Raw genomic sequence first — 288,358 nt, 5'->3', positions numbered from 1 at the left:
ATAGTCCAAGTCCATTTGTACTGTCATTATTGTTTTACACGTTTATCTCTTCAGGATTACACCACACTCATCTTTCTGTCCTTAGCAATTGACTCACACATACATAATGGATGCTCAATAAATATTTTGAACAAATGAATTAGTAATTTAATGAAAAAAATCAATCCAAATAGCTGGAACATATTTAATGCTTTTTATCAGGGTCCTAATTAGATTGGGCTCTGGTGGTCTAATTAACCACAGAAATATTCTCTTCACAGGGTTTCTTTCATCACAAAAGGTTCTAGACCTGACAGTCCAAGTTTGATGATCAGTAAATCTTAGAGGATTAACAAAGATGGTGTATAGGATATTCGTCTTCACAAAAAACATGAAAGGCAGTTGAAACTTTCCGGGTCACTCATATTTCTACCTTCTCCTGTAGTTCATTTCGATGTCATTAAATATTTACTTTGAATTCTCCCTCCTCTAGCAACCACCCCATCTTTCTGCACTTCTTTCCAGCAAAACTCCTCCATGCAATGATGAATTCTTGCCATCCTTACCAGTCCCCCACAAAGCTAGGCCCAATAGGATGCTCTCAGTCCTCATCTCGATAGACCTGATGGCAGTATGTGGCATATTTTGTGACTTTCTTCTCTTTGAAATACTCTTTACTCAGCCACTTCTCTGTCTTCTTGGCTGGCTCCTCTTTATCTCCTTAGTGTCCAAACACAGATATACCCACAGTCCAGTCCTTGAACCTCTTACCCTCCCAATCAGTCTCTGCTTTAAAAATCTCAACCAGCGTCATAGCTTTAAATACCAACTACACAAGTAAGGCTCCCAAATTTATATCTCCAATCCAAAACGAGTCATCAAATTTAGAGTCATAAATGCCATATATAGATAACATTTTCACTCACATGGCTAATAGGCATCTCTAACCCAACATGTCCAAACTGAAATTTATATTCTTTCTGCCTCCTTTAATAGCAACTCTTTCCAATTTTATGGTTACTGAGACCAAATTCCTTGGAATCACCCCTGCCTTCTATCTTCCCCTCATATCCCATAACCACTCTATCTGCAAATTGTCCCTGAATCTACCTTTAGAATGCATCCAGAATCTGACCTCTGCTCACTACCTCCACCCTGTCCAATAACCATCACTACTTGCATGGATTGTCACAAAATTCTCCTAACTAGTCTTTCAGCTTCTATCTTTGCTTCCTCTACCACCTAATCTCAACACACTAACAGAGAGATCCTGCAGGCTAGATGACTTGACTCCTCTGCTCAAACCCTCCAATGGCCCCCATCTCATCAGAATTAAAGTTGACATTTTTATAACAGCTCATAAGGCCCTGCAGGATCTTATTCCCTGCCACCTCACCATCTCTCTAGCCTCATCTCCTACCATTACCTCCTTGTTCACCTAGCTCCAACCTGATTGACTTCCTGGTTCTTTCTGAAACACACCAGAGCCTAGAACGAAATTTGCCACAGGGTAGATATTTGATAACTATTTGTGGAAGGCGGGAAGGAAGGGAGGGAGAGAGAAAGGAAGGAAAGGAGGATTTAGAAAATGGTTCAAACACAGCATTCAAAAGCAAAGTGGCTGTTTTTAAAATAATATGTTCTGCTGTTTTAACAGGCGATAGAAATGCTCTTTAGAATATGTCTCAGCAGAATTTGTATTTTCATTCTGGCTTTAAGACTAAATTGTAGGTTTGGAACCATCCTTACCATTCAGTGTTTTCAGAAAGTTCTCTAAGTGTCAATGGGAAAATGGAATGGACACATTATAGATCCTCAGAATGATTTCAGAAACAATCAAAGCATTTTATACAAAAAGAAAAAATTATTCTGGAGGATTATATAGAGGAGCACATGGCTTTATTTCATGGACAAATAAAAATGCAATGCTGAAGAAATTGATGTTATGCCAGAAAAAAAGTATACAACTTAAGGGGAAAAAGGCACATGGAGAAAACAAAAGTGACCAGCTTATATCAGATAAAAAAATTCAGAATAAGTGTCTATAAGCTTGTAATAGACACAGTTGTAAAACAGTTCAGAGATCGATTTTAAAGCATTTTCATTGTGCTGCAGAAAACACATTATCTGGATCCGTGAAAACTCACTTACTAAAATTTTAATATCCTTGATATTGGTTTAAGAAAAAGCATCATGACTTCAAAGCCCACAAACTGTGGACATAAAGTAAATTTTAGATCTGAACCATGAGCTGAGAGATTCTTCAAAGATCCAGGACAGAGTGAACAGATCTCTACCGAGAGAGAGAGAGAAGCAAAAGGCTGATATCACGGCTCATGGGACAAAATTAAAAGTGACTGTTCAGTATTTGATGTAATTGCTGAGGGTGCCACCTGATATGACAAAACATTGCCGTGGATCCCTTTTTCTCTCTGTCTACTCCACCTAAGTGATTTTTTTTTTTAGATAACTAAAACTTACATGATTAAGTGTCAGCCTTTTGTTTAAATATGCCTAAAGTGTATTACCTCTTTGCCTACATTCTTGAGCAGAGTTCATGGGACATAATTTAACTTACTTCTGACAGCTCAGCTCCTGCTAGGGAGAAAGTGTGATGTAGCAATAAGGAACTGGACTTTTTTTCAGCTTGACTAAGGTATAATTGACCAAATTAGAAGATATTCAACGTGTACACCATGGTGATATCATATACACATACATTGTGAAAGAGCTCCACCATCTAGTTAATTAACACATACATCCCCCAGCATACATCTTTTGTGTGTGTGAGAACATTTATGTCCTCCACTCTCAGCAAATTTTAATTATGTAATACAACTCATGTATAATAAAATAACATAATACATACTGTAATAACATATAATGTAAGGCATATAAATAATGTTATCAACTATTGTCACTATGTTTTACATTAGACCCTGAGACCTTATTTATTTATAGCTGAAAGTTTCACCCTTTTACCAAACTCTCCCTATATCCCCTACTCGCAGCCTCTGAAAACCACTTCTTTCCTACTTTGTTTCTGTAAGTTTGACTTTTTTTTTTTTTTAAGATTTCACATATAAGTGATTCCATGCAGTATTCATCTTCGTCTGGCCTATTTCATTTAGCATAATGTCCTCAAGGGACATCCATGTTGTCTCACACGGCAAGATTTCCTTTATTATGGCTAAGTAAATTCCAGTGTGTGTGTGTGTGTGTGTGTGTGTGTGTGTGTCTTATCTATTCATCCACTGATGGACACTTAAGTTGTTTCCATGTCTTGGCTATTGTGAATAAGGCTGCCAGGAACATGGGGGCACACATATCTCTTTGAGATCCTGTTTTCATTTCTTACGGGCATATACTCAGAAGTGGGATTGCTGGATCATATGATAGTTCAATTTTTAATTTTTCGAGGAATCTCCATACTGTTTTCCATAGTGCAACACAAATTCGCATTCTCACCAATATTGCACAAGGGTTCTCCTTTCTCCACATCCTTGCCAACATTTGTTCTCTCTTATCTTTTTGATAACAGCCATGCTAACAGGTATGAAGCGAGATCTCATTGTGATTTTAATTTGCATTTCCCTGATGATTGGTGATAGTGAACACCTTTTAACTTACCCATTGGCCATTTGCATGCCTTCTTTGAAGAAGTGTTTATTCAGTTCCTCTGCCCATTTTTAATTAGATTGTTGGGGGTGTGGGGAGATTGCTGCCGAGGTGTATGAGTTCTTTAGATATTGTGGATATTAACCACTTATCAGATACATGACTTGTAAATACTCTCACCCATTCAATATGTTGCCTTTCATTGTGTTGATGACTTCCTCTACTGTGTGGAAGCTTTTTACTCTGATGCAGAGCCACTTGTTTATTTTTGCTCTTGTCACCTTTGCTTTTGGTGTCAAGTTCAAAAACTGATTACCAAGACTGATGTCAAGGAGCCTATCGTTTATGTTTGCTTCTAAGAGTCTTAAGGATTCAGGTCTTATGTTCAAGTCTTTCATCCATTTTGACTTGATTTTCTAAGATAGTGGTCTAGTTTCATTTTTTTGCATGTGACTGTCCCATTTTCCCAGCACCATTTACTGAAAAGACTGTCATTTCCATATTGTATATTATGGGCTCCTTTGCTGTAAATTAATTGATCACAGAACAATATCCATTAATGATAAAAATTCTCAACAAACTGGATATAGAGGGAACATACCTCAATATCATAAAGGCCATCTATGACAAGCCCACAGCTAATATCATACAAGATGGCCCTTTAAAATTAGGAAGAAGGGGCACCTGGGTGGCTCAGTTAAGTGTCCCACTCTTGATTTTGGCTCAGGTAATGATCTCAGAGTCATGGGATTGAGCCCTGCGTTGGACTCCATGCTCAGCACAGAGCCTGCTTGAGATTCTCTCTTTCCCTCTCCCTCTGCCCCTCCCCCCAAATAAATAAAAGCTTTAAAAATAAAGAAAGAAAATAAAATTAGGAAGAAGACAAGGAAACCTACTCTCTTTTATTCTTCATAGTACTGGAAGTCCTACCCAGAGCAATTAAACAAGAAAAAGAAATAAAAGACATCCAAATCCAAAAGGAAGAAATAAATCTGTCTCTATTTGCAGATGATATGATATTCTATAGAGAAAACCCTAAAGACTCGACTAAAGAATTGTTGGAACTAATAAAGAAACTACAGCAAAGTTGCTGATGCAAAATTAATATATGAAACTTGGTTATGTTTCCATACCACTTAGATACTGATACATTTTCACTAACCCTACTCCCACCTGGTCTCAACTTCCTCCTCTTTCTGGATTGTCTGCCACTGAGGTCTCAGCATGCTCTACAGCCAAAACTATCATTTCAGTTTGCTAAGGGCTGAATGTTTGTGTCTCTCCCCCCAAATTTTTATGCTGCCTCCCCAGTGTGATGGTATTTGAAGACGGAGCCCTCATAAATGAGACTGGTGCCCGTAAGAACAGACACGAGACAGATCATCTCTCTTCACCATGTGAGGACACAGGAAGAAGATGACTGTGTACAAACCAAGAAGAGTGTTCTCACAAGGCACCAAATCTGTCAGCACCTTGATCTTGGACTTCCTGATCCCCAGTACTATGAAAAATAAATTTTGGTTGTTTAAGCCACCCAGTCTCTGGTATTCTGTTATAGCAGCCCAAACAGACTAAGATACAGTTGTAACAGTTCTCACGGAGCTTTGTTAGAAGTTCTCTGACTCTTCCTTCCTTGGAGCATCTCCCTCCAATGAGCTCCCTCCTTGCCTACCGGCAACCTCAAGCAGTTGCCAACATCTGAAAGGATCCAACAGGGCAAGCTAATAAGTGGCTGGCCTGAGATCCAAATTTTGGGTAGTCTGACTCAAAATCTGTTTCAACTGGGCCAAGACTTACCCCCCATACTGCTCTCCAAAAATCCCCAAGAGACCAAGATGTGCTTACAGAGAACATTCCAGGCCATGGGAATGTATTCCTAATGGAAACAGGTAGAAATGGCCTAGGAGTTAGAGGGCAGATGAGGGAATTTGCTTAGAGAGAACTGGAAATTAAAGAAGCAAGAGAAAGAAGAATGAACTAAGCAAGATGGCTTCAGCAAAAGAGGTGGCAGTGATCAAAACAGGGAGAAAAAAAGAAAAAAACAGAGAGAGAGCGCCACAGCCCCAAATCTATAAACGCTCACTTGGAGAAAATGCTCAGGTGCCTTAGGCCACATTCTTTAAATAAGTCTCATATTGTCCATGATAAGATCAGCCACAGCTGTCTTTTTTTAACTGAGATGTAATCGACATAGAACACTAGATTAGTTTCACAACTCCTTAAGCAATGTGAAATGGAGCACACTATTAATCCCTTTGGTCCTCGAGGGTGGTGACCAGACCCTCCAGATATATTAGTTCATTTATCCCGGTGTGTCTGGGCAGTGCAAATATTATCATGATGTAAAAGAGACTGGGAAGCCCGGGTCCAGTGCTTCCCATCCCTTGTCATTCTCTTCTGAATTTCTACAATCTGAACCCTGCAACTGGCAAGAAAGCCTAACTTGAAGCATCAAGAACTGAGAAAATATACATGAAATAGAGTGGCTCAAGTAGTTGCCAATATATGAAAGGATCCAATGGGGCAGCAAGTAACAAAAGGAATGCTTCCACTAAAAATAATGCTGATGGTTATTATAGCAGGTTCCTGAGGATTGGCTGACTCACAGGACACCCAGCCAGAGAAATAGCAAACAGGGTCCCTCAGAGGGAGTGAGGAAGGGCTCATCTTTGATGCTTATGATTCTGTGTCCAAAGTAGCAAGATACATTCCAGATCCCACCAGAAAGGGAAACCAGAGTTGTTGAGACATTTTCTACCCAGGTCTGGATGAGCTCAGAAATTGGATGGGACTGATGAGGGGAGAGGGGGTTACCAACTCAATCTAGCAGACTCTCGGAAAGGCACAGGTGAACATAACACTTTTCTCCATGGCCTAGCATCTTGAAAACTGCAGTCCTGCTGAAAGAAGGTGATGTCCCTCTTGGAAAGGGCACAATTAGTACAGTTCATGCAGACAGGAGACCACGCCCCTTCTCACACCAGTGGAGTTGACATTTCTCCGCTCAACAGAGAAGAGAACAGGAGCCTAGCATTTACGGCTCTCTTCCACAAAACTTACTGTATAGGCCCCTTCGAGACTAGAACTGTCTGTCATTGCAGGCATCCCCCCCTTTCCCCATTATAAAGCTTTCCACCGCCTCTAATTTACCTGAATCCATCTTGGCCCCCCGTGCATATCATGGAGCCACAAATAAGGGTTGTGTACCACCTTTTAGCTTCTGTGACTAATTCTACTTTTGCAATTCTGCAAGCTCATCCATGCAGCCTTTTGCAGGAAACTGCAACTCATTCGGGCCTCGTTACTGGGAAACATAAAACCAGGGAGATGTGTTGGCAAGCCTTGCTGGATTTCTGGCTCCATGAGAAACCACTCATTCCCACGGTGCTAATGCACCATCCCAGGTGCCAACCACACTACCTCTCTGGAGCCCACAGATATGTCTGGGGGGAGTGGGGAGTGGCCAAAACCGAGGCAGCATTTTGCAGCCCAGTGCTTATTTAGCCCATTCTAAGTTACTGTCTGCCTGCAGTTCCCTCCTATTCCTGGTCTCGGCGTATTTTTAAAAAAGAGCCTCTCGTCCTCTGTCCTCCCATTCTTACCAGTGGCTGAGAATGTTGCCTCTAAGACTTTTTCCCCACCCCTGCTTTGACCAAATAATGCACCCTCCCAACATCCTCCCTTGGCGTTCAATATCATATCAAATTCAAATAAATCACAGTTGACTTTAAAACCCTCCAGAAATTCATCTCTGCCTACATCAACTCCCACACTCTTCAGTTGCTCTTGTCACATAAACCACCTCACGGCCTCTTCCCCTACCGCTTGTGATTCTTTACCTTCCCTCCTTGCTCCCACCCCCACCCAAACCAGCCCCCCACCGCCAACTAGCAAATTACTCCTTTTAGAGGAAGCAGAAAAGGTTGCGTAAGGTACCCCGGTTCACATTCTTACCCTGCTAATTCCTCACTACGTGACCTGAAACAACAGTCCTAGCAATGAGGACAACAACAAGCATTTATCAGACACTTTAAAAAAAATTTTTTTTTTTAAGATCTCATTTACTTATTTATTTGACAGAGAGAGACACAGCGAGAGAGGGAACACAAGCAGGGGGAGTGGCAGAGGGAGAAGCAGGCTTCCCGTGGAGCAGGGAGCCCGATGCGGGGCTCGATCCCAGGACCCCGGGATCATGACCAGAGCCAAAGGCAGACGCTTAACGACTGAGCCACCCAGGTGCCCCCAGACACTTGTAGGTGTTAACACATTTGATCCTCACAACAACCCTCTGAGACAAGGACCAACATGATCCCCATTTTAAGGATGCAGAAAAATCACCCAGTTTTGCTAAGCACACATTTTTCTCATTTAAAAATTACAAACAATTATGGGAAAAAAAAGTTGTGAAATGCACCACATACAATTTATGTCAATTTCCTTCCTTCCTCCACCAGTCGCCCAACCCATCATATTCACTATTTCCCACAGTTTCTGTCTGTCTCAGAAATCTTCACTGAGCCGAACAAAAGAAAGAATAGAACTCTCCTCCAGCAATTAAATATTGTCCCTTCGTGCTCTCCTTCACAATGCATCAGAGCCAAACACCAGGAAGCAGAGGTTATATGTGCTGTGCCCCAGAAACATAATGACCTTCAGCTCAGCACCCTGCTCCCTGATCCTGGGTTGGAAACAGAAACAGAACTTCACCTGTCAGAGGGCTGGGCCACTGCCTCCTAAATGAGAATGGAGGCATTTTCTTTCTGCAGGCACCCTCAGGAGAGAAAACCTCTTTCCCACCTGTTTACTGAAATTCCTTCACCAGGGGACAGAGCATTTCATTCCACGAAGCCAGTCTTAAAATGCAAATATCACTACATGAGCTAATACTTTGATGTGACTCCAAGTTACTGGTTTCATATCTTTTCTTGCCAACAGGAGTTGGCAGAGATGATGAGAATACCAGAAAGGGAAAGAGTACAGTTAACGAAGGCAGAGAGACAATCGTGTCCACTCAGCTATTTGGCCCAGAATAACACCTCTCCTCACGGTGCCCAGGATATAAAAAGGCTACAGTAATAATCAAGCTGAAAGATACCAGCTTCCGTGTGACTTCTGAGCAAAGATTGATGAACTATGATTACAAGCTACCCATAGACCAACCTAGAGGACTTACCTTAGTTTGCAAGGTGATCCACCTTTGCTTCTCCTTTATACTTCGATGTTATTTGATAATTCATGAGCGTATATACACAGTCCTCTACAGTCATTGAAATTACCAATATTTCACATATTTTAAGGGAGGGCTGGAATTTACCTTCCCTAAATAATGGCACTTAATTGTAAGGATTATTGTTTTCCATTCCAGTAAAAGACACAGAGGAAGCATTTCCTAGATCTATAATCATGTTCCTGAAATAAAATAAGGAGCAAGAATAGTGTTGTAGTCTACAGCCTCTACTATGTTCCCAGTGATCCTCATCTTCTGGTTTTAATGTCCTTATACAATCCCCTCCCCTTAAGGGTGAGTTGAGATTATTGACATGCTTCTAATTAATAGAAGGTGGCACGAGCAATGGGATGTCTCTTACAAGATCAGATTATAGAAAGACTGTAGCTGCTGTCCTCGGTGTTCGTTTCCTTTCACTCTCTCACTCATTGCAAGGAATCCAGCAGCTGTGTTTTCAGTTGTTCCATGAAGTCCATAAAGCAAAGAATTGAGAAGGGAGGCTTCTAATCAACAGGCTGCAAGGAACTAAATCCTTCCAACAACCACATGAGTGAGCATGGATGTGAGCCCTCCCCTTACTGAACCTTCAGTAAGACTGTGGCTCCAGCAAACAGTGTGATGCCAACCACGCAACCTTGAACTAGAGACACGCAGATAAGCCACGCCCAGATTCCTGCCCCACAGTCATCGAGAAATAATGTTTGTATTTTAAGCCACTAACCTGTGGGGTGATTTGTTACCCAGGAATACACAACCAAAGCAAGTGTGTTTTGAACTTCTTTTCTTGGAAAGCCCCAAAGGATTTCACTGTAACTTTCAGGATCATAAAAAATAATTAAATTTTATTTTAACATCTTACTTAATTTTTAATGAGATTCCAAGCATCCAACAAGCTCTAGCTTCCTTTTACCCTGTTACTTCTTCTAATGCTAAAATAAACACAAGCATTAGAACATTCTGGTTTTTTATAACTCAGAAACTTCAGAGTTTTTTAAATTAATGTTAGATTTTAAGGATTACATGACAAAGCAGATTTTAAAATATCTGTTCAACGATATATCTCTCTGGTAGGCATTCATGAGATTTCTTTGAGAATTATAGCATTTTTGAACATTTAGATACAGATATCATCTAGACCTGTGGAAATTTAAGCAAACTGAGTTCAGAGGGGTAGAGACCCCCTTGTGGTCATAGAATTAGTGCATGGCGGAGCTTAAACGCAAACCCCTATTTTCTGACTCCAGATCATTGCTCTTTCCATCTCACTACTTTGAAAAACCAAGAAAATGTGGCCAGCTGTAATAATCTTGTCCATTTTGCCCAAATAAAAATGGAACACCATCAGAGAAAAATTGCAATGCCCTAGAGCAACACAGCAGCCCCCAGTTCATTGTCCTCAATTTCAACCTGAAGTCCGCATCCTCACAGCAAATAGTTAATTGATTGACCAGCTTATAAACACCCCTGATTTCACAAGTAGATTTCGTGGGGCAAGAGCTCTCCTTGGGGTTAACTTGCTCCTCACATAGGTTAATTTAAATAGCAGTGAAATTTAGCTTGAAAGGGTAATTACAATATCTCACCTCCTTTTATCTCAGGTTATGTAAATGAGACTTTAATCTTCTCACAGTTCATATTATATTAATACAAGGAATAAAAAGATCTTGATATATTATGTGCTGCCAATCATTTTGGAAGAATATGCTCACACAGTCACAGTGGGTACAAATTGGGCTAATTCCCACAATGATGAGCTACACATATTATCAACAAGTAAACAGATGGACTTCTAGCTTGGAAAAGTTCTCACTTGAGCAGCATAAGCTGTCATTTTTATCAGATTGCAAAGTTTGGGGGCTTTTTTTTTGACATTTCTCCAATTTTAAGAGTATTTACTGGATAACTAGGGAGAGCTCTGAAGAAGCCAATTCCATTTCTGCCCCCTCTTAGCCTACAATTTATGCATCCTGCGGAGGATGAGGACAGTTCAAACCCTAAGTGACAGGCCCTGGACTGTAGCCTTACCCTCTTCTTGGCACCACAGCCCTTGTGGGAACTTGTCGTTCATAGTCTTGAATAGTGAAATATGATGGTTAGAGAAATGCAGCATCGTCGAGTTTAATAAATATCAGGAGGAAGCTGGCAGATAAGTTTTAACCCCAGGGCATTTTAAAAAATCAAAATACTGTTCTCAATCCACACAGTGTTAACACAACACCATACATTTAAACTGGAATTTAGAAAGAAAGAATAACTAAGGTTTTTCTATTATACCTCAAGGCAAAGCTCAAGGTCTAATTCCTCCAGGAAGCCTTCCACGATTATCCCAACTCTCAAAAATTTGTCCTTCAAGTGTGTGACTACAGGACATTACTTGTTTCAGGGAAAGGCATTATATGACAGTGGCTAAAGATGTAAGTTCTGTGAATAGATGGGTTAACTTCAAATTCTGGTATCACTACTCACTTAGCTATGGGGCTTGGAGCAAACAACGTAGCCTTCATAATCTCAAAATGGGGATAGTATCTGCCTCATAGATTGTTTAAGGTAATTCCGTAGAGATCTTGGAACTGCATGGGGCACTCTATAAACATTAGCTTTTGAGTGATGACTGTGTGCCAAACAGGAATATCTACTTATCATGTCTCCAAATTTCTCTTGTCTCGTCATAATCCTCTCAGGTATGATTACCCCCATTTTGTAAATGGGAAATTAAGACTCAGAAAGGTTAAGTAGTCAGCTCCCCCCCCACACACAGGTAGCAAGTTGTAGAAATAGAATCTGAATCTTGACATTCTGGGTCCAAAGCCCACCTTACAAAAAAATAATCACAGCTCTTATACTTCTAGGAAGTACTATCTTCAGTCTTCAATAACTTAGTAAACCTGAATACATACATATCTATCTCCCTTGATGCATTGTTAAGTTACCCTGGGGCAAGAATTGTTTCTTATTCTTCTTGGGATTCCCAATGCCTAGCATAACACTTAACCCGTAATAGATGCTCATTACATTTTCTTGAAATAAAATGAGTTGGGAAAGTTGCAGCTTCCCTATAGGAAATATAACCCTTCATTAAGGAAAAAATTCTACTGAAAAAGAAAGGCCACAGATTTCCTTGAGCAAAGAAAATTGTTGAAAGATGAACAGACATATTTGTGGACCCTGAGCTGTCAAAATCAAAATGGGACTGAGATTCTGCCAGAGGCATCTCTCCTCAAGCCCATCAATCAGTATATACACATATTGATTATCTTCTGGATGCTAAAATAACCTCATGATATCAGTAGTTTCCAAACAGCCAAGGTCAAGCTTATTTCTGACATTCCCAAGGAACTTTACAGGTGACTCTCTAACCCTAAAGGATGCTGAAAAATTCTCTATTTCAAGTTATCCATAAAAGTTTATAATTCCATAACAAGCTGTCTGTCACACATAAGTCCCCTCAGAGAAGGAAGTTGCACTTTTTCGGTCCTACTGAGAAAGAGCAGTTTGTGGATATTGCTTCTCTCTGGACAGTTAAATGTCAGAAATGGAGTTAACTCTGAAAGTGTGAGGTAATGAGAAGTTTATTTTGTCTTATTTTTCTGTGTTGGTTAAAATGAATTCTTAAAGTTCTAAAAATACGGACAAGAAAAAAAATGTGAAAAGAGTAAAGAATCAGTGATTAGAGATGATTTGATTTCCATATGCAAAAGAATTAAGTTGAACCCCTACCTCACACCATATACAAAAATTAATTCAAAATGGATCAGTGACCTAAATATAATATAGAAGCTAAAACTGTAAAACTCCTAGAGGACAACACAGGGGTAAATCTGCATGACCTTAGATTTGACAATGGATCCTTAAATATAAAATCAGAAGTAAGAGCAACAAAAGATAAAGAAGATAAGTTGGAGTTTACAAAAATAAAAAAAAAAATCTCTGTATCAAAGGACATTATTAAGAAAGTGGGAAAAAAATACAGAATGGGAGAAAGTATTTGCAAATCATATATCTCATTAAAGGTTTAAATCCAAAACATATAAAGAATCTTACAACTCAACAACAACAAAAAACAAAACCCTTTTAAAAATGGGCAAAATACTTGAATAGACTTTTTTTTCAAAGAAGACACACAAATAGCCAATAAGCACATGAGAAGATGCTCAGCACCATTAATCACCTGGGAAATGCAAATCAAAACTATGAGATATCACCTCAAACCTACTAGGATGGCCATAATCACAATAATAGAAAAAGTGCTGGTGAGGATACGTGGAAATCAGAATCCTCATACATTGCTGGTGGAAACTGATGTGGAAACCGTTTGGTGCTTCCTCAAGATGCAAAATGTAGAATCATCACATGATCCAGCAATTCCTCTCCTAGTTATATACCCAAAAGAACTGAAAACCGATACTCAAACATAGTTGTGTGTCAATGTTCACAGCAGCATTATTCACAATAGCCAAAAGGTAGAAACAATCCAAGAGTCCATCACAAGATGAATAGATAAATAAAATGTGCTATATACATACAATAGAATATAATTCAGCTGTAAAAATAAATGAAGTTCCAATACTTTATACAATATGGATGAACCTTGAAAACATTATGCCAATAAGTCAGACACAGAAGGACCAATATTGCATGAATCTACTTAGATGAAATATCTAGAGTAGGCAAATTCATTGAGATAGAAAGTAGATTAGAGGTTACCAGGGACAGGGGGAGGGGGAAACTTGGAGATATTTATTATTTAGTGGTTGTCGGGGCGGGGGGGAGAGATGAACAAGTTTTAGAAATGGTAGGGATGGCTGCACACCATTGTGAATATAATTGATGTCACTGAATGGTGTGCTTAAAAACGGATACAGTGGTAAACGTTATATTTTACCACACTAAAAAAAAAGATTTTAAGAAAAAAACTCAATGAGTTTTGCCCTCCCCAACTCAGACAGCTCTTGAATCAACTTGCTCTAACCAATGGAAGCACATCATCATGGTGATGGGTATGTTGTGGGACCCCAACAAATCCTTGTGGTCTTATAGGGTCTTATAGGCAACTCCTTCATCACCCACTTTCTGCCCACCTTACATAGAACACAACAGCATGACACTCGGCAGAAATTATTCCCCTTTTGTAATTTTTTTCCATGAAAGAAGGGCATACAATTTAGTTCCAGTTCTACCATCTCATGAAAGAACAAATACCAAGTTACCATGAGTACAGTCTCAGTTCATTCAAGAGCCTAGAGGATAAAAGAAACACAAGAAATTCACTCTAAAAGAGGTTTGTAGTGAAAATGGTTTACACAGCTCTAGGGGATAAAAACTTTTCCTTCTTCCCCTTCTAGTTCTTTGGCTGGTCTAATAAGTAAAGGGACATAAGAGAGATTAACAGGAGAAAAACAAATTGAATTTTGTACATACAAGAGCTCAAAAACATATGACACTCCAAAGAAGTGACCAAAGCACACAGTTTTTATGCGTCTTAGGTAACAAAACAATAAATTTGTGAAGAATTGACAAGACAAAGAAGTTGGGGCTTGAGGTAGCAAATTAATGAAGAAGTAAGAGGGTTCGTTTCTACAGCCTGCTCAGCCCTGAATTCCCTATCTCTTGTGATAAGGTTGCATTCTCCCCTCCAGGTGCAGGGGAGACAGAGAGGGTCAGATTGTCTCTCTTGCACCAGCTGTTTCTTAAGTAACTTCGATTCAAAATAATCAATATGCCAAAGTGGTGCATTTTGGGGGATCCCCTGATCCCCATCACAGCAAAATGTTATTTTTCTCTTGGGGATCAGTCTGTTGTCTTTCTTTAAATATCTTACATAAACTTTCTCCAAACAATAAAGTAGCAACTGTAATAACAGCATATATTTAGACTCTTTTAAAAGTCTTCTCAAAACTACAAAACATTGACTTACCTAGAAAAAGATAATGAGAGATTAAAAATGGCCTAGTGGGGCTCCTGGGTGGCTCAGTCGGTTAAGTGTCTGCCTTCATCTCAGGTCATGATCCCAGGCTCCTGAGATGGAGTCCACATCGGGCTCCCTGCTCAGTGGGGAGCCTGCTTCTCCCTCTCCCTCTGCCTCTTCCCCAACTTGGTGCGCTCACTTGCTCTCTCCCTCCCCCTCTCTCTCTCAAATAAACAAATAAAATCTTTAAAAAAAATAAAATAAAGTAAAATAAAATGGCTTAGAAATCCATGATGAGACTTTGAAGCCCAACATTTTCCCTAATGCATCCACGTGACAGTGAGCTGGAAATGGCTATAAAGTAAACCCCTGAAAATAACAAAGCCATGCATAGATGTTGGTGAGCATTTCTCAGAACATGGTGAAGGAGGAGATAACTTTGATCCTGGTGCCCCTGATTGTATAAAGCAGCACCTCATTGAGGAAAACACTGAATTAGTAAGACTTACTTCTGACAAGTGTACTTTACACACAGATCTCAAAATCTACACTTTAAAACAAGAAAGAAGGCTTCAAACAAGAGGCAAGTCAAACTGATATTTATGTTTGTACTTTTTATAAAAGAGCATTTTGAGAATCTTCTCAACCTCTCTTTTCATTTACCCTTGACCATGATATTCAAGCCTCTCATGAGAGAGAATCTCTAAGTGTTCCCAACACCACCATTACCCACCACACCAAGGAATTCAGAAGCCCTTCAATGATAAGCGTGTTGTGAGGCCCATTTTTGGAGAGGAACCATTTCTTGACAAAATTTGTTTATTCAACAAATAATTGTTGAACTGTCATAGCTGAGGCAGTTGGAAGAAGAGGTGTCTTTTTGTTGGTATCTACATCTTTCCCCATCCTTTCTGTATGCACTGTCCCCTCTCTTCAGACCCTCCATGTCCACCCCTCACCTCAGTATGACCACTTATTCTCTCCTCCCTCAAAACCTGATTTCCCAAAAAAGCTCTAGCATCCAGTCATTCTTTATCTCTAGTGCCTAGAGCAGGGTATGGCTCACAGTTATAAAGTTTATAATCTATTTAGTCAAATAGAATGATCAACACATATTTTCTGATGAACAAATATATGAATAAAGTTTCCTATGTCTATTGGAATAAACAAATAAACTTTATCTGCTCACAAAATAACTAGGAAGTAGAAGTCTTTTCTCATTAGTCAAGTGCCATACATTGGATGGAAGGAGACTGGGAAAGATAGGAAAATCTAGAGCCAAACAAAATTATGTTTCTTGCATCAGTTTTTAGTTTTGTGTGATTTGTTTTGCTTTGCTTTGGCCATTTTAAATTTTGACTACTAAAAAAAATAGAAGCTATGCATTGGAAGAGGAACTTACTAAATAACATAGTGCCTGTGATAGGTGGTAACATCAGTGTTGGAGGAGGTCATCAAGAGTACGTGACCACTGGTTGCCCCGTGAGCTGGACCTGGGCAACTGGAGGCTCCTCACCCTTCCCCTGTCCTTGGAATGTATGTGCTGCCCGCCATTCTCACAATGGGAGCCATTTTCAAACACCCAGCCTTGAGAGAGCAATGTGTTGTTGAGACTGTCTGGACGGTCTATGTGACAACCCCATTAAGGCTTCCAGATAAACTTTTAAGATTCCGGCAGACCAGTGTGGAGATCTACTGGTCTTGTGGCCGCCCACCACAGGCCTTGTATGTAAGTTCCCTCATTTATTAAGCCTGCCATCTGCCAACCTGGAGTGATCTATTTCTCTCTTTGTCTCTCCTTGCCCTCCCTGTTCAGGGGCCAGTTTGCAAACCAACAATCATACACTCGCTGGACAGGGAAGAATCCAACATAGATTTTGTCCTTGCCTTCGAAAGTAATATTTAAAGAGAGGAGAGGAGCTTATGCTAGTTACTTTATAAACTCAGTCCTAAAGCCGGGGATCAAATAGATTATAATTTTTAACCCTTACTCTCATTGAAGTATTTTATGTTTGTGATAAAGTTAATTAATTTATAAGCCTCTTTCTGAATAAAAAGTATAATCTCATAAAAATGATATACTCTTTTTTGTTTCTGCAGTCCTCACCAGGAAGAAGTAAGTTCAAGCCAGACTGACGCCTGCCAATCACAGGGGAGCTGCTCCCTAAATGCAGCCAAAATTGTTTATAGAGATATTGTCCTGAAATTCCAGAACCTTTTTAGTACTCAGTGTTTCAGAGAACAGAAGTCAATGACGTATTGTAATCAATGTGTATGATGAAAGGTTCATGTGCTTTGGAGTCAGACAGACATACTTTTGATTTTTAGTTTTCTTTCTAAGCATAAGAAGGAATATGTCCCTAGGCAAGTTATTTAACCTGCACAAGCCTTACTGTCCTCATCTATTCAAAAGCTCGCATGAGGAGATAAGAGTTAAGCATGTGGCACAGAGTAAACACTCAATAGATGTCAGCTCCTAGGAAAAGGATGGTGGAGATGGAAGGCAGGGGAGGTGGGGGAAGTCCAGAAATTCATATGTCTGCCATAACAGCTGGTAGCCTGCAATATAATAGGGAGTAACGAGGGAAGACAAGAGAAGTATGTGATTTTGAGGACCTATCATGTCCCCGGCATCCCCCCAGATTCAGTTGACACATGACCTCATAGCGGCCATGAAAAATAGCTATATCATCTCCATTTCGAAGATGAGAGGATGAGGCCCATGGAAGTATTAGGAAATTTACCAGAAGTCACTTACTTAAGAAGGGGAAGAGTTGGAATTCGAACACCTGGGTTTTGTGGCTTCAAAGTTCAAGGTCATTTTAGTATCATAGACCAGTTTATAAGACTAGCTGATCTTTTAACATAGCCCCAAATATAATCATTATAGTGAACCACTCAGCTGGGTGGTTCACAGGCAAAAAAGATTGAAGTACTATAAATTCCATATAATAGCCAATCAATCACAGTAGCATTAGGTAGCCATAGTATCAACATCTTAAATGTTGTTCTCATATATTTAAGCTTCACCTCAGCATTATCCAGCAGCAGGAAATCATTCCCTCATGATAACATTCAACAACATTGATGTTATCAGTTACCTGGCAACATTCAATTAGTGAAAGGCTAGGTTCTTCTATTAAAAACACTCCAGGAAGGATTTCTAGAGCTCCAGAAACTGACCACAAACCTAAGTGGCTTTTAGAAATAGAAGACTTGTGTTGAACCATGTGGCACTTTGAGCTTTCAAAATGCCAATCCCTTTGTATTTCTATCTTTTTCCTTTCAAGAGGAAGATGTTGATCATACCACTGTTCATGTCCTGCCATGTTGATCACTTGGATAGGTTCACATGGAAGGACGTGAGGCACACGGGTTCTCCATGGCATGATCTCCATGGCATGATTCGGTGTTGCTCACAAGAGCATGATATATTGGACAATTGTAAACGAAATTAAATCACACCAAGTGAAAATACAGGCATAGCAGGAAAATAAGACCAGGAAGAAAAATTAAATGAAGTCATAAAAGTGATAAAATCTTAGAGGAAATAAAGCCCAACCAAAAGTAGAGCTGTGAGCTTCTAATAGCCAATGCCTTTTTCAGCTAAATTGTGATTATAATATCCATATTTTCTTTGAGAAAAGAAAAAAATATATAGATATATATCCTTAGAAGAAACAAAGTTTTTTCTGGAGCTTTAGTCTATATCAGGGCTCTCCAATAGAAATATGAGGTGAGGTACATATGAAATTTCAAATTTTCTAATAACCACACTTTAAAATGTAAAAAAAGGGGGGGCATTAATTAATTTTTTAAAAGATTTTGTTTATTTATTTAGGAGAGAGAGAAAAAGAGAGAACGAACAGGTGGAGGGGCAGAGGCAGAAGGAGAGACTATCAAGCAGACTCTGCCCTGCGTGCAGAGCTGATGCGGGGCTCTATCCCTCAACCCTGAGATCAAGACCTGAGCTGAAATTAAGAGTTGGATGTTTAACCAACTGAGCCACCCAGATGAAAAGTGGCATTAATTTTAGTAACATTTCATTTAACCCAATATATCCAAAGTATTATCATTTCAACACATAACCAATACAAAAATAGTAATGAGATTCTTTTTACATAGTAAATCTTTAAAATATAATGTGTATTTTACACTCACAGCACATCTAAATAAAGGCACTAAATTTTCATTAGAAGTACTTGATCTATATTTGGATTGCATAAAATGTGCAATAGAAAAAGTAGATTTACATACCCACATTGTTTCAATATACTTAAGTTTTCCAAAAGTTTTTGCTGAATATTCATTCTTCCCAAGGTCACACAGCTAGAATTCTTAAATTTAAATTAATTAAAAATTAAATAAATCTATTTCCTCATTGCACTAGCCATATTTCAAGGGCTCAGTGGCCATATAGTACAGGGTCTAAATAAAAGATCTTGCCTAGGTCGTCATACAGATGATACTGAGTAATATAGAATATGATATTTTCAGTAATACCCCTACAAAACTTGATTTCTTCAGGACATTCTTCACTGTAAGCTAAGGGCACAATGCCAAAGTCTAACTCAGTGTTCAGCGAAAAGTCAAGGCTAAGATGTCGATTCACCCTGCTCTCGATGATTTGGAACAAAAGGACCCCTCTACCCTCTATCTATATTAGCTCCCTTGACTGAGTTTTAGATTCACAGACAAAAGAAGATAATATTCATAGTCAAGAACCTAAAGTTCAAATAACATTTTTGTTTTGTTTATCTTGTTTGTTTGTTTGTTTGAACATGTTTGTTCAAATAACATTCTTGATTAAGAGTAATCCATATATTTTGAAAGTCTTGTAGAAAATTGATAAGTACATCTAAGAACTAGGTCTCTGGGGAAAAAAAACAAAATATACAAAATTCTCATTAGAATTAAAAAGATTACTTTTTAAAAACCCATGAATCAAATAGAAATCATACATAATTCTAATACTATTTAAATACTGTTTAAACAGAAAACAAAAGAATATAAAGAAAGCATCCTAATTTATTTTTATCAAGCCACCATAATCTTTACATCAAAGCCTAAAAGATATTTCAAAGCTAAAATATAATATGAATTAAATTTAATTGAAAATGCCAAATGTCATTCATGATAGGTACAGAGAGATTCACCAATGACATTTGAAAATCCTTTGCAATATTTTACTTTTCTGAATTCTCTGATCTAATCCAGTTATGGAAATAGATGAGCTCAAGCATATTTGAGTTGGTCAAGGGTTAGGTGATGGAGAAATGATCAAACTATAAGCATAATGGTAAGCAAAAAAAAGAAAGAAAGAAATGGAGGGCGTCATCAGAATTCCTAAAGTGGAAATGTAAGAAAATTTCCCCATTTTTCCCACTAGCTAGAAATTAAAAAATGCCAGTTCTGTCTACAAATCAGTTTTGTTGAGGAATTTTCAATTTAAATTGACATATCCATCTCTTGAGAAGAATCCCGTCAGGAAGGGTTCTCCAGTTCCACATGGACTCATTTGGATCTCCTCCTCCGGCAGCCAGAAATTATTATCTACACCATGGGGAGCACAGAATAAATAAAGGGTAAATGATTATCAAAATGTGACCAACATCTGAGCAAACAGCATGCACCTTGGCAGGAGGGATATCAGCATTAAGGCAAATCACATCCAACTGTGGAAATAAACTTGTCAGATGCCGGCTGTTGCTTCATCCCAGCTACAGACCTCCTCTGGGGTGGCTGGATCCTGAGAATGATTCCAAAGTGCTTCACCTGAACCGACCTCCCATGGCCTCCCGCGGCTGCCTTCAGCTCCCGTCATTCACGTCCATGGCCATACGTGTCTCAGACCACAGCTTTTGAACTTGCAAGTCCTCATTGGAGAGAACTGGACATAAGGAAATGACATTATAAGTGTAATTTAAGTGTAAGTTCTCAAGAAGAAAGAAACTTTGATCTGTCTCCACAGTGAGGCAGGGGGAGAGATAGTTTGGGCAGACAACATGAAAAGCAATGAGATCTCTCTCAAGGGGATTTAGTGGGGCAGGCTTACTGTGTGCCAAGCTCTGCCCGAAGAGCGTGAATTATACTGTGGAATCCGTTCGACGGACCTGTGGGGTAGGTTCTATGATGATCTCCACTTTTCAAATAAAGAAACTAAGGTACAGAGAAAGTAAGTAACTTTCCCAAGGCCACACAGCTAGGATGGGGGGAGGGGAGGGGAGATGTTAACCCCAGGTGGTGACACTAGAAACTTCTTTCTAACAGCAATGCTATAGTGCCACCCAATGGGCCTGCTGGGGAAATGCCAATGAAATGCCAGTCAAATAAGAAATTTCCTCAAAATTGAAACCTCGGGAATGGAAGACCACACCAAAAGGACAGACCCGAGGTAGGGACTCCATTGAAACATACAAATAGTGAACAAGTGCCTGGATTACAGATGCCCAAGAGGAAGTACACCTTGGACATCATAAAAGAAATAATATATTCAACAAAAAGAAAATCAAAAATGATCCCAACCTAATGTTTTTTCATCATCTCTTTAAGCAGTATCTTTGAGGAAATAATGGCTCTACAGCAACAACAAAAAAATCCATTTAAAATGTTACCTTTTCCTTTATTTTCATTTTTTGTTTCTGTTCAATTCAAATGAAATTCAAGTTATAACTCTCTTAAAATAGCACCAATAGTTGTTTCCTGTTATTATAGAAGAATATGTGGCATGATGTTTCCTAATATGAATGGTGTTTATTTCTGGATGAGAATATTTGGGAAGTTTTTCTTACTATTATTACTATTGCTATTGTTAGTATTTCATTCATTCCATCATCTTATTATATTTATGGAGCACCTATAACATGGCAAGAATTGTTTCTGGCTCCAGCGATAGAGCAGTGAGCGAGGAAAATCCTGGTCCTTCTGCTTTAGAGGGGAGACAGACGATAAACAAATGAGCACAGATGACTATGCCTGGTGTTGAAGACTGAGAAGGGCTAGAGTGAAGACAGGTGGAGCTATTTTTACTGGGGAGATGAAGGAAATCCCCAAGGTGGTAACATTTAAATCAAGAACCTGAAAGAAGTGTGAGAGGGAGCCATGCAAAGACCTGAAGAAAAGGTTCAATGTAGCAAGAAAAGCGGATACAAATGTCCTGAGGCAGGAAGGATATTAACAAGGTAATAAAGGATGCCAGGAAATTCTAGTACTGAAGCTTTCAAACTTGAACCAATTACTTTTACTAAACCAGATGTCATGCTTAATTGCATGCTATTGGTAAAGTCCAAGTTTGATCTAGCTTGTATTCATTTTCGTTTTTCCACGGCGGCCCCCACTTTCCCCATGCTCACATAGCAACCTCTTTACGCTCGAATCCAAGTTCTTATCCCCGTGGAGTGTTGAAATGAGCAGATAACCTATCTGGGTCTTTTCCCAGAGCAATAATCACCCAAGTGGAGTTGTTAAATGCTTAACTAAACTAATGGCAGCGTTGAAACTTTTATTGACATGAAACCCTTTCAAAGCTATCTGACAACCTGGCTAAAAGCATATATACTGTGAGAATCTCCTCCATTAATGAGGCAATTAATCATGAGAATTATCCAACTGCACTGGGAACCAAGTGAGCTGCTCTGAAGACGGAGCTCTGGGCCTTTCCCCAAATCCCCAGTCCAGAGAGGCAGCTGAGGAAGCCTGGTGTGATTGACAACTCTGTTTATCGATTTTGGATTTTGAGAGTAACTCCCAGGGGGCTGGTATCCGTGAGTCAGAGGCACAATTTGATGAGGCAGATGGGACCCTGAGGGAAAACTTCACAAGGCGGAGCAGCCAAGTGCCCCTTCCTGACCCTCTCAGCCACGATAAGAGATGGTCTGGTTCTCATTTTTACAGGGATTCATTCCCACCAGGCTGCATTTGCAGAAGATGACAGCCCCGAAGAGTCTTGCTCTTTGGGAAAAAGAAAAAATAATAATAAGCTTCTTAAGTACAAACTTTCAAACTGCCACCAACTGGCATGGGCTCCAGGGAAGAAGGTAGGAGCAAAACACCTGGTGGCCAGGCTCACCCTACAGCCACCGTTTGGATTGTGTCGTTAGGTATTAAAGCGTGCGTGTGTGTGTGCGCGTGCCTGTGTGCGCATGCGCCATCTGCACGCGCTCCTCTTCTGCTTGAGAACAGATTCTAGAGCAGCGCTTCTAGGGATGTATTTTTGTCAGGAAGGTCCCTCATCCCGCACCCCACATCACCTGCCATCAGAGGCAGATGGTGGGATGATGCTAAGCAAATGAAACAGCAGTTTGTCCCTGTCTCCTAGACAAACATTCCTCAGACACACTCAGGTGGAGGAGCGCCTGAGAGTCATCAGGGTTTGGCCACATGCACAAAATAATGATGTTTAATCCCGTCTTACAAGATAGGAAATGCTTTCTCTGGCAGGAATCATGACTGCATGATATGTATGCAGTGTAAAATCACAACCAGAAACACACCGGCCCCTGGAATAAAATATGAACTGTTGATCTAAGAGGGCTGCTTGCTTCTGGGAAATTTTTGCATCAATGCGCTCTAGACACAGTATTTGTATCATGAGTTCATTTCCTTTCTCATCTTTTCACATTGTCTGCATTTAAGCATTAGCAGATGCCAAAGTTTTAATGAAAACTTACTAGAAGACAATTTTCAGTTGTAAACATTCCAATCAAATTGCTAACTGTGTTGTTTCTGCAAATTAGAAAAAGTCCCCGTTCACTGTTTTATTCTAGAAGGAAAACAGCTTTGTCCAGTGTGGTCAGAGGGACCATGGCGTGAGCTTCATGCCACCACTCTTGATGCTGCCACAGACTTTCCTTCTCTGGCTGCCACCTACTCCTCCCTGCTCCCATCCAGCCCACTGTCTCTCCTGACAAACTCCAAAAGGAGTAGAGGAAGTCATGAGAATGCAGGAAGATTGCAGGTTGCCCACCAAATCCATTCTTTCAACCTCCTGGACTGGATTGGATTGGAATGGAATGGACGCACAAGGCTATAGCTAGACTACATTCTTAGGCTCATTTTGTACCTGTTGACCTGGGTTGTAGGATGTAACATGTGCTTTCTCCATATGCCCTCATCCCTTCCTGATGGCTGGAACCCGAATGAGGCATCGATCCAGCTTCAACTGTGAAAACAATGGCAGCACCCTAGGGGGTGGCAAACCAGTAAGTTGGCAAATAGTTACCCTGCCGGCCTGGACTGTTCACATCAAGACTACTTCATAAGAAAAATAAACTGCTTTGTTCCTTAGGTCATTGTTTTATCAGGTGTCTGTTGCAGCCAGTTGGTCTTACCCTATCTGAGATAGGAATTAATCACAAAACATATATCGTGAATACAGAGGAAATGCAACCATTAATTGCTACATGGTTCTTAGTTCCTTATTGAGCACTTTTCCTGGTTTGCTAACCTCTCCTTTCACCTATTTAAATTCTCCTCCTACCAGGTTTATCTCAGATGCCCACCTCCTCCAGGATAGGAGCCAGCCATGCTGGTAATCTGTCCCACAGTAGCTCACGATTATGTCACTTCGATACCTCGTGCAGAGCCTGGCCCATTGAGGGTACCCATGTGGTTCACTCTCTGTCAATTGTTTAACATCTTCCAACACAACAGATCAAGTTCTTCTTGTGAACTTAAATACGACTTTGAGGACTCTGACTTGGGTAAGCCCTTGGATGGTGTACCAGTTAACCAAGATGAAGAGCAAAACAACCACGGAGAGAAAAATGAAGGTGAGTCACCTACACGGTCTTCCAAGAAACTAGCCAGTTCTGGGAGAGAAACTGAAAGATATTCTAATAAGAAAAATCCATAAGAAAAATATCTAAAACAGCCATCAAAAATAACTACTAGGACTGATTGGGTCAGAGAGCCAGAACTAGAAGAAAAAGAGAGAACGGGAGGGAAAGAGAAAGGGAGACAGAGAGAGAGAGACCACCAACTCCATTACTCTTAATGTAATAATGCAATTTACAATTAATTCTGAACAAAAAAACATTTAATTCCAATACCACCACTCTCTACAGGCCTGAGACCCTCAGCCGATCATCTTTACCACTTTGTATCTTTATATTTTTATCTGAAAAATGGGAATAACAATAAAATATACCCAGAGAGGGTTATGAGAGATAACATAGCCATGGTAACTAAATAGGGTAATACACATGAAAGTCACAGGTAGAAAAGAAAGCACCATATGTGCGAGTTATTATGCCTTACACTGCATTCAGAGCAAGTAGGAATATGGGTAGTAGCTCTGGAGACAGGCAGGTGGGGGCTGGGAAATGAGATAAAATTAAGTTTAGAATGTTCAACAGGAGAGGGTGAGGTGCTGAAATAGGAACTTAGAAAAATAAAACAGTAGCAAAAGCAGACATTTTATCAAGCATACCCCTTACTTCCTTTGTCGGAGCCCACTACTCTCCTCCCAGCTCTGCAACCCCCTACACACACAACTCTGTCTCACTAGGACCCGCACTCCGATGAGGCTTCCACGAGGAGTGGCAGTCAGGCTGACAAGCTGCACGCTTCAAACAGAAGCTGAATAGGATGGTGCATGAAATCATACAGCTTAGCAGATGCTACAGCATCAAGAATAAACTTTCATAAATACTGTATGAATCTGCTTATACAAGGTCTCCAAAATAAACTCAGAGAAGCAAAGAAAACAGTAGTGGGTTGTCAGGGGCTGAAGGTGGGGAATATGGTGAGTTGTTCAACGGACCTAAAGTCTGAGTTATGCTAGAGGAGTAAGTTCTAGAGATCTGCAATAGAGTGCCTGTGGTTAGCACTATGGTATTGTGCACTACAAAATTTAAGGAAGTAGATTTCATGTTAAATAGTCTTACCACCAAAAATAAGAGGACTCAAGGGGGAAAAAAGTACACAAGGAAACATTGGTAGGTGTTGGATTTGGCTATTAACCTAGTTGCCAGTGGGTGTTTGCATATGTCCAAACTCATCAAATTGTACACATTAAATATGCACGGTTCTTTGTGTATCAATTACACCTCAATAAAGCTGTTTTAAAAAAAGAGTAAGTTGTCATGAATTTAAAATGTTTTTTCTTAATGATGCCCTAGCCTACATACCAGATCCAGCTATTGTTAGGTTTCAGACTCAATGGTCTAGTTGTTCATGCAGTTTCTAAATACTCATTAAAGCACAAATTGTATCAGATACTGTCCTCAACATTAATATAGTTTAGTAGGGTTTTTTAATTCACAAAAAATAGAAGGTTTAGCTCTACCTTCGGGTAAGGAAGTCATTAATCGGGGAAAGACAAAGCAGACTCAAGTCTATCCTATTTGAAAAACCTTTAGACAATTATATTCCAATAACTCCCTAATCATTCAACAAATATATGTCGAACATATATTTTCCAAAGCACAGTGCTGAGCATTATAGGTAAGACAAAAGATAAGGAATCTTACTTTTGAATGTCTTCTATGTGGCTGATAGTTTAAATGAACTCATGAAATGTGTACACAAACTTTACACAGTAGGTATGATTATCATACAAAGTATGATACAAAGATACAAAGATGAGGAAAGCGAGTGCACAATCAGAGCTGATAAGAAGACAGAGGCTCAAATGATGCTAAAGTTTGGCTCCCGGCACCATACAGAACCTACCCTTTCCAGATTTGTAAGGAGAACCACAGTCCAAGATATCAAGATAGATACAAGTTATAGAAACCCAAATGTTGGAAAATGACTCCAAACAAGACTTTTAGAGACGCTTTTAGGAAGATCTTTATCTGTCTTAAGGGATGGATAGAAATAAAAGATAAAAAGAGAAAGAAAGGAGCAGGAAATGTTTATTGGAAAAAAATTATAAATAAGATTTAAAATGCAGTAAAAGTGTCATTTCTTGGAAGTGGGAAATAGCCCTGTTTAGCTATAGCATTACTTGAAGTAGGATTTTAACAGAAGTTAGAAAAACAGTCAGGAATAGATTACAGATAACTTAAATGTCAGACAATGGAACTTGCAACTTACCTCCTGAGTTAGGGTCACTCAAAAACTTTAATAGGATTTACAAGTTCCTAAATCCATAGGAGTCAGGGCATCATTAATTTTATCAATAATCATGATTCTTTACTAAATAAAGAAATTCAAATGTGAATCCAGTACATATTTATTTTCTTTTGTTAATAATCTCTCATAATGCCTGTGTCCCATGACATCATTTTAGTGGAATTAAAGTCCAGCAGTAGTCCAGCAGTAGAATATTATAAAGTGATGTTTACCTTTGGTTGCAACCTGATCACACAGAATGGAAGGTTGTCAGGTATATAGTAATCAAAGGGACATGTGGTTAGACTGAATTGGCCTGAATTTGTTCCAGGGTGAAAGTCACTTAGGTAAAATTTATTTGCTAAAATCTCAATGGGCTACACCCGAAATTTAGGCTAGCCAGAGCTCCCATATTAGAATTCTTGTTTACAAGTAACGGAAACCTGGTTCAATCCCTCTTCCCTTACCCAAAATGAATGAATGAATGAATGAATGAATGGTTTTTTAAAGATTTTATTTATTTATTTGAGAGAGAGAAAGAGCAGGGAGAAGCAGAGGGAAAGGGACAAGCAGACTCCATGCTGAGTGCAGAGCCCAACACAGGGCTCAATCCCATGACCCTGAGATCATGACCTGAGCCGAAACCAAGAGTCCAACGCTTAACCAACCGAGCCATTCAGGAGACGCTGAATGAATGTTTTTAAGAAATTTACGGACTCCCATAATTGGGGAATTTCAAGATGAGCTGAACTTTAAGGTGACAGCATATCTAGGGCCTTAAATAACATGATCAAGACTCTTATCTATTCTACTCTCATATCTATTTTCCTCTGCTTTGGTTTTATTCACCAGCTGCTTCTCACCATATTGTAACTGAACAGTGTTCATCAGCAGATCCAAGTTTGTACTCTACCAATTTTGCAACTCCAGAAGAAAGAAAGATGATCTCCCCAAATATTTCCAACACAAATATGGGGCTGATTGGGGCCCATGCCTAGCGACACGTGTCCATCTATGAGTCATTCATTCCAACTCTGATTGCCTGTGCCCTCAAGAAAGCTGCTTATATCAGAAGAGTTAACACTGCAGAACAGAAAGAAACAACAGGTGCTCATGCATTATATTTGCCCAGGTTTTTCCCTCCTGCCACACACTCACGAAGTGCCTAGGTTTTACCAAAAACAAAAACAAACAAACAAAAAGAATAATGTTATGTGCTGAATTGTGTCCCCCACCCACACACAATTCCTATGTGGAAGCCCTAACCCCTAGGACCTCAGAATGTGACTGTATTTGCAGATAAGTCCTTCAAAGAGGTGATTAAGTTAAAATGGGACGATTAGGGTGGGCCCTAATCTAATTTCACCGGTATTTTTTTTTAAGATTTATTTTTTTTTAAAGATTTTATTTATTTATTTGAGAGAGAGAGAATGAGAGATATAGAGCACGAGAGGGAAGAGGGTCAGAGGGAGAAGCAGACTCCCTGCTGAGCAGGGAGCCCGATGTGGGACTCGATCCCGGGACTCCAGGATCATGACCTGAGCCGAAGGCAGTCGCTTAACCGACTGAGCCACCCAGGCGCCCAAGATTTATTTATTTTTTATTTGAGAGAAAGAGTGCACGAGTGTGGGGCGAGGGTGGGGGGGATTGGCTAGGGAGGGGCAGAGGGAGGGAGAGGGGAAGCCGACTCCCCACTGAGCAGGGAGCCTGACACTGGCTAGATTTCAGGATCCTGAGACCTTGACCTGAGCCAAAACCAAGAGATGGACTTTAACTAACTGCTGCCCGTGACTGGTATCCTTAAAAAAAAAAAGAAAACAAAAGGCACACAGAGAGGTACCATAGATGGGCACACACAGAGGAAAAACCATGTGAGGACATGGTGAGAATGGGGCCATCTATAAGCCAAGGAGAGAGGCTTCAGGAGACACCAAACCTGCTGACACTTTGATCTTGAACTTTCAGCCTCCAGAACTGTGAGAAAATAAATTTCTTTTGTTTAAACCACCCAGCCTCCGGTATCTTGCCGTTGGCCTGCTATAGACTGAATGTTCATGTCATCCCCAAATTCCTCTGTTAAATCTTACCCCCCTTCCACGTGTGACAGCATGAGAAAGTGGGGCAGGTGGGGGGATGATTCAGGCCCGAGGACAGAGCCCTCATGAATGGGATTGGTGTCCTTACAAAAGCAACCCCTGAGTGCTCCTTCAGTCCTTCCCCCTGGTGAGCACATAGCAAGAAGGCAGCTATCTATGGGCCAGGAAAAGGGTTCTTACCAGACACCACATCTGCCAACTTCCCAGTCATGGACTTCCCAGGCTCCAGAACTGTAAGAAATAAATGTCTGCTGTTTATAAGCCACGCAGTCTGTAGTATTTTGTTATAGCAACCCGAAGGGACTAAGACACAGCCCTAACAATCTAATACAAATAAAATCCTGGGAAGCTGTGGTAGATTGAATAACACCACAAGTTATTTGCACTTTCCCTTGTAAAAGCAGGAGTCTTGCACCCCCCACCTTGAATCTGACTGGCCTTGGGACTTGTTCGATCCCACAAAACGTGGCAGGAATGATGGACAAGAGCTCTGGCCTCCAGGGGGCTTGCAGCTTCTGTCCCTGGAACCCATTCATCACGTGAAGAAACCAAACAAGCCTCCTTCATGATGGGAGGCCCTGTGGGGAGAGAAGGCCTGTGCAGAGGGACCAAGCATCCCAGCTCTTCCCCACAAACCATCGGAGGCCAGACTGGTGAAGGAAATGAGGCCATTCTGGACCAACCAGCCCCCAAGGGACCCATCAACTGAGTTTAGTCACATCCAGTGAAATCAGAGGAAGAACCACCTAGTGAACCCCAAATTCATGAATGGCTTACTGTAAGCCACTAAGTTTGGGGGTGACTTGCTATTTAACAATAGACAGCTGAAACAGAAATAATGCAAAGAGACCCAGAGAGTTTTGTTCAAAATGTTCATTTGTTTGTTTATGTGGTCTATATAAAAGCATGTTACAACCAAAAGAGACTATTAAATCTTGCAAAACTTTTTTATGTAGGTAAACAAAATCACCTATTTTATTAAACATTGTGTTTTGAACAAAATATTTTAATGTATGATTGACATATATGAATGTGATTTTATGGTTTACAATAACAGCAGTTTTCAGATGTTTCATGGTGCAAAGAATAAGTCCCTTATTCCTTCAAATGTCTCTTTCATGTTGCGCTGACTGGCAAATTGATGTATCGTTGCAAACTAGAAATGTTCCTAGCATCATTAGCATTCATCTCCAGTCTGTAGGTACTCCTATTCAGTTTTTCTTCAACCATCTTTACTTAATTCTTTATTTAAAAATATGGGGCGCCTGGGTGGCTCAGTTGTTAAGCGTCTGCCTTCAGCTCAAGTCATGATCCCAGGGTCCTGGGATCGAGCCCCGCATCAGGCTCCCTGATCCGCGGGAAGCCTGCTTCTCCCTCTCCCACTCCCCCTGCTTGTGTTCCCTCTCTCGCTGTGTCTCTCTCTGTCAAATAAATAAATAAAATCTTTAAAATATATATATATATGTATATCAATGAGCAAAACACACAGCAGTAGAGTTAACAATAAAGTCACAAACCACCAGTATTTCCACAGTGTATCATATATTTACTTGAATACAGACCATTTTATTTTTATTTATTTATTTTTAAGATTTTACTTTTTATTTGAGAGAGAGAGTGAGGAGAGAGAGAGAGAGAGCACAAGCTGGGAGAGAAGCAGACTCCTTACTGAGCAGGAAGTCCAACACGAGGTTCCATCCCAGGACCCCAGAAAACGACCTGAGCTGAAGGCAGGCACTTAACCAACTGAGCCACCCAGGAGCCCCAGACCATCAATTTAAACTTTTATTTATTTAGTTAGTTTTTTATTTGCAGAAATTTTATTAACGTGTTGCTAAAGAGCATTCCTCTGAGCACCATATGCAAAATGGAGCCCTGAATAATGCCACATAATAATTAATAGCACAGCTATTCATGCTACATCAGTCATGGCCATGTACACTGGCAGGACACAGAAAACCTGCTGGTTGTGAACTGTCCTCTGTCCTCTCCGCTGCCCCATCTCATTATTCCTGATTCCAGGAGGATGTCAGAATACAAGTGAGAGTGATACTGTTGTAAAAGAAAATTGTGACTATCTTTTAATACATTTGAATTCTGAAATTAATAAAAATTCCAAACGCCTATTCTTTGACTCTTATTAGGGAAAAATTGTGCACAACATATACAGTCATAGTGTGTCATAGGGGAGATTGAAACTGCTGCTCTAGATCATCCAGGATCTGAATAGATGGGAAGGATCAAAGGGTTTCGAGCAAAGTAGTCATTGTGATGTGCTGAGAAGGCCAATCTAAATGCAAAGTTAAGAATGTATTAGAATCATTATGTGGACACAAAGAAATTAACTGGTTAGGATCTGATTACAATGGCCCAGTCAGGAATACACAGTAACTAGTATCTAAAGATGGCGCCCAATGGACCTTACCTCCCGGTATTCATGCCCTGTATAGTCCCCTCCCCTTTAATCTGAACTGGCCCGTTCCTCACTCATAAGCACTAGATTGTGGCAGAAGTGAGTTCTAAGGCTAGGTCAGAAGAAACCTTGCATCTTCTAGATTGGTCTGTTGGAACATTCATCTAGGGGAAAGTCAACCACCATGTAAGAAGTCCTGACTATCTGGAGACCACCCTGACATGAGAAAGCCCTTTGAAAAGCAGACAGAGAGGCCATATGAAAAGAGATGTTCAGCCACCTCCAGTCCTTCTGGCCACTGTAACCAAGACATGTGAATGAAGAAGTCATCTTGGACATCTCACCCCGATGACTCTGTAAATAACTGCAGTTCCCACTGACATCTGGCTGTAAACCTTAACAGAGATCCCAATCAAGAACTGCCCACCTGAGGGGCGCCTGGGTGGCTCAGTCCGTTAAGCATCTGCCTTCGGCTCAGGTCATGATCCCAGGACCCTGGGATCGAGCCCCGCATTGGGCTCCCTGCTCAGTGGGGAAACTTCTTCTCCCTTTCCCTCTGCCACTGACTCTATTTGTGCTCTCTAGCTCTCTCTGTGTCAAATAAATAAAACCTTAAAAAAAAAAAAACAACGAACTGCCCAACTAAGCCCAGTCAGCCCACAAAAAAAACAATGGCAATAATTACTTTCTATTTCAGGGCACCTGGGTGCTTGGTCAGTTAACTTCCGACTCTTGATTTTGGCTCAGGTCATGATCTTGTGAGATCAATTCCCACGTTGGGCTCCACGCTCAGCAGGGATTCTGCTTGAGATTCTCTCTCTCCCTCTCCCACTGCCCCTCCCCCACTCTGAAATAAATAAATCTTTAAAAATAACAATAATAAATTGCTATTTCAGGTAAGTAAGTTTTATGGTAGTTTCTGATATATCTGTAGATAGACAAAATGATCCATAGGAAATATTATTACCTGCTAATTGTTCCAAATCATGTCTGTTTCCTTCTATAATAATATTAAATAAAAAAATGTGGTATAGTTGTTTGCTAGGGCTTATATCACAAAATATCACTCACTGGAGGGCTTACACAACAGAAGTCTGTTCTCTCACAGTTCTGGAGTCTAGAAGTCCAAGACCATGGTATCAGAAGGTTTGGTTTCCTCTGAGGCCTCTGTCCTTGGCTGGCAGATGGCCCCTTCTTGCTGTGTCCTCACGTGGCATCCCTGCTATCTCTTTCTCTTCGTATAAGGACATCAGTCACATTGGATTAGGCCCACCCTAATGACCTCATTTTAACCTAACCACCTATTTAAAAGCCCTATCTCCAAAAACCGTCAAATTCAGAGGTGCTGGGGGTTAGGACTGCAACATATGAATTTGGGGGGACCCCAATTCAGTTCACAACACCGAGAGATCAGAACAATGTTGCCACAAGCTTGTTTATAAAGTGAAATAGTATCTGCCATCCATAAATGAACACAGACTTAACAAATGACTGAACAGGGAAGGGCCACGGGGACGTATCTGAATTCGAAGGGGATTTACACGGATGACTCAGGGTTATATATGCTTAGTAAAATTCCCATATCCCTCTGTAACTCCATGTCCACATCCATCTATCCTAGAGGTATACTTGCTGTTTCTCACCACTATTACTTTAATGCTTAAACAGAGAAGAGATTGAATGGCCATTATAACCCTGGTTGCCTATTCGGTGCATGGTCTCATTGGCACTATGAGCCTTATAAAGCAAGTAGAAAACTTGCTTTTCTTGCTCCTGTGGTGCTCAGAGTCCAGTAAGAGCTTGGAGAGTCACAGATGACTTCAGTACAGGTAACTGGAGTAACAAACACACAAAAAACACTCTGGAAATCAGAGGAAAGGTCAAGAGCGAGCTCTCACATACTGGGTGTGTGCATGCGCACACACACACACACACACACACACACACACACACACACACACACACCCCACTCCATCTGGGATATCTCCATGGCTCTCGGGATAATATTTGAGACACCACTACAAGTCAGCCGAATTATATGATTCTGTTGCCAGGATCAGTATTGATTTACTTCCTGCCCTAAAAGAAGCTCTATAGCCTCCCAGGGACATAATCCCCCATTTTCACTGAAGGAAAGGCCCTTCTTGACAAAGGCATGGGGAGAGTCTATTAGCTTGCTGTCAAAAGCCAGGGCTTCAGACCAAGCACAGACAGCTTAGTTTTCAGGCTTTAGTTCTCAACTAATGAGTCTGCGGCCTCAACCTCAGGCTTAAGTTCTTCACCCCTGGTTTAACTTGACCCAGATGGCTGAGCCCTCCTTGGGTGCTCTAAGATGAAAGGCAGTTCAGGTTCTTCGAGGCTTAGTTAAAGCTAACTTCTGTGAGGTTCTGTGTTGCTCTCCTACTGAGTCAGCAAAATTTCAGCTTCTATTATATATCCCTTTTCTTGTTCCAGAAGGAAAGTCTACTGTGGATCAATAGGTATACCCAATCTTGAATATTATCTATTACAAAAGTCCAAACTCTTTACTCACTGTCCTCTCACATCACTGACCTCACACCTAAATTTGAGTCCTTTCCACACTCTGCTTTTGATTGAGGCTGTTTGGGAATTGCCTGCCTCTTCCACTAGACTCTCATTCCTGTAAGGGTTGATGGAGGCTCTTGAAATTCAGGTAGGGAGGTCAGGGGGTGATCATCTGATTGGAAAGAGAGGCTGGGGACTAACCTTGCAGTTCCATCTGTGTAGCAAGCACACTGGTCCTACTTGGGTTTTGTGTTTATTTGGAGTTGCTTGAAGCTGCTTGCACTGCAAGCCCCCAGTTTTTACTTCTACCCCATGATGGTTAATTTTATACGTCAACCTGGCTGGCCACAGATTGCCCATAGAACACATTTCCGGGTGTGTCTGTGAGGGTATTTCTGGATCAGTTAGCATTGGAAGTGGTGGACTTAGTAAAGTCAATTGCCCTCCCCAAGGTGGGTGGGCATCATCCAATCCAGTGAGGGCCTGAACAGAACAAACAGTGGGAGAAGGAAGAATTCACCCCTTTTCGCTTCCTGCCTGCTTGCTTGAGCTGGACGTCCTATCTCATCTTCTCAGACCCCAGCACTAGGATTTAAACCATTGGTGCCCCTACTACTCAGGTCTTCAGACTCAGGCTGAATTATACCACAAGATTTCCTGGTCTCCAGCTTGCAGGTAACAAAGCATGGGATGTCTTGGCTTCCATAATCGTAAACCAATTCCTCAAAATAAATCTCCTTTCAGGTAAGTAGGTACATAGATAGATATTTAGACAGATGATTGATAGATAGAAAGATGGGCAGATAGGCAGATAGATGATAAATAGACAGATATCCTACCAGTTCTGTTTCTCTGGAGAACCCTGACTAATGCATACTCTATGTTTACTTTTTGGGTAGCTTTGAGAGGGGTGGAAATTAGGGGGCCAATAAAGCCTCCCTCCCAAAGTCACCCTTGGAGCTGTTGAGGTCTAGAAGTCTTGTTCCTAGTCATCTGACAGAAAGCCACCTGAGATGAATGGGTAATACAGAGAAGGGCACAGCCAAGCAAAGCTTGCCAAGGCTCAGGCCCGCACCACTGGGCCTAGTGCAGGTTCAGTTCATACCTTCACACTAGAGCAGTGCCCAAGACAACCATGTGCAAGCCTACAGAAATATTAAAAAATAAAATCAGCCTAGTACTAACAGTAGTTCCGCTGCTCCCCAGCCAACACACTGTGGGTCACCTTTAGGCAAGCACTGTAAAAATTAACTGAGAGATGTCAGCACTACCAAGTAGAGATCAGACATTAGAGTGAGTTTAAGTTCCTAGACTCCTGAGCACCAAGCTCTCTGCATAGGCATCTTGCCCATTAGCCTGCTGGTGTCTTGATCCAATACCCTTGAGGTCTCTAAGTAGCAGCTTTACAAGGGTAATTGAAAGGGTATTACTGGCTGTCTATTTATCATCTCTTGATCACCTAACACCATGGTACCTATTAGGATGAGCTAGTAGACTCCGTGCTAAAGGTTGCCTCAGCTGGAAGCTTTTCAGCTGCTTATCCAACAGGAGACAAACAAAGCAAGATTCCCCTCAAATCCTCTCATTTTGGCCCAATCTTATGTGCTAATTAATCATGATTACTCCATACAGTAAGCATATTTGAGGAGATTAATCTGCACTAGCCTCGGGTAGTGTCCTAATTAACAATATGCTGATGCAGTGTTCTCCTTGTAAGTGTAAATACAGTACTGTGCCACTTGCAAGACAATATGACTATTTATTAGGCACTCGTGCTAGTGGATGCTATGCTGATCTATTAAAATTTTCTGTCCTTCGACCTTTCTGCCTCACTGTCTTGGCTGGATAGTCAAATACCAGCAGAATATGTGGCTCAGCTTCTTAGGATATCTTAAGCCCCACCCACCCAAAAAAAGAGAGAGTATGGCCAAGAAAATATAATAGAATTAGGAAAACTTAAAGATCAATTATTCACTTTCCACCAGGCCTTAAGAACAGAAACACCATCCAGAATTGAGCTAGATGTGATACACAATACAGATAATGCATTTCCTTGTCTGTTTGCATGCTCGTTAACAGAAATAAAATAGAGCCATCTGTAAAAATGGATGACCACCCACCTGTGTCCACCTACACTGCATGTGGCCTTGGGCTTCCTTTAGCAAACTCCCTACTCCCAGTCCTCTCCCCACATTTTACTTTCTATCCACTCCAGCAGTTTCAAATTTGAGCTAGGACTACAACATTATAGAGAAAGAGGAAAATCAGAGAGGGTAGAATGTCAATGATATCTTTTTACAAACCTATCTCAGGTTCAATTTTCCCATAGCTTCTGACCCTAATTCCATGAAAGAAAGGGATTCTTTGCAAGGTTTAAACTGAAATGAGGGAAAAGGGTTACTAGTGAGTGATTTATGATTATTACTTGTCAGTAGAGGCCAGAAAGCTGATAATGGAAGGAAGCATCTTCCTACTGATTCCTCCAAAGCAAATGGGCAGAACGGATGTGCAAAAAAAAGATACATATTGGTCCTGAGAAGTCCACATCTGTGGAAAGGAAGAGAAGGCAACAGTAGTAGGCAGAGGGAAAAGTAGGCTTATGATAAAGTCTCAACCAAAGTCTCAGATGACTCCACAGGGAGCTCTGGAGCTGAGATGGTCCTTCAGGCTAACAACTAGAGGAGGAGAAAAATATATTATTGCATTTTTATATTAAGACATTCTTAATATATGTGTGTACATGTTGTTTCAGAGCAAGTTCCCAGGAAAGCAAACTGAGACGGAGATTAGTGTGGAGAAAGTTTATTGGAGAGTGCTCTCAGGAACAACATTGAAGAAAGGGAAGGGAAGGAAGCATTGTTCTCTAGGCCAATATTACAGATTCATTCATGGAAAGAATATTCACTGAAAGCCTACCATGTGCCAGGCACCAGCCATCGATGATACAACAGTGACCAAAGTCTCCTGAGTCCCTGCCCACATGGAGCTTTTCCTTCTACTAAGGAAGAAAGACAACCAAAAAACACAGAAACATGACACAAGGTCAGGGACTTTGTAAGTGTTAGTAAGAAAATAAAGAAAAAGAGAAACTAAGAAAATCTAATGCAAGACTAGGGAATAGAGTGGTACAGACAATGATTTTAGATACAGTGATGAGGAAAGGCCACTCTGACAAGATTATAATTGGGCAAAGACTTGAAGGAAGTAAGAAAGTGAGCCATGCAACCATCTGGATAAAGAACATTCTAGGGACAACATGCAAAATATGCTCAACAAACACATCATTATTTTTAACAACTCACTGAAGTTCAATTATATGGGTGTCCCATAATTCATTCATCTACTCTAACTGATGAGCATCCAGGATGCTTCCATGTTTTTCCATTGCAGAAATGTTGCAATAAACATCTTTGTACACAAATCCTCAATCACTGTTTACTTTTATTTCTGAGGGATGAATTACCAAGAGATTTTGGGAGATCTCTGGGCCAAAGGTATGCTCATTTTTTTATCAAATACTTTTCAATAATATATAGCAATTCATTATCCCACCAGCAATATAGTTAAGGTCCCATTTCCCCCACATCCTCACCAGCAGTTGGCAACTATTTTTCTTTTGAGAGAGAGAGAGGGGGGAGAGGAGCAGAGGAAGAGGGAGAGAATCTTAAGCAGGCTCCACACCCAGCACAGAGTCCAAAGCAGGGCTCAATCTCACGACCCTAAGATCATGACCTGAGGGGAAATCAAGAGTCAGACTCTTAACCAACTGAGCCACCCAGGTGCCCCAGCAGTTGGCAACTTTTTAAACTTTTGCCAATCTGCTGCCCAATATGGCTATCTCATCCCTTTTATTTGTATGTCCATGATTACCAAAGAATCTGGGCAGCTTTTCATGTTTACTGTCTACATATGACATTTTTCTGAGTTACCAATTCATGCTTTTTATCTAGTTTTCAGTTGAGTTGCATGTTGTTTCCTTGATTTGAGAGAGCTTTTTGTAGATTAGGGATATTAACCCTTGCCATTCATATGTGTTGTGAATATTCTCTCCTTGTCTATTGCTTGATTTGTAAATTCTGCTTATGATACATTTTTTCTATACAAAAGTTTGTAGCTTTAAGTGATCAAATCTATCAATCTGTCTTTTAGGGACTCTAATGAGATGAAATTTAGTAGGGATAAATGTAAATATTGTCATCCCTTATCAAACTCAGAAATGAAGTTCAGAAACTCGTCCTTGTCAGAGATTTTGAGGTTGAGAATTTAAGATAATATAAAAAATAGAATTTGAGGACCTGACATCAGAATTGAACGTATGAAAGCCTTTTAAAATATATTTTGTGTTCATGAAAATACAAGAATAAAGACATTAATAAAGACTAATATGAGATCATTATCTCATATTAGTAATAATGGATACTAAAATCTTCATTTCCACTCAACTTTCTCGCTTGAAACTTTTGAGAGTTTCTTAAAACTGTAAAGAAGTGCTTGTAAATTCCATTTATTTTTCCTTTGCCTGGTTCTCCATTCAAATGATCAATGCCTTCCTGACTACATGACTCGGAAGATGCTTCCTACTCCGTCCCCAGATCACATGCCTGTCAAATCCTCTCACATCTAGGCTCTCAACCCCTCAACTACTGCTCACAGATGTCACCTGAATATCCTTCTGTTTACTGTGCTTCATCTTCCTTTGTCTTCCCCAAAGATTCATTGCAAAAACTTCTATCCTTCCTCTGCCATCTGCTTCCTATTTCTAACTCCCAATTTCCTCTCTTTCTAATTATCCCTGGCAAAAGTGACTCACAACCCACGCGATTCTGTTTTTCTGAAACCGAAATTCCAGTGGTTACCAAACAGGTGTATAGAAGTAAATTTCGCTCCATTTTAATGTATTTTGAAGTTGGAGAAAGATCATCACACTTGGCATTAGTTCAACAAAATCACAGGCACTAAAGTAGAAGACAAGAATCTGCTTTAATAAATGTTCACATAAGAAGTATCTAGGGGCATTAGTTTTACACAAGTTCAGCATGCGCTAACAAAACTATAATAATAACAGAAATGGGAAAATTAATACACACCAATAGAAATATACATCCAGACTAGAAGAAGGATTCGGTCCTCACAGTGGCAATGGATGGGGAGGGGGATTATCTTTACCAGTCGACATCTATCTAAATCAAGCCTCATCCACTAGAGTAGCATCATCATGATGGGCTTAGACCAAACTTATTTTCCACTCTGGGTCAGGACCAGCATCCCCTGGAGTGCATGATCACGGAGGGGAGCAGATACCTGAAAAATTGAAGTCCTGTTCTAAAATATCTGGAGGAATATTTGTTTCTCATTCTTCATGTTTCCTTTCATGTTGTAGGAGGAATATTTGTTTCTCATTCTTCATGTTTCCTTTCATGTTGTAGGGAGTTACATTAGTGTATGTTAGTTTTATTAGGGGGGTCCCCACTCCAAATTTATTTAAGACAGGTTGATGGGAAGGGGAATGAATGGGATGATGTATCTGACTGGTAAGTTTGGGAAGAGAAAATGGCCAGCATATCCCAAGAGCCCTTCCCCTAACCCTAGCCTGTGATGAGATAGGCATGCAATCTCCTCACCATCCTACTCATACCCAACAGGGGAAGCACCTCCTGCTGAAAAGCGCAATTTTTCTGGGAGGAGAAGGGGAAAAGGACATTCAGTTCAGGGGAGAGTTAACTCCTTGTGCCTGAGCCAGGAACACAGGGTATTAGACAAGGTATAAAATCTGGGGCAACTCAGTCTCTGTGGATTTCTTGAAGCTCCCATTGTACACGGGTGCCCAGTTTGGGACCTCGAATGTGTGAGGACATTCTTGATCTTGTTGGTTCCTAACTGTTTATTTTTATCCATACAACTCTTTTTTTTACAAATGTGCAGTAAGCTTTAACTGCCGAGGCCAGGCCAAGAGGTATTAAGTAAGCATCCTGGCAGCACAGATCATAAGCAGCTCCTTCCACAAAGCAGGATCTACATGTAAGGTCTAAGGCAAAGGCCTCTGGGTGTCATCAAAGGACTGGGATCTAAGGGCCTCAGTCAAAGCAGAAGCCATAGAGCCCCAGCCAGGAAAGGGGCCTTACCCAGCACAGGCCACAATGGGGTTTAGCAAAAGAGTACCCCACCCTGCTTTCAGCAAATGCCTATAACTTCACCAGGCATAGAGACTGCCTTAGGATGCAGGTCACTTGTGCTTGACTTGAACCTTACCTCAGTTTTCCTAAGCAGGCATTATCTCAAGTCAGTTTCCCTAGAAGAAAAGCCTTAACACAAGGATTCATGTGCAAGCAATTTATTAAGAAAGCTCTTGCAGTAGAAACTAATAAAGGATCAGAGGAAGGAAGAAGCCAAGCAAGGGTGCAATTTCGGGTCAAGTCACAGCCTCAATCTGAATCCTCAGGACTGTTCTGGAGGGTAAATTATAGCACAGCATTTATCCTACCCTAAGACAAGAATGCTGGGCAATCACACTCCCAACACAAGTATGGAAGTTAGCGCTCTAACAGTCCTGTAGGGATTCAATGTGCCTTACTGAGCACTTGGTTCTGTATAAGATTAAAACTCTGCTCCATCCAGGCATTGAAAGCTCCTCTAGGCAAAACCAAGAAGAAAAAGAAGTTGGCAAGATGGATTTTGGACTTGACGCAAACATACTAACTGGGTCTCCATAGCCATCTGGTAATCTTGACAATGGAAGCCGCACACTAAGGATGAATTAAAGCAGAAAGAGAGAAAAGGTCTTGGTCCCTGGAAACTTCATGAAGCTTCTCTACCTGGTATAGACTCCCTAACTTTGGATTTTATTGTACAGGGAAAACTAACCACAATCTGTTTAAGCCCCTGCAGTTCCCTGCTCTCTGTTCCTAGCAATGAAACAAAATTCCTATCTAATACAATTTTTTAGTTTAAGGAATTGTTTTAAAAGATTTATTTATTTATTTGAGAGAGAGAAAGTGAGGAGGGGTGGAGAGAGAGAGGGAGAGAAGCAGACTCCCTGCTGAGTACAGAGCCAGACTCCATCCACCTACCCTGAGATCATGACCTGAACCGAAATCAAGAGTCAGAAGCTTAGCCAACTAAGACACTGCCCCAGCGCTTTTTTTTTTTAAGATTTATTTAACTTTAAGGAATTTTTAAATCCAAACTTATAAAAACATTAGAGATCAGTTTTGTTTTACATTTTGTTTTAGTTTTTCAGAGGCTCAGAGATTGTTACATTTTTAATTCCAAAATTATGTTCAACATGTTACATATATATTAATTATTTCATTCACACATTTATTCATTCATTCCTTCAGCAAATATTTATTAGCCCCTGCAGCCTGCCAAGTACTATGCTAGGCTCTGGAGATGTTACACAAACAAGACAGTGTCCCTTTCTCTAAAAAGGGCAGATTTAGTGGGAGAGGCAAAGCAGGGAGACAGATAATACAGTACAAAGTGTCAAACACTATGGTAAGTATCTGAACAAAGGGGCTGTGGTATCCCAGAGGAGATGAGTTATTTCTCTGGTAGCCGGAGGGAAATGTGCAAATAGCAGCATCCTCAGCAAAGAGCCACAAAGGAAAAGACTATGCCTGCCCTCACTCCACTCTGAGAGGCCCCCAAGTCATCAGCTGGGTGCTGCAGCTGCCCCTTCTGTTAGAAAAGGAACTCAAGGAGCAATCACATCTGTATGCACAAAGAACGAATAAACTGAAGGCTGGAGGTGGGAATGCGATGTGACAAAACCACCGGCCACACGCATAATCCTTTCTCTTAGCCTCAGCTTCAAGCCCATGCAGGAACCGCAGACAAAAGTTGTCCTTGAGAAAACTCTGCGGGCTCCTTTCTCTTTGTCTTGTTTTACTTCATAGTTGTGGTTTGGTCTTTCTACTTTTTTTCCCATGAAGATGCCCTTGTGAAATTTACCCCCCAAAATTTCATCTTACCTTCCAGTCACATTGTTTTCAAACCCACAGTGAATTTGCATCTAAATTGCAGTACAGTTATGCCCTAAGATGAAGGTTTTTTTCTGAATCATTGAGAGTTATTCTCTTGGCAAGTTTTCTCTTGAATTTCTTTGTTATAAGAACACATTATGGATGGTGAAGCCTGAGGAAAAGACTTATCCAGGACAGAAAGAAGGGGAAAAGAGGAAATGAGCCAGGCTGGCTTTCTAATCAGATATTCTTCCCAAGTGGGTCCACTCACCCACCAATAGGTGGAAGATGGGCTGGTGGGAGTGTTGGTTGTGGATCACACCATTCTTTCTACTAATTACTATTTGGATCATTACCCTCAAGGAGTGACTACACACAGAGCTCAAGCAGCCCTTCACTCAAAGTTTTCAAAATAAAATCATAGTTCTCAGGATAGAGAGGCACGGCAGTGAAAATCTAAATTTATGTCTTTTACATGATTAAAAAGACAAAGAACATTAAGGTCTTGAACCTGTTTTTCAAAATGTCCCCCACCTGGTCATTCACTACACCAGCTGAGGGTGACTCCTCCATAACCTCAAATTTCCTTTTCCTTCACTCTAATTCCTCCACCCTTTTAACTCCCCCTCCTATTGAAATCTCCTGCCTTCATCCATATGGGGTTGATGTGAGCCAAATCAAATGGAACAGTAGCAAGAAGTGGATGTAAACAATAGAGAGAATTCAGCAGAAACATCAAATGGGAGTAAGAGGTGAGTAGGGAAAAAAAGGGAAGCTTTCCGAGACAGTGTTGGGACATTAGGAGACAAACTGGATCTCTCACCATATAGGCTATTGGGATTCCAACTAATTTAACTTAATGATAAAGGGCTGTGTAAACCCAGCAGGCTGGGGAGCCAAGAAATACCAAGGCAATTCACCTTAGCGATACTTACACACAAAACTCATTGAAAAGACTACTGCCTCTGACTAGAGTGTAGAAAGTTGCAAGAGTGTATCATGTCCACACTAAACAATAAAAACAAGCAAGATAAGCTACATACAAATTCATAGTTTAAAGAGAAAGGTAAGAGCTGAGGATGCAGAGAAACCTAAATGAACTAAATTCTAGAAAGTGGAAAACCCTTCTTCAGAGAAAAGACACCGCCATTGCCTTCATCCCTAGTGGAGCAATGAGAGAGGGGAATTGGCAATAGATGGAGATAAGGAGAAACCAGATGCACTTTCCACAAACTCTGTCATGGTCATACATGAGCCAGCATTATGGATTGAAATCCTGAGGGGCCCCAGTAAGGAATGAGTCTAACCCACTTGCCAAAACTTCCTCAAGGGCCTTCTCTGAGTACATGGAGATAGCACACCAAAGTCACAGAGCAGAGCAGGAGATGTAAGAGAAATCCCTTGAAGCTACAGTGAACCTTCAGGGAATACGAGGAAAGCTGCGGGCAGGGTTCTAGGACTTCACCAAGTACACTGAAGCTGCCTAATAAGGACTGAGAGACAGGGGGGCAGGGTAGAGAGAGATTTTTCTGGATGCATAAAGCCAGAGGACAGGCCTAGAAAGCAAAGAGAACTCCCCGGTGGCCTAAAAGGTTAGCAACCAAGTTGTAAAGAAGGGAGAACTTTCCCACAGTTCAGACGCTGGTGGCTAAGCTGTAAAGTATTTAAAAATTCCCACATTTCTGGTGCTAAGATTCCAAACCCTGCTGAAGGGAAAGTTCTGATCCCAAATGCCAACATCTGAAACCAGAGTGGACAGGATCTAACTAAAACTACAACAAGGTCCAGACCCAGCTCAACTACAAATTAGGTTGACTTAGCCTCATACCCTATCAACCTGAAAGAAAGCAGGGTGATCCTTCTTCTGGAGACAAATAGTTTACTTTGGTATCTAATAGTCTTTTATACACAATGATAAGCACATAATCAAAAATTGCAAGATCCATGATGATGTAAGAAAATATGATCCATATTCAACAGAATGGTTTTCAATATAGCCACAGATGGCTTATAGGTCAGACTTAATGAAAAGGATGTCTAAATAACTATAATAAATATTTTAAAGGAACCAGTAAAAAAGATTTTAAAATATATGAATGGATGGGGAAGTCAGCAGATAAATTGAGGTTATTTTCAAAAAAAAGGAAAATACTAGAAATTAAAATACGATGCAAACTATGCACAACAGAAAAATAATAAACTTGAAATATTTCAATAGAAATTATTCAAATTGAAATAGAGAAAAAAAATTAAAAGTGAAAGAGAGCACCCAAGATCTGTGAGACAATATCAAATGGTCTAATATCTAGTTATTGAAGCCCAGAATGTAAGAAGAAAGAGAGTGGAAAGACCGGAGCAGAAGAAATCTTTTAAAATATAGAGACTATGAATTTTCCAAAAATGATGAAAGATATATGAAGATCCATCAGATCTACACTAAAGAAATACTAAAAGAAGTTCTTCGATCTGGTAGGAAAAGATACCAGTTGCAAGCCTAGATCTGAGGGGAAGAATGAAGAACATCAGAAAGGAGAAATATGGGGATAAATATGAAATACTCTGTATGTGTGTACTTAAATTTATTTTTTACAACTATTGATTGTGTAAGTCAAAATTAATAACTTCGTTTTGTGGGATTTTTTTAACATGTAGAAATAAAATATATGATTCAAGATTACAAAGACTGAGGAAATAAAAGCAAAAAAGAACTATTGGGACTTCATCAAGATAAAAAAGTTTCTGCACAGCAAAGGAAACAATCAACAAAACTAAAAGGCAATTTTCAGAATGAGAGAAGATATCTGCAAATGACATATCTGATAAAGGGCTATCCAAAATCTATAAAGAACTTATCAAACTCAACACCCCAAAAACAAAAAATCTGGTTAAGAAATGGGCAGAAGATATGAACAGACATTTTTCCAAAGAAGATATAAAAATGACTAACAGACACATGAAAAGATCACTCATCATCAGGAAAATATAAATCAAAACTACAATGAGATATCACCTCACACCTATCAGAATGGCTAAAATTAAGAACACAGGAAACAACAAATGTTGGTGAGGATGCGGAGAATAAGGAATAAGGAATACTTTTGCACTGTTGGTGGGAATGCAAACTGGGGCAGCCACTCTGGAAAACAGTATGGAGGTTCCTCAAAAATTTAAAAATAGAACGACCCTACAATCCAGCAATTGCACTATTAGTTATTTATCCAAAGGATACAAAAATACTGATTCATGGGAATACCCGCACCCCAATGTTTATAGCAGCATTATCGACAGTAGCCAAATTATGGGAAGAGCTCAAATGTCCATCAACTGATGAATGGATAAAGAAGAGGTGGTATACCATCATATAGAGAGAGAGAGAATATTACTCAGCCATAAAAAAGAATGAAATCTTGCCATTTGCTACGATGCAGATGGAGCTAGAGGGGATTTTGCTAAGCGAAATAAGACAGAGAAAGATAAATGCCATATAATTTCACCTACATGTGGAATTTAAGGAACAAAACAGATGAACATAAGGGTGAAAAAAGAGAGGCAAATCATAAAATAGATTAACTATAGAGAACAAACTGAGGGTTGCTGGAGGGGAGGTGGACAGGGGGATGGGTTTAACAGGTAATGAGTATTAAGGAAGGCACTTGTGATGGGCACTGGTGTTATATGTAAGTGATGAATCTCTAAATTCTACTCCTGAGACTAATATTACACTATATATTAACTAATTGAAATTTAAATAAAAATTTGGAACAAAAATAAAATTAAATTAAATTAAAATGAATTAAAATTAACACCCAAATCTTAGAGATTTTACAAAGGAGGTGTTCAATTTTCAGTTTTGTGAAATCCAAAATGGTGTTCCTAATGATGAGGAACTCTCCTGCAAGTGACAATGCAGGGACCCATCTCTGTCAAGCCAGGAAGAAGAAAGAACCTCAAGTATCACACATGGGAGGTCTCTAATGGGCAGATCTGAACCTGGTTTATATCAGTGCTTCCAAACGAAACATGCACCAGAGTGACCTAGAGAGCAAGCAAACAGATATCTGGGCTCCACCACCAGAAATCCTGATTCAGTAATTCTGTAGTGCAGCTCAAGAATCAACATTTTGAAACCAGCTCCCAGATGATGCTGACCCTTGTGGTCCATGGACCACACACTAAGTAGCACTGGTATGTATCATCCTGCTGACATTTTATCAGCTAGAACTCAGTAATGTGGCTACACTTAACCTGAAAGAGTCTGGTGAAAATGGGCTAAACATATGCTAAGAAAGAAAAAGAAATGGGTATGGGTTTGATGAACAGCTGGACATTCTCTTCCATATGCTTTTTTTTTTTTAATTACTAACTTATCCAGACAACCAAAGAACCAGGCAATCAAAAGAGAGAGATTTATAAGTTGAAATTATAAATGTTTCTCCTAGTCCATCCTCTACGCTGGATAGGATACCTCGCTTAAGGAATCACATTCAATTAAGTTAATATAATGGCTATATTTTTAAAAAAATCTGTCACTATATCCTAACAAATTGAGGCTAAGAATGAGAAAGGAAAATAAAAGGCCATCACACACGTAGTATTACCCAAGGAGACCACATTTGTGTACCAAGATCTAGGCAAACCTGCTCTTGCAAATGGAAATGCTAATGGGTCCTTAACTCTTGATAAAATATTAGCAGTGCTGTAAATACACTCACTCAACTCCAGGAGACCATGCTTAATGGATAGAACTCCCTGACCTTTAAGATTTTACTCATATTTTTCAAGATGCCCCTGAGAGTCCTCACTCGGTTTCCATTTAGCCATTGGTCATTGGCTAACAATGCTCTGTGATATAAGTAATTGCTTGTAAGAGTCATTGCCCTCCAGGGTTTCTTTCTTCCATAGAAAGATCGTGTCTCCAGGATTGGAGGGACTTAGAGAGGTCGTTTAGTCTCTTCTGGCCTTCGGGTCAAAATGCACTTAAAAGCTGTCCCAAAGAAATAAAAATCTGAGCTTTACTTGGTAACTTTTCAATTTTCATCTACCGTCTCTCATAAGAAATTATGCTTTCGTTTAACCTAAGTATGTGCTCTTGCTGGTAATTCACTTTCCTCTCATTTGTCCTCAGGGAAATAGGAGATATTTGGCCACCAGTATCCTACATTCAAGAGCCTTTGGAAAATGTAGAGACCTGATGCATAAATTAACTTTATTGAGTAGCACATATATTACTGACCCTCTACTTAGCACTGGGAGTGGACAAGTGGGAGTACATGCTGGAAAGTAGAAGATTATTTGTTGATAATAACAAAGTATACCAATGTTGTCAAACAATATTTCTTGATACTCCACAGTTCCTCTTCAACAATGAATCTCTGATAGTATAGACATGATTTCTTCTACTGGAAATCAACACAATTATACCATCATGATTTGGAGAGACCTTCTCACAGCTAGCTGTGACCTGGCTGTGATTGGCTTGACTCAGCAAGAAGGCATTCATCCCCAGCGTCTCCCAGGCCGATGCCTTTTACGACAATTCAGGGAGCACCCTCTTGGGTCATGAACTGAGCTAAGTGCTATAGCAGACAAAAATAAGGGCAAGATTTGGTTTCTGTCTTCTGGAAATGAAAAGAGAAATAGTCTATTTCAGGAATGGTAATTACATTTCCCCTGCGCGTCAAATCTTATTGATCGATGGTGGCTGCGCTGAGTGCTATGTTGAGAATTATAAAGCTTGATCTAAGGTTGGTGAGAAAGTGCCAGGACTAATTAGCAATGTCTGCCAGGATGGAATAGGGGGGGTGGCAGCGTGTTTTCCAGGTATTTTCTTTGCTCGTGTATTATTTTAGACTAGAACTCTACCCAGATAGGAGACGACTGTTCTTCCTGCTTAATGCTTCCCATTGTCAAAGTTCTCTTTAGGTCCTGCAGACAAAGATAAGGTCTCAGGAGCAGACCACTGAGGCCCCAGGCACTTGGTTGGTTAGCCCTTATGTTTCTCTTATCACCTCCAGGAAGGAGACAAGCATTTCTCTTACTTTTCTTTCTTCTCCCAAAAAGAACACTTGAACCGCACAGAGTCTGATCTTCCCCCATATATATTTGGTGTGATAATGTCTGAAATCAAAGGCAGGTACAAGGAGAAATTGCACAAACAAACATGCTCAATTTCCAAGATGGGTTGTTTGTTTGTTTGTTTTCATTTTTCCTTCACCTTTTCTCACTTTGACTTTACCTCCACAAAAGAGGCATCGTGACTCTGCCTTAAAATTGTGACCTGACAATGAACAAACACATCACCCTGAGACAACCTGACATTTTCATAAAAAGCTTTAAAATCTAAGAGGGAAAAAAATAATTACAGAAATACAAATGGTATAAAAATCGTTGGGTTTCCAAAACATAGGTTTGTGATCCTAAGCATACCGGTAAATCACAACTATGAAAAAAGAGCTTCAAAATCCCTCACTCTCAATTAAAAGGCCCCCAATCCTGTGTGGGCTACCGAAACCAACAGGGACCTTTGCTGGCTCCTTTCTCGTCTCTCAGAGAGTGACCCTCAGGTGACTTCTGTCTCCCTGACCCCTGGGATCTAATCTAAGGAAAAACTCCAACACTCTTTTCCCACTTCCCCCCCCCACCTAAGATCCTCCTCCTCAATTTCAGTCTCAGTCCCACACCTGTTCCCAAAAAATATCCGAGGCGGCAGTAACTGCATTCACTGAGATCTAATGAAGGATATTGCTCAGTTTTCAGGGCATTCTGTAAAGATTTTGTTGAGTCATCCCTATCTCCCCACCCACACACGAAGGAATTGTCTTATAAAAGTCCACCCACTCGAGTTTTAATATACTCTACCGCCTCACCACAGCTTGGCGAGTGGGGCTTTAGTCCTGATTAGAGTCTGGTCCAGGCTCAGTGGGCAAGAGTACAAAGCTCAGTTAGCAATGTCTGCCATTAGTGTGGGAAGTTCATCAACATTAGCCACAGACATAGGTAGCAACCCAACTTTAACTGTATAATAACCATAACACCAATCCCGAGTGAGCAATCAAGAAAGGGTCCTTTTTCCTGGTTGGCTGAGCCAAGAAGCATTGCCATCTGAATGAGAAAGCAGCCATAGCAACCAGAGAGAAGGATAATACTAGGTTTCTAGAGTGATGATCAATCCACATTTCTAATTAGTTCAGGCCTTTCCACCACTCCTATTCTACCTGCAGCCAAAGCCAAAAAGAGACCCTCTTTAAGAAAACTCATATTTGTTTACGTGATGCTTATATTTGTCTTCTGCTGCAGGGATATCTTGGAAATGCTGTGGTGACAGGCTTACTTTAACATAATCAGGCCATAAATGCTGATACCAGGCAACTTCCTCAGCCATCAAGCCCTCCAGCTTCTGAATAAAATTCAGTAAGGTAATTGGAATGCAAAACCAACGGAACCCACCACAAATTAATCTTTTCCTGAATGCAAAAGGTATGTGTCCCAAGACCCGAACTGATCACAATTTTGTTGTTTTAAAAAAAAGGTGGGGTACCTGGGTGGCTCAGCCAGTTAAGCGTCTGCTTTCAGCTCAGGTCATGATCCCAGGGTCCTGGGATTGAGCCGCGCATTGGGCTCCCTGCTCAGTGGGGAGCCTGCTTCTCCCTCTCCCTCTGCCTGCCACTCTGCCTACTTATGCTCTCTCTCTCTCTCTCCTCTGTCAAATAAATAAAATCTTTCAAAATAAACAAATAAATAAATAATTTTTAAAAGGCACATGATTTCACTCTACCAACAAATATCCACAATTTTAAATACAAACATTCTCACAATGACTGTAAAATAAAAGCCAAGGATCCGACAACCACTGTAGGCTCCTGCTCCTGACTTTGACCTAGTATGAAGTAGGAGTAAACAGTTGTCTTGGTGTATTTTTATACAAGAAGAAACCATATCAACAAGACTGTAAGAAAGAAGGGGGGAAATTAGCAGCAGAGAAAAGAAGGCAAAAAGTTATCATAGATTTTGTTAAACCTCTCAGGTAGCTATCACACCAGGGAATATGAAAAATATGAAGAAAGAAAGGACATATTCTCCAGTACTTCTACTTAGGTTAATACCTTATGATTCTTCTAAGAATCACAAGATTTTCAGTATGTGGGAAAAAAAAACAACAACAACAACAACATTCTCTCTAAATCTGTGTGGTAGAAGAAATCTATGTGTGAACTGGGGACAAAGTGATGGGGAAGCAGCTTCAGAGTTGAGGAAGTTTGCCTCACTATTGAGGGAAATTTTTGATATTATTAGTACTTGGGGTTCCGGTAAGACACCATTAAAGAATATTGACCTAAGGAAAAGCAGATTGGAATTGTGACTTTAAGACCAATGTAAAGGGATCAGAGAAGAGTTAAGCAAAGTCAGCTTAAGGAGATAGAATAACTCATGCAACTAACTCCCTTAATTCAAATTCTATGTTGAACAAGCAAACTTTGACTGTGATTTTATTTCCCATGTGGTCTGTAGGGGGTTGAATTGTGTCCCCCAAGAAGATATGTCCAAATCCTAACACCCAGTACCTGTGAATGCGACCTTTTTGGAAATAAGGTCTTTGCAGATATAATTAAATTAAGGATCTCAAGAGGAGAGCATCCCGGATTTAGGGTGGGCCCTAAATCCAATGAATAGTGTCATTGGATTTAAGTAGGAGGGAGAGAGAAGTTTGAGACACTGAGACACAGAAAAGGCCATATGGATGTGGGGCCAGAGCTTGGAGTTATGCTGCCATGAACCAAGGAATGCCAGCAGTCACCAGGCACTGGAAGAGACAAGGCAGGATCTCCTCTAGAGCCTTCAAAGGGAATGTGATCCCACCAACACTTTGATTTTGGACTTTGGACCTCCAGAATTAGGAGAGAAGAAATTTCTGTTGTTCTAAGTGATTGATTTTGTTGTAGCAGCCCTAGGAAATAAATACATAGTTTACTTTAAGGAAAAGAATGCAGTGACCTAAGGATTTAAATATCTAGCCCTGAAGCTGTTACACTTACCCCTGTACATTTTTAAATTATCATTCTATTTCTATATAGCAATGTCATTCACTTGGGGAATCAGTCAGGATATTAGGTTATCCTGCAGTGATAATCCCCAAATCTGTTTTAGCATGCTACAAACCCATCAAGGGTTGATAGGGGATAGTGCGCTACATCGTCACCCAAGGACTGAAAATCCGCCATGCTGCAGCTGTACCATGCAGAACACAGGCCTTCTGAGTAGCATCAGCCAGAGTACGTAGAAATTTCATACCAATTCCTCTATGGCTTAGCCTAGAAGAGAACAATACTTCTGTTCAGAACCTACCAACAAACACTAGTCACATGGCTTTGCCTTACTGAAAAGGCAATGGCAAATGTCTGAGAATAAACAAAATGTTCTCTGAACGTTACTTTTACTGCCACACTTTGTTAATGTGAATCCACATGGGTAGAAAAGACTCTTAGTAGACTCAAAAAGAGAAATTACTGAGTTTCTGAGATTGAAGATTAGCCCTTAAACTTTGGCAAACTTCCCTTGTGCTTCTTATAAGTATACCAGGTGGCTTTCTCTGGGCCACATATCATGCTACTATTTCAGTACTACGTGCAAAGAAAATATTTTTAAATTATTTTTTGCTTCTACAGCACAAAAATACTGAAGAAGCTCCCCAAGATCCATCCCACATCTAGCATTCAATTCCAGACATTCTAGAGTTTCTGGTACCAGGGTGTATGTGTGCCAGCCAGCCCATCTCCCCTCCTGCTAGGTACTATAAAATTCTGATTCCCCAGGATTCTCGAGAAAAAAGGTATCCCAGGACACTGAAATTCTTGTCAATTGCAGGACCAAGGCCAAGAAAATTTTTATGCCAAACCTTCACTACAAATTCTTCCTGAGATATCCATAGACCATTGTGACTTGCTAAAAGGAGTCAAACATGAAAGAATCTTTAATAGTCTGAGTCCTGTAGCACCCGAGGGTCATCACTCTTAACAAGACACTACTCAGAGGAGGATTCTTCCACCCAAAGCAAGAGGGAAAAATTTCACCCTGAGGGGCTCAAACGGTGGAAGTCCTCCAGATCTGTTCTCTCCTTCAGAAATCATTTGGAGTCATGCCTATCCTATTTCATCCAGGTCTCAGGAGCCTGAATCCAATCCAAATTTACTTCCCACCATTTTCAAACAACAACAACAAAATCTGGATCCCGGTAATTACCACTGAGTATGATTTAGGGGAAAAAAAGTAAACACTCTTCAAATTGCGATCTGCTGGGATTTCCAGCTGAGGTAAATAAGCTTTGCAAACAAACGTTTGCAGAAAATTCTTCCTGTGCTGGTAAAAACAGTTTTTAAATTGATGCAGGTGGTCCTGGTGAGACTCCAGTACCGCATTCGGGTATTCCCTTAAGGGCATGCTCCTTCTCGCTGGTTAACTGTTATTTTTGTTACAAATTAATAGGTGTGGTTAACCTGGAGCTGGGATTTAACCATTGGGGACTTGGAACCTGAGAGGCTGGTGCACAAAGGAAGGAAGCTAGGTCTCTCCCAGAAGGCACTGTCAGCTCCTTGTAATGATGCCTTAAGGTCAGAAATAAGTGTCTTACCTTGCAAGGGAATTGGCCTGAAGGAAGAGCAAAGGGGAGCTAATTTAACTTACAGCAAACGATCCAAGTGGTGGAACAATTAGAAGAAATGTCGTAAAAAAAAAAAAAAAGAAGAAGAAATGTCGTGTCCTGTCACCAGCCTTGCACTGTGCCATTACCCATCGAAAGCAGGGAGTCTAGAGACCTCTACCTACCATCCTCATTCAAAAGCATTATTGGACACCAGCACGATGGAGGTCTCAAATACTGTTGCACAGAGCAGAGGAAACCAGACGCTGCCCCCCAAAAGACTAGCCGGACAGGTGACACTGACCTAGATAGATTAAAGAGAAACATGAGTACTGTGTGTATCAGTGGGTAACTTTCTGAGGGTAAATTTAGACTTGAAAACAAGGCTGTGGATATTAAGGTTTCTGAAGAGTCCTGCATTATCCTTCATTCTTAGTCTATATTGACTTAGTGGAAGTAAATGTGTTCCTTTGTCTTCTCTGCAGATTCTGATGAGGGCTTGGTAAAGCTAAATGACAGTCCCAACTGAAATGATTCAGATTCAACTATCAAATGATCACCAACTATCTATTTTGGTAGACTTCTCAGCATTCTTCACTCTTACATAAAAACAACAGCCCAATTTTATTCGGTGGAATACTCCTTCCTTCATTCTCACTTTGATGATGTTTAGATTATATTAACCCCAACTTGGCCGGGCTAATGAGGACATTACATCCTTCAGCCACCATGAAAAAACAACAACAACAAAGACTTTTGCTGAGAACACAGAAAAAAGAAAGAAGAGAAGATATGATGCTCTTCTCTTCTTGTTGAAGAAAAAAATATAAGATTTCATAGAAGTAATGTTACTCTTCTAGTCGGAGCCAGATGGCCACCAAGAGGGAGAGGTGTGAGCTAACAACCACGGAAAGTAGAACTGAAGGATGAAGGATTACTAGGACCTGACAATCATTTGGGACATCATTTGAACCCGATTCCTGCCATGCCTGAAAGCGGCAACCCCTAAATGTTTCAGTTGCTTAAGTCAATACATTCCATTTTTTTGTGGTTATTGTTTAAACATGTTTGGCTGGGTGTTATTGTTACTCTACACTGCATAATCAGACTTACACATTTATGTTTCTAACACTGTGAAAGTAACTTTAAAATACAAAACATATAGGCTAGTCCCATAAGAAATTTACATGCTAGATAAAATAGCACATGTGATGGTACCCAGGAGTAAACACTCATTGTTATGAATTAAACAATCTTCCACTCTGATTAGTTTTCATGAAAATTAGGAAAATACAGACTGACAAGTTAGTATAGTTCTATGAGGAAAGAAACTGGGGTTACTCAAGGTCCCATCTTTAATTCTGGCTACTAAGTACAAAAAGGAACCATTCCAATGATGATTTGAGAATCTTATTAGAGCAGATTTAGAGACCTTGAAACCTCTATCCACTGCCATCATTTCTTGCTTTCTTGTTCATAGTGCATGGAGCTTTAGATTCTGTATTCTAAACTCTTCAGGGTAATGACCTGACACTAGAAATCTCAGTCACAAAAAGCACAAAGGATGTCTGAGAGGCTATATAAATTATACACAGCAGCAGTGATGAGAGGAAAGGAGTCACAAAGAAATTGTGCTCCTCGGAGTTTTATGAACATAATATTTCAAATTAAAGCTAGAAAATCTTTGAAACAAATCGTGCTACCTAAGAGTGGAAAAACTGGGGAGTTAAGTTTTGTGTTTCTAATGTGTTACGATTAATCTAGAGATGGAAATAGAAATTTTATGTCTGGATCACTCTGCCTCAGTGGAATAATGCCTTGTACTTATTTTTGTAAACTATATAGAAATGAATCTTCACATTAAAAGCTCAAATTTTTTTCATGGAGTCATTTCTCCTATGTTTTATGTATTTAGAAAATTGGCATCTTAACTAATAGGAAAAAACTATACAACATTTTAAAAAGTAATCAAAGTTTTGATGTTGTATTTCAGAAAAAAATATAAGATTACATTGAAGTAATGTTACTCTTCAAATTTCGACAGGCAGGAAATGGGTCAAGCAAAAATAGAAGATCATAAGAGATATTTATAAAAGGTAATTAAGTAAATGCAAGGTACAGAAATAAATTAATTGACTTTACCATCCCTGTAAAGCTTTCTCCATTTTCTTCCTCTACTTTCACCTCAAAAAAGAGATTTAAAGGACCCATAATACAGATATTCATAGGGCAGTTACATGTGCACAGTAAAATATCCAGGTTGCCACATAAGTACCTTTTGTGGCATTTAAGGAAGCAAGAAGAAAAAAAGACTTTTTTTTTGAAGATTTTATTTATTTATTTAACAGAGACATAGCAAGAGAGGGAACACAAGCAGGGGGAGTGGGAGAGGGAGAAGCAGGCTCCCCGCTGAGCAGGGAGCCTGATGCGGGGCTGGGTCCTAGGACCCTGGGATCCTGACCTGAGGCAAAGGCAGACGCTTAATGATTGACCCACCCAGGTGCCCCAAGACTTTTTTTTTAAATAACAACTTTATTGAGATATAATTCACATGTGAATAAAATTCCCTTGTAAAGTCTGTAACTCAATGGTTTATAGTGTGTTCACAAACTACTGAAACTGCCTCAAGAAAATCTACAAGGAGACTAGTAATTTGTCTAATTCATTTGGTTTAGCTAATTTGCTGGCATGCAATTGTTCATGGTAGTCCCTGATAACCTTTCTTTAAATTTCTCTAAGTCAGTAATGCTGTCCTTTCTTTTGCTCCTGATTTTAATGAAGTCTTAATTTTAGTAAAGCTTCTCTGCCTTTACTAGGTCAGCTTAGCTTATGTCGACTTGCTTGATCTTTTCAAAGAACAAATTTTTTTGTTTCATAAATATATTTTCTATTGTTCTTATTTTCTTTATTCATTTAGTATTGCCCTAATCCTTATTATTTCTTTCCTTCTGTTTGCTTTGGATTTGGTTTGCTCTTCTTCTTGTAGTTTCTTAAGGTAGAAGTTTGGGATATTGATTTAAGATCTTTCACCATTTTTAATATAGATGGTTAAAGCTATAAAGTTCCTTCTAAACACGGATTTAGCTGCACTCCTAAGTTTGCCTGTGTTTTAATTCTCCTTCATATCAAAATATTTTCTGATTTCCCTTGTGATTTCTTCTTTGGCCCATTGGTTACTTAGGACTGTGGTCTAATTTCCACATATTTATAAATCTCCCAAATTTCCTTCTGTTATGGATTTCTAATTCCATTCCATTGTGGTCAGGGAACACATTTTATATGATTTCAATTATTTTAAATTTATTGAGGGGCTCCTGGAGGGCTCAATTGGTTAAGTGCCTACCTTCAACTCAGGTCATGACCCCGGGGTCCTGGGATCGAGCCTGGTGTTGGGCTCCCTGCTCAGCAGGGAGTCTGTTTCTCCCTCTCTCTCTGCCCCTCCCCCTGCTCATGCTTTCTCTCTCTCTGTCTCTCTCTCTCTTTCAAATAAATAAGTAAATCTTAAAAAAAATATTAAGCTTGTTTTGTGGCCAAACACATAGTCTATTCTGGAGACCATTCCAAGTACATTTGAAATGAATGTGTATTCTTTTTTTTTTTTTAAGATTTTTTTTTATTTATTTATTCATGAGAGACAGAGAGAGAGAGAGGCAGAGGGAGAAGCAGGCTCCCAAGGAGCAGGGAGCCCGATGCGGGACTCGATCCCAGGACCCCAGGATCACGACCTGAGCCGAAGGCAGACGCTTAGCCATCTGAGCCACCCAGGCGCCCGAAATGAATGTGTATTCTGCTATTGCTGATTGCAGTATTTTATAAATGTCTGTTAAGTCTGGTTGGTTTATAGTGTTTCTCAAGTCTTCTATTTCCTTGTTGATCTTAGATCAGGTTGTTCTATCCATTATTGAAAGTGGTTTATTAATGGGTGCCTGGGTGGCTCAATCAGTTAAGCGTCTGCCTTCGGCTCAGGTCATGATCTCAGAGTCCTGGGATGGAGCCCCACATCAGGCTCCCTGCTCAGTGGGGAGTCTTCTTCTCCCTCCACCCCTCCCCCTGCTCGTGCTCTCTCTCTCTAAAATAAATAAATAAAATCTTTAAAAAAAAAAAGAAAGAAGGTTATTAAATCCTCCATCTATTGTTGTTATTGTCAATTTCTCTTTTTAATTCTGTCAGTGTTTGCTTCATGTATTTTGGGGCTTTGTTTTCAGGTAAATATGTTTATAATTTTTATGTTTTCCTGATGAATTTACCCTTCTATCATTATAAAATGTCCTTCTTGGTCTCTAGTAAACATTTTTGTCTTAAAGTCTATTTTGTCTGATAATATAGCTACTCTAGCTCTCTTTTAAGTACTGTGTGATTATATAAATTTTCCATCCTTTTACTTTCAACCTATTTGTGTCTTTGAACCTAAAGTATGTCTCTTGTAAATACCATATACTTGAATCACAGTTTTTCTTTTTCTTTCTGCAAATATCTGTCTTTTAATTGGAAAGTTTAATCCATTTACACTTAATATAATTATTGATAAGGTAGAATTTATGTCTGCCACTTTGCTGGGGTCTTCTTCTGTATATCTTATGTCTTTTCTGTCCACTATTGCCATTTTTTTGTTAAATAGAATTTTCTTGTTTACTATTTTAATTCACTTATTTTACTATATGTTGTGAGTTATTTTCTTAATAGTTGCTTTGATTACAATTAACATCTTACTTGAACCAATCTAGTTGCATTAATACCAATTTCAATAGTATATGAAAACTTGGCTCCAATATAGTTCCACTCCCTCTGCTCTCCCTTATTGTCACACAAATTATACCTTTGTATATTATAAGCTAGCCAACACAGTTTTATTTTTTTAATTTTTATTGTTATGTTAATCACCATACATTACATCATTAGTTTTTGATGTAGTGTTCCATGATTCATTGTTTGTGCATAACACCCAGTGCTCCATGCAGAACATGCCTTCTTTAATACCCATCACCAGGCTAACCCATCCCCCCTCCCCCCTCCCCTCCAGAACAGTCCATCGTCTCTCATGGTTCGTCTCCCCCTCCGATTTCCCCCCCTTCATTCTTCCCCTCTGCTATCTTCTTCTTTTTTTTTTTACAGTTTTATAATTATTTTTTATGCAGCTGTCTTTTAAAGCAGATAGAAGAAAATAGTTACAAACAAAAATACATTTTAACTGTCTTTTATATTTACCCAAATAGTTACCTTTACTGATTCTGTTTGTATTTCTTCATGTGGATTCAAGTTAATGTATAATATCCTTTCATTTCACCTCAACAAACTTCCTTTACTATTTCTTGCAGAGGAGAGTAGGTCTACTGGTGATGAACTCCCTCAGTTTTTCCTTTTCTTTCAAAGTCTTAATATCACTTTCATATGTGAAAGATAGTTATGCTGGATATAGAATTCTTAGTTGACAAGTTTTTTTCTTTCAGTGTTTCAAATATTACATCCCATCTGACCTCTCTAGTGAAAATTCTGTTAAAGTTATTGGGGACACTTTGTACATGATGAGTCATTTTTCTCTTGATGCTTTCAAGATCCTTTGTCTTTGTCTTTCAACAACTTGACTATCATATGTTCAGTGTGGATCTCTTTTAGTTTATCTTCTTGAAATTCATTGAACTTCTTAGATGTGCAGATTAATGTTTTTTGTCAAATTTGGGAAGATTGAACCATTATTTATTCAAATGCCCCTTCTCTTTCTCCTCTTCTTCTAACACCCCCCTTACATATGTGTTGATACCCTTGATGATGTCCCACAGTCTCTGAGATTGTGCTCATTTTTCTTTTTTCTTATTGTTTTTCAGACTGAAAAATCTCAACTTACTTGTTTTCCAACTTTACTCATTCTTTCTTCATCCAGTCCAAATATAGCCCCTCTAATAAATTTTTTGTTCAGTTATTCTATTTCCCAACTCCAGAATTTCTATTTAGCTCCTTTTTATCATTTTTATCACTTTATCAATATTCTCAATATTTAGTGCAATTTCATTCTCATACTTTCTTTTAGTTCTTTAGATAAGAGTTCCTTCAGTGCCTTGAACAAATGTATAATGGCTGATTTAAAGTCTTTCTAATAAGTTGAACACCAGGTGACAGTTTCTATTTAGTGCTTATTTTCTGTGTATGGGCCATACTTTCCTCTTTCTTTGTTTGTCTCATAACTTTTTATTGAAAATTGGAAATTTTAAGTAATATAATGTCACAACTCTAGTAATCAGATTCCCCTCTCCGGGGTTTGTTGTTGCTGCTGCTATTTCTGCTGTTGGTTTAGTGACTTTCTGGGACTAAATCTGTAAAGTCTGTATTCTTTCTCCTATGCAGTCACTGATGTCTCTGCTTAGTTGCTTAGTGGTCAGCTACTTATTGAACAGTGATTTCCTTAACTTCTTCAAACTAATGAGTCCCCCAGTCTTTGCCGAGCCTTCTGTGAACAGACACATAGTCAATGGTTGGTCCTGAAGGCAGTTTACAATTCTGCCTCAACCTTCATATTTTGCTTGTACAGAGTCTCAAGTTCAGCCATAAAGGAAATCAGTTTAGAGTTTCCTCAGGTCTTATCCTTAGCATGCCTTCTAGATTCTCAGGAATATTTCAGAGCTTTCCAAAGTCCCCTGTGGACATTTTATTTCCAAGTTTTTAAGTTTTGTGGTCAGCCTCCTGTCAGCCCCAACTGGTAACATCACTTTAGACAGCTGTGATATTAAACAATTGTTAGTGATTGTTTTCAACAAATGCTTTGGCAGGTAGGGCTGTTTGCAGAGTGAATTCTGAGTTAAGACAAGTGATACTCTTAGAATGGAGCTTTTCAGCAAGCAACCAGATAGGTCAAATTCTGACAACGAGGCTTTTGGGGAACTCTAATTCCATTCTGTCTCATCTAGTGGCTGCTAAACTGCTGGTTTTTGTAGCTATCATAGTTACAAGACTATTTGTTTTCAAAGTTATCACAAAGATGAGGAAAGGGTATAGAATTGAGGTAAGTTAAAACACCACAAGACTCACTGCTTTTACAAAGACTCAGTTGTTTTTCTTGAACAAACATGCCTTAAATTGTTGCAAGCCCTTAGTTAATTTCCAGAGTTCTGAAAAAGTTGATTTTTAAAATATTCCAGTGTTCTCATTGTGTTTATGAGCAGATTTTCAGAGGCTCTTACTCTGCCATTGTCAAAATTAGACCTAGTAGACCCTTATTATTGGCAAGCTTCTTTGAAGTTGAAAATCAAACTGTAGAAATACATAACATATAATTGAATTGAAAAATAATAGAAAATCATATAATATAACAAAATATAATAGAAAGAAATAGTATATGATTGCCATTATTTCCTTACTTTAATATTTCTAATTTTTTTTATCTCTACTGATGGACCAAATATTTAGGTAGTGCCTGATATCACATTCCACAGATTACGGACTAAAATTTTCATGATTTTCAAATATGACCAGATATGATTCTATCAATCAGTAAGAGAGATTTTATTACAATAGCATCATAAAAAGAAAATTTCAATGGTTTAACCTTAATATTTTGTATCTCACACTACATATCCAATAAGTGGGGGGAGTTGGGTGTAGGAAATCTCTGGCCATCACCCAGAGATTCACACTGATAGAAGCTTTATTTCTGACAGGTGATCTCATGATCAACACCACATGGGAACGTAAATCTTCCATTGGCCCTTGAAACTTCTAGCCATTAGCAATATCACTTCTCAGATTTCATTGGCTAAAACAGGTTAGGTATCCATGCCTAACTCTAAAGGAACTAGAATGGTATAATCTTACCACATAAGAGAAAGGAGAGAAGAGGTAAAATATTTGTGAACAGCTAGAATGTCTACTGCAATGGGTCTTATCATTTTATTCTTTATCCTTATCATTCTTAATTTACAAGGACTATTGAGAGCTAAATACGTATGTCAGTTTTCAGAAGGCTGCCTAGCAAGTAAATACAGAAAAAACTATGAAATGTATTAAATTCTCGTCATCATTCAATTTATTTCCCTAAAGAAATTCTAATAAAATGAACTCCAGAGGGAGAATTCTGGGTTCCTTTGCTGGAGCTGACAATAATGATAACTCTGGGGATATTGTGGCCCACAATATCATTTGGTATAAAGGGTTAAGAGGCAGAGATTCAGTGCCATTCATTCACTCCTTTCTCAACATTTCCTTCCCCACTCCTACTTCACTGAAATTCTTGTCTCAGGCTCTACTTTGGGAGCTTCTAAACTAATAGTTCAGGAGTGGGGCCTGGATATCTGCATTTTAACAAGCTTCCCTGTCATTTGGACAGAAGTGTTTCATGGATTACCCCTAGAACCAGACTGTGTCAGGGATCCTAAGTTCGATCCTTGAAACCAGTTAGAACAACCTGTAGAACAACCTGTAGATTACCCCATATTGTTTCTTCTGCAGCATAAGCATTTTGCTGAGTTGGAATTTAATGTAACACCCTTGACCATTACAAGTGAAACAGCTACTTAAAACTACTTCTAAATTCATCATACAACTCCTATCATCCATATAAATTCTATCCCAAGATATTTTTTTCTCTAAGAATTTTATGCCAAGAAAAAATAAGTCCCCTCTACGGAGCCAGAGTGCTTCTCTGTGATAACAGGAGGTACACATTTGCTCTTTTCCCTTTTTGCTCTGGTAATCAGGAAGCTCTAAGACAAGCCAGATGCTCAGTCACTATAATTATTGAGCCCACATTCATATCTTATTTCCTTACTATCCTTTCCATGCTCTTACATTTCAGTTCTACCTGTAGTTCCCTTTTGAAAGAGTCCAGGGAAAGCAAATAAAGCAAAGATTAGAGTGTGAACAAGGAATAATAATCTTCGACGAAGCAGGGAAAATATATGCAATGGAAAAAAGACAGTCTCTTCAATTAACGGCACTGGGAAAATTGAAAGCTATATACAGAAGAATGAAACTCAGCCATTCTCTAACACCATACACAAAGATAAACTCAAAATGGATGAAAGACCTCAATGTGAAACAGGAATCCATCAAAATCCTAGAGGAGAACATACGCAGTAACCTCTTTGACCTCGGCCACAGCAACATCTTTCAAGATACAACTCCAAAGGCTAGTGAAACAAAAGCAAAAATGAACTTTTGGGACTTCATCAAGATAAAAAGCTTCTGCACAGCAAAGGAAACACTCAACAAAACAAAGAGGCAACCCACAGAATGGGAAAAGATATTTGCAAATGACACTACAGATAAAGGGTTGGTATCCAAGATCTATAAAGAACTTCTCAAACTCAACACCCAAAAAACAAATAATCCAGCCAAAAAATGGGCAGGAGACATGAACAGACACTTCTCCAAAGAAGACATACAAACGGCTAAGAGACACATGAAAAAGCGTTCATCATTAACCATCAGGGAAATTCAAACCAAAACCACAATTGAGATACCACCTTACACCAGTTAGAATGGCAAAAATTGACAAGGCAAGAAACAACAAATGTTTCTTGGAGAGGTTGTGGAGAAAGGGGAACCCTCTTACACCGTTGGTGGGAATGCAAGTTGGTATAGCCGCTTTGGAAAACAATGTGGAGGTGCCTCAAAAAATTAAAAATAGAACTACCCTATGACCCAGCAATTGCACTCCTGGGTATTTACCCCAAAGACACAGATGTAGTGAAAAGAAGGGCCATATGCACCCCAATGTTCATAGCAGCAATGTCCACAATAACCAAACTGTGGAAAGAGCCGAGATGCCCTTCAACAGATGAATGGATAAAGAAGATGTGGTCCATATATACAATGGAATATTACTCAGCCATCAGAAAGGATGAATACCCAACTTTTACATCAACATGGATAGGACTGGAGGAGATTATGCTAAGTGAAAGAAGTCAAGCAGAGAAAGTCAATTATCATATGGTTTCACTTATTTGTGGAACATAAGGAATAGCCTGGAGGACATTAGGAGAAGGAAGGGAAAAATGAAGAGGGGGAATCAGAAGGAGAGACGAACCATGAGAGACGATGGACTCTGAGAAACAAACTGAGGGTTTTAGAGGGGAGGGGGGTGGGGGGATGGGTTAGCCCGGTGATGGGTATGGAGCACTGGGTGTTGTACGAAAACAATGAATATGGATCACTGCATCGAAAACTGGTGATGTATTGTATGGTGACTAATATAACATAATAAAATAAAATTTAAAAAATTTTATTCTACAAATTCAAAAAAAAAAAAAAAAAGGAATAATAAAATCTCCAAGGTTACCAAAGCACCAAGCCAAACAGCTTCTCCTCCTCTGCATTTTCTATAATGGGACTTTCCCCAAGGGAATCTAAATGGAGAATTTCATTGGCAAAAGAAACCTGAGTGAAGGATTCTTAGTAAAAATGACTAATGGCATTAGAATATGGAATGCACTTGACCCTAAGTCAGTCACCCAATGACATTCATTTGGCCTCTAAATCTGAATATACCCTTTGCTAAAAAATGCATTCAGAGGAAGAAAAAGACTGACTCCCTCAATAGGATCCCCAAAGGGAAGTTTTACCATTGCTATAGAGTTATTGGTTGGGAAAGAAAGTTACCATGCACATTTCCTCTGGGGAAAATGTACATTTCTTCTTATTGAGAAAGCAAGAGTTCTATTTTCATTTCATTTCATCTCAGACAACTGCAGTTTTACATACTGAGTCAGACTCTCTGAGCCCAAATTCCTGCCAACCCCATGGGGGCTTAGAAGAAACCCTTGAACTAGTCTGTATAAGAGGACATGCTCAGTGGTACCCAGAAAGTGATAACTTCTCTTTGCAAAGTGAGATAAATACACAGGAAATAATACTCAAATAGAGACAGAGAATGCAAAACACATAAGCATTTTTTCCATCCATTGTCTCGACAAGTTCAGTACATCATAGGCATTCTACATTTGTTTGACAAAATAGCTTATTTATTTAATTTTTTAAAATGACATCCTTGTGAGATAGGTAGGAGGGAAAATTATTTTTATTTCACAGGTAGGAAGAAAAGAGCACACAGAGATTGTCTCTTCTTTGAGGTCATGCATTGCAAATGACTTATGTTCTATTACCCCCCCTTCCCCTAGCACCCTGCACCTTCTCCTGTGCTTATACCCTAGTTAACACCGTCACCAGCCACACCACCCCTCTGGTTAACATTCTCTGAGTCAAACACAACCTCTCCTGCTCTTTCCCTTCCTATAGGAGTTGTCACCAATCACTACTGGGTTTGCCCCAGAATCTGGCTCCTCACCACCATGACCTTCTTGTCTGACTGGGATCCCTCCTTGTCTCTGACCAGGACACTCAGCCAGTCAGCTGGTCACCAATCCATCATATTTTGAGCACTGGATTGTGCCAGATTCTGAGCTAAAGGACTAAGCAGTTGAGTTATAAGAAGGAGAGGAGCAGTCCCTGCCCCTAAGGAACTTATAGTCTCAAGGGGAAGACAGAGAGAAAAACTACAGTGCGTGGAAGTGTCCCAGCAGAGATGAGAAGAGGGTGCCATGAGTGCACAGAGTTCAAGAGTTTTTAAGTTCACTGCTTGAAAAATATTTGAACATCGAAGAAACTGTGTTCCAGGCATTGGGCTAAGTGCTGGAGATCAGCTATGTTCAAGACCAGTAAACTTATATTCTACCCACGAAGCTCATACATTCATGGAGGAGACAGACAAAAGAATTGTATTGATGATGGAGGATGAGATAGATGATAGGTAGGTAGATAGATGAATAGATGGATGGATGATATAGATAGATAGATAGATAGATAGATAGATAGATAGATAGATAGATAGATAGTCAAGTATATTAATAGCTCTAAGGAGAAAGGAAGCAGGGAGAGAGATGAGCTGATCTCCAGCACCTAGCACCTCGCACCTAAGGCAGGTCCTAGCGTCAAGGGTGATCAGGGAAAGCCTCTCCAGGGAGATGCCACTGGAGCCAAGATCTGGAAGTGAGGGAACATGCCAGACAAATACATGGGTGACAGCTTCTAGGCAGAGTGAACAGTAAGTGCACAAACCTTGCAATGAAACGTGCATTTCCCTCCAACCAGGAGCCGGGGCCAGTTTCAGGAAGACAAAGCACGAGCTGACTGGAAGAATGAATGAGTTACGAGATAGAAACAGAGAAGGAGAGCATCCTAGCCAGGGCAGATGGAGGCCAAGAATGAAGCCAGGAAAAAGGAGTGTTTCATTCTAGGCGCTCCTGGAAGTTAGAAATAACCTAGCCACCAAGCAATTTGGGATCTGTGCCACCAGCTTCCCACCCCGTGAACACTCCAAGTTGTTTGCCTCGTCTTTGCTGTATTTGAACTGTCTTTCAATACAGGCATTTCACCCAGGGAAATTTGTGATCAGCTGTGCCTATAAAAACTGGCTCAGCCAGGCACCACGGTTAAGGCTTTGGCTCATTTCCACATGCTGGCCTGGCCTGAGGGTGCTGTTGTGAAGTGACAGGGACCAGGGGTTGGGGAGAAGGACCTCAGACCCAGCCCACAGGTCCCTAGGGAGCTGCCCTGCAAGTCCTCAGCTATGCCCCACTCTCCTTTCCGACCATCAGCCCAGGGTAAGGGGTTGGGCTTGGCTTTGCTTCACTGACTTCTTTGCAAGAATGAGCACAGCCTCAGTTTCTCCATCTGTAATACAAGGACCAGTAGTTTGTGCCCTCCTCCAGCTTTTCAGAGCCCTAGGAGGTTAATTAAATGTAGCCTAGAGAGCCTGGAGAATTCCATGCAGATACAAGAGTAAGCCTTCAGCAGTAGGTGGAGGGCTGGTTTTCATTCCTACACCAGCGCTCTTTATTTTTTGCTACAGAAGCAATTCTGTCTCACCAGAATTCACAACTGGAAGAAAAACATCATTCCCAATTTTACTTCCGTATAATCCAGAAACCTATGGCCCATAGATCTATTACAAAAGAAGCCAGAAGGGGCCGGGTAAAGTGTCACCAGGCAGAAGGAGTCCAGCATGGGGGCAGTGATACCAAGACAGCAGGAAAAGAAAGAAATGATTCGGCCAGGCTGCCAGGGGAGAAGGGAAAGAAAGTGGGGCAGGCACACAGCCGAGGCCACCGCCCCTCCCTCCGCCCCCATTCCGAGGAACAGGAGGCCTCGAGAAGACACCCATAAAATCACAAGCAGCTTATCACATTAGCTCTTAAACCAACCACTTCTACCCTGTGACTCCCTTCAATCTACAGAGCCACCCACTGTCCGTGTTGCTAAGAACTTGGGTGTCCTCCTTGATCCTCCTCCAGGGTCCAAAAGGCCCTCAGAGGTGGAAGCATGAGCAAGAGCAGTGAAGACTGCCAGTCAGGCCAAAACAACATTCCAGACCCTGGGTGTTGACCCAGAGGCAAAGTGGCCCACGGGTGGGAAAGGGAAGGTTTCCCGGCAGTGCATGTGAGTGAGCAGGAGCCACGCAAAAATATCGATCCCGAGTCAGCTGGCCTGCGCTGAGGCCTGAGTCTGCATCTCTGACCACTCAGAGGATGCCAAGTCCACTGCGCACATAAGGAGGTGGGACCCAAGGTTAGGAAGTGGGAACTGGTAGCTACTGAAAGGTGCATTTGTGTGTGCGTGTGCATGTGCATGTGCGTGTGCGTGTGTGTGTGTGTGGTGTGCACATGTGTGCTCATACTTTTCCCTCAGTAGGGATCAGTTTGTGATTCAGTAGGAATCAGACAAGTGAGAAATAGAAAGCGCTCGTCTTAGGAGACACGTTAACGGTGGGCAGGTTGCCTAGGCTGAAATTCAAGAAATTGCTGAGGACAAGAGAGTCCTCTGGTGCCCTTAGGAGCCTTGCCACCCACTGTCACTGCAACAGGAGACTGAGGACAAGCACCCTGTTCACAGCCTCGGTGTGGGGGGTCGCAGTCCACAGACTGACTCCAGTCACTGCCCGCTTGTCCCTGGGCGAGGCCACTGTAACCAGGACTGACTGCTCCAACCAAGCAAGGTCCTAGAGTTCTTGAACTTGACGCAGAAAAGTAAAATAGACCCCGGGAAGGTCGATGCTTTTCTGCAGTAGCAAGCGGGTGTCTGGGCCATTTTATTTAAATAGAAAAAGAGATTTGACCTCTGTCTGAATTCTAAACAAAGAAACCAGACAGATTGCTTACCTTTATGATCAGTGAAAACCAGAAAGCTATTTTCATTTGAAAGAAGGTGAAAGTGCAGAAAGGGCCTGGCTTTCTGAAAATTGTTCCAGAGTAAGTACAAAACCAAGCCTCTCCAAAATGTAACCTGTGCCCACGGCTCCAATACTCAAAGTCACAAGAATGTTTCTGTGATTTGTTCTTAAATGTGGACAGGAAAAAAAATGAATAAGAGAAAGGTAATGGATCTCTAGGAAATATGAAAGCTGGAGTGGGTTTGGCACCTGCTCTTTTCCACCTGTCTGGGACTGAAGAAAACACCTGGTCTGTTCCATCAGCCTTCCTGACCGTGTAAGCAGCACCGAGATGGCATCTGAATAAACAGAGCTCGAGGGACATTTTTTCCAAGGGCTGCTGGCGGTAGATGGAACAGATAAAAGAGGAAAGAGCCCAAAGTGGGGATGTCTTGCGGTTCAGAATCAAACTTGAGTGCCCTGTGAAGCCTGTATTTTCTTTCCCAAGAGTTTCCTTTTTCTGCATGTCTCAAACTCTGGTGCCCTCACAGGTTTAGGATGGGAAGCATAAATCTGGGTGTGCTCCAGGAAGGGGCCCACGGCTGCCAGGAAGTCAGGCCCAAGTCAGGCCAGGAGGCGCACCTGCTTTGTCCCTCTGTCTCTGTCCACTGTGCCGAGGACTTGGATCTGGGGTTCCAGAAGGCTCGGCTGGTTTCTTGAGAGGCATGTGTAAGACAGTCTTCACAAGCAAAAGAAATGCCCTTTAAGTCCTACCTCTTACTACTGCATAAATCCACCTGCTGTCCTGTCCCTTGAGAACTCATGTGGACCTGAGCACGTTGGTCTCTGTTAAGGAGGGAAAAACTAAACTTTGGGACAATCTAGAGAAGGGAAGATTGTGTTGTGGGAATGCTGGAGGGTTTCAAAGCAATTTATCACAAAGTGAAACTAGATGTGTTCAAATATTATTTCTTACCAAGTTTGTATTGCGAGCACAGAACTCTCATGAATCAAGGGGAGGTGAAGGAACAGGGAACTTGCAAAGTTTTAAGTCCACTTGCTCTAGAGTTGCCTTCACGGAGCATCCATAGACTCGCTGGTTGCTGCTTGGGGCTCTGAGGTCCCAACTGCAGTTCCTGTTAAATGCACTTTTGGTCGAGTACATGCTGAAGACACCGGAGGAGGGACAGAGGGGCTCTCCAGCTGATTGAGGTTGACGGATGAGAACCAAAGATCCATTTTCAGATTTCCAAAGCATGTAGAAAGGTGTTTTATCTTCAGCTCCTGTGAAAAGTCAGGAATTCACCTGAAAAATGTGCCCAAGATGCAAGGTAGAAAGAAAAAGTTAAAAGTGAAGAAGTGAGGAGAACCTGGGTGGCTCAGTCAGTTAAGCGTCTGCCTTTGGCTCAGGTCATGATCCCAGGGGCCTGGGATCGAGCCCCGCTTCGGGCTCCCCGCTCAGCGGGAAGCCTGCTTCTCCCTCTGCTGCTCCCCCGGCTTGTGCTCAATCTCTTTCTCTCTCTCTGTCAAATAAATAAATAAAATCTTTTAAAAAAAAAGTGAACAAGTGATAGATGAAACTAGAAAGGATAACAGAGAGAAGGGCACAGGGAACAAGGCGAGATCAGAAAGTTCCACGAGCTGAGGAGGCCAGCCTGAAGGTACTGAGCCCAAGTATCCGGAGGAAGCTGTCTGGGGAAGGCCCAGGCCCGGAGCCTCGCCCAAGGCACATGCCATCTCTCCAAATTCCTTTGGGGGAGGCCCATAGGGGGACTGTGGTTGTGGCATGCTGGCCTATAGCGCAAAGAGAACCAGATCGGGGATTTGAGACCCAGGCCAGCATGTTGCCTAGGTGATGGTGACAGTTCTCACACAGTATTCGTTCTCAAAATACTGTATGTCTGCTCTGTGCTGAACCCTGGGAGGGACGCTAAGGTGCAGGTTAGGAACAAGGTAGCCCCAGACCTCACATTAGCACAGTGATTTAAAAGATAGTTTTTAAATACACACATGCAACTGTGGAGAGAGTCAGAAATGGGAGGGATCACTTGAAGAAAATGCTTATCACAGGGACCTGACAGGACCTGGGGTTTAAGGAGAACCTCCCTGAGGAAATAAAATAAAAACGAGGAGGGAGGAGGAGAAGCTTTTAGCCTGAATTAACTCATTTCATCCTTACAAGTCGACAAAAGCATATACTGTTCTTTTTTTTTTTTTTTAAGATTTGATTTATTTATCTTAGAGAGAGAGCATGCATTCATGAGCAGGGGGAGGGGCAGAGGAAGAGGGAGAGGGAGAATCGCAAGCTGACTCCCTGCTGAGCGAGGAGCCCGACTCAGGGCTCAACCCCACGACCCTGAGCTCATGACCTGAGCCAAAACCAAGAGGCAGATGCTTAACTGACTGAGCCCCCCAGGTGCCCCCAAACATATACCGTTCTTATCCCCATTTGATAGATAGGAACACTGAGGCACAGACATGTCAGGGAGCTTGCCCAGGTCACCCTCCTTGGGTCTAGTCACCTGCACTGTCTTTAAAAGATTTCAATTTACTTAAAAAAATAAAAATTAAAAAAAACATGATGCAGAAGACAAAAGCAAATGCCACATTGAGTATTTATTCTCCCCAAACTGCCATCATTCTGTACAAGAGACAGGCAGCAGTCACAGGAAGGCTGCTCTGGAAGTTGTGGGGCTGGGGTTGGAGGCGCCCCTCTGCCCTGCTGTCTCGGCTGACAGGTGCATCGACTCTGGGGTCAGCCTGTGCCTCTGCTTCATGATCTGTAAAATGGGGGTAAGAATACACCTACATCACAGAGCAGTCGTGAGGATTAAGTGACTTACAATATGTGAAACGCGTGGGACAACGTCTGGGACTACATTTAGAGCTATCTAACAGCCCGGAAATTTGCCCGACAGACGTGGCCTGTTAGAATTCAGTATCTCTAAATGTTTCTGTGAGCAAAAATCCAAAGTGAAGGACAAGAGCCCTCAGGGAAGAGTGTAGGCAAAGCAGAAACCCTAGAACTGACGGGAAACAGGGCAGCGTCTAACTCTGCCTTTCCCTTCCCGCCTTCTTTTGTTCTGTGCCAGCCCAGAGAAATGTGAGGTGTACAACTGGGGTGAACAGGAAGTCCAAGATTCTTTTTTTTTTTTTTTTTAAGATTTCTTTATTTTAGTGAGAGAGAGAGAACACGAGCAGGAGGGACAGAGAGAGAGTCTCAAGCAGACACTCCACTGAGCACAGAGCCCGGCATGGGGTTTGATCTCATGACCCTGAGATCATGAGCTGAGCTGAAACCAAGAGTCTGATACTTAACTGACTGAGCCACCCGGGCGCTCCAGGAAGTCTAGGGTTCTTAGGCCACAGGGACACCACCACATTTTACCTCATCCTTCAATCACCAAGATCAGGTAGAGGCAGAATCGATCAGGAGTTAGGGACATGCACTTCAGAATCAGATGTGAGCTTAAACCCCAGTATTACTACCAACCCACTGTATGACTTTTTTTTTTTAAGATTTTATTTATTTATTTGAGAGAGAGAGAATGAGAGACAGAGAGCACAAGAGGGAAGAGGGTCAGAGGGAGAAGCAGACTCCCCGCCGAGCAGGGAGCCCGATGTGGGACTTGATCCTGGGACTCCAGGATCATGACCTGAGCCGAAGGCAGTCACTTAACCAACTGACCCACCCAGGCGCCCCCACTGTATGACTTTTAAGCAACCTTCTTAACCTCTCTCTGTCTCCATCTTAACATCTGTCAATGGACAACAATAATAATACCCACCTGTTAGAGTTAATGTAAGGAACAGATAAGTCAGAATATGTTTAAAACAGGGTCTGGTATATAGTAAGTGTTCAATGTTACTATTATTACCTCATTAAGGTGTTATGATGTTTACATGAGAAAATGCATTCAGTGTCGTGCCTTATGGACACAGCCAATGCTCAGTAAGTAACAGCTGTTACAATGTCCTTCCCTCCCACCACCTTGCAAGGTGGCTGGAGAACACTGGGGAATCTGAGGCTGTTCTCCGGAAGCCTTGCATCCTAACCTGAGGAGAGCACTGTTAGCAAGACAGACTGGAGAACAGTCCATGGAGGAGGCAGAATACTATGCATTCATCGAGTTATTCGACAAAGATTCATCCGACAGCTGCTGCAGTGCAGGATAGTGAGCATTTAACAAGCTAGAGAGCACCTCGTAAGCAGCTGTTGCCCAAGAACCCAGCCAAACGTCCCTGCCACCCCTGCTCTGGGGTTTCTGCAGAATCCCGGGACATCCCCCCATCTAGCCACTAAAGGGGTTTCGTCTGGCAGAGCCGGGGTCTCCAGGCTCAGGACCCACTCCAGGGCTCCCATTCTGAGGGACTGGTACGTTTTGCCCTGGCGGTTGTCAATGTTTGGAAAACACAGCTATGTGCTCCCTCCACAATCTAGTGAAGAAGGTAAGAGTTAACAGTCAGTCACCAAATGTGACAAGAGCCGACATAATGGTACTCAGAGAAATGAGGTGCACAGGGCCAACTCTGCCTCGTGGATGGGACGTCAAAACCGGCTTTACCAAAAAGGTGATGGCTGAGACCAGGCATGACAGGGACCAGCAGAGAAACAGCATCCCAGGCAGTGGGGACATCAGCAGGAAGGCGCATCCTCCAAGCAAAAGCAAGATCACAGGGCATTTGCTAGAGTTCTGGGCAAGGAGGCTGGAAAAGTGGGCAGAGGCTAAGTAGGGGCTAAGTGTTGGCTGGCCTGGGAGGCAGTGAGGTCTCATGGAGAGATGCAAAACTGGGAGCGCCGTTCGGTAAAATCCCCCTGGGAGCAGAGAGGGACATGGACCAGAGGGCACAAGGATGGAAGCAGGGAAGCTGGTGCACGATGAGACATGACAAGGCTCCCAAGCTAAGTAGGCACAGAGGAGATGAGGGCCAAGGGAGGCATTACAGAAGAGGTAGAGATGGTGCATGGGGCAACTAAATAGCTGAAGATAAACGAGGTGGGACAGTCAGGTTTCTACGCGATCACACGGTGGACGGGATGTCCCTCCCTAAGCCAGGGCAGCCAGACCGAAAGGATGACAGCCAGTGACATACACAGAGGGGGCAAGAGATTATGCAGCCACACAACCCTCGTGGGATGTCAGCCAGAGGGATTTTCTTATAAATGAAAAAGTTGACATCATTCTCCTCTTACAATCCTACAGCGGCCCCTATCCCCCTCCAAAAATGATTTAAGCCCCGGATTCCCTTACCCACAAACGAGCGCCGTACCTCTCGGACCTCAGCCCTACCCCAGCACACTGATCTGAACCACACTGCCTTCGTTCTTGCCTTTAACCAGACCCAACTCGTTCATGCTCCCAGACACTGCCCTCACCACAGAATGTACACTTTTCTTTTTTTTTAAGATTTTATTTATTTATTTGAGAGAGAGAGAGCACAAGCGAGAGGGCACAAGTAGGGGAAGCAGCAGAGGGAGAGGGAGAAGCAGGTAACTTGCTGAACAGGGAGCCCGATGTGGGGCTCGATCCCGGGACCCTGAGATCATGACCTGAGACGAAGGCAGCTGCTTAACCAACTGAGCCACCCAGGTGCCCCTAATGTGCACTTTTCACTGTTTGTGTTGTCATCCAGGGCTGCTCTGACCTGTCATCTTCCCAGAAACACTTTTCCCCACCAGACCACGCAGTCTGATGTTGCCTGCCCACCTGCACCCACCCAGCTCCATTCTGCTTTATTCCTTTCTTCCCTTTTTTTTTAATCGTGTGAGATGATCTCAGGTATGTACCCTTGACTTGTCTTTTTTTAGTATCTCCCATGGGCATGTAAACACTTTAAGGATAGAGGCATAGGGTGTGCCATTCACCCCTGTATTCCTAATGCCCAAGGCAGCACTGGCTTATAAAAAATAGTCAGCAAACACCTCTGAATGAATGAAGGGGCCAGCCTGGGTCCTCTGCCTATCCATGGAGTTTGGTTTTAATTTTGAAGATATATTTATTTATTTGGGGGGGTGGGAAGAAGGAGAAGGAGAGAGAATCTCAAGCAGACTCCCCTCTGAGTGCAGATCCCAACGTGGGGCTTGATCTCATGACCCTGAGATCATGACCTAAGCTGGAATCAAGAGTTGGATGCTTAACTGACTGAGCCACCCAGGTGCCCCTGGTTTTAATTTTGGAGGGATACTGAGGGAGAACAGGATATAGTGTATATGGGTTAAGATGACAGGAGACAGCGCACTCTATGGGACAACTGAAGAGAGTTTTATCAATAAAAGGGCTGTTTACAAAGATGGGTCCAGTGATGGGGACATTGCAGTCACAGTGCCCCCAGGCCAAGAACAGCCAGAATCTGCTACTTCCCCAGGCACAAAGAGCATAAGGGGAAACAGTTACCAGAACCTCCGAGGCAGCTGAGAGCCTGGAGCTTTAGTGAGGAATGAATCCAACCTGCAGGAACCTGGGAGGGAGGGACCCCAAGGAATAACCTCACTCTCCTAGCTCTGCTCTCCTCTCCGTGCCTTTTTCTGGATGATTCTAACCAGCATCTATAGGGAAGGGAGTCCAGATGTTGAGGGTCCTGCAGCTCAGCCTCCCAGGCAGAGAGAGTGGCAGAGGGTGAAGCTCCCCCGTGCCTGGTTTCATCCCCACCATTAAAACAGCAGAGAAGGAGTGATTTACTTTGGAGTGATTTACCAAAGTGACACTTGGCAAACAAAAGCAACCTATTTCCACTGTAAATACAGACTGACACAAAAGAGAGTCTCGTTTCCTATAACCTCCCTCTGGCCCCCTTGGAGTCTTGCTTTCTCTTTCTTCTGGATGCCCCCACCCCATCTTCTTGCTGCCCTGACTTGTCAGACATGGGAAACAGCGTGGTGGCTACAATCTGTAGGATCATCCTTCACATGTCAGTACTGCCTCGGGTTATGGTGCAGAATAAACTGGAGGCATAAAAAGACCGGTATTCTGAAATTCTCACTGAGCTCAAAAGCAGCAGGAAACGGTAGAACAAGAGATTTGAATTTCATGCCCTCCATCACGTGGGCTGCAAGTTTTGAAAATGAAGAATTCCTAAAATGCTGACCTTGGAAATAACAGGACTCAAGCTCAGAATCTTCTGAAGGATTTGGGCTGCTCTGTGTTTTCCCCAAAGATCTGGGTGTCTGTTTTTTTTTTTTTTTTTCAGCACAGTTAAAGCCTGCAGACGTGTGGGTGCGCCTATTCCAAAGATTCGTTAAAGTTTTTCGCGTATTTGTTTCTTGGGCATCTAATTCAGTGCTTTGCCTCAGGCTTCATATCACAAATGCAATCCAGTATTAGCTGACAAAATCTTTACATGTAGCCAGTGTTTAAAGTATTCTTTCCAAGGTGATAGAATTTGGGGGGAGAAAATTTCACATTCAACCTTCCTCTCATCGAAGGAGGCTAATGTCCTGCTAGAATGGACATCCTCTAGGATGTGCTGAGGAAGGGCTGATGCATGAAAATCTTCCTGCTTCCAGGTCCCACGCTCCTGCGGGTGGCAGCACCAAGCAAGCGTGGCCCCCAAAGTTCCAAGCACCCAGAGGTGGTCGCTTGCTGCTGGCTCTCACCATCATCCATGAAGACATTTCCCGGATGGGAGAGCTCCTCCCCCCATTACAGGACTTCTGTTTTCTGCAATTTGCATCATTAAAATCAAAGATCAAGGCTGGGTTCTAGGAGGGGGTTTGCAGCTCCGCTTCCGTGCCTCTGAGAAACTAAGCAGCAGCACCTTCTAATCTGGTTTCCTTTTTGCCGAGTCACCCTCAGCCTTCAGGAATAGCACTGGACATAGACGGCCAGAGAGCTGTCTGCAAGACAGCCACGTGCTGGGGTCGGTGATAGCGCTGTCCGGGCTACCTGCAGACAGGCAAGAAGCAAAGATGAAGAGAAAGAAGGGAGATGGGGAAGGCAAGGGCGGAGAAGAGAGACGGGAATAAAATGAGGCTTTAAATGATTGGTCCATGGTCACTCAAAAGCCAAAGAGTAAGCCAAAGAGACAGGACTTAGGTTCAAAGCTGGTTTTATTTGGCTGCAAGTCCAAATTCTTTCTTTTACAGTAGGGCTTGGAGAAGTGTCACAGGTAGCTCCCAGCAACAGAAGAGCATTCTTGTAGGGACAGTTGCCAGTTGATCTGTTTAAGCTATATTGATTTTCCCCAAAGCATTTTTAATAGCCCTTAGTGTGTGCCAGAAAATGAGCCAGGTGTTTGGGATCTAAGAATAAACAAGACATATTTCTCACTCTTGAGGAGCCTTCAGTCTAGTAGGGGGATAAATGTGCAAACAAATAACTATACCAAAAAAAAATGTAACAAGAGTGAGAACATAAACAAGTATAAGGTCAAAAACAGGGGAGTAACAATTAACCTAGAGAATCTGGCAAAGACACATAAATATGGGGATACTTGATCTGGGTTTTGAGGGATGATCAGGAATTCATAAAGCAGACAATGGCAAGAAAAGGTATTACAGGCAAAGAAATTGTTTTTCCAAAAGACAAATATGCATAGACATGATGAGGTGGCAGATTTGGCTCAATAAAAGCATAAATGGCCCCAAAATAAAACACTGCCCCGAAAGCAAGGATTTCTTCACTGCTAGAAAGGTCTGAGCAGAGGGCCGATAATCCTGCATTGACAAGAGAACAGTCATGGTGAGTTCTGGCTATACTCATTGGAGGTCCCTAAGGAGTTCCTGACTCAAGCTCGGCTCACATTGGAGTTGGAGTGTGGAGCAGTGTGGAGAGCAGGGCCTTGGAATCAGACAGACAGGGGCTGGAACGCTGGTTCTTCCTTAACTGTAAGGTATTGTTTCATTTCTTAAATTCTACATATGAGTGAAATCATACGGTATTTATCTTTGACTGACTTATTTCACTTAGCATCATACCCTCTAGTTCCATCCATGTCATTGCAAATGGCAAATTTCATTCTTTTTGATGGCTGAGTAGTATTCCATGTGTATATATACCAGCTCTTGTTTACCCATTCATCTGTCCCAGGACATCTGGGCTCTTTCCATATTTTGGCTGTTGTTGATGTTGCTATAAACATCAGGGGGCATGTAACCTTTTGAATCAGTATTTTTGTATCCTTTGGATAGATACCTAGTAGTGCAATTGCTGGGTCATAGGGTAGCTCTATTTTTAACTTTTTGAGGAACCTCCATACAGTTTTCCAGAGTGGACACCAGTTTGCATTCCCACCAGCAGTGGGGGAGGGTTCTCCTCTCTCTGCATCCTCGCCACCACCTGTTGTTTCTTGAGTTGTTAGTTTTAGCCACTCTGACCGTTGTGAGGTAGTACCTCATTGTGGTTTTTGATTTGTATTTCCCAGATGCTGAGGGCTGTTGAGAATTTTTTCATGTGTCTTTTGGCCATCTGTTATGTCTTCTTTGGAGAAATGTCTGTTCATGTCTTCTGCCTGTTTCTTGACTGAACTTCTTGCTTTTTGGGTGTTGAGTTTGTTAAGTTCTTTATAGATTATTTCATTAATGTATTATGTATCTTGATCCCTGAGCTTTTGAGCACCTCCTTAAATTTGGCACCCAAGGCAAATGCCTCGTTCCTGTCATCCTATCCGCTCCCCACACTCCTCCCTGTGGGCTGAGCACCCACTTCAACAGCCCCTGCGGGCTCCAACCTTTATTTTAAGGTCTTCCTTTCTAGGACCCCCTCGCCTCAGCAGAAGGCCCATGAGACCCCCATGGCCAAACCAACCAGCTCCTGGATTGGTCATACATGCTTTTCTCAGTCTGTCTTCTTTCTTTTTCTTTTTGCCTGCCCTATTATGAATTTTATAAAATAAAAGAATTTCTTTAAAAAACCTTTAGAATTGGACGGCTGAGAGCTCTCCACAAGAAAATCAGCCTGAATTGTGTCATTACCCTGAGGAACCAGAGGAGTGAATTAAAGTGAATACATAGAATTCACATCACCTCCAAATGAGTAGTCTTAATGCAATTTTTGCCAAGAGCCTGTGCTCAAAGGGCCTGTTTTCCAGGTATAAAGTGCTGCAGCCTTCCACGAAGCAATGGTCACGCATGTTTTGCAAAGTGTGGAAGCCTTAATCAGCCTCAGTGTTAGCAACTTTCTTAAGTCCTCGCCCTGCTGACTTTTCTCCTTTGGCAGCAGACTTAAACGATGCTGTTAAGTAATTCAGCTTGAAGAACTCTTAGGGAGATCAATTGTACTAATGCACACACACCAGAATAGAGGCTGGACTACTATAGAGACAGGAATTTCTCTCTCTGTCTCTATTTTCTTTTTTTTTTTTAAGATTTTATTTATTTATCTGTCAGAGAGAGAGCACAAGCAGGGGGAGCGGCAGGCAGAGGGAGAAGCAGGCTCTCCACTGAGCAGGGAGCCCGATGCAGGGCTCGATCCCAGGACCCTGGGATCATGACCTGAGCCAAAGGCAGATGCTCAACTGACTGAGCCACCCAGGAGTCCCTTTAAAAAAAAAAAAAAAGTTAGAGAACAAGAACGGGAATTACCAGTCCGGTTGGAGCCTTGGCCTAGGTATGGCTTCCCTATGGATTAACATTTCCTGACTAGGCACTTTGCAGAAAGGTTACAACTATTTATGTTATGTGCAAGCCATGCAGAGCAATTGGAACTGCTATGCAGCTTAACCCAGGATATTTGTTAGGATTTCAATGCAGACATCAGAGTCCTTGAATCTGATGACAGTTGTCACTCAGAATCAGCAGCAAGGACCTAGACTTTGCATTTTGCATATATATATATATATATATATATAGAGAGAGAGAGAGAGAGAGACACCTGCACATATATTCTTTCATGTTATTTCTTACTGTAAAATCAAGTATTCTTGACTCCTCTACCGATTAACCCTTCTGTTATAAATCTTTATATTCCCAATGTAAACAGTTACATGGTGAAGTCCGTAACTTAGCAACTATCTAACAAGATGGAGATCTAGTTCAAAGACAAACCTTGGTCATATGTAAAGACTTATTCAAAACATGCAGTTAATAGGAGTCAGGAATCAACAGACGGCAAACTATATAGGAACAAAGAAAGCATTTTTAAAAGTTAGGGGGCTAGGACATCCTAGAAACTGGCCAGGGAATGCCTTTGGATAAAGTACCTGTGAAGTTCGTGCCTGTTAAATCCAGCAGTTGCTGATTGAGCAAACTAAGACGTTATATACCCCAGAATTGGGATCCTCCATAAAAGCTATTCTTTTAAAAAGCTATGATTCCCCAGTAACAGAGTTCCCCATTCCTATGCCTCTGTGATTCAGATTTTTTCAGCATATTTTTGGCTATAGATTAAGTACACATTCGGCTTGAGCCCATGGAAAAGTAGGCCATTAGAGAAGCGTTAGATCACCCAGGCTCCTTCATACCACTTAGAAGATTAGTAATCTAAAAAGGCACACAAAACCTGCTTTAAAATGTCTTTTGCTTTGCAGCATCTAACTTGAAATAGGCTTCCAGGAAGAAAAGATAAGGGGATGGGAGGGAAGGAGAAAATTAACATTGATGGGGGTCTGCTCTCTGTCAGACGTTGCACCAGGCACTTCACAGAACTGCTCGTTCAATCTAGGTCATAATGATTTGAAATCATCAAGCCTCTTGCCTTTTTCTTGATTTTCAGAGAAGCCCATTCACTGCCAAGTACCTTATGTATCCAATTTTAATTACTCTTTTATTAGTTTGGATGCAAGTGACAGAATCTCAATTCCAACCGGTTTTGGCAAAATCAGAGATTTATTAGCTCGACTCCAAAGAGAAACTGAGAAGCCAGACCTTGTGAAGGGCCGGGAGGCAGCTCAGTTTTATAACTGGAGACTGGAGATTGAATATTATCAGAATGACCTTCCGAAAACGTATCTCTATTTTTCTCCAAGTGGTGCACTCTTCTTCAATGCAACCTGCTTTTCTCCACATTTGGGGGGGAAACATGGCCTTCCCTGAAGCACTTGACCTTGACATTATATAGCTTCTAGTTCAGGAGACGAGCTAACCGATGTTTTAAGACCAAAAATCCCAGTGAGAAGTCAGTTCATGGCGGACACTGCGTGCCGGTGGTAGTCACGGAGGTGGGAGGCGAGCACTCCCTGGGAGAGACGGGACTGTAAGCAACAGTGCCTTTAAAGCTCTCTACGCCCATCTAGAACGTATTTCCTTAGCAAATGCCTAGTTTAATTCCTAGCACATAGCAGGCCTTCAGGAAATAGTTACTGAACGTCAAGGATAGAAAAGGGGAAGCAAAAGAAAGGGAAGTGAGTAGAATAAATGAAGGGCCACGGCTGGCCATGACTCCAGGGTCCAAAGTGACATCTTCCCTGCAGGCGAGCTTCCTACCTAAAAGGGATTATTGCGAGCCCAAGGGAGAGTCACTCATGCATTGTTTAGAAGTAAGGACACCTTCACCCTAAATATATATATTTATATACATATAATTTTTTTTTCTTTAACAGCTGGAATGGAAATCCCTCCTCCCAAGAGACCCACTTTCAAAGGCAAATGCCTTGATAAACCCACTCAGGGGCTTGGGTCAGCTGGTGCTGAGGTTAGAGAAGCAGGTGGGGCTGCTCTGCATGAGATAAGAAACTGACTGCTCTGTTCCTGGGAGGGGGGAGGAGGGAGAGGAGGAGATGGGGGGAGGGAGGTGAGGAGATGGGGAGAGGGAGGGAGGAGATGGGGGAGGGAGGGGAGGAGATGGGGAGAGGGAGGGGAGGAGATGAAGGGGAGGAGATGGGGAGGAGGAAGGGGAGGAGATGGGGGAGGGAGGGGAGGAGATGGGGGAGGGAGGGGAGGAGATGGGGAGGAGGGAGGGGAGGAGATGAAGGGGAGGAGATGGGGAGGAGGAAGGGGAGGAGATGGGGGAGGGAGGGGAGGAGATGGGGGGGAGGGGAGGAGACAGGGGAGGGAGGGGAGGAGATGGGGAGAGGGAGGGGAGGAGATGAAGGGGAGGAGATGGGGAGGAGGGAGGGGAGGAGATGAAGGGGAGGGAGGGGAGGAGATGGGGGAGGGAGGGGAGGAGATGGGGAGAAGGGAGGGGAGGAGATGAAGGGGAGGAGATGGGGAGGAGGAAGGGGAGGAGATGGGGGAGGGAGGGGAGGAGATGGGGGAGGGAGGGGAGGAGATGGGGAGGAGGGAGGGGAGGAGATGGGGAGGAGGGAGGAGATGGGGGAGGGAGGGGAGGAGACAGGGGAGGGAGGGGAGGAGATGGGGAGAGGGAGGGGAGGAGATGAAGGGGAGGAGATGGGGAGGAGGGAGGGGAGGAGATGAAGGGGAGGAGATGGGGAGAGGGAGGGGAGGAGATGGGGAGAGGGAGGGGAGGAGATGGGGGAGGGAGGGGAGGAGATGGGGAGGGAGGGGAGGAGATGGGGGAGGGAGGGGAGGAGATGGGGGAGGGAGGGGAGGAGATGGGGGAGGGAGGAGAGGAGATGGGGAGAGGGAGGGGAGGAGATGGGGGAGGGAGGGGAGGAGATGGGGGAGGGAGGAGAGGAGATGGGGAGAGGGAGGGGAGGAGATGGGGGAGGGAGGGGAGGAGATGGGGAGAGGGAGGGGAGGAGATGGGGAGGAGGGAGGGGAGGAGATGGGGGAGGGAGGAGAGGAGATGGGGAGAGGGAGGGGAGGAGATGGGGGAGGGAGGGGAGGAGATGGGGGAGGGAGGGGAGGAGATGGGGAGAGGGAGGGGAGGAGATGGGGGAGGGAGGGGAGGAGATGGGGGAGGGAGGGGAGGAGATGGGGAGAGGGAGGGGAGGAGATGGGGAGGAGGGAGGGGAGGAGATGGGGGAGGGAGGGGAGGAGATGGGGAGGGAGGAGAGGAGACAGGCAGGCAGGAGGGGAAGAGATAGGGAGGAGGGAGGTGGGAGGGAGGACAGTAGACAGGAGAGGGAAGTAGGAAGGGGGAGAGGGAGGGGAAGAGAGAGAGGAGGGCGGGGGAGGAAGGGAGGGAGGGAGGGGAGGAGGGAAAAGGAGTGGGCAGGGGAGGGGGAGGAAAGGATGGGAGGAGGGGAGGGAGGAGGGAGAAGGAAGAGCAGTGAGAGAGGACCCCAAGTCAATGGGACACCCAAGGAAGCCTGGGAAGAGAGTGGGCCCGTGTTTAGTGGGGTGAAATGCTCCGGGCCCTGCTGTGTGAGCCCTCCCCAGGACCGCATGCGTCCTTTATCAACAACAGCAAGACCCACTCACTCACAGGTGTGGCCTTTTTGGAGAAGCCTGAGGAGGGCAGAGATTTTGTGTCAGGGTCAGAGCAGGCGATTCTAACCATGTGAGCAAAGGTGGAACAGCAGGCTTAGGTTCCCAAGGTGCAACTGGACAACGTCCACACCTGCTGGGAGCCCAGGTGGGGCACCATCGTGCTGGTAGCCATGCTGAAGACAGGTGGCCTCCCCTCCCTGCCCGCGGGGGGAACAAGTCAAAGTTCTAACAACAATTCCATCTGTTAAGTCTAGGCCTTGAAAACAGGTCCCAACTTCCTGTTACTGTGCTGGTTTTTCTGGCCTGAGGTCGTGTCCTCTCTCTCTCTCTCTCTCTCTCTCTCTCCTTCCACCTCTGAGCCATCGTGCAAGGCCTCCCTCATTCTCCCTTCCTACCCACCTCCCCTCCTCACCTGGCAAGCTCCTCTCTACCTGTTAGATGTCACCTTTCATGTTCCGTTTTCTGGGGAGCCTCCCCCTAGCCTCTCAAGGCCCGATCCTTGTCCCCTTTATGTGACCATGATTTCCTGGCTGATTTCCCTGATCATGTTGAATTTGAATTGTTTACTTGCCACTTCTCTGCCGGTCTCTCCCACCAGATGATACACTGGGGACAAGGCTGCCTCTGTTTCATTCACTGCCGCATCCTTAGCCCCACGTACAGTGCCTGTCCCATAGCAGGTGCCCAAGAAATACCTGCTGAACGTGCTGAATAAATGACTGAATGAATAAGGCTCTGTAAAAACCACTCAAAGCCTATTTATTACCAGTCTAATGACTCCCGACGGGTCCTCTCTCTTTCTCTCCTCCGTCCCATGCCCTCCCGCTGCTCCCTGCAGAGGCAGGTAGAGCCTGAAGCCATGGTTCTGCCCACAAAAAGTAACTCTTATGGTGCACCCTGTTGGTGGACTCTGGGTAGCGGAAGAGCTGCCAGAAGAGGTCAAAGATCTCGACCCTAGGCAAGTGAGGCTGGGAGAAGAGGGCTCCTGAGAAGAAACCCATCAGTGTGATGACTCCCGCAATCCACCTGGCCACTGTGACGACGTCGCAGAATCATACACGTGGACATCCAACATGTCCCCTCCCTAGGGCAGCTGAGTGACCACAGAGGCAATAGCAGGGCCTTCTAGATGGCCCTCAGATATCCTGGCTCTCCGAATACATGGCCATACACATCGGAATGCAGCACCTCTCCGAAACAGAACGCACCACGGCCTTTATTCTCCATGAGTCTGAATTCCAGCTGAGAAGACCGACACCACAGAAAGCCCAGGGTCAGCCCTACAAGACAACAGCAGAGAGAAGGCAGTGAGAGCTTGAAGCCCATGGGAGAGAAGACTCTTCAGACGGGGAGCAGGGATGATCCCCCCCGCCCCCCGCCGAGGACTTAGAAAACAGGTAGCATCTGAGCAGACGAATAGAATTAGGAAGGTGTTGAAGACATAAAGAACAGAGTCGGCAAAAAGGCAGAAGTGGGAAAGCCAGGGACTGTTGAGAGCAGGGGGGAGACTGTTGTTGCTGGAGCAGGAGATTCATGAAGGAAGAAGAACCAAAGTCCTAGGTAGGGCTCAGATTGTGGAAGTTTAAGCTCCAGGCTAGAAAGTTTGGACCCTGGCTGCTAGGGAACAGGGAACTCTCAGAAAGCTCCCTTCAAAGTTCCCCTCAAAGCAGAGATGGGGGACAAGTACCCTGATAATGCGATGGAATGTTCTGGAAGGAGGAGACTGTGAAGGCAGAGGAGCTAGGAAGCTGCAACATTTGGAGTGGGGGCGAAGGTCCTCCTGTCTTCCCCAAAATGACCAGGGGTGCGGAGACAAAGCAAAGCAAAAGTGAAGTGAGGGACATCGCTGGCCAGGCTTAGAGCGGGAGGGTGAGCAAAGGGAATTGAGCTTTATCTGAAACGTTTTCATTTTTTATAATGAAATGTATTTATGTGGTACTTGAGTGATTGGAAAGTAATGAAATTATTCGAAGGGAAGGAAAGAAGGAAGCGGCAAGAGAGAAAGAAAAAAAGAATAAACATGAAAGAAAGACAAAGATCAAGGTAGGCAGGATTGGAGGAAGAGAGGGAAAGAAGCCAACTCAGTAGCCTCAGAAATATTTAAGAAATATTTACTGGGTGGGCGCCTGGGTGGCTCAGTCGGTTAAATGTCTGCCTTCAGCTCAGGTCGTGATCCCAGGGTCCTGGGATCAAATCCCACATCGGGCTCCCTGCCCCGTGGGGAGCCTGCTTCTCCCTCCGCCTCTCTCTCTCATTCTGTCTCTCATGAATAAATAAATAAAACCTTAAAAAAAAAAAACAAAGAAAGAAATATTTACTGGGTGCCACTATGTGCTTTCATAGGCACTAAGATTAAAAAAAAACATAGGTAAGATAAAAAAAAGTTCTTTTCCTCATGGAACTCATATTTAATGGAAAAGACAGAAAATAAACAAGTTAATAATTAAAAAAAAAATTTAAGGGCGCCTGGGTGGCTCAGTCTTAAGCAACTGCCTTCAGCTCAGGTCATGATCCTGGGGTCCTGGGATGGAGCCCCAAGTTGGGCTCCTTGCTCAGTGGGAGCCTGCTTCTCCCTCTCCCTCTGCCCCTCCCCCCTGCTCATGCTCACTCTCTCTCCCTCTCTCTCTTTCTCTCTCAAATGGATAAATAAAATCTTTAAAAAAAAATTTTTAAGCTAGCAGCCTAAGGGGATAGAGAATGTTCCAGTTATTTTGCTGTAAACAACCAACCACCAAATAGTGGCTTTAAATAATAATAATTTGGTTGTGCTCATGACTCTCCAGCTTGGGCAGGTGCAATGGGGACAGCCTGTTATCTGTTCCACTCAGTGTCCCTGGGGCAGCTCAGTGTCCCTGGGAGGTTGGAATCATCTGGAGGCTACCTGTCACCTATCTGGAGTTGATGCTAGCTGGCAGGTGGGACCTTGGCTGGGGCAATTGGCTGCAACATCTTCATGTGGCCTCTCCCTGTGGCATGGGCTTCCTCACAATAGGATGGGAAAGTTCCAAGAGCCAGAGAGAGAAGAAGCAAGAGAGAGAGGAAGAGAGAGGGAGACAGATTCAGGCTGACACTGTATTGCTTTTTCTAATCTAGCCTTGAGAGAGGTCACCGGCCTGTCTTCCACTGCATTCTAGTCACAGAAGTGAGCCACTAAGGCACCCCCCTGGGAGGGAGAGGGATTAGTCTCCACCTTTCTATGGGAAGAATGTCAGAGAATGTGTAAACATCACAGGGAGTAATGTGGGAGGACAGCATTCAATCCCCAATGGTTGGTAAAGGGCACTCCAAAATCAGAGTCCTCCAGAGAAACAGAACCAAGCTATTATATATATATATATTTATATTTATATTTATAGCATATGCATATGCATGTCCACACACACACACACACACACACACACATATGTACACACACACATACATACAAAGGGAGATTTCTTTCAAGGATTGGCATGTGCCGTTGGGGGAGGTGGCAAGTCTGAAATCCACAGGGCAGCCGGGTGCCTGAAACTCAGGCAGGAGTTAAAAAGCCTGGAAACCACTGGAAGATTCTGAGCAGGACGGCGTGATCTGACTCGGGAACCATGTAAAGGCTGCACTAGCTGCTGTGGGAGGGAGCACATGGAAGAAGGGTTGCCCCGAGTTAGCAGCTCCCAGGATCAGGAAAGTCAGGTCTGACAGATGTTGGCGGGGATGCGGAGAAAGGGGAACCCTCCTGCACTGTTGGTGGGAATGCAAGCTGGTGCAGCCACTCTGGAAAACAGTATGGAGGTTCCTCAAACAGTTGAAAACAGAGCTACCCTACGACCCAGCAATTAATTGCACTACTGGGTATTTACCCCAAAAATACAAATGTAGGGATCCAAAGGGGTACGTGCACCCCAATGTTTATAGCAGCAATGTCCACAATTGCCAAACCGTGGAAAGAGCCAAGAAGTCCATCGACAGATGAATGGATAAAGAAGATGTGGTATATATACACAATGGAATATTATGCAGCCATCAAAAGGAATGAGATCTTGCCATTTGCAACGACGTGGATGGAACTGGAGGGTATTATGCTGAGCGAAATAAGTCAATCAGAGAAAGACATGTATCATAAGACCTCACTGATATGAGGAATTCTTAATCTCAGGAAACAAACTGAGGGTTGCTGGAGTGGTGGGGGGCGGGAGGGATGGGGTGGCTGGGTGATAGACATTGGGGAGGGTATGTGCTATGGTGGGCGCTGTGAATTGTGTAAGACTGTTGAATCACAGACCTGTACCTCTGAAACAAACAATGCAATATACGTTAAGAAAAAAAAAAAAGAAGATAGCAGGAGGGGAAGAATGAAGGGGGGGAAATCGGAGGGAGAGACGAACCATGAGAGACGAACTCTGAGAAACAAACTGAGGGTTCTAGAGGGGAGGGGGGTGGGGGGATGGGTTAGCCTGGTGATGGGTATTAAAGAGGGCACGTACTGAATGGAGCACTGAGTGTTATCCTCAAACAATGAATCATGGAACACTACATCAAAAACTAATGATGTAATGTATGGTGATTAACATAACAATAAAAATTTAAGAAAAGAAAGGAAAGTCAGGCCTGAAAGGAAAACCTGTTCAGCCCCCTTGAATCCACGCAGTAGGAAACTCAGGGCCAGGCCTGGCAGGCTGGCTGGGGGCTGCGCACTGTTCTGGAAGGCACGGCTCAGAAGCAACACACCAAGGCAGAGAGAAAAGAGACCACAGAACACCCCTGTGGCCAGCCCCTCACGATGATCTATTCGTGGACACGGAGAGGGAATCAGGGAGCTGAAGAACGAAAAAGAAAACAGTTCGAAGAGAAACTTCTCTGTTCTCTGCCTCGTGAAAAGGCCACGTATGTGATGGGGTGTTCAAGGCAGCCGGGGAGCAGGCGGAGAGGCTGCGGCATGCATTACTTATAGGACTCCACTGAAATGTAAATTGGGGTGAGTTTATTGGCTCCCTTGGTCTTAAATGGAATCATAAAGTATTCATTGGGCCCAGCCAAGGTCTTTCAGATCAGGAGCTCAGCGAGAAATATGTGGCATGCTAAGGTAACATTAATAAAAAATAAATAAATCCGTGTCCAGGAAATTCGGGCTTGTGCACTATAAAACTGCCCATTCTGTAGATATTAATGTTTAATGTATTTGTAAAAAGCGGTCGGCTTGGCGGAGCACAGCAACAAAGATGTCCTGCAACCCTGGGTACTTAACATCTCAGCACGCAGCCTAAGTGCTGGGGGGGGGGGCCGGGAAGGAGGGGCCTTGGAGCCCCGCCAGGGCGGGGTCTGGGCCACCTTCAAAAGTCGATTTACCAAGAGGAACCGTGCTCCCTGGCTGCAGTGGCTAGTTCCAGTCAAAGTTCCCCGCTCTCTCCGCCTTCACCTGCCAGGGGCTCGCAGCGCTCAGACCAGCCCGCAGGAGCTGATGTTTGGAACTGAATGCAGAACCACTGGAGGCCTGTTTAAAGAAGAGGACACCGGAAAGATAAACACATCAAAATAAACAAAGTTCGCTTGGGAGGGGGTGGGGGGAATCTGATAAACACTCAACTCAGAGAAGCAAAAGTACTTTTGAGGGGGGGGGCTCCAGACCTCTGATACACGCCCAGCCATCTCCTAGACATTTCTAGAAGGAGCTTGCTGATCAGGGTGAGTCAGGGCTTTCCTAGCGCGCAGTGAGTCAGAGAGGCTGCCCTAGCTAGCTGTTAGGTGTGCTTTGGGTTGCAAGTCAGTGCAGAGAACTCTGCGCTTTCACTGGGCTGATTTGCAGTCTGGAAACACTCGCCAGTCCCTAGACCCACCCAGCAAACAGTACCACCTTAGGTGGGCCTCTTGCTTACTTTTCATCCTGCAGCACCACCTGAAAACAAACGGGTGGCTCAGATGGTTAAGCGTCTGCCTTCGGCTCAGGTCATGATCTCAGGGTCTTGGGATCGAGCCCCTCATAGGGTTCCCTGCTCAGCGGGGAGCCTGCTTCTCCCTCTCCCTCTGCTGCTCTCCCTGCTTGTGCTCTCTCACTCTCCCTATCAAATAAGTAAATAAAATCTTCAAAAAAAAGAAAAGAAAAGAAAAGAAACGGGGAAAATGAGAGGGGCAGGTGCAGAGAGCAGAGCCACACACTCAGGAACTAACAGGAAGGTGTACTTAAACCCAGCACCAGGCAGCCCACCTCACCCACTAGCTGCCAAGCAAACTTAGCAGAGACCTGCACACAAGGAGTGTGAGCAACAGAAAGAGACGGACCTGTTCTCCCCCACTGGCCTCCTGGAATTCCACAGGCCCATCTCCTTTCCTGCCTAAACTCCCATCCTTGGGGAGAACTCAGAGCTTGATCAAAGCCTGGAGACATCTGAAGAAGTTCTGCTGCTTATGCTCTCTCCTATGCTCTCGCTGACCCTCACACCCAGTGTTAGGGGTTGACTTGGGTCCCCTAAAAACATATTTTGGCGTCCTGACCCCTGGTACTTGTGAGTGTGACCTTATTTGGAAGTAGAATCTTTGTAGATGTCATCAGGTTAAGATACAATCATCCTGGGTTGGCGTAGGCCTTAATCCAAGAGCCGGTGTCCTTATAAGGACAGAAAGATTTGTTGCTGCACAGACACACGGGAGAAAAGGCCATGTGAAGCACAAAGCAGAGTTGTCGTTATGCTGCCACCAGTCAAAGAACACCAGGGACGGTGGAAGCTACCAGAAGCCAGAAGAGACAAGGAAGGATTTTCCCCTGGAGACTTAGAGAAACCAGGTCCCTGCCCACATCTTGATTCCAGACTTCTAGCCTCCAGAACTAGGAGAAAATATATTTCTGTTGTTTTAATTCACCTGCTTCGTGGTAATTTGTACAGCAGCCCTCGGAAATGAATACACCCAAGGACACAAGGGGGTAGCTCAAGAATGAGAAAAAGAAATCCCATTGCCCTGGCCCCATGGCAAGGATGGAGATACTCACAACTGGTCCCAAAGAGGCTTCCAGACATGGAAGTACTGAGGTCAACAAAATCCCACCTGGACAGGATGTGGTCAGAGCACACCTGTCCCTCTGAAATGTCTGGGCAGTGTCGCCTATAACGAGGCACGTGCGAGAGCCTCATCAAAGCAAGAGAGGGACTAAGACCAGAAGAGGGAGTCACTGCCTGCGGAAGGAGCAGAACTGCTATGCGCCTGGGCAGCCATATCACATCGTGGTTGGCTCCAAGGGGGAGGATGGCTGACTGTCCCCAAACCGTCCCCCTCCAGCCTACCAAAATCCTTGGCTTATTTTTTAAATGCCTCACCTAAGAAGAAGGAGGACATAAAGCACTCCCCATTGCTGGCCTGATTGTTTACTGCTGGATCCCGGTGGCTGGAGCAGGGCCCAGTAGAGAGTAGGAACGCCATAGATGTTTGCTGATGGACTGAACAACCGAAGGAGTGCATGCTTCCATAGGAGCGGAGGGAAGAGAGGAGCCCACCTGGATCCCAGAAGGCGAACCTGAGGGGAATCAGGCGGCGATGGGGAGCATGACTGAGGAAACTTCTGGAATTGTTGTTCTGGAAATGGTGGGCTGAATGAGCACCTCTTAGGATAGCTCTGAAACACCAGGAGGACTTGGTGACCTGGCCTCTGCCAGCCCTCCAGCCTCCACTCACTCCCCTCCCTTCACATTTAATGACCAATCGTCCCAAATCGTTTCCAGTTGTCTCCACTTGCCTTGCTATTTCAGGCCTCCAGATCTCTGCACATGACCTCCCTGAGCCCAGGATACCTGCCCTTTCGTCATTCTCCAAAAACACTGCTTGTCATCTCCTTTAGGAAGCTTTCCTGGACAGCCTCCGTCCGAGTGCCTTGCTTCACACCCTTTGTCATCTTGGGCATATCCCCAATATCGGAACAACCAGCATAGCTGTGAGGCCCCCTTCTCCAGCTGCCTGGCAGAATATAAATGCCAGGTCAGTGTTTAACCGAACTGGGGGAGGGATGGAATGGGTTAGGCAAGGAGAGAAGGACAGCGATGGGAAGGGGGAGGACCCAGAGAGGGGAAATACGGAACCAGGGTGGATTTGGGCTCATCAGGGATTTTGTCTGGAGTGAGCCTGGTTCAGAGTCATCTGTCAATGCCCTTGAGAACAGTGTGGGCAAGTCTATTTAGGGAAGAAGCTGAACGAATGTGAATATGAGTACTTCACTCCCAGGGACTCATGGTTCGGCTCCTGAGATCTGCTTTTCCCCCCAAACAGCCTCACTCTGGCCTGCCACGGTGAATAATCTTCTGGGCAATGAACTTCAATCATTCCAGAAAATACATGTCTTCCTGGAGCTGAGTCTTGCATCGGCTCACTGGAATGGACCCAGCTCCATCTCTCTGTCTCGTAAGAGGATGAGTGAATGAATGAATGAACGGGGTGTACCATGGCAGCATCAGTAACACCTGGTCCTAACAATGAGCATAACATGGCATGAAGAGCACACTTCCTAGCTTGTGGCCGTCAGCAAATGACTTCACCTCTGGGAGCCCCCACTCCTTCAGCGGCAAGATGGTCGCTAGCAAGAACTAAAGAGAAATAGGTAATTCCCAGCACGTAACAGGTGCTTCACACCAGGAGTTTCCTTCTTCCTCCCACCACCCTTCCCTTCCTCCCTCCTTTGTGCCTTCTTTATAATAACTAGCATCTGAGGAGCACCCAGGAGATTTGAGGCCCTGTGTTTTAGAAGCTCTCCCAAACATCATCTCGTTTGGTCTCGTCCTTACTGATTACACGTCCTTCTGTATTAGTTCGCTAGGACTTCTGCTGTAACAAAGGATCATAAACTGGTTGGCTTCAGTAGAAATGTATTTACTGTTCAATAAACTTTAACAGTATCGCAATTAAATACAACTCTGGAAGGGAGAGGTCCAAGATCAAGGTGGTGGCTCCGTCAGTTCCTTCCGAGGCCTCTCCCCCAGCTCTGGTGGTTTGCTAGGATTCTTTGGTGCTCCCTGTCTGGAAAAAGCATCACCCTTTCGCTGCCTGCGACTTGACATGGCATTCTCCTGTCTGTGTCTGTCTACGTGTTCAGATTTCCCCTTTTCAGAAAAACAACAGTCATGTTTGATTAAAACCCAACCTAACGGCCCCATCTTTACTTGATACCCTGCATAGACCCTATTTCCAAATAAGGTGCTGGGGGTTAGGACTTCAACAACATCTTTTGGGGAAATGCTGTTTAACCCATTCACCTCCCACAGGTGGCCAGCACGTACAGAACCGGGACTCACACTCACATCCTCTGTCTTTCTGTCTTTCTCCCCGAGTAGCTTTTGGTGTAACTCTTCATGCCAAGAGAGTCCAAGAGAGAGGCAATGTGAACAATCCAACCACAAGGAGACAGCTGGAGAGATTCTTACCGCCTGTCGGGTTGGAAGAAGATCTTAAATGTCTCCTAGTCCAATACTATCATTTCACAAATTAGAATACTGAGGTCCAAAGAGGGACAGTGACTTGCCCAAGCTCATGCCACTAGATAAAAACAGACCAGGTCTAGAACTCAGATCCTGGCTGCACCTGCAGAGCCTCTCCTCTCCTCCCTGGAAGATGCTCCATTAATCGTGCAGCAGGGACTTGCTAGCAACCACATTAACACTGTCATCAATGTCGCGAAAGGAGACGTTTCTTCAACATAAATTTTAGTAAAAGCTTCAAACACCCATTTGCACTAAAGCACTGAAGTAAGCAAAGTGTCCATCTTAAACCAGATGAAAAGACTACTATTATTACCATTATCATTATTATTATTAAATCTCAAGTCAAAATTGCCAGTAAATCCAAGGATGCTACTTTCCTCCCGTGTCCAGTTTCAAGAAAACCACCCACGGAAATTGAATCACAGTTTCAGCTAAATACATATTTAATTCCTTATGTATTTTTTTATATTTTGTTTTGTGCAGGACTGTTTACCTAGTTAATGAAGAAGTGCAACCTTTTGTCACCAAGTTGCTGGGTTTTTTTTCTTACTCAGTCTAAAAGTGCCCCCTAGTGAAATGTTTCTATATTGAAGAAGCTGAAAAGAGCTGAAAACAAGGTTTTTCAAGAGCTGGAGAGAATTTTAGAAAGAAATGGGGACAGAATTAGGGGTGGAGGGGATGGTTCCTTGGTTTCAAGGGGATTTGAACTTGCCTCTTTTAAAATCTATTCCTAAGCCCTTGTCTCTATGCTCACTCACACGAATGCCTTGCAGACTGGTCCCCGAGGCAGGAATGTTTTACCCACAGAGCATAAACCAGAGAAATCTTGCCAGCCTGCTCACAACCAGGCAGAAGGAGCAGCCTAGGCAGAGCCAGAAGCTGGGGCCACAGAGATGCCAGGGATTCAGCGAATCATGCAGGTGCTGGGAAACTTGCCAGCACAAGGTTTGTGCATGAGCACCTTTAGGGAGCATCCGTCCAGGAGAGGAAATCTGAGAGTCATCCTTTGGTCATTTCAAGTCACGCAAACTGGTATGAAAACAGCATTTGATGAGGGACACTGTGTATTCGTGGAGGAAGGGGGAGTTCTCCATACCAAAAAGTGAAGTTTATTAATAAAATTATTTTTTTTAACCCACAGCATTCGGTAAATCAAAGAAAACCCAAGGGAACTATAAATATCAGGAGAGGCAAGTAGACCTCAGCTTCACGCAGTTTGCCACCCAGCCCCTGCATCAGAATCACCCACGGAGCTTGTCTTCAGTGGTCATTTCCTATCTGCATCCCGAGGTCCCTGCCTGATTGATTTGGAGTAGAGCAGGCATTAGTCTTCTTTCAAAAGTCCCCCTGAAACAGCCTGATGTGCAGCCAGCGTTGAGGAACGCTGACTGAGAAAGCAGCCCGTGCCCAGACTCCAGCTCCGACGAGGCCCCCTCTGCATGGTGACAGGTTCCCTCGGAGTCCTCCAGGTGGGGGACAGCAGATGCTAGCCATGCAGGAGGGATGGGCTTACAGGTGTCAAGGAGGCTCTGTCCCCGGGCCCCCTGTGGTAAGGCAACAAATGGCTTCTGATTCTGGATTGGCTTCCCAGGTAAGTGGTTCATGGAGGGATTCAGATCTCCATGTCGACTCAAATATCAGGCTAATCCCATAAACTGAAATGGGCTACAAAGCAATAGCGCAGGGCGGCCCGCATCCCAGCCAGAGCACAAGGCTACTGAGGCGGGCAGTGTGTCTCCCCACCCCCCCCCCCCGCAGGGGGTTGCATTTGACCACCTGAGTTGTGGCCAGGGACAGCGGGGCGGGGGGAGGGATTGCAGGAGCACCACACAGCGAGGCTTGTATAAAATGCACATTCCCAGGCCTGCCCCCAAAGCTTCTGAGTCTGTCTCCAGGAGTGGGACTCAGGAAGCTGTATTTTACAAATGCTCCCCCAGGTTATTCAGATGTGTCTTCAGCCCCCAACACATGAGGAGGAGTTCAAGCCTTTGATTCAGACCGATCCGGCCTCAAGCCCCAGTTCTTCACTATTAGCCTTCTGACCTCCTAAGACTCCCATTCTTTATCTGCAAAACTACAGTATCTCTGCCTTCCCTCCCGTAGGTGGGGAGAGGCTTACATTTCAGAGTGTTTGCAGGTATCTGGCACAGAGCCCCATGTTCAGCAGCGCCCCATCCACATTAACTTGTGTTGTAAAACTTCAGCCCAGACCAGACTTCAAGGAGCTCAGAGCCAGGCTCTTGAGCCACTCACTTGGGCAAGCTACTTAACTTCTCTGAAGTTCAGTTATTTCATCTTAAAATAGGGATGATAATAATAATAAAGAATATAGTGGTTTCGAGGATTAAATGAATCAATTCAGGACGCCTGGGTGGCCCAAGTCGGTTAAGCGTCTGCCTTCTGCTCAAGTCATGATCCCAAGGTCCTGGGATCGAGCCCCATGTCGGACCCCCTGCTCGGTGGGGAGCATGCTTCTCCCTCTGCCTGCCGCTCCCCCTGCTTGTGCTCTCTGTCTCTCTGGCAAATAAATCAATAAAATCTTTTTTAAAAATTAAAAAAAAAAAATGAGTCCATTCAAGGAGAGCGCATCTCTTGGAACTCTCCTAGCACCTAAGGGCTCAGCAAATGCTGGCTCTTCTGATTATGTCCAGCACGGGTACCTTGGCTCATTTGATTAGCCTAAAGCCGGAGGAGCATCCAGCCTCCTCTGCCAGCCTCCTTCAGCCAGCCAGCCACAAGAAGCCGTCAAAATGCAGTGGTATCACCAGAGGCTCGGAAGTCAATAGACCTGGGTTCAGATCTCAGCCCCTGGCCTTAGCCAGTAGGTATCCTTACTTGTTTTCTTAGCATCTTTGAAACCCAGTTTTCCCATCAGTGAAGTGGGCACGTTCGTGCTCTGTAGACTTCAGGGATAACACTTTGATCCAAGTCGAAAGCAGTCTGAGCCTCTAAGCTGGGGATTTACGGGATTCTCGTCTCTTCGGTCTTTCTAAGAGCCGTTCGGGAACTTTACAAGTGCTTCCTGTCGGCCCTCACTTCTGACCGCCGGGTCAGCATCTCTTCTGCTCGCCTCTTGCTGTCCTGTTGTAACTTTCTTCAAACCACTTTCCTCTATCCTTTCTGCGGTGCTCCAAGCACGGGAAACAGCCTTTCTTACTTTTCCACCAAGCATAGGTAATATAACAGGCCATGGTGTCTGGTGAGTCTTGACTGAAGGCCTGACCTAAACATCAAGAAGTCTCAGTATTAAGGACAGCTTCAAACGGGACCATCAAATGTCTTCACTCCCAAAGTCCACTGGCCTTCTTGGGGGCTCCTCTGGGACAGCAAAAATGATAGAGCTTCCTGAAGGACATGGGTCAGGGAGGATGCAGGGACAGGCTCCCCGAGAGCTCCTGGGGGTGTGGCAGCAATCCAGCAGACAGCCCACCTTGGCAGCTGACGCTGCCAAGAAACATCGCCCAAGAAGAAAGAGGGGCCTCCGGCTGAATGAAGGGACCCAGAGAAGGACCACAGCAGAGGAAGGCCCAGTGTCAAAGGCCCAGTGGCCACGTGGAAGGTGCATCCTCACCACTCACAGTGACCACTGTCCATAGGATCTGTGGTTCTGGCCAGTGCAGGAGAGAGAGGGTCAGCAACTCCGCCACCGACTGTCCAGCCAAAGGGACAGCTAGCCATGCCATTGGATGTTTGACATCATCCAATTGCCCCGTGCGTATACATACACCCCTCCCAATAGCCCAAGAAAACGTGAACCCAAAGGTTGAAGGGCAGCGACATCTACCTGAGAGACAGGGGTGCAGGAAGCCTCCTCCCCTGCTTCAGAAGGAACCCAACACCTCTCTGAGTGACCTGTCTTAGGTCACTTAGTGTCTTAGTGACACCTTTCTTTCTAAGACCAGCTCTTTTTTCCCCATTGGACAGACACCAACGACACTGTTCTCAGACAGATTGGCACTCTGTCCCCTTCGCCTCGCCCACAAGGGCTCCAGCCAGAGCCCGGGCACTGCTTGGAGGAGGTGCTGGGCACCCCGCTGCACAAAGGGGCTCACACCTCTATGATACGCTGATGGTGGGTAAAGGACATGATGCATTTGGCCAAACCTATAGAACGGAACAACACAGTGAACCCCAACGTAGACTATAAATGTTAGTTACTAACAACAAACCAATGTCGGTTTATCAACAAATGTACCACTCTAATGCAAGATGTTAATCACAGGGGAAATGTTGGGGGGAGTAAGTCTATGAGAACTCTCTGTACTTTCTTTGCAATTTTTCTATAAATCTAACACCGCTCTGAGAAAAAAAGTCTATTAACTTAAAAAAAGGGGGAGCACTCACCCTGAAATTCTCTTGGAACGAAAACAGTGCTTTGCCCATTAGAATAAGAATCAGTTAAAATGTCAGCCAAGCAAATACAATCATCCCTGCACAGAAGAATAAAAAGCCCACCTAAGGAAACCCACACGTGTGTGCCTGCCCCCCCACCCCGCCACCCCCCGCTCAGGGCCCTCCCAGGCCCTAGTGTGGTGGCCAGTCACCGGGCCACCAGTCCAACGTGCAAAATCCCCAGTGCAGAGCCACCCGAGATTCTTACCTGGGGCCCCTCCCGCCTCACAATGAGAGGTGCTATTCCCCCTAAAAGCCCGTGCACTGGAGGGGACTTTGGTCTTACATCCCGGGGCTGGGAATTATTTCCTCACAAAGGTGAATACCTTCTCCTGAGCTGCTTCCCACCAGCCACATTCCCCACGCCTGCTTCTTGATAAATGTGTCCAGAAGACCACAGCCAGAGATTCTGCACAACCCACTGGGCCAGCCCCCGTGAAATCTATCCAGGACTGATGAAAGCTATGTCTGCCCACCCCAACTTAGCCAATTCATCTGCCTGAGGGGAAAAAAAATTACAGTGAAAACAATGGCCGTTTTAGGACAGAGGTTGCTTTCTCATTATTGTGAAGCATTGGTATAAAAGGAGATTCATCACTCTTTGCTTACTGCATTCGCTCTCGTTGCTAAAAATAAGGAGCCCCATGTTCCCACTATCCAGAAGGTGGTTAGGCTTGTGTGGGCAAAGCTACTGGGGGACCGAGGAGCCTCCAAGGGTGTACCAGGAGCACCCCCAGGAGCACTCCCAGGAGAAATGTTTCTTCGCGGCCCCTAATAAGCACCTTAACAAACACAAAACAACCACAGATCCTGAAAATGAAGGAGGAAGAAAGATACTGGTGGTTTTTAAAAAAATAAAAGCATCCCTCATGTAAAACTGTCCCGCTGGGGAGGACACCAAAAGGAATATTTCCAAGAAGTTGAATCTCCTCTTTTAACCTTCCAATGGTTTCCTCACCTACTCCATTCCCTCTGCCCGTCAGACGACCTGGGAGGTATAGGCTTCTCCACGTCCTCTGCTGGAAGGCACGTCCTTACGAGAGAAGTCCAGCCAGGTGTGAAGACAACTTCTCCGCAGTCCTGCGCACGAGGAGTACCGCCCCTAGCACCAGGCCTGGCCTCTAGGAGATCCTCAATGAAGCTTGTTGACTGAGTGAAGAAAGATGGGTGTCACGGCCCCATTCACAGAGGGGAGAAAGCAGCCCACTCCATGTTGGTTTGCAATTTTGGGGTGAAATCTGAAACTGGCCCCTGTACACAGAGGGCGGGGAGAGACCAAAGAAAGAGGCAAGCCACTCCAGAGTGGTAGGTGGCAGGTGCAAGGAGCAAGGGAACTTACCTAGGAGGCTTGTTGTGGGGGGCGTAAGACCCGTGGATCTCCACACATTGGCTCAGAAGGCATTTACAGACACTGTTCTAGGACTTGGACGTTAAACCAGGTCATAGGTAAGGAAGGTAAACCCGATATTTAATCAAAGGAAAAGAGGAGAAACACCTGAATAGGGGCTCTCTTGACATGCTGGACGGTGTTTTCCTCTGCCATAAATTCATCCAGAATCGTACTTAGCTCAAGTCATTTTTAAAGCTCTTTCTCTTTTCAAAAGAAAACGGCAAAGGAGTGTGTGTTTTATGTGCTGAGATCGCTGCAGAAGGTTTGTGTTTCCTTCCCTCGCTCGGTATTAATCTTCACATTCAAGTCTGTGCCGCTTTCGCTGACTCAGCGCCCTTTCCTTTAAGTGACCTGATTCTGTAATTCCATTATTAATATTATGAAAATGGCTTTCCTCTACACTATTTTGTGCTATCAATGGAAGCCACAGTTCCAAAATGCATTAGCCATTGCCGGCTCCGGCAGGATTATTTCCATCTATATAAACGGGGTTAATCACCGGTCCGTTTGAATAATCAGTCACGTGGTGCCCAGCGCCCAGGAGCTGGGGGATTTCATTTGGGTCCCGCATTCTCCCGAGCACTGCAGATTTCCCTGCTCGCTATCGCGGCCACATCTTGCCATTTACTTTGCAATTTTTCCTCTCTTTCTCTGACAGTGATGTAAGCCCGTGCCCAGCCCTCTAATCAGCAGGTCGGAGGTGGTAAATAGCTTGTGTTAAAACCGATAAGCGGAAGGAGAGAAAGAAACTTTCATTAGGAAAAGTAACGAGCCCGGCAAGAATAAATGTCAGAACAGCAAAGACGCCTCTTATTTTTCACAATATTCAATTGCCTTTGGTATCTTAAGGCCTTAAGGTAATATTTTACTGATTTACAATTTGCAAAAGCAAAATGAAGGCAGATGTGGATGGGGTGGGGGGAAGAGTGCAAATTAGATGCTAATAAAAGGGGCTTTTGACACGTTCCAACGTATGTACCTTCCCTCACCTAAGCCTCCAGGGATTGTCAGGGATTTCCCACTGACAATATTGTTGGCGAGCATCAGAAAATTATGGAGTTGGAGTCTCGGTGGGGAGAAAAGGACAGCTAGAGATCTTTTTAAAATGCAAATCAGATCACTGTAGGCCACCTAAAAGCACAAGGCAGCATGGATGTGCAAGAGGAACCCACCTGTCTCGCCAGACCATTGCTCCATGCTCTGCCTGTCCCCTGCCTCCACACACCGGCTGTCCCAATCCTGCGTGCTTCTTCTTTCCCTGGCTGGTGCCTCCTCTCTTAGATCGTGGTCTTCCTTCCTTTATAATATCTCCCACCTCTTAATGCTCTTCCTTGTGGTTTCAGATAATGTGACTTCCTCCAACAAGCCCTCCCTAACTCCCAAAAAGAGTTTGTTGAGCTATTTTCCTAAGCATCCCACCAGTCCCTTGGTAACCCCTCTCCACATTTCTACCATCGCTCACCATCTGTAGTAGGTTGAATGGTGGTCCCTAAAAAGATATGGCCAACCTCCAGAATCTAGGGATGGGACCTTATTTGGAAGAAAGGATCTTTGCAGATATAATTAAGTTAAGGAACTTGAGATGAGGTCCTGGATTACCCAGGTGGACCCTACCTAAACTCTATGACAAGTGTCTTTATAAGAGACATCCAGAGGAGAGACACAGGGAGAAGAGGAGGAGGCCATGGGAAAATCGGAGGCGGAGACCTGAGCAACACAGCCATAAGTCAAGGAACATCTGGAGCCTCCACAAGCTGGAAGAAGCAGGAAAGGAATTTCCCCTAGAGCCTTTGGAGAGAATGCAACCTGCCGACACCTTGGTTTCAAATGTAGGGCCTCCAGAACTGTGAAAGAATAGATTTCTGTTGTTTCAAGCCAGGAAGTTTGTGGTAATTTGTTATGGCAGCCACAGGAACAGACTGTAAACTCCAGGATATCAAGCACTACATCTGTATTACTCCCCAGTCTTACCAGAGAGTGGACCACAGTGCCCAGCACATGGTAGAGCTCAGGATATGCTTATTGAATGAATGAACAAACGAACAAACGAACAAATGAACGAACAGACAAGTGGTGAAGTGCACCGTAATATAGGAAGAAATGTCATTTTTCAGTATAGGCCTTCAGCCTGTACCTAAGTAGTCTCCTGGAAATTGTCCTTTTGTTTGAAAGTGATGCACACTTGCCAGAGCTTTGTGGCAGTGTCTGGAGGACAGAAATGTGGCCAGGCTTCAGAGAGCCCAGGAAGAGGAACTGGGAAGTCATCGGCATCATTGCTCCACCTCCCCTCTCATCTCAGGCACACACACTCAGATGCTCCCTCAGCTGCTTCTTCCTTCTCTCATGGGGTGCAGTTTTCTCTGCTTCTGCCTGGAGACATCCAGGAGGGAAAGAGACATCCTTATCACAAGAGACAGGGAATTCAGAGCTGAGAAGGCTATAGAACAAACCTTGTTACTCTGACTAATTTACTACCCCAGCCCAAATTCTGTTTAGAATTCCTTACTAATTAAAGCTCCTGAACATAAGTTATCTTTGTCTTATCAATTCCTCACAGATTTATGTCTCTTTGTGTAAAATGTATAAAAGCTGCATGACTTGGTTATTTCTTTAGGTTTCAATTTTATTTTAGGGCCTCCATGTACATATAATTAAACTCTGGGTTTTTCCCCTATTAATCTGTCTCATGTCAATTTAATTCTTTGGCCAGCTAGAAGAATTCTGAAAAGTAGACTAAATTTTTTTCCTCCCCAACAGTAACAATCATCTAAGTCAATAGGCTCACTTGACTGATGGCAAACCCAGCCTCCAGAGGATGCCCCATCTCACTATCAGTCAGCAAGAAACTCCAGGTTAGAAGTTAGCTCTCCCAAGTCCCTGATAGTGTTGTGGGGGAAGAAAAATAATTTTCCGCCTATCTTTCTAGATTCATGGCTGAGATCCCCCTGTAATAAAAGGTAGATTGACAGAACAACAAACAGAAGTTTAATAACATGTATACCTCCTGTATACATGGGGGGAAAGAACAGGAAAAACTGAGTAACTGTCCAAAATGACCTAAACCACCACCTTAAATAATATCTCCAGCTAAAGGCAAAAGATGGTGGGGGAATGGAGAGGCCAGTTACGGGAGGTTACAGGGGAAAGCACAGTAAACAAGGGTAAGGTTGTTGTGCAGATTTAAGTCCTTGTTTGTCTTCCTGATATAGACAGGGAAACATTCCTACAGATGGAGGTTTCCCTTATACATAGAAAGATCTCTTACAAAAGGATAACTTACACTCAGTTTTCAGAGTTTTTTCTACGTCTGCTATTTCTTAAAAATAATCAGCCTAAAATAATCCATATGCCAAAGAGGTATATTTTGGGTGGCAAATTCTGCTCCCCTTCGGTGCTCTTATATTGCCCCCCCTCCTGATGCACAAGTAAGTAAAACCAAGAGAGGTGGTAATTGCAGAGGGTCAAGGAAAAGGCAGAGGTCCAGGGAAAGGCAAACAAACTCATCCAAACAAACCAGAATGTAGTAATGAAAAAATAACATAGTCATTCCCTCTGAAACCAGCCTGGAATATAGTAGGTGCTCAGGGAATAACATTTAAACCATTACTAATTGCTGGTATAAAATAAGACTCATTATTTACAAATGGTAATGTCTCTCTTGAAAGAACAACAGCCAGTTACAAGAATATTTCATGAGACTATTTTCTCATCACTTCCTTCACAGAACAATTGTGTTCTTCTGTGTATAAAGACAAAGATGAACAAACCCTTCATGGGGAGCAGGATGAGACTTCTAATCCTAATCCCCAAACAGTTCTGGAATGCCCAGTGATTTAGCAAAACTGCTGTGGGAAGTTTATGATCTCTTTGCCAACGTCTCCAGTCTTCCAGCCCTGATGGCCAGTGCGGAAGAATGCCCAAGTCCTCTTCCTGGGACCCTGAATCTTGAATCTTGGTGACTGTGATACTGTGATTTATAAGAAATATATATTTGGTCTTTGCCTCATTCCTGGTACAGAGCTCCTAAAACTCCTGGCAACAAGAGTACTGAGAACCATGAAGGTGTTTTAGTTATGATCATGAGGTGACTTTAGGAAGAACCAGCAGTGGGAACTGGTGGCCAGGAGAACCAACCACGTGATTAGAGGGTTGGAATTTTTAGACCCTTTCCTGGAGGTCAGGAGACAGGAACTGGAAGTGGAATCAATTGCCAATAGCCAATGATTTCATCAATCATGTGTAGGTACTAAAGCCTCCATAAAAACACAAAAAGATGGAATTCAAAAAGCCTCTGAGTTAGTGAACATGTGGAGATTGCGGAGAGTAGCATGCCTGGAGAGGGCATGGAAGCTCCACACACTTTCCCCATACCTTACCCTGTGCAGCTCTTCCATCTGGCTGTTCCTGACTTACATCCTTTTATAATGATCTGATTACCTGGTAATCTGCTAAGTAAACTGTTTGTCTAAATTCTGTGAGCCACTTTAGCAAATTAATTGAACCCTGGGGTGGGTCATTGGCACCTCCAATCTCTAGCCGGCGGGTCAGAAGCACAGGTGACAACCTGGACCTGAGACTTGAGGCATCTAAAATTGGGGGTGGGGCAGGGAGGGGAGGCAGTCTTGTCAGATTGAGCCCTTAACCTGTGGGATCTGCACAGCATCTCAGTGACAAGGAAGCAAGGCAGTAGCTGATGCTGCCTGCTGATTTCCATACATCTCTTCATTCTGTTCTCCCTGAAATCCAATGAGTGGGGCTATGGCTGCCCCCACTCTAGAGAAAGAAGATGGCGTCAGAAGAGCTTTATAGTTTGCGATCTCCTTGATTGCATGTGGCCAAGTTTGTTTTTAGAGGGGGAAAAAAATCACTCTCTTGCTATCCCAGTGAGAAAATAGAAGATGCTTGAAAGTGCCATAAAAACTCTAGGCCAGGTTCCAGCAGCCACAATCCAGGACCATGACACAAACTTCTTCCCTTCTGACCATGTACCAGGTCAGCCCATTTGTCCCATAACTCCAGTCTGATGGTAAATCTTCCAAAGACTCACTGCCCTGGGCATTCATTGGAATCACCCTGCCCTGAAGTCAACTTTTGTACTTCATAAGTGGAGGCATGGGGTCTTTTATGCCCTAAATGCTCCTGGGCTCCTAATCCAGACAGGTCCCCACCCTCCAAGAACTCGAAGGGAGAGACAACATTTGCCAAACCCACAGAACAACAGTTCCGCCCTATTCCCAGGAAAATGGGAACCTCTTTGACATATTCGTTCTGCAATCCCTGGACAGGTTTTCTAAGTCTGTTTTCTGCAAAATAAAATTAACAATAGTATGACCTCAAAGGACTTTGTGAATTTAAATGAGATAACACATGTAAAGTATCATTCACCTACACATTTGCATAAACAAGGTTTTTCAAACGACCTTCTGCTGAATGAAGATCTGCTTCAAACTCTCTGTCTCAGTCTACTCCTCTTGCAGGTGGAATCTTCTCTCAACTAAAGCCTCCTCTATATACGCACCAATTCATGGTCCAGCAAATTGACTACATAAAGAGCTGCTGCCAATGTGTCAATGAATTTCTGTCTCAACATTATTCTACATATTGATGCTCCTTGTCTTTCATTTATCTCTTACTCCCCTCCACATTCACACACACACACACACACACACACACACACACACACACACCACCTACTTTAAAAAGTAAAAACAAGGCTTTCAGAAGACAAAAAATATTTAATGTAAGCCCTGTTCTAGTCTCATGATTACTGATACAGAGAAGTGCTCTGGAGCAAATGTTCAAGCCCATTAAAATTAAATAATGCATCACCCATGTCTCTGTATTGCCAAGCACACAGGGTTCTCTGTCTAGTAATAAAGGTTGCCCACATTTTTCGTAGTTCAAGTTCTGGGAAAGCAATCACTTTGTAAGTGCTCACCATCACCTGTGCATTCATTTATCTCCTAGAAAATAAGTCCTTATGCAATTGTCACTTAAACCTGATTATGATGGGGAAATGAAAGGAAACCAGGATTTAAATAGGCCGGTGAGCTTAAACATGATTCTGTCCAACACACAAAATCATTAGCAAATGTGAAGAGACTGATGGAATATTGCATCAAGAGCTGTTAAGAAGAGGGTTCACTTTGCAGTGTGCCTTTATGGTCGTCTAAATTTCTCTTCCTCCACACCTCTCCTCCTCAGTTACCCAGCTCGGTACTTGATTTGCTTTCTGTCTGAGGTATAGATACGCGGCAGGCATCTTTCATTCTACCTGGCTTCTCTTGGGCCCCTCTGAGGTACCTGGAGCTGTGTCAACCACAGGAGACACAGTAATAAAGATGCCATGGTCCTGCCTCAAAAGGACTCATGGTGGAATGTGCTGCTACATGTGGGAAGGGCTGTAATGGAGAGAGTGTGGGTGTTGGGGGCCCCAGAAAAGGAAGAGTGCTGGTAACTTGGGATCTCCGGGAAAGTGTTACAGAGGACCCCTTTCACAGAAGCTTTTAGGGCCAAGTTCACCAAGAGAGAAGGGGCCCTCTTCGTGGAGGAAAGAGTAGAGATTTAAAGGAGAGAAAGTGTTTAGTGTTTTCATGAAATGGCAAGCCCAACTATAAGGTTAAACGGAAAATGATTTGTTGAGTTTTGTATTAGGAAGGTTTTCCCACAAGTAACAGAAAGGCAGACCACCTGTAGCTTGAGCCATTAAGACAATTATTGTTTACTTAATAAACAATCTGTGGGTTCTCGATGGTTCCAAAGTTCATTCTGTAGCTCAGTTGTGTCCACAGATACTCCAGCTCTGACCATGTCCCTACCATCCTCGGAGCATAGACCTTTTGCCCTGGTGCTTGTTACTTCGTGATGGTGGCTGCCAAAGGTATAGACATCACATTGCCATCTATAGTCTCAAGAAAGAAAAGAGTCAGGGGCCAAAGGGATTCTTTATCAGAAAATAAAACCTTTCCAGAACTGTGGAACCCCCCCCCCACCACAAGCTGACTTCCTCTTAGGTCTTAGGAAAACAGGTTATATGCCCAATCCCATTTATAAGGGAGGTGGGGAAAGTGATCATCTGGCAAAGGGAAATGGGACCTCCATGCCTGGATTGGATCAATCCTGATCCGTCGCCTGAGAAAAGACATATGGTTCGGTCCACAACTAATAGTGCTGCGACTTCTTTTTATTAACATTTGAGACACATAAAACAGCGTGAAGAATGACGACTCTCGCCAGCTTAAAAAATAGTTCACTAACAATGGATCATGGATCACTACCTCAAAAACTAATGATGTATTGTATGGTGACTAACATAACATAATAAAATTAAAAAAAAAAATAGTTCATTGCCAACATGGTGAAATCCCCTTTATAGGACCTCTGAGACTCCTACCTCTCTCTTCTTTCTACCCAGGAGGAACCTCTGTCCTGATCTCAGAGGTTTTTCCTTTATTTGCATTTCTTTTTTCCTCTCCACACATATATCCCTATTCAATTTATAGAATTGTTGCGCACAGATACCATACTGCAAATATTCATTAGCAGATTGCTTTCTTTTGATCAATATTGTATTTGTGGAATTAATCCGTATTGATTCATGTATTTCTAGTTGATTTCTTTTCACTGCTATGTGGAATTCCATTACAGATATAACAATTCATTTCTCCTCCAAATGGACTTTGGGAAGTTTCCAATATTTTACTTATAAATGATACTTCTATGATTGCTATTGTTCATGGCTCCTGACATATACGTGTGTGCATATAGAGAGGTAGATATGGATATAGGTATGGATGCATATATATGTATATATGAATTCATCTAGGAGATATATCTAGAAGTATAATTCTGAGTAACAGTGTATCTGTATCTTTATCTTACTGGATGTTACCAAATTTTTCTCCTAAGTGGTTGTACCTATTTTTATTTCCAACAGCACTAGATAAAAAGTCCCATTATTTCACATCCTAAGCAAAACGGGTGGAGTGGCCTGGGTTCTCACTCCTTTTCCAGGGATCTATTTGCCTGCGTCAGTCCCATATTGGCTTTCCTAGAGCTTCACGGTCTGTCTTGGGAGCTGGTAGGGAGAGTCCCCAGCCTGGTTTTTCCCCTTCAGAGCTGTCTATCGGCAAAGCATCCAATGTGGAGACACCCCTCCCATGTGGCTCCTTCCACCCAGTCCATGCAACACTGGCTGCTTGTTTTACTCTGACCCACTAAGAGCGTCCTTCACCTTTTCATTTGCATATTCAGCAAAGGGTGGGACGTTTGGTACTTCTTCAGGCTGAAAGATCTGCTTCCCATTGGAAGCTCCATCTGAACTCAGACACCCATTAGCAGAATTGCATTCCCAGGACAATTGCACAGCTGTAATTAAACATCACCTGACCACGTTAGTGAGCACAAGGGTGTGAAATGGAGATAACTCCTGCATACCCCGCATAAACACAAGCCGCACAAAGCCAAGGAATGCCACGGGCCAGGTGACACCAGGCAACCTCAGATGTCAGGCAAACCACCAGCAGGGATGGGGGCTGGAGAGAAGGAGTTGTCACTTGGCTCCTGTAACCTCGTCTCCTGGGCGACCCCAAGCCCCACCTGCCCACCCCCATGCCCCCCATGCCCATCCATTTCCTTATCTTACCTGATAAGGGCAAGAAAATCCTTCGACTCGACCTCTTCAGGCCTCCCCTGGCTCTCCAAGCTCTCAGAATCTGATTTAATGTTCAGATTCTCGGATTCTACGTTCCACTAATCTCTGTGCAATTCTCCGATGGAATTCCTGATTTCTGTTTATGTCTTACTAACTGCTGTTTTGCACTCAGTCAAAAGTATCCTCAAAAATGTTTTAGGGGAAAGGAAAGCATCTCAAGGTCTATACCATTTGCACCTAAAGAGCTGAGCCTCAGGGAGACAAAGCAACGGGTCCAAGAATTTGTGGTGTATCTGAGGCTAGAAGGCCAGACTTGGGACACCTAGGCCAATGTCCTCTCGCTTCTTAAGTCTCCTTCTTTGCTCAGGGGACTTCTGGCCCGGGAAACTAAATCTCCCGGGGCCAGTGTGCCTGAGGAGGACTTATACACTCCTTCTTGCCCAGCCCTGTCCAGGCAATCACCGCGAAAACACAACATGACTTCAAGGTACTTGGTTCCCTGGCCACTGTGTCTGTGTGTGTGTGTGTGTGTGTGTGTGTGTGCGTGCACATGCTCTGTTGTATACCCACTTTAATAATTACGTGTGCATCTGAAACTCTGAAGGAATGGTGAACCCCCCTCATGCCAGTTCCTTTTTAATTCCTAAATCCTCAGTTCTCCACCTAAGTCACGGGGTTTTAAAAGCCACTCAGGAAAAGGGGAAAGATCTTGACACCAATTTAAAAGCTTGATTCACCCAGCAGGAACCATCATTTTGCTATCAGTCTGGAAACCTTGCCAGTCCAAAATGCAGAAGAAAGAATTGCAACAAATTGCAAGTGTGTTAGTCCTGGCGAGGAGTGGGCTCAGAGAGCTAGGAGCCCCAGGAAGACCCTACCAACGTCTGTGGGGTTTAAGCCTGATTGGGACACAGTCACCCCCACCCCCCGGGGCCCCACGTGGCTTGGAATGGGGCCCAGGAATTTTGCATTCCTCACGTGATCCCAGGAAAGAGACGCCGGTAGAACACAAACCACACGAGAGAACCATGGCTCCACTCAATTAAACATGGTAAGAATCGCAAATACCTGTGGGCACCAGGTACAGTGGGCACAGGGAAAGACAGAAGACACAGTCTATCCCTCCAGGGGCCTAGGAGTCAAATACCTTCCCTGCCTCCCGTCAAGATGCTTCTTATGCTTTTAAGATACAGCTGTGGCGTCCACACCCAGTTAATCAAAAGGACCAGCCCGGAAGCTTGACAATGCACAGACCCCCAGATTCCTCCCAGAAAACACAGAACTAGCACCTCCATCCTGGATTCAGGAATCTGTAGTTTCAACAAACTCTCCCGATAATTCTTTTGATCATGATAGTGTAAACAGACCTGACTGAAGGCATGGTTTTTTTCAAAAAGCCCTAAACTTCTACTACCGGGAAGCTCTCAGAATGACCCACTAATAGTGGCCTATTATTACTTTGTCTCTCCCACATCTGTTATCTGTCATCTGGCACAAATTATTCTAAAATAAGCTGGCTCCTTCTCGTAACAGATCCTGAACGGAGAGCCCTGGAATAACCAGGGGGAAGATTGAAAAGGGATGAGACCAGGAAAGGAAAGTTTCAGGAGTGCGGGATGGAAGGCACGAGATGCCGAGCCGTGCCCAGAGGTAATGTCATAGATCGCAAAATGGCCACAGGACTTTGTAGCTCTTCCCCCAGAGAAGCGGCATCTCTTTCTCCACCTCTTGAAGCTGAGCTGGCCTGTGACCTGTGGTGATCCATAGACCGAAGCCGAGGAGACAGTGTGCGAGTTCTAATCCTAGGTCTCCATGGGCCTGACAGCTTCCCTTTTTGCTGTTCTTGGAATCCTGCTGTCACCCTGAAAAGGAGCCCAGCTAGCCTGCTGGCAGATGAGAGACCACAGGAAGAAGCCCCAGTCGAGCGCTACTCGAATCCTCCCTAAGCCAGCCAGCTGCGGCCAGGGACCACGGATGCCAGGGCAAGATCGCCACAGGTCACAGGCCAGCTCAGCTTCAAGAGGTGGAGAAAGAGATGCCGCTTCTTGGGGGGAAGAGCTACAAAGTCCTGGGGCCATTTTGCGATCTCTGACATTACCTCTGGGCACGGCTCGGCATCCCGTGCCTTCCAGGGCAAGACGCGCTGGAGGAGATCTGTGCCACTGAGCCCACTCCTCATTACCCACAGAATCGTGAGCAGAGGATGGACAGTTATTTGAAGCCCCTGTGTTTTGGGGTGGTTTGCTACATAGCAAAAGTTAGCTGAGACAGGAAGGAGGCCAGAAATGTCAGGAGAACTCTGAAAACCAATCCCACCCTTGGAACGTTCTGCCTCAGGTCAGATCTGGGTATCACGGCCCTGCTGTGTGATAAGGCTACCTCTGACTTCTCCAGCCCTTTTCTTGTCCTCACCCCCATCTTTTCACTGAGTTGTGAACAGGAAAACGCTGATTCTTCTAACATCACAGCCTTGCTCCTCGTCCCATAACCGGGAACTTAATCCTAAGATTCAGTTTAGATGGGAAACGACTGCCATCTGAGAAGGCAAGGCAGGTCAGTCCCCCTCCCACACACACACACACATCTAAGGAGTGTCCCGCAACACCTCATGGATACTTGGCCATAAAGAAGTCTCTGTGCAGTGGGCATTCACCCTGAGCCAGCTCTTAGCAGATGGGACAGCTGAGGGAGCCAGTGGCAAGGTAACTGGAATACAATAAGCCGTGGATGGACCAGGGCTCTGGCAACCAGGGCTTCAGTCCTGCCTCTTCCCGTTGGGAATCTTGGGATAGGCACTGAACCTTCCGGGACTCCTGGTCTACAGTGGTTGGATTGGATCCCCAGTAGGTTCCTAGGGATCTGTAGCACAGGGCATGAAGCTCAGGTACGAGAGGTGGGCTGCAGTTCTGGAGAGACCCCGCCTTGTGGGTGTGCGACCCAGGCCACCGCACAGGGCTTCAGGCTCGGAAGAGTACCATGTGTGCTTTAATGCTCAGCTGTTGCCATCTTGATATTCTTTGTAATTTTGTCTTTTTTTAAAAGATTTATTTATTTATTTTTAGAGAGAGAGAGAGCATGAGCAGGAGGGGCAGAGGAAAAGGGAGAGAGAATCCCAAGCACTCCCCGCTGAGTGAGGAGCCCAACGTGGGGCTCGATTCCCCGACCCTGAAATCATGACCTGAGCTGAAACCAAGGGTCAGACACTCAGCCGACTGAGCCGCCCAGGCGCCCCAAAAATTTCATCTTTGAACTTGGGTTTTGTAAGTGAAGTCCAATGGGACAATGGAGCATGCACATGAGCAGAAGGGACATACACGATACCTCTGTTCCATCTGTTCCTTGCTGCCATGTTCACATACAGTGTTCATGGTTCCCCATGAGCACACAATGCTGGTGGACCCACAATGTGGGGATTTGAGCAAGACTCACATCTACAACTGCGTAGGGAGACACCGACAGCCCCAAGGGGTCGTGTTTTCTGTTCAAACCAGAACCCGTTTCAACTACAGAAAGAAAGCAATGAGTTCTAAGCAACAGGATCAAAGAAACTGTTAGGGATTAAGCCCCCCCCCCCCCGCCCCCAATTCATATGTTAGAGTCCTCACCCCCAGCACTTCAGACTGTGACCTTATTTGGAAATAGGTTTGTCGCAGTTGTAATTAGTTAAAATGAGGTCCTATTGGAGTGGGGTGGGCCCCTCATCCAATAGGACCGGTATCTTTACGAACAGGGGAAACTTGGACACTAAGTGTGCACACAAGGAACAGCATGCGGAAATTGTAGTCTGGCTGCCTCGAGCCAAGGAAGGACGGGAAGCCGGGAGAAAGGCTTGGAAGGTCTTGGCCCAGAGTCCTCATCGGAGCCCGCATGGCCCTGCCAACACCGTGATCTCCGACTTCTCCGTCCACAGCTGGGAGACGATCCCTTTCTACTGTGTCCAGCGGCCCTGGCAAGTCAATCGGAGCCCGTCATCCCTCCTCCCCGCAAACTGCTCCCCTTTGCTGTTCCACCGCGTGCGCAGAATGAGCACAGAGGAGGGACCAGAAAGATGGTGCAACTCACACTCCCTTTTCTTTCTGTCCTGCCGCGCTCAGCAGAAGCCAAAGGGAGACATGTCGGTGGGATGTGCCCGCATCCAGAGGTGAAACTGAAAACAGCCGAGTTAGTTTCGTGCCGCGTTTCTGCAGCTCTGCTCAGAGCAAAGTGTATAGGCGTGTACAAGCTACAAAACAGGAGTTATGTTGTTTGCAGATTACATGAGTTAAATGCTCTTATGTTTGCATTCAAAAGAGGCCTTGCACAATATAAAGATGAACAGTAAAATTCATATTAATAATTAAAATTTTAATTTCTCTTTACTTAAAACAACATTAAAGAGCAAATAAGAAACTCCATGACAAGTCAAAAAAGTGACAATGGAAGAAAGGAAAAAGCCTTGTACTGTACTACCTTTAACGGCACTTTTTTTCTACTTTTTCGAAAGGAAAGACTGGCATTTGCATTTTGCACTGAGCCTTGCAAATCATGTAGTTGGCCCAGTTCTAGAATCAGCCAAGAGCCACAGGAAATGATATTTCTACTCAGGTGCTCTGAATTTTTGGCTTTTCCCCAACTCCAAAATCTGGATCTCCCTGATATTGTTTCTTATAACTATTTACATGTATATAGCAAACACAAATGTTACATAATCACAGTGCCCAGGTCTGCAAAAATGTCACCTTTTTCATTACTCCAGAACTGATACAAACTTAGTTCTCAAAGTCCATTTACCACTGATGGAGGATAAAAATTTTGCTGATTCAAGAAAATTCTGTGACTTGGGGTTTAAACTCAGTCAATTCAGGATATCGTCCCTGCTAACTCCTTTGCCCCCCCCCACCACAGGCGCACGCGCGCACACACACACACACACACACACACACACAGTTCCCCAAGGCAGCATTAAAATCCAGGAAGCAATGCCGACTCATTGACACATAAAACTCCTATTTTCTTCAGTCTTCTATCCTTATGCCCTGACACATGGAGCTGAAATGTTCCAGTCCACACGGCTCCTTCTGCAACATCTTCGTGCCCAGCAGGAAGCCCTTCCAGGTCCAGGGGCCGGCCTCAGCCTCTTCAGCAATCCTGGATCTGCTGGTGACTCAGCGGTTTGATTCAGATCCTCTGCACCTAGACCAGGGATTGACAAACTGTGTCCCAGGAGCCGAATCTGGCCCACTGCCTGTTTTTATAAACTAAGTTTTGTTGGAACACATTCATGGCTTTTCATCTACATTTTGTCCGTGGTTGTTTTTGCTCCATAGTGGCTGAGTTAGGAGCTGTGACAGACACTATAGGGCCCACAAACAAAAATACTTATCTGACTCTTTACAGAAGGTCGCCAGCTTCTGGCCTAGACAAACTGGCTTTTACTTCTACTTCCTGTGATTTCAGTGCAGGCAATAGTCTCTTCTTCAGGAAGTTTGCTTCCTCCTCAGGATGCGAGGTGTAAGTCCTCCCTCCCTTGCAGAAGCCCCCAAACTTACCTGGGGTTCCCATCCACCCCTCTGGGAAGCTGGGACATTTGTCCATGTCCCAAGATGGAGATCCATCACTGTCCTGGCCCTGGTGATGGTCTCTCTGCTTGTCCTCCATCTCCAACAGGCCATCAGACCCTTCTCACCTCTTCGGATGGATTTGATATCATTGTGCCTTGGCCACATGCATTACTTATCTATTGGTGAATAACAGATTATCCCAACACTTAGCAGCTCAGCAAAACAAACATTTATTGTCTCTGTTTCGATGGGGTGGGAGTTGGCTGTCACTAGCCGGGTGACCCTGCCTCAAGGCCTCTCCTGAGACTGCAGTCCACCTGTGACTCCCAGACTGCAGACATTTCGGTCGGATCCGCTTCCAAGCTCCTTCCCGTGGATGTGGCAGACCTCAAAAGACCAACTTCCCTGCTCCGCCCTATGGGCCCCTCCACAGGGCTGCCTCATGACATGGTGACTGGTGTCTCCAGGGCCCGCAGTCCAAGACCGAGAGATGGCTCCCACGAGGAAAGCCAGGGTTTCCATTCTCTGTTCTCAGACTGACACATCATCATTTCTGCCAGATTCTTCTCTACTGTCTCTAATTCGCCATACTCCATTTAAGGACGGGGCCTTAAAACCACCACATCCCTCTAAGGCAAATGCTGGCCTCAAAATACCTTTTGTCAAAAAGAAAAAGAAAAAAGCAAAGTTCTTGCAGGAGAAAGCCTGGGCTCTTGAGAAAAGACTGTCTACTCCTCTCTCTCAAATTCCGTGCCGAAACTGGTTTGAAAACTGCTCAGAGATGTCTTCAATGCTCCCTTTCATCTCACTCCTCCCTGGGAAGCCATGACTACTTTGGGGTAAAAAAAAAAAAAAAACACAACAGAAACAAACAAACAAAAAGAAGAAGCAGAAAGAAAAACCTTGGTTATTACCTTCTAATTTTATCCTACCATATGTACTCAACATAGCATTTTGGGTGTCTGAAATCCATCTGTTCAGGCAAAGGAATCAAGCAGACAAGATGAACCAGATAAATGAGGAGAGCCAGAGCGATGTGCCCTCCACATGCCGCAGCTCTAAGCACATGACCATCTGAGTAAACATTTGGAGCCACATAAATGTATCAGGGAGCAAGTCTTTCAGGAACAGATCACTGGAAGGCCCTGGCTGAAGAAAACCAAAGTCTCTGCTTACATGGAGCCCATTCTTTGTACACATGTGTCTTCCCTGTGGCTATTCCAGGCTCCTCCCTCAATCCCACATCAGCACAAGTTATACAGTGGCCACCTGGAGATCTCACCCTTGCTTAGGACCAAATAAAGAGGAGTAGTCTGCCAGCATCCTTCACTTTCCTCCTTCTCGGGATAAGGGACAATATAAACACAGCGACTGTTTCCTGTGTACATATTATCACTGTTAGGCACTCCACGTACATGATCTCATTGAATTATCATCTTCACGACAACCCTGCCGGGAAATATTATCTTTTTTCTTTCAGATGAGATAACAAACTCAGAGAAATTAATTCATGGCCCAAGGTCGCACAGCTATAAAATGGGGAAGTCCGAATTTGAGTCCTGAGCTCCTTCTCTTTATAATATTACCATTCAAGGACTAAACCTGTGCACACGTCTTCTTGGAGCACCTGTAATCCAGAAAGATTTAGGGGGAGCTATCACGTCTATATTAAAATAAACATGAATATGGACAGGAAAAACGAATAAGCATTGTTATGATCAAGTGAAGGCCGTGCTTTTGGTCTGGGAAGATCTCCGGGAAGATGGGCTTCTTCTTGGTGACAGTGGAAGATCCCCCCATGAAAAAAAAATTTTTTCAAGAAGCCCAACACCCACCCCCTGCCTTTCCACAAATAAGCAAACAAGCTAAGAACAGCAAGACATTAGATAAAGCTTTTTGATTTTCTGTTTTTAATACACCCTTGATTCCTCGTGGGACTCTTTCAACACAGCAACTACTGTGGGAGTGAAGGTGGATGATTGGGGTTTTTTTCCATTCCTGATTCCCCCCTCCCCCCACTTTTGAATTCTGACCTAATCCTACTGAGATCCTTACAGGGGAATGAGACGTTTTGATTTGTTTGTTGATTTCCAAGACAATCCCTGGGAAATACCACTGCAACTGTGTTCACATTCACCTGAGTATAATGTTTTCGCTTGTTAGAAAGCAGCCTTTGCAACGGGAGCAAGGTGTGCACGCGATGTGGAGGTGGGGGATGAGAGGAACCAAACAAGGAAGCTCCGAAAGCTATTAATCATTTCTTGAGATGCCCTGATGTGTCCTATTTGAGAGAAAGCGATGGCAGCAAAGGGGGGCCAGTTGGAAGAGTACAATTCAATCATCCAGATGCCAGTTCCTGGAAATTCAGACACAGCCTGAACTAACAGATGCCACATACAGGGACCATGTGGGACAAACTCTGTACTTGTGGCGCTCACCCGTTCCTCCCAACAACCCCTTGGGGTGAGAATTGTTGTTCCCATTTTACACATGAGCACACTGAGGCAAGGGAGCTCCCTAAATCGCGGAGCTTAAAAGTCATCAGGCGGGGCTTGCAGGTGGGTGGGCAACATCCGGGTGCTGCGAGGCTGCCCCACCCCCGGGAAGGCGTGGAAGCCCCGCCCCTGCTCCCATACCTGCCCTTAACGCGTCTCTTCCGTTAGGCTGTTGCTGGAGAGTAGCCCTTATGATGTATCAGAAAACATGCCCCCAAAAAAGGTAGCAAAGCGAAGCTCCCAACTGGAGTCTGGCGCTGAAAGCCGGCAGCCACAGTCTATTATGACACGCATCACATTCTGGTTTCTGGTGGAATTGGAACTCGCCCTCACCAGAGGTTTGCATGCCCCTGGAAGGCCTGGGGAGGCAAAGGTTCAGAAACCCAGGGCATGCCAAGGCCGTGGGGAAGCTACCGGCAGCCCCAGACTGGGTGATTTCTAAGAGTTCGCCCAGAAGTCGCTCAAGACCTCAGGCCGGCGTCTGTCCACGCTTCCACCCACAATTACCCTGAAGGACAGGAGTTTCGCCTTCTCTTCTGCCTTGCAAATCTCACTGGAGCGCCTCTGGCTGAAGAGAAACCCGAACCATATGAGAACAGGAACCGAGGGGCTTACTGTAAGTAAGGTCCTGCGTCTTCGCACAGTCCAGAAGAGAACGCACAAAGACATAGAGATGCTTAGCTGACCACAGCCAAGACAGCAGAAATGCCAAACAGTCGGTGCGTGGCCGATTTCTAAGCCCAAGTTACATACCTAGGACTCTTAAAAAGAATCGTTTAAATAAATGTCATCATTGTATTAGTAATCTATTGCTGCATAACAAACCACCCAAAACTTAGCGGTTTAAAACAATAACCACTTACGTGGCTCATAACTCTCTGGGTCCACAATCTGGGCTACACATGTGTCTGGTCGCTTGCGTGCGTCTGCGGGTGACTTCCTTCCAACAAGTCTGGTTGGTGGCTCTGTTGGAGAGCGGGAGGCTGGCTGGCGGTTGGCTTGGGCAGTGGGGCACCTCGAGGCACATTTGTCTCACCCTCCAGCAGATTAGCCCAGGCGTGTTCGCATAGAGGCTGGCAGGGTTCCCAGAGCGTGAACACAAGCTGCAAAACTCCTGATGCCCAGGCTCAGACCTGGTACAGGGTCATTCCAGCGACTTTCTGTTGGCCAAAGCAAGTCACAAGGCCTGTCCAGATTTAACGCGTCAGAAAGAGACCCATCTATGAGGAGAGGAGCAAATGAAATCACATTCCGGGGGGGGCAGGGGTCCATCCGCAGAGCAGAATGTGCAGTTTCTACAAACATCTACAAGACATCAAATAATTTGGGGAACAAGTGAGGCAAATAAAATTTAAACATGTTCTTAAGATCCCCTTGCAGGACTTCAACACACTCAAGTGGATTGTTCATGTCCAGGAGGAGGATATGACATGGGGTGTTCCCCCACAAAGCCCTTTGGGGTTCAGGCAACACGCGGGGCAGGTGCTCTGGGAATCGTCCTTGGCAAACACCACTCTGCCTCGTGATTTCCCGGCCAGGATCAAGGGAGATAGGTGTTTTCATCATGTAGGGGATGAAATGCCACCGATGGGGAGGCCATTGCCCTGGGGGCTGACAGGGGAAACAAAGTGCTCTACAGTCCTCTCTGCCTTTGCTTTCCACCGGGAGGGGCCACTGCGTGTGTCCCAGCAGCCTCCCTGAGGCCATTCCGGCTTCCGAGCCAGCGGATTGCTTGATAATTACAGCGCTTGGCGCTTCCCGAATGCCTTTCCTCTGAGGAGTGCCAAGTAATTTACAATCACTTATTAATTAATCCTCAGCCCCCCCCCATGAGATGAGGCTGGGTTATTACGCGTCTTTGACAGATGTGTGAAGTGGGCAAAGGGAGACAAAGTGACATTAAGCTCCTGCCCAAGGTCACCACGTTGTCAAACTCACTGGACACATTCCCAGCTCCCTCGACCTTCGGGTCCAGGGTACCTGCCTCTCCCACAGCCCTTTGGGGGCTCTCCGGGCCGGGGCTCCAGCCATTTCAGAAAGGGTTGAGTTTTTCAGATCAAATGTGAGGATCTAGCTGTTCCATGTCATGGGGATTTCCGTTTTTACTGTTCTGTTTTCGGTTTGGATGTTGAGAGCACAGTTTTAGAATCTAGCACGTAGGTGTCCCAGAAGAGTTGGTTCTAATCGCATGACTTTGGCACTTGGTTCAGACACGTCGCTGACTCGGGGAGCGCCGTATGCTCTCCAAGCTGAAAGAGGATGCCAGATCCACTCCCCGAGTGTGAGCAGGGGCTGGGGCGGGTGGGAGGAGAGCGGGTGCTACCTCTCCCAGCACTTGTATTTTCCCAGCAACATCCAATTAGGAGATAAATGCAGATTTGCTTTTCTAAACAGAAGGCGCTTACACCAACACTCAGTAAACTGGAGTCCACTTCCCTTAACAGCTGAGCAAATTCTCAGAAAAAGTTACAAACGACAGAAGAGTCTTTGAGATTACTGTCCGGCATCCTTTCCAATTTATTGTCAGAAGGGTCTCTTCCCTAAGTATGTGTCTTTGCACACATCCAACTCACCCCAGCAGAGTGGGTTTGGCTTTGTATGGGGAAGTCACAACCTGACAAATTAAAAGAAGAGCCACATTGTACGTTAAAAACTCTGAAACTGTAAAATAAACATCCCAGTCATGAGGCAGCAAGAGTGAAGGCCAGCCTTCGGAGCCATACCAACCCAGCTGCAGGCGCTGCTGGTGAGTGAGAATAGATACTTTGGAAGACATAAAAAAAAACTAGGAGCCACTAAGGAGTGCTTAAGCATGGTGACTTCCAAGGTCAGTGTAATGGAAGAAAGCTTTGTACTGTTTGGAACTTTGAGAAATACTCTTTGGGTATCATACTGTGAACGTTATACTAACTGATAGAGCCCTTCCTCCCTCCCTCCCTCCCTCCCTCCCTCCCTCCCTCCCTCCCTCCCTTCTTCTTTCATCAAATATGCACTTACTTCATTGTAGTCCCTGTTCTGAGGCTCTGGAGAGAAGTACCCAGAGCAGGAAGCCTCCAGTAGAACATCCAACAAATTAGTTTTCCTTGACTCTCTCCTCTCCCTTCAGGCCTGTGCGCCATGTTGGCTCTGCCTGGGTATGGTATTAGTCCTCTTGCTGGCAGATTAGGCTGCAAAGCAGAACTCTGTCCTTGGGAACAATCTAATAAGACTTCCTGGGAGACTCAGCCCAGGTCTCCAAGAAATGAGGCCATGATGGTGGAGTCGCCTTTTGAGGGACAGAAGTGGCACTCCCCATGTGCCCAGATCATGGCACGCTGGGGGAGCACAGGCCACTGGCTCCAATGGAGAGGCTCCTGGGGAAGCACAGCAGCATGCCTTCGTACTTTCTTACATTGTGAGCTCCAATACTTCCTTTTTTTGTTCCTGGGTCCTGAGATTTATCTGGTATATCTGTGTATGACAGGTGAATGTATGTCCTTACATACGTTTTAACCAACTGCTCATTACTGAGTGAAACTTATTATCTCCCACCCATCCTTCTCCCTCCCATCTGTCCTCACCTACTAAATCCTCTACATTCCAAAGCTCTGTTTGGCTGGTTCACATCTCCTCTCTACCTCGGCATGGCCCTGACTGAGAAATTTAACTTCTGAGCCTCGTCGCTGGCACTGGTTATCACGGGGTCATCGTGAACAAGATACGAAGTGACCTATGTAACACGCTCAGAACAAAGTCCACTGCCAGTAAATGTTAATTCTTTGTATCCCCCTTCTGACTTTCTGCCCTGTGTTCCCATCTTGCTCAGACAACTATACTTGATGTAGGCGATAGGCTGCTTTTGTCTAAAAATTGGGGAAAACTAGCCCTTTGAATTGATGATGAATACTTGAAAAAAAGAGAGAGAGAGACAGAGAAGCAGAATCTATATTGACTGACAGAGGTAACAAAATAGAAATAAGAGGCACAGCCTTGGGGGCCCAGGGAAGTGGTCGATAAGACAGGAGTCATAAATTATTTGCATATGCGCACTCACCAGGGAGTTAGAGACCAGCGGTTTATTATCAAATCCCATCATTTCAAATATTTACAAAGCATTTATCAAATCAGCACAATCCCATTTTAGAGGGTACTCTTCCACAAGTTTACCACACAAGAAACTCACTCTACATTTAAAGAGATCAAAGGATGACAAATGGCAATGAAACAAGTTGCTACCAAAGCGGATATAAATACGATAAAGGACCTAAGAGGCAGTAAACGTGTGATGTTGGTAAAGGATTTGCCGGCTTTGGGTAGATTGTTGAGTGAATGCCAACCTCAGTTTACATGTAAATTAATAAAATCCGTACCACACAAAGTGCAAAGTTGGGCAGACCTCTGAGAAATTGCAACTGGCAGATAATGAGTTAACACATACACTGGCGACAGCACCATTTTTCCTGACCTATTTGGAAATGAAGGATAAAAGAGAAGATTCTACAAGAAGTGAAGAGAAATTCTAGCTCTTTACCAAAATAGTCTATTGCCTGGTCTGTATCACCACCAGGCACCTAATCCAGAGACGTGCCACTGAAGGATGAGCCGGCACTGAAAGCATCCATCACCCCATCGCTGTGCCTGGCTGGAGCAAAACCAGAAGCAAGTTTTCAAACATCCCCCTGCTTTAAGTCCTGTTCAGCAGAATATTTCCATAATTCCACGCTCTTGGAGAAAGAAAATGCCCCTTCAACCGCATTTTATTGTGAGCCAAGTACATTACGGGCAAATCAAAGAGAAATCATGATTCACTGTCTCCCCTCCCCCAGCAATGTGGTATGGCTTCATTAAAGACAGTCATGACTCTGGCGACAGAAAGCATGTTAGAATTCTGGGCCAGCCCCAGCCTCGCACATTTCCTCACCAAGCAGGAATCGGGAAAAAACAGCGAGCAAGATCAGCCAGAAGGTCACCGCACCAGAGGAAGGTGACTCCTCTCCAATATAAAAAAGAGGCGGAAAGAGCAGAAAGCAGCAGCTGTTCAGCTATAGAGCTGTGTTCCTGTTTGACCAGGGAGACAGAGCTAAACAGACTGAAGATGTGCTCCCATGGGAGACACGCATGGCAACAGTGTGAACCCCAATGAGGATCCCCACGGTGGTGAGGTGACAGGCCTACACACACACACACACACACACACACACACACACACACCAGAAACATTTTCTTTAAAGAATTGTCCACAGGAGGCGCCCGGATGGCTCAGTCGGTTAAGCGTCTGCCTTCGGCTCAGGTCATGATCCCGGGGTCCTAGGATTGAGCCCCACATCGGGCTCCCTGCTCAGCGGGAAGCCTGCTTCTCCCATTCCCCCTGCTTGTGCTCTCTCTCTCTCTCTGTCTCAAATAAATAAAATCTTTAAAAAAAGAATTGTTCACAAATGAAAAACTATGATTTTTCTCAGCAAATTCAGACCTCTCCAGCCTTCAGCACTGAAGGCGTCATGGGACAAACCCGAGCAAACCTCGTCCGGTTAAACAGTGGCCAGGTTGGCAGAACTTCCTGTTCCCAAAATGACAGGTGGTGGCGTGGTCGCAGCTCTCCTTCATGCCCGGGGTAGACATCCCCAGACAAGGTCCCCCAAACCCTACCGCCCTTGCCATCCATCACTGATTACCATGGAGTAAGACAAACATCCGCATCAACTGCCCGGTGGGGAGACAGTTTCGGATTTTATTCAGGACCGAGGGTATCTTTACTGTTGTTGCTACTGGAGGAGTATAAGCTGGCCAGATTTCTGGTGTATAAAAAGGCAGCATGAGGGCCCGGAGGCATGTGGAGTGAGAAGAGGAACTCCTCTGAAGGATTCTGTGTAAATCATGTAAACGCACCAATCGGGAAACTGGGAGCTCTCACGGGGCTCTCTTTTAGAACTATTGCTACAAGCCTTTGAACTGAGCCCCAAATCCAGATCGCTACCGTGCAGGGTTCTCAAAAACTTCACCTGGCAGAGAAACAACACTTTGCATGCTGCCAAGGCAGAGAGTCACGTCTCCACACACGGCCCTGTGGTTTCCGCCAAGAGAAACGCCAGCGTTTTTTGCACCCTTCACATTCCGGGAAGGAGGATCTTTTCCCTGGCTGCGGGATCAGTGAGAAGCTGGCAACAAGGAAGTTTTTATTTCGTCCACCCTGGACACCCCCTGCAGGATGTCAGTCTCTGGGCGGGGACAGAGCCCAGTCCTGGGGGCGGGTGTAGAAAAGGATGGAACTGGTCTCCTGGGGTCCCCAGTCTCGCTCCGTAAGGATGAGACCGGCAACAACAGTGACCGGCACCGTGGCCTGAGATCATCCTTTCTGAAGAAGGCAGGAAGGTAGCGGAGCCTCGCAGCAAAGGGGGTGTGTAATAGCTCTTTCGCATCTCCATGCGTCTGCAGACACTCACCCCTCTACGTGGAATCCTGCTCTGCATTTCATCCGCTCAGAAAACACCTGCTTTATCCCTGAAGACTCTCGAAGTTAGGAGTCAGGGCGTCTGCCCGCCGGAGCTGCCCCTTGGCCCAGCTCTTCGCTTCCTGCTCCTTGAAGCCGGTCAGCCTCTGCAAATGCTGTCAATTACACCATGAGCATTTTGATGGGAGAGCTGGGTTTCACCCAGGACTTCCAGACCCGAGGTTCTAGATGAGCTGGTCCCAAGGTGGAAATGCAGACCTCACGCTTCCTATAATAAGGTCCCATTAACCGAAGGCTATCGTGTTGAAAATACATGCTGTGTATAAAAGGTGACTTGTCTTGGAAGTTTTCTTGAAACTAGAAAGACTGTCAGAATTTCAGACGCCCCGGAGAAGGTGGCTATTTATTCTCCCTAATTCAGATTTCGTTTGCACAGGGGTTAGAGCTGCTGAAAACAGGGCCGTAAAGATAGGCCCCATGCCTGTCTGGGGGAATCTTTCAAATTACCTCGAAATGGATGGATTGAGGATCTGGAGGCGTTTAGAAAGGGAAGATTCTGTTGTGCAGACAGAGGTGAGTCCAGGAAGATGTGTGGTCCTCATGTAGGTCCCGACCAACACGGAAGGAAGAGGTGGAGAGGAGGCAGGAAGCGTGTTTGGAAGGGCGTGGAATAGCATAAATCAGGATTGATCCCTGGGCAGGCAGGGGTGAGAGCTGCAGGAGAGGTGGTTGGGCTGAATGCTCTGATTTTGCAGGGTAGCACCCAGCTCGTGCGAACAGGGGAGACGCCTGAGAGCAAAGGCTACTGATGACATTTTTCTTATGATGACACCTTACAAGGTGGTGCTGCGAAGCTCGACCCAAAGGCCAGACTCCAAGCAGAATGTGCAAAAGGGGGGGTGCCAGTTGCAGAACAATGGTAAAAACCATTGACAAAATCCATCACTTGGATCTGAGATTGAAGGCATTCTGTTCAGGGGTGGAGGAGGAGTCTGCACCATAGAAGTCAGGCTGTCTCTCTCATCGTAGCAGGGCCAGGTCAGAGAGGATGCTGCATTCTGTGGTTTGGATAAGCCTGGAAAGGCAGACAGGTTCCACCTAACTGCCTGGAGGGCTGTGTCGAGGACCCCACCTCCTCACTGTCACCTATAGAGCTCTCCAGGCAGTAATCCTGCTCCCCTGTTGGCCTGCCTTTCCTCCCTGCCCCTGCTCTCCCCTTGGCCTGGTCAGAGGAAATGTGCATGGTTAGCTCTGCCCTTATTAGAGCTACTATGGAAGCAATGCCACCCTCGATATTTCATCCCCAAGACGCTCAGACAGGGACTGGAGGACCAATCTGTCAGGGAAATTGTACCCCTCGAACACTGGGCAACAGGGGTCCTCATGGAGCCGGTCCACACCTAACATTTTAGGACACAATCAAGGTGATAACCAGAAAGCTTCAATCCTACTTAGGCTGGTCCAAGACGTCAGACCAAGACTGTAGGAGAGGGAACTGCAGGGTCCCTGTTTCACACCCGGTTGTCACGTGGATTAACCAGGACTAAAAAGGCCGCACTTTCAAAACCCAAAGCACCCAAACCAAGGAATTACATCAGCGAAATATTAGTGGGTTGTGCCTGAAGGTAGAATTGAATGCTTAGTATTTGTCGCATACCAAAGCAAATTACACAAAATACCTCAAAATGAAATATTTAATTAGCTTCTTGGAAATGGATTTGTTCTCAAACCATTAATCTAATTAACACACACAACTTCTCCTCTGTGGCACTTGCCTTGTTTATGTATGAGGCCAACACACAGCTCACATTTGTCTACTTATGTATATGTGTATCTCTAACAGCCTCCCTTTATAGTCCAGACTATTTTCTGCTCCCTTGCTTCCCATATTTGTGGGTAACATTCATTATCCACAAAACAAAATAAAGAAATTGCTCCAAATGAGAAACATTTGCTGTTTCAAAGTGTACAGAGAAGGGGCTATTTTTCCAGCATGCACTGCAGATGTGGTAGCTGAATGCATGTGCACACACAAACTCGAAACGAACAGCCCGGGTAATCGTGACAATTATCCGATGCAATATGTTCTGTTTCAAATAATCAAGTCGGGAAGCTCTGGAAAGGGGGAGGAAAAAAAAAAAAAAAAGATTGTCATTTGTTTTTAAAATAGTGCAGCTTCTGGACTCTACCTGCTTCCTGATAAATTTGACATTATTGAAAAAAATACTGTAATAAATTTAGAAACAAAAATTATTCCCCCTGAAAAATTATATAAGCATCATTTTGAAGGCCGCGAGAATGAGCGGTATCTGCGACAAAACCAGTACAATATTGCCATCTAGAGGAAACTATGCAAAGCTACAGCCTTTTTAGTTTTCTGATTTTTTCCAGGCATGTAAAAATAAACAAAATAAAGGGGTTTGCGGGTCTATCTGATAATGACAGAAAAAGGAGACTCTGTTTGTTAAATAGTGAGATCCCTACTATTCTTACGTGGGGGAGGAAAAATGTTGATTTATCCTTCCTAAGTTCTTCCAGCTGATCTAAAATTAAATTGGCATGAGACAGAATAACAGGAGAAATTCAAATTTAACGTTGTATGTACCGGAACCCTGCACACAGGAGACTGTTCAAAGACAGAAAGGTAAAATGATGGATATATGCCATGGGATCGGGGTCTGGGGCTTCAAAGTGGAGAAGGATAATTCACAGGACAGTAAGAAGAGAAGATGCTTCATACTTAGATATTGGTCCTGCCATACAGATGGGTCTCTCAAATAAAATTTATCTCTGCTCCTAACTCTCATTCTGGGAAAGACACCCAATTTAGACTCTTCCAAGGTAGTTAAGGGAGGGGCACACCTTCTCTTTGAGACTGTAGGATCTCAATCGCCTCAGCTCATGCATAGTCACATGCCAAGGTGGCACATTTTGGGAACACGTACTCGGAACCCCTTTCAACCTGCCTTTGAAGCTTTAAAGTGGTTTCACAATTCAGAAACTATGTTGGTGGATTGCCCCGTATCTCAATAAACGGGTCTCAGGAAGAGGTCAGTTCAGTTAAAGAGCTGTCTCATTTCGGGGGCGGCGGGGGGGGTCTTGCAGATAGCTCCCAAAGTTAGATCTATGTCGTGCCAGCAATCAGGTCATTAATAAAAGGCATTTTTATGGAAACAAAAGAAAAACAAAGGTCAATGGTTGGAGCAAATTACAAACCCAGCGTCTAAGTCCTGGATGCTGCCAGTAAGATTTCTAGACATGAGGCTTGAAGTGCCTTCAGACAGAGTGAGGGCAGACAGTGGTGATTCACGGCTTGCAGTTTGAATATCTGGTTGATCTTTCTGAGGGGCTGATACAGCAATGGGCACGAAGACTGTGTCAAGAGACAGGCTGTCGGGGCGACTTCTGTGAAGTTTCTATCGAGTTGTCCAGTTTCAGCTTGCACGGCTTCAGGAGAAAGGACAGCCTTAGTTCTCAGTGATTCCAAGTCAGAAAGCTGGGAGAAAATAAGACACATTAGCTTGGAGAGTCCTATAGCCAGGTATTTGAGGCAACCAGAAGAATTCAGGATCCAGTCCTGGTTGTAGGTAAACAACAAATTCTTGAGGAAAGTTCATCAGAACTAGAATCCACAAAAGTGTGTGACTATGACATAATGTTTCTCTTTAAAATCACTCTCATTTCCACCGAAGATAGCCAAGTGAATACAGGCTCCTTTGAATCTGCTTTGTTACTATTTTTCATAAGGAATTTGAGATTGAACTTTTAAAGGCCTCTCGGGGCCAGGAAAGCCAAGTTGAGGAGTTGCCATCAGATTTCACCTGCAATACCCTATATTTTGGGTGAATTCCTCTCTTCTCGAGGACCCCAAAATACCCTGAGATTCCCGCGCTTTTCTGACATAGGCTGCTGGGAACCCTATTAACAAGGTACCCAGGCTGTTTTTCTAAGGGGATCTAGTGGCTCCATAGAGTCAACCTTGATTGTTTAAAGCTCTCTGGTCTTGGGATGCCTGGGTGGCTCAGTTGGTTAAGCGTCTGCCTTCAGCTCAGGTCATGATCTTGCGATCCTGGGATTGAGTCCCACGTTGGGCTCCCTGCTCAAGTGGTGAGTCTGCTTCTCCCTCTGCTCTCTCTGCTTCCCTGGCTCTTTCTCAAATAAATAAATAAAATCTTTAAAACAAATAAAGCTCACTGGTCTTTTTTGAGTCTACATGTCTCTCAAATATGAAATATGACATTCCAGTCAAAGCTTTGGTAACATAAACAGTGTTTCTAATTATGACTTGTTACAAGAAAAACAGATTCTTATTGAACTATTGAACTTATCGAAATAACTATACTGCCATGAAAATAAGAATACTCACTGAGAGTTTTTGAATTCTGGAGGGATCAGTAGGAAGAAAAAGATAAATGTTTCCTATTTGCTTACAAAGTATATTTCACCAATTGCCCTAAGGCATAGGCAGCTTAAGAGAAGTTTCCTTAAATCTGGAAAAGCAAACATTAGAGAACCAGCAATGTTTCAAACAAGAGTCATAAAAATTATAATCACCTTCCTCAATTAATTCAGTCCCACATTATTGTTAATTCTTGTCCTGCTTAAATCCAGTTTTCTTACTAATTCTGGAAATTCTTACCCAGTGCAGTTTTGTGATCTTAAGGTGATCAGAAAGCTGTGTTTGTCAAAAGTTCTTTCCATGAATCTCTCTGAAGATGAAGAATTTCTGCAGGGACACTTGTGTAAAAGCACCTGAGTTAAAACAATAATGTACAGGACAAAAGACTTTTTAGAAAATGTCCATCGTTAAGAGATCTGATGAGAAGTCATTGTAATGGAACTGACTCGGAAATTGGGTTATTTCTGTGACATACACATTTTAATAATTTGAATTACAAGTGATAGATAAAATACCCGGACATATGAGAAGTTCAAGAATTTTATATAATTTCTAGAATACTTATTTTATATATATATATATGCGTATATATATATATAACATATACACAAATACAACATAAAGAAGGCTTAGTATTATTTCTTACTTGACAATGTTTCCCATGTAATTTAACATATCAAATAAAAATAATTAGTTTAACAAATCCTTTGAATGTTCCAGGAAACTTTCTGGAAAAATCTCAAATGTTTCTTGTAGGTCAAAAGACTTTATTTAGAATTAGATTTTGGGAAGTTTGCCAAAAAAATTTTTTTTAAGATTTTAAAGCACTTGCATGAAATAATACTTAGTTATCTATTTAACCAAAGCAACAATAAAAGATTTTAAAAGTAAGTAAGGTTACATAGTTGTTAGCAAAACTTGGCTCTTTTAATATTGAGAGGATTCGATTTTCTTAAGTAAACAAAAACCTGATAAACACAGGAAATTATTTTAGCAAAACACAGAATCTTTGTTTTTTAGGTGGATAACTTTAAAAGGCAGAAAATCTTTTACAGTCATATCAAGAGCAGACCAATAGTTCAAGAATACCTTGTCCTTTTAACAGGTGAATGAAAATTAACTCTTGGGGTGCCTGGGTAGCTCAGTTGGCTAAGCGTCTGCCTTCAGCTCAGGTCAAGATCCCAGGGTCCTGAGATCAAGCCCCACATCGGGCTCCTTGGTCGGTGGGGAGCCTGCTTCTCCCTCGCCTGCCGCTCCCCCTGCTTGTGCTCTCTCTCTGACAAATAAATAAAATCTTAAAAAGAAAGAAAATTAACTCCTGGTTTTACATAAGAACACTATTGATACTAAAGTTTATTTTTAAAACCCTTATAACAGACTCACTCATTCTTACCCAGTTTGATCACACAGCAACTTCCTTTCCCAAGACTCCTTTTTCATAAACCTTCTACAACTCTAGTTCATCCCTGGTTCTCTGCCATTTTGAAACAATCAACTTTAAGACAAAATTACTTTCATTTCCCTAAACAAAAATGCATCTTCATTCCTCACTTCTTTTTGTACAAAAAAAAAAAAAAAAAAAAAAAAAACCCACAACTTTCTTTTCCACCCTACAGGATTGTTTCCCTTATTATTTCTATTAGCTTTAATTATAAACATTAATTAGAATTCTTAACTTCTAAAAAGCTTTATTTCTAGTGGAAACTCACAAGTAAGCAATTGTGAACTGTTACATCAGCATTCTTTAGACTGGCAAATTTATGAATACATTTCATAATTTCTAAAAATGTGTGCTTTCTCATAGTACTTTCAATAAAGCTCAAAACATATTTACCAGTAGACCCAAATTTATCTTCAGCTTCTCCGTAATAAGAAGACAAAAGTTGGCAAACTTAGATTTCTTTAGCAATTAATGTTTCAATATTTTTTCTTATTTGGGAATGACCTAGACATACAAAGAATTTTAATCATTTAGGATAGAAGTTACCAAAGAGATTTGAGGAATTATTAAGTAGACATACCATCCATGACGTAAATACTGCCTAAAAGTTCACTTACAAACTTTTATCTTACATCTCCTAAGTTCATTTGTTTTTTTAATAATTATGCTTAGATTAGTCACGAAAATATTTCATAAGATATCAGACAGCTGACCATCATCCTTAGGTTCTCTTTCTTGCTGGCAAAATCTGTAACAGAGATAACAGGAGCTTATTTGACTTTTAGTAAACTTAGGTAGAAGAAAGGTATTCGATTTAATGCTGATAACTCTAACGATATGCCTATTTTAGTTAAACCAAAAACTTCAATTAGCTTTTATTTATCAAAGATTAATCCTAGATTACATGAACCTGAAAAACATTTTGGTTAGTTTTCATATTTCTGAGAGTTTTCGAATAGCCAATCCTTATAAGTACTTGCTTTCAAACCAACTAAATAAAAGTCTTTACAAATTAATTTTGGCAATACCATCTGGAGGTAATAAAGTATCACACAACTACAATATAGAGAGAGAGAGACATACATGAACAGATGCAGAGGTCTTACAGTTCCTAATATCTGTTGGGAAGATTTTTCTTTAGTCCAAATTCCAAATACTCTCTCTCTCCTTTTTTTTTTTTTTTTTTTCCTTCTGATAAGAAACCTCTCCCTATACTTTGCATTTCAAATAATGGCTCTTAGGTCCCAGAGAAGATTGGGACAGAAAATCTTTATCACAAAGTCACAGAGAAAATATGCAAGTTTCTCCGAGAAGGACTTTGGTTTCCTAAGGACAGCACTTGTTAGCCTTTTAAGATAAAGAGGGGAGGTTTTGGGATTGGCACTGAATTTTTTCAGGGCCGTATTTCCAGTCTGGCAAAGATTTGTAAAATAGGGACAGTTGGTTTTCATCCCTCGAGGAATTGGGGATGTGTTTCTTTCCCTCTGGGTACATAGTTTTTAACTTAAGGGGAAAAGGCTTTTAAAAATTCTGTTATGCTCAGGGCGCCTGGGTGGCTCAGTCAGTTAAGCATCCAACTCTCGATTTCAACTCAGGCCACGTTCGCAGGGTTGCGGGATCGAGCCGCGTCGGGCTCCACTCGGCATGGGGTCTGCTTCAGATTCTCCTTGTTCCTCTGCCCCTCCCACTCGTGCTCTCTCTCTTAAAATAAATAAAATCTTTCTAAAAAATGAAATATTTCTATTATGCTCTAAATATTAGCTTCCAATATGGTCAACTCTTGGTTACAGACCTACTCAAAAAAATTTTTCCTTTCAAATTTCTTCTCAGTTTTCAGCAAGGACAAACATGAAATATTTCTGGCCGTATTAAATAACACCCCCCCCCCCTTTAAGAGGGGTCCTCACTGAGGGTACAAAGGATACCACTACCTTTCCAAGATCCAGTCACTCACAAAGATAGAGCCAAGAGAAAGAACTGACAGCCTGCATGTCCCGGGCAGGCAAAGTGAGATCAGCAAGAAGGCCACAGCCGTCCCGGGACAGAACAGATCAGTACCTAATGAGTCCGGATTTGGAAAGGAAAGGGTATCATGACATTTTATTTTCCTTTTCTAACAGTCCCTGAACATTGGCTTTCAGCTCATCACTTGTAGGAGAGCCTCGCAGAATTTCTGGTCATCCGTTTCCTCTATGGGGCGGGAGGATGGTGCCTGATTTATGAATGGCCACTGATCTTTCTAATTCTTCTCTAAATCTGGTAGAATCTTCTGAGAGATTCTGTTGCTGTCTAAGGGACGTGAATTCCTTTGTTGGGGGTCTAGGGTATGTCTGCCAAGGACGTTATAAGGGAAAGCATGCAGCCGGCCGAGCCTGGTTACAGAGCCCAGCCAAGCAAGCTTTACTGCCTATCCCAGGCTTCTCTGCAAAATTCACTTCCTGACTTTCAGTATTTCTAGGGGCAACCATACACTCGAGGCCTAGAGATTAGGCTAGAGTGGTCTTTGTAAATCTTACAGGGAAAACTGGAAGTTAAGATAGGCAAACGGGGCTGGATTTTGAGAAGGGCAATTTACTTTGGATTTATTTTTATTTATTCTAATTTTTATTCTATTTTCTGTTTTATTCTAATTTCTGTTTTTTTCATCTTATGGGAGTCCCTCAGGCTAGTCACTGTATTTCCTTGTGTCCTCTTTTTAATGTGGTCTCTCCACAGGTGCGAATAAATCATTTAGGATGAGAGTTCTCTAAATTTATTTTCCTCTCAAATATAGCCAATTCAAAGGATCCGTCCTATGGCCATTGACAAGTAGGATCTCTCAACAGTGACTCAAACCAGTAGGCCTTTTGATGGCTTAACCAAAAACACTAGCAGCATCCCACAAGAGTGCAAAATATGCAGCCCTCCCTAGATCCAGAAAGTTCACTCTCAAAGACAGTCTAAGAAAACAAAGGCCTTTGTATGTACAGTTGGTAAGGATGGTGTAGTGTAGTTTCCCGTGACAGCAAGAGATGCCTCCTGTCACAAACCCACTAATCTGTGACACCAAGCAGGCGCCACAGGAATGGGACTTTTCCAGCACCAACAAAGCAAAGAAAGTTGAAACAATAAGGGCCCCCCATGGACTGGGACCCCCTTACGACAAACTCCCCAGAGGACAGGCATGGCCAAAGACAACGCTGCCTGGAACTCCTGTCTAATTTGGCCACCAAGCTGTCCCTCAGTAAGTACACCTCTTGGATTGTAGAGAACACAGAGAATATTTTCACTGATCACCAAACCAAGTTCCCAAGTCATAAAACAAGATGAAAGAAAACCCCCTTTCGTTTTCTGATATGTACATAAGAGCTTTGACTGAGCCTTGAGTCTCTCAGAACCAAACCAATATCTCTAGACCCGTGTCCACTGATTTTGCAGCTTTGGCTTCAAAGTTCCTTAGCTACAGCCTTTACCTCATGTGCACATTAACCCGTAGCAAATTTTGTCTAAACAGATGCCAGTCCTTGTGGGGACCCTGAACCCACCAGTCCATGAGGCCTGCTAGACCAGCAGTTTTGTGGGGCCTATGCCTGTGCCCTGCCCTATGCTTTCCTCGCTTACGACAAACAACACAAGAGACAGAGACAAGGAAATACAGTGACCCTCTCTGGGAGAAAAAGGATCACCAGGGTCACTAAGACTCAAGGAAGTAATTCCACAAACACTTTCTCCTGCTAACTGAAACTTCAGAAAGAAAAAGAGGACTCTCACCACGGCTGCCCCTGGAATCTACAGGTACAGATTCTAGAGTCTGACATGGTAAGAATTCTTACCTTTAGCCAGCTCTCATCAGAGGTCCCAGGATCTTTCTAGCACAGCAGCTCTGGGGTGAGCAGTGAGCATCCAAGTGAGGTCTCCTGGCTGGTGTGCCAAACTGTTGGAGAGGAGAAATTTTTCTTCACTCTTCAAAGATTCTTCTGGCTGGTCTAAGAATGAAATCGGCATGAGACAGATGAGCAGAAGAAAATCAAATTTAATTTTGTACGTACGGGAACCCCCACATACATGAGAGTTTCAAAGATAGAAAGGTAAAATGAGGTCTATATGCCATCCTGAGCTGAAGAATGGGATGGGGGTCTGGGGCTTCAAAGTGGAGGAGATAATTCATGGGACAACATGAGGAGAAGATGCTTCATACTTACATATTTGTCTTGCCCTGCAGATGGGTGGCTCAAATAAAATTTACCTCTGCTAATAACGCTGATTCTGGGAAAGACCCCAGTTTCGATTCTTCTAGGTAGATAAAGGAGGGGCAAAAGTTTCTTTTAGCTCACCGGGTCTCAGTTGCCTTCAGTTCAAAAGAGTCCATATGCCAAAGTGACACATCTTGGGGAGACTTGCTCTGAACCCCTTCACTTCCATGCCTTAAATCAGAGCTCTCCAAACTTGTTTTTACTTCTCCAAACCCTAGGGTATCGGGGAGGGTGATGAAGGGGGTGGGACTGCTGACCAGGAAGCGGAGTCAGGGGCTCAGAGGGCAGCCTGAATGAGCGAGCAGGCCTGGGCTCATTAATGCCTGGCCTTCCTTTTTGTTCTTGTTTGGTTAAGGAAAGCTGAAAATTTGCATTTGTTTGTGAGATCTCCAGATACTTTATTTGGGCAACTTCTAGAAAATTATCTTGCAGTCTGAATAAAACATGTCTGAGGGCCAACTCTGGCTCAAAGGGCAGCCAGTCTGTGGCACTTGGAATGGAAGAAAAAATACCGTTGGTGACGACTGATCGATTGAGAAAGGAAGAGAGAGAATGCAGGGTTGTTATCAGCTTGGAAATGTATCAAGTGAGGTTTTGTGCCACACCCGGAAACGCCAGCCAAGTAGGAAGCCAATATTCTAACATAACATTAGCTTTGGCTTTCCAGCTCTGTAATTCATAGACTTCTGTGATACAGAACTTAATGAAATATGCACAGTCTTCCATGTACAAATGCAATTAGCTACTTTCCCTCCTCCTCACGCAGATAAAAGTGTCTGTAATACTGAATCATGTGTGTGTTCGACCAGTTCTTTCTCCTAGCCTGGGTTGCAGCTGAGAAATCTCCCCCAGGAATTGTGAACCAGGGAATGGAAGACACCACGGGAAAGAAAAGAAGGAGGAGAACACTGAGAGAAAAAAAGGTGCCAAGGGTAGAAACTGCCAAAGAAAGTTGGAGTTTTGTTCTGATATTGTTTTCAAATAATTGCAATAAACAAATTAAAAGTAAGGAATGTGGCCACAATGTCACACCACAGAAGACAGTAAAACAAACAAAACCCCAAAGTGATGCCAAGCTCTGCACGTGTCTTTCTCGAGCAAACACCTGTTTGCCGGTAGCAAGCACAGTACCAGGCGGGTTGGGACACTGCCGTGATTGGCACTCTTCAGCTGGCTTGTATCAAGGTGTCGACCGTGCTGTGCTTTCCCTCTTGATGAAATCACCGCAGACCTACACTACCCCAGAACAAAGAGAACCGTGACATATGTTTCAAAATTTACTTAGCTGATTTCACATAACTTTTGGTCAACAGAGAAGTAAAGGAAGGACATCTCAAATAAGTGTACAAGAGACCAGGAGCTTCAGTGATCAGTGTAGGTGAAGGGGGTGCATCCCTCTCCAACTTTTCTTGCTTTACTGATCTGTTTTTGTCTTCCTGTTCCACCCATTTATGAAAACAAGGTATTAAAATCAATCATAATTGTGGATTTGTCTAGTTCGTAAGTCTGTGAGTTTTTGTTTCATGTATTGTGGGTTTATTTATATATTTTTAAATTTTATTTATTAAAAAATATATATACATATATATGTGTGTGTATATATATATATATATATTTATTTATTTATTTTTTTTTTTGGTAATGTCTACACCCAACATGGGATTTGAACTCATGATCCTGAGCTCAAGAGTTACATGTTCTTGTGACTGAGCCAACCAGGTGCTCCCTGTTGCATGTATTTTAAAGCTCTATTATCATGTGCATGCATATGTAATTAGGGTTTCAATTCACATTAAGTACTTTTTTTTAAAGATTTCATTTATTTATTTGGCAGAGAGAGACACAGCGAGAGAGGGAACACAAGCAGGGGGAGCGGGAGAGGGAGAAGCAGGCTTCCCGTGGAGCAGGGAGCCTGATGAGGGGCTGGATCCCAGGACCCTGGGATCCTGACCTGAGCCGAAGGCAGACTTAACAACTGAGCCACCGGGGCGTCCCTCACATTAAGTAATTAATATGATTGTGTTTAATTCTACTATCTTAGTATTTGTTTTCTATTTTCCCCATCTTTCTTGTTTTCATTGTTCCTCCATTTCTCTTTGCCTATTTTATTTTAAATTAATCAAATTCCATGTATATTATTTATTACTTCCATTGAGGTTTTAGCTATATCTTATTCCTTGTAATGGTTGCTCAGATTACAATATTCATCCTTACTTATCACATACTACATAGAGCTAATAATCAGCCACTTCATGTGACACATAAGATGATTTCAGGAGTATAGTTCCATTCTTGTCCTCTGTGCATACTCTCATATATTTTATTTCACATGTTATAAATTCCAAAACATAATGTTACATTTCCTTTAAAGTGTCATGTGTTTTTTAAAGTTAAAAAAAAGTATTTTGTACTTATCCATTTATTCACCCTTTCTAGTGTTTTCATTACCTAATGTATATCTGAGTTTCCACTGATATCATTACTTTTTAGGCTAAAAAAACTCCTTTAGCATTTCTTGTAGTGCAGGTCTGCTTGCCATAAATTTTCCGTTTTTATTTATCTGAAAATCTCTTTCTTTCATCCTAATTTTTGAAGGACATTCATGCTAGATAGAGAATTCTTGGTTGGGGTTTTTTTGGCCTTCTTCCAAAAATGTTAAAGCTGTTGTTCCATTGTCCTCTGGCCTTCCTTGTTTCTTGTGAGAATTATTTGTCAGATGCATGATTGTTCCTCTGTAAATACGGGGTCTTTTTTCCCTGGCTGTCTGTAAGAATTTTTCTTTCTCTTTGGTTTTCAGGATTACTAGGATGTGTCTAAGTGTGGTTTTCTTTGTACTTGTTTAGGATTACTGAGCTCTTAGATGAGTAATTATTTTTCTACCAAACTTGGGAAATTGTCAGATATTATTTCCTCAAATATTTTTCTACCCTGTGCCTACTCTTTCTTGGATTCTTCACAGACGGTCTAACAATCTCCCATAGGCCACTGAAGGGTCTGTTCCTTGTTTCCATCTTTTTTATCTTTCTTCCTCGGATAGGGCAATTCTATTGCTCTCTCTTCAAGCTCATTATCTTATTCTTTTGAAGTCTCCACTTTACTGGTAAACTCATCCAGTAAATTGTTCATTTCCAATATCATAACTTAGTTTTAGAATTTCCATTTGGTTCCTTTTCATAGTGCCCATTTCTCTACTGAGATCACCCATCTGTTGACTTATTATGTACGTCTTTTCCTTTTAGTTTCTGAACATACATACAATGCAGTTTTAAGGTCCTGTCTACTAAGTACAATATCTGGATTCTATCAAATTCTACTTCTATTGACTGGTTATTGTTTCCTTGACCAGAGATCAAGGAAATTTCTCATGTGCCTGACAATATTTCATTGTATGCTAAACATTGTGAGTGATATCAGGAGTCTGGATTATGTTGTTTTCTTTTTTAAAAAGGTTAGTTTTATTCTACAAAGCAGCAAATTATTGGCAAATTTCCTTACTCTGGCTCTTTTTTTTTTTTCCCTTGTTAGGGTGGTTCTATTTCAGATTTATTCTTCATCCCAGGATGAGGCCTTTATTGTAGGGGAGGTGGAAAATATCTGTAAAATACCAGGTAATAAATATTTTAGCCTTGTGAGCAATATATGGTCTCTGTCGCCTTTTTCTTCTCTTTCTTTTCTTCCTCCTTCTCCTCTTCCCCTACCTCCTCCTGCTGCTTCTGTTTTTAAAAAACCTTTTTAAAAATGTGAAAAACAAAACAAAACAAAACATTCTTAGCTCGTGGGCTACAGGCCACAAGCCAGATTTGGCCATAGTTTCCCAACCCCTGATCTAGGGCATGCTTCCTACTCCCAGATGTGGCCTTTATGAGATCTCAACTGAATGCCCATGTTCACTGAACACATTCCATTCTAGAGTGGCCAACATTCAATGTCTCACAGCACTGCACAACTGCCGGCCCATCAGGAGCCACTGTTTCCTAAGCCTTATGAAGACTCACCCTGTGTATGCACAACCCAGCTCTCCTCTAAGAACCCATGAGAAGCCCCTAGGCACCATCACACCACACTGTAGTCCAGAAAGTGCCCCAGGAAGAGAACTGGCTGGCTGTGTGGTTCACTTGACGTGCTCCCTTCTCTCAAAGAACAGTCTGACATTACCTGTTTTTTAATGCCTGAAACTAACTTCCTCCTATATATTGATCTGCTTTACATTGTTTATGGCAGATAAGTTACTTCATCAGCATCAGACTGGAAGTCCCAATAAGTTGCCATTTAAACAGATTGAGTTCCCTTTTCAATGATTCTGAGACCTACGGGTGGAGATGTCCAGGGGCTGATGATGAGAATGGGCCAAGATTTACAAAAATACAATTCGTTAATATAGGACAGTTGATAACACATCAAGAGAGAGGACATTTCTCAGAAAACGTACAATGGATAAAAGGGCAAAGGATTGAGTCAAGGGGAAAAAAGTAAAGGTGAGAGCTACCTGAGAGCTAAAATGGAAAGATCTGTCAAGTGAAAGGAGAAGCTCAGCCTTCCCTAAGCTAATTTTTGTCTCCAAGGTTGTACACTTCAGGAATGTCCTGAAGAGTCAATGCCCTCACTGTCTATAGTGTGTTCTCATCCTCAAGAGAAACATTGATCCAAATCTTATAAAATAGTTATTCACAACCTCATCCTTACAGACGATTTTGCTCTCCTCCATTCTAATATTGTTGACTCCTGTAAAAAACAAAAACAAAAACAAAAACAAAACCCACTACCACTCAATCTTGTCATCAACTTCTGGCTTTCCTGTCATGCTCACCTGAAGACTTTGCTATAAGCTACAGGCTAAAAGTAGGTGTTTAACATAGACACACATCCTCAGAACCTCAATGGAAAGGACAAGTTACTCTTAGCTCTTGATAATGGATTCATAGGTACAGACTCCTAAGCAGACACCACTTGAACAACTGCCGAATATGGCAGGGGCCTAAGTCATGATTTCCAGGACTCTTTAAGTCCAGAAGCATCAACTTTCTAAAAGCAGACTGCAGATACTCACTCCAGGCAAACCTGGTAAAAATAAATTCCTTGGGTTTGGTTTTCTAGCCACAGAACATGAGTGCAAACAAGAGCAATAAAAATTTCTCTGGAATAATAGAGCCAACAGAAAATACAAGACTAGATTCCATGGAATCAAACAGAGGGTAATTTTTTCTGGCCACAGTAGTTAATACGGCATGGCACTGGATTTGTTGACCGTACCTCAAGGAAATGTATGTATATATTAACACTCCTTGCTGCACCAATGTTAATGAGTTAATGAATCAGAACAAAATAAAATGAGACCAGCTTTAGTGATCCAGAATAATCCTCAAGGGTTATTTATGATCACAAGGAATGGCTGTTAGAAAAAGTGTCCAAAACCTGGAAGTGGACAAAGAGATCTCTGCCTGTCATTTCAGTGTTGTGTTGAACAATGTCCAGCAGGCCTGTCCAGGGTTATTCTGATTCTCTAGGATTGTGCACCTTTATTTACTATTTAGGATATTTTTCAACTCTGTAAGGATAGACGCTAACTCATAAAACACAGATAGACATGTACATTATTTTTGTTCAATGTGAATGAAAATGAAATTTGTCCCTGGAGAGATACAAATGAAAATATTATAACCCACAAGTTATAGTTCATTTTATATATAATTTGGCAATCTCCTTCTAGGATGCTTTTAATGACTTTATATACCCAGTCTTTTCAATTTTCTTTGAACTAGCTTTATCATTCTCCCGAATCCTTCATTAATTAGTTTAATAAATCTTTGACATAAACTCATTTAAAAAAATTAGGTGTATAATCATTGACTACCTCCCTAGATGCTTGAGTAAGATATATATGAAAGCTACAGAGAGTTATGGTTTTTTTTTTCTCTTAAGATAACAAAGATTTGAGCCTGTTTCACAATTTTTAAAAATGCCATGGCAAGAGAGATGGTAAAGATACAGGAAAGAGGATGCAATGAGTTAAGTCCCAAGAAAGGCGGGAAAGCACAAAATTCAAAAGCAGGAATGGCTGGATGACTCTTGGCGAGAAAACTAAGCACCTTTTCCTCTGATGGTGGAGGAAGGAGGAAAGGATAGTTGTATACATACATGTGCTGTGACATTCTGGGAGGAGAACACAGGAAGAAAGCCAGGATGTTGTTGAGGACCACAGAGAAAGGGGATGGTTCCGGAGACGAGGCTCCGTGACAAGGAGCCAGCACCAGAGAGGCACAGGGAGAGGGCAGGGGTGGAGTCTACAAGTGGACAGTCCCTGATGATGACAAGATTTCACAGTGTGAGCAGCACCGCCATCTGACACTCAGGTAGTTAGGGGTCTCATTTCTACCTCTCAAAAGACGTTGGGGTGGGGCGCAGGGACAGGCCGGTAAGTGTGACTTCCTGGAGGAAGACAAATGTGACACTAGGCTCTCACATGCTGGGAGAGTACATTCTTTTTCATAGGGACCGCCTTGACCTACCCCAGATACGCCATGTGCCTGTGGGCTGAAGATCACAGGGAAGGCGGCAAGGGCAGAGACACCAAGAGGTGCCCTCCACACACATCGTCTAATTCTCACAACAGAATGAAGGAGGGGCATTTGCATCCCTACTTCACAGATGAGCAGACAGGCTCTGGGGATAAGTTCTTTACCCAGTAGCAGAGGGAGGAAACATCAGGGCTCAGACTCAGAGCTATCAAGACTCCAAAGTCTATTTTCTTAATTACAACAGTGTATAGTCTCCCAACGAGTAAAGAAATAAGAAAACAGGACTCAGGAGGTAGAGCCATGTGGGAAAAGGTACTTAATTTCTCAAGATGTACATTCAGGTACCTTGTTTTTTTTCCAAAGGGGGAGGAAAGCCCCTGGTACCCCTACAGAGTTGCCCTGCATGTACCAAAGTCCGTATGAAGAAATTAGATACAAATATTAGAATCCATAAAACAAACAAACTTCAGGAATACAACAAAGAACCCAGGGCCTTTGCATGTATTGCGCCCGATTGCTCTGCTTCAGATGCTGCTTTCTGGGTGCTCGTACAACTCCATCCCTCACTTCCTTCATGTTGTTGCCCGAATGCCAGCTTGCTGGGGGTGGCCCCCCTGAGCGCTCCCCTGAAAACTGCGACCCACCCCGTCAACCACCACCGCCCGGACATTCCTTATTACCTTCCTCTAACATGCTACAAATCTCATTTGTTGATTGAATCCCCCACTAGAGCAGAAGCCCCTTGAGGGCGGGTCTTTTGTCTGTTTCGTTTTCGGCTGTGTTCACAGCATCTAGCATGGTTTCCGGCACACAGTGGAAAGTCAAAATATTTTAAGATTATCTCAGGGTCAGGCAAGTGCCCAGTGACACCCCCTGCCTCCACACACACCTCTGCCCTGGAGAAGAGTTAGACCAGAGAATTCACCTTGTCCCTGCGGCAGATGCTTCTAATCACTTACTCCAAATCCGCTTCATCCTTCTTTCGTATCAGTCGCACCCCAACTGTGTTTGAGGGCAGTGGCATACGGGTGTGTGGGCGGGCACGCACACACAAAGGCAAAAATCACTCTATTTCCCAGCTTCTCCAGCTGAGGATGGCTACGTGGCATAGCTCTGGCCAAGGAGCTGAAAAAGGCAGGTGCCGGGAGAGGCTTCCTGAAAAGGGGTAGTGTCGACGGGCACCACCGGGTCGCCTTTGGCTTTCTTCTTGCCTGGCACGTGAAAGTGATGCCAGGGGCAGCACGGTCATCTTGCGCCATGACGTGACTCGGTCAGTGAGTGGGGAGTGGAGGGGCCCAGGCTCTGAGCCACCATGCTACCCCTAGACATCCAGTCAGCTGAGCAAAACGAAACCCCTAATTTTTTGAGCCACTGGTTAGTTGTGTTTTCTGTCACTTGGAACCGAATACAATCCTCTTCAAACGTCGGAGGTCAAAACTGTGCCTCCCACTTTCCTCTCCTTCAAACCGAGGCCTTGTGATCCACTTGTGGGAGAGGGAGATGAGCTTGGCACTCGTCCAGCCCACTACATGGAAGATGGTGGCTTGTTCAGCAGCCCCGTCGGTCACGGCAGGACGAATAGTCTGGAGTACGAGAGAGTGAAAGGGTTTTTTTTTTCCTGTGTGGGCCTAGAAAATGCTGGGTTCTCTCGAGTTTCTCCAATGGGGGGGGGGGCGGGGAGTCCCAGAGAAAGTGGAAAGAGGGAATGGGATATTTCCCAAATGTGGAGGAGGTGGGAGGAGTCCCTTGGTTTGCAGGGTAGGAATAAAATGCAGAGATATAGTAAGTGTTCCCTGATACAATCAGAATCATCCCAGGGAGGTTTTCGAAAGATGTACATTCTGAGTCTCTAGCCTCGTGTTAAACAAAACAGAAACTCCCAAGACTGGTCCCTTAAATATCTCCATTTGAGAAAGCTCCCTGGTTCTACTGACTCACACCCTGGTTGAGAACCCCTGCTTCAGTCGTCTCACATTACAAAATCCGTTACACATTTTACTGTGTCCCCCCCTCCCCAAGTTCATATGTTGAAGGTCTGAATCCTAATGTCACTGTATTTGGAGACAGAACCGACAAGGAGGTAATTAAGCAGAAGTCAGATCCTAAGGGTAGGATCCTAATCCAGTAGAATGGGCACGTTTCCTGGGTGTGTGTGGGTATGTACGTGCACGCGTGTGCCCCGTGTGAAGACACAGCAAGAAGCAGCTGTCCACAGACCAGAACGAGGACTCCTATCAGAATCAACTTTTCTAGCATCTTGAGCTTGGACTTCTGGCCTCCAAAACTGAGAACATAAGCTGCTAGCTGTTTCAGCCACCATAGCTGGCTCCTACAGAACCTCTAACTGAAGGGGGTGACCACCCTGCTAACTTCACTTCCCACAGCTCCCCATGTTCTGTGAAGTCCTTACTAGTCCCCTGAAATACTCTACTCACTCTCACCCTTATACTTGTTTCCCTCCATTTGGAAACCAAATTGCTAAATATTTACTTTGTATCTAATTTAGCGGCAGGTGCTGGGAGGGAATTTTGGGCTATATAAACCAGTGTGTTTACCCTTCAAACTATCTGGAAGCAACCTGGATAAAATAAATACATGAGACTGGTTAACCCTTTCAATGACTTCCCACTGATCTCAGGGTTAAGTTTAAAATCTTTTTTTTTTTTTAAGCTTTTATTTATTTATTTGACAGAGAGAGACACAGCGACAGAGGGAACACAAGCAGGGGGAGTGGCGAGAGGGAGAAGCAGGCTTCCCGCTGAGCAGGGAGCCCGATGCGGGGCTCGATCCCAGGACCCTGGGATCACGAACTGAGCTGAAGGCAGATGCTTAACGACTGAGCCACCCAGGCGCCCCTAAGTCTAAAATCTTAAATACGGCCTGCAAGGCCCTGCACGATCTTGCCCCTTTCTCTTGCTCCCTTGCTACAATCCAGCCATACTAACCTTCTTTCTGCTTCTGGAACACACCCGATTCTTTCCCTCCTGGAGTCTTTCTACACGTGCTGTTACCACCACCACTTGGCCACTCAGAAACCCATTCTCCTTGTCTGATTCCTACTGAATCTGCAGGGGAAAGTGCAAATGTCACTTCCTCAGCATGGCCCTTCCTGACCTTCAAGTTAGACCTTCATTAAATAATTACATAGCCCTGTGAACTGTTCCTTCATAGCACTAACCACAAACATAGTAATGCAAACAATTATTTATGGGTTTGTTCAACAAGGTAAGTAAGGACTATGTTTATCTTAGTTATTGCTGTACGCCCAGCACACAGCACATGGTAGGCACTCCCTCTACAATTATTGACAGAATAAGACCTAACAATACAAGAAATCACATTAATTACCAGCTAGGCAGCATAGCCATTACACGCTGGGCTCAGGAGAGGGGCCGAGCTCCAAACAGGACAGGCTAACTGTATGAAGCACACACCTAAGCGGAGCTTGGAAGGAAAAGCTTCGGTTTCTCCCGTTAGGCTTCTTCAGACTTCACTCCTCATTCAGGGCCCAGCTGTACAAGTATGTTTTACAAAGAAAGCATACTAGTTGCTCCCTGCCATTTCTGATCCCTTCCTTCCTTGGAATCTCCATATGAGACAATGGAAATATAGCACACAGTGCTGGTTTGTGTTGGGAAAACAGTCTGGAGCTGTTTTTCTAATCATTAAACGTATGAGTACCCTTAGCAGTCTGAAGCTTGAAGGCAGCAATAATGCCTGTCATTTATTCATTCATCAGGCATATAATGTATTTAGTGCCTAGGGCCAGTCTTTAGGAGTGCAAAGCTGAACTCCCTGCACTTAAGCAGTTAGGTTTATTGGGCAAACCAGTTAAGAGGTGGTTGCAATATGACATAACAAGTCATAGTAAAGCTCTGGACAGTCACAGAAGTGGGATATGATCCAGCCTGAGGACATGTAGAAGACTTGCTGGAGATACCCGAGCTGAGTTAAAGGTTCAGAGTCAGTGGCCCAAGGAGAGGACATTCAGGCAAAAGCAGTAGCCGGTGCCCGGTCAGGGAGGTGGGTGGGGAAGCTGCATGAAGTTCTGAGTAACTGGTTAGGTTGTGTCCATGATGGCGAGCCCTGAGGCTGGCAGAATGGAGCAGGGCCCAGAATGTCAAAGTCTTTCGCTAGTCTCTGTTAAGTTTGTATTTTCTCCTACAGGCAATGTTAAGGCACAGAAAGATTTTAATCAGAGAAAATATGTCGTGTGGCTTAGCTCACCAACAGGAAGGTGAAAGAGGGTGAGGCTGGTTCAGTTAGCTTGTGGAAGTTGATAAAATTAGAAATGAAGAAGGCAAGGCCCCGGGGCAGTAGACAGGGGCATTAGCAGAGATATTCAGGGATTAGATGAACAAGATTTGGTGATTTGACAATAAATGCATCCTTTCCTTCCCTACTTCCCCTCCTTTCCCAAGGTCCTATGCTCAGTCCTATTTCCAGGTTCATTTTCTGACCTTTAAAGGTCACATGTAACCTCTGGTTGCACCCAGGCTTCATTTTATCCTCTCCAATCCAATCCCCCTTTCTTTTAATTTCTTAGCATTCCACCTTTTTGGCTACAGATTTCATCTCAAGTGTTAATAGAAAGCCTTTTCAAGAAGAATCAAACTTGAATAGCTGGTATTTCAAAAACAAAACAAAACAAGCCACATTGTCTCCTAGAAACCTTTTTTAGTCCCTGAGGGGTGGTGTCCTTCAATCTCCCCAGAATCTGGTGCGACCGCATTCTCAGGGACCAGAGGTCTCAATAGTAGTTCAGCAGGTAACGTTCTCACACGTGGGGAATTAGCTCACATGGGTATTTGAGAACCATGGTGCTTCAGTTAAAGAAGTTGTACTTTAAAAATAAACACACGCTATTCTTACCAGAACCACACTAGGGGGCTCCTGTCACACTCTTTGAAACTAAAATGTGAAAGCTTTAGCACAGCAAAGGAAACCATGAGCAAAACAAAAAGTCAACCTACTAAGTGGGAGAAGATATTTGCAAATCATATATCCCATAAGGAGTTAATATCCAAACTATATAAGGAACTTATACAACATAACATCAAATAAACAACCCGATAAAAAATGGACTGAATAGACATTTTTTCCAAAGAAGACACACACAAGGCCAACAGGTATATGAAAAGATGCTCCACTAAATCATGAGAGAAATGCAAATTAAAATTGCAAGGAACTACCACTTCATACCTGTCGGATTACCAATTATCAAAAAGACAAGAAATAACAAGTCTTGGCAAGGATGTGGAAAAAAGGGAAGCCCTGTAACACTGTTGGTGGGAATGGAAATTGGTGAAAATCCCTCAAAAAAATTAAAATTAGATCATTCAATCCAGCAATTCCACTTCTGGGTATTTCCAAAGAAGAAACACTAATTCAAGGAGTTATATGCACCCCTATGACCACTGCAGTGTTTTTACAACAGCCAATATATGGAAGCAGCCCCAGTGTCCATCGAAAGATGAATAAAAAAGATGTGGTGTGTATATATATATATATATATATATATATACACACACACACACATATATGTGTATATATACATATATATACATACACGCAGTGAAATATTACTCAGCCATAAAAAAAAAAATGAAATCCCTCCATTTGCAACATGGATGAACCTAGAGGGTATTATGCTAAGTGAAACAAGCCAGAGAAAGACAAGTAACATATGATTTCACTTATATGTGGAATCTAAAAAACAAATGAACAAACAAAACAGAAACAGACTCACAGATACAAGAAACAAACTGTTATCATAGTAACAAGGATTTAGGAGGTGGGCCAAATTGGTGAAGGGGATTAAGAGAAAAAAGTTCCAGTTATAAAGTAAGTCATGGGATGTAATGAACAGCGTTCTAGAGAAAATAGTCAATAATACTGTAATAACTTCGTATGATGACAGATGGCAACTACAATTATCATGGGGCTCATTTTGTAATGTAGAAAAATACTGAATCACTATCACATACACATGAAACTAATAGGATATTGCATGCCAATTATACTTCCATAAAAAAAGGGGAAAAAAAGACACTAAAATGTCACAATCTGAAGCTAGAGACAGGGAACCATTTTGACCCAGTTAGGGCTTCCTAGAGTCTGACCTTTATAGGGAACTAGACTCTTCCAGGGCAAAGCTGAAGAGCGTGGGACGCAGAAACAGAGGGTCTGCCACCACTTTAAGGACTGGAGATATGGAATGGCTGAGCCACTGTGTCTCCCTGGGACACGACTGCAAAGTCTCTGCCGTACCTTGAACGCATGGCTGTCACTTTTGGAGGCTGATGAAGATATCATAGCATATCCAGTAAAAACTGGATCATCGGGACAACCGAGAATCTGGCAGGTAAGACTCTTTAACTCAGGCAAGGATCCTGGGCCTTGTCTCGCTCCCTTCATACTGGTAAGAAACCAAGATCTGAACTGAGGCCTCCCTGCCATGTCCTACCTGGGCCTATGACACACATTGCCAGAGAGAGGTTCCTGTGAGGGCCACTGCAGAGACTTGCAGATAACCTCAGGGAAGCTCAATCATGGGACTGAGGTAGAATCCTGAAGGCTGGCGTGAAGCCAAGGGATTCAAGATAGGATCGGGCCTACCTGGATAAATCTGAAGGAGAGAGTCTTTTCAACAAAGACTACCTTGTTTTAGGGCTGGGATGTGCAGAAAGAAACAGTCTTATCCGTACTATCAGGGCTTACACGAGATTGCTCAAATGCTGTGTTTCTGATCAACAACTTATCCCACAATACGCACCCTCCCAGCTATTACAAGGTGTTCTGCTGGACCTGCAGATTAGCACCATTAAATTGTCCTTGATTAATACTTTTGAGCTACACAGAACTCCTCTCCCCATTAGCTCCCATCTCCCCAACATTTGGTTTATATTTCTATCACTGTCCTTATTACAAGGATTTTTTTGGATCTGTTTCCCCTATTAGATACTGAGGAGTTCCTTTAGGAGAGGTACTGGTCACATTAGTCTCTATACCTGCAGAGCTGATGATTGTGATGCTTGGTACATGATAGGCTATTAAATATTTGTTGAGTAAGATTCTAATATTGTCTCTTACCTGTAATTTTTTGGGAAAAACCATTCAAGACCTATAAACAAGAGATCAGTAAGACTAAAACTTATATGTAGGTTTTCTTTCGCTTGCTTTCAAAAAATAGACATGGAAAATACAAATATGATTTTTAAAAATCACTGTTTTAGTTGGTAATTGAAGAATACAAGAATAGCTACATTTGAAAGACAAAAAACACTAGGACCCCAGGAACTTAATGGGCAAAAGACATAAACAGAAAATTCACTAAAATGAAAAATACATAACATGAAAAAACTTTCCAACCATACTAGACATTATTTACCAACTAAATTAGCAAAGTTTTAACCAAATGGTAATTCCTAAGTGACAGTGTGAAACACTCCAGTATTGGGGGGTTATAAACATGGCTATATGCATAAGAAACCTTAAAAAGAGTTATAGTCAAGGTAAAACTATGAAAGTGTACATATACATATATAAATTATCTTTAGGCTTTCCTATATACTTCTCAAAATATATATTCTAAGGAATCAAAATGTTGATTAGAATTTATGTGGTATGTATGACTTAGAAGTTGACACTACCACTTACTAGCTATGTGACCCTCAGTAAATTATTAATTTTCTGGGCTCAGTTTCCTCATCAGTAAAATGACTACTAAACAACAAAACAAAACAAAACAAAAACCCAAAAAACAGTACCTACCTTACAAGGTGGGTGGGTGTAAAGATTATATGAGAGTATATATTCGAGTTTAGAACTGTGCCTAGTACATAGAGTGCTCAATAAATGTTAAATCCTAGTATGTCACATATCAGAAATCAGAAACAGCCTAATGATTAATAGTAAAAAATGATTGAAAAGATTATGATAAATCCATACAATGGCATATTATAGTCACTAAATGTTCATGATGAATTTCTAATAATGTTGGAGAAATGCCTATATTAAGAGAACAGCATGATGTAAAGTTGAATATATATAGTATGTTTTCGAGTATGTAAAATATATATCAATATAGAGAAAATTATCTGGAAGAAAACAAACCAAAATATTAAAAATAATTATTGTGGGCACTAGAATTTAACCCACTTGCTGTTGTTTTTCTTCTTTATACTTTTCTATCATGAATTGTTTTATACAATAAGGAGGGTATTACTTTTAAAATCAGAAAAACACCATAGTTTTATAAGATTAGTAAGGTAACAAATGGGTAATTTAAAAACTCGTATTTATACCCAACTCTTCACAAGGAAATGAATACAGAAATATTGTGGCTTTCTACAGCTCAATTATCCTCTGTTGAATTTACAAATACAGAGCACTGTACTAATGCCAATTAAGTACTACGAGCAACAGAAAGTGGTAATAATCCCTTGGTTGAATTTGTTTATACACAAGAACACGAAATTTAGCATAAACCATGCATTCCCTAAGACCGCCCGCACTGCACGTAGTAGGCCGGCCTCGTGCACCCCAGCCCCCACGTGCCGGCGGCCAGTGGTTCTGGCTGCCAGAATTCCCTTCTAACCCTCACCAGGCAGCAGGCCTTACCGGGGGCCCCTTGAGCCCTTCCTCCTTCACCCTACTCCCTGCCCTAGCGGATTTTACCTTTTCTACCTATCAAACTACAAAGTTCTCATCCCTTGTACAATTTTCAAAGGGAAGAACTCCTGTCTGGTTGTAAGAAGGAGAAACAAGATAAAGGTATTTCCTTCACTCTGAAGAAAGTTTCCAGAACGCTTCTCAATGCTTTATGCCCATTACCCGCCACCCCCTTTCCCAAACAGCTTCAGTGCCATTGTTCCTCAACTCTTGACCTTTACCTTCTGGTTAAACCAAAACTCTATGTTTGTTTCAGCTAATCAATTTTTGCCTTTACAGTACTTGTAATTATATAAATATCTGTATATATAAATATCATTCAAAACCTTCAAAGTTTTTAACAACAGTACTAAAGAGAATAAACCACCACAACTTTCGGAGACTTCAGGAAACTGTTCATATTCTTGATAAAAGTATTTCTTAGGAGCACATCTCACATAAACTTCCTATCAATCAGCATTTTCATCAAAGCAGGACTGGGTCGGACATTACGTGTTTTAGCCATACTGCTGAAAACCCGTTCTAGCTAATATGTATCCATTGTTCATCCAAATGTCCATCCACATTGCATTAACCAGATCATTTATGACTAAGTTTTTAAAAGTAGTTTAGGCAAAAACTCCCAGATGTTAATGTACTTTGCCGCTCTATGTGACAGTCTTCACAGTAAAAGCTACCCTTAAATAACCTAAATAACCTTAAATAACCCCGAGCTTTACAAATTAATACAACACAATCTAAATGCACCATAAATTTATATTTGTTAATCTTGATATTAGAACATTTAAACATTTCAAACTACATAAAAATATGACGAACAATATAAAATGGAAAGAAATTTGTTGACAACTTCCAAAACATCACTATTTCTTATAGTGCAATTAAGCAACAAAACAGCTCATTTAGCTCTCCAGAAAATGTATAGTGTTTTTAGTGGAGTGTTATCAACAAAAATCAACACAGTCCCACACAATAATGTCTCCAATTTATTATCTTTTCCACAGTACAAATTCTTCACAAACCATAACTTCTTTGCTGTTATTCAAAGTCTGTAAACAAGGGCCTGAATCCCCACGTCCCCGACCTCAGTTTAAGCTTGTGAATGTAAGTCCTTCAATCAAGTTTCAACTCTTCCACGTGTGTAAGGAATCAAGAGCCTTCTCTCCTTAAATTATTTATATTTTATCATACAGCCTGCAATGCAGTAAATCACAGTGAAAGCCCTGGGAAAAACAAAACATGATCTTTACAGCAGGACTTGAAACTTTATAATATTAAATGCATTTAAAGAAGCTTCCCATAATAAAAGCGTGGGTTTTCATTTCCAGAAATCAAGTCAATTAGAAACCCTAGGTTCTACTTAAAAACCCTTTTTGATCTAAAAGTGAAAACAGTCCCCTATCCAGTCATTTTATAAACTCTATACAGTTTCACTTGCAGAGATTTTTTTTTTTTTTCCAGTCTGGAAAACGGTAGTGCAATTAGTTTTACTTTGTTTAAGTCATTTAGTCCAGGATGTAAATAGCTCTGTGGAAAGATAAGAAGATGGTGTGGTAAACAAGAAATTTTTGCAAGCCCATGCTGGCTTACTAGTCCATTAAAGCTTGTAAGTCCATAGTGGCTTTCAACAAAATGTTGTATATACATCACTAATAACAAAGCAGAAATAAATAGGCAGAAATGACTGTAAACTGTCTCATCTCTTAATGATTTTTCAGTAATAACTGGCTTGACAAATTGATTAGTCATTTAAATAAGCAGACAGTAGACAGTTCCCTTGGGACATTCCACTACGGCGCCCAGTCTGGAAAGCCCCACTGGAATTACAGCCCTAAAATTAAAACAAAAAAGGGGGAGTGGAGGATGGGAGATAAAAGTTCAAAGATGCCACTTGAATAAATTCCATCAAGTCAGCCAGTTCACTTAGATTTCTTCTTAAAAAGGCTTTTAATTTTTGATGGCTTTTTGCTTTTCTCTCCATTATGACAAAGATCGTGCGGGATGCTGCTTATTCTGGCAACAGGTGGGGCTTCCTGAACGGGTTTACTGTCGTTGCTGGTGGAGGAACAGGACGTGTGGCGAGGTTTAGGCACCGGGATGCCACTAGAAAGCTGGTTCATGCTACAGGATTTCTCCAAGATGCCATTGTACACTTTGCTGGCAGGACTGAAGATCATGCTCTTCGTTTCTGTCAGACCTACACAATCAGGAGAACCCCGAGAGATATCTGCAGTTATGGGTGAATCTCCTCGGGATGAATCCTCTAGAGAGAGCTCATCTCTTGATATCTTTCGAGGAGACAATGTTTGGTATATCTCAAGGCTTGAAGGAGGAGACTGTTTCCTTCCAATGGAAGAATTTAAGGAGTCACATTCGGAGGCCGTGTCTGGCACTTCCCTGGATGAGACAGAGACAAAGGTAAAATTTTAAATCAATATTTTCTAACACTACCAGCAGACATGCTCACTAATTCTAACTAAAACAACTTCTATTTTTTTAATCTATCAAAATGTAAAAGGGAGAAATACTAAAATTCTACACACATTCTGATAAAATTAGATTACTATTTTAAATAATATAACTTATCAAAACTCAATGTTTAATATTTAACATACATTATTAATAATGAAATCTTCCAATCTAAGAAACATAACTCATGTTACATCTTTCTTCAATTGTCAGAGAAATGAGAATGTTTATAAAGTTTACAGATTTTTTTTCATCTCAGCTACTTTGGTGTTTTGTTTCAATACTGAGTAGTTTTCTTTCTAAATCACATAGTTGACATTATATATTCTAAAAGATGAGCTTTAATCACTGTCTCTCCCTTTATTTTTTAGTTATTAAATTGATGAAATTTAGCTTCCTCAGGAAGGAAGAAAGGAATATATTAAGCTCAAATGGAAGTTCTCCCAAGTTCAGAAACAGGAGAAGGAAGCTGAAATACAATTGGGTGTGGGGGGAGGAGGGGGAGAGGCAAAAATCAGTGATGTCACCCTATTTTTTTAAGAAGCAGTCAATAAATTCTCACAGGTTTATTCCTTTGTGATTTCCCCTCTTCACAAGAGAGAAGAGATAAGGATAAGAAAAATAAAGCTCACAACCTCAAGGCCCATGAACAGGAGATGCTATCAGCCATTCCTGCAAACTATCCCTCAAATCCAACCCTCGTCACTCCCACACTGCTACACTCCCACACTGCTACCGTCCCTTTTTGCTGAAGTACCGCGAAGTCACCTCAGTGATTGTAAGGGAATCCTAACTGATCTCCCTGCTTCCCTTTTTGTTCCTCCCTCCGAGCTACTTCTCTACACAGATGCAAAAGGGTTTTTAAAAACTTGGAGCACATCATTTCCCTGCTCAAAACTTTCCAATCCTTCCTCCCCTCATCAGGCTGAAATCCAAAGACCTTGCCGAGTCCATGGAGCCCGGTCAGATCAGGGCCACGGCTGTGGCTCCAGCCCGCAGGCCCCACCACTTTCCGGGTCATTACACTACAGCCCCCTCTATGCTCCCCACCCCCAGGCCAACCCTGTGACTCCCGCAGGGCTGTGCACTTACTCTTCCCTCTGACTCCTATTGTCCTTCCCTCCATCGCTACAGGGCTTACTGCTCCAGGTCACTCAGATCACTGCTCAACTGCTCTCTCTCCAGAGACGCTTCCCTTGGCACTCTGTCCACAATAGTATTCTCTTTCTTTTTACCTGACTTTAGTTAGCATCCCAGAACATCCCACTACCTAAAACGGTATTTTATATTAACTTCTTATAGTCAGTTTCTCCAGAAGAAAGAAAACTCAATGAGGACAGGGAGTCTTCCTACCTTCTGCATTCTCTGCACTGGAAGAGGGAGTGGTAAGTTCACGGTGGGTATTTAATAAATATGTGATGAATGAATGAATGAGTGAATGAACGGGAAACAGACGAAAGAAAAGAAAAAGAGAAAAGATCTTGGATAATGACTCACTTATTTTTGTATGTACCACACGGGATACAAATATTGTTCCCTCTACGAAAGAAATGATTAAGAAATAAAAAGTAGAGTCAAGATAAAAAGTAACTGGCAGAAGAAAAGGACGAGAGCTGAAGACAGAAGAGAAAGGCAAGGGCCCATATAATCATAACGCACCAGCTAGAACAAGGCCAGAGCCTTGCCTCACTTGTCTTGGCAGCTCAAGTTATTAGCAAGTACACAGAACACAGCGAGGAACTAAGTTCATATTTATAGAATAAACGAACTGAATGATCTCTCCCCTTGGATGACCTGTGGTTACTATCATTATTCACGTAGTGATATTACTTCTGATATGTTTTTCATGTTAATACCTCATTTTAGATCTCTATCTTACTCAACGTATTTCATCATTCCTATGTAATTCACTCACACATGTCTGTGCAGATTGTTTCTATTACACTACAAGCTCTCAGAAGGTACAAAATCCCCTGGGCAAATAAAGACTTAAATGATGATTTCATACGATACAGTTCCATGTGCTGCATCATTTCTAAGTGCTTTTACAATATGACAACGGGGAGTGCTAACAGAGGACAAGAGGAAGTTCAGACAAGAAGAAATGACTCAGAAATCAGTTACTGGTAGGGGCTTTTCTGTTAGCTTCTTTTTGGAGTGGATATCCATTAATTATAGAGCATATATCACTGTTCCCTGAAGCTGTTCAGCTTCCAGCGCCAGAAGCTGATTTAGTTACAATTTTATAAATCTACTTTCTACTCTGCTATGTGGTTTGGCTGCTCGGTGTGTGAAATTCTAAGCTAGGTTAAAAATATTTCAAAAACCGGTCTCTAAAATCTAAATAATATGTGAAAAGAATACTGATCTAAGTTAGGAGAACTAGACCTTCCTGTCCTGGTCCTGCCATTAATCAGCCGCACAACCTTGGGCAAATCACTTAAATTAACCAGGTCTCAATTTCCTTGTCAAAGTAAGAGAATTTGATTAATCTCTGAAATTACTCCTCCTTCTAACATCCTAATTCCAAAACAAGTAATAATCTGAAGTGTTGCTTCTTCCACAGAACTAGTCAGATTGGAGTGTAGGTATAGTATAATGTCTGACTCTTAAAATGTCCCATTTTTTTCTAGAACATATATTCTTTGGAATGTTAAAGTTAATTATGTGTACTATTTATGTTATATTTTTTTCTCACAGTGAGGTACAGGTGTATTCATGTCAGTTTAATGCCTATGTAACAAGACAACTCAAGGTAAGATTTAAGTGAGTGTATAATGTACATAATGCACAGAACATAAAAGATCAGTAAATAGTAAATATTATTACTATTGCTATTTTGTAAGGATTCTAGTGGTTCATCATGTAAGAGACTAAAGAGGAGGAAAAGTTTTCTGAATCTAAATTCTCGTATTTATGAGCTAGCTGTGAATTTCTGACACTATTATTTGAAATGAAGACTAAACATTTCCACAAATGCAAAAATTCTATTGGACAGCGGAACTCTAGAGTTTTCCTATTAACTTCCATAAGCCACACAAAATTAGTTCTGTCACTAAAGCTGTCTTATAGGCGACTATAGTTATATTGCAGAGGTTATACAAAAAAGCTAATCAGAAAGTGCTGCCCAAGCAAAGCTGCATCAAATTCTCCAACTCTAACGAGGACACAAACCCTGGACTATCTCCTCAGGAATATGCTCTAATGATTTTGGCTATTTGTAAAATCTACTTTCACTAGTAGATAAAACAATTATGTATGAAAATTATTATTTGATGATGATGCCAACTAAAGAATCACACGATAGAGAAGAGCCACAAAAGGTCACTGAGAGCATCGAGCCCCCTCCCTTTGGTTTTGTTTCTCACGTGAGGACAGGAAGACTTCAAGGCTGCATGGCTATGATGTGTGACCAAAGTCAGAAACCGGCGCTGGTTTTTCTGTCACTTGAAACCCCACTGCTCCTAAAGAGGAATGTGGTTTGGAAGGAGATCCTTAGTTGCAACGGGTCTTATGGAGCATGGTGGTCCTCAAGCTGGACTAGAACACGCTGCTGCTATACCCATTTTATACAAATTCCTACATTTTCTTACATCTTTGGCATTTGATATTTCCTGTTTGCTAGTAAGTACTAGCACAAAACAGAAAAAAAATCATTAAGTGGCAAGAAATATTGTAAAAACTCGGTCATATTTAATGTTTCTTTGTGTATATTTAAGTTCATGCTTTTGTATTTTACATATAAAACTATTCATAAGACAAATTTCTGTCCTGAGACTTGAGTCAGTTGTGTGCAGTGGTCTCTAAACAGTTATATGTCAAAATATCTGCACTGTGGTGGGCAGAATTCTAAGATGGTCCCTAAATTTCTAGCCTTGGTGTACACACATATATTCTCCTAGTTATTCCATCAAACACTGATAGAGATGCTGCTATGAAGGCAGTCTGCAGATGTAATTAGGGCCCCAAACCAATCTATCTTAATATACAGAGATTACTATCCAAGTGAGCCTTTTAAGTTGGGTCCAGAGATTAGAGACGGGGCAAGTCAGAGATTCCAAGCAAAGAAGGGATTTGACAGAAGGGACAGTTTTTAGTGTGGGCTTTGAAGATGGAGGCCCGTACAGCAAGGAATATTGTGCAGCCACTAGAACTGGGAGGGGCCCCCGGCTAACAGCCAGTGTGGAAACCGTGACCTCAGTGCTATAACCACAGGAACTGAATTCTCTCCCAACCAAATGAGCCTTGGAGTGGCCCTCAAGCTCCAGAGAAGAACAAAGCCTGGCAAACACCTCGATGTTAGCCTTGTGAGACCCTGTGCAGAAAACCTGGCCAAGCCACGCCTGGACTTTGGCATACAGAACTGAGAGCTAATGAAGGCATGTTGCTTAAAACCACGCAGTTTGTGGTAACTCGTTATGCAGCAGAGAAACCGAAGCCAGCGTGTCGCTGCTCCCCACCCACGCCCACCTCCCACCCAGCCAGCCCAGCATATATTGCAGTTGGTTCGCTGCCAATACCATTGCTTTTCAGCAGAGAAGTAAATGGCCTCTTCCTCCTCCTCGTTTCGATAAAGCACAGGACAACTTGACACGGAGAGGATATCAGGGTCAGGGGAAGGCAAGGAGTGCTGCGGGTGCTGCGGGTGCTGGGGGTGCCGGGCGTGGGCCTGGTGCGGCGTGTGAGGAGGGAGCGGGGCGCGCGGACACTGCGGCGAGGCCGGCACGATGCTTCGACGGGAGCGGCACAGGCTGCTGCTTCGGGCGAGCGGCCCCGCGGGCTTGGCCACGGTCCCTGGAACCAAGCAGAAAAACACACACATGCTCGTGAGACCAGTGCCGCTTCTAGGCACAGCGCAGGGACACACATCAGGGACCCGCCGCTACGAACACGCCACCGCGGAACAGGCCTGCACTATCGTCACCGTCCTCCATCCCCTGGACTGCTTCCCAGAAAAGTGAGGAAATACAGAATTAAAAAGGAATAAAAATGAAAACAGGTCTAGAAAATAAACAGAAGAGAACATAAACCCATGAGGCTCTAACATCACATTTGACATTACTAACCATAAGGCTTGAAAATTTGCCTAAGATGATAAATCCTTACGTTTAAAAACCAATATAGCATAGTTTTACGGAATCTGTACTTTGTAGCAAAACTTTTTGTGAACTTTACCATTAAAAGAAGAAAACTATCACTAAAAAAAAAAATAAGCTGAATTTTTCAACAGGTATCTCTTAAGACAGTGTGACTTACCTGAACCTGAAGTTTTATTTTTTTGCCATGTTTCAAGTTTCAATGTAAATTCTAGTTAGTTAACATATAGTGTAATATTGGTTTCAGGAGAAATTTAGTGATTCATCACTTACATACAACACCCAGTGCTCATCACAAGTGTGCTCCTTAATACCCATCACCCATCTAACCCCCCCCCCCCACCTCCCTCCATCAGCCCTCGGTTTGTTCTCTATCATTGCCTGCCTCTAAGAAATTTTAAATCAAGTCATTGAAATATTGTCTCCCAGCCAGTTAGGCAATGATCATACCAAAACTTGTTTCCTGAACACTGATTACTATGGAACTAATCAGAAGTCTTAGATCTTCTTGTTTCTGCTACCAGTCTTAGTCTAGACCCATGCTGGTAGAAAACTTCGGCTGCCACACCAGAACATCACGCTGGTGGCCTTCTCACACCCCAACACTCTGTAAACCCTCATTCCTACACCCTTCTACACAAATGTGTTCCTTCTGAAGCTCACACCATTAAGCCATGTGGGTCTACCATCTCTCCTCCACTAATCACTTCCCAGTCATTCTCTTACCAGTTGACCCAACCTATCATCAAACTTGGGCAATCTCATTTATAAATAAGACCTTCCAACACCTTAACCAATCATGATTTCCCCTCATCTCAAGACATCTATGCCACCACTCACTCTCCAACTTTGTCTTGCTGTCATTCAGCATTGCTCCATTTTTGATATTACAAATCAAGACAGACAACTGAGATTCTGACCACATTTCTACCTTTCTAGTTCACACATTCTGCTCCTTCCACTTGTCTGTCCTATTCTCTACCCAAGTTCAAGTACCTAACTCTACTGATTAGCCCTTCTATTGCCTTTATATTCAACTTCTTTCTACTTCCCAACAGCATTTAAAAATCAATGCTGCAACAATAAAACCTAAAACACAAACCGATAAACAACAGCAGCAACAAAAAACCCTCCTCTGTCTTCAGATTGTTTTTCAACTGATATAACCTCTCTTCCCTTTTATGAAGAATTTTGTTACTTTCTCCACTACTTCACCTTAACTCATTCATCAAAGAAAGTGTAAAGTGCTCACATACAATTTCGCTGCAACTGTTCTCAACAAAGTCACAATGTACTTCCTTGTTGCTAAATTCAACAGATAGCTCAATCCTTCCCTGACTTTGGCCAGCACCTGTCATTGATTATTACTTTGTCCTTCCCTTGACTTCTCTAAGCACATTCACACACTGTGCTTTTATACAACAGAATAAAGAAAAATAATATAAGTGATCTCCTCAAACTAGGCAGGAAAGATTTGGTAAAATTTAACAGCCACTGATTTAAAAGAAAAATCATTCTTAGCAAAATAGGAATAAAATTAATTTCCTTAACTTAAAAGCAATCTACCAAAACACAGAGCAAAAAATAAATAAATAAATAAATAAAAATCACATTTCACGATGAAATATTGGAAGATTTCTCTTTAAAGTCAGAAATGCCTTTATTGCCTACAATCACCATTTTTACTCAACATTTTACTGACGGTCTTAGACTGGGAAAAAAAAGGGAAGAAGGCATTAGGACTGACAAGGAAAAAACAACTTATTATTATTGCACACACAAAAAAATCCAAAAGACTCCTGAGAGAATTCAGTATTTCTGTATGTGAGATCAGTTTAGCAAAGTCAACAGCAGTTCCCTTCACATCGGCAACAAGCAATTTGAAGTATAATTTTTTTAAGAGAGGTAATGTGTAACTACAAAAAAAAAAAAAAAAAAAAAAAAAAAAAACCAATGGGGTATCCAGAAATTAATCTTTTTAAAAAGATGCACAAGAACAGTACAGAAAAAATTTAAAATTTTAAAGACATAAAAGCAGATCCTAATAAATGAAACTTATGAATAACAACTTTTCCCAAATATATCAATACATTCGAAGAAATTCCAATAAAAGCTCAATGGAACGTCTCATGGAATTTCATAAGCTAATCCCAAAATTCATATTGGCCAAGAACAGCAATTCTGAATTTGAGTAATAAGGGAAGGTTTAGACCTATCAAACCTCAACACTTACTATAAAACTATAAACAGCAACTAAAGCAGAATGGAACCAATGGAACAGAACAGAGAGCCTGGGCACACATGTGCACCAATGGAGAGATGTGGGGTTACAAACCGGCAGGGACAGAGCAGGAGTGAGAATGGGCAACTGTTTGTCCATACATCAGGAGATATATTTAGATTCCTATCTCACAGTACAAACAAAAATAACTTCCAGGTAGATTAAAAGACTAAGGGATTAAAGCAAATCTAAAACACTTTTAGTAGAGCAAACAACAATCTATCATCTTCTGAAAAAGACATAAAAAGCATAAATCAGTTTCATAAATTTGTCATTAGAAACATTTTTTTAAAAACCTGGATGATTAAAGAAGAAAATAACACAGTCGAGTAAAAAAGAAAAGCCAAGGCCTGAAAGCTATCTGCATCAAATAACCAGAAAATATTAAAACCAACTCTCCCAGATCAGTAAGGAATCTTGGGAGAGATTCCATAGTAGGAAACGAGCAACTCAGAGAGGAAGAAATCTGAATGACAAACACCAATAAATGAACTGGAACATCTCAGTAGTCATCGAGGAAATAAAAATTTTAATCACCCTATGGTATCATATCACACCCATTCAAGTTACACAACAAATAAATCAGATCATTCCAAGTATTGGTGAGGATATGGGCAGACAAGCACTCTTACAAACGGTGGGTGTATAAATGAACAATCATTTTGAGAGCAACCCGGCAATGACTAGCAACAGCCCTCCCAAGGACTAAAAGTGATCCATTTTCTAGGTGTTTACTCAGAGAAACACTCAAAGTTATGCACAAAGAGATAAAGGTAAAGTAAGGATGCTCACTGCAGTATTGTCTGTAAAGGCAAGAAAGTACAAAGAACCTATCTCAGTAGAAAAATGGATTAATAAACTGTGGTTTATGATTATAATGAATAAATAGATACACTGTGGTTAACTCATATTAATGAGTTACAGTAAATTTAATGAAGCTGTATATGAACATGGAAAATTTCTATAACATAGTGAGCAAAAAGAGTTGCAAAACATTACCTAGAGTTTGATAGCATTTATGTAAATTTTTAAATAACGATTATATCTATTGTTTATAGATATATCTGCAAGTAATAAAAGTACAACAGGCTTTAGAACAATACACAACTTCAGAAGAGTAGGAAGGGGAGGCCATGTGGTTTAGCTATATGTATAATAATTTATTTCAGAAAAAGGGATGAATAGAGCAAAATGTTAAAATTTGTTTATCTTTGTAGTAGGTGAGCATTTAATTTTCAGTACTTTTAAGTACATCTGAGGACTTTATAATAAGAAATTTTAAATAAACTGCTACCACATTCCCACTATGAATATTTAGCAGATACTATAAAAGTAACAGGAAAAAACTATCATCTCTTCTCCTACCCACAATGAGCTAAACTTTGATAATATTTTCCCTATATTTTTCTTCACACATAATTAAACACAGATAATATTATTCTGTGTATAGTTTTACAATCTTTTACTTGGCTCTTAACATACCACAGGCATGTTTCCCTGCCACTATTTCACACTTACAGAATTTACACATACGCACGGTACAAATTTAAAACTTCTCAGAGGGTACATAATAAAGAGGCCTTCATCCTACTCTAGACTTTAGTCTGGCTGCCAGAAGTTCCTCATTTATCAGCTTTAGAAATTATGCTTTCGCAGCAAAGCAGAGTGGAGTATCACGGCTGTGCCACTGGGTGGAGGTGGAGCTCTCAAAGTGTAATCTTTGGCAAGAGTTTTTTTCCAAAGATAATAAATTTGGTCACAGAACTTCTAAATCATAATACTAAATTAAAATCAACTCACTTTTTTCATATTTCAAATTTCTCTGTATATCACAATCACTGAAAACTTAGATAATTATTCACATATATTTTTGTCCCATCAAAAAGAACTTTAAAAAAAGGAAAAGAAAAAGAACTAGTTAACTTACGGAATACATCTTCATGCATATGGACACTGAAAAATTATGGATTCTCAGGAGGAACTATGACTTTAAAAAGCTATAGTTTTCAAACAAAATCATATATTTATGAATCAGTGTTGCATTTGGCAAGCTTAAGGGCATACAATTCAAATAAACATAAGCTGACAATATTCAAAGAGCAGAGCTGGCCTAGATCTAGGTATAACTTTGCACCGTAACTACCTTGCAGCATAGGACAAGTGAGATGAGCGAGGTCACACATTTCAGGATTCAATGCATTTATTATCTGTCCTGTCTTCTCTACTGTGTTAAGAGTTTAGTGCCTCCCCAACTGACTTGCCTCATCTCTCTGCCATTAAACCAGAGAGTTACAGCCACAGAAATAAACACAAACGCGTAGTCATTCACTATTTATTTGCAAATTTAGGGCTTTATTTCATAAAACTGTTCTAAAAATTAGAACCCTTGGGCGCCTGGGTGGCTCAGTTGGTTAAGTGACTGCCTTCGGCTCAGGTCATGATCCTGGAGTCCCGGGATCGCGTCCCGCATTGGGCTCCCTGCTCGGCAAGGAGTCTGCTTCTCCCTCTGACCCTCTTCCCTCTCGTGCTCTCTCTCATTCTCTCTCTCTCAAATAAATAAAATCTTTAAAAAAAATAAAAATAAAAAATAAATATTAGAACCCTTTGTAAATCATAACATCAGGAAAAATGTAATTGGATAAAAAAATTCAAACTGGAAAATGTTTATATATCATGACTGATTTGTCTTAAAACTAAAACTTCTATCCAAGTTTTCAACCAATCAATTATTAAATTCTGCTTTCCATTCTTTGGAATCTTGTTCTATCTACAGTTTCAAAAAGGTCCCAAAGATTGGGAAAGCGAATCAGCCAGGCAATAACAAGGGTGAAAAAGTTTTTCAAATGATTTCTAACTCTGCAAAAAGTCCACATACTTAGTAATAAATTCTAAAAACAGTTAACAAAATCCAAAATATTTAAATTTTACCTTCCTACTAAAACATACTCCTTACAATGTAAGACTTAAAGGGATTTTTATGTTTAATTTTTACATATTGTTTTTACATATTTTACATGTATGCTTATTTTATGTTTTATGTTTATAGCATAAACAAGGCAACATAAGAAAACTGTACATTTTAAAACCACCTTTGGGAGGAGCTCTACTTTCTAGCAACAACAACAGAAGGTTTTTCTAAACATAAGCACAGTTTAATTCTGTTTAAAAGTAAACTGAGCCAGTGCTTCATGAGTTACAACACAGCAGGATAAACTCTAAGGATAGAGAATTGGAAAAGCAAAACAAAAACCCCATGCCCATTGAGAATGGTAACTGAACTTCAAATAAATCACAGACTGGCTCAAAGTCACACAGTTGGTTAGTCAATGGCACCAAGATCTTCCCCTAATTTTTACTTTCTACTATAGATTAAGCTGCCATTTGAAAGGATATTAACCCTCAAAGCTCGGCACTTCGTTCATACAATATCTAGCATGTATAATGCGTTACTATATGTGTATGTATACAGACACACACCTGATATATTCTTCTCACATAGTAAAGATAAATTATTAACCACAAAAGGAAAAAAGAGAATATAACGAATGAACAAAGTTTTCATCATAGGTTTCAAAGTCAATGATTCATAAAAGGCATGTAGAAAGTTCCTTTAAAAACTGTACCAACTCTCTTTTTTGAACTCACCACTTACCAGGAAACTGTGACACTATTGGGGGTGTGTCTTCATCTAAATCATCAACTCCTCCAGCAATTGGATAGGGGGGAATGGAGACTCTGGGCATCACCACCCAGCTGTGATCAGAATACAGGGAAGAGGTCAGGCTGGGGAGTCCCGAGTTATGGGCTATCTGAAAGCCACAGATCTTCTCAATCTGTTGCCAGCGAAAAAGTCGTTCTCGTAAACAAGTTGTCAACTCAGAGAGCGCTTTCCTGGAAAAGCCAATGTAGGAATTACTTGTTGCATCAAAGAATCTTTATTATGGCACTAAAAAGCAGGGCAGCTACATGAACAGACCATGGCAATTACCCATTCTTAAAATTAGTATAGGTTACTATGTAATTACACATGCTTAAATTGACAAATTAAGATATAAACTGCTTATAAATTACACATTTCAACATAATACAGGTAAACTGATAGCTAAAATAACATTCTTACTTTGCTTCCAGAATTTTGTGATCTACCTCATCTAGGGAGGAGCTATGCGCAACATGCAGAGTCCCAAACACCGTGCTTCTTTTCTTTTTAATTTTCTCTGCCTAGAAACCCAAGGAGAGAGAAAATAAGGGTAGGTTTGGAAAAAAACACACATATACTAATGAAGTTTGTTTTGAATATATTAATAATCATAAAATCAGTGGAAAATTATATTAGCCAAAATAAAGCCCTAATTTCCAAAAAAGAAAACAGATAAGGGTGAAAGCATGCTTTCCTAAGCCAATCAATACAATTCAAAACTTTGTTCTGGAGAATTTTTCTCTTATTTTGATGGTTCAGAAAGACCTAATCTTCTATTAAAACTAACAAAATAACATTACTCGTATGCTACTGCAGTGAGGTGTTAGTGAGTGAACTGAGCTTTTTTTTTTTTGCTAGAAATCAGATTAAAACTTAATCTCATTTCACACAATTTAATAAGAGTCAGACATTAATTTCTAGTAACTACTAACCTGAATCAGATATGAAGCAGCAACCTAGAGGAGAAAAGCTCTGTATAAAACATTTATGACAATGATAATAGGGATGATTTTTAAATGACACTAAGGTCATTCTGAAAGGTATACACTTCTCTAAATAAGGTAATTTTACTCTACAACCTATGACTACGAGAGTCAATTTATGCAGTAAGTTCCAATTCACAAAAAGAAGCTACAATAATACAATTTTTATTCAGACCTTTGTATCTCAATTGGTTAATCTCTTTAGAAATTTATTAGGTTTTGAAATATAATAGAGTACCTCATCCTTAGCAATAGCTAATTGCATTTCAGCATTTTGTCTTTTAATATTGTAGTACTGTACTTCTACTTCATGTGTTAACTGAAGCCATTTTTGAAGTGCATCTGGAACAGACCAGCTGCTTCGGAGTTCAAATTCTTTTTCAGCCTTTTTTAGAGCCATTCGAACCTGTAAGGGAAGGAGGGGGGAGAGGGAAAGAAAGGGATGAAGAGAAGGTTGGGGGAAGATGGAAATGGAGACAGAAAGAGAGAGAAATTTGTTTTTTTAAAGAAGATACTTAAATTAAGATACATCTTAAGAAATTAAGATTTCACCAAAATTAAGAGAAAAAGCAATTTTCATTATGCTCCTTGTATTTTAAAATCACAAAGTATAAAAATATATTTCTAACATTAAAACTAGAGCTGAAATTTCAAGTGCATCTTAACCCACAAAGCAAAGCTGTAAAGCCCAAAGGGTAAAAGGGGCTTACATATATCTTAAGTTGCATTATTTAGTTTTTAACAGCCAGACTCAGTGGACAGAAGAAAATTCCAGACACATACAAACTAAAATGGATTATATTCTTCTCATAATGTATTTTTTTGTTTATGGAATAGAATATAAAGAAGTATCCAAAATATGGTGAATACCTGCCCTACTACCCCTTCTACTATTCCCAGGAGACATTACTGTAAGCCATTTAACTATACATTCACTTTTTAGAGTAATGATAGTGTTTTTCGAAGTTTTTTTATGACACCTTCTTTATGGTTAGTTATTTCTCACTGTTATAAGCACATCTGTCTGTTACAGTCTGTTTCACCCACTTCTACTTAATTCGCTGCTTCTAACATACCAGAAAGTAGATAAATCAGCATTTGCAGACCATGTGTAAATTTCAAGAAAATAGATTCTGAGTGAGACTCTACTTGATTTTTCCATGAGAAACTATGCATAGGCTTCAGTGTCAGGATGTTAAAGTCTTCCTTCGAGCTGCCCTTTAGGGGAGCCAGACAATAAATAGTTAGAGAACTAACATGCTTAGTGCATCAGCTGGTATTAAATGCTAAGGAAAAAACTCTTAAAGAAAGCCTAAGAAAAGAACACAGAAAGAAGAGACAATCCATTCTAGATAAGATTCACTTAAAAACTAGCAAGAGCTCAAGCTAAAGATGTGTAAAGATATGTGATGGAATATAAGGAATTATGAACACACACTCAAGACCTCCAAAGTCATGAATGCACTGTGGAGCCTCCTGCTTCTGGAGCACCACACCTGCAAATTATTTTTCTCAAAGCTAAGTAAAGTAACTAAAAACTCTACTCTTCAACTCACGTGCAGAAGAATGTCTGATCTGAACAAACACAACTAATTTAAATAAACTGTATTGTGTGCCAGAATAAACTAATAAGAGTACTATACACAAGTTTCTTCTGATAAAGAAATAGAACAGTTGTGAGATAGTGCAGAAAGAAAATTATGTTTGAGAAGTATTTTTTTTAAACTCCAAAATTAGAAGAAAAAAAAATTACAATGGGACACTAAGTACAGACATTAAAAGTAAGGGTAAGATCGCTTACTTACTTACTCCGCCTACTCACTAAAAACAAATCCTAAGCAACATGTGCCTGACACATTAAACTGTGCAAAGCGCTTGGGACAATACTGTGTTTAATAAAATGGCTGGGTAAGCCGTGTGGCGTCCCTGCTAATCTTTCAGGAAGAGAGAATCTGAGGTCAGGTCCTATGACATGGAGTTCCATACAACACTATAATGTATAGCTTAGCAGGCCCTCTTTCTCACAAGATCTTAAAGCTAAAATTTCTATACAATTTTCATTGTCAAGGAACTACACAAAGAATCTATCTCAAATTTCACTCAAGTTTTTCTCTTTAATCATAAAGATTTTCCTTATTATGTTTATTTCCCCTAAAAGAACTCAATGAACACATTTAACACAGAACTGGTATATTTCTACCATTAACTGAGGCTGAACAATGTTTTCATTGACTGTCAATGTTTCAAAATTTTGGAAATCCTGACCTTCCAATAACAGCAACTATTTTAACTATTTTCTCTGCTATTATTCATAAGTTTATCATCTGACCTAAATTCTAATCCTTAGTTTGAATTACACTGTTATTTACAGAGGAATGGATGCAGAAAAAAATGAGTAATTAAAAGCTTTTGCAAATGATGAATTATTAAATTGTTTACAAATATAATTATTTACACAATATTCGTGTCTCAGGAATAAAACAGCAATAAGTAAAAACATGGTATCCAAACCCTAAATACCTGAAAACATGGCTCTGGACCCAACTTTATGATTATTACCCTTGTGACCTTCACCACTTCTTCACTTTCTGATCTGAGGTTTATTGTCTCATGTAGAACAGGCATATAGTATGACTTGTCCTGACTTTGGTCTTCTTGAAACTTTAAGAACAAAATAATTTATGTGAAAAGTATTTAAACCATACAAAATATGAAGTGGTACTATTATTCACCCCAAAGTTTTTGTTTTAGGGAAAAAATAGCACCACTATACAATATATGTGCCTGATACTCCTGATTTGTAATTCTGAGAAGTTGATTACCTCTCAGACAAGCTACAGTAATACTTCAAACTATGTGGAACTGTAGATTATATGACATTATACATAAATTAGCTTCCCAGTGAAATTTACTTCTAGAAACAAAACTTTTAATAGCAGTACGGGAAAACATGGACTTTGGAATAAAACACACAAAATCTTGCCTTTGCCATGGAAGAGCTGTGTAAATTCAGGCAACTTATTTAACCTCTCTGCACATCTCATCTATAAATGAGGATAATATCTATTTATCGTGAGGATTAAAATTTATGAGCAAACCACCCATAATGTGCATAGCATAAACTTCTGGCACGCAGTACGCAATCGTTAAAACTGTGTTTCTTATTACTATAATCCTGTTGGACAGAGTTCATTTAAATACCCACTTAACTCCTTTAAACCACCCCTTACTGACTCAGGATCTCATTAGGATTATTACATCTGTACTGGGACATATCGTGGTGATCCTAAGGCCTACTGCGGTGTGCAATGCCTTTCTGCGAAAAACTTCAAATTAGAATGTTTGTGAATCCCTTTTGGGGAATCCCTTTTGTAGGGCGTCTTCTCCCTCACTGTGAGGCAGTCACCTGTAAAATTCTGCTATCAGTTTATGTCTCTGTAGACAAATTACCACTACTGCTTTCTGATTTGTTCCTTCTAACCTATAAAGTGCAGAAAAATAGCTAACAAGCTGTTTAGTTTAGTACTGGGAACAAACCAAGAGTTAGAAGCCTTGGTGGGAAAAGGCAGTGAGTTCTCACAGGAATAAAAGGCATAATATCTAATTCTTGGACACACTATAATTTTGGCTAAGCCTTTTTCTTTCTTTCTTCCTTTTTTTTTTTCCTGTTAACTCCCTGGTTCCTTACTACATTCTGTACAGATAAGGTTTGTCAGATAAATAGGACCTGACCATCAAATACATGTAGGCGTTAACTTAAGAGAACAAACTCCTTACAGGGAAAAGATCCAACAAACAGATGCCAGGGGTATCAGGGAAACAATAGCTAGCTATGAATAGAAGAGATGGCTGCGTTCAGGCAGACAAATCCTACCAAAAACGACAATCCTGAAGGAAACAGTAATGCATTACTGTGTTAAATGCAACACATTTAACACAGAACTGGTATATTTCTACCATTAACTGAGGCTGAACAATGTTTTCATTGACTGTCAATGTTTCAAAATTTTGGAAATCCTGACCTTCCAATAACAGCAACTATTTTAACTATTTTCTCTGCTATTATTCGTAAGTTTATCATCTGACCTAAATTCTAATCCTTAGTTTGAATTACACTGTTATTTACAGAGGAATGGATGCATTTCCATTCCTGAACTGAATGTTCAGGAAACTGAACATTTCCTCAGGAGTTGAAACTGAAACTCATTCATCACATAATTCTTATTCCTTATTTAGCACCTGGCTGAGAAGGCAACAGTGCACAAAGCAAAGGAGACAGAACACCAAGGTTCTTGGCCCTGCTTTACAACTGAGGCACTCTGATCTTGGGCAAGCCTTCTCACCCGCAGTTTCTTTATCAGAAAAGAAAGGGTCGAAATCAGAAGAGGGAGATGAGACCACAGAAACAGAGGTTGGAATGACGTGTTTTGAAGATGAAGGAAGGGGCCACGAGCCAAGAAATGCAGGCAGCTTCTGAAAGCTGAAAAAGGCAAGGAAACAGATCCTCCCTAGAGCCTCCAGAGGAATGCAGCCCTGTGAACCTATTTTAAACTCTGTCTTAAGAACTGTAAGATAATAAATGTGTGTCGTTTCAAGCCACGAAGTTAGTGGTAATTTTATAGCAAGAACAGAAAACCAAAAGATCTGCCTACAATTAAATTCTGCCCCCCCCCCCCGTCTTGAAGGAATGTGCTATGCCTGAAGGCTTTTATTCCATCTTGAGTAACCACATGGTAGCAGGAGATACTGGAAAGGCATCTGTAGACAACTTCAGAATTTTCAGCAGATTATGTTCTAAAGCCATTTAACAGGATTCAAATATATAATAGAGATTCTTTACCTTTGCAGAGAGGTTTAACATTAGATATACTTTATTAGGTTAGAGCTGGAAACTGAAACATATCACAGATGTTAAATACCTTAAATTCACTGGAGATAATTAACATGGCATGGGATAAGATTTCATAAGTGAGTGAACATGATGGTAACTTTATTTTTAAATTATTACTTTGTCATTTTGCTATATGGGCTTTGATCAACGCTAATAATATGAACAATTCTTTTATTAACTAAGGAATAATATACAATGCCACTAAATGCAGAAGACTATAAACAAAAACAAAACAACTCCTCAGTGACGAACCATGAGAGATTATGGACTCTGAGAAACAAACCGAGGGTTCTAGACAGGAGGGGGTTAGGGGATGGGTTAGCCCGGTGATGGGTATTAAGGAGGGCAAGTACTGCATGGAGCACTGGGTGTTATACGCAAACAATGAATCATGGAACACTACATCAAAAACTAATGATGTAATGTATGGTGACTAACATAACATAAAATAAAAAAAGAAAGAAAGAAAACTAAAAAAAAAAAAAACCACAAAACTCCTCAGAGTGGCGCTACCACTGCCCTAACAATACTGTTCATGGAATGTAAATACCTGCTCCAATTCCTGCTCTGCATATTGCCGTCTACTCAGCTCACATTCGGCTCCTTCCCTGAGCTCTCTCAGCCGACAGGCCTCTTCCTTTGCATAATTGATTTCATCCATCATTTTGCGCTCTAGATTTTGCTTTTCTACAGCAACATTTCTATTTTCTTCCTGTGCCTTTTCAAGCCTTACAGAAGGATAAAAATGAAAATTCCTCACCAAAATTTCCAAAGTTTCATTTTTTCACGAATAAATACGTATCAAGCAGCAGAATACATGTTCCCATCCAAAATCAGAGTATTTTCTATTAATCTTATATGTGAATACCAAAACTAGCAGGTAGCCCACTATACATCTATATGGGTAATCCTGAGCTGAAAATACAGTGATAGCAGGGAATCACTCTTCAGCAAACAGACTCTTAAGAAATTCTTTATTATCTAAATCATGTTAAAAATAAAACTGAACTACACATATCATTCCACCTATATCTGATTTATTTTCACTGATCTGCTTATTCCCTAGTGCATACCTTTAATATAAATCTGTAATCAGGACAATATAACTTTTCTAACTATACGAAATGAAGTGTACAGACATTACTGATGTGTGTAACAAACCAAGTAAAAGTGTGTAAGCCCATGCCCATATTACATTTTCACAAACTGTATTTGACTACATAAATAATAAGACTTGTAGCTTTTTAAACTTATTCACCTCTCTTGTAAGTCCATTAGGCTTTGCTCTGCAGTTTGTAGACTCTCTAAGTCTTTCATCATTTTTGCAACATGTTCTTTTGATGTCTTATTCTGTGTGTAAGCAAACCAGCACCCTCCAACACCAATTACTATAGAAACTGTGAGAATAAAATCCTTCATCCAGTTATGAGGCGGGCCTATGAAGAAAATTACAGATGATTAATCTTTGATAACAGAATCTCAATACATAGAAGCATTTTTTTTAAAAAGGAGTAGGTATCTAAAAACAAATGTGAAAATGTCCCTCCCATAAATAAGCTCTAGCCTTTTAAAAATTCTTTCTTCAAATAATCAAAGTGCTTATAACAGTCTGATACACTAGAACTACCAGAGGGCACAGATAAACCCACATGCATGTACTCCACCCCTGCTGGTATAGGAGATAGTAACAAAAGTCCTGGGGAGCTGTGAAAAAGCCAACAGCACCTCCAATCATGTTCTCTGTGAGGTGAAAGGAGGCATAAAGAAGAGTACCACCACTCTCACCCCAACTGCTTTCCTTCAGTCAAGTTAGGGAGCTTTCATGCTTTGATACATACACTGGAAGCCTAATCGTTCACCAGAAGAACATTTTCCCCAAGCAAGTAGTCATGTAACTAAGATTAGTCAATGATTCTCAACTGAGGGTGATATCCCCCCACAGTGGACATTTGACAATTTTTGCTTGTCACAGATGGGAAGGTGTAAAGTGGATAGGGAAGTTGTCACTGGTGTCTAGTGGGGAGAGGCTAGGGATGTTCCTAAATATCCAATAACTCACAAGACAATCAATTTCCAGCCCCACTTCTGCCAGTAACAGAGAATTATCCAGCCCAAAACGTGAAGTGCCACGGTTGAGAAAGCAGGAGTTACATGATCATAACAAGTCATGCTTTAGGTGGCTATTTGCCAGAGAAATCTGGGTTACTAGAAGGAAAGAACAGATCACCTTTTTTACCACCAGGCAGGTCAGTAATTTCCAGCACTGTTTCTAAAGCAAGGAGTAAGGAGCCAGGGCCCACTGTCTTCAGTGATACAAAACACAGAAATCACTAGTTAAATAATTTCCTAGTTTATCCCTGACTCTTAATTACACACTAATTTTCAGAGGGCTCTCTGGAAGGATACACAAAGATAACTAATACAATATAATGTATTCGTTGCTCCAAAGAGACATAGTTTACAGTGGAAAACAACCTAACTGCCCAGGCCTCCAGCAGGAAGATATGTTATATGTGTGATGAAATAAGGAGCTCTACAGACAGGACAAGTTCCTGCGCTTCCTCGGGTTCGTGTATGTTTACACAGTGTGATGAACAGCATGCTCCAGGCCAGAGACCCTCGGGGCTGCGTATTTCCAGAGCGCACACCTACAGTGAAACAGACGCATTGCAGAATGCTAAAGTCTCAAAAGGATTTATTTTTATTTCTGCCTCAGACTGAGAAGTTCAGCTCGAGTTCTAGTTCAAATATGAACCCTGTTCAGGCCAAAACAGAATCACCAGAAATGACAATAAATAGGCAGAGAAGTCCCAAATTCTATAATAATTACCACAAACTGAAAAAGATTTCAGTGAAAACTCCTTTAAAATATATCTCTGTTCATTTTATGTTAGTTTGTTATAAATCTAATGCCCGTGTTCCAACTGCAGGGCTCATTCACTCAAATAATAATTCTAAGACAAACACATTAAAAAGGTAATGCATCATTAACTTCTTCACTGGTTTGTTTATTAAAACATTTATTTTCAACATTCTTTGAGACTAGTTTGGTTTCTTTTCAAATGATAATATAATACTGTTTTGGCTTAGCGGGTGATTTGTTCCCAGATTAATAAAATATAAATATCCCTGACCAAGTTGTACAGAGAGGCAAGTTTTAGAGCTTAATTCCTATTTTCACCAATCAGTCCCATGAAAATATCAGAATCTCACGGCAGACAACCCCCAAGAGATTCAGTAGGAAACTCAGGGTGTCATCTGTGTGGAATGCCCGGAATTTCAGGAGGGTTTTGCTTCCTAGGGTTTGTAATTTCCAACAGCAGTGCATTTCCACCACCTCTCACAAAGCGGAGTGTTCCAGCTGTTTCACCAGCTGCTCTCAGCCTGAGCCAAAAAGAACCACCAGTACAATCATGGAATCTATCCAACAGCTCCAGGAACCCTTTCTCAGCAGGGCCACCCCCAAAACCATAGCACAGAAACCTGCAAGTCTCCTAACTCCAAAAATTGAGGTAAAATAAACAACTGTTTGCTAATTTATCATCTGTGAAAGCCATTTTTCTTGTATTAATTTTGTTACTCCTTTTTGGCTTCTGAAAAAAATAGAACATAATTCCTCTAAAATGTGTACTCTTCAAACACTTTCCCCCAAAGCTTTTTACAATTTGAAATTAAATATATTAAACTTCCTTTCTGAAAGAAGTATTCCTGTCAAAAGTAAAGAAATACAAGGCTTATTTTCCTTACAAATATGACATAATAATTTCTTAAATGTTCTTCAACACAACCAAATAACATTTTCCATCTTGTGCTTCTGCCAGAATAGTCTGTTACCATGTAAAATTTCAAGTGGATCTCTCCTTTTCATCTCTATCTAGAAAATCCTTTTCCTGGTGATAAATGAAATCAAGTTAGGATGTATTACTCTGTGCCATGGAAATGGTTACATTGTACCATTTTTGAAAGGGATCCTTCAGTGAATATCCAGTTATAATGGTATCAACATTAAAACTGTTACAAAGATCTAAAGTCCCAAATCTAGAAATTTAATTCTAAATTATCAACAAACATAGTTTTTACTTTTTACATCAGTAACCAGCTTGGAAATTTCACACTCCACATTTCAATGACAGAAAATCTCACCCTATAAACCTTTTTAAGATACATGACATTTCCTTTATAGCTAATAAATGATTTTCTAGTGTTCTTTCTTTCTTTTTTAAATAAATATATGATCTGATTATTCTTTTGCATCAGACTCTGAGAGAGAATACTAACGTGTCAGAGGTCCAAACAAAACCACATCCAGTGCCTTGAGCTGAAGTTTTTGCCTGTGACTCCGATCGCTGATTTTCAACTGGGAGCTCATAAATGAAGGTTCATGCACTGCTATCCTGTTTATTTAAAAAAATACATACATATTAAGTGAGAATATCTGTAGTATGTAAACTTAAATATTTTAACAACACATTTAATACTCTGCATATTAGTGATGACCGCTGTAGCTCATCCATGTGATTTAATACTTTAATACTTTATTAACATGTATCAAAAACCTTCCAGTGCAAACTCAGCCGTACAAACACCCCTGTATGCCAATTATTTATTTGTTATGTTGATGTTTTTGTTTTCTAAGGTACCTTATGCTATAATTTACTAGGATGTAGAAATTTATCAAATGCAAAAGTATTTCACAACCATTAATTAATTACCTCTGGCATTTTACTATCATTTCACAGTGAAAAAGAACACTGTAAATGATTTACTTAACATCAATAGCAGACTTTAAAATATAGTTCTCAATTTAGATCATATCATTTTTCTTTAAAAGTATCTAAAAAACCTATACCTTTACATTCTAATACGTAAATTGTTTAAAAATTAAAGTCCACTGAAGTCATAAGTGAGAGTAAGAAGTCCTCATAGCTGGGGGAGAGAAAGGAGGGATTTATGTAATAAAAAGTACTGAACCATTTCACCAGCCATGAAAGAACCACTTAAGGGGCCAAAAGGCACACTTTGTTTTGAAATTCAAATCCAAGTAGCCCAGTCATCAACTAAGATTTCTTAACAACCAAGTATGATGCCAATAAAAATCTTATAACACAAAGTCTAATAATAATAAAACTGTTAATAACAATGACAATAAAAACAAGCATGTACTATATGCTGGGTCCTGTATCAAGGACTTAGTCAAAATTCAAGAAAACCTCTAGTATATATAGATTTCCCATTTTATAAATGAGGAAACTAAGGTAGGAGAGCTTGAGTAACTTGCCCAAGGCTGCATAATTAGTAAGAGGTAGGGCAGGGATTCAAATCCAAATATGTGTGATTCCAACAACTGTACTCTGATCCACTACATTTTATTTTGGAAGGTATCAAAACCTCTAAGTATGGAGAAATTACAAAGCCTCCTACAACTGCTACAGGCTTCTGTAAAACTTCAGGGAGTAAAGAACTCTTAACTTTCCCTTCACAAAATGCCTTCCTTCATCTCTGCTCGTCCCTTCTGTGTATGCTCCTGTTACACCTTTAATGTGACAGTGAACAAACTGTTTGAAGGCAAAGCTATGTCTTGTCCCTGTATCCCTACACCTAGCATTATGCTTGGCAAAAGTAGATGCTTGATAAATGTCTGTGTAATACATGAATGAATGCATGGATGGATGCATGAATGAATTAATAGCAACAATATCAAGAGACTAAATTTAAGAAAGACAATGAGATGTAGTAAAAAGGATACCAGAAAACGGTTTTATACAAAGTTCAGTATGAACCCAGAGGTGGAAGTGGGTGAGGATGTCAGGGAGGTTCACCCAGGTCTGAAAGCAATGAGGAGGATGTGTCAGGTGAAGAGAGCCTTAATATCAGTTCTGCTAATATGAAGCTCAGAGTATAGAAAATCAGTAAAAAGCTTAGGATGACCATGAGAACTAACATAAAATATAATTTTCACTACCTATTGCAGATGTGACAATATTTTAATGTCACAGAAAGGAAACATAATGAATTGTTGTAGGCACGTGTACATCTGTAATGTGTAATACATTTTCTTATATATTCTTATCAATAGCTCTTGTATCTAGTTACCCTACAAAAAGTTCTATAACTCACATCATTAAGTTAATGGAAACTACTCCTTTAAGTGGACTCATCTAAGTGCCATTACCATATAAAAGGGGCTTGATGGAGTCTTCCTTTCTCCTCCACTCCAAAAGGCTCCAATAGGCTTACCTGGAAGCTGAACTTCTGTATTTGTAACTTGTCTTTCCTAGTAACATGTTCACTATTTAAAAAATTGATCTTGACTGTGATGTTATTTCAATGATTCTCTTAGAATTTGAGTTATTGGTGATAACCTTTACTTAACCAAAAGAAAAAAGTGGCTGTAACACTTATTGCCAAAACACCAATCAACCTATTTTACTTTGTGCTGTTGTCATACAAAGAAACTTACCACAAGACAATGTAAGAAAAATACTGAGTTCCTCATAACCAGGGTAACATAGAACTCAAAATAAAAACACCTAATATCCTATTTTTAATGCTCTACTATCCTGTTTGAACTTAGAAACTTGTCTTATTTAAGACCAAAAACTGGGGGTGCTCTGTGGCTCAGCTGGTTAAGTGTCTGACGCTTGGTTTCAGCTCAGGTCATAGTCTCAGGCTCGGGGGATGGAGCCCCACGTGGGGCTCTCTGCTGAGTGTGGAGCCTGCTTAAGATTCTTTCTCTGACCCTCTCCTCACACTCCCCCTTTCTCTCATAAATAAATAAATAAGCAATAACTGTATCTTATTTTTGTCTTCTTGCCAGCACCTAGTTACACCATGAACAACACAGAAGATACTCAATACACACTCGTTGAACTCTTACTCCCATCATTTCATCATTATAGTCATGTACACAGTAAATTCGGAAATACTGATATCAATGCTCAGAGGATATTTACAGGAGATAGAAAATCACCAACTGGATCCAAAGTCCAAAGCAACAGCAGCTGCTTCCTTGAACACAGTGTAAGCAAACTGATCAGAAATGCTATACGCACATTTCATCGCATGTAACAGTAAGGCGGTTAACAAGGGATTAGTCTTTTTTGATTCAAGAAACAAATTTGAGAGAAAAATAAAAAATAAGCAACCTTATTCTGGGCCAGGTTCTGGTAGAACCATTGCAAATTTTAACATTTAACGGGGCGCCTGGGTGGCTCAGTGGGTTAAGCATCTGCCTTCAGCGCAGGTCGCGATCTCGGGGTCCCAGGACAGAACCCTGAGCCCCTTGTAGGGCCACCTGCTCAGCGGGAAGTCTGCTTCTCCATCTCTGTCTGCTCCCCCTGCCCCGCTCCTTCTCTCTCTCGCAAATAAATAAAATCTTTAAAAAAAAAAATCTTTAAAAATTATTAAAGTTAACTAATGGAGATTTAGAAAATAAAATTTAGAAAACTAGTAACAAATAATTCCAGACATTTAAGGGATAAAGTGGCATTCTAGACTTATTGGTTTAGATCTATCTGGGTTCAAATGCTGAATTGGGCAAAATATTTAACTTCTCTATGATTGTTTTTTATCTGTAAAATGGGGATAATACATACTTAACTTTAACATGAAGCTTAAATGAGATAATAGAGTTCCTCTATGTAATATACATTTTAAAATGGTTATTATTTACATTTTATTAAACTTTTTTTTTTGAGGTTTAACTTACGGCCACTAATACGGAGTGGTTATCGTTACTAAAAAAATACAATTAAGAACGATCTGTACATTAACCCATTCAAATAGGTTTTTCATTAAGGTGGATTCATATCAAATGAATATGTTTTTGTCACATTTACCACATGCTCAGAGGTTGGCCCTTTGATGTTATTTTGGCACTGAAAATAACATCTAGTATGTGATTCTCCCTGAGTGAAAAAAAATACATTTGGATAATAAATACTCACCTGGGAAGTGTTGTTCCTTTGACATTATTGTCTCTAAAATTCTTCTCATATTGGGGTAGTTCAACAAATTCTATCAACCACTGAAGCGTGTCCTCCAGGGTCCAATTATGAACTACAAGAGATAAAAGGGGAAGGCATATTTTAAACACCTCTGCTTTCCAAATTTATATAATTTACACATATATTTATATGTATATACATTCACACATATATAAAATTACTATAATTTCAGAGGATATTAATTGAATTTTCAATTCCATCGACAATAAGTACTAAAATGATATTTGGCATTCTATCAGAAGCTGAAAACAATGGAGACATACCTCCTACACTTAAGAGCTTATAATCTATGACAGAGAAAACATGAAAGAAAAAGAAAAAAATATTAGCATGGTTAATTCTAAAATAAGCATCTATGTAAAATTCATTCAGGATGAAATAATTCATAATTTCTCTGGCTGCAGAAACACTTACAGCACATGTATCTAATCATTCATTCTTTCATTGTGTCATCTAGCCATATAATCCTGTAAACCTTCTGAGTATCAGGTTCCATACTAAGCACTGGGAATATGGTAGTAAACAAGATGCATAAAGTCCTTGCCCTCATGGGAGAGGGGAGGGGGCAATTCACAAGAAGAGAAAGGAAAGTTGGGGAAATTTCAGACAGTGATCACCTATTAAGAAAGAAAGGAAAGATGTCAGGATAGCTTCTGAGGAGCTATTATCTGAATTGAGAACCAAAACTTGCAAGGAGCCAACATTGTGATGATCTGGGAGAAAAAATAACCCAAACAGAAGGAAAAACTAGTGTAAAGGCCTTACAGTTGGAATGAACTAGCCATGTTTGGGGGGGGAGGGGGGTTAATAATCAAAGTTTTTAAATCTATGTTTACTCCTCAATGTGGAGAAAGGATTGTAGGAGACAAGGAGGAAAACAAAGAGCAACAACGAGGCCATTCCTTTATATAGCTGTCCAAATGAGAGGTTATTGCCTTGGACTATGGTGTTAGCAGACGATATGGTGACAAGTGGTCAGATTTAGGATATATTCTGGGGATAATGCTGTTAGATGTGCTCATGAAATGGATGAAGGTTGGTAGCTACAGGAAAGTAAAAAAAGAAAAAAAAAAGGACAGAGGGTGTTACCATTAACTGTGATAGGAAAGACTGGGGAGGAACAGATTAGGAAGGCAAGTAGACGAATGTGTGACAGAGATGGGAAGTTGTTTTTAGACATGTTATATTTGAAGTATGTATTAGATAATTAAGTGTAGATATATAGTAGCAGTCACTTATACACGTCTGGAGGCTTCAGGAAGAGTGAGGTTAGAAACAAAGATAGAAAAATTGAGAGTCATCAGCATTCGGATGGTCTTTACACTAAATGAGATCACCCAGGACAGTGGATTCTGGAAGACTGGCCCTAATCATGAAGAAAATGACCAGTCATAGCATCTGTTCTCTTGGACACTTATTTTGAATTAAGCTCGTTATATTCATCTTTTCCTTTAGGCCTTATTTAAAAACAAACAAACAAACCTCATGAAGCACTGACATGATTATCTCCATTTCTGGAGATGAGAAACTAAAAAGTTAAGGGGACCGGGGCACCTGGGTGGCTCAGTCATTAAGTGTCTGCCTTCGGCTCAGGTCATGATCCCAGGGTCCTGGGATCGAGCCCCACATCGGGCTCCCTGCTCCACGGGAAGCCTGCTTCTCCCTCTCACACTCCCTCTGCTTGTGTTCCCTCTCTCGTTCTTCTCCCTCTCACACTCCCTCTGCTTGTGTCTCTCTCTGTCAAATAAATAAAATCTTAAAAAAAAAAAAAAAAAAAAAAACGAAGTTAAGGGGACCAAGATAGTCAGTAGCAGGACTGGAGAGAAACCCAGGCCAACCAACTATAGGACCTGACTATGCTACTCTGAGAGCGCTAATATTAAACAGTAATAGAGAAATAAACAGTTAAAGACTGGGAGCGACTCAGACATCCCTGCTTGAAGAATACAAAAGACAATGACAAGATTATCCAAAGGGAAGGATGCAAGTGTCCTTAAAAAATTAAGAGCTCCATATTGTCTGCATTTAATTTGAGGGTTTGGGAACACAAAGTGCTTATAGGCCACAGAAAGGTCAAAGGAAAATGAAGAAAACAAGTGAGCAATAAAAGCAGACCTAAGAATCCATCTATGTATATATAAATCTGAGAAACATCTTTCTGATAAACTACAGAAAATTATGAGTTCACTTTTGCAAGCAAAGCTAATTTTTCACAATCTGCCTTTTTCATTAAGTGCTCACTAGAGAAAAAGCTTAAATCACAAACGAAAAATTAACTAGCAAAAATTCATTTAAAAATTACACATGGTAGTTGATAATTTTCTATTGAGACAAAGCTTTGACTATTTTAAAAATCTTCTCTCCTTCATGTGTTTCTGCCATAAGCTTGGACATGTGCCTGGGGCTGCTGTGTCCATTTAGCCAAATAACTTAGAATAGCAGCCAAAGGTTCAGGCCCTCGGTGCTTTCCACTGAATTTAATATATTCAAAGTAGCCTTTTTTCTCTTAAGTTTCTTCCCATTCAGCATGAACTGCACTGAGAACTGCTTGTCTTGATTGCCAAGAAACCAACAGTGCAGCTGCACCTCACACACCCACACAAAAATCTCAGCCAAGAAAACAGGATAAGATTCTCTCTGTCATTTCTATGGCTGTTCAACTGATCCACAACAAAAGTCCCTGATCTCAACACTCCAGCACATCAAAATATTCCCTCAATTCCCAATGAGCCAGGAGAGAAAGGAAGAAAAATCAAGTGAAAAAAATACACATTTAAAGTGCCCAAATCCTAATATTACTCTACTCTGTAAATAGAGTATTACAGTGGTTCTAAAGTAATTTTCTTTACTATGACTCTTTAGAACAACAAAATTTTAACTAAGAGCACACAGTTTACTTTGGAAGAAGGTTCACTTCTTCCTGTGCCTTTTGGTTTCTTTGGTGATGCCTAGTAAATACCTCCACTTCTCATGACCAAGATTTGTATTATATATTTGCTTTCCCTGCTCCAAATACACTAGTTGTCTTTCATTTCTTAGGAGAGATCATACTTTGTCCTTCCCTAGGGCCTTTGCACATGCTGTTTCCTCAGTATGAGATTCTTTTCTCCATTGCTATAACTCATCTTTGTCTATTTACTTTACTGAGACTCCCTAAGTTAAAACTTTAATTCCTCAAGGGAGGCTTCCCAAACATTGCTAATGGTCATAAATCACTCTGTACTTTTTAGGCATAACATTTAACTAATTATAATTATTTATTTGTATGATTATTATTTCAACATCTGTTTACTTCACTAATGCACATGCTTCTTGCTTCTATTCCTAGCATTTAGTACACAAAAGACACTCAACAAATTATCTGTTGGATCCTCTTGAATAAATGAAGTAAAACATGTTTAATTGGCAGGTATTATGAAAATCTATTCCCACACTTTAGTGAGGAGACCCAAATGAACAGAAATAGGAATCTGTCCATATAAGAAATTCTTGATGGCAAAGGAATCACTCCTTTAAGAATAACCTGGTTCCTCATCACCTGCCTCTCATGGCTCTTTCACATGTGTTGTTGCTAAACAGCACTTCCACCAGAGGGCAGCCAGAGAAAGATATTGCATTTCTTCAAAACCTAGATTTCCCATCTGCAAATCTATAGAAATGCCGATTTCTGTACTGCTAACTTATATTCTTTCTTCTAGAAACTGTGTCTCTGAGTGATTTTTGACATTTATTCCAAGGCCAACAGAAAGAGACCTGATTCTTGTCCCACCTGTGTCACAGATTCACTAGGACACGACAGCCAGGTGATTAACTGTGACTCGGTTTCTTAACACAGAAAACTGATCTAGACCATCTTTAAAAATTCATTCAAATTCTGATTCCATTATAACAAACAAAAGTTGGTGTTTAAAATACTGCTAAACAGCTAGGCTAGAAAGTAGATTATAAAATACTGATGGGGGAAAAGTAACTCTAAAAACTTTCAAGACAGAAACAAAAACTGCTGCTAATGTTTATTGTGTGTGTATTAAACACCAGGAGAGATTTGCAAACATTATTTCAAATACTCATCGCCAACAACCCGCTGAAGTAGGTACCTTGATCATCATACTGAACTTAAAAGTCTATGAAGGTGAAGTTCTTAATTAGACATAACAGATTAGCAAATGATCAAACCAGGTTTCAGACCAAGTTTATTTCTAGAGTTGTTAACCACTGTGCAATAAATTGCCTTTTTAGAGTTAGGTAAGTGGTCTCAATAATCAAATTAAGCAATACAAGTAGAGAGTTTATGCTCCAGTCATACCTCCAGCCGTATCTGCAGCTTTCTGAATGTACCATATTCCCCCATGCCACTCCTTCAGCCTGGAATGGCTTTCCCTTCTTCTTCCTTCTCTGCCTGGCATGTTTCTTCCTTGGCCTTTAAGACTCAGATCAGGAAGTCCCTTGTCCACGAAGTCTCCCCTATCCATCCATTTTCAGATTATAGTTGCTCTCCTCTGTGCCCCCGATCACATGTACATATATCTGCCACAGGATGTATCACATACTCTCATGGAATTGCCCGTGATTGTCTTATCCCCTGGGTGAGTAGCTCCTACAAGGCAAGAACTTGTTTGTTTTTTTTTTCACCTAACACAGTGACTGTTAACACCAAAAAGCCACATTCCTTTGATACAGGACTTTACATTTTATTATACCCTTTCACTTATATTCTCATTAAACCCCCCATAACCACATTTGAGAGATAGCTGTTCTCTCTACAGTCTATACAGAGAACCTTGGCCAAAAGAAGCCAAGTAATTACACAAGTAGTCACACATATCTATGAACTGGAAGAGCTAGAATTTGAACTCTCATTTTCAGAATCCAAGTTCACTGCCAATACAGGTGTCTCCTTATATAACTCACTGTTTAAAACTTAAAACACATTTTCTCTTAGAAACAAACCTTCTAGACACATAGTACTAATAGTGATACAAGAGTTATACCTTATATATGAGCAATCTGCTATAGGTAATTGCATTAATAGATTTGGGATTCCACTACAGACATCAAGGACACATTGTGACCTCCTGAGGGCCTGGAAGTAGTAACACAATAGCTCAATGGAGCTATGCCAATTCTTCATCATGGGGTGACTCCTGGAACTTAAAGCCTAAATGATAAGACTTCTAAGAGCCAGGGGACTCAGAGCTGGGGCAGGGCTCTGGCACAAAGGAGGTGGTGGGGAACAGGATAGAGCGGGCACAGGACGGTGAGTAGAACCAAATCTTCAGGAGATGAGTGGGTGTGGAGATGTAGGATGTGTGGGGGGCACGCGTTTATGGATTTTCACAGGAACAGAGGCAAGATAAGGATTCTCCTTTTCATTATCCCTCCCCCTTGCTGCTCTCAACAGGGCTATTTCTGTAATAGGGAACGAAGTTCCTGATTCTGCACCAAAACAGCTGCCCTCTCTTCCCCTTCCTCTTTCAAGTGTCAGTCCCATGATTTGAAAAAGAGGGAAAATGATAACTGGACCTAAGGGGAGAAAAGCTTTTAGACAGCAGGAGGATTTGTAGTAATGGGAGAATGATGAGATAGGAAGGGCTAGAAATAGCCAGCAACAGAGAGAGAAGCTAGCATTCCTGTGGCCACCCAGCTGAAGCAGCCTTCTAAAAGAAACACATGAATCATGCATAGGTACATCCTCATGTACAAACTGGTTATAAGTAGAAGAAACACTGCAACTGAAAGTGATCTCCCCCCAACAATTTCTATGACACTTAGTATTTGTACCAAATAGCACATCATACATGCTGCCTTATTTCTAACTACACCTTATGTCCCTACTATACTGTAAGCTTCCATAAGGCAGGAACTATGCAGCCCAGCATAAAGTTGCCATTTAAGTATTAGCTCTTTGTGTAACTGATGTTTTTCTTCCCTAAAGGTGGGAACCAAACCTGTTCTGTTGTTTTTAATTGGATCTACTGACATACCATGCCTAGAGTTGTATAAAAGACAAAAAATACTGTTTTCATGGTATTTCATGATATTTCAAAGCAGCACTGGATAATCCTTGACTCCAAATCAGAATCACAGAGACCTACAACATCCTGGAAGTTAAAAGGTGCCACTTTACACCTGTGTGTTTGACAGCAGGATGAGATGAGAATTTGTGTGCTTCCAGTCCACCCCTGCCTTAAGCAAGTATGATATACACAAACCAGTGTGAAAGATACACTTTAGAAGATTAAAATATACATATTAACTTGCTCCTTTAATCTATAAAAGGCAATCTTAAAAACCAATGCACCCAGTGTACTTAGCCATATACTTGTATTAAGTTACAGGCCTAAAAATACAAAACAGCTTAGTGAAGTACCAGCATATAAGTTTTCATCTGTTATATAAATATTTAATATAAGTACATGCTGAAAACCTTCAAAGATGATTTGTAAAATCACCTAAATATTGTGAGAAAAAACTGATTTCTAATTTTAAGGCATTAGTGTGCACATAGAACATGCTAATAATAGCAGTAGCTAACATTATGTGAGCACTTGGCAATTTCCAATAACTAGGCTAAAGGCTTTACATGAATTATTTCATGAAATTCTTTCAACAACCCTATGATGTAGGTTTTACAAGTAATATTATAATCCTGGTCCCACAGATCCAGAAGCTGAGGCTCAGAAAATATGAGTAACTTGCCTAAATTCACGTAAGTAGTGGAGATAGGATTCAAAACTACATCTGTTGACTTCAAAGCCCCAACTTCTAACCATTACACTCTTCCTCCTCCTCTCCCTCCTCTGCATGGCGAAAACATTTCAAAATACAGCCCAAGTCACCATCAGCCACATCAGAACTTGAATATACACATTTATTCTGTATTTCATGTCTTATAAGCTCTCCTACTATTTTTTAAAAACTGCTATATCCTTAATTTATGGTAAAAAAACAAACAAACAAACACTTGTTGAGGGATGCCTCAGGGGCTTAGTCGGTTAAGCGTCTGCCTTCAGTTCAGGTCATGATCCCAGGGTCTTGGGACTGAACCCTGTGTCGGGCTCCCTGCTCAGTGGGGAGTCTGCTTCTCCCTCTCCCTCTTGTGCTCGCTCACTCACTCTCTCAAATAAACAAATAAACAAACACACACACACTTGTTGGGGCCCCTGGGTGGCTCAGCTGGTTGAGCGTCCGACTCTTGATTTTGGCTCAGGTCATGATCCCAGGTTGGTGAGATGGAGGCCCCTGTCAATCTCCATGCTGGGCATGGAGTCTGCCTAAGATTCTCTCTCCCTCTCCCCCTGCCCCTCATTCTCCCTCTGTAAAAACAAAACAAAACATACACACACTTGTAATGTTCTTAATATTAAGAAAACAACTGGCATAACAGTTTCTTTTGGCAAACTAATGTATTTTAGAAAAATCAACTTCTGATACCATAATATGGTACTGTAGAGTTAAATACAGTACAGTTCAATACAAACTCACTACCTTCTATTAAAGCATGAAAACATCTTTATAAGTACCAACAGGTTTGGTAAAAGGGTTAAGGAGGAGAAAGAATAAACATTATTAAAAAAAGCCACTACATTTAAAGTTGGCCATATAAAATGGTTATTGAAAGCAGTTCTATATTTTGCAGCTTCTCTGATAAAGAAGCTAAAAATTATTTGTGGTTTAAAAAACATCTGAATTATGGGCATATTTATATGAAGTACTGAATTCTAAAATATAGGTGCACACCAGTATTGATCATGTCTCTAAATTCAATTTCACTATAAAATTTCAAGTAACTAAAGCCTCAGAAGGTCTCTTTACAGTGACAGAAATAACTTGTCACAGGAAAATGCAGTTAATCTAAGGTACAATACAGCAGGGCTTTGATGAAAAGCAACTTCAACTAAATGCAATAGAAACATTTAAAAATTACTTTTTAGAATACAGAAGATGAAAAAGTTTAAAGCCTTCCACATTTCATCTTAACTCAGCCAGTTTAGATTTTGTGGTGTGACTTCTGAGTGAAATAGATGATCAGCTGCTCTGCATGGTCCAGACAGGCTTATCTTTAGAACGGTGCCAGAATGTGAGCTCCTCATTTGCACGCTGCTCGGCGGGGCATGTCTCTGTAGCATAGACTAAATTCCTGCAACATGCTATATTTGGACACCTAAAAGCCACACCCTGAACTTGGGAAGTCCTGATATTGGTAGTTGTACCCAAGACGAATAACACACTTTCCCTCATGAGCTCCTTACCTTTCAACATGCAAGAATTACATGTAACTTTGAGGCACACTTCATAAATGCTGGCAAATGTCTGAACATTCAGAACATAAAAATTACCAGGGTGTTAGCTTCCCAAGAGTGGTACAAATGGACACTAAGGGAAGACTTTATTACTTTTTCTCTTGTAAACTGTGATCTTACTATAATTTAAACAGGGTGTAGTATCAACCCTTAATTTCATGAAGATGGTGAGGAATAACAAAGATATATCTTTTTTTTAATATTTTATTTATTTATTTGAGACAGAGAGCGTACAAGCAGGGGGAGCAGCAGACAGAGGAAGAGGAAGAAGCAGGTTCCCTGCAGAGCAGGGAGCCCAGTGGGGCTCAATCCCAGGACTCTGGGATCATGACCTGAGTCGAAGGCAGGCGCTTAACCGACTGAGCCACCCAGGCGCCCAACAAAAACATGTCTTAAAAATAAAAACTGGAGAAACAAGAGTCTTAAAATTATATGACTGTTCTGAAGATTAACAAAATGCATGTGGAAATGACTCTAAGCAATGGTGAAACTACTCTACAAATGTAAATAATTATCACAATAAATAACAATGGATCAGAAATTTTTTGTAATTAAGGAAATGAAAGGAATGCACTTTCTTGAGTCCACAAACCAGTGGACTCAGGGGCCATAAAAAAAAAAACCTAAATGTTTAATCAAGTTTTCCTAAATACCTCATTATTGTGTCATTAAAGATATCACCTTAGGGACAGAGTGGCTGCATCTCTGGTTATACATTCTTTCATGTTACACTCAGCCCTCAGCTGCCCTTCTCCTTCCTCTTTATTTATTTACTTTTAAACACTGAACTGAGAATAAAAAGAACATTTCACATCAAATGAAGGTAAGTTCTTTAAGGGCAAACAATACTTCTTATTCATTTTCATATTCCCAACATGTTGTACAATGTCAAAAATATAGCTAGCACTAAAATGTGGAATGGCAGATATGTCTTAGGAACTCAATTAATGCTTGTTGGATGAGTGAATAGATGACAAAGTGATTCTATCACAACCAAGACTGCCAGGAAAATGTCACCTTCATTCACTCCTTTTAGTGTCATTTCTAGATAAAGCAACAAACATTTTCAGAAGTATGACTAAGTCTCATAAAATGGAGCAGATGCTGCCTTTCAAAGAGTATATTTAACAACAACAGAAATTCTACTTTTAAATGACAGCTTTACAAATGTTTGCTTCAATTTTCTGCTATTAAAATTATTAAAATGATCAATTATTTTTTTTCCCTGGAATTTGAAAGTTTCTTCAAAAGATTTTCTCTACATGCACCTTGGGATTCTTTTATTCAGCAACTATTTACTGAGTTCACAGTAATTACTACTGCGCACTGGATAAAATGTAAAACATCAGAGTCAAGAAATTATTACCAAGACTATTAGAAAGCTCGAAGTCAGAAAATTACTGACTTTAAGAGGGAGTTCAACAAAAAATGAACGCAAAAGCCCAGTTAATAAATACTTTCTTTCTAAAGGAGATTAAACTAAAGGCTAGCTAAAAGTTGAGTTTTCACAGCTTGTCACACAATCTCCAGGGAGGAAAAGACACTACATTCAAAACTTTTTAATCCTAGTTTCTTCTAGACAGAAAAATTCACCAATTTCAATGGCAGGAGCATTTTCAAGACTCAGGCAGTTTTTATTTGATCTGCAACTACATATGCCTTTTTCTAGTACGTTTAGCATTTAGAAACCTAACAGTTCACCAATACTATTAGCTGCATTTACTTGGTAGATAACATTTTCCAACTTAGGTTTCATTTACTATATACAGTAGTGGTTTAACTAGTTATTACCGGCAAAACGACTTTTAAGAAAAGTTCTCATTTTTTGAGTACTGCCACATAGTTAAAACATTAAAATACTAAATAACTTCCCCATTCACAGGGACCCTTGTCAATAGCTAGTTATAGGAAGAAGGAAAAATGTGAATAATGTGCTTCAGTAATAAAAATACAGACAGACTCACTGACAGAGTGTCACTGGAGAGCGCTCAAACTCCTCTCCCAAGTTTTTTCTAATTCTCAAATTCATTTCAAAATCTTTCAATTGCTTGGCAGTGGCTAGATTCCATAAGGGGATGGGAAGATAGGCTAGTGGTGATCAGAGTCTACATAACCGGGACACGGGGTGGGGTGGCAGCTCTGTGAGGGCACAGGTCTATACATGGCAGACTCCTGGGTAAGGTAGCAGCCCAAGAGAGTCAAGAGAGAGGCTATGTGCAGGGGGGCTGGCAAATAAGAAAATATTTTGAAGATAACAGGGCAAGGTTTTTCATGATGAGTAAAAGCAGGCAAAAGTAGGGAAAGGGATTAAGCTAGAATTAAGCTAGAATTGATACTGGCAGCAGTATTAACTGGTATCAGACATCAGTAATACTCAAGACTCTTTAATATAGAGTGAGAAATAGATATAAAGGTATGTGCTTCTAACCTGTTCACTGAGAAGGCCTGGCAACAACACCTCAGTAGCAATGAGCATACCTAGTGCACAAATCATGGTTTCTAAATACAATGTCAACTATACGTAACCAGGAGTCCTTGAAGAAATGGTTGTTTCCAGGGCTAGGGCTGAGAAATAACAAAATAAGCCTGGAACATCTTTTTTGTGCCAGAAAGTAAGGAGGAGCTCAAACAATGATGGAGACATACATACAAAAGAATACAGAAGTCAGCCAGCTTGAAAGGCTTTCCACTAGCCAAACATGGAAGGATTTGAGTATCAAAACAATGACAGCAACAAATTACAGCCCACTGAATAAAGGAGAAATCCAAGAGTCCACAAGGATATACATGAGTAAGTGCAGAAGATCAATCTTCAGATCATAAGAGTCTGAGATTCACTATTTCTCCAATTTCTACTTTCAAGATACATCTGTCATCTCCCCTACCATCTTCACAGGACAAGATGTTGACAATACACTGTTTAAATCTCTTCATTACAGCAGAATGCAACTAATAAATAGAAGGAATGATGTAACTCAAAAAATTACAATTTGGCAATCATGAGAGTTAATTAATTCGGGCAAGAAATACCCACAGATGCTAAAACTAGTGGGTGCAAGTGATATGAGGAATATGCTTTTACAAAGTCTCCAAGTTTCTCTACACAAAAAATATTACAAAGGAGAAAAAAGTAACTTTACAGTTAAAAAAAAAAAAAGCAGACACTATCTTAGGTGATCAAATACCATCAGTACCCAAATAAATAGATGCCATTTGCCACTTAAAAAGATGTAATGAAAAGGATCATTTCTGTAACAGTCCAACCCAAAATGTATTACCTGGATCTAATCATATGAAAACCTCAAACAAATCCTAATTCAGATACAATCTGTGAAATGTCACTCTTCTAAATTTCAAGCCAAAGACACGGAAGTCCAGGAAATACTATGGAATTGTTCCGAATTAAAGAGGAGAGGGACAACTAGGTATAATGCATACTCTTGGATCCTTTGGGTATTAAGGTCATTATTAGGACAAATGGCAAAACTGGAATGAGGGTCTCTGGACAAAGTGTATGTGAGAGCTCTTCGTTCTGGTCCTGCAACTTTTCACGAAACTTAAAACTGTTTTCAGTTAAGACATTACAATTTTAAAAAGAAATCTTTCTAATTCTTTCTCAATTATGTAGGTAGAGTTCTAATAATTGCTCATTTCTCTAGTACTTTGTAGCTTGTGTTTTTCTTCAATACAGTAATCTCTTAACCCTAACAATGATAACTGCAAACACTAGGCCCTTATTAGCTATCAAGTATTGTTCTACACTCTGCATATTCAGTAATTCATTTAATCCTCAACATAATCCTCTAAGGTGGTAGTACTATGATTAGCTACATTTACAAATGGGGAAAGTTAGGAACACAGAGATTAAGGTACTTGCACTTGCCCAAGATCACAAATCTAGTTAAGTGTTATGTAAAGAACTGAATACAGGCAGTCAAGCTCCACATTACTTTGGGATACTGTCTCTCCAAGAAAAGCATAGCTGTACTTTGAGGTTTCTCAAGAAATTAGTGTCTAAAAGATGAAAGGCCTCAGTAATTATGAAGCCTCAGAACCCATAAAGTTTACTTGTTGTTCCTTATTCACTTAGTACCAGGTTGAAAAGACATACGATACTAAATTCACACTATTAGAAAGCTTCTAATATGGATTTAGGATGTTTATCCTGCAAAAAACTAATAAACTACTACAGAAATATTTATGATGCCTTTCGAAAACCAAGACTTCAAAGGAAAACCAATTCCCTTAACTTAGGTTACATTCAGGAATAATCTGAAATTTTAGTAGTCTTTTTTTTAGGAATAATTACATTGTTTAAATTACATGTAAATAAAACACATGTAAACTTTACTATTTCTCCACTTTCATGGGCTGGAGTTGAAATAACCTGTTTCAGAGTTTTTTGCCTTTTCTATCATCTATTCAATAATTCCCAGTTGTATTCCCTTGTTCTGTTGTAATTGACTTATTTCTCAGATCCCAAAGTGCTTTCCTATTTTAACTTTTTTTTTTTCTCCTGGGCCCCAGCTGTGCCAAATGAGAAGAAAGTGATTCTGCTTATTTTGCTTATTATTAGCTATTACCTAATAATTAAATTCAGAGTTCTTCTTAAATTATAAATTGCCCTTTCTTATACTTGCTATTACATGAAAACAATATACTTTATTCTATTAAGTAATGATTTTTATTTTAATGAAAATGTTGACCAGCCAGAAACAATCACCTCTAGATCCCACCGTTTAACCAATTTACTTGCAAAATAAACAAATCCTTATATTCTAGAAGATGAGCTCCATATCTATTTGTAGTTTCTACATGCTTTCAATCTACACAAATTCTAATAAAAATATTTCATCCATTTGATATTTCTGAGATCTCTGCTCCTTGCTTCCTATTAATATGCAGAAAAAGCAAAGACATTCACAATGACATGAAATTCATTTTTGAAAAAATATCACCCAAATTTTTTACTAAAAAATGTGGATCATAAGGGGGGAAAATTAAGTAAGCTGAATTCAGAAAGGGAGGCAAGTCATAAAGGGACTCTTAACTATAGGAAACAAACTGAGGGTTGGTGGAGGGGAGGGGAGTGGGGGGATGGGGTAACTGGGTGATGGGCATTAAGAAGGGCACTTGTTGGGGCACCTGGGTGGCTCAGTCGGTCAAGCATCTGCCTTCAGCTCAGGTCATGATCCCAGGGTCCTGGGATGGAGCCCTGCCTCAGACTCCCTGCTCATCGGGGAGCCTGCTTCTCCCTCTCCCTCTGTCCCTCCTCCCTGCGTGTGCTCTCTCTCTCCTGCTCTATCTCAAATAAATAAATAAAATCTTAAAAAAAAAAAAAGAAAGGGAGGGCACTCGTTGTGATGAGCGCTGGGTGTTCTATGCAACTGATGAATCATCACCGAACTCTATCTCTGAAACTAATAATACACTATATGTTAATTAATTGAATTTAAATAAAATTAAATTTAAAAAAATATGGAAAATGAAGACAGCACTGTAAACTACAAAACTACCCTTTCTTATAGTAGCCTAAGTCACAAAGAAGTATTGCTTTTCCTAGAATTGATAACAAGATATTACCTATAACTACTTATAATTTAATAAACTCTTCTTGTAATTTCATAAAGGCATATCCTGCAAGACAATTAATTCTCTGGATGCCTTAATAAACTTTATATATTGGCTGACTGATGTTACATTTGTTGTTTTTCCCTACTGAGAAGGCTTCATTTGGCAAAAATTCATAAGTAACTTAGATAAGAACTCTAGGACATCATGAAGACACAATACTGCAAAAACCCTCTGCATTCTTCCTCTTTATAAATGTAACAGTAGTTGTGAATAGTAGTTGATATTCTCATATATTTCTTAAGTTGATGAATAGAATTTGCCTTTTGGGGGTGTTTAGGTCTTGTACCAAGAATCATCGATTCCCTGAATTTACAGGTATTTGGAGAGTATCCCTTTCTCAAGATTTCCAAAGCAACTCAGAATGGACAGCGCCCGGTTTCTGCCACCACAAATTTTTTCTTGTCCTCCAATGATGCTTTTAAAAAAACACCTATAGTTCCTCTTACATGGTACAGACATATCTAGAGATCGTAAGTAAACACAGCGACAAGGGTTTCACCTTGTCAAAGTAAGAAGTGTTGTGCAATAGGGAAAATTTGTAATAGCCAGTAAGATTCTAGAAAGGGGAGAGGTGGAGTAAAATTTACAGATACAATTCTCAGTGTTGAGAGTTACATTGGCTCATTTCATTAAAATACCAAAATGGGATTTAATAAAGCATCTGTATTTGGGAAATGATACACTTAATTATCATAAGATTCAGAGTTAAGACCAAAAAAGGCCCCTAAGAAAATCCATTTATAGTCCAAGTTTTAGACTGCAAATATCAAGAACATACCAGATATTTCTGAAAAGGGTAGCTATATTTTATACCATGGGACACATGCTGCCAGACCCCACCCACCCACCCCTGCTAAGCTTTTCTGCTATCTTCTCTTCTCAAAGTCTAGTTTGAAAGTCAACAGTATTTACCATCTTCACTTCCTCCTTCACCCACTCCAATCAGACTTTCACTTTCACCACTACAGGCAACTGCTTTTGTCAAGATCACCAACTACCACTTCGTCAATCCAATCTCTGTCACCTTCTCATTTGAACTTCTGGAGCATCTGACACACACTGTGCCCTGTTTATTAAAACATTTCCTCCCTAGGCTTCCAGGACCCTACGTTCTCAGTTCTCCTCATATCGCATCTCACTGCTCTTCCTGGCTCCTCCCTCTGCTTCCTGACCTCCTGGCACTCAGTCCTTCACCTCTCTGCATCTTGATCTCAGTGTTGATCAACTCTCTTTTCCCATTATTAGTCCCCTAATTGGGCCTGTTCAGATTTTTTTCTAATTGCCTCCATCTCGAAGAAATTTTAATACCGCAGGTACATAACACCTAGGAGCCATCCTTAATTCCTGTCCTCACCCCCATCAACTTCCCAAATCCAATCCAATGGTTACCATCCTCTCTGCTCTCTGCTACTGCTCTTTGCTACCTCCCCAGGTCACTACAAGAGCCTCAAGGCCTCACGGCCTTCCACTTCTACTCCTGCCCCTTTTCTTCAAGAGGCTAATACCCACACAGTTACTACAGTAATCTTTCCAAAAGAGAATGAAGCTAGATGTACAATAGACTACATTATACTTAGAATAAATCCCAAACTCTTTATTAGGCCCTACAAGGTCCTACGAGATCTGGCCCCTGTCCATCTTGGATCTTATATGTCTCCTACTACTCACCCCATCCCTTAGGACCTTCTAGCTATACTAGCCTTCTCAGAATCCTCTCAATAGTTTGAGGTCACACCAGACTCAGGGTCTTAGCCTGGCTGATCCCTAAACCCGGAATGTACTTCATCTATACCCCCCTCTGGCTTACTCTCAACGCTCATCTATAACCAAGTATCACTTCTCTGGGGAGTTCTTCCTAAATGACATTACTTAAAAAGCCCTTGCCCTACCTGGTCACTGACTATGTGTTACCCTGCTTTACTTTTATCCTATCACTTATTTGTTCCAGCACTCTTATGAGTGTATGTATCTACATGCACACATGCAAACTTGTTTACTATCTTTCTCCCTAAAAGAGTAATGACTTCATGAGGGAAGGATATTTAATTTGCTCAATGTTCTATCCCCAAAGCCCAGAATAATGCCATCTCACAGGAAGAACTAAATACATGTTTCATGACTTAATGAATGAATGGAGATGTGTGTGATTTTTATCACTTGTGATTAATAAAATCATTGGTGATAAAGTATCTTTACAACAAAGTTCCCAATTAATCTCCTGCCACTAAAGTAAGACTTACTCAAACACATAAACTGCTCAAACTTGAAAATAAAGCTCTGTAGTAAAAAAGAACACAGTATGCTATAATTTCAAGCCACTCAACAAAACATGTTCAACAATCAGTTATGCACAGGAATTTATTAAGCATTTAGTTTTATGATAAATTCAGCCTCCATTACTTAATATAGTGCAGGTTCCATTAGAAACTAGAATGATTACTTTTAGGGGCATTCCTGAAAACCATTCAAAGAATCTGGACACAGCCCTAAAACATTTATTCACTAACTTAAAATTTAGCCTCCCCTTTTTTTCAATTACACATCCAAAAGCTTCCAATTACACATCTAAAAGAGAATGCAGTCTATGTCAAGGTCAGATTCATGCAACTAAGCATGCTCATTAAAAACAGATGAGAAAAATTTAGACAACTACCAAAGCAGATCAATCTTCAACTATCTCACACTGCAATCTGGGACATGCTTACCTTTGCTAAGGTCACAGGCTCTGGATCAGTGGGTATGCAGCTAGTACACAGAAACCTATTATTATTCATTGTAGTAGTAGAGCTGTAGCACTATCATTAAAATTCTGCCACAAAAAAAAAAAAATTCTGCCACAAGATATTTGGTACTGGTCAAAACATGGAAAATAATGATGTTAGAATTCTATATTCTTACAACATATAATTCAGAAACCAAATAAATGCATAAGCAAATTAAAAGGTAAGGTCTTTCTTGGGGCCTCCCCTCTCTAAGTACTCAACCTCCCAATTCCCCTTTTCCCAGCCCAGCCCAACCCCTTCCCAAAAGTTTAAGATACTGTTTTTAAATTGTCATTCAAATTCTTCATAGGAAATAAATTCTATGACGGATTTGAAAATGTTTAGTGACATGCCTGTGAGTGCCAGCTAGCAATTCTGTCAACAAGCCTGTCTTGGCTTAAATTCATCTTTTATTAGCTAACGATATCTTTTCAATCCATAAACCAACACAAATATTGGTGAAGAAAACAAATGCTGATATTAAGTGATGTAATAAGGTATAATCCCAATTACCAACCTTTATACATAGTACTTTTTGAACAAAGTAGTTCCTGAATTTAAAATTTTCTATATGTTCAACTTTTAAAAATGTCAGTAGAGTGCTTCCCTGTTTCTTTAAGCACAGTCAAATCTATCAGTTCTTAAGAAAACCATTCCTTTGATCATACTAGCCACTTGTAACTGCCATTCAATTTCCCTCCATTTTCTTCCCTATATCTTAAATAGAGGGTTGCCCACCATTTCTCTACTTCTTATCTACTCACTCTCTTAGATCATTTTTTATTGAGATTAAAATACATATAACATAAAAGCTACCATCTTAACCATTTTTAAGTGTACAGTTCAATAGTACTAAGTATTCATATTATCGTGCAACCACCACTACCATCCATCTCCAGAACTCTTTTCATCTTACAAAACTGAAACTCTGTACCCACTGACCAATAACTCCCCATTCACCTCTCCCTGGCTCCTGGCAACCACCATTCTACTTTCTGTCCTTATGATTTTGACGACTCTAGGTACCTCATATAAATGGAATCATACACTATATGTCCTTTTGTGACTGGCTCATTTCACTCAGCATAACGTCCTCAAGGTTCATTCATGTTGTAACATGTGTCAGAATTTCCTTCTTTTTAAGGCTGAAGAATATTCCATTGTATGTATATGTCACATTTTCTTTATTCATTTACCCACCTATGTACATTCAGGTGGCTTCCACTTAAATCTTTTTTAACGCTAATTTTGTATGTGTGTGGGACTCAATTCCCCATACCAATGTTTAAATTGATTCTTGAGGGTTAATGATTTTCTTCTTGCCAAGTCTAATAGTTTTTCCCAATACATCGTATTTCTCTATATCAGAACTACTAGCCACTTTTCATCTCTTCTCTCTCTATCCCCCAACTAAGGAAGGGAGGGAGTGAGAAGAAATGATTTACAAAGATTCACATAACATAAAGAGAATAACATAAAAGATGGCAATGGAACAGGGAAATAAAATAAAACTAAGTTAGAACATGCACAGAATATACATGAGATCCTTAAAAACAGCTACGAAAAGTAGACAAAGGAAACAAAATCAGTCATAGGGTTCACAAAATAAGCATAAATCATCTTCTCAGGAATACATCTGTTCCTATTAAAGAGACCTAAAAAAAAACCCACTCTTTGTGAAGGCCTTCAACAGATACCTTGTAATAAGATAGACTATGCCCTCAATTATACAGCCATCCATTATCTCCTGAAAACTTTCCTCTCTAGACTTCCAAGACAATGTACCTGATTCAGCTCCCATGTTTCTGATGGCCATTACTTATTTCATTAGCTAATCCTCTGCTTTTGCCTTATTAGCAGTATTCCCAGGGGCACAATTCTCTTTCCCTACTCTTACTGAACTCTCAAGTCAATATGACCTTATTATACCTTTATGTGAGTGAATAACAACTCTCTGTTGTTAATTTTGTTCAAGAACACAGCCCTTAAGCAACCAAAAGCTCCTAGTGATAAACACTTGTTTTATACTCTTTTTACCTGATTACATGCTAAGGAAAAGAATTGATGATGGAAGTAAAAACTTAATTTACTTCAATGGAAATCACATTTACTATTTCATTTTGTCAGACTGATTTAGACTCCACTTTTAAACTAATAACTTAAGTAAGCAGTTAACTTTAAACACTCTAAATCAAAAGTATCTAAATGGTCCACCATTTTCAACATATGGAAGAATTCACACTGACAGAAAGAGAAACAAAAGACTGGCCAAATGTTAGAAGAATGCTCATTAAGGATCTCATATTGAAGAGCACCTTAACCAGATGAGAAGTTGGAAAATAAGCTTTATTTGCACTAAGTACTCTATTTAGATAGAGTAACCATCCACAAAGTGAAAAGTATTTAAGTATGACACACATACTATGTGATTTACCCTATTTTTTATCATTCATTCTGAGCCATATATTTATATATGTAATGTAACATATACACACATATGATCCAGAATTTCAAAAATGTTTAGTTTTCAGAAACAAGTCATGTTCATATTGCAAATGAAATGGTTATTTAATATCTTTGAAAATTTTATCTGCATTGTATTTGTAATTTGCATTATTTCTATTATAATTACTTCTAAACTGCTAAGTAACATTCAGTGGAATAGCAAAAAAGACCCAAGTAAACACACACTTGTTTAAAAAGAAAAAAGATGTTTGTACAACTGACCACCTCTGAAGAGGAGAATACTACTATCAACAAACAAGTCCCTTATCCAAAAGAACGAGAATAAAATTTTGTTCCACCTCAAGTAGAATTTAATACAGTGTATCTCCTGCAATAATATACTTTAACATAACAGAACTGTAACCAGAGTCCAGCCTACCCACCCACTTCCCAAAACAAAGAATGGTAAAGCAAAACTTAACACAAATCTATATAAAAGTGATTCCCAACTGTTGGGGAAAAGGAAGAATGAACAGTAAGATGTTTAAGAAAGACTACTGTTTTCTAAATAGTCCATCACAGTGAAAAGTGGACAGCCCTCATTTTTACCTTCTGCAGAAGGTTCTGTTACTGTACTCCAAACTTGAGGTATTCCTTGAGTCTGTGAACATAGCAGAGGAGAAATGTAGAATAATTCAGGTGCACAGGAAACCATAATAAGGCAAATTTACAAACAATCTTAGAATTGTACTTCCTTAAATTATAAGAAAACTTTCATTATATGATGAATTACATACTGGAAAATTTGTTATTTGAGAAAAAATGAGGCTCGCAACATATCTATTTCATGAGTTCCCAAAGAACAGAAACTGTCAAATTTCTAGAACCCAAAGTACAGAGGGATGTGATAGGCAATTGGTCTCTGCATCCTATTCTGAGAGGTAGTCTCTATTTCAGAATAAAATCAAAAAAAGTATAAAAGACACAGCTGTCTCAAAGTGAAGTATCTTCCACAGATTAAAAAGGCATAACTAATCCTAGCAAATCAGTATACACAATGACCCTAAATCTCTAAAAATATCCTGAAGTAAAAGAGGAAAAGGGTCAACAATAAAAGAGAAAGAGAAACAGGAAAGAAGAAAATGAAAATAATAAACACCTAAGTGGTTAACCCCAATAAATAGATATGAAATGAAGGAAACAAGGAGACTGAAATGCTAACATAAAATAATGATTAAGTAAGATCAGAAACTTATTGTGAGTGCTCTGAATTCATGTAGATAATTTTATCAAAGAAAGCTATTTGATTATTCTAAAAAGGACACACTTTATGCAAAGTACAAAAATCAATTCTGATTAATACAGAACAGTGTTTTGCAAACTGATCAAGGAATATTCATGCTACTCCTCCAACAAAAATCCATGTTAAGCACACTTAAAAGTTGGTTGATAGAGTAAATGGGCAGTATGTCTGTGTTGCCTATTCTCCACATACAAGAAACTAAGACTACAAAAGCCTTTTGTTAGTAGTACAAATAATGACATTTGTCATTTTGAAACTAGACTCTACCTCAAGAACAGGCTTTCCCTTGTATAAACTGCTTTCCAAAGACAATGAAAACTCAGTACTTCTACAGACAGCTAAGAACAGCTTCTCCTGAAACCAAAAGTATCATTTAAAAGCTGCAAAGTGTTAAAAACCTGAGTTAATAAAATAGCACCAGCATTTGAGGCATAGTCAGAGCCCTGTGTTTTTAAAATGTGCTATATTAACTACAAATATCTTGAAAGCAATTACTCCAGCAGAGTGCTTCCCAGTGAAGGGGTGAGGAGAGATGAGAGGTAAATAAATGTCCCTTCATGCAACTAACCCTCTGGCCTCATCTGCCCTCTGGCAGACCAGCACACTTCCTATTCGCACATCCCACAGTGCCTAACACATACCTTGATGCTAGATCATATCACATCCTTTAATTACGTGTTAACAGACCCTTCTCCAGTAACAGACCACAGACAGGCGGAGGACGGAAAACATATTCTTCATCTGTGTATCTTCCGTAACTAGGACAATGCCTTGCTCATAATAAATACATTTACTAAAATATGTTCCCTGTATGAATCTGTTAAATGATTCTCCTCAAGCCCAATGGATCTAAAATCACAAGGAAGAAAAAAAAGTGGAATTCATTCTGAACAAAAGGAAAAAGTTGATTCAAGTCTTCCTTTAAAACACTTCTCAGAATTACACATTAAACTCAAAGCTAGTCTTCCTAAGTGAATTCATCTTCCTTAACTGTTCTATATTATAAGGCTTTCCGAAACAAGAAGCTGTAATAGTTCCTAATATCTAGTGCGATAATGATAAAAATGCTAAAATACACTACCACCTCCCACAGACACAGTAAGTGCTGCTCACCACTAATTTCTACAATAACATTCTTCTTTGCTACTGAGACCAGACACAGATCAAGCTTCCTTAGTACACTGCTATAAGGCACCACCACCAAGTGGTAAGCACTGGTTTATGAGCAGAATCTTCCTTACCACTCCTGGAGCAGCTCATCAGGTTTAAACATCAAGGCTCCCTAGTCTGGTCTCCCTCTGACTGACCTATTTTCTACTATTCCCCAATTCAGATGCCTCTTGCAACTGCATCAGTCTCCAAATCCCCACATGCACCATGTTCACAGCCATCTTATAAAATGAGTGGTAACAAGGGATGGTCATTAAGCACTTGCTATGTGCTAGGCACTGTTCTAAGCACTGCAGATGTACAACAAATTCATTTCATCCTCAACAATTTGATGTGATACACAATTTTTACCCCCATTTAGCAGATGACAAAACTAAGACACAAAAAGGTTAAGTATTACATCTAATAACAAAAGACAAATATTAAAATGCTGATTTATAGACTAAAACTAAAAAAATTATTATATTTCTGATTTATAAATTGTGCTTATTTGAGGGATTTAGAATTTAAGTCTGGAATTACACATATTCACTTACTCATTTTAATGTGCTAACTTGTATATTACTCTATTATTTCTAAGAACATTTTATGTCTTTCAAAATCCTGCTCAAGAGTTATCTCCCTAATGAAGACTTCCTCATAACAAATCTGTCCATTTCCTTAATCTCTTATAATAGTACCACTTACCTAGCATTTAATCACGCCTTCATTAATTGTTATTAATATTTCATGTGTGCACATGTAACAATACCGAAAGCCCCTTGTTATTAATATTTCATGTGTGCACACGTAACAATACCGAAAAGGAGAAAGGCCTTCTCTTACACTTCGTGCTCTACCACAGGGAATCCCATGCATACTGTAAATATACAAGTAAATATCGTATAAATGGATGCCACAAAGATAATGACACCTTCTAATGTGCAAGGTCTGTATCTTTACTCCTCTCATAATGCTAAACAATATGCACAGATATCCTTCCATTTTTTTTTCATTCCAGTCTCATTGTAACCAACAGCATACACCTAAAAAATTGGTCGATTTTTATCAGCATGTAGAGATCCACGTATACTTCCATACCCAGAAGAATATCCTTATGAATATCAAGGATCTATATAAAGGAAATATTTATAATCCTCCTTACTTTTAGAACTTTAACATCCAAAGTAAGGAATCTTTTTCCTTTACAAATCCTTTTATGTCACATTTACACTTTTGTTTTCCAAACAGAAAGAAAATACTCTTGATCATTTCTCTCTAGCTAGGATTTATATACACTTGAAAACAACCGTTATTTAAATGCCTACATCTCTCTTCTCTCAGACAATTTCAGTTCCTTTAAATTTCTAATCCAAAAAAAAAAAAAAATTAAATTAAATTAAACCTTCTGCAAAATTTCCAAATGTCTATTCAATTTGTAAAGCCCAAAATTATACAGTGACATTACGTAAGATAAGACCCATGCTGAACAGGATGGAAAGATTACCTCATGGTTGTCACATGTTATAATAACTATTTAACCCAATGAGCTACCAGTTTTAAAAAGAGTACATTAATCAGTTTTTTATCTATTATGATGCTTAAAATTTATATATAACCAATAATTTTCTACCTACATTTTCCTTCATCAGGAATCTGGCTACTCTTTAACTGCATTCAGTAATTCTAACAACGTATCCAATTTATCAAAATCTATCTGAAATCTAACACTAATTTTTAAAATGGCTTTCATTTGTATTGGACTGCTGCCATGTACAAACTGACCAGGCATTCTCCACACAAGCAAAAAAAGTACATTCAGGTAACACTGAAATTTTTCTGTGTGAGATCAGGATCAATTTCTGCATAATACAATTTTACTTTTCCCCAGTTGACAACTCCATAAAGATATTAGGTCCATTTCACCCTCCAGAGAATTGTATACTACAACGGTTAAGTATTTAGCCTAGTATATCTGCTCATTTTATTTATGAATATTATGAGACTCAATCAAAAACCTTGTAAAACTTTCAGTACAGTGGAACATTTTAGTTTACTCACCATCATTACAAGGACAAGTCAACATTTACTAAGTGCCTACCAGATGATGCCAGGAATTATGCCAAGCACTTTTACTACATTACTCATTTATATCACATAAAAACTGCATTTTATAAGTGAATTTTAAAATGTGCCCAAAGTCTTAATGCTCATCAACAGAAGGACTGGGATTTAAATTTGTATAGCTTGAAAGCCCACATACTTCCTACAGCATGCCACTTCCACTTCCAGCAAATTTCAGGTACCTGAAAGAGCCCTGAGGGGCCACCATTTATGGTCCACCTCCTCATCCCCTCCCAGAACTCCTGGTCAACCTTCACAGCCTTTCACAAACAGCAGCTTCCATGTATAATCCTACCAGAGAGTTAATTACTCCTTCCAGTGAGCTACCTCCATATCCTATACTTACTCCTATTATGATACACATCACCATTTATTGCAATTATTTGTCTTTCCTACTCAGCTATTTACACCTCATAGCCCAGAGATACATTTCATTCATCATGAATACCTGGCATCCAATGCCTAGTTAGTACATCATAGATACAACCTGTTCTGCTACAGGTGTTTCTGTGTCAGAAATTAGCTTATATGCAACTGGTAAACAAGAATCATGTCAAGAAAATATAAAAGTCTATCATTTCAAGTGTGACTTTTCCTCACATGTTATCATTTTATACCTCCAAGTAACAGCAGATGGATGCAAAGTATCCAGAATGGCCAAACACAATGGCAAATGTCCAGGCTATGAACATACTTACTGTCTGCTCACACTCCCTCTCAGTCCAATTTGGCCACCGCCTGTGTCAGCAAAGCTTGTGGCTCACTTCTCAAATTCATGGGCTCTGCCTTTGTCTGCATAATTTAGCAACCTCAACCCTAACACCTCCTTCCATGAAGTTATCTTGACCTACTTGTAAAGGCCTATACTCACTACTGTATTGACTGATTAGGAATTTAACACATCTTTTGAACTTGTGCTAGTATTTTTATTAGTACTATTAGTGCATTGGTTACAAAGCTGCATAGGTTCTGAGTAGCCTGCTTCAACCCCATTTTTCTCATAAACTGTAATTTTTAAGTTCATAATTTTACAAAACATAACCTTTTCAAGAATGCATATATCTCATGGTCACAGAAATGCCTGTACTCAAAAGTATTGGGTGAACTGAATTACTGAGTAGCCAATGCCCATCAGGTATGATACATTCATTCATTCAACAAATATTTACTGAATATCAAAGTAAATAGGGCACCGCTCTAGGCACTGGAGACACAATGACGCAGTGTCATTGTGCCACACAATGGGCACAGTATAATTGTGTATATTTGTGGTATGTGTATGCAGGCATGCACACACACCAGCGTGTGTGTGTATTATATTCAACTAAACAACCTTGAATTACATATTATTGCTAAAGGTACATTCTAATCTCTATACCAGCAGTTTCCAAACCTTTTCAGAGGAATCACTTTTTGTTTCCTAACAAAAATCTTAAACAGAAACACAATACCCAGATAAAAGCAGAATCCTGCACATCCAGCATGCCCTGTCCCTGAGGTATCTCCAGGATACCTGAGGTTTGTGAGGCTGTGATGTAAAAACCACGGATTAGCAAAAATACCCCATCTTTACATGACCGTTAATAAATGTGTCATGTGTATTGAGAAAATCAATTAGGTCACTATAAAGCATCTAGGGGAGGTTTCATTCGAGGCCCAAGGCTCATTTCTCTCTCTTCCCATGTAGCTGTGTTAGTAGGAGCCTTAAGACTACTCCTCCCACATACTACTCCCCTAGGAGGTGATGTGAAAGACTGGGGTTTGGAGAAAAAGCAGCATACGGTTTGTCATTTAGGCCAACTCTTCAGTGACTCGGGGAAATCTCACCATCATAATGGCAAAATCTTAGGGGGTGGAAATTAAGGTGAAAGCCCAGGGGAAAAAAAAAAGATTTAAGAGGCTACCCAACTTGGAAAGGCCTTAGCTCACAAAATAAAACAAAACAAAACATGCTCACAGATGACAAAAGATCTCACCAGACTTCCTAGGATCAGAAACAAAACTGGGTTTAAGGACAGAGTCCCGATAGATTTGGGATACATTAATAAACAAAATAAACAAAGAACCCCTGCTCTCTGAGGCTGACATTCTCAGAGGCAGGAGAGAGAAAGGAGACCAACATACTGAATAAGTCAATTATACGGTATCTTAGAAGATGACACATGATACGGGAAAAAGAAAATGTGACGCTAAGAGAGACAGGAGTGTCAAAAAACCAAGGTAAGAGCGGGGAGAGAGGAGTGTGATCTGTGATTTGAACTACAATAGTGAGGGTGGGCCTCACGGAGGGTCCATAACAACATCTGAGGTCCTGCAGTCGTGGAACAGCAACGAGTCCAGCTGGGATAGAGCACCGTGAGACAGACCAGGGGCACACAACAGGAACAGAAGAGGCCGGAGGGGAGGACAGGTCATGGAGAGGCTTACAGGTCTTTGTAACGACTTTAGCTTTTACTCTGAGCCACCACAGGGCAGGGAGCAAATCTGATTTATATTTTAAACAGATCATTCTGCTAAGTGAAGTCCAGAATGCAGCAGAGCACAAGCAGACACAGCGAGACCATGAGGCAGCTGCTGCAGTTACCCAGGCAAGGGATGGGAGCTGAACCAGGGTGGAAGCACCATGGGTGGTAACAAGTGGTCAAGTCCTTCTTCCTTCGTTCAAGCACAATGGGTTAAGTGGGTTCCACTCAACTTATCGCATATCCAAAATCTAAAATATACTAGTAGCAACAGACCCTTCAATGGGTCTCTAATTCCTTTAGTAATGCCTCCATACTGCAGAGATTTCATACACAGGCATGCCTTGTTTGATTGCGCTCTTTATTGCACTTCAGAGATATCAAACCAGCCACCATGTTCCCTTAAGCCTAATCTAGAGTAAGACCCTAACCCTCTTCAGTGCTGTGAAGACTGAGGTGAGGAAGCTGCAGAAGGAAAGTCAGAAGCTAACAGAGGTTGGTTCATGAGGTTTAAGAAAAGAAGCCGTCTTCATAACAGAAAAGTACAAGGTGAAGCAGCAAGTGCTGATGTCGAAGCTGCAGCAAGTTCTCCAGAAGGTAAGTAACAAAGGTGGCTACACTCAACAACAGATATTCAATGTAGACAAAACAGCCTTATATTGGAAGATGCCATCTGGGACTTTCGCAGCTAGAGAAGAGAAATCAATGCCTGGTTTCAAAGCTCCAAAGAACAGGCTGACTCTTTTGTTAGGGACTAATGAAGGTGGTGACTTTAAGTTGAAGGCAATGTTCGTTTACCATTATGAAAATCCTAGGACCCTGAAGAATGATGCTAAATCTACCATGCCTGTACTCTATAAAGGGAACAACAAAGCCTTGATGACAACACATCTGTTTACAACATAGTTTACTGAATATTTTAAGCCCACTGTTGAGACCTGGAAAAAAAAAAAAAAGATTCCTTTCAAAATATTACTGCTCACTAGCAATGCACCCGGTCACCCAAGAGCTCTGATGGAGACATACGAGATTAATGTTGTTTGCATGCCTGCTAACACAACATCCATTTGACGGCCATGAATCAAGGAATAATTCTACTTTCAAGTTTTATTATTTAAGAAATACATTTTATAAGGCTATAGCTGCCATAGATAGTGATTCCTCTGATCAATCTGGGGAAGTAAATTAAAAACCTTCTGGAAAGGATTCACTACTCTAAATGCCATTAGGAACATTCGTGATTCATGGGAATAGGGCAAGATATCAACAGTCACAAGAGTGTGGAAGAAGATGATTCCAACCCTCATGGATGACGTTGAGGGATTCAAGGTTTTAGTGGAGAAGGTGACTGCAGATGTGGTGTAAACAGCAAGAGAACTAGAATGAGATGTGGAGCATGAAGATGGGACTGAATTGTTACAATTTCAGGATCAAACTTGAACAGATGAGGAGTCTTCTCTTACGGATGACCAAAAGAAACTGGTTTCCTGAGATGGAATCTACTCTTGGTAAAAACGCTAAGATTGTTGAAATGACAACGAAGGACTTAGAATATTACATAAAACCTGGTTTTGCAATTATGAAAAAAGTTCTCCTTTATTTAAAATGCTATCAAACAGCACTGCATGCCACAGAGAAACTGTTCATGAAATGAAGAGTCAATCAATGTGGCAAACCTCACTGTTGTATTTTAAGAACTTGCCATAGCCACCCCAGCCTTCAGCAAGCAGCACACTGCTCAGCCAGCAGCCACCAACACTGAGGCAAGACCTCCACCTGCAGAAAAATTACCACTTGCTGAAAGCTCAGAGGATGATTAGCACTTTTTAGCAATAAAGTATTTTACAAATGCATACAAAGGTATGTACATTGTTTTATTTTTTTAAAAAAAGATTTTATTTATTTATTCATGAGAGACAGAGAGAGAGAGAAAGGCAGAGGCAGAGGGAGAAGCAGGCTCCCCGCGGAGCAGGGAGCCCAATGCGGGACTCGATCCCAGGACGCTGGGATCATGACCTGAGCCGAAGGCAGACGCTCAACCGACTGAGCCACCCAGGCGTCCCAGGTACATTGTTTTTTTAGATGTAATACTATCACACACTTCATAGAATACAGTATAGCATAAACATAACTTTTATACACACCGGGAAACCAAAAAACTCATTTGACTCACTTTACTGCAATTATCTGGCTTATTGTGGTGGTATGTACAATATATCTAAGGCATACCTGTGAGCAGATTAAGTTTTTCTGAGTTTTCCACCTTTCTAGCAATTTCTCCCCCATGAAATTTATATTCTTTCATTCCTAGTACTACCCAAATTCCTATTACCTAAAAATGGTATGGGGCAGGGAAACGGAGAGAGAGATTTTTAACTGTATGTATCTTTCATTTAAGTCAGTGATATTTTTTCCTTCTTTTTCTTCTTCCCAGTGTATTTTAACAGATGCCTCTTTTAAAAAGTGAAAACAAAAATGTAAGCAAACTATAAACCTTCTTGTACGCTAATAAAAATACTGAGCATTGACGGGATAGCTTTCTCTATTTTCCCATTTCCAAATGTTACCACAGCCAGTCTAGTAAACTTTATTATGTCTTTATCCTCCTATGCAGTAGTCTGTCCCACCTTCCTCCTCCTTTCCTTTCATTATTCAAACTTGCAGAGGAAAATATATACAATGTAAATGTTTGGTAAAAGAATAGAAACACAAAAACATTAGGAAAATGACATTTTGGTTGACTCTGTCACTCAAAAATAAAATAAAAATAAGAAGAATAAGCTTAATGGACTTCCTTTTTTTTTTTTTTTTTAAATTTTAGTAGCTTTCTAGTATTAGGGATCAAGTTGAGGTTTAGGTCATACACTTTTCCTGCCTTAAACAATTACTGTCCCTGAGACAGCCTGAAGATCTAAGGGCAGAAAAGTAGTAAAATATAAATCACAGAACTTTATCATGCAACTCTTAGAAGACTTCGTAATTTATTTCAGGAAAAGCTTAAAAGTTCTGTGCCTTCTGAAGACTTTAGGAACTGTTCTCAGTAACTAAAATAACAACTTTGGGATCCATGTTTATTAGATAAACCTCTTAGAATAATGTCACTTAACAGCTGAAGCAATACTCCACAACTTTAAGCTCTCAGACATGCATGATCTTATTTATTCTAGTATAAGGTATCAAATTATCTGAAAACAGGCTGACCCTTAATGAATGGTAAGATAAAAATCATTTTTCCAAAATCAAAAGTGGAAAAATTATTTACTAAAATATAAATATCCTCACAGAAAATGTTATTTTGATTTTTTTCATAAAATCATTTGCAGTTAGGGAGTTAACAATGGTTAAGCAGGTCAGAAGAGCAGGTGAAGGATTCAGTTCACTAAAATAGTCTTACCTTCTGATGTTTTCCACCGTTTCCATAAATCCTCAACAGTTATATGCTTATCTTCTCTGTGCAGATGGCTGTGTTTATTAGTAGCATCTTTGTATTTCATATCTTCTCTGATAAACTATAAAAGAGAAAACATTAAGTAAATTTAAATTCCCTATTTTATAATCTCTGTACACTCAGAAACAAAATTTTGAAATCCAGTAGGTGGCAATTTTCAGATAACAACTGGTATATTTTTGGTATTTTATACTCACATTATTCTTACATTTTTGTAAAATTTATTTAATAAAATGTCTTCTACTACTAATAACAACAACAAAAGTACTTACTTAATGCTCATTATTTACCAGGTACTATCCTACATTATAGTATGTCTATTCACTCTCACACACACACACTCATTTAACTTCATGATAATACTATATTATGTATCCCCATTTTATAGATGAGAAAACCAAGACCCAAAGAAGTAAAATAATTTGCCCAAGGTTGAAAAAATAACAAACAGCAAAGTATATTATGCTCAATAGCACGATATTTTATATATATATATATATATATATATATATATATAATATACATAGTGCCTTTTTACGAAACACTTAGTGACAGGGGTGTTTCAAAACACAATTAATACTAATCTCAATTACTGCCTCATATTTCTGGGTTCTCCTATATGTAAAGCTATTACTTACAGTTGAGAGGCATCTGACTGCAGTGTTCAGAACTAAAGCATTTTATAAAACTGAAGTAGATCTCGATTAATCTTACTTTAAAATACAGAGAGAAAATGCACTAATATTTTCTTTGCTAAAAACTAACCTGCTCTGTATTTGTTACAGAAAATCCTTCAGTTGCTCCCCACTATCTCCCAAATAAAAAGTCGTTTGCTTTTTATTTGGGAGAAGGAGAAGCAAACTCCTTTTATGGCTTACATATCATTTTCCAATCCTATCCCCGACAATCTTTTCAGCCTGATCTTTTGACATTTTTCCCATATAAACGCATTACTCTAATTATACAAAAGAAATAGTTTTTTAAATTATTATGCTTTTTCTATCTCATTTCTGATTTTTCCTGTTTTGGTATTATTTTACTTGATATCTTTATTTTTTCAAAAATACAAGATCATACAAAAGATTATTTCAGAAATCCATAACGCAGAAAGTGAATATCCCCTATAGCTACCAAGGCGTATTTTTCTGACTTTTATATACTGACGATGAACATCATTTTCAGACAAAGGCCAAATTTTGCTTTTGTGTCATTTTCTGCTAAAACTAAAAAAGAAATTTTTAACCTAATATTGAGAAATCATTTCACTTTCCTGAGATTTAATAACCTCAGCTACAAAATGAAGAAACAACATTTTAGGATCAACACTACTCAACATGTCATGAGACTGGTGTTGGTCAGGAAACTGATACCTGTCTACAATACGTATAGAAACGGAGAGAAGCCATTTAGAAACCTTTATAGTAATGAGACATTTTCAAAGAATCTGACCCAAGCATGTGATAAATGTACTTATCGTGCGGGCCCCATCTATGATGAACTGAAAATGAAAAATCTGGTCCTTCACCATAGATACTTTGAAAAGCAATTACCTAGGTCTATTCTAGTGCTTACAAATTTTGATGTTCTAACTAGTGCCGCACTCTGTTTTTCTAAGTACCCTTTTTAAAAGTTATTTTTAAAGGGACCTGCCTCACTGCTCCAACTCCTATTTCATATTTGTCTAATTTACTATTTCTGCCAATTCCTCATTGTTCTTCCTGATACCTTCAGAATGCAGTAGATATACCTGGAAAAATCACTGTCACTGAGATGTTCAGAAACTGCCCCTAGCTTGGAAAAGGTTCAAGAGCTAGAGAGAAATTCTAGAATGAAAAGCATGATGACAAAAAAAGCAGGGAGGAAGCCTGCCTTGGAAATGGTCCAGTCAGTTGGAACAAATGGCAACTGTTTCATATATGTGATACATGAGGGGAAAAAAAAGTCCTAGGAAATTCTCTTCACCCCATGAACACAAAGAACCTAAAAGTAGAGTTCTGTGGCTTTAGGATCAATGTATTTCAGAAAACAGAGCTAATTTCCATATATAGACTAGATGAGGCATTCTAGCCAAGGAGAGGTGATTTATCATGACGGTTAAGCACTCAGACTCTGGAGTGTGACAGACTATATTCAAAATCTGATTCTACTACTTGTATTCTTTTTAGCCTATTTCTCCTTTGTACAGTGAGGAAAATAAAATTACCCACTACATATGGTTATGAAAAAGATTAAATTAAAAATTCATACTTAGTACATAAAAGTGTTAGACAATAAAAATAATTTGAGTTGTTATTGCTGTTGAAGTTTAAAGCCTGAATAAATTAGTTTCACCCTGACTAGACTGGTAGGTTAATATACATCTTGGAAAACATCAGACATTTATAAAGCTACAATTTCCCAATACTCTTAGAACTACCATTTAAGACATTCTGAAACAAAATACGTAACACAGAAATGAAGAGGAGAACCACAACCTTTTCACTGACTATGTAAGCAGAGATTTTCCCAAAGGACATCTGTCATCAAAACAACAGTGTCCAAGGTCTGATAGGTGAGTCAGTTAAAGCAAATGCGTTCCTGGAAAAAAACTGCAGGGTCTTCCTGTCTTGAAAATAATACTAAAATAGCTTAGTATAATGTCTCAAGGGAAAGAATGCATAACCAGAAAGGACTACTGTTAGCCACACTTGTACAGATGAAAATGGAGGGTTGACAATTGATTCGATTTGATAGCGTTATTTAAGGAAACCAAATGCTGGAAGTAAATTTTACAGAATTCCAAAGTTTGTCCTTCACCACTATTCACACCGCTATCTTAACGTGGATGTTCTAAAAATGCACTGATTCCCAAATTCTTAGGAATGATACCATGCTAATAAAGCATGAGTTGCCCATGTTTCTCCATCCCAAAACTGATCTTATGACAGTGGTGGAAAGCACAGATTCAATCTTCAGACCGTGAATATCTCAAATGTACTATTTGCTATATGACCTTAGTAAGCTACTTTCCCCCCCTCTGTGCTTCAGTTTTCTCATGAGCAAAATGGTAATAATAGTCATATATCAAAAGTGACTTTATTGCACATGAAATGTTAAAAACAGTGCTTGGTATATAGTAAACACTCAACAATGTCAGCTATTTCATGTAAATCATTTGTTTTTTAAAATAACGAGTTAAATCTTTGCCTTGATATGCACACTCTATATCATTTCTTGAAGTGGCAGAAGATAAATTGAGGTACTACAGAACACCACTGATAATCACTGATCTGAGTGCAGTAATATCAAATCTTGCTTGATACCTGCCACACAAAATGCTGTAACAATGCAGAGACACGGGCTACTACTAAGATATTTGTCTTAATAAGTTTGATCTTATCATCTAAGATGGATGATGACACCTACACAAAAACGTAAGAGAACACAGGCAAACTGGAATATGTTTTCATGGAATTAAGAATGAAAAAGGTAAATCACTTAACATCTGAGAAAAAATTCTTCATATCCTAAATTCAAATATTTTTTCAAACATTAAAATTCTATACTAAAGAAAACTTCAAGCTGATTTGACAGTCTCTACACCATACCACAAGCATAACTTTACACTTTTGCCCAGTAGCTACAGTTATCAGTTATCAGTCCTTAATCCCATTCCCTAAGCCTCCAAACATCAAAAGCCATCAGTCAATCCCCAGTTTACCCACAGTAAGTGTACCAATGACCTCCCTAGGATTCTGTTCTGTTCTCAGAACAGCTCAGAACTCAAGTGGCCTCACAATGACTCTCAACACCATCTAAGCTAGACTGTAGCCTTTTATGAGCTAGGTAGAGAACTTAACCATTATTTATTACACTAATTCAATCGAATGATCAGTTAATAGAGATGACAGATGACAAACAACTAGTTTACAAAGACCTGTAAAACACAATATATTTATGAGCTGAAGTATGCCAGTCATTTGTTTTACCGGAACCAATACATGACCTATATCATGACTACTCTTCAAGATTATTGCTGATTATAATCCAAAAATCTCTTAACAAAATTACCTACGATTCCATCAGTTTATCCAATAGTAAATAAGGAAATAGAAAGAAAGAAACAAAGAAACAACTATACTGTCCTTAAGAACACCAAAATAAGAGTCCAAAGGCAGAGGCAAATGACTCATCTTCTGTGTTCTCATTTGGAAAATAAAAGGTAAACAAAATCTTAAAAAATTAGAAATATAAAAAAGAACATAGTTTTATAAATATATAGAGAACATCTGTTGCTTTTATTTATTATTATTGTTATTTTTTATTATTATTATAAAAACAAGTAGGTATCGTGGCAAGTAGGGATATACCATAGAAATGTCTTCTGGCCATCCATGAACTTGTGGTGATCAATACTCATGAGATCACATAGGTCAAAATTATACCCATCAAGCATAACAACAATAACATATAAGTGAGTCAGATTTAACATTAATATGTGAATTTTTATGGGGCGCATGGGTGGCTCAGTCGTTAAGCATCTGCCTTTGGCTCAGGTCATGATCCCAGGGTCCTGGGATCGAGTCCCACATCAGGCTTCCTGCTCCGCGGGAAGCCTGCTTCTCCCTCTCCCACGCCCCTTGCTTGTGTTCCCTCTCTCACTGTGTCCTCTCTCTGTCAAAAAATAAATAAAATCTTAAAAAAAAATGTGAATTTTACTTTAAGTATAACTAAGCATTCAAGATGTAACAAAAAATCTCCTGCTGTTTTTTTACTGGCTAAAATTTAGTAAGTCAGAACTTGTATTTCCAGCTAAGAAGAGGTTACAGATACAAGGTTTACCTTACCCACCCTCCCCCCAAACAACTAAGAAAACAGATAAAATATATGGAATGATGGTTTTCAAGACACTGAACATCAAGACAACAAAGTACAGTGACCCCTGGAGACCAAAAACAAAGTATGCCCTGTGACTGCCCTAAATTAATTCCTGACGAGAACTTCCAGGATAAGGCATAGGAAGAGGGAACCCAGGCAGAGACTGACAGTCCCCTGAGTTGAAAACACAGAAGTGGGGGAGAACTAAGGAGGGCAGGGATTACAGTACTAAGTACCAGAGAAGAGTGAGCCACAGAGAAAGAAGACCGGATTATCTAGAAAGGGTATTTGAGTTTTCAGTGACTACTGATCACCCCATGCATGCAAGAAAGCCACAGCAAGCCAAAGAAAAAAGACACACAAAAAATTTAGAGCAGTCTTTGAAAATTGCAAAGGACAGGGAATAGTGCTTGTTCCAACAAGACAGAAATGGAAAATCTCCTAATTTGTAGGTCATCAGGTAGAATACTAAGAAGGGTTTTGCCCTAGTACTGAGGAATACTAACCCAGACTAAACTACATCGATTCTGCCCCCCAAAAAGCTTATAAATACAAGCCAAGGGGATTAAACTGTTTCCATGTAACTTAACCCTGCCCTAGAATAAAGCTTAAGAATATGTCTATGTATACAAAATACTCAGTACCCAAACAAGGTAAAATCCACAATGTCTGACATCCAATGAAAATTACCAGGTACTCTAAGATACAGAAAAAAACAACCCACAACTAGGAGAAAAGTCAATCAAACCAATCCGAGAATGGCAACGATGAGAGAATTATAAACAAAGACATTAAAATAGTTCTTATAGCTATATTCTGTATACTCAAGAAGCCAGAGTAAATACTGAACATGTTAATGGAGACATTTAAGACTGAAGTATTTTTTTCAAAGACCCAAATCAAAATTCTAAACATTAAAACTACAATGACTGAGATGAAAAATACACTAAATGAGATTAATAATAAAAATAACAGACTAAAATGTCAGCAAACTTAAATACAGTAAGCATGAGGAACTATCCAAATTAGATAGTGAGCTGTGGGACAACTCCAAGCAGCCTAACGAAAGTGTAACTGGAGTCCATAAGGAGCCAAGAGGGAGTGACAAAAAGATGTACTTGAAAAAATAATGGCCGAAATTTTTCAAATTGTATTAAAACTATAAACCCACAGATCCCAGAAGATCAATATAGCTCAGAGCAGAAACACAAAGAAAACTACACCAATACACATCATAATCAAAGAGCTTAAAACCAGGGGTAAAGAGGATACTCCAAAGGCAACTGGGCAGGGAGGGGGTGAAGGACACAACAGGTACGCAGAACAGACAGGGGGACAGCGGAGCGCTTGCCAGACAGAAGATACGATCCAGAGACCACTGAGGGAGCACATTTAAAGTACGGAACAAAAACTGTTAACCTCCAATTCTTATCCAGCAAAAACATCTTCCAAAAATGAAGGCAAAATAAAAACTTTTTCGGACACACAAACAGTAAGAGTTTATCACAGGAAGTCCTGTACTGCCCGAAATGTTTTTAAAAGGCCTGTAAGCAGAAGGAAACTAGTACCAGATGGAAATCTGAGCACAGTTAAGAACAGTTTTGAAGGAATAACAAAGGCAAAAGCTTAAGGGAGTTCAAGAAAGAAAGAGGTAAGAACGACAGTACACAAAGCCTTCTGAGGGAGAAAGCCTTCTGAGGGAGCTCGTTGGAAGAGAAGGACAAGGGAGCTGGGCGATAACCAAAGGGAAACAGAGAGTCAGGGCAAGTCTTCACTTTGTCGTGTGTATGAGGTGGGAGGACAGCGGCAGCTTTGCACCAGTTGTGAAAGATCCAGCAGAAAATGGAAACTTCTGAAGCATTGCCCTAGAGCTGCCAAGGGGAGCTGAGAGAAGGAAGAGTGCTCAGGCAGAAGAATTCACTTCTGGAAGGGGCACAAACAGCGAACTGACAGGAATTGGAGAGAATATATAGTTTACAGCCATAAATGGAGGTGGATGAGCAACCCCAGGGGCCTCATACGGCCTCTGACAAGGACAGAGGAAAAACTTCCCTACCCCAATCCTACGATCTCTGGTTAGTTATCACATCACTGGGATAAGATTTTAAACACAACACAAAGTATGGGAAATAAACTAGCAATGGGAAGGTAAAGGAAAATTACTGACCAATTACACTTAATAGATTTTATAGCAGCACAAAAGATTTCTCTTCATTTGTCTTCTACAAAAGAAAATAAGTTTCAAAATCTGAGGATCAAAATGTTCTATATCACAATTGGAGTGGTAGATACATGGGTATGTACATTTGTCAAAATTCATGAAACTGTATAGCTAAAATTTCTGCACTGAATTGTAAATTCAGAATGTAAAGTATATCTCAAATATTTAAATCATCAAGAATTTCAAGAAACTCGGGCGCCTGGGTGGCTCAGTCAGTTAAGCGTCTGTCTTCAGCTCAGGTCATGATCCTGAGGTTCTGGGATCAAGTCCCACAACAGGCTCCCTGCTCAGCACAGTCTGCTTCTCCCTTTCTCTCTCCCTCTATCTCTCCCCCTGCTTGTGCTTGCTCTCCCTCTCTCTCTCAAATACATAAAATCTTTAAAAAAAAAAAAAATTTAATAAAATAAAATTTAAAAATGTAAAAAAAAAGAATTTCAAGAAACTCTGTATTTTATGGGCACAATTTTATTCATTAAAAAAGATATTATTTATTCCTAATGTACTGCTCATCTCTCATGATCATTAAGCCAACCTCTAAGAGATTACATTAACTTGCCATATATTATACTTTGTAAATGTCTTTTTATTATTTTTTGGTTTCTCAGGGTAGAAAATACTTCCATTGGTGAGACTCAGGGTTGTAACTGTCACCCTTTTCTTTGTGTTTTTTGGTTGTTTTGTTCTGTCACAATTGAATTTCATTGGTTGTTCTAGGGATTAGCACACAGACATTTGAATTTGTATACAATTCTTCATGTACGTACCAAAAACCTGAAAAATCATGTACTTGTGATTCTTTTCTAAGCAGTTATTCCGGTGACTTTCCAGCTTAAAATGTGGAGGTAAATTTTCCTTAACAGGATATCAAGTATTATCATCTTCAAATGTTGTACAATGCTACACAGTTAAGGCCCACTAATGCACAGTTTAATATCATATATACTACATACTCAAATTTTAATCTGTCACAGCACATTAACAAAGTTACTAGGAAAACTGGACTACTACAGCTAAAGATGTTATAGAGTGTGCAAAATTCTGACAGGGAGAGCCAAGATCAAGGAGTGGTTTTCCTGAGGAAACAATTTTACCAAAAGTAACACAAGAACAGAAGTAATTTAAAATGTTCAAGATGTATCAAATGCACGACTGAATTCAAATTGCTATTTAGGATGCTCTGTGTTATGGGATATAAAAACTACCCCACCCCATCTATGGAATGTCAGGCTGACACCCAAAACAACCAAAGCCTCCCATACTCAATATCCCACTATTTTCTGGCTATACCAAGCAAATGACTTCACTTCTTTAAAAAAAGCATTTACACATAAAAAATGGGATAAGGTGGGATTCTCTCCTTAAAAATGTTTCTAGAGCTACTAAAAAACTTGCATTTACAAAACAGTTGATAAAAATATTCCTCTGGACTGTTTAAGAAGGGAGACAGAGACCACTGATAAGACATGGTATACGATATTAATCAGACTGGGCTGCTCTCTCTCTCTCTCTCTCTCTCTCTCTCTCCTGTGGTATCAGAGGCAAACTCTCATTTCCAGTTTCTCTGTTTTCTGTAGGTAAGTCTTCTCCTGTTTCTTTGTTAGCCACTTCAGCCTGTTTTCCCTTTGCACCCCTTTTCCCTTTTGTTTGCACTTTTTTATCTGAAGATTTATCTTTTCCTTCTGCCATTTTTGGATTCATTTCCACTTCTGCAGATGCAGGTTTAGTTGACAACCTTGCTGATCCTCCCCTTGGCTCCTCCTTTACTGCCCCCTCAGCGGAGCTGACCTTCCTCTGGGGCATCATGGTGGCAGGGCAGGCATGGGCTGTGTGCATGTAGCCCCTGGTGCGCCAAAAGCCTTCACAAAGCTGGACTGCCTGGCTGCTGTCACTCCTCCTGCCCTCTAGATGCTGGAACCCCTGTAACCCATTTCTCTGAAAATGACAATCTTATACTGGTATCCCAGGAATGCTGGCTTGCTGGGTCTCCTAGTTATAGCCTACAGAAGGAGTTCAATTTCCCTCTATCACCACACACATATGCTATGTAACTAATGTGAGACAGGTAAAACACAGAGTTGGCTGACAGAGGAAATGAAATGGAAATAGGGTCAAGCTAAACTAGAAAGCAACAAATACCATAGTGCAATGCAAGGGATTTCCCTGGCTTAGAAGAATATTGGAAGAAAACACAAAAATAAACAGGGAAGCTTTATATGGATGAAGTTCCATTTCACCTAAATCTTAAAATTAATCTTATAAGATATAGTTTAACATGCAAAATGGAACAGGAAGAGAATGAGAGAAATCATGAGTGAAAGGCCTCTCCCGGCATGAGAATATGGATGTGTCCAAAGAGCAGTCTGTCAGCAGTTTGGTTTGGGGAGAGTGAAGAGTGCATCAAGAAACTCCAGAGTAAATGATAATGGCTAGAAGGACAGATTATGACCAGACTATAAAAGGTCTTAAATGCCAAATTAAGAAGTCTAGGCTATATATGGCAGACTATAGTGGTGGTTCTCAAAGTGCAATCAACTCTAATGTCAGTGTTCTGAACACAAAGTAGATTAAGTCTATTAAATGTATGTTTGACTTATGATATCTTCAACTTATGATGGGTTTACTGGGATATAATCCTCTTGTAAGTTGAGAAAAAGATGTGTACTCCAGAGCACTCTGTTCCTCTTAACCAGGTCTACCCTCAGGCACAACCAGTTAACCAGAGCCTAACCTACAGGGGTATTATCAGAGCCGAACTGACCAGGCTCAATTCAACCCTACCAGTCTCTAGCCTTCCGGTGGGAGAAGAGAAATACCCAACTCACTCTAGCCATCCTATCCCACCGAAGGAAAAGAAAAAACCAAAACTGAGATAAAGTAGACCATATGTAAGGACAGATAAGCAATACAAGCAGAGACAGATATCCTAAGAAAGAACCAGAAAGAGATGCCATGGATCAAGAGCACTGGAACACAAATTAAGAATTCCTTTGATGGGTCTATTAGTAGACTGGGCACAGCTGAGAAAAACTCTCTGCCCCAGAAGACAGATGGATCAATAGAAACCTGCAAACCAAAAAGCAAAAAGAGGACTGAAAAAAACCAGAACAGAGTACCCAAGGACTGTGAGACAACCCCAAAACGTACAACATACGTGTAATGAGAGTGCCAGGAGAAGAAACAGAGAAAGGAACAGAAGAAATGCCTGAAACAACAAAGACTGAGAAAGTCTAGGGCAGTGAAAATACCCTGTATGATATTATAATGGTGAGTGCATGTCATTACACATTCATCCAAACCCACAGAATGTGTAACACCAAGACCAAACCCTAATGACAACTATGGACTTTGGGTGATGACGACATGTCAGTGTAGGTTAGTCCTTGGTAAAAAATGTACCAGTCTGGTAGGTGATGCTAACAATGAGAGAGAATATACACCGTGGGGGGGGGGGGGGGGGGGGGGGCAGGAATATATGGGAAATCTCTGTGCCTTCTCAATCCTGTAAAGCAAATTGCTTTAAAAACAATTTTTTTTTTAAATCTTATGGAATACATACACTTTAGGGTGCAAGAAAAGGGAAAACAATGAAGAAATCAGAGGAGAAGCAGGAAGAAAAAAAACCAAGCAAACTCTTTTCAGTGCTATCCCCCACACCACCATACTCCAGTCAGACTGAATTATTGGCTATTGCATAAATTAGTATCTTATATTCTTGCTTTAATGCTTTTTCCCTCTCCCGACCCTTCTTCTTGGAGTGTCCTATCATCTACACCTGTAAAAACCATGCCTACTTCCAAAGGTGGATGGACCTTCCAAAGGTCCATCTCAAGGACTCCTACTCCATGCTCTTCTAGATGCTCCCCAAACAAATGTACACGCTCTCTTCTAAGACACAAGAGCACTTAAATGATTCATGTGTATTTCTAGTACATAATATGCCATGACATGCCTTGTATTAGACACATAGAGCCTCTTACGCCCTAGTAGATGGTAAGCTTATGGAAGTCTATGCTTGTTTTTCATTCTGCTCCATATTCAGTACAGTGTTATATATATAAATAGGAACTTTAAAACATTAGGTGTGTTTTGTTTTTAAATGAATGCTCAACAACGCCCTTAGGAGCCTAGGCATATTTCCCAAGCCCTTGAAGGAACCAAGGAACCAAGAAAAATGAAAACAAAAAAGGCAGCTAGTTAATTTTAAAAATAGTTTTTAAATTCCACAAAAATTCCTACACTTCCCTAATTAAGACTTCAAAGAACTTTTAGGAACTTAGGAGATATAAAAATAAAGGTCAGTGGGCAAGGATTAGCAATTAAAGTGAGGGGCTCTCAAATATTTTTTATCAAATTTTTGAAACATTTTCAGGATCAAGGCAAAATATTCCTTCATCTTAAAAAGGTTCTCTTTATCAACTGAATTTAATGCCTTACAGCGTTAGCCCTCCCGGCCTAATAGCCCTATAAAAAAGGCCAGTGGGTAGGGGGAATAATAAAAAGCAAGTCATCGACACTTGGTAATACCAGTACTTCGTCAACGCCGTGAGCAAAGCCAAGCCAGGCCAGACCCAGCAAGGCCAGGATAGAAAGCTTAAAGGAAATACGGGGTGAAAAGTAGTCTTTAGGGTGAAGTAAGGTAGATTCTCCAGCCATATGTAAGATAACACTCAAGACACAAGTCAATACAATTCAGAGCAAATACAGGGAACAAGCAGGTATAAGGTCCCAGTGAAAGAGCTGACCTCAATGCCTAAAGGTTTGCAACTAAAATTGAAGTCATTAATAGAAACACAGTTCAAGAATGTAACAAAGGGCATTCTTTCAGAGTCCACGGCTCAAAACTGAACACAAGTTCAAAAAACAACAACTTGGAATTGTGCCTGTGTTCAGGAGTGAACTGGACTTGGGATGGTTGGGCTCTAGCCCAGTCCCCTACGCTGTGTGACCTAAGGAACATAATCAAAGCCATAGTCTCGTCTATAAAACAGGGATACCACCTACCTTGCCTATCCCAAAACAACATTACTGAAGATAATGTGAGACATCATAAATGCTTTATGAACCATGATGTTATAATCAACATACAGTGGGGTTATCTGGAGGATAAGAACAATTTATCTTTTATCTCCCTAATGTAGCATAGCACCTTACCATTTTAAGGCCTCAAGAACAACTTTCTAGAGCAAAATAGTCTTCTGAAGACCACGGGGTTAGTGACTGCAGCACTTACTTCTGGGAGAAATTCTGGCAGGCCAAACACTGGATAGGTGAATAGGAAAATTTAGACTATTATACACAATTCTTCAGATACGAATAATTGGGAAAGCCAGGAACTTACAACAACAAAAGGGGGAAAAAAAACCCAGGGGGACCTGGGTGGCTCAGTCAGTTAAGCTCCAACTCTTGACTTCTGCTCAGGTCATGATCTCAGGGTTGTGGGATCGAGGCCCACATCAGGCTCAGTGCTCAGCGTGGAGTCTGCTTCAGATTCTCTCTCTCCCTCTGCCCCCCCATGCATGCGCTCTCTCTAAATAAATAAATTTCAAAAACAAATTCTAGAACTCAATGAAAGGGTCAATGAGTTTTAATATAGAAAATATTGTTAAACTATTTTATTTCTAGAGAATAAAAAGACAAAAAAAAAATCACTTAGTTCTAGGAAAACTAGAATTATGTCAAAGTCTCTGTCATGTTACTAGAAAAGAAGGTGCCCATACATAAAGACTTAGCATGATAAACCGAACTGAAATAGATCCAAGCCTTACTAATAGCACAAACCTTGGCACAATACTTGGATCAATTTAATAACAACTTAGTGAAGTGAGCAAGACACAGACAAAGGTAACTACAATGAACAGCAGACTGTTGTAAGATGGACAGTGAGCTAAATATATGGCCCCATTTGCCTAGGACAGTCCTCACTTACACCTGTCATCCTCATGTAATTATTAATAGTACCCTCTTTTACTCTCTAAACAGTATGGATGATGAATTATATGTCACCATATCCATAACAAAAACAATTGTAAGGTAGATAGAGTTAATGTTACAGTAAAGGCACAATTTTATTTAATTCATTTGTGAAACAAGAATAAGTAGGCTTTCTACCCTGGAACTCAGATGTTTTAAAAGACGAGATATGTGAAGTGTGCCAAACTCTCAAAAAAATATATTACATAAATGCAATGCCATGCCGTGACCCTGAAAATGCCTGGGGGGGGGGGGGCGGTGCAGGACCGGCCGCTCAGTCAGGCCGCAGCTGAGGCAGCACAGGCGCGGATCCTGACCCACAGCCCTGCCCCCTTCCAGTGTGTTAACAGTTTTTAATACGAAACTCCTCTTAAGGGAAATGAAAAACCAAAGGAACAGGAATGGGAAAGGATTTTTTTAATGAAAACATATAATTGCCAAATATTCTGACTAAAGAAAAGTGGCAATCATTTGGAGGAGGGGGGCTAAAGGATTTACTAGTTGAAGCAGGGGCTGTGGTAACATCCTACAAAGAGACCAAAGGTACTGGGTTGAATGTTTCAAGGCCATAAAATGATTTCAGAAGTTTCTGGCTCTTTACAGACAAATCTCATAGTACAGACCATTCATTCCCAGCTTATAAACTGGTTGTATTTAAGAGTGTGTATCTGCCATTTGAAACACATCTTTCCACAGAAACTGTTATGATATTTAAGTACCTACCTACTGCAGCACAAAAGCCCACTTAATCCATATGTATTGAACTAGATAGTACCAATGGCGTTTCTCAAATGACATGCAACTAAGGACACATCAAGAAGAGGGTAGCCATTATACTATATCAGAGTCAGAGGGGGCAGAAGCAAGACCGTCTGGATGGCAAGCCATGGTAGGGTAAGAGAGAGCCTTCTGGTTTCTACAGTGGTTGCTTTGAGGGGCAAGAAGACACATGAACAGAAATAGTCTAAGACAGAGGGGTGCCTGGGTGGCCCAGTCAGTTGGGCTGATCTCAGCTCAGGTCTTGATCTCAGGATCACAAGTTCAGGCCCCACGCTGGGCTCCAGGCTGGGCATGGAGCCAACTTAAAAAAAAATTTAAGGGGCGCCTGGGTGGCTCAGTTGGTTAGGCAACTGCCTTCGGCTCAGGTCATGATTCTGGAGTCCCGGGATCGAGTCCCACATCGGGCTCCCTGCTCAGCGGGGGGTCTGCTTCTCCCTCTGACCCTCTTCCCTCTCATGCTCTGTCTCTCACTCTCTCTCTCAAATAAATAAATAAAATCTTTAAAAAAAAATAAATTAAATAAATTAAAAATAAATAAATAAACAGAAATAGTCTGGGAGAATTCATTCTTATCAAATATCATAAACAGAAAGATAGCAGCAGCTGGTAATTTAACTGAAAAAGCAAGAGATAGAGAAGAAAGCCCAGTAAAGCAGTACTACAATTGTCAAGACAAGACATAAAAAGGGTACTCAACTAAAAATTGCTGAGGCAAGACAGCAAGCTCAGAACTCAAGAAATATCCTAAGTACAACTATAACACAATAAAGACACTTTCTTAAGCTCTGTCTCAATAATTTATATGATGGTTCTTAGCCATCCTAGGTTACAGAGCCGTCTTACTTTCACAAAAGCAAAGAACCCTCTCCCCAGCAATATACATGCACGCCCTGCTTTCCGGTAACAATTAATATATTACTATAACGATTAGTGTTACACATGTTTAGGACTTCCCGTAGAACATATTAAGAAAACTTTAAGGTAGAACTTGGGCAAAGTGAAATCACAAAGCACAGGGGCAGGAAACAATATCTTTTTCAAGACCATCATAGTAGCCAAATACAAACACTATGCCTGAGATTATAAAAACTGTTACAAAAGTATATACTGCAAAAAACAACTATAGAACTTATTAAAGGATAATGTGGGCATCAGAATCACCAAAGGACTTGTTAAAACACAGATTTCTGGGCCCCCCTCCCACATTTCTGATTCAGTAGGTCTGGGGTGGGTCCTGAAAATTTTCATTTCTACAAGTTGCTGCTTTGTCCAGGGAACATATTTTGATTTTTAGAGAAATCTTTTAGAACTATACCAACTCCTTTTCATCCACTTCTCTCCCGTAAGGCCCAAAGATTTGGCCGCACTGACCCACTTTGTCCTCTGGATTTATCGCCTTTCCTTCCTCGTTCTAAGCTATATGCAAAGAAGAGTGTCCCATTTTTCTACCTTGCTTCCAAAAGACAGAGACAGCCTCCATATTATTCTGAATTGCCCAAACTGCAGTTGAAAAAAAATGTTTAAAGAGAAGAGGTAAGTGAAACGACAAACAGATATTTGGTGCTTAAAAGATTTTGGTGCTTTGCAGAATATCAAAAAACTGTACACATATTCCGAGAGAGGACTTCCTTGTAAACAAGAGAAGGGTGTTTCTTCCATAGACTCCTATTTACAGGTGTTCAAAATCACTACTTCTAAGATCTCTACATATCAATAAATACACTCCAAATAAAAATTAAAAATAAAATTTGTAGCTACAATGGTCATAGTGACAAATTTATAGAAAGAGTATTTTTGAAGGAAATAAAGTGTAGATTTTAACCATGTCTTCCCTTATCAAAATGATAACTAAATGTTCTTCTTCAGTCATTCCCTGCCTTTTTTTCTGCATCAGTATAAATGTGTGAGTTTTGCTTCACTCTTACAGTACCATTTCTTCCAGGAACCAGAGCTAATTTCAATCTTGAAAAGCAGAGTGGTCACCATAAGTATATCAGGAACTGATGTGCTATACAGTTAAGAGCCTATATACAGTGAAAAACAAAAATTAAAGAAGAATAAATATTAACATTAGCAGTGTCTCTGGAACTTGCCTTTTTTTTTTTTTTAAACATTTTATTTATTTGACAGAGAGAAAGGGAGAGAGTGCACAGGCAGGGGGAGCAGGAGGCTCCCTGCTGAGTAGAGAGCCTGATGCAGGACTCAATCCCAGGACCCCAGGATCATGACCTGAGCTGAAGGCAGACGCCTCACCAAATGAGCCACCCAGGCGCCCCTGGAACTTGCATTTTTAAAAAAAATTCTGTTACCTGTTCTTATAAAAATGGAATGAAGTCTATGTGACTTTTAACGGATCTTGCTTTGAAATTCCTTAGTGTAGTCATCTCCAATTTCAGTTGCCCAGACCCCACAGGGATATACAATCTAATCCACTCTTGAGGGAGAAAATATGAGAACCTCCATTTATATTTAATTTTATCTCAGTTTTCATTTATATTTGTGAACATTTTCAGAAAGCATAACAGTATAATAGAATGTCTGCATTAAATATGTCTAATGTAACAGTGTGTGTACATAGTACAGGTATATCTACTCTATCTGTACATACTTATACACAGCTATTTATTTGGAAATTGTACGAGGGAGGGCTTAACGATGGAGACTGATGATACACATTAACATAAGAAAGCAACACACATTAGAAATCAAGAACATGGATTCAGTCTGGACTCAAACCCCACCCATAGCACTCACGAGCTGGTGACCATGTGCAGACTGTTTCACCGCCCTAAGCCTGTTTCCCCATCCGCAAATAAGATGGTGAGTATACTCTTAGCCCATAGGGTTTCTATGAGAAGTCCATACCATAGTCCATGCAAAGTGCTTATTATAGTGTGAAACAAATGGTAAACACTCAATAAATGTTTTATATTATTTTAGTATATAAATCCATAAACTAAGTTCGATAATTCCTACAATAACAAAACTGAAAGAATCCATCATTTCCCAATTTTGGCCATTTAACCCTTTTTCCGATTAAATACCTATTAACAGTCTCTGCTACTCTGTCTATATGCTTATTGCTATTATTTTCCAGAAATAATTAAAGTCCGTTTTTACGATAACACGTTAACTATGAAACTATAAAACTTCCAGCATGCAGGAAAATGCCTCAATAATTATAACTTAACAGACAGCAAGGACTCTTTAGCACCTAATCTTCTTCACCTTACCTTTGCTCTGCTTGTCCTTTCAGGTGAATGCCAAGTGATCCTTTGGTCAAATAAGTTGTATTGGTCCACTTGTGCATATAATTACACATAATTACTAGCAGCAAAATACTACTTAATAGATAATTTTAATCATACATATCAATGCTTTAAAATTCTAGACATATTCTATTACTAAAATCAACATGAAAAGTCTTATGGTGGGTCCCCTCCACTACGAAGTCTTCTGAAGGAAGTTGCGTAACTTTATTTTTATACTTTATAATTCCGTGGCTTGAGAATTTCCCATCAAATAACTGTAGTTAGCAGAGTATAGAAACAAACTGTGCTAATCAGCCTCTAAAATGGCTCGCAATGACCCCAACATCCTCACATCCATACCTTGTCTAACAGCCTGCCCTTGAGTATCAGCCTTCTAACAAAAACAGAATTTGGCCAAAGAGTAAAGGGATTCCAATTCCAAAATTAGCTTACAAAAAGAGTTTAACTCCCATGTTGTTGCCCTTCTCTTGCTCTCTCTCTCTGAACTCCCTCCCACTCTCTCTAAGGGAAGCCCACTGTCACATGACAAGCTGCCCTATGGAGAGAGCCATGGGGCAGTTAACTGTTAACTCCAACCAAGAACCAGTGAAGACCTGTGGAGCCAAGAGGCACATGAGTAGGCTCCGAAGTAGATCCACCATGCATCAGGCCTTAAGAGGGCACAATACCAGCTGACATTTTAAGAGCAGCTTAATTAAAACCCACAGCCAGAAGACCCTGCTAAGCTACCCCTAGATTTTGGACCCAAAGAAACTGTGAGATGATAAACGTACATTGTTGTAAGCCACCAAATTTGGGGAGTGGGTAGGGGGAATTTGTTACATAGCAAAAGATACTACCTAAGTTAAAATCTTAACTTAAAACTTTCAGTAAAAATATACGTGCATTTATTCCTTTGGAAACAGTACTCCAACGTAATTCAAAACTTACTGATCCTATTTCAAAATGTATTTTCTAGTAGGTTTTTCTAATCCTACTTTTGCCTACTTTCATAGTGACTCTCCTTGTTTCAGACACATATATCTGTGCTGTTAACTAAGTTTTCTAAGAAGTATACAGACATATGATGACAGAGGTACTTTTCAGGAAGAATAGCTAAATGTAAGAAAAACTGACATACCAGGTACAACCAGTTTTATATAAATTGGTTTTAAAGTTAATTATAAAAATCAAACAACTGATAAGAACATAAATTCTAAAATTATTTATTCCAAATGACATCAGTAAAAGGTAAGCATGGATATAAAAAGGAAGAAAAATTAGGGGAAAAAAGGATTAAAAAAAATTTTTTTTAAAGAGGAAAAGTAAAACCAAAGTTCGTGCACACTGAAAACTATAATAAAGGTTTCAGTCACAAAGCAGGCAATAACAATGTGAATTCTCATTGCTTCCTACGCTGTGTTCAAGGCAACAAAACCATTTATTTCTTATTTAAAAAAAGTATTTCTTAATCAAATACCTACACTTTCCAAAATATCTTCAATATTGGCAGAAGAGATAAACTTGACTGTAATCAAAAACTCAATCTAAACAGGTCACAGAATGAGCGTACATTGACATCTAATCTTTTTGACCTTGGGCCAGAAGACAATGACCTGGAGAGCAAAAGCTTTTCATCCTGTTCCTAATCTATAACACTCATGTCCTCTATTTTCAATTTGAGAACAGCTCCAAAAAACTGCCAGATACTTACTCTCTTACTTGTCCAAGTATTGCATATAGTATATACTTTAACTGTTACCTTCCCAATGAGGCCTGCCGAGACCACCCTATTTAAAATTGCAGCTACCCATCATCTATCTGTCCTCATCCCCCTTCTTCCTGCTTATTTCGTTTTTTGTTTAGTCTGCCTTTTTCACAAGCATCCAACAAAATGTCCACTTAAGGGCTTGAAAATTATGCGAGATTCTGTTCTGTGAGAAAGCGTTTACTCATACGACCAAAAACAAAAAACAAAAGCAGAAGCACTAAAGAGAAAAAAATTAAGTTTTCAAGTAGCATTTTCAAATGCTAAATATTTTTCTAAATTTTAAAAAAGTTAACATTTTAAACCAAAATCACAAGAAATTAAGTATTTTAATTTTTTTGACTAAGGTTTCCTATTAAACTCATTAAGTTTCCTAATGATGACTGCTAGAAACCCATACTGATATTACCATTTACTTATTTAGGAAAGAGACACTTCAACAAGAAGTATAAATCAAGATGTAGCTATGCTGATCAGGAGGCACCGAAATAGTCCAAGAACCACGGAACTAACAACTCATTCCTTAAAGCCTACAACACACACCAGTCTCTAGATCAGTGCTTCCAATACAAGTTAATTTATCTACACATGTGATGTTAAGTTTTCAAAGAAGTCACATTAAAAAGTGAAAAGAAACACATGGTGTTAGTTTTATATTACATTTTATGTAATCCGATATGCCCATATTATCATTTCCAACAGGTAATCAATATTTTAAAGTTTAAGTGTTTTACATTATTTTTCTCATATTCAAAATTTGAAGCGCATTTTACACTTATAACACATCTCAATTTTAAGTGCCCAACAGCCAAGGGCAGCTAGTAGCTACCATACTGGACTGTGGTTCTGTAGGTGCTAACAAAATGTAGGGGCATACCTTATTTGCTTTTGAATATTAATCTTAGAAGAAATACCAAGAGAAGAACAACATCTCCTGTTTCTAAACATTAAAGCTCACCTGTCATACAGAGTTCTAAGGTCTTTTAACATAAGCTTTACATTTTAACATAAAGTTTTTAGTTCTAACCTTTATTATAAAGTGTTTGGGAATTCCACTGAAATTTAAAAGACTCAAGATGAATTCCACTGAATTATAAATTATTGAGCTATGCATGCTTACTTTGTTTGGCACAGTGATAAATGATAACACTTCACACATTTGAGCATTTAATATCTGATGATGAGGTTAAAAAGATTAAAATAACTTGTAATTCGAGGAAATATTATGCAATCAGACACATTTAAATAGGCTGTCAGATACCTGCATAAGCTTACTTAATCCCTGTCTATATATTATATGCAAGTTTAACAGATCTTTCCTTGGAGGGTATTTTTAATGACTGAAAAAGGTGAATTTTGGCTATTCTTTTCAGATTTAAATGTTTCTGTAATTGTGATATAATAAGAAATATATTTGGTCTTTGTCCTTGGTTCCTGGCACAGAGCTCTTAATTAAACTTCTTGGAATTTCCTGAGTGATATGAATGTATTTTGCCCCTTTTGATCACACCTGAATTCATGCTGAGAGAGGACTTAGAATGGGGCCTCTAGATCACCTTGGAATGGGACTGGTCAGCAGAAAGACCAGGCGATTAGAGGGATGGGATTTTCAGTCCTGACCACTGAGGAAACTGAACTCTATAAAAACAGAGAAATCTGTTCCATGCCTTTCTCTTAGCTTCTGGAGTCACCAGCAATCCTTGTCATTCCTTGACTTATGGCTCCACAACTCCAGTCTCTTCCTCCATTGTCATAGGGTCTTTTCCCCAGTGTCTATGTTACCATGTGGTGCTCTCCTCTCTTATACAGATACCAGTCATATTGGACTAAGGGCCCACACTACTCCAGTATATCCTTGTCATAACTAATTATATCTGAAATTACCCTACTTCCAAATAAGGTCACATTCTGAGGTACTGGAAGTTAAGACTTCAAAATGTGTTTTTTTGTGGGGGACACATTTCAACCCATAACTTGGGGCCTTTACAAAAAAAAGTCCACCAACACCTGATTTGGAAGAATTAAAACTAAGGAGAAGTAGGTCCAGAAGGGCCACCGAACAGTGAGGGATTTCAAAGAGGAGAGCTAGGATTTTGTTTTAGACAAACTAACTTCAAAGCAAAAGAGCGAGCCCTCAAAAGATGTCAGGCAGAAAGCAATATATGTAGGTTAGGAATCGACATTGGCTTAGAGATGGAGGAATCAAGTGTAGCCTATAAAAGGATGAGCATTCGCAAGGTAAATGTGTTACAGAGCAAGTCAAGAATTAATCTTTAGAGAATGTTACTATTAGGTAACAATGTGATTAGAGAATGTCACTGTTATATAACATTAGATGATAACGTAGAAAAAATGTTATTTAGTATCATATAAACTAAAAAGGAAGCATTTCAATCATGACAAACATAAGAAAGAGATTGAAGAGGCCTGAAAAACAACCAGGGGACTTGGCTAGAGTAAGACTCCAACCAAATAAACAACTTCTATGGAGAAACTAAGAGGGACACCAGAGGGATGCCAAGAGGAAGATGATAATGCTTAAGAAATAAAACATGATTTATTTGTACAGTGGGTACAGTAGATCATTACATAGGTGACCCCCAATAAACCACATCTCCTGGCATTCATGCCCTTATATAATCCTCTCCCAAACAGACTGTGAGCTTAGCCAAATAACTTGCTTTAAGCCAATCTGATATTAACAGGCACCGGCAAGGCAAGCAACAGGAATGATAAGCACTTTCACACAGAAACTTGTTTTCTTGGAACACTGTCCCCTGGAAGCCAGCTGCCATGCTGTAAGGAAGCCTGAGCTAGATTCTGAATGATGAGAGCCCGTGTGGAGAGCGACTGCAAAAGCTAAGAGGTCATCATTTCAGCCCCAGCAGAGCTCCCCGCTGAATGCAACCACGGTGACCTCAGCCCATACCGAAGGGAACAGAAAACGTACCCAGCTGAGCCCAGTCAACCCAGAGGATCAGGAGAAATGATAAACTGTTGTCCTAAGCCACTAAGCTTTGTGGTGGTTTGTAAAGCAGCAACAGATAAATACTGACATAGTCAGAACAGGATGTATGTTTGAGAAATGCAAGAACATGAGACTGAGGATTCTTATAAAACTGGGAAGGCTTGTATATGTGCATGAGGAAAAAAGAAAAAAGGTGTAACTACAAAGGGAAAATTAGAATGCAAAGAGAAAAAGTAAAGATACTGAAGATGAAGCTGAGTCACATGATGAATAATGGGAAAACTTAAGAGAATAATAGGGAAAGCTTTCCACCTACTTCATCGCTTTCATCTACTTCAATTCCACCATCTTTGTCATCATCCATTTGTTTATGTATTGTTTGAAGAGCTTCCAGACTGTATCTATCTTCTTCTGTGAAGCATGGTGGGCTCAGTGATAGGCAGGGATCTGAAAGAGAATAAAGGGCAATCATTAACTCACCATACCAAAACACAGGCTATATAGTTAAGAGAATATACTTTAAAAGAAAAACAACATATTAAATTTCAGACTAAGTCATACCAACAGGTTTTTAAAAGTCTAGTAGAGTCATCGAAAGTATAATATATGAACACAACTCACTAAAAATATATAATTCAATTTAATGGATATTAGGCAACTACCACCAGGAGTAACTCCAATACTGACTTCAGGTTGTCTATATTCTTCCACATCCTGAACCACTTTCTTCTTATCCAACCATTATATTTACTAATTATTCCCCCCAAAACATAGAAACCCTTCCTTAAAAAAAAAAAGAAAAAAAAAACTAAAAAAATCACAGAATACAAGGTGCTATTTCTGAAGAATCCAGTTTAATTAAAATGTGAATCCAAGAAAATATAGCACAGAATACAAGGGTATACAGAAGAGTCACATGATACTTAGAAACTTTTTTTCACTTTTCTATTTAAGAATCAGAGTCCACCCATATGAATACCTTTTAAAATAACATCACTTCCTAAATTTAACAAGGAAAAACTGGGGAAAAAAAAGACTGAATTTTTTAAAAATCTTATTCCTCATGTTTTCTTTAATATATATTTATTGGTTAAACCTCTTCCTATGGAAAATGGGAATCTAACAATCTAACAACTTAGAAACCATTTAAGGCTTTTCAAAGCTTAAAATCGATTAGTAAAAGTTACTCGTTGACTCGAACAGTAAACAGCCCATACACCAAAATGAAAACCTACTGCCAAAACTTCATTCACACCCAATCTGGCAAATTGGCAGACTGACAAAGTCCAAGGACTTACTTCTACTGTTTTGCCAGGTCACTAAAATACCCTTTTAAAATATCATCAGATCCATATATATTTCTAGAATTAGAAAGGGCCTAAAAGTTTAAAGTGGTTACTAGCGTAATAGAAGGGTTAGCCACAGTTTGGTCTTCTCAACTATAGTTAAAAATCTAGTTTATCCTTCCGGCCTTTTATAAATCAACTGTCTGATTTTGTACAAATAACTTGTCCTTGTGTCTTAATTACCACACCTGTAAAATAAAGTAGTCTAGATGTTTACTAAGATCTACTGCAGCTATAATGGCCTAAGAAATAATCTGATTCTGTGCTTAGGAAAAAAACTGCAAGAAGCCACTACTAGAAACCAATTAATAATGGGGGGGGGGGGTAAAAGAATAATGCAAATCTGTATTACACGCATGTTCCAGTTGTAACTCATTTGGAGGAGTTAACATTTTTAATAGTTTTAATTCAAAATCCAATTTTAATTTCTTTAGTCTTGGAAGAGAAGCAAACAGAAAAGGAAACTTTAAAAAAGGGGAACCGAAATCCTAAGGTATGTGACGTGTATGTGTGTGTGTGTGTGTGTGTGTGTGTGTGTGTGTTTTAAAACTCTGATCAAGGTTTGCTAAAATCTAAGAACTTGCAGGCACAATGGTCAATTATGATCCCTACTTCACAAAACAACCAGAACCCTGATATGCCTACAAGTTCAAACTCATTTGTACTTATTTTGAATGGATGTGAAGTGAAAGATAAGCAACCAGGTATCCTCCCATATGGAATAAACGGGATCTGAAAACAATGTGTTACTGCCTCCAGCAGACCTATTTTTTTTTACGTATTTTATTTTGCTAATAAATATATGAAGAGAAAGTGTTATTGCAACGAGTATACAAGGATTAGCTGCATCACTCACTGATTAAATAGGCTTTGTTGTCAACTCTGTCAAACTCTAAAAGAAGTGAGTGATGAGGACTCTAAAAACCTTATAAAGCTTTAAAAGAAAGTTAGGAGGAACATATGATCTGAAAAAAATTCATGTAAAAATAAAATTGGTATTTTTTTACTTAAATTAACTTATTTAATAAAACACTACCTTTCAAGGTCTGTTTTAGGGTGTAACTTCTCCAGGAAATGTTTCTGTATTATATCTGTACTATCTTCTAGGGATTAGTTCCTTCCCTGAACACTATTTCCATCCATTCAACAAATGTCTATTAAGTACCTACCATGTGTCAGGCACTGGAAATACCATAGTGAAAAAAGAAGGAAAAATTCCTCATGAGGGGCGCCTGGGTGGCTCAGTCGTTAAGCATCTGCCTTCGGCTCAGGTCATGATCCCAGGGTCCTGGGGTGGAGCCCCGCATCCGGCTCCCTGCTCCGCGGGAAGCCTGCCTCTCCCTCTCCCACTCCCCCTGCTTGTGTTCCCTCTCTCGCTGTGTCTCTTTCTGTCAAGTAAATAAATAAAATCTTAAAAAAAAAATTTCCTCATGAAACTTGCAGCATAGTGGGGACGGTGAGTGTAACAAGATAAAAAAGTAAATGGCAGAGCATGTTAGCAGTGGTAAGTATTAAGGAAAAGAATAAAGAACAGATATGAAATGCCAAGGAATTTGAAATTTGATTATATTTTATTCTCAAATCATTCAACCTAAGTCCTCATTTGATGTTGTACTTTATTAATCTCTAACTGCTTCATGGGTCATTTTGCCCACACAACTGAGCTTATGAACAAGGCAGAAACCATGTTCTATTTCTCACAATCATAATACCCAGGACTTAGCTAGGCAATTTTGTGTCTCTGATAAATTCTATTACTTCATATGCTAACTAAATCACAAACTTCTAGGCTTCTATACTGTGCAAACCAGTCACAGGCATGAGGAATTAAAGGCCTAATAAGTATCCTGTACTCAAAAGAAAGCTCACAGCCTAGTGAGAAGGGAAGCATGTGGACTACTACATTAGCTTAGGGACCACTGAAAACACTACTTGTAGGGTACAAGGAGAGCATGGAGGAAGGGCACCAATACAGACCGGGAAAGAAAAGTCAGATGTTTTCTAGAGGTAATCTTGAGAATTTTTAAATGACCTATAATTGATGACTATAGGGAAGGAGAGAAATGCATGCCTGGAAAAAGAAACATCGTATGTTCAGTGGCATGAAAAGAAAACGAACATTCAGAGAAATGCCACTAGTTAATATGTCTGGAATACAGAAAATATACGAGAAAAAAAGAGATCAGGTTAAGAGATTGGAAAGAAGAGGCCAGATCTCTAAGAGTCGTTTTCCAAATGAAGGAATTTAGATTTTTATCCGGAAAACCATGAGAAGCGCACAGGGGATTTTCAAGGAGACGCCAAACACAATCAGATTCATTACAGAAAGATCATTCTGGTGACAGTGGAAAATAGACGGAATGGAGGCAAGGCTGGGAGGCACAGCTGTCAGGAAGTGCTACTGTAATCCTAGCAGCCTGCAATACTCCATGCATCCAAGGAATGGAGGAGGGAAATGATGAACATTGCTCTAGGCTTTGGTGTTTTGCCAAGCTGGAGCAGCAGAAGGAAAGACAGGAGTTGAGGATATAGCAAGAGTGATCCATTTCCCCACATAAAATTTTATCTCCCTTTGGCGCAGTGACTTAAGGACTAGAAATCTAACTTAGAATAGTTGAGAATTCTGAACCCCATTACCTGTTCTAAAGTCTTTTTCATTTCTTTCTCAATTGTTTCCCTTCGAGGTTAATTCAGCACAAATGATCATTTTAACTCAAATTAGGTGACCTAAATTTCTTTTCAAATACACAAACTGTTACCAAAGATCTGTGCATATAATGAATCTGGTATAAGGGTTTCAAAGACAACTGCTAAAATGCCAAAATGGTTCTCCTTTGCCAACATCTCACTGACATCTACGTTAGCTATCCAAAATGCACCAGCGCGTATCATGTACTCCATAGCCAGAAACATGTTTCTTAGATATCGAAACAGAATTCATTTGTTCAATTAAACATGATATGGAGTGCCTGTAATGTGTCAGACCCTGTTCTTGGTGCTGGACATCCACATGACAATTTAGACAAATTTCCTCTGCTCGGTGCCCTCACTTTGTATTAAATGCAGTATGATGTGATAAATCTTTTTAGCATTATACCCTGAGCATTCCTTTCTTTTCTCTGAATCAAGAACAGCACTTTCTACTGAGGAAAAAGAAATCAGCTGAAACAGAATAAAACTTAAGTCAGCAACCAACACCACTGTTAAATTTCAACTTGTTCTCCTCTACTCAAAGCCAAACAAATGCTCAGTTTGATTCTGCAGAAATAAAGCTGAATGAATTAAAATGACTTCACCCAGGGAAGCCTGTGTGGCTCAGTCAGTTAAGTGTCCAACTCTTGATGTCGGCTCAGGTCATGATCTCAGGGTCATGAAATCAAGCCCCACAATGGGCTCTGTGCTCCACGTGGAGTCTGCTTGAGATTCTCTCTCCCTCTGCCCCTCCCCGCTCTCTAAAATAAATAAAATCTTTAAAAAAAATTTTTTAAATAATTTCACCTAATAAGAAACATCTATTACATTCTAGAAACCAATGCTATTTTCTGTACATAACTTAATCCCTACAACCCGGTGTCAGACACATATTTTCTCCATTTTTCAGATGAGGAATGGAGATTCATGTGTAACTTGCTCAAGATCACATCCCCAGAAATGGCAGAGTTAGGATTCAAATGAAGTCTTCAGGACTCCAATCCATGCTCCAATGTCAATATAATGAACATAAATGGGTCAGTGTCCCCAACATGAGAGGAGAATAAAGTACTGTTACCACAGATACTGCCAGGACCTGAGGAGCTGAGAACACCAAGAAGCATAAATGTATCCCACAGAAGGGGATCACTAGACAGTCCATGAATGATACTGAGAATCCAGAATATAAACCTACACTTCCTACATTACCTTTCTTTTCCATAACATCTTCACCTCAATTCACACTCCCCGTGAACAAACCTTGATAGTAAGTTTATTACCACAGTGACTGATATATTTGTTGAATGATTTAAATATACATAAATATTAGAAGCCAAATAAATGAACTTCTAAATACAAGTTATTTATCTAGCAAATATATAGATGCCAGACTCTAGGTTAGAAGCCAGGTATACAAAAAGTAAAACAAGTAAATAAAGTTAAATATGGCAAGTGCAATGACAGACATGTAATAAATATATAATGGTGGCAAAACCAAGGGAGTAGGCCTGTCTACATGAATAGCAAGAAAAAATTCATGAGCAAGTGTTCTCTAAGAAGAAAGGCATACGCAGGGACATAATCTCCTAATAGTTATTATACTAACAAAATAATGATGACAATAACTACTAATTATAGAGTGTCTATTATATCCAACTATATCTATATTATATATTATACATTTCGTTTTCCTAGAAAGTAGGCACAATTATTCTCATTTAATTAGATAACTAAAAGACTGGCAATATCACTGAGGGCCAGATTATGGAGGAATTATTCTAAAGTGAACAGAAAGGAGAAAAATCTTAATAAATATTAAATTACTCACTGAAAGCTCCTACTTATAGTTTCCTTGGCCTGCAAAGCTCTTTCTCCCAAATCCGTCCACGTAACTCCCTTCATTCAAACTCAAATGTTTCTCCTCAAAGGCCATCTTATTTCCCTATCTAAAATAGCTTCGCTTTGATTCCGTGTGCTGTATTGTTCTTCATAGCACTGTATCACAGTGCACTACATTATGTATTTACATATATGCTTACTGCCCAATTCCCCCACTGTAATGCAATCATGAGATTACAGGCTTTTGTTTTGATCAACGCGCTTTCCTGAGTGTATAGAACAGTGTCTGGCTCACAGCAAGTGCTCAAAAAACGTTTATTGAATCACTAACCTAACTGGTTTTTCAATATAAATGTTTGAAAGAGAAAAACTTTTCAAGAAATTACATGGCTGATGAGAAAACTAAGATGTAGAAAATGAGAACAAAACTTCTTACCTCTTTATGACACTAATATTAAATCGACCTAATTAGTAGAAATCTATTAACATTACTTCTCCAATTAAAACCATTCAATGGCCCCCTAGAACCTAAAGTCTATTTATTCATTGTCAAATATTACTGTTTAAATATTTATTGAACAAAATATAGAACATATTATGCAAAAATAATCGAGGGAAACTTTAAAATAGGTCTTCCTTGAGGCTTTTACACTAACGATAAAGATGAAACTTCATGGGGGAAAAGACTAAGCCAGTTTTATTACTATATATTATTACTTATATATATATTATATGTATATCACTACTATACATAACAACACCTAATAAATACTGATGCCTGAATTTTACATGCAACCATTACATTTTTGGTGGCATTAGGAAAGAGAAATTGGATTTTAGTAAGTGGGGTTAGAAAAAAGAAAAAAGCAAGAACTCAAACAGGAACTAAGATGAGCTCTGGGACTGACAAAGAGTAGTTTGGCTAACTGACTGGTTCTCCATGAGGGTGCCACTCAGTGCTCTGCCCGTCCCTCACACTCAACCTCTCTCCACACTGCTGCTATGAACATGCAGGGGAGGGGTGTGGAGCCCAAGAACGTTAAGCACCTAGAACGCTCGCACCAGTCCCACACAGCAGAGAACAGCCTTGTCCTCGGCTGTGCCAACAGTCCCCCAAAGAGAGGAAGAAAACACTCGCAACTGCTGGATGGAGGAGCAACGGGATATGAGTCTGGAAAGACAGCCTGGAGCTGTCAGCCACTGAAGGACAATGAATCTCTGAAAGAGCAACTGATGATTTTTAAGTAGGACTGTGACATAACGACAAATGTAACAGAAATTACAACTTATATTTTGTGTAGTGCTTTCAAGTTCAAAATATGCTTTCCCATATAGTCGGTTTTATTTTAATCTGGAGAACAAACTGTAGCTTTAGTTTACATGCTTGTTACCAATGAATGTCTGTTCCAACAGTCCAGGCAGGAAGTAACAGAATATAAGCCACAATCATGGCAGTGAAGATAGAAGATAGAAGATCGACTGAAGTGACAACTGAGTGCAGTCAAAGAAAAGAGACAAATATGACTGACATTTCAGACCTACAAGTCTAGGTTAAAAAAGAAAACAAAAAAACAACAGCCTGAGCCTGACCAAACACAGTAACAAAACGTGTTAAATGGGATTCCATTCAGCCTTCCATATTTAAGAGGAATAAATATTTATGCCATATTCTGTATTTTGTCCTCCCATTCAATTGATATATATAGGGAATATGGTTTGGAAACCTCAGAAAACAAAAGCTTCAGAAATAACTGAAGCGGAGAAAGTACATCCAGTCTTTAGAAATAGTTTCCCTCCCATAATACCTTAAGGTCAGCAAATTTCATGCAGAAAAGAACTAAGAAAGGGAGCCAGCCGACTCTTAATCACAAACCAATGACTCTAGCCCGTTAACAATGTGCAACATCATATACTGCCAAGAACTTGGCTTACCTTACGGGCAACTATTTACACATCTCATGATTAGGATTTTAATTACCACCACTGAGAGAAATTCTTTAAATAAATATTGTTTGTATTTAGTACTTCCATTAACAGTTCAAACATTTATCAAATTAAATACTCCAATCTAAATATTTTGAGAATAAATGTTCTCTAAAATCTTCAGAATTAATTCCTTGGTATCATTTTTCAATAAACTAAAGATATGATTCAGACTCAAAATTAAAGTAAATAATGTCTTCTCTCTTCTGATACCCTCTTTAGGGCGAGACTGTCTTATGCCCCTTACATTTCCAGTGTCTAGCTTACCACCAACACCTAGCATATAGCAGGATTAAGGGATTTTTCTCAAAAAATCAAATAAATAATAAAGGCCACTGTATACTTTTTTAGAGAGAAGTTCGTTTCAACCCATTATCTATTATTTGGTATATAGTAGATATTCAAAATATGCTAGCATTTATTAAGAGCATATTACATGCCAGAACAGCAAATGAGAAAGAAAAAGTTGTAACTGGTATACAAAATGCTATATACCAGGATGCTATAAAAATGCAGGTGGAAGACTCTAGAATCTCTAATATTTACTTGTACAATTAGAGTTCACCAGTTAAAAGAATCAAATCTTACCAATAGAGGGTTGAGAAACCACTGTAGATGTACCTAATTATGCCATAACTGTTAAACAGAAAATAAACGGTCTTCACTTTAAACGCTTCCTAACTGATGACTGCCTCTTGGAGCTCTGAATCTCTTTAATCACTGACTTTGTATAAAAAAGTACCTATTAATTAGTCTCTACTCTTATAAGAAGAAAGTTTCCCCTGATTGTTAGCTAAAAATTTCCCTTAAAAAAAGTGCCTAGTTCAACTATACCTTCCAAATGTTTTAAATAGACCATCCGATACAGACTCACTCACTGAGGTCCCTTCACACTTTCCAGGAACATTTTTCAGTTTACCATCTTCTGATTACTTCACTTCCATTTATTACCTCCCCCAACAACAAGCATCTTGTCCTTGCCACCTCAAACAGTTCCTGCTCATCTCAAAGAGCCTCTCTAAAGGTAGAAGACAAAAGAGAATGCCTCTGCCCTGAAACTATCTTAATATGAAATTCACTTACCAACACATCCCTCATCCAAAAAATATCTACATTTATATTCATGGTTAACCAATATGTTCCTTCAATGTATTTAAATACATGAGGGGTATTTACGCAGCTGTATTTCTCTCTGCGTTCATTGACAGCTGCCTATTTCCATTGTGCTTTATAAGTTCTTAGAAAGCAGTAATATATCGGTTTATAACATTAGCTACATCTACCATATGTGGGAAAATAATGTTGAGTAGGCACAAAAAAAGAAAAAAGTAAACAAGTGCACTGATTTATTCCCAGGATACCACAAATACTAACATTTCAATTAGCAGCATTATGTGCACAGAATAGTGCAGTAATTGTGTTGTTTTGGAGGGAATATGGTAATTCAACGTGACAACCAGAACACTGTGAATGTAACACTGAATTGTGTACTTAAAATGGTTACCCTTTACATTATATGTATATTTTACACAATAAAGAAAAAAAGCTGCAGCCAAACACAAGCTATAGAGAGCAAAGATCATTAATACTATCTTACCCTATCAACATTTTGAAAGAGAACATTGTTGTTACTGCCTGGCATTGATCCAAGAGAAAGACACCATTTCACTTCTCTCACAGAGCAAGAACTTAACAACAACCACAGAAAATAAAATTAGTATCCCAATTTTACAGAAAGAAAGGTTGAGGAGTTTGTACAAGGAAAAGAATTTTTTTTTTTTTAAGATTAATTTGAGAGAGATAGAAAAGCAGGGAGTCGTGAGGAACTCAAGAAGACTGGGCACTGAGCACAGAGACCAGCACAGGGCTCTATCTCAGGAACCTGAGATCAGACCTGAGCGGAAACCAAGAGTCAGAAGCTTTCAACCAACTTCATCACTGAGGCCCCAGGAAATTCATTTGCATCCTGCCACTTACTGTACAACCTCAGGAAAGTCATTTAACTTCTTTGCCTTAACTTCCTGATCTGTAGAATAGGAATAATAGAGAGCAACTTTTGCCAAACTGATGTTAGAATTAAATGAGACATCTACAGATAAAACACCTAACAGTGTGTGGCACATATTTGGAACTCAGCAGACAACATTCAGTAGATACCTACTACTATTATCCAGAAAGGTGAGGGCATTAGCTAATCAACGGCACAACACCAAGTCTCCTGCAATCGCAGTCTAGTCTTTCTATGCTATTACTATCACCTTAACAGATATCAAAAACATCATTTTTTCTAAATTAGACTTAACTCTAAATATCTTTTGGTTGATTCTAAAATCAAATAGACCCTAAAAGACAAGGAGAGAAGATAAAGAGGGAATAGAGCATTTATTGGGTAACGTATGTCAGGTGCTTTACTTGGTTATCTAATTCAACTTCTCTCAACAACCCTGCCATGTTGGGATCATGCTTCTTTCCATGATGAATAAACCAAATTCTCATATGCAAAGCAATATGCCCAAAGTCAAAGAGCTGGTTAACTATTTTGTTGAAATTAAAAAGAACTTTATTTTTTCCCCATCTCCCATAATACGTCAAAAGAAAAAGACTTCCTATTTCTAAAAATACCCCAAAAGGATATTCTGAAAGCAAATTCCAAAACAAGAATTCTAAAAGCAGGTTCATTAAAAGCAGTACTTACTATAAGTTATATTTCACTCAGTGGAAGAGCTAAGCACCAGGCATATGTGCACTTGTGAGGGTAGTCACAGGGGAGAAATGAGGCCACAACCAGACACTTGATAATTAGGGTATTTGTAAATCAAATATTTCTAAATTGAGAAATGCCTATACAATGTAGAAAGAAACCACCAGCCAACCCCTTCTCTTATGGAAATCACCTCCAAAAACAGATAGCCACTGGTTTGGTTTTGTTTTGGTAAGGGGAAGTCTCATAAAACCCTACACACATTAAAGGTTTACAACTTCAGCTTCCAACACACAGGGCTCCTAAGTAAAAACATTAGTTACACTAGTTACAAAGCTTACTGAAATCTTTATTGGTAATTAAAACATCAAAGCAGAAAATATTATGAAGGCATCTCTGAATTTTGAAGAAAATATCTTCCCAGAGCTTTTTTAAAGCCTCTTTTTTCCCCCCTGAGGTTCTGTGAATTTTTATTTGCTAATAAATACTGACCACCTACCATATACCAGATTCTGTTGTCATTTCTCTTAACATATTAATTCTAATTTTTACATTAAAAATGAAACATATTTATTACTATCTATATTTTTAAAGTAAGCAAACAGATTGAGACAGTTAAGTCACCAAAAGACAGTCTGCATTTTAAACTTATATTCACGTGGTCAGATCCACTGTTTTCCTGCACTGCATATCTACTTAGAGTTATGGGTAATATTCATGAGAACTGTCAGTTCTACATGGATGAACCATGGAGATCAAGCACATCGGTGCAAAGAAATCCTGAAATAACTGAGTACCTAATAACATTTTAAGTATGAACTCAAAAAGAAAGTAAACCTGGTATCGAAAAACTTGTAAGACCAAAGATAACAGCTCTCCTGGTTCACCACTGAAGCCCTGGAGAGAGAGAGATCTACATCTATATCATCTAATCTACATCTATATCTAACTTAATTAAAAAGGCCAACAACAGGGCTCCTGGGTGGCTCAGTGGGTTAAGTGTCTGCCTTTGGCTCAGGTCATTATCCCCAGCTCCTAGGATCGAGCCCCATCTCGGGCTCCCTGCTCAGTGGAGAGCCTGCTTCTCCCTCTCCCTATCCCCCCCCCAACTCATGTGCTATCTCAAATAAATAAAATCTTTTAAAAGATAAAAATAAATAAAAGGGCAACATCAAGCGATGTCAATTTTATCAGAAAAATTGTTCTTTTGTCAATATTTGTTTCTTTTGTTCCTTCATGTCAGATGCCCATACCCCATACCTTTCATTTCACTCACTGCTTTTGTATACCCTAAGAATTCCATTGATCATTTTCTAATGCTAAGATATTCACAGACAAAACAGCCTCTTTAAGACATCCAAAAGCTCCCCTCTCCCCCCAAAAAGGACATCCAAAGCAGCAGAGAGAAACTGGAGATGTCAGCATCTGTTAAGGAGCTTGTAAAGGGCCCTCATGCAAAAAGCAGAATCAGGCGAAGCATCTGTTTATTAGTTTATGAGCAAATTGGCAGCTAATTCTAAAGGTCATTAATTAATTTCAGCCTCCAATATAGTCTTTTCTATCTATCTTTAACATGATTTTTCACACCATATAATTCTAACATCTATTTCTGCTTTGAAATACATAAGTAGGGGCGCCTGGGTGGCTCAGTTAGTTAAGTAACTGCCTTCGGCTCAAGTCATGATCATGGAGTCCCGCGTGGGGCTCCCTGCTCAGCAGGGAGTCTGCTTCTCCCTCTGGCCCTCCCCCCCCCATGCTCTCTCTCTCTCTCAAATAAATAAATAAAATCTTTAAAAAAAAAAAAAGAAATACATAAGTAGAAGGCAGTGAGTTCAGAATTACAGAGGTTACTGGAGATTCCTCACATGTAGACAACACTGTTTCTAACCAGTATGGCAAACATAAACACTTCCCAGAGGAACCTCTGTTCCCTACAAGTTTTACTTCAGCCCTTCAGTAGTAATGATGTGCTGTCATCAACAAATCAACTTTCAGGGGTTCTCTCTAAACACCAGAATTTATTGAAGATAACACTGAAAGTAAATTATTTAATCAATATATCAAAATATATGCACACAAATTAATACTGACCTTCCTATTCAGAGATTTCTCCCTTGTATACACTTATATACACTTTCTCCAACAACGCTGCCACTATCCAAAACTCAGGGCACTCATGACTCAACTAAAAGAATTAGCCCCAAAGAATGTGCAGTGTTTTCTGCATATTCTTTAAAATGGTATAATTTCTTCCACTTAGTGTAGATTTAAAACTTTAGAAACTGCTCAGGCAATCAACCGGAAGAATGTCATTTCTGCTCCAAACAATGTGTCAGGTGCCAGTAAAGAAAAAGATTTTCTCATATGGTCAAATTTCAATTCATTAACCCTCAAACTTACTTTTACTTTATATTTTTTGGAATATGCCATTAATACCTTAAATTATTTTAAATAATTGTAACCTAAAAAATAAATGCATGATAATGTAAGTTCCTGGAGGAAGAGCATTAAAAGATAAAAAAAGCTGGCCTAAATATAGTCAACTGAGCCAGATATTTAGCAATTCTATACAAAGATAATATAAATTTTCATTTAAGATATGGTAATTCCTTTTATTTCATAAAATTTCCAAATTTTCATTTCTTAATTTGAACTAAAGCCATTATAAATAATTGACTTATTTATGTGTCTTGTTCATATTCCCATCACCTAGAATACCACCTGAGAACCACAGCAAACACTCAATTATTTACTGGATGAGTGAATCAACATAGAAACTGAATGAGTGATCATGGATTAAGCTGATTTATATTTATTTATATTTGCCTAGCTTAATTATACTAGAAAATTTTCATTTTTATATAGAACAATCAAATCAACAAAAAATAACCAAACCACTGAATGTGACAAAGTACCAAGCACTTCAGTGATTAACATAACAATAAAAATTAAAAAAAAAAAAAAGTACCAAGCACTTCAGCTGACAATAACACCATTCTTATAACCGCTCAAGACAAAAAACTCTAAGGTCATTCTTTTTTTAAAAAAAGATTTATTTGAGATTGAGAGAGAGAGAGCTTGTGCATCAGAGCACACGAGTGGGGGGAGGGGCAGAGGGAAAGAATCTCAAGCTGACTCCCTGCTGAGCGCCCAGCCTGATGCAGGGCTCAATCTCATGACCCAGAGATCATGACCTGAGCCGAAATCAAGGGTCAACGCTTAACCAACTGAGCCACCCAGGCACCCCTAAAGTCATTCTGGACTACAACCCTCACAAACATAATATCCAACCACAGAAAATCTGTTGCTTCTAACCTTCGAAACATTATCCAAACTCTGCCCCATTCAAAGACACCATCACCTCTTGTGGAGACTAACTGTTCCTCACCCTTTAAAGTCTTCTCTCCCCTCCTTTCATAGCGAAATCCATGGTCACTTATTATAATTACTCCCCTGCCAACAAACTCAAGTCCCTGGCCCATTTCTCACTATATTACACTTGGTTAGCAAAGTCATAACCATGGTAAAAATCTAGTTCTCCACCTACTCTGTCCCTACACCCATGCATCTAAACATGGCTGAGCATGGTGCCTTAAGTCCATAACAGGCCTCAACTGCACCCTTAACTTGACCAGGCAATCATACACTAACTCCCAGGTCAATTCACACTCCTACTCTATTTCACACCTTCTTGATCCTCACCCTCAATGCCTTCCCTTCATCCTCATTCACAGCAAAGACTGCTTTCTCTACTTCACCAGAAGAAAAAGAAAAAAATTTACACAAATCATTCAGAAGGGAACTTCTGAAAACTCACATCATGCACTGAACAACCTCCCAATATCTACACCTCTAACTGGGTCTCTTGCCTGTAGCCACAGATGAAATATCCAAGTTTCTACATAATGCCAATCCCTACATTCATGAACTAAATCTCATCCCATTTGGCCCCTCAAGAGCACTGCTCCAGAAATTCACACTTAACATTTTGCTCTCAATGAATCACTACTATCAGAATATATTGTTGTTTCCTCTCCCCATTCTTTAAAAAAAAAAAAAAGGCGGGGGGAGGCAAAACATTCTCAACTCCACTGCATTACTACTCCATTTCTTTGCTACCCTTTACAGAAAATCTCCTTGAAAACATTGTTAACTTACCATCTCCAATTTCTCTCCTTCCTTTCTGTCTTAAAATACACTCCCATCAGGCTTGAGCACTCACCACTCCACCAAAACTACCCTGGTCAAAATCACCAGTAATCTCTACCTTACTAAATCCAATGGTCAATTCACACCGCTCCTGTTTCTTGGCCTATCAGTAATCATCTGCCACAGCTGATCATTCTCTTCTTTATTCAGTTTCCAGGACAACATAATATTCTTGTTCTCCTCCTCACTCACTGCTGCTTCTCAGTTTTCTCTTCCGAAGGGTATGAAGAAACTGTGGGGGATTATGGTTACTTTGACTGTGGTGATGGTTGTACAGGTGTATACATAGGTTAACACCAAACTGTACACTTTAAATAGGAAACATTTATTATATGCCGATTATACCTCAAAAAAATGTTTAAGGGACGCCTGGGTGGCCCAGTCAGTTAAGCGTCTGCCTTTGGCTCGGGTCATGATCCCAGTGCCCTGGGATCGAGTCCCACATCAGGCTCCTTGCTCAGCAGGGAGCCTGCTTCTCCCTCTGCCTGCAGCTCCCCCTGCTTGTACCCTTGCTCACTCACTCTCTCGCCCACGCTCTAACAAATAAATAAAATCTTTAAAAAAAAAAAAAAAGTTTAAAAAAAACCTGTCAGTTTTCATATACCATTCTAGTCTCTATGACTGCTCAGAGATCATGAAAATAAGATAATTACTTGTTTTTAACCCTTAGAATGAAAATATTCTGGCCACTGAGAACAGTTAGTTCCTTTCTCATCCTATTCTCTCTTAATAACTTTTATCTACCATTTCCAATCAATTATTTTCCTAACAAAAGAGAGAATACAATGGGTGGTGAAGAATCTGACTTTCTATTGTCATCTATTATCATTATAGGATCAGAAAAAATTGCTGCCTTGTTTTTTTCTCTAAACATAATATTCAAAAATGCCTTTTATTATTCTTAGCACTCTCTACAAGCCTCAGTGAAATTTGGCCTTCAAAATTATGAACACAGTTGACAGAAATCTGTGCCACTTTCTTATTTACTATCACTTATGTCTTGTCTCCTATCTTTTCATAATTTTATATCCCTGTCTTAACATCTATCTATATCAGGTATTTTAATAAATACTAATTAGAAGTAATTAAGTAAATAAGTAAAATGGTACTTGCATATTAAGAAATAAACTCATTAAAGTATTTTACAAAAATTGGGGCACCTGGGTGGCTCAGATGGTTAAGCGTCTGCCTTCGGCTCAGGTCATGATCCCAGGGTCCTAGGATCGAGTCCCGCATCAGGCTCCCTGCTAGGTGGGAGCCTGCCTCTGCCTCCCTCTCTCTCTCTCTCTCTGACTCTCATGAATAAATAAATAAAACATTTAAAAAAAAAAGTATTTTACAAAAATCAAACACCTATGTGTTGGGGGGAGGGGTGTATGTGTGTAAAATACTGAGCTAGCAAGAGTTCATGAAAATTAAATGTTCAAGGAGCCACTATATTTATGTCACAACTCATTTAGCAAAACTCATTAGCTAGAGATTTGGGAGACATGGCTGGGACTGAGTCAGATTTGTCTTTTTTACAGATTATGCAGTATTGCACAGTATATATGCAGTAGCTGCAGAATGTGGTTTTAAGGACAGCAGACTGGAGGCAGGGAATCAAGTAATTTTATCTCAAGCAATGAGGTCTAAACTGTAAGGCTGTACTAATGAGGTGAGAGAGAATGAGGCAGACTGCATAAATATTACAAAGTAGATTTTACTAATTCCTGGAACTCTCCACTCTTTCCACTGTAGTATGCATTAAATAGAGGTGTCATCAACAGGAAAAGATCTTATTTGATATCAAGCATAAAAGTAACTACAATTTTTCCTTTGTATTTTATAATTTTAGAGAAAGATACATCCAGATACATACATTTCTAAATGATTAGATACTGAAAACTAAACTCATATTATTATAAGCTCTTTTATTATTATTAATTTTTCTGGCCCCATTAACAACAGGAAGACTCTTCTTACAGATAATCCAAGAAAACTCCACCTACCACATGACAGATTGGAACACTGCAACAGCTCCCTTCCACCTCAGGATATGAGGAAAAAACATGAGGCAGGGTGGCATCAAATAGGTAGAAACTGGCCAATGAGGACATGTTGTCAAAAAGACAGACAATCACTGCATTCTTTCTGCATAGAGAAGTCAATCCGACATTTCTAAGAAATGATTTAGAATGCAATGAAAGAAGTCATTCATAAAATGGTGCTGATCATTTTAAGTAATACTAGCTTTGCTTCCTGAAATGACGTCACAGTGTAGATCCTATACTGAAAAGTCTTACATTATTACCCTAATCCAGGCATAAACTTAGATTCCATCTAAGGAAACAATTCTGTCACTAAAAGATATGATTTCTATCCTAAATGTGGCTATACTCTTAACAAGAGCCAAGTTCTTTTGCAGACCAGCATCGGGTCGATCTTCTAAATACAGACTTTTCACTCTCACTATTTTGACAAGGAAGAGAAATGAATGAGAACAACATCTGTATATTGTCTGACTATTAAAGGCTCAAATCCAGGTCACCCCGTCCATCTCTCCACCACTGCCATCAGAGATAACCTCATCACTCCCCCACAGCCTTCCTCTAATGGTGGCCCTACCTCGAAGACCACCACACTACAGATGTGCCCTATTTTACAGCCCCCGTATTTTTAGAATATGCACTGGTCACATCACCCCTCCTGCTGAAATCCTTCAGGACCTCCCAATCCCCCAAAGAACAAAGCCCAATCTCTAGAGCATGAAACACAAGACACAATCTGATCTCTGAACAATCACTTCACCAGGGATTCACCCTCTCTGTAAAGCCTTCCTGACCTTCCTAACAGATATTTCCAATTCTCCAGTCTTTTTTTTTATGTTATGTTAGTCACCATACAGTACCTCATTAGTTTTTGATGTAGTGTTCCATGATTCATTGTTAGGGTATAACACCCAGTGCTCCGCTCTTACAGCAGTTTATGCATAACTATTACAACAGCAAGGAACTCTACTTATCAACCGGCATTCTCCCTAAACAATCACACCACCACGAATTCTAGTCAGACCTGAGCTCAAATCGCAATTCCACTATTTATTAACTATAAGAGCTTTAGCAAACCTCTTAACACATTTGGTTCTCTGCTACCTCAGTTGCAAAATTAGCATAAAATATTCACCCTCATTCACTAGCAATGAAAAAATATAAAGAAAACACACTTCTAGAAAGCCTGTAGAATCACAGTACAGCTAACAATGTCCATTAAACCTAAAAAAGAAATTAACATTATATAAAGGAACTAAACCTCCTCAATGTCAGGCGTAAGTTCTACCTCTGTGATAAGGATATAGGATTTTCACGTTAAATGCAAGGTAAGATTTTACTAAAATTATACTGAAGCAATGGTTTTTAAAGTAAAATTCCAACTGAATTTCAAGTACAAAGTTATGTGGCAACTACACAGGGCCTTACTTCTTACTGTATTAGATGAATTTTAATCCCTGAAAAGTATAACAAGGCTCTCTTTGTCTAAATTCTGGGGGGAGTGGGGGGGAATCAATAACTACTTTGACAGCACTTTTAATTAGGGGTAACTCAAACTAAAATCTTAAAATTCCTTTTTCTCCCTAATGTCACATGTACTTTTCTCCCCAACCTCTTAAGAATGATACACTCAACTGTGTACCTAAAGAAGTTCAAGTTTCTCTACCTAGTATTCAATTTGCAGGAAGACAAAATAGAAAAAGCTCAGTGATTTGGGAAACAGGAAGTCTGAACTCTGCACTCAGCTCTGCCCATACATTTGTCACTTCTACTTCCTATAAAGTGGAGGGACTTAAACAGATCTCAAAGGTTCCTCCAACTCTCAAACTTTCTTTGAACACTTCACTTATAGTCACTATCTTCAAAACCTTTCATTTATACAGCTTATGGTTTATAAAGCATTTCTCAGTTTATCCTCATAAAAACTAGGTGAAGTAGCTATTTGTTTTACAAATGAGGGATCTGAGGTCCAGAAAGTAAAAGATATCCTCCAGATAGTAACTGGCAGAGCAGAAGCTGAACTTAGGTACCTGGCTGAAAGTCCTCTAAAGAGTCCTCAAAGATTCATTATTCAGAAATCTTACAAACTTAAGAAGTTTAAAACACAAATCTAAACTGTATTAAAGAAACAGAGTAAGTAACCTATTTTTCAAAATGTAATTGATATTCAAAATAAATGTAATTATTTACAAAGAAAAAGTATGTAGGCTATACCTCAAAAACTGAAGACAAAACAGTTTAACTCAAAATAGTCAGTAAAAAATATTTATCAGCAACTGACTTTTTCACTTTTAACTACTAGCCTGTTACCACAGGAATATACTACTTTTATCCTACCATTCTTCAAAGAACTAAAAACCACACCACCTGGGAATTTTACCCACAAAGAAAATTCCTAGCCCAGATGGTTTTATGACTAAGTTCTAGAAATAATCAAGAAAAGGGAATTCCACTCTTAAAACAAACTCATTTAGAGAACAGAAAGAAAAAACTTCTCCTAAACTCACTTTATGATAGCTTAACACTAGAACCAAAACCAAGAAAACAGTACTAGAAATGAAAATTATAAAGCCAGCCTCATTTGTGAACATCAATGTAAAAATCACAAAATATAAGCAAATTAAATTCCATAACCTACAAAAAGGATAATAATACATCATGATAAAGTTGAGTTTATTCTAGGAATCAAAGACTGGTTTAACATTAGAAAATCAATTACTGTAATTCACATTAACAGATTAAAGGTAGAAAACTCAAATGATCATGGGAACAGATGCAGAAAAGCTGTCCATAAAATTAGACATTAATGCATGATAAAATGTATAGCAATATAAGGGAACATCTTTGATAAAGAACCTGTAGCAAACTACATTGTTAATAGTGAGATACTGGGTGCCTGGGTGGCTCAGTTGGTTAAGTGACTGCCTTCGGCTCAGGTCATGATCCCAGGCTCCTGGGATCGAGTCCTGCATCGGGCTCCCTGCTCAGCAGGGAGTCTGCTTCTCCCTCTGACCCTACGCCCTCTCATGCTCTCTCTATCTCATTCTCTCTCTCAAATAAATAAATAAAATCTTTAAAAAAAAATAGTGAGATACTGAAGGGTTGCCTCTAAGGTAATAGACAAGAGAGGGGTTGCATTATCCCACTTCTATTAAAATAGTACTGGAGTGCTATACTACTACAGTGAGGAAAGAAAAAGAAATGAAAGGTATAAAGACTTGAAGAGCAGAATTAAAAAACTGCCATCTGCAGATGATAAAATCTGAAAATAAATTTAAATAAACAAGAATTTAGCATTGCTGGATTTAAAAGATCAATGTACAAAATTCAGTTGTATTTCTAAACACCTACAAACAGAAAGTGAAGTTTTAAAGAAAATGTCATTGAAAAGCACCAAATACCTTTTTAAAAATCCACAAATTCAAATTAATACACAAAGAAAATGATGGGGGACAAAACATTTCACTGGTGTCTTCTGTAGATTGCTTGGGCACCAAGTCACTGTTCTGAGAACTGATAAATAAAGAGGTGAGGGGCAGTGCTGAATTGGGCATTTTTCCTGCTTCTCCTGTATCAACGCATTTCATGAAAACCAAAACGGTGATAAATGTTCTAGAAAGTCCAGCAAATAAATGCAAAAGTAACTAAATTGAGAAATCACCATTCTAAAACCCCAAATAAAATTTGAATCTAGGCAACAAACATTAATGGAAGCCATAACCATTAGGTAAGAAAATGGAGAATTATTAAATGTAGGGATAGGACTGACAATACCTGAACCAACTGATCTCACTTTGTAGTCTGAAAAGTGGAACAAGCCAACATTATGTGCCTTATGCAATGCAAAAAGGAGTACACGGTACCCCTGTGAAGATTCTTTTCTAGAAATCTGAACCCTAATCTAACCAAGATGCTAAATCTTCCTATCAGTTTAGGGAATAAAACAATGGGACAGAACAAGTTAAATGATACAAAGAGAAAGGAATCAGCCAAATCCAAATTCTAACAACACAATTTCTCCAACCAATCAACTGCCTGAGAGAAAAAAAAAAAAGGGAGTATTGTCAAAGAGTATATAACTAAATGATCTTGCTTGACTTCTAATTCCAACATACCATTTTTAAAAATACATTTTTGAAATAAAAAAAGTAAATATGCACTAAGTATTATACATTAGATGTTTATTATCCATTACTAATATATACTCAGTATGTACTAGTTAGTTATATATATCATTACTAATATATATTAAGTACACACTAATAGTATCAGTTATTAATATTAGATATTAAGGAATTATTGTTAAATTAAGTATAGTAATGTCCTGGTGGTTATATTTTTCAAAAATCCTTGTAAGAAAAATGCATCTCTCATACAAATTAAGTATTTACAAGTGAAATATCATGAAATCTAAGTATCTGATTTGCTTTGAAATACTCAAAAGAAAAAAAGGGCTAAATATGCAGCTGAAGCTCCATAATAGGGGTTCATTAGGCTACGGTCTCAACTTTTATATTTATTAATATCCACATAAAAATCAATCAAAATTCAATTCAAAAATGGGCAAGGAAGTGAGAAGACAGATAAATATATGAAAAGATGTTCAACATTGCTAGCCATTAGAAAAATGCAAATTAAAATCACAGTGAGGGCACCTGGGTGGCTCAATTGGTTAAGCAACTGCCTTCAGCTCAGGTCATGATCCCAGGGTCCTCAGATCAAGTCCTACATTGGGCTCCCCCTGCTCTGTGGGGAGGCTGCTTCTCCCTCTGCCTCTGCCTGCCACTCCCCCTGCTTGTGCTCTCTCTGCTCTCTCTCTCTGTCAAATAAATAAAATCTTTAAAAAAAGTAAAAATAAAAATTAAATAAAATCACAATGAGATACCACCACATTATCTATTAAGATGGGCAAAATTAAAAAAAATACAATACAGCCAAACGCTGGCAAGGATGCAGAGAAACTGTATCACTTATACTTTGCTGGTGAGAATGTAAAATGGTACAGCCTTGGGGTGCCTGGGTGGCTCAGGCTCGTCAAGCGTCTGCCTTTGGCTCAGGTCATGATCCCAGGGTCCTAGGATCGAGCCCCACATCAGGCTCCCTGCTCGGTGGAGAGCCTGCTTCTCCCTTTCCCTCTGCTGCTCCCCCTGCTTGTGCTCTCTCTCTCTCTGTCATATAAATAAATAAAATCTTAAAAAAAAAAAAAAAGGTACAGCCACTCTGGAAAATCAGTATGGCAGTTTCTTAAAGTTAAACATACACTTACTATATTGTCCATCAATTGCATTCTTTGGCATTAATTCTAGAGAAATGGAAACATGTTCACACAAAATCCTCAATGTGAATGTTTGTAAGAATTTTATCTGTAATGGCCCAACTGAAAACAACCCAAATGTCCTTCCATGGGTGAATGTCTAAACAAACTGTGGTACATCCATACAATGAATGGAATACTACTCAACAGTAAAAAGGAACAAACTGGTGATATACTCGACAATGTGAATGGATGTTAAGGCCATTATGCTACATGAAAATCAGAAAGTTACATAATCTGAATGAGCTTGGAAGAAGACTCCAAGCTCCAAATGAGAATGCAGCCCAACCAACACCTTGGTTTCAGCCTTATGAGACTCTGCACAGAGAACCCAGTTAGGCCATGCCAAGACACCTGACCAACAGAAATCCTAAGATATGAAGTGTACACTGTTTTAAACAGCTGAGTTTGTAATAACTTATTAAGCAGTAATACAGATATCTAATACACTGAGTTTGATGATTACTTCTTAAATATGCTTACAAAGAGAATGACTTTGGGGTAAGAAATAAAACCAAAAATAGATACAACTACTTGTTGAAACTAATTCAAAATTTGTCTAAACCTGAGGCCCTCATGTTCTGGCTAAAAGTTTCATAAGGACAAACAATCCAAAGAGTGCCATGGTTTTGGGACTGCAACTTTAGCTGGCCCTCATTAATGACAGAGCAAGATAAAGACTTAAAATTAATGAAATGTGGTTAGAGTCAAAATTTTTTTTTTTTACATTTCTCATCACCATTGGGTTTTCAAAAAACTTAAGGCCAAATACTTGCCTTTTCCTAGCCATACTAAAAATCTGCAGGAAAAGAAAGGGAATTTTTACAAGTTCATGCTTCCTGAGATACAAAAAAACTCAAACAGTTATGAATCTATGATAATACTTGTTATCCTAAAAAGTGAGAACACAATCCCATTTTAAAAATATAACTGAATTTTTTAAAGAGGGGATCAAAACAGAAAGTACCTAGAAATAAATACAACAGTATATATATATGACCTCTAGGGAAAAAAATTATAAAAACTTTATGAGATCCACTGAAAGAGACTTAAACAAATAGAGATCTATACCAAGCTTTTAGATTGGAAGATTCAGTGTTATAAAGATGTCAACTGGCACACCTGGGTGGTTCAGTTGGTTAAGCGACTGCCTTCAGCTCAGGTCATGATCCTGGAGTCCTAGGATCGAGTCCCACATCGGGCTCCCTGCTCAGCAGGGAGTCTGCTTCTCCCTCTGACCCTCCCCCCCTCATGCTCTCTCTCTCATTCTCTCTCTCTCAAATAAATAAAATTGTTTAAAAAATAAAAATTAAAAAAATAAAGATGTCAACTGTCTCCAACTCAATATGAAAGAATCTATGCAATTCCAGTCAAATTTCCAATGGGCTTTTTCACCTAGAGCTAGACAAGTTGACTGCAAAATGTATATGAATACACAAAGGGGAAAGAATAGCCAGACAGTTTTGAAAAAGAACACAATAAGAAAACCTACTATATCAAATATCAAGACTTAGAAGACATCTGTTACTTAAAAACTTTGTGACTATTGTCAAAGCAACAGACAAATCCGTGGAAGAAATAAAGAGCTCAGAAACAGATCCAAACATATACACACACTTGCTATACAACATAATTAGCAATGCAAATTGGTGGGGAAAACTGTAACTTGTTAAAACAAATGGTTCTGGAATTGGCTGAGTATCTACATTTAAGAAAAAAATGGAGGGGCGCCTGGGTGGCCCAGTCGTTAAGCATCTGCCTTCATCTCATGTCATGATTCCAGCATCCTGGGATTGAACCCCATGTCAGGCTCCCCCTGCTTCTCCCTCTCCAGCTCCCCCCTGCTTGTGTTCCCTCTCTCGCTGTCTCTGTCAAATAAATAAAATCTTAAAAAAAAAAAAAGAAAGAAATGGAAATCAGACTCAATTCTTACAAAGCACACCAAAATTCATTTCATATCGATGAAACACTTAAATTTGAAATACAAACCATTAACGGCTTTGAGAAAATAATGTAGGAAAATATCATGAGGGCAGGGAAAAATTCCTTAACTAAGATATAAAAAGCACTTAACTATAAAGGAAAAGCCTGGTTAATTTGATAATACTAACATTAAGAACTTCTGTTCACTAACACAACATAAAGTAAATAAAAACTCAAGCCACAAACCAAAGGACAGAAATAAAAAATTCCAAAACTACTGTGTAACCAAAGGATAGAAATATAAAGAATTCCAGGGGCACCTGGGTGGCTGAGTTGTTAAGCGTCTGCCTTCGGCTCGGGTCGGCTCGGGTCGTGATCCCGGGGTCCTGGGATCGAGGCCCGCATCAGGCTCCCTGCTCGGCGGGAAGCCTGCTTCTCCCGCTCCCACTCCCCCTGCTTGTGTTCCCTCTCGCTGTGTCTCTCTCTGTCAAATAAATAAATAAAATCTTAAAAAAAAAAAAAAGAAATCTGAGTCCTCTTAAAAAAAAAAAAAGAATTCCGTAACACTACAGGAAAAAAAAGGACCAACCCCACACAAAAATGGACAGAAGACTTAAATAGACAATCTCCAAAAGAAATCCAAATGACCAATAGGATGAAATGATGCTCAATTTCAATAGTAATGAGTAAATTAAACTCACAAGAAGATACCATTACATATGTACTGCAGAATTTTTTTTTAAGTATACAAACACCAATGTTGGTGATGCTGGGAAAGTAAACTGATACATCTCCTTTGTCAAATAATTAGGATTACTAAGTAAAGCTGATACCATCTGACCCAGCAACCTCCTTGGTTACATACCCTTGAGAAACTCACACAGATGTATAATGCTGGGACATTCACAGCAGCATTGTTCATAAAAGGCCAAAACTAGAAACAAACAAAATGTCCATTAGAAAAACTGATTAAACTGTGGAGTATTTAAAACTGGAATATTATTGTAAAATGAACGAACTGCAGCTACATTCAACAAAATGAACAAAACTCCCACTTGAGTGAAAGCAAGAGACAAAAAGTACAATGAGCCTAATATATAGTTCAAGACAAAAATAATAATGTTTAAGCTTACATACACAAATGGTAAAAGCAAAAAGAAAGAAAATCATTACCACAGAAGATTTAATGTTACCTTTGGCAGGAGGACAGGTTGTAGTTTAGAAGGGACATGGGAGAAGGAAGTCTCTATGGATATAGGAGGAATTCTATTTCTTGACCTGATGGTGGGTCAAGGTGACCTTTCAGCAGCCTGCCCTACAAATTTTTTTTTTTTTAAGACTTGCTAGTTCCCACAATCTCATAAGGTAATTTCTTAAAAGAAATCGTGTGTGTGTGTACACATACATACTTGCTGTTTCTCTTAAGAACCCTAACAATGATTTAGAAACCAAGAATAGTTCTAGAGGATCAGAATCTTGATGAGTTTTCTGAATTGGTTCTGGGGTTTCTGCAATTGGTTCTCTACTCTAATTAGATTTAAAGGCACTAATGACTCCATTTCCAGTAACAAGGTAAAGAAAACACTGGTAGTACATGGGATGACATAGTAAAAGAGATAGAGAAAATATAACCATTGGAAAACTCCTAGGCAAATACTTATAAAAAGCAAGGTTCTGGGTGAACATGCAATTGATACTTTACAACATTTATCAAAAAATGACATTAGTAGAGACTCCTGTGTTAAAGTGGGAAATAAAAAGATAAGCTCAGGGCTTCAAATGCCACATAAATGACCTGAAAGCTTCTCTGTCTGCCCTGAGAGAAATCTTTATCTACTAAAGCCTCAGAGCTGAGATTTCTGAAAATCAAACCCAGAGTGTCATCCTGTGTGTGGCTGAATTACAACACAAATTGAATTCCCAACTTTACACGATATTGTCCATTAAAGAAAGGGTACTGGCTAGGAAGAAATGAGATCCTGAAAATTGGAATGGAAACATGTGGGCAGATCTCAATGATGCAGGGGACACTGGACCTCTAAATTCTGCAGGGTCTTCTCTGCTAGTATAATAAGATCTTCTATACTTTACTAAGGTGAACTCTGCTTTGCAGGAAGAATCTGTAATAGCCTCACCTGAGACAGTTACCTTGCCAGACACAGCTGATTCTCCTCAGGACCTACACTCTCACCCTTTGCTTTTAGACCTGCAATTAGACTCAAGACCCAGCTTGTCCCAAAAGATGAGGTATAAAGTGTTATCCTCCAGGAGATACACTATAATTGAAAATGTTTCTACTCTATATTACACAGACAGGGAACCTGGGGAATTTAAGTGGGATTTGATATTAAAGATGTGGGATAATATGGAAAAAATAAAGTTGAATGAGGCCAAATTTATTAATATGAGGCCACTAAAGAGAGATTCCAGATTCAATGCTGTAGCTCAAGGGGCTGTAGCTCTGGCTTTTTGATTGGTTGGTTGGCTGAAACATGGACCAAAAGGTGCCTGCATTTCGTGAAGCTGAAATGCCAGAACTGCCTTGGTATAACGTAGAAGAAAGCATCCAAAGGTTTGGAGAATGCAGAATGGAATATTAAAATGGTTTTCTGATGTAAAACCTGCTCCCCAACCCCAGGAGGGTCCAGAGGACATGTGACAAATAAATATATGTGGTGAGTCTCAGCATTGTTGAAGAACTCTGTGGTTGCTCTACCTGCAAGTCAGAAATTACAGTGGGAACTGCTACTACTGAAATGAGATCCTTAAATGCAATGGGGATAATTGAATCCTGGGGAGTCAGGGGCCAAGTGGCAGTATATAACCGCCAAATACAAGGTAGACATGGTTACCACAATGGACAGCAGAATGAAAACAATAATCAGAATAGTCTAACTCAGAGACATATGACATTCACTAGTGAATCACAGTGCCTCTAGAAGAGAAAAAGATGGGTTATCTACTAAATTCTTACTTGACCTATATAGGTAAAAGAGTTGTAGGTCCAGTGACCCTGAAGAAAACAGAATCAAGGCCCCTCAAAACTTCCCAAACTTGAGCTGGTTTACAGACTCAAAATCCCTTGAAATAAAGGGAAGGATGGGTCCTCTTGAGGAAGGACCCCCGTGATATAGCAAAAAATTCAGTTAATCTTTCTCCCAGCCTTCCCCAAATAGATCTACAGACTTTTACCCTGATGAATGCACTGAGAAAAGAAAACAGACTCTTCAGGAATTATTGGACACTGTTCTGAACTAACACTAATTTCAGGAGACCCAAAATGTCACTGTGGTCCATGTGTCAGAGTAGGGGATTATGAATGTCAGGTAACCAGTGGAGTTTTAGCTCAGGTCCCTCTCACAATGGGTCCAGTGCATCCCCTGAATCCATCCTATGGTTTATTTTCCCAGTTCCAGGATTCATCACTGGACCAGACATATTCAGCAACTGACAGAATCACCACATTGGTTCCCAGACCTGTGGAGTACGGGCTATTAGGACAAGAAAGGCCATATGGGGGGCCATTAGAACTGCCTCTATCTAGGAAAAGAGTAAGCTAAAAGCAAGACTGCATTCACGGAGAAAATGCAGATTAGGACTTCATGCCATCAAGGACTTAAGGAAAGCAGGGTTGGTGATTCCCACATCACCATTCAACTCAGCTATCTGACCATGCAGAAAACAGATCTTGGAGAACAACACTGGATTATCACAAACTTAACCAGGTGATGGCTCCAACTGAGGCTGCTGTACCAGATGTGGTTTCACCACTTGAATATACTAACAAATCCCCTAATACCTCGTATGAAGATAAAGATCTTGCAAATGCTTTTTTTCCTCAATACCTATTAATAAAAACTACCAGAAGCAGTTTGTTTTCAGCTGGGAAGTCCAACAATATACGTTCATTGTCCCACCTGAGAGGTATATCAACTCTCCAGCTCTTTGATCCCAGTCATAATTTAATTTGCAGGGATCTTGATAGCCTTCCCCTTGCACAAGATATCACAATGGTCCATTACATTCATGATACTATACTAACTGGATCTGGTCAGCAAGAAGTAGCAACTACTCTAGACTTACTGGTAAAACATCTGCATGTCAGAGGGTGGGAAATAAAACTGGACAAATACTCAGAGGCCTTCCACCTAACTGAAATTTCCAGGGGTCCAGTGGTGTGGGGCATGTCAAGATATCTCTTCTAAGGCAAAGGACAAGTTGTTGCATCTGGCCCCGCCTACAAACAAAAAAGAGACAATACCTGGTGGGCCTCTTTAGATTTTATAGGCAACATATTCCCCATTTGGGTGTGCTATTTCCAAATACACACACACACACACACACACACACACACACACACACACACACACACACGGAGCAAGAAAAGAGAGAGAGAAAGACAGACATAGTAAGAAATTTATTAAAAGGAACTGGCTCCCACAGATGTATAGGCTGGCAAGTCTGAAATCTGTAGTACAGGCCACTAGGCAGGAAACTCAGAAGTGAAGGTTGAAGTCTTGACTCCAAAATCTGTAGAGCAGGACAGCACGCTCAAAACTCCGGCAAGATTTCTAAGATACAATCTTGAGGCAGAACAACTTTTCTGGGAAATCCGTTTTTGCTGTTAAGGCCTTCAATAGATTGGCTTGAGGCCTACCCACATTATCGACAATAATCTCCTTCAGGGAGTCAAATCTACAAATTACCTTCACACCAACATCTACACTAGTGTTTGACCAAACAACTGGGCAGTATACCCTAGCCAAGCTGACACACAGAACTTACCCATCACACCAAATGATCCAAAAAGCTACTAGTTTTGAGGACGACTAAGAAGAAAAGAAGGCTCTGCATCAAATCAGGCTGCCCTGCAAGTTGCTCTGCCACTTGGGCCATATGATCCAGGATATGCAGTGGTACCTGAAGTGTCTGAACAGAGGGAGATGCTGCTTGGAGCCTAGGGCATGCCCACGTAGGTTAATCACAGTACAGACCCTTAGAATTCTGAAACTAAGCCAGCCATCCTCGGTGGTGAATACTCTTTTTAAGGAATAGATTTTGGCTTGCGGCTGGGACTTTATTAATAGAGACTGATGCTTAATGATGGGCTACCAAGTTACCATGTGAACTGAGCTGCCTGTCATGACCTCGGTTGTCTGACCCACTAAGTCATGAATGTGGAACCTGCACACCAGTACTCCATCATGAAATGGAAGGTGTACATATAAGACGGAGATGGCACAGGCCCTGAAGTTACAAGTAAGTTGCATGAAGAAGTGCCCCAATACCCACGGCCTCCATTCCTGCTACATTATCTTTGCTCTCCCATCCCACACTCACAATATGGGAAGTTCCCTACCACCAGCTGAATGAAAAAGAGAAACACTGGGCCTCATTTACAGATGATTCTGTACAATATGCAAGAACCACCCAAAAGTGGATGGCAGCAGCACTACAGTCCCTCTCCAGGACATCCCTAAAGGATAGTGGTAAAGGAAATCCTTCCAGTGGACAGAACTTCAAGCAGTGCAGCTGGTTGTACATTTTGCATGGAAGAAGAAATGGCCAGAGGTGCCACTGCATTAGGATGTAGCCAATGTTTTATCTACATGGTCAGGAACTTGGAAGGACATAACTGAGAAACTGGTTACAAGGTAGTCTGAAGAGATAGGCGGACAGACAAAAAAAGTGGATGAAAAATATGAAAATACCTGGAAGGACAAAAAGTATGAAAATATCTGTGCGCCATGTCAATGTTTACCAAAGGGTCACCACACCAGAGGATCTGAATAATCAAGTGGACAAGATAACCAGTCCTGTGTATGTCAATCTCTTTCCCCAGCCACGCCTATCACGGCCCCATAGTGGGTCACTGGAAGGAGGTTATGCCTGGGCTCAGCAACAGTGACTTCTCCCCACAATGGCCGACCTGGCTACAGCCACTGCTGAGTCCCCAATATGCCAGCAGTGGAGATGAACACTGAGTCCCCAGTATGGCACCATTACTCAGGGTGATCAGCCAGCTATGTGGTAGCAAGCGGATTACATTGGAATGCTTCCATCACAGAAGGAAAAAAGTTTTGTTCTTGATGGACAGACTTTCTAGATACAGATTAGTATCCAGAATCCTTCACTGAATCCAATATTCCTGCCAAATCTACCACCTGTTAACTTACAGAATGCTCATCCACCATCATGATATTCTACACAGCATTGCCTCTAATCAAGGAACTCACTTCACAGCACATGAAGTGCAGCAACGGATGCATGCTCATGGAATTCAGTGGTCTTACTATGTTCCCCAACATCCTGAAAGGGCAGGCCCATAGATCAATGGAATGGCCTTTTGAAGACTCAGTTACAGTGTTAAGATGGCAAGACCTTGCAGGGCTAGGGCAATATTCCCCAGGAGACTGTATATACTCTAAATCAGCACCCAAGAAATAGTATTGTTTCTTCCCTAGTCAGGATTCACAGATCCTGAAATCAAAGGGTGGAAATTACCCCTAGCAACCCAAGAGCAAAATGTTTGCTTCCTATCCCCATGACCTTCACACCATGCTGGTCTGGAGGTCTTACTTCCAAAGGGAGGAATGCTCCACTGGGAGAAACAATGACTCCATCGAACTGCAAATTCAATCTGCCATCCGGACACTCTGTGCTCTTCCTCTCTCTGCACCAATGGGCAATGAAGGTAGCTACTTTACTCACTCATGTGATTGAACCTGATTACCAAGAGATTGCACTGCCATTACACAATGGCAGTAAAGAAAGAATAAAATACCAGAGACATCTTAAGGTGACTCTCAGTACTACCAGGTCTTGTGATTAAAGTCAATAGAAAACTACAACAACCTAAATCAGGCAGGAGTACTAACAGTCCACACCCTTCAGAAATCGCTTGTAAGGGGAAAGAGAAAATAACCATTTGAGGGACAAGCACTACTACTGCCAGACACTGCAGTAGGCACTTCACAACCTGAAAAGCCAGGCACTGTGTTTTCCACTTTCCAGGAAGCTAACAGAGGCCTAGAATACCCTATCAATCTTTAAGCAGCAGATCCAAGATGATAACTCATATGGGTCTGACTGCAAAGTCGGGATACTTACCAGACTATAATAATTGAGAGACGCATATGTATGAATTTTTTAATGTATACATGACATAATGAATATAATTTGCAACAGATAAGTGAATAGAGTAACAAGAAATTCACACAGTGAACAAAGCAAAAAATATTAACTTTTACTAAGTATTTATCTGCTGGACACTGATAATAATTCATTCTCTCTACTGACTCTGCAAAATGAAGTAAGTTCTAATTATGTAATAAAGCAAAATGCCTTGAAGTTAAGTGACAATGATGCAAGTTTGAGAATTATGTAACAGATTATACAAAATCAGGAAAAAAGGTCAAAAACCTAATAAAATACTAAAGGAAAATTAATTAAAAGTATGGACAGAAACCAGATCAGGTATTTGTGATTACATCAGCACAAAAAAGGAAGGCTAAAAATCAAAAACAAAAAAAAGTTAAGAAAAATGAAAGCAATTATCAACCAAAAGTAAGAAAAAAGAAAAAAACTAAAGTAAACCCTATATTTTAAAGGGATTGGGGACATGGAGAGAAGCAAATAAGGTTTAACCATTTGGTGTGATAGTAATGCTACCCCATAATATCCAGCATTTGAAAACTACAATAAATTTGTTCCAATGTTTTAACTCCTTAAATTACATAATAGAGCATAAGCTCTTACATTTTTACACCAAAGGGAGGTTTATATTGCAAAAACCTAACTCTCAGGACAACAAATCAGAAAGCCTTTCACTGTATTTGGTATCTGCATACAGAATCACCTATGCCACCTCCCACCATCTCCACAGAGAACACCTGAGCTCTACCACTCTCTCTCTCCCATGGATAAAAGCCTCCTAACTGGTATCCCCTCCTGAGACCAGCCCTTCCACAATCCAATCTCAATGAAATAACTAACATGACCTTTGAAAACACAAGTCAGACTATGTCACAACTTTCTCAAAACCCTGCAGTGGCTCCACATCTTACTCAGAGAAATGTCAATGTCCTTACATCAGTCTATGAGACCCTGGACATTGGCCTTGGCTACCTCTCTGGCTTAATCCCCTACTGCCCCCTCTACTGCTTACTCCATACCAGCCCAGTGGTCTCAAGTTTCTCCAAAATCCAAGCATGCTCCCTATCATGATGCTGTACATGATGCCCAGGGCCAGGTTCCCTCAACCTAAGGGGTACCACATCATTCTGTCCCCTCCTTCCCTCTTCTCGGATGTCACCTACCCTTTCTCTGACCACCGTATACAAAACAGTAAATATACATACACACCTGCCCTGACATTCTCTATTGCCCTCACCTACATAATTTTCTTCCATAGTACTAATTACCTCCTGACCTATTACATATTTACTCATCTACTTGTTTTTATTTATTTATTTTTTTTGAGAGAGAGAGAGAGAACTCGTGCACACACACATGAGCTTGGCGGGGGGGGGGGGGGGGGGGGGGGGGGAGCAGCAGAGGCAGAGAGAATCGTAAGAAGGTTCCAGGCTCAGTGCAGAGCCCCACTTGGGGCTCAGTCTCACGAAATCATGACCGGACCCCTGAGCTGAAATCAAGAGTTGGACACTTAACTGACTGAGCCATCCAGGCGCCCCTTGTCTACTGTTTGTTTACTACTACCTTACTCATTTAAACATAGGCTCCTTGTTCTGCGTGGTTTTATTCACTGCCCCAGTACCTAGAACAATGTCTGTAAGTGTTCAGTAAATATATGTTGAACTAATAATACATTAGCCTTAAATCAAAATTTCATCTTCTCAATTATGTGAATATGCTATTGAACAGTAAAAGCTTTAAGCAGGAAAACGGATATACTTTCCTAGTTCTTCTGTTCTTCTCCTCGACTTAGTTTTACAATAAACATAAAAGAAAGTGAATGTTCTATCTGCCCTATTTTTCTTCTTCTCCACTTAAACACAAATTATGAGCTTCCAGAGTCCCAACACTTCCTTTATTTGTCAAATAAGAGAAACTGGCCCATGAGTAATCAGCTTCTAAAAATCTAGGATTTAAAAATCAGATCTGAAGCAAAGTTTAGTATAAATTGTTCAATAAGCCATCATGGGGTTTCTCAGTACTCAGGATAAATCATCGCTGTATATGTATATGTAAATCACATGCAATGTATACCCTATCTTAGCCTGAGGGGCTAAGTTTAGATTCATTCTCATAATGCAAATAACACTGGACCTTACATTTTAACTTTCTCTGCTCCTAAATTCTTTAGTCTGATAAGCACAGGAAACAATTTATCTGAATGCTCCTTCTAACTTGACCTAAGCAAAACACAAATAGACCTGAAAAAAAAAAAATCAAATAAACCCTCAGAAATGAAAAAGATGTCACAAATACCACACACCAAAACTCTACATGCTTTACTCAAAGGAGGATCCCTCACGCTACCAAGAGTGAGCACAACTCAAGCTTTAATACCATTTTCCAGCCTTAGCAGATACAAAAAATTTTTTTAAATTACAGATGTCCAATGAATAAACTGTGATATAATTATATATGTTGATGATTCCACATTTACATTACATTCAAAAACAGGAAAGCTAGGGGTCCCTGGGTGGCTCAGTCAGTTAAATGTCTGCCTTTGGCTCAGGTTGTGATCCCAGGGTCCTGGGACTGAACCCCGGCTTTGCAGGGAGCCTGCTTCTCCCTCTCCCTCTGCATGCTGCACCACCTGCCTGTGTTCTCTCTGTCAAGTAAATAAATAAAATCTTTAGGAAAAAAAAAAGGAAAGCTATTCTATGACACTGAAGTAAGGACAGTGGTTAACTCTGGCAGAGACAGGGAGTGATTATAAGGGGGCATGAGGAACTTCAGGGGTGAAGACAATATTGTTTCTTGATTTGGGTGCTAGTAATATGTAAAGATTCACTTTGTGCTATGGTGAGCGCTGTGAATTGTGTAAGACTGATGAATCACAGACCTGTACCTCTGAAACAAATAATACATTATATGTTTTAAAAAAAAAAAAGCAGGAAGCGAAAAATGAAGGGGGGCGCATCGGAGGGGGAGACGAACCATGAGAGACTATGGACTCTGAGAAACAAACTGAGGGTTCTAGAGGGGAGGGGGGTGGGGGGATGGGTTAGCCTGGTGATGGGTATTAAAGAGGGCACGTACTGCATGGAGCACTGGGTGTTATACGCAAACAATGAATCATGGAACACTACATCAAAAGCTAATGATGTAATGTATGGTGATTAACATAACATAATTAAAAAAAAAAGATTCACTTTGTGAAAAACAGATGAACTATCTACTGACTTGATGCCTTTCTCTGTACTATTATACTTAAGTAAAAAGCTTATAAAGAAATAAATATTATAGCAGTTCAAGGCCATGAACAGTAAGGATGAGCAGCTCTACTACACAAACCCACAGCCCTGAAGCATACCTGGGCACTAACAGTAACACCGTGCCTGTTAAACTGCACTCAGTACCAGGCAGGAAAGTAACAAATTATAAAAACAATGTGCTTCCAATAAGTCTGAAATAAAACAAGTTTACAATTCAATTCAATACAATTCAATTTAAGCTGCAATTATTCAAGAGTCAGAAGAACACTGGTTAAGGATGTGAGTCCTGTCGATAGCATCTCATGTCTACCACTTGCCAGCTCTGCAAACAACTTTTCTGGGCCTCTGTGACCTCGCCTCTAAAATGAAGATCTACCTCATAAGCTTGTTGTGAGGACGAAGTGAGTCATTTCATGTAAAGCATTTAGGACAGCACCTGACACATTGTAAGAACTCAACAAATGTTGGCTCTTCATTCACGTGGGATATTTAATCTCCCGATGACGTTAAATAAACAGCGTTTCTACCATAACCAACGGACAGATGGGCACTGAAAGGCAGCAGAGCCCCTTCCTAAAATAACTTGTATAGTACTTTTTCTACAAAGCAGGATAACCAACTATTAGCTTTCTTCAAATTTTAATTTCCCAAAGCAGTTGCTGAAGTAGCAATAAATCACACTCCAGGGAAGCCTGAGTGACTCAGTTAAGCGGCTGACTCTGGATTTCAGCTCAGGTCATAGTCTCAGGGTTGTGAGATCAAGCCCCATGTCAGGCTCCACATTCAGTGTGGAGTCTGCTTCAGATTCTCTCTCCCTCTCCCTCTGTCCCTTCCCTCCTTGTGGCACACACTCTCTAAATAAATAAATAAATCTTTAAGAAATAAAATAAAAAATAAATCACACTCCAATCCCACTCTGGTTCTATTTCAACTCTTTATGCTGACTGTTTTACGGAGTAAATAACCATTTAGAGCACTGTATCACCATAGAAACTACAGGAATGTAAAATACTAACAGCCAACCCTTTTTAAGAGTTACTATGTGGCAAACATTGCACTAAACATTTTTCCTATATTGATCGTTACTGTTTGCAACACTATTAAATAGGTATATTGTTCACCCTAACTAAAATGGCCTACGTTCATTTTACTTCTGAGCTCATTTTATTTATCTCCTTTACTTTATTCTCTCACAACTATTTATATATTCTTATTGCAATGTTTTGTAGTTGTACCTGCTCCTCCTCGTTAGATTATAAATGCTTCAACTCCCCATTCCCAGAGCTAGGACACAGAAGGGACTCAGGAATGGTCACCAGAGACTAATTCATTATAAAGATGGGAATTAATAACTCTTAAGCCCAACTGCATTTGAGTAAGCTGGAGACCAAGTACCTTCTCTTCCAGAGAAACATAAAGAACTCAAGCATCTAATTCCATTATTTCAGTCCCACTTGAGATAATTTTCTTGGTTTCCTGTGAGATTCATCTATTTGCCAGGTGTTAATCTGGTGACAATTTGCTAATCCTGTTGTTAACAATAACTTTTCCAAGAATAAGATAAATGCTGAGAACCCCTTTGATGGGCATCTAACAGGAAATTAACTTATCAATGTCCTATCAAAAGACACAATCTTGCACATCTGCATGCCTCAGTACTACAACAACACTCCAGTATCTTACTTGCTGCTTTTGTCTTCCATTGCAAAAGGAGCACTATTTGATATATCATTAAGTGTACTTTGAAGAAATGAGTAAATGCAATAGGAAGTTTTCATTTTAAATTAACCTTCAAAGAGTCATTTCATACTTTGTATTAATTAGACAATTCTACTTCCAATACAGCTTGGTCACAAGGGATCAATGTGTTAAACTGCTTTGCCCACCACAATGGAATTTACTATATATGTTCAGTACCTCAGGCAATGTCCCAGCTTATACTATTACAACTCATACCTGTGTTTAACAGTACGGTATTCCCAGACATTGCAACAATCCTTTTATTACCCTAGGGGAAAAAACACAATTTCCTCATTCACTGAACACTAAATAATATACTATCTAACACAGCTATATGTATATGTGTATATAATTTAATCCTTACTATGACCTAGAAAAAGAGAGATTATTAGCTCCTCTCACCCAAGGAAGAAATTGAGGCACAGAAATTTGGGAGTTAGTAAATGGTATACAATTAAAATGCAGGTTAATGTTACCTTGCCTAGTTTTCCCTCTATTCCATGCTCTCTTCTCCTTCTGAACCTCCCTCTTTCTCACTCGGCAGTTCTCTCTGGTCACCAGTCCCCATGGTAGAAGAGACACATGGATAGTCCCTGGATTTCCATACTATATACAGTTCCAGCCTTAAAGAGATGAATGACACAAACTTCAGACCCACTATGCAATCAGGGATCTATCACAGACCTCACCATTTAGAGAAAAGGGTCAATATTCCAGAAAAACTTGCAATAGAAAATAAAGGCAGGGGTGCCTGGGTGGCTCAGATGTTAAGCATCTGCCTTTGGCTCAGGTCATGATCCCAGGGTCCTGGAATCGAGCCCCGCATCTGGCTCCCTGCTCAGCCAGGAGCCGGCTTCTCCCTCTCCCACTGCCCCTGCTTGTGTTCCTGCTCTTGCGCTCTCTCTCTCTCTCTCTCTCTCTGTCAAATAAATAAATAAATAATCTTTAAAAAAAAAAAAAACAAAGGCAACCAACATCTTTAATATTCATGGTAACTTACTCCTCAGAAACCTGAGTTGTCAAATTAAGAAATTCAAGAAAATAGGCTTCTGAATTAAACCAGAATTAAGAAAATTGAGAAAAAGGAATCACTATTTACCTATCAGAAAGCTCAACCCTTTTAGTGATACCACATTTTTGTAAGAGTCACCATAATGGAATGTGAGGAAAAAATCAGTCTTGATACTCTCATTAGTTTGAAAGAAGAGATCTGTTATCAGGACCATTCCAACCTCTGATCACAAGGACAATGTGTTTAACAATACACAAAGGGGGAAACATTCAAACTCTAATAATTAAAGAAATGAAACATGATATTTCACCCAAATTAGCAAAGATTCTTTTTCAATTAAAATACCAATGGGCACTCAAAAACATAATCCTTTCAGAATGCAATTATTATTATTGCCAGTAATATATTTTATTAACCTTAAAATATTCGTACCTTTTACTCTAATACTATGCTCTTGGGAGTGTACCCTTAAAATCCAGAATGAAGGAAACATTTGTGTGCATAAGAGTTTGTAACAATATTTTTAACAGAAAAACTGAAAACATCTACTTGACAATGGGAATCTACCCAAAAATAAGAACAAGTAAATAATTTATACCTTCTACTTCACTTACTAGTTAAGAAAAAGCTCAGAATATGTAGAGTTTAAAAAGCAAGATGCAAAACTGCATCATAGAGGACTGGAACTATATAAAATACTTATTGGATATAAAAAAGAACACCAAAGTAGTTCTGAGGAGTGAAATTTGTTTTATTCTCTTTGCTATGAGTTTCTGTATATTCAAAGTTCATAATAAGAAAAACTATGATATAAAAGAAGAAGGAAATTAAGATGGCATAACATCTACTTTAAGTATCACAAGATCTAAAAACTGCGGGGAGGAAGCAGATCATTTCTGAAATGTTCAAATTAGCATGTATGGTGAAAAAATTAACATTAGACACTTCCCTTAGCTTAATTCTTTGACTTTTTATTCTCAGGGGGAAAAAAATCAAAATATAGAAAAAGGTTTATGCACAAAACGTATAAATCAAGACATTTACTATCCAAAAAGTTTTATGGATTACCTTAGTTTTATGACATACTAGACACTATCTAGGTAACATGAGCAAGACAGGGTCTGATTCTTAAGGAACTTAGATTTCTGTGGGTACGTACAGGTAGCAAGTTAACAAATCTATCAAAATAGAACTTCTAGTTATAAGTATATATAAGTGTTAAAAGTGTTTTATGTGTTTGTTGGGTAGAGGCAGAAAGGAGACTGCTCCTATAGGTGGTCACCAAAATAAGTCTTTCTGAGAAAGATACAAAACCAAAAACTAAAGTCAGCCAGGCAAAAAGGAACAGAGGAACAGTCAAAACATAGGAAACCTTGGGGCGCCTGGGTGGCTCAGTCATTAAGCGTCTGCCTTCAGCTCAGGTCATGATCCCAGGGTCCTGGGATCGAGCCCCGCATCAGGCTCCCCGCTCGGCGGGAAACCTGCTTCTCCCTCTCCTACTCCCTCTGCTTGTGTTCCTGCTCTCATTATCTCTCTTTCTGTCAAATGAATAAATAAAATCTTAAAAAAAAAAAAAAAGGAAACCTTAAGCGCCAAGATTCAGAAACAAGGAAAAGAGTTTGGCATATTCTAGCAGCAGAAAAGAATTCAGTGTAGGGGAAAATGGTAAAAAGAGATAAATCTGGAGAGGTAGGCAGGGGCCAGACCATGCAGGGATTTGTAGGCCAGGAGAAATGTCTATTTTATTGTAATTAAAAAGGGAAGCCACTGAAGGGAGAAGGAAATGATCTTACATGTATTTTTACAGACTTCTGAGAAAACAGACTGTAGAAGGTTAAGAGCAATAACAAGAAGTCAGGAAGCCACTGCAGGAATCCCAGTGAGAGGCAACAGTGGCCTGGACTATAGTGATGGCAATGAAAACGGAAAAGTAGAGAAACTCAAAATATATGTGGGTGGTTAGAACTCACAGCATTTATGACAGATGGTCAGGATGTGGGAGATAAGGACCCAGAACAATCAAGTATAGCTCCTAGGAGTCTGAATGAATCATTATTTACAAAACTAAAACTTAAAGTGTGTTTCCAATACTAAGGCACAGTTAAATATATTACTTAGTATCCATTACTAATATTTGTTAAAGGTTTGCATCTCTTACTATCTATGGGGTAATGGACATGATACTACTTTATCCAGGCCTCCAGTTTCCTTACAATAATTACTCAATAATCCCTCAAATAATTACTATAAATAATATCTACGTCTCTCACAGAGTTGAAGGGAGGATTAAATGTGAACCTATGAAAAACACTTTGTGCTCAATATATGAAAGCTGCCAGAAGTCATAGTAATGACTCCAACACCAGAAGAGAAAAGGTAGTCAATAAATATTTTATGGATAAATAGGCAGATAAAAGAAATGATGAAGCAGGAATTTATACCCAGGTCATCTGACTCAATCTCTATAAAACCATGCACTCTTCACCACAGGTAAGCAATGAAGACTGAAAACTTAACAACCGTTATGACTGTGAAATCAACTAAGAAGAATTATGAAATCCCTGAATCCTCATTAGACTTTTTGATATAAATTACACAACAACCCAAGGTCCACAGAGTTCAGTATTATAGTCATGTAGATAAATTAGAATAATTGGTAATTTCTGAATCACAAAGTAATCAAAATGCTTACTGACTTTTCAGTAAGTAAATTGGTAAATAAGGTTGAGGACTCAACCTGCTAGCAATGCAAAGGGAGCTCAAGACTAGGAATTTGGTTAGACCATGGAAGTCTAGGAGCAAAGAATTATCAATAGGAACTCAAGAGCTAGATAGGAAATACAAGTAAGAGCATAAGAGAACATAATCCACAGCCTGGAAGGAAAGCACTGGCAAAGAGACCTATACCAAAAACTATGACTCGTCAGTCTGAGGGACAAACACAGACCAAGAGAAACAAGGACAGCATTAGGAAACTCTCACAAGCCCAGGGCCCAGGCAAAGACCCACTGCTCCTAGGGAAGAGGCGGAAGTAAGAGCCCACCACTTCTGGAGAGGGACAGGAACCCCTCTTGGCCCAGGATCCCACACCCAACAAAGTAGGCTACCACTGGGCAAAGAAGAGGAAACTCTCTAGCCTAAGTACTCCCCCAGATGCTAGGCAGAGTCTGGCTGCTGCTGGAGGAAGAGGAAGAAGAGTGAGAAAGCTCAGCTCCCAAGGCCCACGCTCACAAGCCCTACCTAAGACTTAAAGTAGATAAAACCAAGAACTCCTCCACTCCTACCACAAACCTACTATACAGAGAGAGCCTCTCCACAGCACAGGCATGCTGCTGATAGCTCTACTCCTGCCATACAAAACACAAAGTAACAGCAGTCCACCACTGGGGAAATTTCTGGTCTTTGGTGCACTGAAAATGACAACAGTAACAACAGAGCCATACCCACCTCAACCATTAACAAAACTGACTCAACCTACCACACTAATAGTCTGACAGAAGAAGCACACCCATTTCTGGATAGACAATATTGACCTCAGACTCTACTGTGCTATCATTCAGTCAAAAATTATGAGCCATTTAAAAAAAATTATGAGTCACATTTTGAAAAGAAAAAAAAAAAAAAAAAAACCCTCATTGTCAAGAGATAAAGCAAACAACAGAACCAAACACAGAGATAACCCAGATGTTAGAATTATCAGAGTGGCTAAAATAATTATCAAAACCTCAATGAGATACCACCTCACACCAGTCAGAATGGCTAAAATTAACAAGTCAGGAAACAACAGATGTTGGCGAGGATGTGGAGAAAGGGGAACCCTCCTACACTGTTGTAGGAATGCAAGCTGGTGCAAACCCTCTGGAAAACAGTATGGAGGCTCCTCAAACAGTTGAAAATAGAGCTACCATATGACCCAGCAATTGCACTACTGGGTATTTTCCCCAAAGATACAAATGTAGGGATCCGAAGGGGTACATACACCCCAATGTTTATAGCAGCAGTGTCCACAATAGCCAAACTATGGAAAGAGCCAAGATGTCCATCAACAGAATGGATAAAGAAGATGTGGTATATATATACAATGGAATATTATGTAGCCATCAAGAAAAAAAAAAATGAGGGGTGCCTGGGTGGCTCAGTCATTAGGTGTCTGCCTTTGGCTCAGGTCATGATCTCAGGGTCCTGGGATCGAGCCCTGCATCGGGCTCCCTGCTCCGCGGGAAGCCTGCTTCTCCCTCTCCCACTCCCCCTGCTTGTGTTCCCTCTCTTGCTGTGTCTCTCTCTGTCAAATAAATAAATCTTATAAAAAAAAAAAACACTAAATCTTGCCATTTGCAACAATGTGGATGGAACTAGAAGGTATTACGCTAAGCAAAATAAGTCAATCAGAGAAAAACAAGTATCATATGATCTGATATGAGGAATTTGGGAAACAAGACAAGGGTATCATAGGGGAAAGGAGGAAAAAATGAAACAAGATGAAACCAGAGAGGGAGACAAACCATAAGAGACTCTTAATCTCAGGAGACAAACTGAGGGTTGCTGGAGTGGTGCGGGGTGGGAGGGATGGGGTGGCTGGGTGATAGACATTGGGGAGGGTATGTGCTATGGTGAGCACTGTGAATTGTGTAAGACTGATGAATCACAGACCTGTACCTCTGAAACAAATAATATATGTTAAAAAAAAAAAAAGATAGTAGGAGGGGAAAAATGAAGGGGGGGAATCGGAGGGGAGGATGAACCATGAGAGACTATGGACTCTGAGAACCAAACTGAGGGTCTAGAGGGGAGGGGAGTGAGGGGGTGGGTTAGCCCGTTGATGGGTATTAAGGAGGGCACGTATTGCATGGAGCACTGGGGTGTTATACGCAAACAATGAATCATGGAACACTACATCAAAAACTAATGGTGTAATGTATGGTGACTAACATAATAAAATAAAATTTAAAAAAAATCTAGAGGAAAGGATTAATATGTTAAAGGATCTGGACAATATGTATAAACAGCTGGGGAATCTCAACAGATATGAAAACTCTAAAAGAGAACCAAATGGTAACACTAAAATTAAAAAAATGCAATTTCAAAGTTGGAAAATTCCTTTGACAGGATTATCAGTGCACTTAAAACAGATCAACAGCTTATCCAAGCTGAAATAAAAAGGATAAAAATGGGTTAAAAAAAGAGGGGGGAAGCACCCAACAACTATGGGACAATATCAAATGGTCTAACATATACTTAACTGGAGTGCCAAAGGGAGAAGGAAGGAAAATAGGACAAAAGAATTATCTGAAAAGATAATGGTTGAGATTATCCAAAATTAATGGAAGTCAACAAACTATAGATCCAAGGAGCTCAGAAAACTCTTAAAATTGTGAAGTTATCATTACCTTAAATCAAGCAAGTTAAAGGGTTCAGACAAAAGGTACAGCCTGAAATAACGACTGAAAGTATGTATTTAGCAGATACTACAAAATACACTCTATTATCTATAAAAATACAATAACATACTGTTTCCATCTCCACATAAAAAGGAACTAGAGGAACAGATGAAACAGAAGCAAGAAAAGGTGGTAAAAGAGCAAAAAGACCTGAATAATAAAGTATAATCAAATAAACATATATTATAGTTTCCTTCTAACATCTACCAAACACAGATATTTAGACGATAACACTTTGAAAAAAAAAAAAACAACTTAATTTTCAGCAAGTACATTAAATAAAGGCATTCAGTTATGAGATGTAAAAAGTTATTTTGTATGTGTTTACTAAATCCTCTGGGATAATAATTTTACCTCGTGAAAATTCTTTTACAAATTTATTTATTTATTTATTTTTAAGATTTTAAATGATCTCTACCCCCAACCCCAGTAGGGCTCAAGATCAAGAGTCACACACTCCACCATCTGAGTCAGCCAGGCACCCCTCTTTTACAAATTTAATTATGGTTTATCATGTCCACTATTGCAAGAATCTGTGTGACAGATGAATGGGGGGAAAAGGGATCTAGAGCCTGATAAGCAGAAAGCAGAGAAGAGTCAGAACTGAGACTTTTAAAATGCAATCTTGAGTTAAAGGAAACCTAGGTAAAGTTGCCTTACCTTTAGAGTATCCTTCTTTGTCTCAAAGCTGGGAAAGTGCTGAGATCCAAAGACCCACTTAAGTGGGGGGGAAACAGAGGCAAGTGAGAATGTTCGAAAGCCTCATGTCTCCTGATAAAAGGTTCCTACAGGAAGTAAAATTCAAATTTTACCAATACCCTAAATGAATTACTGAAGATGTCTGAGCCATAGTAATAGGAATATTCAAAGAATTGTTACATATGTTTACCCAAAGTTTTTCCCATTTTACTCATCAAAGTTAATCAGCATGTCTGGAACCACTGTGGACACTAAGAAATATGAATCAACAATTCCAAGTAACAGCAAAAGGATATCTAACTTTCCAATGGACTAAATACTGAGTAGCATATGAATATGCTCCTTAGTGTACATACTATCTACTACAACCTAAAATGGGTTTTCAAGCATCTCACAAACTACAAGAGGAAATTCTGAACCCTTCATTATAATAAAATGATAAATAGAAATTAACTTTTCTGAATTATTAACTCACAACATGCAAATGATTCTTTACTATGGCATTTTCTTTTAGCAAATATAAATATTAATAAAGACTGTCATACAGCTATTGATCTCTTACTTTTTTGTGAGAAAGAGAGCGCACATGCGCCAGTGCACAAGTGCATGCACACAGGTGTGTGCTTGGCGGGGGGCGGGGGGGGAGGGCGGAGGCTGGGGCTCAGCAAGGGAGACACTCTAAGGCAGGTTCCGCTCAGCATGGAGCCTGACACAGGGTTCTATCTCACAACCCTGAGATCACGACCTGAATGGAAATCGAGAGTCAGGCACTTAACTGACTTAGTCACCCAGGTGCCCCTATTGATCCCTCACTGTAAAGCCTATTTTTCCCATAGTTAGTTCTTCAACTTCAAATTCTGCTATGGTAAGACTTTTCAGGAACATCTTCATCATGATTAGAAAGAAATTATAAACATACCATGTCTTGCTTTGGAATTTGTACGTAACTAAAAACGGCTGCTGTTTATCTAGAAATCTTAAAAAACTGACCAAAGACAAAAAAACAAAAAACAAAACAAAAAAAAGATTTATCTTATTATCTTTTCATTTCCAAGCAGAGTCTATTCTCATGTTATTTCATTTTAAATCAGAGGCCCTAGAATATAACAATTTTTTAATCTTTTACTATTCTACAATATGGAAAAAAAGTCCTAATTATTAACAGTTCAACACTCAAGGTTTATGATAAATATATCATGACTACCAGCCAACTATGTGAAAAAAAAACTTTTAAATATTCAAAATGTAAAACTAAATTTTTAGTATAGTATAAAAGATAAATAGTAATTCTATAAACAAGTTTAAACAATTCATTATAAATCTTCACAGATTTGACTAAATTCAGAGGGCCAACATATTTGCATGTTCCTATAACATTTTAAAATACATCCCATAAAGAAATATTATATAGCTATGGCAAAAACAACCCAGGACTAGCAGTTAATAGATTTGGGTTCTAGTTCTAGGCCTATTACACTGCATTAAAGTTGATTTTAAAATATACATATTTAAGCATGATTTGTATAAGACAGAGAGAGATTTATCATGACTTGTAGAACTGGTATTATAAATGAATAAAAAGATTAAAAAGTAAAACCAGTGTGGCTCTCAGCTTCAATTACAAAGGTGTCTGGAAACCAGTGAATACTCGGATTAGCAGCAACACAAAATGAGGAAGCTGCCAATTTGTTCAAATATCACATATTATATATACCAAAACTATTATTGCAGGACAAATAACTGGAACATTAAAAGTGAAATCATAAGAGCAGAGACTTCATTTGCTCTTAGGAAGAGCTGGACTTCGCTCCAGCGCCTGAAAAGTGTCTAGCAGTAGACATTCAAACATTCGTTAAATAAATATACTCCCCAACTAAGTAGCACAATGTAATCTCACAGACTATGCCCTCTTAATTTCACATGAACCAGCACTTTTTAAATTTTTTTAATGTCTGTGAGATTACAAACTGAATAAAATTCTTTTAATAACCACATCATTTTAATTTCCCTAAACTCTTTCAAAAACATGTGAAATTATCAACTAAAGAGTTCATGACTCAAGCCAACTGAGTAAGGTATTCATCATAATTACTCAGTTTATATAAGTGAAAAGCTGAAAGTTATCCTGTAAAATTTTTCCACTAGAAATTATTAGCAGTCACAAATAAAGATATGCTACAGCTTTTTCCAAAAATACTTAACTCATACAATTTTTCAATAGCAACAAAAACATCTTAGATAAGAACAGATGTCAATGATTAAATTATACTATATTACAGATGACCCATATATTTTAAAGTGCTGGACACACTGGACAAAGTTCTACTTGTCAACCATTGATCACTACACAGATATAAGTAGCATCAACTACAAGAGATTACAATCAAAAACAAACCTTCAAGCTGAAAAGTATTTACAAGGCTATGGTACAACCTTTATGGGAAAGATACCATAATAGATACCTCAAATGGGTAAAAAAGAAAGAAGAACCACTGTGATACAACATAAGTAGATAGATACTGCAAGTTCAAATTGCAATAAGAAGGGTAAAAACAATTTAAGAAAGTCCCAAGGTGGAAGAAATCATGCCCTATTGAAGATAAGTTTGGAAAGACTTTATGACAATAGAAACACAGAGAGCAGGACCCATGTCAATTTTTTCCCACCACTGTGTCTCCAACTCGTACAACTGTGCACTGAACATAGAATAGGCTCAATAAATATTTACTGACTGAACAAATATTTGGAATGGACCTTGAAAGATGGAAAGGACATGCTAGCATGAGGGAAATATGCAAGCAATAGAATAAAGGAGAAAATAAAGTGTGTTCAAAGAACAAGAAGTATCCTAATTTTGCTGGAATATACCTATGACATACAGAAGATCATCAGGAGTTTGTGTCCACTATGAACTTCAAAACAAGTTTAAATTTAATTTGGTATTAATAGAAAACAGTAACAGCTTTATTAACGAAAGTAGTATACAACAGAGTACAAGGTGAGTTACAAGATTATTGCCCTCCCCTAGCACAAATAATTTAGTTCAGAACCAATGTGGTAATAATAAGAATAGAAAGAATGGGAAAAAGGTCAAATGTATCTTCAAGAATTTGTGTTTGATTCAAAAAACAGTGGTACATTAAAATAAATACAGAGTCAAAAAAAGATAGGTTCGGGGAGAGGGAATCAGGTAAAGAAAATGATATTTATTGAGCATTTAGTCCTTGCTAAGCACTTCAAATACACTATTTTAATCTTCATAACAACCCTGTGAGGTAGTTATGCTCCCATTTTACAAATGAGGCAAAAGAAATCAAGATACTTCCCCAAAGCTCACAAAGCTAATTAATCTGTCATTCCCCCTCTTTTTTCCTAAGAGAACCTCCATTTTGTTCAAATAGGGTAGCAATGTGCTCAGGAAGATGGGCCACTCCTGTAGTCCCAGGAGAATGAAACACAATTATTCTAAAAAGGGAAATCGTTGTCCAACAACCCAGGCCTCATCTATGAGACGTGAGAAGAAATACGTTGAGGGCTTCTGGGAAAGACCTTCCTACCTGCATTGGCATTGTGGAGGTCATCAGGGACCCTGAAGTTACCAATCTAAGAGCTGTCCTTGATTCTTGCCTTTCTTTCATTGCTGTTTCCCAATTCATCAGCAAACCAAATCAATTCTAATTCCAAAATATCTTGTTAACCCTTCCTCCTCCTATCATCCTAGTCCAAGCCATTATTATTCTCTATGAGACTACTAACTACTTTCCAATGCAATCTCCCTGTGGTGACTCTTGAACCCAACAATTCATCCCCCAAACAGCAGCCAAAGATATCTTTTGAATGTAAATCAGGCAGCAATTGAAATCCTTGTGCTCTGATGGTGGGGTTATAAAAGGGGACAACCACCATGGAAAACAGTACAAGGTTCCTCAAAAAATTAAAAATAGAACTACCATATGATCCAGCAATCCCATTGAACATATATACAAAAGAACTGAAAGCAGAGTCTCATCTGCACACCCATGTTTATAGTAGCACTATTCACAAGAGCCAAAAGGTAGAAGCAACCGCAAGTGACCACTGGCAGATGAATGGATACAAAAAATGTGATATATACATTCAATGAATATTATTCAGTCTTAAGAAGGAAGGAAATCCTGTCATATGCTACAACATGGATGAACACTGAAGACATTATGCTAAGTCAAAGAAGCTAGTCACAATAAAACAAATACTTTATGATTCCACTTATAGTGAGATATCTAAAGTAGTTGAATCCAGGGAAACAGAAGCAGAAGGAAGGTCCCCAGGGGTTCAGGGAGCTGCTGTTTAATGGTCTGGAATTAGAGACTCCATTTTGAAGCTCCATTTTCCTTTCTACTAATGAACTCTTAAACTGAACCAGAACGGGCAACTTTTTAACAAGGAGTTGTGAGTAAAATTCAACAGAACAACTGACATTCGGACCATAAAACTGTCGATATGAACTTTATGAAGACAGAACAATTAACCAATGCATACCAAGAACAGTTTCATTTGGTAGCACCAATAAAATAGTTGATTAAAAAATAATCAAAAGGAGTCTGACCGGTTAGCACCAATGAACATTTCTCCCCTCTTCTCTTACTTAAGGCATGTGCTTACCCTCTTCTCTCTCATAAAAACCCCTTGCTTTCCCCACATGAGTGGGACACCTTCCTGGTTGCTATTAGAATCAGCACTCCCTGAATTGCCAATTCTGATACCACAAATAAAAGGGCTTTGTTTCTTGTTCAGTTTGCCTCCTTTTCCTGATTGGAATTTAGTAGAGTTTCAGTTTTGTGATATGAAAACATCCGGGAGATCTGTTTCACAACAATATGAATATACTTAACACTACTGAACTGTACACTTAAAAATGGTTAAGATGGGAGTGCCTGGGTGGCTCAGTCGTTAAGCGTCTGCCTTCAGCACAGGTCATGATCCCAGGGTCCTGGGATGGAGCCCCACACAGGGCTCCCTGCTCAGCAGGAAGCCTGCTTCTCCTTCTCCCACTCCGCCTGCTTGTGTTCCCTCTCTCACTGTGTCTCTCTCTGTCAAATAAATAAATAAAATCTTAAAAAAAAATGGTTAAGATGGTAAATTTTGTGTTACATGTTCGTTCTTTCCATAATAATTTAGGAAAAAAAAAAAACCCACAACACTAGCCAAACCCCACCCCCAAAAAAGGAATCATATAACTACCCTCCTTAAGATGCTTCAACTGCTTCCTATCACCCACTGAATAAACCCCAAACATGGTCCATGAGGCTCTCTACCATCTGACCCTTCCCCCTTGCACAGCCAGATCAAACGCTACTCTCCTCCTTCCTCAAGGTGCTCAGTCAAAATGATACTTTCACTTCTTCAAATAATTCAAATTCTTTTTTGCCTCGTGGTCTTTCATCCATGCTATTACCACCATGTGGAATGCTATTACCCAACTCTTCATAGATTTGGCTCCCAATCCTTCAGATGTCCCGTTAAATGTCACCTTCTCAGAAACCTTTCCTAACCAGCCCGCCTAAATTAGGTGTCCCCACACAAGTAACATTATTTTCTATCTTGTATCTCTCTTTTGTTCTTTTTTTTTAAATTTTTTTAAAAGACTCTATTTATTTATTTGACAGAGAGAGACAGAGAGAGAGAGGGAACACAAGCAGAGGGAGTGGGAGAGAGAGAAGCAGGCTTCCCACTGAGCAGGGATTCTGATGTGGGGCTCGATACCAGGACCCTGGGATCATGACCTGAGCCGAAGGCAGACGCTTAACGACTGAGCCACCCAGGCGCCCCTCTCTTTTGTTCTTTGATAGCATTTCTCACAAGTTAAAAACAGTTTATTTTTCCTTTCCTCCTAACTGAAATGCAAGGTCCATGGGGAACTTAAAGTCTGATATTTCAACTGCAAAATGCTTTAAATCTTTTAATCATATAAAATAAAGGTACAAAATCACTTATGCTAATGACACAACTTTTTAAAAAATACCATAATACTCCTCAATCTCAGTCCCCTTAGTTTCATATTTCTACAAAGTTTTTACTAATCTTAGACCATTAATGGTTATTTAGATCATGGAAGTGACTCAAACTATGTCTTCACACTTTTTTAAATGCAACATAAAACATCTTAATAGTACTCAATAGATCACAGCACATTTCTACAACTATTCGACATCTTTATCTATAGATTAAAAAAAATAAGTCGACAACTGAATACTTATATTTGCCAGACTCTGTTCTCTGTTCAATTTACACAGATTAATTCATGTATTCTTGAAACTCATTTTAGAGTTAAGAAAATTTAGGCACCACAATATTGTAATTTATAAGAAATACATGTATTTGGTCACTGAGATGACCAAAATAAAAACCTCATATATGTCTGGTCTTCATCATCCACAGTCCCTGGTTCACAGCTCCCAAAACCCATGGAATTTCCTGAGAGGTAAGACCAAAGGGAGCTTCTTTTGTTGTATTTGGGCTCTAATCCTCAGTTCCTGAAAAAGCTTCAGAGCCATAAAGGTGAAATGAGTGTTTTATTATTCATAACAAACCCTTTCCACCCCAACTGGGCTTATGTTAATGAAGGTGACTTATTATCCAACCAGCACCTAAGGGATGGGCTGGTTGCCAGGGGAACCAACCTTGACTGTAGGGTTGGAACTTTCAGTCCCACCTTGATTTCTGGGGAGGAGTGAGGGGCTAGAGGCTGAATCAATCACCTATGGCCAATGAGGTCATCAATCATTCCTATATAATGAAAACCCAATAGCTCCATAAAAAAAACAAAAAGAGGGCATTCAGAGAGCTTCCACCTTGGAGAAGCAGAAAGCTTCCATTTACCATTATGCAGAGCCAGGCTCCTTTGTTCGGGATTTTGCCCTACATAACTTTTCATCTGGCTATTGATCTGTATTTTTTAATATCCTTTATAATAAACTGGTAGTCTAGTAAGTAAATGGGTTTTCCTAAGTTCTTTGAGCCACTTTAGCAAATTAATCAAACCCAAGGAGGGAGATCCATGGGAACCTCTGATTTACAGATCAGTCAGAAGCACAGGTAACAACCAGGGCTTGTGACGGGCTTCTGAAGTGGAGAGTAGTCTTGTGGGACGGAGCACTCTACCTGTGGGATCTGATTCTATCTCCAGGTAGATAGTGTCAGATCGCACTGAATTCTCAGACACTCCGCTGGTGTCAGAGAACTGCTTGTTGGTATGGGCAAGTCTCCCCTCACAGACTGGAAATGGGGCCAGGAACACTTTTTAGGCATGAATAGATTAAACTACCTACCCCAAATTACAAAACCACTGGGACCCAAGCTCAAGAAATCCCACTCTAGTCTAGAGGCTATGCTCCTAATCACACTGTACAAAAAATGAGAACAGACTTACAGCCCAGATATAAAAGTTCAAGATATAAAATGTTATGCTTCTTAAAAATGACATTCCATCCTTAAGGAATATTCATGAAAACAAACCACAAATAGGAATTACCCACTTACTGAGGATACCGATTTAATTTTTTTTAATTTTTAAAATTTTAATTTATCATAAAGATCTTTGGCACTGGGGGATTTTTTTTTTTTTTAAGATTTTATTTATTTACTTGGGAGAGACAGAGAGAGCGCACTAGCACAGAGGGAGAGGGAGAAGCAGACCCCTACTGAGCGGGAGCCCAATGCAAGGCTACATCCCAGGACCCTGGGATCATGCTGAAGGCACTTAACTGACTAAGCCACAGGAGGATTTTTAAGGTTATAAACTATTTCAGACCAATCCTAAATCTCCATCACATGTAGTAATCTACAGGTATGATAATAACCTCACCAGGGCTCTAAAGGATTAAATAAGATAAAACATACAAATGCCTGGCATAAATTTGAATCCCACATGCAGACACAGATGTTGGTACACTACAAGCAGGCTGACCACTACCTCTGCCACACCGGCAATTCAGCCTCCTCCAAGCATCCTCAAATGGTAATGTCTATGATGTCATTCCCCACTTGGCTTCCTCCTCTCACACTGCGACACTTTTCCCTATATGACAAACTCTTTATTACATTTTTTTAAAGATTTTATTTATTTGTGAGAGAGAGAGAGTGCACATGGGGGAAGGGGGCAAAGCAGAGGGAGAGGGACAAATGGACTCCAGGCTGAGTGCCCAGTCTGACGTGGGGCTCGATCTCAGGACCCTGAGATCATGACCTGAGCCAAAACCAAGAGTTGGACGCTTAACCAACTAAGCCACCCAGGCACCCCCCTATATGACAAACTCTTATGCATTCTCAGTAAATACTTCTGTGGGAAAAAAGCCCACCTCAGGCACCCGGTTGGCTCACCTGGTGGAGCATGCAACTCTTGACCTCAAGGTTGAGTTTGAGCCCTGTGATGGGTGTAGAGATTACTTAAAATTTTTTTTAAATGTTTTAAATAGCTCACCTCTCCACATCAAAATGTAATTCTATTAAATACAGCCCTTATGCCCTTACACTCTTGTCACAATGTATCATCACCATTTAAAAGGCAGTATCTCCTCCTGGAATACAAAGCAAGGTCAATATCTTATTAATCTTAAAATTCCAAACACCTAATTTGGTGACTGGCATATTACAGTCACTTAAGTGTTTTGTTTGCTTGTCTGCTTGTTAATGAAAAATAAAATAACAAAAAGTAATCAAAAAAGCACTATATTTATTTATATCATACCTTGTTCCAAAGAAGGGGAAAGGGGCTCATTTTCAATATTGCAGATCTATAACAAGAAACTTCTAATAAATATTCTAATAGGTATTTTTAGTAAATACAGAAATGCTACTAAGTAAGGTACCACAGTAGTTTCCTTTTAAAAAACAAATACAGGGCGCATGGGTGGCTCGGTTGGTTAAGCGACTGCCTTCAGCTCAAGTCATGATCCTGGAGTCCCGGGATCAAGTCCTGTATCGGGCTCCCTGCTCAGCAGGGAGTCTGCTTCTCCCTCTGACCTTCCCACCTCTCATGTGCTCTCTCTCTCTCATTCTCTCTCTCAAATAAATAAAATCTTTAAAAAAAATACAATAGTAATACTTTTTTTTTAGATTATGCAACCCACTCTCAGGCAATTTTCAAGTTTATATTGTTCTTGCAGCGATGCAACTTCAGCATCTTTATATCCCCAGTTCCTTTCATATCTGGCACTTGATAATGTTTAAAGCTTTATACACATACACACACACACAGAGTCACCATAGTCTGACTTCCTGACTTACCCTCTACGCTTCTTTTTAGGATCTATTTCAACAGACCTAGAACCAAACGCTGGATGCACATCACAGGGTATATTTTAAAAAGCAAATTCAAAAAATATCAGAGTACCTATACCCGCAGTTGAACAAAGATTTAAAGCAGATTTTTTTTAAATTTGGTATCCAGAAACAAAGAAAGAAGTATCAAGGATTAACACAGTTTGAATGTGCGTAACAAAGAAGAAGGAACTGCTGAAGAATGAAAGTAATGAAACAGGAAAAATTATATACTTATCATTAATGGAAAAGTTAGTTTTATTGCTGGAGAATAGGAATAGAGAAGGAGGATTAAGATTATCTATTTACTCAACATCAGATATTTTTAAAAAGGAAAAAAAATTAGTACAATAACATGGACCTGTGAGATGTCCAGTATGTTGAATAGCAGATAAAAATTGCAAGTAAGGGTTTAAAAAAACCCTTTTTTACTTACTGAGAATCATTTAACAAACAACTACAAATCATTTTTGTTACTCTAGAGGTTTGTGACAAAGTTGCTTAGTATTTTTAAATCATATAAATCAGATTCACTTCAATTATTTTTAAAATTAAAAACCCAGTACTTAATTCAGTAAAATCATTTTTGAAGTGTTTCAGTTCCATATACTGGCAAGTTTAGGAAGATCAAAAAGAGAGGTAGAGAAAGAAAGTGAGAACAAGCAGAGGTAAGAGTAAGTTAAACAGAGGCCAAGATCCATAAGCACAAATCAGGACAAATTTATTTTGCAAGAAACACTGGGACCGATACAGGAGCTTGGGTTCTGAGATGAATGTTAGTCCAACTAACTGGTCTGGTATTACTCTGTGGTTCTGGGGTGAGGGGGATTACCACCATCTAAAGAACACACTGAATAGCCACTATTTAACATTCTACAACCAATCTTAGTCTTCATCCTCAAGTTGTTTCACTTTACACTGTATGACTGAGGCAGCCTAACAGAGAGGAAATTACTCTCAGGACTGCAGCCATGATAGCTGTGCAGTATCACCTCAAGGGCCAAATGAAATAAAGCCAAAAGTCAAATCAATCATTGGCTTGGGGTTCCCTATCCCCAATTCAGAACTTTCCTAGTAATGAAGTTCTCTGAGGAGGAAATGTTCAGCTAGACTAGAGGAACACAAGACTGAGGACAGAGACAGGAGAGAACCATCCTTAAAATTAGAAACAATAAAACCGGTCAAGGAAAACAATTACTGAAGGTAGGATTAGAAACTGTCAAGAAGAACTAAATATCTAATACCACCAATATAAAGATCTAGGAGGATAAGGAAATGAACAAATCATTTAGATTTGGCATTTGAAATCATCACCTAAGGATCAAGCTTGAAATTCACGTGAAATTCAAAAGTTAATTTTGAAACAAATAATATGCCAGTACCCTAAGACACTGCTATTCAAAGAAGGAGTGGGGGTGGGGTAAATTCAACTTTGATGCAATATAGTATTAAGTCAATCTGGAAAGTTATCCTTTGTTAAGGAATACACATGCGCTTTAAAATATGGAATACTAGGGGCACCTGAGTGGCTCAGTTGATTGAGCATCCAACTCTTGACTTCGGCTCAGGTCATGGTCTCAGGGTCCTGGGATGGAGCCCTGTGTCCAGCTCAGCACTCTGTGCTGAGTCTGCTTGAGATTCTCTCTCTCCCTCTGCCCCTCCCCCCATTTGCATACTTGCTCTTGCTCTCTCTAAATAAATGGATAAAATCTTTTTAAAAATTAAAATAAGGAATACTAAAATTACAACATTACCTCTAGCATATTTTCAAGGACTTTCATCAATCTAAGTCACTTTACAAACACTAGGTGTTTAAAATTAAAAGGTAATTTTTGTTTCTTAGACTTCTTCTAAATTCCTTTCTAACAATAAAGCAAATTTTATAAAATTTCCTCTAAACATTTCATAGCCATAATTTCACGACTGAAATTCTCAAGACCTCACTTCTATACAGCTTCCTAACTGGCCTCTTCATTTATCTCTATAGTCTCCTCACTTCCATCCGCCCAGACCTCGCTTTCTCAAACACAGGATCATGTCACTTCCACGTTCAAAAACCACAGTGCTTCCCAACCCAGCAGGAAAATAGATTTACTAGTCTTAAGTTTATGAACAAAACACTCTGAAAGATCAAAACACCTCCATAAGCCTTTTGTTTTACCTTAACAATTAAAGTAAATTTGCATTCTCCATAACAACGTGCACGTTCAGTACTATATAAATTACTATGGATTAAATATTTGTTTCCCAATTAGTAAAATGGATATGCCAAGGAAATGTATCATAATTTCCCATACTCCCCTGCACGTGGCTGAGTACCCCAGTGTTAGATGTGTAGACATTTCAATACAAAGCATATAAACTAAGGAATATTAAAGTTCTAGATAGTTTGGCCCTAACCTTCTTTCTCCTTGCATTTCCCATTATTCCACATACACCCTATACTTAATTCTAAAGAAAACTATTAATTTACTCCTTATTCTTGCATATGCCTTCTCTCAGAAAGCTCTTTCACTCATCTCCGTAAGTCCCTATCTATACATCAAAATCCCACTCAAACCCTAACCTCCTCTAAATAATATTCCCTAATAGCTTTCCTTTTTGCAGTCCTTTATGGTACTAATCACAACCTGTCTCATTATGTTTAGTTGTGTGTATAAGATGTATACAACATACCAGTTAAGAATCAAAGCTTTGTAAACAGAGAAACTCAGGTCAATTTCTGACTCTGATTACCAAGTATAACCTTGAGCAAGTTACTTAAGATCATCCTCTATGGGTTTCCTCATCTTTTATATGAACATTACAGTAGGGTTATCTCGAACAGTGTTAATCTCAGAATCAAAAACAGTGATGTATATAAAGCACTTAGCACAATACTGACAGCTAGTAATAGTTTAATAAATATACCTTCTATTCCCAATAGGCACACTCATTGTCTAACTCTTTTTTGTATTACTTCCAATTCCTACCATATATATATATAGTGTTCTGCATGTGTTTCACAATTGTTTGGCGGAGGGGCACCTGGGTGGTTCAGTCAGTTAACTGATTTTGGCTCAGGTCATGATCGCAGGGTCATGACACTGAGCCCCATGTCTGGCCCCACGCTAAGAGGGGAGTCTACTTTTCGCCTTCTCTCTCAAATAAATAAATCTTTAAAAAATAATGGTTTCGCTGAAAAACTCTGATAGTTCTCAATAAGATAAGGTCGGAATTCTAGTGACTGTCAAAAATGGCTTACTACTCATATTATTAACTGTTTATCTTAACATTAGCTTAACCAGTTTATACTTTAGCTACCATATACATAGATACAGAGCTCAAGCATCATCTTAAGAGTATTCTACACTGCATTACCAATGAGTAAGCCAATATCCAAAATACTTGATATAGTTACTCAGAAGTCAAATTAATCTAAAAACATTAGCATGTATCCAACCACAAAGCAAAGTAAAGAATTCCTGTGTGGATTTACTTAGCAAAGAACTCCTGTGTGGATCCTCCTATTGCTAAAGTTAAGCCAAATCCCGAACCCATTTTTCCAAGTGGCCCTCTAAGTTATTCCTATGCAACGGGATTACCAACAGACACCAAACAGTTCTACCATGGTATTCTCAAGAAAAGCAATGTTTCCAGACCAATAAGATTACTAATTCTAAAATGTTCAAAATAGACTAGATCAAAACACATGAGATTATTTAATCCTGTAGTCAGCAAGAGAACAAAATAAAACAAAAAAAAAAGAAAAGAAAAAGAAAAACCCCTATAGCAATGGCCAAAGAATGATGAAGAAAAGAACTAGTAATCATAACTACCTGGGAAGGCAAAAGAGAATACAGCACAAGACCTAGCCATCAAAAGGTGGCTTCAGGAAATCAGAAGCTAAATTCAGGAAGAGCAATTTCACAAAAAGAGGAACAATGGTTTCTAGTACTATGTGAACTACACTGGGAGTTTATTGTCACAATGTAAACATTAACACTGTAAAATTATTGTAAAATACTCCTCAAAGCACTCAAGCCAATACTAACTAAAAAAAAAAGTGACATTTCCTAGGTAAATGTTAGGCATGCAAGGTGACAAACTTAAAAATGAACCTTAGGATTTTTTACAATGATAATCATGCTCATGTGAAGTATTTTCATCTAAATTAACAAAAACCCCACCACACAGATGTGTTTAATACTAATGAGTAGAGTGGCTCTTTCAAAAAGGTATACCTTCAAATTAATAATATTTTAAATTTTCACTGAAATTTTAATACTTCCAAAAGACATATTTTAAAATGATATTCCTAATATCATACCAAACTAATGAAAAGTATTATAGTAAACCTTAACAGAGGCACTAAAGAAGGCTGCATTAATTCATTTAAAAAAAAAAATAGAAGCAAATATTTCTGAAGCTAAAATTTGTTTTAAAAAATTCTGAAACAACTACCTATAAGAAAACATGTTTGAAACGTTTCAATTACAGTTGACCCTTGAACTTTGTTTGAATTTTGTGGATTTAAATTTTGTGGGTTCCCTTATATTGATATTTTTTCTATACAGTACAGTACTGTAAATGTATTTTGCCTTCTTTATGATTTTCTTAATAACGCTTTCTTTACTCTAACTTACTTTAAGAATACAGTATATAATACAAAAACAAAATACGTGTCAATCAACTGTTTACTTTAGGCTTCTGGTCACTAGTATTCCTATTCCTAGTTAAGTTTGGAGGAGTCAAAAATTATACTTAGATTTTTACCTGCACAGGTTGGCACCCCTGACCCCGCTGTTCAAGGGTCAACTATATTGTGCACACTTGGCCAGAATAAAGAACTGTTATATACACATATATACACATGACATATTTGCATGTGTGTATTCTTTGCCCTTTCCTTGCCCTTTCCTAAACTTTTTTTAGAGACCATATCTGGATGAGATCAATCACTCTCCATTGGGATCAATTCATTCATTCTAAATCTGTTAGGCAAAAAATAATAATAATAATAATGCTTTGAATTATTAAAGCACTGCCTTAGACTGTAACCAACAAACTCTTCGTCACCAAGCCCTAACTTGCTTTAAATTTCTATCACTTTCAAAGCAAGAGTCCTAAAGATATACATGTATATACAATTTAAGCCTTTACCACACTATAAATATTGGTTTCACCTTACCAAAACATTTGCACACCCAATCCTGAAAACGTAATATAAAAAGGAAAATATAAACCAATATTCATTATGACGGTGAGTCTGTTTATTTTGACGATTTCTCAGTCTCTGTAAGAACACTTGCTTACTCAAAATTAAGCATGCGACACATGACTTAAAGGCAATTTGTTCTTAAAATACACTACTAAACCTCGAAAGTAAAACTCTTGAGAGGCAAAATTCAGTGGAAAAGAGTGCTTTCTACATTTTATTAGTAAGAGGCAAACTCTTTACAATGTTGCTGAAATATTAAAAATACCAATCTGGAGAGGAAAAGAGAAGATGGGATTTTGGCTATCACTTTCAGAGCTATTAAGAATACTCACAATTAAATGACAATTTTAATACAGAGCCAGAGTACAATTCTTCTCTCAGAATTGTTTCAAGAATTTTCCACTTTCAAAATTGACATGTAGCTTAGTTTTATTACAAATTGCTCTCTACCCCATTTCTCTCCATTAATGCTGCCCAGAATATAACGCAGTATTTTTTAAGTACAGTCTATGGTTCTACTTCCTGAAGTGTACAATAACAATAATTTATTATGTTTGGGGCTTAGCATAACATTTACAAGTGAAAACCATTAAAGAAAGCGCTATTCACACAATCAGAATGGGGAGGACGGCATATACAGAGCTCAAAGAAATTTTCAATATACTCCAACTTTAACCAACTGGGCCACCCAGGCGCCCAATATGCTCCAGCTTTATTGCAGACTTCAATTTACCACTTCCCAGGTATCAGTGCTATTGACTGTACTTACATAAACTTATGAAAATGACAATTTAACCTGCACAATGTGTAGTCTGTTTATCTTAAATTTGAAATGGAAATGTTTAACTTGTTAAAAATTAATATCCCAACAAAGGGAAAGAATAAAAACATTCAAAATAAATTCGAGTTAATATTATTTTTGTAAACTTATCTTAAAGCACTACAGCACAAACTCACTTTGTGTGATCACACTTTTTATTCAGTAACAATCACCTTTCCTTGTTCACGATGCCATAAATAACGCAGACAAATTTAAATCTTCAAAAAGGATTATAAACAGCTAATTAGAATAAAATTCCACCTGAAGTAATTTCCTTGCTATAACCTATATACTATACATTGTATTGTTATTGGTTAGAAAGTACTAAATTTTCTGAATCACATGCCCTCCTAATTACATACTGACAAAACATTAGCCAATTATTTATTAATCGAACTCCTCTGCTCAAGAAACCAAGAGTCATGCTCCTATACCTTATAGAAGCCCAAATATCTCTGCTCCCTCCCTTCCTGCATGAGGCTTGAAACCTTCAGAATCAGTTTTATCTTGCTACTTTCCCTAACCTTTGCAATTAGTTTTATCCTGCTACTTTCCTAATAATCACTATTCCTCATTTTATCTGCCGCAGTTGTTATTTGGAGAATAAAGACTGTTCAAGCATAAAGTTATTCCAACCATCCTCTCAAACTATACTATGCTCCTAATACTCATCATTCTGTAATCATTTTATCCAAATTAATCAGTGATAGGATTGATGTTTCAAGTTTCACTTAAAAGAGGTTGATATGTTTCAGGGTAAAGTAAGTTAAATATTCTGATCATTACGTTCTACCCAACTTCCAAAGAGCTTGACAAAGTTCACCAACACCCTCCTCTTTAAAATAGTAAACACGCTGTCATAGAACCCAGAGAAAAGCTGCTTTGCTCCAAAGAATATAGCTCCTGAGCACTTCCCAGAGCAGCTGCTACTAACTTTCAGACGCCTGCTGGACTATCACTTTGGTTAAATTAATGATGGGTCATTATGTTCCACCTTACTTTTTTTTAGTGTTGCAATCAATGTAGGAAACCTACTGATGACTTTTAAAAATACAGTACAAAAATTAAAAAATAAATAAACTTTAGCTCCACTACATAAACTTTAGCTCCACTTTTCCAAAAGAAATCGTTTCAAGATCCCTACATCATTACTTAAACCACACGTATCAGTTGTACATGACACTGGAAGGCTTTAAATGGATTCAATTTTCTATCTAACCTTACCAAACATGTTCGCAAGTTTTCAATAATTTCGAGAACGTTCTATATTACAAAGGTGCTGGTGCACTCTAGCAGAACCGTGCTGCTCAAATACAAGCCCCGAAACGAATATCCTGCACGTGACAAATTTTAGGTGTATTTCTGGTTACCTGAAGAGCTTTCTGCACCCTTTATCCCCCAGTGATGCTCCCAGCGGGAAATACTTCCCATCCTTCAAAACCTTCCTCCCACCCCTCCAAAAATTCACATTAGATTTAGAGGTTTCCGCATACTAATACGTAATCACTAATACCACTAGGTATTACGGCTCTCAAAGAATCCTCTTTAGCAGCCTCCCCTGGGACACTGTGCTCAGCCGGGCTTTGACCCTGTGAGACCCGCCGCCAGCTGCCTTTGCAAAAGCAGCACCACAGGCCGACTAAATACCGCAGTGCTGCTGCTGACTTTTTGTAGCAGCTTAAAAAAAAAAACAATCAGCCCAGTACCCTGCAGACCCTGCTGGCTCTTCTGCAGCACCGAAGAGAAACCACCGCATTGCTCAGTGAGCAACACCGGGGAGCCCGACTGTAGGGCGGAGAAGCGAGTGCCGTCGAGAGGCTCGGTCGAGGGCGGGGTGTCGGGGGTGGGGGAGGTGGGGAGGAAAAAGGCGTCCGGACTGTAGGGGACCGCGACGAAGCAGCGGCCAGGGCGCTGGCGGCTGGGCGCCCCGCTCCGCATCGCGCACTGGCCGTGGCAGTCGTATAGCGGGCGCCGGTAGGGGCACGGGCCCCTCATGGGGGTCCCGCAGCCGCCGGCCTTGCCCCGCCCGCCGCCCCCCGGGCCCTCACCTGTCATGAGCGCCGGACTGTCGCCCGCCGCCGCAGCGGGAGACGAGGCGGCTGCCGCGGCAGAGCCCGAGGCCCGCCGCCCGCGGAGGTGCCTGGACACCAGCTCGCATCCGTCCGCCGCGCCGGCCACCAGCAGCACGAGCACCAGCAGCGCAGCCCAGCGCCACCGCCGCAGCCAGCCCGAGGCCGTGCCGGACGCCGCAGCGGGATGAGGGCGCGGAGGAGGACCGAGGGGAAAGCGCGGCGGCGCCCCCGCCGCCGGCCACTCGTCCGCTCCGCCAGGCGCTGCAGCCGCTGCCGCCGCCGCAGCCGGCGACTCCTCGGGCCGCCCCCGCCGTCTCGAACGCGAGCTCCTGCCGGGCGCCAGCCTGGTCCCCTCGGCACCGGCGGCCTCCGGAGCTCGGGTACCGGCTGCGTTCATTGGTTCCGGTTATTTAAAAAAAAAAAAAAAAGGTGAGGGGCAGAAAGGTACGGCGTCTTCAGGCCCCGCGCGACAGCCGCGCTCCTGCGGCGGCGAGACGGGGATCCGCGGCTCTGGCGCCTCTGAACACCAGCCCCAGCGGCCGCGCCACCGCCGCCGCGGCGCATCCCCCCGCCCCCTCCGGCCCGCGCCCGTCGTAGTACCACGCTCGGCCCCGACGCCTCCTCCCCTCACACACTCGCACACAGCATACCAATCCCCCGCCTCCTTCGGCCTCTCTACAGCGCAGGCGTGGTGCTGCTGTAACTGCGCCTGCGCGGCGCCACAGCCCCGCCCCCGAGGGCGTTCCCGGGAAGACTAGCCTCCCGCGGGGTGGCTGCTAACGCTCTCGCGGAGCGGCGAAGTTAAGAAGGTGCGGAGGAAGACGGGCATATATGTCTCCCTCCCCCATTCACGGCCCGGCCCAGACAGCTGGCGGGGGGGGGGGAACCAAAGAAGCGGGACAAAGGAGTACAGACTTTCCAAATTGTTTGGGCAAGTTATAGGCGTGTAGACGACAACAAAAATAATTGCATGGGTCAGGAAAACCTTGTAATCAGAAACAGCGGCGTCTCTAGAATTTCAATATAGGTGGGGCTTAAAAGAAGCCAGCAATGTGGAAGTGGAGGTTAGCATAGAAGTGTTTTACTTACTTAAAGCGCTCCCTACAAGCCCATGTGTCAAGCACTGCTCTAATAGAGCCTTTACAAATTTACGCACTGTAACTCTAAAAGTTAGGTAGTGGTATCCCTATCATCCCCTCTTCACAAATGAGGAATCTAAGGCCCAGAGATGGTAAGTAACTGGCCCCCAGGTCACCCAGCTAATAAATGAGAGACAGGGACAGATTTAGCACCATTAAATGGAAATACTGAAATGGATTTGCTCTTGCCTCTGACTTTCCTATGTTCAAACATTACCTGAACTCATCACCTCGCTACCACCCCAGCAAATAAGGCTTCTTCGCTGTCGGTTTATTAAGTTTACAGAATGGTGATTCGGATTTGGCTTTACCTACCCCAAATGAAGCACAGGGCACCCGTACGGGCATGCACACACATGGGCATTCTCTCTTCCAGGAGCACTAAGTTATTTAAGATTTGCAGATAAGGTTCGTAAGCATTAAGGTCCTGTTTGATATTAGTTTTTCGTTGTTGGGTTAGGGGTTTGATTTTGGTTTGTATTGGCTGGTTTTCTCAAGACAAGAAGATACTCAAATTACACAATCTCCCAAAGAATTTCTTAGTCGATCTGGCTAACATAACCATGACTATCATTCACTGTGGAAGAGCAGATACACACTTAAGGAAAGAATCAAGAATTTCTTTGAAGCTAATCAATCTATTAATTATTTCTTGACAGACTTCTTGGGGACAGTGCTTTAGGTGGCAATTCTTCATAGGGCAACGGGGAGATTATATTTCCCCTGCCGAAAGGCATAGCAATCAAGTCACAAAAGCGTCTACCAGAAGGAGAGAACTTTGCTAGACCAGGAAAATATAAATAACAGGCTTGTTTTCTGCTCTCCAACATTTCATTCATTCAATATTTACTGAGTGCCTAGTGTGTGCCAGGCAGGGTACTGAGTAGGGGGAATTCAGGAGGAATAAGAGAGACCAAAAAAGTCAAGTCAGTACTCAGGGATGTAAGAGATAACACAGTCCCTGCCTGGGGAATCTTATGATCCTCCTTGGGAGATAAAATTTACACTCATTAAATAATTAAAGACTAATACAAGGTGGTAGTTAATTAGTTGCTAAATTGGGTAGAGGAAGCTGTATTATATAGCAATAACTGCAGTATAAAACCACAAACAAATTATCACTGAGGCCAAACTTCTTTAGCCAAAGATTATATGGGTTTCTTTCCTTCTTTCATTTTAAATAGGCTCCACACCCGATCTGGGGCTTGAACTCACCACCTGGAGATGAAGAGTGGCATGCTCCACTGATTGAGCCAGCCAGGCACCCCTCCTTCTCTTTGAAAGACAAGGATGTTGGCACTGAGAGGGCACCGGACTTGACTTGAGGTTATGATTAACTGTTTATGCCTCTCACTGCTGGACCCAAAAAGGACATAGGGAGGTACCTGCCAACACTGAAGAGACCTGTCTCAAGCAGACCAGAGTTCAGCACTAAATCCTTCATCTCATGTGATCTGTGTCAAGGGTACCAAAGTTTCTGTTATAGTGGCCAGAATGCATCCTCTTGTTGCACACAGGTATAGCATCACTGTGCATCTAGCAAAAACCCAGGTGCAGAAAAGAGAAAGTCCACTGTCTTCACAAGAGGATCTATAGAATTACAGATGCTTCCATTTGCAAGCCGAAAAGAAACACCGGGGTTCCCGTTAGAGTAATCACTTCTTTTCCTTCTGACTTCCTGTCCCACCTCCAAGCCTCTGCCCTCCCTTTCCCTGCCTCCCAACAACTTTCTTTCCTCTTGCCAAAGCCCATTAAAATCTACGTTGAGCCCCTTTCCTTGCCGCCTGCCTTCCTACAGCCTAGTTCTTAACGTCCAAACCTTAGAACTTTCCATTAATTTACAGAATGTCTTTATTGTCTGATTTTCACCCATTCGTGACTTCAAGCATCTGATGGGGAGCACTAAGCTTCGTAATTAGACAAACCTGGAGGAAATTGCAACTCCACCATTTTTCAGCTGTGTAACCCGTAGGAAAATTACTCCGTCCTGGGTTTCCGGAGGGGAAAATTAGGGACCACATAATAATGCCCGCCCCACAAGGTTGCTGGTGGCTACAAGAAAGTAAAATAACAGGTCTGCCTTTGCGCGCTGCCTGGCACACAGGTATGTTTTCACCCCTCAGGGAGAACTGGCCCCAGACTCCGGGCGTGTGTTCTGAGCGTGTTCCTAATTTAGGATAGCTCATCGCTCTTTGCCTGCGTAGTGGTTTGAGTTCATCTTCCGACAGAAAAATCCCTTAACTCCGTAGGGCGCGTCCAGAACAGACGCAAGATCCGTCCACCCGGCCCCTCCCATCCCAGAAGCAAACCAGCCCTTCCCAAGCGTCGGGCTCCGTCCCCATCTCCTTCTCCCCCCTTCTCCCGGGCAGCCAGGACGGCCCACGACTCCCCACCCGCTCCAACCCGGAGAACCGGATCTCGTCCCGGGAACGAAGCCAGCAGCGCGCCTGCGCCGCCAGGAAATCTCGCGCATGCCCGTTGTCTCCCACTGCCTTTTCCCCAGGTGCGCGAGCTCTCGGGCTCCCGCGGTTCTGGGACGCCGAGCGCCGCAGCTAGCTTGGCTTCCGGCTCCCACTCCGTGGGCGGTGCGTCCGGGCGGCCGGCTGCCGCGGGATGACGTCACCGCGCGGGCGGGGCGGGCGCGGCAGGCGTTGGGTGGGCGTGGAGCCGGAGCTGAGGTGGAGGTTCGGGAGTGGGGAATTCCGGTCCGCGGTTAACTGACAGGGGCTTCCTCCTGCGTCCCGCCGACCCACTGAGCATCTCCGGCCCGCGTTTCGCCTACAGAGAGATGTGCCAGTTTTCTTGTCTTTGACTCCACGACCCTAGAATCTCGGCGCCTGACGGGGCGTCATCCGTAACTCCGTTCCTTCTGCTAATTACGGCCAAGCCCTTCGGAGAAATGCGAAGAGCTCCCTTTGGTGGAAGTCCTGTTGCGGACCACCATGTGTTTTCCCACGAACTCCCCACCCAGTAGCGCAAGGGAAATGAGGTCCAGAGAACTTTAGAGGGAGTGATCCTATGTATGATACTATATGTGATGGCCCCAGGATCCGAACAGTGAAGGCTCTGCTTATTAATATGATCCTCAAATTATTGAATGAATTAAAGCACTAAGAAGAAAAGTGACACAGTGGAAATAACTCATTAGCAAGATTCTTTCTCCCTAAAGCCAATAAGGCAAGGAATATTCCTCACCTAGTTTAGTGAAGGTGGTAAGCTTCGTCATCGCATCTTTCTTGCGTGGAAGAAGGAAGTCTTTTAAAAGGTATCCTGCAGGGTAAACTC

At 40.6% G+C, this 288,358-nt stretch overlaps 1 protein-coding gene across 3 annotated transcripts; it reads right to left on the bottom strand.

The window, feature by feature from the left end:
• Positions 1-145,085: 145,085 nt before the first annotated feature.
• On the bottom strand, positions 145,086-284,589 carry STIM2 (stromal interaction molecule 2). 3 transcript variants are annotated; one of them, XM_027599130.2, is made up of 13 exons: positions 283,911-284,589; positions 223,531-223,661; positions 201,346-201,460; positions 171,710-171,821; positions 168,042-168,157; positions 165,022-165,199; positions 164,314-164,491; positions 159,111-159,278; positions 158,822-158,845; positions 158,310-158,410; positions 157,842-158,080; positions 151,333-151,606; positions 145,086-146,740 (listed from the first exon to the last, which is right to left on the bottom strand). In XM_027599130.2, exons 1-13 carry the CDS (start codon positions 284,329-284,331, stop codon positions 146,263-146,265), a joined length of 2,535 nt encoding a protein of 844 aa, XP_027454931.1. In that variant the 5' UTR covers positions 284,332-284,589; the 3' UTR covers positions 145,086-146,262. The 3 variants fall into 3 exon arrangements, with proteins under 3 accessions (XP_027454931.1, XP_027454932.1, XP_027454933.1); XM_027599131.2 differs by lacking the exon at positions 158,822-158,845; XM_027599132.2 differs by lacking the exons at positions 201,346-201,460; positions 223,531-223,661; positions 283,911-284,589 and adding an exon at positions 176,076-176,310.
• Between the last annotated feature and the right edge of the window lie 3,769 nt (positions 284,590-288,358).

The sequence above is a fragment of the Zalophus californianus genome, chromosome 2 (assembly GCF_009762305.2).
Source record: "Zalophus californianus isolate mZalCal1 chromosome 2, mZalCal1.pri.v2, whole genome shotgun sequence".
Lineage (NCBI taxonomy): Eukaryota > Metazoa > Chordata > Mammalia > Carnivora > Otariidae > Zalophus > Zalophus californianus.
The sequence above is the reverse complement of the archived record's forward strand: the minus strand, read 5'-3'. Positions and strand labels throughout refer to the sequence as shown.

Coding starts and splice junctions, on each gene's coding strand:
- STIM2 (XM_027599130.2), bottom strand. CDS start 284,331: ATGAACGCAGCCGGTACCCGAGCTCCGGAGGCCGCCGGTGCCGAGGGG. Junction 165,200..168,041: donor TTTGTTTGGACCTCTGACAC/GTTAGTATTCTC, acceptor TTTTCTTCATAG/GCCCGCCTCATAACTGGATG. Junction 164,492..165,021: donor CTAATGGACTTACAAGAGAG/GTGAATAAGTTT, acceptor TCCTTCTGTAAG/GCTTGAAAAGGCACAGGAAG.